Here is a 245,616-nt window from a genome sequence, read left to right as displayed (position 1 = left end):
AGGAGCCGCTACTTGCTTGTCCCAAGGGGCGTCCCAGGCGCCGGCCTGCTGCCACCTGCCCGGCTCCGCGGGCAGGAGAGCACACAACCTCCGCCACGGCCCCAGCCTCATTCGGTGTCGATATGGGTCTCAGGGGGCAGGGCCGTGTGTCCAAGGCCCCCCACCTCCACTCTGTTGGAAGTATTGGGCCCGTCTCCAGGCACTTCTGTCTGGCTTTTGCCAGGACCCACGTCTGAACCCCGCATGGCCTGACCCTGTCCCCATGCTGGGAAAGTGACCCCTGTGGGCATGGGACCATCACCTCCACCTTGTCCTAAACCCACCCTTGCTGGCGACCCCTGCCCCTACTTCACTCCACCTTTGCCCCGGGTGGGCGGGATGTCATGGAGTGGCCAGATTCCAGAGCCTGCCTTTAGAAGGGTGTGGCCCGTGGGACGGGGCTGGGCAGGGTCCCCCAGGGGCCTCGTCCCCCTGAATCCAGTAGGAAGCCCCCCAGTGGGTGCAGAGCAGCCTGCTCCAGGCTTCCCCCACTCCATACTCCTTCCCCTCCGTTAGCTAAAGCACACGCACAGCAGGGGCCCCGCCCTCCCGCCAGCCATCAGCTTCCTGGGATGCCTGGGGACACCACAGGCCTCTCCACCCATCAGTTGCATTTCCCCTTCCCTTCCCTGCACTGGAGGCTTCAGGGTCATATCATCCCCCCTCACTCTAAGCCAGCTTCCAGACCACGAAGGGCGCTGCCACACCAGTGAGGGGGGAAACCCCGGGGCGCCCCATCCGTCCCTCAGACACCGCCACCCCGGTCCCCGGCATCCTCGGATCCCCAGCCTGCCCAGCCTCTGTCTGCCAGGCTCTGGCCTCTCTCTATGGTCCTGCCAGACCCAGCAAAACTGCTTCCAGGTCCCCCAGGGATGGTGGGACCCCAAGAAGTTTGGGGGGAGCTGTGTGTCGTAGGAGAGGACACAGGCTGCCCCGCCAGCACCCCCAATGCCACCCCTCCCGTCTGCTGTGGTTGGAGGGGCCAGGGTCAGCCCTGGGGTCTGCCTCCTGGGGCCACAGGGATGATGGTGTCACTTGGTCATTTCCGGTCAGCTTTCCCTGCTTTGGCCAAGGATCAAAGTTGAAAGCTGAGGTAAGAAGAAAAATGGTCGTCCCATCTGACGGGGGCCCCGGAGAGGCCGACCTCACTCCTGAGGTCCCCCGGCTCATGGTGGCCGTGTCCAGCCTAGACCAGGGTCTTCTCGTCTAGGCCAGCTCAGTGGCTCCATCTCCCCCACACCCGCTCTGACACGACAGGTGCCGTGTGGTGACAGCTCTGGCTGAAGAAGCCTGTGGGTTGGTCACCCACCACCTGGGGCCCTGGACCAGCCCTGACATGGAACTGGACGTTGGCCACGAAAGCCTTCGTCTCTGTGCAACTTTGCGCCATCTAGGATGCGTCGCTTTGAGATCTGTGTGCGTGTCTCACGGAGGAGAGGGGGCACACGCCTGCTAATGACCTGTGTATTGCTTGGTGTCAACCAGGCACAGCCACCTTCACTTGGACACGAGCGTTCCCAAGCAGCACAAACGCCTTTCTGTTTAAAGAAACAAAACTCCCAGCACAAAACGCCACCTTTATCTGGATGTGCCTGGCTGGGTCAAGGCCACCCCTAGCCGCTTGGCTGTGACCAGACAGGCTCCTGGCAGCACGATTATGGGCGCCCAATGCGGGGGCTCAGCAAGCAGGAGGGTTGAGCCAGGACTCGGCTCTGGTCCTTGGTACAGCGTCACCCTCACCGGCCCCGCCGCCCCCGGGCCGAGTGGAGTCGGGGCTCCCAGTGCCAGCCACAGCTGGATGCAGTCAGCCGGGTCCCCCTCCTTGATCTGGAGACAAAAGAGTAGAAAGTTAGGAGGCGGCACCCAGGACTCGCGGATTGAATCAAGCGTAATAACAGTGTCGTGGCTTCTGTTGTCTGCTGTTTGCGTTTCTGGTGGAGAAGTTATTAGTGTGGAGCCGGGGAGGGGGTCGCCAGTTCCCAGCCAGTCTACATCTTCTGGGCCCTGAAAGACAGGCATCGGACGGGATGCTGTGTCCCTGCACGCGGCGCCTCCAGGCCTGCCCTGACCACCAGCTCTGGACCCTCAGCCTTGCCAGGAAGAGAGGGTCATGCAGCCCACATGTCCCAGCCCGTGTCCACCCTGAGCTGTCTGTCAGCTTTGGTACAGAGCCGGTGACCGACCCACCTGACATTTTGAGAGCCTCCTAGAGGCTGAGACTGGGCTGGGACTCCTGAGGGCAGAAGGGGGCTGCTGCAGGGCTTGGGGTGGTTCTGGGAAGACCCTAGAATTCTTCTCCTGGCTGTCAGTTGGCTGAGGCCAGATTGGGCTGCAGAAGGGAGACCCCGTCCCTCCCCGACCCTGACACCCTCCAGGCCTCTGCAGCTCCTGGGGCAAGGAAAGCTGACCTGGCAGACCGCAGTGTTCTCGCCGAGGGCCCAAGTGATTGCTGTGTGCCCAGCCTGGCAGGAGAGAGCCGGGATTTAGAGCCCCCCCTCTCAGTGCCTGGGAGGCACAGCTGAGGTGGTGCGTTTAAAGCAAAGGAAAAGGCCGCCACGGTTCACATGCCCTCTCCTTTGAGGGACCGGCTGGGCCTCCTGCCGAGCTAGTCTTGGCTGGGGCAGGGCCAGAGATTTTTCATTTCTTTCTCTTTTCTTTTTCTTTCGGCTGCGCCGCATGGCTTGTGGGATCTTAGTTCCTCCGCCAGGGATCGAACCTGGGTCCATAGCAGTGAAAGCCGGCGTCCTAACCACTGGACCGCCAGGGAATTCCCAGATTTTGCATTTCTACCAAGCTCCCAGGGGATGCTGGTCTGGGGACACATTTGAGGTCCATTGCCCTACCCCAGGGTCCCCCCAGCACTGCTGACGTGGGGCTGGGTCATCCTCTGGGGGACCGTCCTGGATGCCCTGGGGTGTGGAGCAGCCTCCCTGGCCCCACCCACTCAATGCCAAGAGCCCACCCTGGTCATGGCAACCACAAATGTCCCCAGACATCGCCCAGGGTCCCCTGGGGGCAGAATCACCCCCAGGGGAGACCCACTGTCCTGGAACCTAAGGCAGCTCACATTCTAGCAAGGGAGACAGATGATAGATGGACACAAAATGTGATAAGTGCCCTGAAGATAAGCAAGGTGGAGGGAGAGCCACGAAGGGAGACAAAGACTAATTTAGCAGTGTGGTCAGCGGGGAGTCTCTGAGGGCCTCACTGGAGTCAGAAGATGGGTGAAGAGCTTTTCTGGCAGAGGAAGTGGCCTGTGCAAAGGCCCTGAGGTCTCCCTGCATGTCATGGTCCTTTTCTCTGACTGATCAAAGCTGTCCGGCTCTCTGTTAAAGGATGCAAGTGTGGCAGGGGTTCATCCTGCTGATGGCTTAGGCCCCAGTGACCCCACTCCTTGGAGGTGTTGATGACAACACAGCCCCGTATGTGCAAGAGCCCCTCAGGCCACTCCCAGGGGCTAGGCAGGTGGCTTCAGTGAAGGACCAGCATCTTCCACCAGGGGCTGGGGTCCAGCTCCCACAGGAGCTGGTGGGCAGAATTTGGGCTCGAGACACCAGCCCATTCATTTTTTAAGGCAAACTGTGTTTTGACAAATGACCTTCTTGTTTTTAAATGTTGACACCAAAGTTAAAAACAAATAAAAACCTCTGTGGGCCAAACAGCATCGGTGAGAGGCCGTGGCGCCCAGCCTCAGCTTCGCCCACATAATTGCATTAATCCCGGGAGCACAGAAAGAACAGAGCATGAGACCCAGCCACCTTCCTCCCTGAACGGTGGGTCTGGAGAGCGGCCCCCACCCGGAGCAGCTGGCAGGAGGCCCATAGGCTGCAAGGCCAGGCGAGGAGCAGGGACCTCTCAGGTGAGTTGCTGTCCGTTTACATTTGAGAGGACTTCTGCAGATCAAGGACAGCCAAAGTCCAGGTGTGCGTCCCTGGGCCAGGCCCCCAGACAGCCTGGGACAGCAGGAAGGCTGGCTGTGGCTTCAGAACCTGATGGACCCGAGCTCCAGCCCCAGCCCGGTCTCTTCCCAGCTGGGCCACCCCAGGGGAGCCGATCCCGTTCTCTGAGCTGATAAAACCCAACCCTCTCTTGCACTGGTGCATGAAGGCCAGGGCTCTTCCGGCCGCCCACGGGAAAGGGGGCACTGCCGTCCTAGTTTGGGGTGCTCGGGTGGGCGTTGAGCCCCGTGCCTGGGAGAGCGAGGGGGAGACTCTGGGGCCTGTCCTCTCCTGGCTCATCCGGCCCGGAGCCTGGGCTGGGAGCTATAAGTAGCAGCTGCAGAGTGCAGCGTGCCCACACTCCTAGGCATGAGTCAGCCTGCCCCCACCTGGGCTGGTGCCCGGAGGAGCAGAGGGCCGGCCCAAGGCTGGAGGCCCGGCCCAGTGCCCCTGGTCACTCAGAGACGGAAGCAGGCAGGCAGTCGGAGCGGGAGGGAGCAGGGCTGTCATCTCTGACCTCCTGTGTGCCCAGCAGCCCCAGGAGGGTGGACGTCATGCCCGATAGATCGCTCCCAGCAACGCTGGGAGGCAAGACAATGGTGATCCTCATTCACAGATGGGGAGACTGAGGCTCAGACGAGTGCTTGGCCGGGATGTGGAGATCCACAGGGCTGTCTCCATCGCTGGCTGAGAGCACTTGGAGATGTGGGGCTGGGGCCGGGCCACCCTCTGTGGTGCCCCACATGGCCTAGGACAGGGCAGGAGTGGGGTGTGTCCGGGGAACAGCTCCAGGCAGCCAGGGTTGGATGGGGAACCGGAGGGGAGCTTGGGTCAGGTCGGGAGCAGCTCGAACGCCAGGCTGAGAAGCTGGACCTTGACCCGGAAGTGAAGGAAGCCAGGGGTGGCATGAGAGCAGGGGAGTCTGTGTGGTGAAGGCCAGGGTAGAAGGAGGGCTGGAGGGGGCTGTCCTGGGAGGCCAGGAAGGAGGCGGGTGGGATGGTCCAGGTGCTAGAGGCCGGGAGGTGCAGTGGAGGGGCTGAATCAGGGAGAAATGGGGCCCTTCAAGCCCCCAAAGCAGGACGAACCTCAGAGGCCCGGCCTCTGGGGGAGCCAGATGGTCTTGGGGGCAGTGCCCCCTCTCCAAGGGAGCAGGAAGGGTCTGGCTCAGCCAGAGCCACAGACATGTTGGGTCAGCAAAAATCAAGGAGCCAAGAGCCAGAGGAGCCCTTGGGCTCCAGCCGACCATCTGCTCACACACCTCATGATGGGGAGCTCATCACCCTACAAAGAGCCTCTTTCACCCTCCGACTGCTCTGACCCCAGAAGGTCCCTCCTTGTGGGACCCTTAGTGTCAGCCTATCCATGGAGGGGTGCCTGCTTCTAACAGGCTTGGGCCCTGGGGCGTTCTCACACCCACCCCTGCCTGGTTCAGTTGCTGTTTCCCAAAGCCCAGTCTTCTCTGAGATGAGTCTCCACCCTCCCAGTCTTCAGGAGGGAGGGGTGATGGTACCCTGTTGGCTTAAACGTGGACACACAGAAGTCAACCGCACAGACACTTCCCAAAGGCAAACGTTTATTCTCAGAGACAACTCCTATTTGATGAAGATAACATTTTCCTACCAGAAAACTGCAAATCCATTTCCCTTGTCTCCCTTTGTTCACCCCCAGCTTCAAAAGCAACTGTCCTTCCACCCCACCCCCGCCCCCAGCTCAAGGGCCCAAATGCCATCTCTGCCTTGGTGGCCTGCCCTTAGGGGCACCCACCCAAACCAAGTCCCACCCTGCCAGGACAAATCCCCCCCCCCCCGCCCCCCGGGATGGAGACTAGTCTCCAGGTACGTCCCCACTGCCCCGAGCCCCCTTGGGCCACCTCTGCCTTCTCATACATCTATTGATTGATTGATTGATTATTCATTCCATCAATGACCTCCCCGCTGGGGGGCCCTGCCCTGGACCCTCACCCCCACCAGCCCAAGGGTGTCCCGTTCTGTTCCCCCAGGCCCCTTGTCTGCAGTTCTGTCAACTGGCCCCTTCTCTTTGCTCCTGGGTGACCTCGGCTCTGCCCCCATCTTGCCCAGCGGCCGGCTGCTGGGTGGCCCTGGGGTGCGCCAGCTTCCTCCCGGGGAAGAAGACCCCACCCCTATGGCGTCCCTGGCAGGAGCCGGTGTTCACCGGGCGGGGGTCCAGATGGGGCGGCGGTGACCTTGCCCGGGGGCGCGGGGCCGGGGGGAGGGGCGGAGCGCGGCGCCCGGCGGCGGGCGGGGACGGGCGGGGACGGGCGCGGGCGCGGCGGCGGCAGCAGCTCCGGCGTGCGGGGGGCGGCGGCGCCCGAGCGGACACGGAGAAGGCCAGCAGCAGCCGCGGCGGCGCCGCAGGGACGAGCGCCCAGGTAGGAGGCCGGGGCGGGGGACCGGGGCGCCGGGGCCCGCTGCGTCCCCCCGCGAGGCCCGCAGGTCCTCTCCCCGCGCGCCCTCCTTTGTCCGAGCCCCACCCTCCCCGGCCGCGGGGCCGGGCCCTCCACCGGACCCCCCTCCCCGGTCCGGCTGGGCCCCGGCCGGGCCGCCCTCCTCGTGCCCACCTTGGACAGCTCCCTCCCGGCATCACCCCTCCCCCGCGGTACTGACGGGCAGCCTTTCGGCCGAGCCAGCCCCTCCTCCGGCCCACAGGAGCCCCCCTGGGTCCCGCTGTCAGGGCGCCACCAGGAGGAATCGAGTGGGCCCCGAGCCCGTCTCCCCGCACCGCCGCCCCGTTCAGCTCTCCTGCTCCCTCTCCCAGCCGAGGCCCTCATCCAGGAGCCCCTCCTCTGGTGGACGGCCCTCCCCCACCACTTAGATCCTCCTCGGGCCCAGGGGAGCCCCCTCTCCTCAAAGCCCTCACTGGTCACGTAGTCCCTATGTCAGACCCCCTTGGGGCAGGCAGCCCGAGCCCCCAGGCCCTCCCCTGGGTGGGGCCTGCTTTCTGCACCTGAGGTCGCTCCAACCTCCCAGAGCAGTGGGCTCCGGGGACCCAGGACCTGGCAGCTTCCCCTGGCCCGGGAGCCTCAGGGTGGGCTGCCTTGCACAGGGGAAGGACCCCAGGCTGTGTAGCCAGCCGGGGCCGGGTTCAAATCCTGCTCTGCTCTGCCACCTCTCTGCTGTGACCTTGAGCCCATGCCACCCCCTTTTGCGCCTTGGTGCCCACAGGCCCCTTCCCCCAACCCCAGCCCATGGGAGGTGCAGGTGGCTTTCAGATGGCACCAGGTGGATTCCTGGCATGGGTTTGCGGGTTATTGAATGGGGCTCCGAGTCAGGGATCCCAGGCCCCGGTGGGCCCCTCCTGGAGGATACCCCTGCTGACAGGCCTGGAGCACTGCCAGGGGGTCTGCACCCAGAGCGAGGCAAGGGCTGGGTCTGGGGTGGAAGAACGGACGGTCACCAGCCACCCCAAGTCCCTCGGCCAGTTGTGGTGGTGACCCCTGGCTGCATGCTGATGAGCTCTCTTCTTGGGGTGCCCACCCAGGAGAGGGTAGCGACTGCAGAGCAGGCTGGCAGCCCTGCCAGCCCCCCACCCCCAAGTGCTACGCATGTCACCAAGATGCCTAAAAACAGTCCCCCACGAGTTAGAACCGCTAAACCTCCTACAAGTTTGCCTGGCACGTAATTTGTGAGGTACGTGTCGGCTGTTACCTTCTCCGTATGTCTTTTTCTGACAAACTTGGTCCTTTTGATCACTGAGAATGTGCCTTCCCAACCCACGGCCAGCCGAGTGCTTTACACCCTGGGCCTTTGTGATTGATAACCACGTCCGTCCATCTTTACTGAGGGCTCTGTGTGCCAGGCACCTGGCCAAGGGCTTTATCCAGCTTATGGCACTGCTTGTGCCAGCGGCTCTGTGGAGTGGGCACTGAGACCGCTCCCATTTCACAGATGAGAACATAGAGGCTCGGGAACATCAATTTACTTGCCCGGGTTTTCACCGCCAGGGTCTTTCACACCATTGGGTCTTGCTCCCCGCCCCCGCCACCCCGCTCCCGCCCACCACACACACACCTGAGGGAAGTAGCATGGGCTGGGTGCAATCTTGCCGTATCTTCTCTATCCCATTGTAGACCCCGCCCCGTGTTATGGGACCCTCAGAGATGGCTGAGAAGGAGGCAGGGAAGGGGTCTCTGCTGTTTCTATAAGTAAGGACGCAGATGCTTGGAGACAGGCTTCCTGCCTTCCCACCCCCAGGTCACAGTTCTTCTCCCACCTCCATCATTTCAGGAATTGCTGTGCTGTGTGACCTCCCGAGGTCACTGGACCTCTCTGAGCACAGGGTAGCGGAGAGGGGTGAAGAGGACCCCCTCGCAGGGAGTTCTGTTCCTACGGACACATCAGACCTGAGCGGGAGGCCAGGGCAGGCCAGACCATAGTCTGGGTTTGGAGTTCAGGGAGCGAGGCTTTCTCTCTTTAGGCTAAGTTTTACTTTTCTCACCTACAGCCTGGGCTGCTGTGGGAAACCCGCTTCATGATTTGCAAATTCTTGGACCTCCAGCACCAGGATCACAGTTATGGGATGAGGGGAGGAGAAGAGCTTTAAAATGCAAGTTCCCAGGGCTGTGGCCCTGAACCAAAGAATTCACCATTTCCAGGGCTGAGGCCCTGCAATCTGCATTTTAAAGATGCCCTACCACACAGCTCCCACGAGGTTGACGAGCCTCTGGGCTGGGGTGAGAGCAGGGAGCCTGTGATGGCTGGAGAGAGGCACCCCTTTACTTATTTTGCGGAGGAGAAACCCGAGGCTCAGGGTGGCAAAGCAGCTTGCCCAGGTCACAAAGCCAGGGAAAAGCCAGTGCCACCTGGGGGCTGGGGGAGCATGCAGGTGGAGAAAGCAGTTGGTGTGCACCCCACGCTGGCATCTCCATGCCTCTTCCAGCCCAGAGACCACTCCCCACCCCCGGGGAAGGAGTTTAGGCCCCAGATTTCGTTGAGGGGAAGCAGACAGGCAGAGGGTCTGGCTCTGAGCCTGTGTGCAGGGCAGAATGGCAGAGTCGACCAAATCAACCGGGATGCAGGAGAAATGCCGCTCCTCTGAGAGGCCGACCTTCCCACCCCCTCCTAGTGGGTGGTCGCTCTTGTCTGACACTCCTCTCTGTGCAGGGTTGGTCTGGGGTTCTAGCAGCCGAAGCGAGCCCTCCCGGCCCCACCCCGCACCGCCGCGTGGAAGATGCCTGAACAGAGCAATGACTACCGGGTGGTGGTGTTCGGGGCGGGCGGCGTGGGCAAGAGCTCCCTAGTGCTGCGCTTCGTCAAGGGCACGTTCCGGGACACCTACATCCCCACCATCGAGGACACCTACCGGCAGGTCATCAGCTGCGACAAGAGCGTGTGCACGCTGCAGATCACCGACACCACGGGCAGCCACCAGTTCCCGGCCATGCAGCGGCTGTCCATCTCCAAGGGCCACGCCTTCATCCTGGTCTTCTCGGTCACCAGCAAGCAGTCGCTGGAGGAGCTGGGCCCCATCTACAAGCTCATCGTGCAGATCAAGGGCAGCGTGGAGGACATCCCCGTCATGCTGGTGGGCAACAAGTGCGACGAGACCCAGCGGGAGGTGGACACCCGCGAGGCCCAGGCCGTGGCCCAGGAGTGGAAGTGCGCCTTCATGGAGACATCGGCCAAGATGAACTACAACGTCAAGGAGCTCTTCCAGGAGCTGCTCACGCTGGAGACACGCCGGAACATGAGCCTGAACATCGACGGCAAGCGCTCCAGCAAACAGAAGAGGACAGACCGCATCAAGGGCAAATGCGTCCTCATGTGAGCCCAGAGCGCCCGCCGCTGGCGCCCTGCTGTCCTGGCCCCAGGCCTCTCCCCACGTCCTGTGCCCCCGCTGCCCCCCTCCGCCTCCTCTTCCCTCTCCTCTTCCTTCTTTCCCCTCCCCCCACCATCTCTTCCACTTCTTTCCCTCCAATGTCTCTGGCGACGAGGCCCTGCCGAGCCTGTGGCAGACCTGGGGCTCCAGCCCGGCTCTGTCACGCCACTCTGCCTTCCCCTCCCTCTTTGCCCCGCCCCCCATCCTGTCTGTACGCCCCGCCAAAGCCAAGCGCTGGAGGTGGCCCCCTTGATCTGCACATGGGAAAACGGGGGAAGCTGCCTGTCCCCACAGGGACTCAGGAAGCCGGTTTTTCCTCCATCTCCGTGTCTCCCAGGACTCCCACCTCTGACTCTGCCCCCTGGGTGCCCCCAGCCAGACCTGCACCCTGCCCCTACATTAGATCACTGTGACCTTGCCGGGGAGGAGGGAGTTGAAATGCACATGGACCTCAGATTTTCTTTTCTCCAACTTGGTGTTTGACATACACTCCCCTCCCCCTTCCATCCCTCATGACCTCTGGCCTGTGCCCCCCTCCCCAGGTCCCAGACCACCCCTCTTGCCCCCGTCCCCACGGATTGGTGGGGGGCCTTGTGGGCTGGGTCTCAGGCCGCCAGGCAATAACCACAGGGCTCACAGCAGTGCCCCGCCAGCCCGGAATCTCACTCCTCGCCCCGCCTGGGCTTGGGGTGCAGGCAGGGGAGGCCCGGGACCGGCTGATGGCCACGGCACAACTCCAGGGGACTGTCTGGAATGAATATGGAGGGACTTCCCGGACACAGCCCGCAGACAGAGATCGAGACAGTTTGTCGCCGCCAAGCCCAGGGCAGGGAACCCGGGGTGCTGGTGAGGGGTTGCCGGGCCCTGTCCAGAGGCAGGCATCCGGACCCAGCACTGGCAGAGGGGCTGGACGCAGAGCTCTGCCCAGCCCGATTCCTCCCATCTACGGGGCCCTCCGGGGGGGCGCACCCAGGAAGGCGTGGGTCCCCGCCACCACTGTGAGATTCTGTTTCTGTGAGTGTCTAGATGACACCACACTCACGGGACCCAGTGAGGCCGTGTCGGACAGTATGAAGGTGACCTGTAGGCCTGGGGTGGGGTGGGGGGCACCCCTGGGATGATGCATTGGGCCCCTTGGTGCGCTGGGCGGATGGCTTGTGTCTAAGCGTGTGTGTGGGGCTCCTGTGTGTGTGATGGTCTGTCGTGTGATCCCAGTGTAGGGTGTAGGCAGGGGTGGGTCGTGTGGTTGCCAGGAGGACCAGACACCTGTGACGTGTGAGCCTTGGCACCTGCAAGAGTGTGACTGTGTGCAGCTGCGTTTTCGGGAGTGGGTTACGGGATTTAGCAGAGAGCATCTGTGGACCTGTGTGTCCTGACTGTCTGAGGAGCACCACGCCTGCTGCACTCTGTCGTAAGGGGGCTCTCAGCCCAACATCTGTATCCATCAGCTGTTGCTGGGGAACACAGGAGCGCAAACTCAGCAACTTGCAATAGCACACATTTGTGGTCTCAGCGTGAGGCCAGCTGGGCTGTGGTCTCATCCAAAGGCATGACCAGGGACAGAGCCACATCCAGCTCATGTGCTCCTGGGCAGCGTTCAGTTGCCTGTGGTCTCAGGACTGAGGGTCTCAGCTGCCTGCTGGCCATGGCTGGAGCTGCCCTTAGCTCCCTGCCTCCTGGGCCTCTCCCTGGGGCCACTCACAGCGCTGGTGTCATTAGGTGCAAGGAAGCGGCACGTGTGTGTGTACGTGCGCGTGTGCACCCGCAAAAGAGAGGTCATGTGACCACGTGGACTGTACGTGGGTAAGAGGGACTGTTTGTGTCCATCTTGGTAGCAGTGTGTTTTTTTCCTTCTGCATCTGTATGGCTGTTCACTCCGCAAATATTTACTGGGCCCACTGTGAGAAGGAGGGAGTGTGTGTGTGTGCACGTGTGTGTCACCGCCCGGCGTGTGGACAGGCCCACGGAAGAACAGGTAGCATCCTGTCTGAGCACTGCGGAACACCCCTGTCCTGTGGCGGGTCCAGGGCCCACCAGCAGCTGGTGTTGACCCCTCCCACTTGAAGGTGCCGGAGAAAGTGGGGCTGCGCAGGGGTCTGCAGCCCTTTCTCAGGGACACACCCTGATAGCACAATCTCCCTGGGGCTCTGCCTGCCTCCAGGCCTCTCCTGCCCCAGGCCCTGCCCGGACCCTGGGGTTCTCCAGCAGGAGGGGGCCCAGAGCCTGCCCCAGCTGCTGGCCCGTCCTGCCTCGGCACCGCTGGGTCTGGGGACCGTGCCAGGCCACGCTTGCTGTCTCCGCCCCTGCCCCCTCGCCTCCTGCATGTGGGTGCCCCCCGACCCCACTGTGGGGTCTGTGTAGCATTCGCTCTACAAATAGTCTTCCTGCAATAAAGAAGTGGATTCCGCATTCCCCAAAAGTGCGCCTTTTTTGGGTTGGGGAGGTCAGCTCGCCACCTGTAAAGGATGAGAGAGACCAGAAAGATGGGGGTGAGGGATGGGTCTGTGGGAAGAGTTCCGACTTTTGTGACGAGGACTCTGGGGCATCATGGGAACATTTCAGTGCTTCACCCCTGTGACCCCCACAAGAGATCACACCAGCCCCGCTGGACCCTGTACTTCCTGCAGCCATTGAGGTGATCGGGCAGGCACTATGATCCTCATATTACCTGGAGAACAACCTGCAGGATGTAAAGCAACTATACTCCAATAAAAATTAATTAAAAGAACAACAACAACAAACAAACCTGCAGGGCCTCAGTTTTCCCATCCACTAAATGGCTCAGGGCAGATTTCGTGAATTTATAAACACGGCCGGGACTAGGGTGAGAGAGCGAGGCACTCACCACGTGTGACAAAAAACTCAGCCATCTAGATACATATTTTACTGCAATATTTAATGTAAAGGAAGCCATGATGCACAGAACATCACTATTTTTGAAATAAAGACAGGATCTGACAGGGCTGGGGCTAGAGAGTAGCAAAGGAGGTGGTTTGCACCAGCGCAGAATCAAATCTTGTCTTTCTTTAAAATTTTAGTTATTTTGTTCATCATGGATTATTTCTGCATTTATTTTGACTTTTTAAAATATGGCATTTATACAGTATTTATCTGGATGGTGAGTGTTTTGGGGTGCCCCCTTAGGTTCAGGATTTGAGAAAAGTGCCTCACTTGCCTCACCCCAGCCCTGCCCTAATCTGTCTTTGGGGCTGCAAGAATCGCCAGACCTGACTTTTCAAGAATGCCTGGAAATCTGGATTTCTCTTTGTGAAACAACCTGATTTTTAAATGTTGGCAACGAATTTAGAATTTTACAGCATTTGCGGGCCACCAGTTTGCAACCCTTGTGCAGACAGTAATTCCTCCTGTGGGATGGAGCTGGGGAGTGAGATGCTGTCCCCAGGCACCTGGTTCTGCCTGTGCACTGCAGGGGGTGAGCAGGGAGGTTCCTGCAGGGATGACAGCAGCCGTGGGGGGGCCCAGCTGGGAGGCCAGCAGCTCAGATCACAGAGTAACAGTGTTGCACAAAGTTCTGGAAGTCCCAGAATACGGTGGCTCCATCCTCCTGTATAGGAAAGTCTCCCCTCCATGACCGCTGGGTACTTTTGGAGACAAACCAAATGTTTCCCAACATCAACGAGGGAGCATGTTAAAAATGCACATTCCAGGCGTTCAGTTCCTTTCAGGATTCTGGTTCATTCGATTTGGGTGGGGGCCCAGGAATCTGCATTTTACAATCAAGGCCCAGGAGTTAGGATATTAAGAAACCCTGGACAGGGTTGGGCGAATGACCTTGAGTTTAACCTCTCTGAGACTCAGTTTCCGCCCCTGTGAAACTGGGGGTAATATCGTCTCGCCTCCTAGCCTTATGCAGAGCGTTCAACGAGAGGAAGCAGTTATTATTATTGTCTTGCAGGTCAAGCGACTGATTAGGAGGGGATATTCTCCCCCCGCACGTGAGGTAGGATTCAGATTTGAAGCCGCGGCCCCACCCGGGATTCGAACTCACGAAACGCCTCGCGCCTCCTCGACGTCACTAAGTCACCTCTGAAACTCGGCTCGCCGCCCCGCTGCGGGGTGCCCCACACTGTACCCATTTGCGTATTAGCATAGCTCCTCCCCCCTGCGCGTTCTCCCCTTGCGGGTGGCCAGCAGCGGTGCCACTCAACGCTCCGCCTCCCGGCCCCGCCCACGCCCCACGCCCCACCCCCTCTCCCTGGCGCAGCCTACCCCGCTGCCTGCCCTGCGCCCCGCCCCGAGCCCCGGCTCCCGCCGCCGGCGCCCGCGATTGGGCGCGTTGGGCGCCAATGCCCGCCCCGTGCGAGCCGCCCCCGCCCCCGCGGAGGGGAGCGAGCGCTCGCGGGCCCGTGGTGGGTTCGGCTGCGCTGCGTGAGGGGCTGAGGCGGTCGTGGTGGCGCGAGCGCAGGTAAGGGCGCGTGCGGCCGCGATTTGGGCCAGGGTCTGCCGCCACCGCCTCGAGTGCCGGGGGCAGGGCGCGGCCGGGGCGGATGGGAGGCCCGGGCGGCCGCGGGTGGCGAGTTCTGGAACGGCTGCGGACGGAATCGGGGGTCGGGGTCTGTGAGGAGGGGCCGGGGATCCGGCTTAGGGGTTGGGGTCGGGGTTCCTGAAGGGGATGCTGGGCTGGGGGTTTGGGGTGGAGTTGGAGGCTGGAGCTGGGGGTCGAGGTTAGCTGGGGAGGGGACTGCGATGGAGTTGGGGGTCCCGGTGGCCGAGGAGGGTGATAGAGGAACTCGGGCTCAGGGTGAGCTGGCACAGGGCCAGAGAGCTGAGTTGGGGGGAGCCGAGGGAAGAGGGGGCGTCAGGCTCCTTTCAGAAAGCTTCCGAGGGCTATCAGGAGAAATGGAGAGTTAGGAGTCTGTGAGTGATGAGAAAGGAGGGGTGGGGGAGGGAGGTGGGATAGAAGCTGAGAGACAACCCCCCCCCCCCGGTTTTGCAGGAGGTTGATTATTCCGGAGGAAATGGGGGGATCTCGGTTAGAAGTCAGTTATGAGGATTGTGGAGGGGAATCCCCCCCACTTTGGCTAATCACCTGGCGTAGAAGGGGGCATGGGGCAGAAACCCCTTGGCAAGGCAGTGAGCTGCAGGAGATGGGCTTTGGACACACTTTGCAAGTTCGGTTTCTGGGAGGCAGGGTGCAAAGGGGAAGCAGAAAGGCTCGTGTTGGTGACCGAATTTTCCAGGAATTTGGGGGCTCAGGAGCCCGGAATCAAAGTGGGAGTTTTGTGGACAATGATATTGAGGGAAGTGGGTGGCGCTTTTATTTTTCCTGGGGAGCGGGGGTTGCTCAGGGCTGGAAGGTGGGCGGTAGAAGACAGGCGTGATGAGCAGCAAAGAGCCTTCCCCATTGCTAGGTGTCAGCGAGGCAAACGCCAAGTTCACAGACTTGTTCAGTCGCGTGCTGTGGTTTTGCACGGGTTGAGAGTGTAGCGGGCTCTGGAAGGTGGGCCTGTGTCCCCATGTCCACTCGGGCTGCTTGCTCGGCTGTGTCGCCTCTGGGGATTTAGTTTACTTCTCTGTAAAGTTGGGATAATAAAATAGGAGCAGGTACCTCACAGGATGGCCGCGAGGGTCAAATGAGGGGATGTGTGTACCTCGCACGCTCCTGGCACATGGCAAGGGTACATGTGCGTTGATAATAATGTTCTAAATTAAGGTTTTTTGGGGGGGAGGAAGGTGGGTGGGTAGAATTACTGGGTTGTCAGGGAGGGGAGAGAAGGAATCACTTGAAGCTTGACACCAGTCCCTCAATCTTGGGGTACACATAAGAATCCCCTCTGGAGCTTTAAAAAAGATCTGCAAAAACAATTGTTTCTTCATGTTATTAAAAATGAGGGGAAAACAACAACAACAAAAGCCAGGTCTGCGTGCACCTGCCTGGATTCTGAAACTTTATCGAGGAACAAGCACATCTACTTAAGAGAAAGCTTCTCGGGTGGTTTTGATTAAGTGTACCCCACAGGAGCCATTCGGATGTGTGCCCTGAAGGGGACCACTGGGCCACGACTATATGAGCTTTACAGCTTGGGTTCTCGTGATGGACCAGGGTCCTTCCCCTTGGCAGTGCTGACAAACATCGCACTGCTGGCATTGGGGCTGGGTCTGTGGGGGGCCGTCCTGGGCACTGGGGGGCGTGGAGTAGCATCCCTGGCCCCATCCACTCAATGCCAGGACTCCTCCCCCGCCAGTGTGACAATGACAGATGTCCCCAGACGTCACCCCCTGCCCCCAGGGAGCAGAATCACCCCTGGTGGAGACACCTTTCGGAAACAAAACTAAGTTATTTTCTCCTTTAAAGGTCACACCTCACCTTTGATCCTTAGGAAGTATGGCCATTCAGATTTGGGTTAGTTTTTATATCATCTCGTGTTCTGGTTTTGAGAGGAAAAAAAAATCACACCGCTTTTAGAGAATTTTAGAAATGCTGACTTCTTTCTAGGTGGGTCTTTTGTGTGGCTTTTGAACACTATACTGATTTTGAATATAGGATTAATTGATTGGCCGCAGTCACTGGAAGACGCCTACATTTGCGATTTGTTTCCTTGGCTGTAACCTAGTGCAGGAGGCTTCTACAGGAGCTTGAGTTCTTCCAGTGGTTCTTGGTCGCCACCTGCAAATAATTGTGACGGAGGCCATTGTTTTCTGCTCCATGTTTCATAAAGCCTGGGGCCCTATAGTTTGAAGGGAAAGACAACTGAATATGAATTCCCTGACACACAGACAGTTCAGCTTCCTGAACTGAATGGAAGCATTTTTCTGGGTACACCCTGTTGTGGTGTAAAAAGTGCCTTCTTCTCACTTCTCAAAGTGTTATTACAGGTTTTCTCATTTGCATCTGGAAACAAATAGTCGTCTTTAAAATTGGATTTCCTATGGCATTTATGTTGTTTTCCTTTGGCTGTGCCGAGGGGCATGCAGGATCTTAGGTCCCCAGCCAGGGATTGAACCCGTGTCCCCTGCAGTGGAAGCGCAGTCTTAACCACTGGACCGCCAGGGAAGTCCCAGGCATTTGTGTTCTTGAAGCTCCTGGGTAATTTCTTAGGGAAGCGTGGTTGGGCCAGGCTTCCATGACTTTGGAACTTTCTGGAGCTTTCTAGAGAGGACGGTACCCAGGACAGTTGCGTGAATGCTGGGTGTTGACCCAAACTTCAACCCCTTCCATTGCTCCCTGCAGGCTGCTGTGTCTTCACAGCCCAAGGGAGATGGGCCGAGCCACGTCTTTGTTCTGGGAAGGTTTGTCTCCTGCAGGCCCCGTCCTTGACAATGTCAAGGTTTGCCATGTTCAATGCTCATTTCAACACCTCTGGACCTCGCTTTTCACTGCTTCTCTCTTGTGCTGCCCTTGGGCATGGCGTCTCCCTCCCTCTCTTCAGGGTCTAGAGAAAAGTGTTCATTCCGTATGTCACCCAGGAGACCTCAGAGACCTGACTGGGTCACTGAAAAGGTGGGTGACTTGTCCCAGGCACTCACATCCCGCCCCCTCCTCGTCCACGCTGTGACGTTGCATCTTGTCCTGCAAGCTGGTGGATAGGGGGGCTTGTGGGCAGCTCTGAGATTCTAACAGAAAGAGTACCAGTTCTCCCTGAGAACCTTGCAAAGGGCAAAAGTCTTACTTTTTTATTTTTTAAATTGAGGTACAATTGCCCTTTCATAAAACTCAGCCACTTTAGCACACAGTTCAGTTTTTCATACGTTTATCGAGTTGTGCAACAATCTCTAGAAACCCGTCTTAGAACCTTCCATCACCTCAGTAAGATCTCCATCCCCATGAGCAATCACCCTGATCCCCCCTCCCCAGTTGACAACCACGAATCCACTCTCTGTGTCTGTGGATCTGCCTGTGCTGGATGTTTCCCATCAGTGGAATCACACACTGTGTGTCCTTCTGTGTCTGGCTTCTCTCTCTGAGCATCGTGTTCTCAGGGTCCATCCACGTGGTAGCAAGTGTCAGGGCTTCTCTCCTTTCGTGGCTGAGTGACGTTCCCGTGTGTGGAGGGACACGTGTTTATCCGTTCACCTGTCGGTGGACATCTCGGCTGCTCCCACATTTTGGCGGTAAAGAATCGTGCTGCTATGTAAATGGTTTTTTTCCTGGGCATTTGACAGCCCACTAAACTGAAGCTCAGAGGTTGGGGGTGGTCATGCGGGCATCAGCACCCCCGGATCTGCCTTTCTCTCTCCCGTCTGTGTTTCTTCCCCCCTTGAGTTAAGTGTTTCCCCGTCTCTCGATCAGAACATCCCAGCTGGCAGATCAGCCTCTGGTCTCTCCTGCTCCGATGGGTTGACCCCCCCCACCCATGACCAGAATCTTCTCTCTAAAGCTGAGATTGGTTCGTCATTTTCCCGCCACCTTCACCAGCTCATCACCCACTCGACAAAATCGAGATTGCTTCCTTGGGCCTTGGTGGCACCGGGGAGTTGGGCCCACCCCACCTTCGGAGTGACCTTCACTTGGCCTCCAGTTACCACCGCTCCCGGTCCTCCTGGCCTCCCGCCCAGCTCAGGCCCCCCGGCTTTCCTGGATGGTGCAGTGTGCTGTCTCCTTTGTCTGAAATCTTCCTTCCTTCCTTCCTTCCTCTCCCCAACAAAGGCTGGTTGTGTGCCTATTTTAAGCTTCAGACCGGGTGCCAGGCTCCGGGAGCACCACGTGAATGGGACGCTTGTGTGCGTGTGGGGCGCAGCGTAGAGACGGGGCCCCGGGGCCTTTCTGTCCCTGGCCCGGCTCTCTGAGTTGGGGTCCCTGGGGGTGGCGGAGATGGGGGCCCAGGCCTGTGTGTTCCATGAGCTCCCCAGGTACGCGGCGACAGGAAGAAGTCTGTTGGGGGGCGGAGAGGTGGGGATGACACCTGTGCATAGGACGTCAGGGGCAGAGGCCAGAGAGAAGGTTTGCACCGAGAAGTTTGCCAGGGCCAGGGTCTCCCCTGTCCCTGGGCACGCTAGACCCTGGGGCTGGTCATCCTCTATCCGGGGCCCTCCTGGGCACCGTGGCTGTGGAGCAGCTCCCTGGCCTCCACCCTGTCGATGCCGGGATGCAGTGCCGAGGGGGAGAAACTGATTTGTAGAAGTTGCTCCCCTTTTTGGAGTTTCTGGAAATTAACTGTTTGGAGATGATAAAAGACAAAAAGATGACCCATCTTTGCAGTATGTCAATTAGTTTGCTTTCCATGACTGTGGGTGTGCATGGGAGTGTGCATGTGAGTTTCCGCAGCTCTTTGCTAACATGATGAGGTGCCGGGCAAGGGGCCAGGTGAATTTGGGGTGCGAATTAATTTGAAACCTGCCTGCCAGCTCTGCTTTGTGACAGTTACTAATGATCATATCTTTTGTCCTTGGTTGTCAAGACCGTGACCCCTGCCCCTGCCTTCTTAAGAAGCTCCTTAATTTGTTGGACAAAAAAGTCAAGAGAAATCAAAAACAGGAGATGAATCCAGCCAAGTCCGTGCAGCTCCCGTGCTGGAGCAGACAGGCTGTGGCTGGGAGGGTCAGAATAAGGCCCCGGCCCCACCAGCCCTGTCTTTGCCTACTTGTGTGACTTTCCTGGGGCCCCCGTAACAAAGCGCCACAGACCAGGTGGCCTGAAGCAACAGAAATCTGTCTTTTCCCAGTCCTGGAGGCCAGAAGTCTGAAATCAGTGTGGGTCGAGCCGCGCTTCCCCTGGGGGCTCCAGGGCAGGGTCCTTCCTGCCTCTTCTGGCTTCTGGAAGGTGGTAGTTTCCAGCAACTCTTGGTGCTCCGTGGCTTGTAGATGCATCTCTCTGGTCTCAGCCTCGGTCATCACGTGGCCATCACCCTGTGTGTCTGTCAAAGAAAACCCAGGGCTGGACGGTAGTTAGAACAGTAAAAACAGACTTTACCCTGAAACGATTGCAACGCGGAAAAGAAACCTCAGTGTGGAACTAGGCTCCACTCTGAATACAGCACGGACAAGCGGGGACGCATAGCCGAGGAGCCGGTGGGGGTCCGTGGATGGAAAATGGCCAAGAGGAAGCATAAGGGAAGATTCTGGTTAAAGGGACCTCTGAAGATTCCGGCTGCAGGTGGCCGGATCAGACATCACCTGGGGGAGGGGCTGAGGAGCCGTAGCAGGTATTGGGAGTTATCAGATGTCGAGGCTGGGGGGGGTCTCAATCAACGAACTTAGCAGGATCCTTGTTAAAACTGGACGATGCAGAGATGAACACGGGAACCCAAACGTCGAGGTCCCATTGAGAAGTTCAAGGTAGCCTGAGTAGAATCGGGTCAAGGAGAGCATCTTTATCAAGGCTCACGCGTGTCCACGTTTCCCTCTTCTGAGGACACCAGTCGTTGGCTTAGGGCCACCCTACTCTGTGTGACCTCACTTTAGCTCGATGACACCCACAAAGATGCCATTTCCAAATCAGGTCCCATTCCCAGCTACCGGGCCTAGGAAGCGCACGTATCTTTGGGGGGGACACTGCACCCCACGCCACCTAGAAAGGGGTCACCCTCATGGGGCGGGAGTCAGCTTTTGTGGGGCACTGTGGTCCTAGTTTCTAAATGCGCTTTTCCCCTCTCCCCCCGTTCCCTCTCTCTGAACACCAGAAAAGTCAACGTTGGCACCATCTGACAGAAAATGGAGAACTCGGGGCCTGACTGGGCCCCTGGGAGGAAGCGGGAGTTTTCAAGTTCTCGGGGACAGGAGCGTGGAGGAGGTCACAGGTTACCTCGCAGCCCCGGGGAAGCTCTTGGTTATTTGTCATCTGGAGGACGGGGCAGGAACACCCTCCTTGGCCACTTCCAGGTTGTGCAGATCCAGTGAGGCGCCTCTTGAGGAGCTGGTGGGAATTTTCTGCAAATATGAGGCGTTCTTGTTATTAACGTGATGGGTTTTTTAAGGCAGGGTTTCTCCTCCTCAGCAGTGTGGACACTGGGCATCCGTACGGTCATCCTCTCTGGGGGGCTGTCCTGGGCACTGTGGGGTGTGGAGCAGCCTCCCTGGACCACACCCACTCGATGCCAGGAGCCCCCACTCCTGATAGCCATAGATGCCCGAGACATGGCCCAGTGTCCCCTGAGGGGGCAGAGTCACCGCAGATGGGAACCATTGGGTTGAACTATGTCTAATAAGATTTTACAATTCTATGATTGCACTAAAGTAAAAAGATACTTTTTAAAAATTTTTAATTTTAATTTTATTTATTTATCTTTGGTCGCATTGGGTCTTCGCTGCTGAGCACGGGCTTCAGTAGTTAGCTGCTCCACGGCATGTGGGATCTTCCCAAAGCAGGGCTTGAACCCGTGTCCCCTGCATTGGCAGGTGGATTCTTAATCAATGCGCCACCAGGGAAGTCCCCAAAGATACTTTTTTTAATAGACTTTTTTTTGCTTATTTCTTTTTGTTTTCTGTTTTTATTTTTTGGCTGTGCCGCACAGCATGTGGGATCTTCGTTTCCAGATCAGGGATCGAACCGGCACCCCCTGCACTGGAAGTGCGGAGTCGTAACCACTGGACCGCCAGGGAAGTCCTTTAATAGACTTTATTTTTTTTTAGAGCAGTTTTAGGTTCACAGCAAAACTGAGCAGAAAGTACAGAGGTTTCCCGTACGCCCCTGCCCCCCATGTGGACACAGCCTCCCCCATCATCACCGTCCCCCACCAGTGAGACTTTCGTTATAATCAAGAAACCTACGTGGACATGTCACTATCACCCAGTGTCTGTAGTTGACCTGAGGGTTCCCGCTTAGTCTTGTATGTTCTACGGGTTGAGACAGATATATACGGACATGTATCCACCTTGACAGTACCATGCGGAATAGTTTCACTGCCCTAAAAATCCTCTGTGCTCTGCCAGTTCATCCTCCCTCCCCATTATTTTGTTTTTATGGGCAAGGAGCTAAGAACAGCTTAGTAACCTTGAGTGCCCGTAGGGACAGGTTTAACTCTGTAGTGTACGGAGTTTTATATGAATTATTTCTCCACGGTCTCCACTCCAAAAAGCCATGCTGTCCAAACAGAAACAGGATTTGAGCCTCAGATGTAATTGTATTTTTAAATTTTTTTTTGGCTGCGTTGGGTCTTTGTTGCTCCACGTGGGCTTTCTCTAGTTGGTGGTGAGCGGGGGCTGCTCTTCATTGTGGTGTGTGAGCTTCTCATTGCTGTGGCTTCTCTTGTTGCAGAGCATGGGCTGTAAGCGTGCGGGCTTCAGTAGTTGTAGCACGTGGGCTCAGTAGTTGTGGCTCGCAGGCCCTAGAGCGCATGGGCTTCAGTAGTTGTGGCACACGGGCTTAGTTGCTCCTCGGCATGTGGGATCTTCCCGGACCAGGGCTCGAACCCGTGTCCCCTCCATTGGCGGGTAGATTCTTAACCACTGCGCCACCAGGGAAGTCCCTATTTTTTAATATTTTAAAATTTTATTTTACTGAAGTATAGTTGATTTACAATGTGTTAATTTCTGCTGTACAGCAAAGTGAAAGTTATACACATATATACATTCTTTTTTTTTTTAATTTTGTTTTCTGTTACGATTTATCCCAGGAGTTTGGATATAGTTCCCTGTGCTCTACAGTAGGACCTTGTTGTTTATCCATTCTAAATGTAACAGTTTGCATCTACTAACCCCAAACTTCCATTCCATCCCTTTCTCTCCCCCACTCCCCCTTGGCAACCACAAGTCTGTCCTCTATGTCTGTGAATCTGTTTCTGTTTCATGGATAGGTTCATTTGTGCCGTATTTTAGATTCCACGTATAAGTGCTATCATACGGTATTTGTGTTTCTTTTTCTAACTTACTTCACTTAGTATGATAATCTCTAGTATCAATGTTGCTGCAAATGGCATTATTTTGTCCTTTTTTATGGCTGAGTCATATTCCATTGTATCTATGTACCACATCTTTATCCGTTCATCTGTTGATGGACATTTAGGTTGTTTCCATGTCTTGGCTATTGTGAATAGTGCTGCTATGAACATAGGGGTGCATGTATCTTTTTGAATTAGAGTTTTCTCCAGATATATGCCCATTTGGTGGGTCGTTTTTAGAGCTACTGAAATATCTGCAGGTTGAAAATGGGGATTGAGAATCAGAGCATCTTGGAAAGTCAGTTGTGGAAGGGCCCCGAGATTGACCAGTCCAGGGGGCGGTGTGGCTTATGGGCCAGATCCTCCATCGCCATCTATTTTTGTAAGGCCCCTGAGCTAAGAATGGTTTTTCTGTTTGTTTGTTGTTTTGGCCCTGCCTCACGGCTTGCGGGATCTTAGTTCCCTGACCAGGGATTGAACCCAGGCCCTTGGCAGTGAAAGCACCGAGCTCTAACCGCTGGGCCACCAGGGAATGGGCCACCAGGGAATTCCCAGAATGGTTTTTACCTTTTTCTTTTTCTTTTTAATTGGGATATAGTTGCTTTACAACTTTGTATTAGTTTCTGCTGTATAACGAAGTGAATCAGCTATATGTATACATATATCCCCTCCCTCTTGGACCTCCTCTCACCCCCCATCCCACCCATCTAGGTCAGCACAGAGCACAGAGCTGAGCTTCCTGTGCTCTACAGCAGGTTCCAACTAGCTATCCGTTTTACACAGGGCAGTGCACATACGTCAATCCCAGTCTCCCAGTTCATCTCCCTCCCCCGGCCCCCCGCTGTGTCCACACGTCAGTTCTCTATGTCTGCGCCTCTATTCCTGCCCTTCAAACAGGTTCATCTGTACCATTTTTAAATGGTTGAAAAAAATCAAACGAAGCCTGATATGTCATGACGCATGAAAATTACAGAGTTCACGTTTCAGTGTCCAGAAGCAAAGTCTTATTGGCACAGATCCACATGCATCCGTTCACGTGTTGCTCATGGCGGCTTTCCCACCACACACGAGACGCTAAGGCTCTCAAAGCAGAAAATATTGATTCTTTGGCCCCTTCCAGGAAAAGTCTGGCCACCCCTCTAGTCCAGCTTGTGTGATTTACAGATGGCGAGACTGAGGCCCAGCGGTTTCCTGGGTTCATGGCAATGCTGGGACTTGAACTTGGGGTTTCATAGCTTTTATGGTTTCATTTAAGCTCTAGTATTGGGAGAGCAAATAATACTTGACTTCTGAGACGTTGCCTCTGATGCTGCCTAGTTAGGAGCTTGGATTCCCATAGCCTTCTGGGTGAGCGGGGGTTAATGATTTGGGAACAACTGTATGGAATGGTTATATTTCCCGTAGCATTGTGCCCTACTGAGATGGATCATTGATTTTCTGTAGTGTCATGAGACGTGAGGGACACGCGTCTTAGAAATAACAGGCTCTTAGATTTAAAGAACTGTGGCCTCTGATAGCTCAAAAATAGGTCTCATTATAAGACATCAATTATGTTTATTATAACGTTACTTAAAAATGTACAAACATCAAACTTTGTATATAAATGTCTGTGCTCGTAGCTTTTACATAATGAACAGAAGAAAAGCATGTAAAGTAAATGAAAACAAAATAGTAACACAGTGAAGTAATGGGCATCCAAATGCATATTCAGACGAACGCTTGTAATGTCAGGCGATGGGTGTTTTTTAGAAAGATGTTCCAAGAGCCACAGTTTGCCACGCATAGCGTCCCAGAGCATCCCAGAGCGAGCTTGGAAAAGGCCAGGTTGCGGTGAAAACTAGGCTCCCTTCCCTGGGCTGGGGCTCCTTGCTCAGCACCTGCTGAACTTAGCACTGCCTTTCTCTTTAGGTTGAGAAACTGACAGATTAGTTCTTCCAGGCTGACTTGTAAATATTTGAGGCAGGAGCCAGAAATGGAATTTTTTTCTCCTTCAAATTGCTACTTAATGAAATGCAGAGCTGTTCTTTTTTTTTTTCAGTTGTTTTTGACTTGAATGATTGACAGCAGGAGGTGGTGGGAGGAAGCTGGGCTGGTGGGGCTTTGGGGAGGAGCTGGGCGGTTTTTATTGTTTAAAAAAATAGATTGGCTTCGTTCTGTCTCTCTGTCTCTGCCTCTCTCTCTGTCTCTCTTTGTCTCCTTCTGTCTCTGTCTTTCTGTCTCTCTTTCTCTCTGTCTCTCTTTTTCTGTCTCTCTGTCTCTGTCTCTGTCTCTGTCTCTGTCTCTCTCTCTCTGTCTTTGTCTCTGTCTCTCTCTGTCTCTTTCTATCTCTCTCTCTCTCTGACTGTCTCTTTTTCTCTGTCTCTCTCTCTCTGTCTCTCTTTCTCTCTCTCATCAGACGGTTCCAGGAGCTTCTCAGGGGCTGCGTAAAGAAAACAAAGCATGTCCAGTGATGTTCACAAACCTCACATGTGTGTGCAGTTTGGGGCCATGAAGGACAGGGGACCAGGGTTCTGGAACCTCAGGTTCCAGTTTCAGCTCCATTTCTTTCTTTTTTTTTTTTTTTTTAAAAATATTTATTTATTTATTTGTTGTGCCGGGTCTTAGTTGCTGTATGTGGGCTCCTTAGTTGTGGCATGAGAACTGTTAGTTGCGGCATGCATGTGGAATCTAGTTCCCTGGCCAGGGATCGAATCCGGACCCCCTGCATTGGGAGCGCAGAGTCTTAGCCAGTGCGCCACCAGAGAAGTCCCTCAGCTCCATTTCTTATTTCCAAATTGTCAAAGTCCCCCGTCCTCTGGGCCTCCGCTTCCCTCACTGTGAAATGGGGCATAGGATAAGCTGATACTCATGCCCGTCGCTCTGGGTGCCACAGCCAGCACCCCGCATGTCGTCTCTAAGAAGGATAGTGGGCTGCATTCTGAGATCTGCTTTTTTAAAAAAATTTTATTGAAGTATAGCTGATTTACAATGTTGTGTTAATTTCTGCTGTATAGCAAAGTGATTCAGTTATACATATATACTCCTTTTCATATTCTTTTCTATTATAGATTATTACAAGATATTGAATATAGTTCCCTGTGCTCTATAGTAGGACCTTGTTGTTTATCCATCCTATATATAATAGTTTCATCTGGTAATCCCAAACTCCCTGTTTCTTTTTAATTAACTTTTTTATTTTGGACTAATTTCAGGTGTCCAGAAAAGTCACAGAGGTAGTACAGAGAGTCCCGTGTACCCCTCACCCAACCTCTACCACCACCAGCATCCTGCTTTCCAGGGGTGCCTTTGCCACCCTAGGAAATCAGCGTGGGTGCATCACCATTGACTCAAGCCCGTACTGAGTTTGGATTCCACTAGCTTCCCCTGATGTCCTTTTCTGCCCCAGGGCCCCATCCAGGATCCCACATGACATTTAGTCGTCACGTCTTCTCAGCCCCTCTGAGCGATGACAGTTTCTCTAACTTTCCTTGTCTTTCATGCCTGGACAGCTGTGAGGAGGACGGGTCAGGAGTTTTGCAAGATGCCCCTCGGTGTGGGTTAGTTTAATGTTTTTCTCGTGATTAGATCGAGGTTACAGATTTGGGGAAGAACCCACAGCTGAGTGCCTTCTCATCCTGTCCCAGGGGTCCCTGACACCCACGTGGCATCACCCAGATGTTAACCTTGAACACCTGCCTCAGGTAGTATTTGCCCCCTCAGGTACGCAGAGGCCCGGATTAGTCTCCTCCCTGCCCCCTGCCCCCCCCCTCCCCCCGCCACCAGAACTGTTCCCGTCTCCATCCTCTGTGCTGTGAACTTTGCCTTGCATCTTTGCAGTGTGATGTCAGCTTTCTCCTGGTTGGATCATACCCAACAAAGGCTGTGCTCCTGGAAGTGACTTCGGGGAGTTGAAAACTCATTGTCTTGCATATTGTGGCCGCAGACACTGCTGGGTGTTGGGGAGAAGCGTCTTCATCCTACTGTGAGACACATGGGTCCCACCCATCCCAAATCCATGCATTGGTGGGGGGCGGACTTGGACGGTCCCGCTGCTGGTGACTGAAATCCCAGCGGAAGCCAGCCCTTCCTGAGTGTTCTGGCCCAGCTTTGCATAGGTGCCATGTTCTGATCAAAGGAGGGGGAGCTTTGAAACCCCAGGGTAGAGTTTTTTTTAAAAATATGTATTTATTTATTTATTCATTTTGGCTGCGCTGGGTCTTAGTTGTGGCATGTGTATCTTTAGTTGCTGCGTGCGGACTTCTTAGTTGCTGCATGCGGGATGTAGCTCCCCGACCAGGGATCAAACCGGGGTCCCCTGCGTTGGGAGCGTGGAGTCCCACCCCCTGGACCCCCAGGGACACCCCCGAAACCCCGGGGGAGAGTTTTGGCACAGACGACCCGAGGCTGGGAGGCCTCCCGAGGGCGCTGCTGCCCCTGCCCTCCCGCCTGGGTCCCTGCCTCCGAGCAGCGCCCTGGGTGCTGGCTCACACTTTGGAGGAGCATCTGGCCAAAGCAGAGGGTTGCTGGAAAGCAGCCTGCTTTGTGGGGAGGTGTTTGGTGTGTCCTTTAAAAGTGAAACTGGGCACCCCTGGGAGATGTCTGGGAGAAAGCGGGCAGGAGTTGCCCCCGCTCTGGGACCTGGGATGGTGAATGGGACCCTTTGTTGCTCCGAAGCCTTTTTTTCAGTGGCCTCCTTACTCAGCCATCAACGTCGGATGGTGCCAGGGGCAGGTGTAGGGACCATCCCATGCATGTTTCCCGCCGCCCCAGGGGAGGGCCCTGCCAGTCATGGTAGTTTCTGGGAATCAATAAATCAGTTTATCACATGCCAGACACCATCCCCCTTCCTTCTCCCCTAGCCCCGCCCCCGCCCATCTCTGCTCAGCACAGTGTGAGCACCCTCACTCACCTCCCTGCATCCACTTCCGCCCACTCTGATTTGTTTTGTTTTTTCATCGTGGTGAGTTACACGTCGCTTTAAATTCACCACTTTAACCGTGTCTAGTGTACAGCTCAGCAGCATTAAGTACATTCACGCTGTTGTGCGACCACTGCCCCCCTCCCGCCCCTGCATCCATCCTGCACCTTTTCATCTTGTGAATTTGCAACTGTCCCCATTAAACACTCCCCTGTCCCCCTCCCCAGCCCCTGACAACCAGGAACGCACTCTGACTCTGTGGATCTGCCTGTCCTGGACGTTTCCCATCAGTGGAGGCACACCCTGTGTGTCCTTCTGCGTCTGGCTTCTCTCACTGAGCATCGTGTTCTCAGGGTCCGTCCACGTTCATATTTTACAGCAGAATAGTATTCCTTTGTACGCATCTGTCATGTTGTTTTGAGGCATTCATCTGTCGATGGGCGTTGAGGTGTTTCCACTTCTCGATTGCTGTGACTCGGGCTGCAGTGAACGTTTGTCCGGCTGTTTTCAGTCCTCTCGGGTGGATAACCAGGAGTGGCATCGCGGGGCCCATCATCTGTTTTTTTTTTTTTTTTTTTTTTTTGCGGTACGTGGGCCTCTCACTGCTGTGGCCTCTCCCACTCCGGACGCGCAGGCTCAGCGGCCATGGTTCACGGGCGCACCCGCTCCACGGCATGTGGGATCCTCCCGGACCGGGGCACGAACCCGCGTCCCCTGCATCGGCAGGCGGACTCTCAACCACCGCGCCACCAGGGAAGCCCCCATCATCTGTTTTTAAACCTCTAGATTGTTTGTGCTTCTCTGCCTGGTGGGATTTTTATCCATTTGCTGCTTCTCTCGCAGCTCAGCCCTGGGGGACTCTGGCAGGATTTGAGTTCTTCTGGCTGATTCCATTCACCGGCTCCCCGCCTTCATTCTTGTTTCTGTACAGCCGGCCTGGGGCAGCTTTCTCTGCACTGTTGATTTGTCTCTCTCCTGCCTCTGGGGTCACACTCCTGCTTCCTTCCCCTGGCCTGGAATGCCCTCTGCTCTCTGTTCTGACAAACGCCACCTCCTTGCTGCCAGCCTGACCCTCCTACGGCCCCCTGTTCCCCGTGCCTGGCTTCAACTTACTCCTGTGTCCAGTGATGCCACCCTGAACCCACTGGACTCCCAGCCACCTCTGCTCAGCAGTCGCCGGGGGACCTCACCCAGTTTTCTTTAGCCTGAGCTTCAGTGTTTGGTTGGTTGGTTGGTTTTCTCTCTAAAGGAGGCTCCTGCCTCAAGGGCGGTCAAGCAGACCACACAGAATGTTATGTCTAGTAGCCAGCAAGGATTAAATGTGCAGAAAAAAATGGGTGTTTTATTCAGACAAAAGCATGGAAGAGTGAAAAAAGCAGAAGCATGCTGTGATAGAGTGATGGCCCCAAGGACGTCCCGGTTCTGGTCCTGGGGCCTGTGGACATGTCACCTCACGGGGCAGAGGGGACTTTGCGGGTGGGATTAAGTTAAGGCCCCTGAGACGGGGATGACCCTGGATTCCCGGTGGGCCCAGCGTCATCCCAGGGTCCTTATAAGAGGGAGGCGGGAGGGTCAGACGCAGAGAGAGACGGGAGATGCTGCGCTGCTGGCTGTGAGGATGCAGGAGGGGCCGCGAGCCAGGGATGCGGCGCCTCTGGAAGCTGGAAAAGGCGGGAACCGATGCTCCCCTGGAGGCTCCGGCAGGACCAGCCCTGCCCACACCTGGATTTAGCCCCGTGAGGCCCAAGTCACACTCCTGACCCCCAGAACCATGAGAGAATCAATGTGTGTGTGTGTGGTTATTTTTTTAACATCTTTATTGGAGTATAATTGCCTTACATTGTTGTGTTAGTTGCTGCTGTATAACAAAGTGAATCAGCTATATGTATACGTATAACCCCATATCCCCTCCCTCTTGCGTCTCCCTCCCACCCTCCTTATCCCACCCCTCTAGTTGGTCACAAAGCATGAGTGGGTCTCCCTGTGCTATGCAGCTGCTTCCCACTAGCTATCTATTTTACATTTGGTAGTGTATATAAGTCCATGCCACTCTCTCACTTCGTCCCAGCTTACCCTTCCCCCTTCCTGTGTCCTCAAGTCCATTCTCTACGTCTGCATCTTTATTGCTGACCTGCCCCTAGGTTCTCCAGAACCTTTTTTTTTTTTTAGATTCCATATACATGTGTTAGAATTACGGCATTGCTCTTTCTGACTTACTTCACTCTGTATGACAGTCTCTAGGTCCATCACCTCACTACAAATAACTCAATTTCGTTTCTTTTTATGGCTGAGTAATATTCCATTGTATATATGTGCCACATCTTCTTTATCCATTCATCTGTTGATGGACACTTAGGTTGCTTCCACGTCCTGGCTATTGTAAATAGAGCTGCAATGAACATTGTGGTACATGACTCTTTTGGAATTATGGTTTTCTCAGGGTATATGCCCAGTAGTGGGATTGCTGGGTCATATGGTGGTTCTATTTTTAGTTTCTTAAGGAACCTCCATACTGTTCTCCATAGTGGCTGTATCAATTTACATTCCCACCAACAGTGCAAGAGGGTTCCCTTTTCTCCACACCCTCTCCAGCATTTATTGTTTGTAGATTTTTTGATGATGGCCATTCTGACTGGTGTGAGGTGATACCTCATTGTAGTTTTGATTTGCATTTCTCTAATGAATAGTGATGTTGAGCATTCTTTCATGTGTTTGTTGGCAATCTGTATATCTTCTTTGGAGAAATGTCTATATAGTTCTTCTGCCCATTTTTGGATTGGGTTGTTTGTTTTTTTGATATTGAGCTGCATGAGCTGCTTGTATATTTTGGAGATTAATCCTTTGTCAGTTGCTTCATTTGCAAATATTTTCTCCCATTCTGAGGGTTGTCTTTTCGTCTTGTTTATGATTTCCTTTGCTATGCAAAAGCTTTTAAGTTTCATTAGGTCCCATTTGTTTATTTCTGTTTATATTTCCATTTCTTTAGGAGGTGGGTGAAAAAGGATCTTACTGTGATTTATGTCATAGAGTGTTCTGCCTGTGTTTTACTCTTAAGAGTTTTACAGTGTCTGGCCTTACATTTAGGTCTTTAATCCATTTTGAGTTTATTTTTGTGTATGGTATTAGGGAGTGTTCTGATTTCATTCTTTTACGTGTAACTGTCCAGTTTGCCCAGCACCACTTATTGAAGAGGCTGTCTTTTCTCCATTGTATATTCTTGCCTCCTTTATCGAAGATAAGGTGACCATATGTGCGTGGGTTTATCTCTGGGCTTTCTATCCTGTTCCATTGATCTGTACTTCTGTTTTTGTGCCAGTACCATACTGTCTTGATTACTGTAGCTTTGTAGTATAGTCTGAAGTCAGGGCGCCTGATCCTCCAGCTCCGTTTTTCTTTCTCAAGATTGCTTTGGCTATTTGGGGTCTTTCGTGTTTCCATAAAAATTGTGAAATTTTTGGTTCTAGTTCTGTGAAAAATGCCATTGGTAGTTTGATAGCGATGACATTGAATCTGTAGATTGCTTTAGGTACTATAGTCATTTTCACAATGTTGATTCTTGCAATCCAAGAACATGGTATATGTCTCTATCTGTTTGTAACATCTTTAATTTCTTTCATCAGTGTCTTATAGTTTTCTGCATACAGGTCTTTTGTCTCCTTAGTTAGGTTTATTCCTAGGTATTTTATTCTTTTTGTTGCAGTGGTAAATGGGAGTGTTTCCTTAATTTCTCTTTCAGATTTTTCATCATTAGTGTATAGGAATGCCAGAGATTTCTGTGCATTAATTTTGTATCCTGCTACTCTACCAAATTCATTGATTAGCTCTAGTAGTTTTCTGGTAGCATCTTTAGGATTCTCTAGGTATAGTGTCATGTCATCTGCAAACAGTGACAGTTTTACTTCTTCTTTACTGATTTGGATTCCTTTTATTTCTTTTTCTTCTCTGATTGCTGTGATTAAAACTTCCAAAATTACGTTGAATAATAATGGTGAGAGTGGGCAACCTTGTCTTATTCCTGATCTTAGTGGAAATGGTTTCAGTTTTTCACCATTGAGAACGATGTTGGCTGTGGGCTTGTCATATATGACCTTTATTATGTTGAGGTAAGTTCCCTCTATGCCTACTTTCTGGAAGGTTTTTATCATAAATGGGTGTTGAATTTTGTCAAAAGCTTTTTCTGCATCTATTGAGATGATCATATGGTTTTTATCCTTAAATTTGTTAATGTGGTGTCTCACAGTGATTGACTTGCGTATATTGAAGAATCCTTGCATTCCTGGCATAAACCCCACTTGCTCATGGTGTATGGTCCTTTTAATGTGCTGCTGTATTCTGTTTGCTACTGTTTTGTTGAGGATTTTTGCATCTATGTTCATCAGTGATATTGGCCCATAGTTTTCTTTTTTTGTAACATCTTTGTCTGGTTTTGGTATCAGGGTGATGGTGGCTTCGTAGAATGTGTTTGGGAGTGTTCCTCCCTCTGCTATATTTTGGAAGAGTTTGAGAAGGATAGGTGTTAGCTCTTCTCTAAATGTTTGATAGAATTCGCCTGTGAAGCCATCTGGTCCTGGGCTTTGTTTGTTGGAAGATTTTTAATCACAGTTTCAATTTCACTGCTTGTGATTGGTCTGTTTATATTTTCTATTTCTTCCTGCTTCAGTCTCAGAAGGTTGTGCTTTTCTAAGAATTTGTCCATTTCTTCCAGGTTGTCCATTTTATCGGCATAGAGTTGCTTGTGGTAATCTCTCATGATCCTTTGTATTTCTGCAGTGTCAGTTGTTACTTCTCCTTTTTCATTTCTAATTCTGTTGATTTGAGTCTTCTCCCTTTTTTTCTTGGTGAGTCTGGCTAATGGTTTATCAATTTTGTTTATCTTCTCAAAGAACCAGCTTTTAGTTTTATTGATCTTTGCTATCGTTTCCTTCATTTCTTTTTCATTTATTTCTGATCTGATCTTTATGATTTCTTTCCTTCTGCTAACTTTGGGGTTTTTTTGTTCCTCTTTCTCTAATTGCTTTAGGTGTAAGGTTAGGTTTATTTGAGATTTTTCTTTTTTCTTGAGGTAGGATTGTATTGCTATAAACCTCCCTCTTAGAACTGCTTTTTGCTGCATCCCATAGGTTTTGGGCCGTCGTGTTTTCATTGTCATTTGTTTCTAGGTATTTTTTGATTTCCTCTTTGATTTCTTCAGTGATCTCTTGGTTATTTAGTAGCGTATTGTTTAGCCTCCATGTATTTGTATTCTTTACAGTTTTTTTTCCTGTGATTGATATCTAATCTCATAGCGTTGTGGTAGGAAAAGATACTTGATACGATTTCAATTTTCTTAAATTTACCAAGGCTTGATTTGTGACCCAAGATATGTTCTATCCTGGAGAATGTTCTATGAGCACTTGAGAAGAAAGTGTATTCTGTTGTTTTTGGATGGAATGTCCTATAAATATCAATTAAGTCCATCTTGTTTAATGTATCATTTAAAGCTTGTGTTTCCTTATTTTCATTTTGGTTGACCTTTCCATTGGTGAAAGTGGGGTGTTAAAGTCCCCTACTATTATTGTGTTACTGTTGATTTCCCCTTTTATGGCTGTTAGCATTTGCCTTATGTATTGGGGTGCTCCTATGTTGGGTGCATAAATATTTACGATTGTTATATCTTCTTCTTGGATTGATCTCTTGATCATTATGTATGTCCTTTGTCTCTTGTAATAGTCTTTATTTTACAGTCTATTTTGTCTGATATGAGAATTGCTACTCCAGCTTTCTTTTGATTTCTGTTTGCATGAAATATCTTTTTCTATCCCCTCACTTTCAGTCTGTATGTGTCCCTAGGTCTGAAGTGGGTCTCTTGTAGACAGCATATATACGGGTCTTGTTTTTATATCCATTCAGCCAGTCTGTGTCTTTTGGTTGGAGCATTTCATCCATTTACATTTAAGGTAATTATTGATATGTATGTTCCTATTACCATTTTCTTAATTGTTTTAGGTTTGTTTAGGTTTTAGGTTTGTTATTGTAGGTCTTTTTTTCCTTCTTTTGTGTTTCCTGCCTAGAGAAGTTCCTTTAGCATTTGTTGTAAAGCTGGTTTGGTGGTGCTGAATCTTCTTAGCTTTTGCTTGTCTGTAAAGGTTTTAATTTCTCTGTTGAATCTGAATGAGATCCTTGCTGGGTAGAGTAATCTTGGTTGTAGGTTTTTGCCTTTCATCACTTTGATTATGTCTTGCCACTCCCTTCTGGCTTGCAGAGTTTCTGCAGTCCCCTTATGGGGATTCCCTTCTATGTTATTTGTTGCTTTTCCCTTGCTGCTTTTAGTATGTTTTCTTTGTATTTAATCTTTGACAGTTTGATTAATATGTGTCTTGGCGTGTTTCTCCTTGGATTTATCCTGTATGGGACTCTCTGTGCTTCCTGGACTTGATTGACTATTTCCTTCCCCATATTAGGGAAGTTTTCAACTATAATCCCTTCAAATATTTTCTCAGTCCCTTTCTTTTTCTCTTCTTCTTCTGGGACCCCTATAATTTGAATGTTGGTGCGTTAATGTTGTCCCAGAGGTCTCTGAGAGTGTCCTCAATTCTTTTCATTCTTTTTCTTTATTCTGCTCTGCTGTAGTTATTTCCACTATTTTATCTTCCAGGTCACGTATCCGTTCTTCTGCCTCAATTATTCTGTTATTGATTCCTTCTAGAGAATTTTAAATTTCATTTATTGTGTTGTTCATCATTGTTTGTTTGCTCTTTAGTTCTTCTAGGTCCTTGTTAAACGTTTCTTGTATCTTCTCCATTCTATTTCCAAGATTTTGGATCATCTTTACTATCATTACTCTGAATTCTTTTTCAGGTAGACTGCCTAATTCCTCTTCATTTGTTTGGTCTAGTGAGTTTTTACCTTGCTCCTTCATCTGATGCATATTTCTCTGTCTTCTCATTTTGCTTAACTTACTGTGTTTGGGGTCTCCTTTTCGCAGGCTGCAGGTTCGTAGTTCCCGTTGTTTTTGGTGTCTGCCCCCAGTGGGTAAGGTTGGTTCAGTGGGTTGTGTAGGCTTCCTGGTGGAGGGGACTGGTGCCTGTGTTCTGGTGGATGAGGCTGGATCTTGTCTTTCTGGTGGGTAGGACTGTGTCTGGTGGCGTGTTTTGGGCTGTCTGTGAACTTAGTATGATTTTAGGCACCCTCTCTGCTAATGGGTGGGGTTGTGTTCCTGTCTTGCTAGTTGTTTGGCATGGGGCATCCAGCACTAGAGCTTGCTGGTCGTTGAGTGGAGCTGGGTCTCAGCGTTGAGACGGAGATCTCTGGGAGAGCTCTCACCGATTGATATTACATGGGGACCAGGAGGTCTCTGGTGGTCCAATGTCCTGAACTTGGCTCTCCCACCTCGGAGGCTTAGGCCTGACACCCAACCAGAGCACCAAGACCCTGTCAGCCACACGGCTCAACTTGGTACGAGGGATGCTTGCCAGTGAATTAAAAGACACAAGGCATAAATACCAAAGGTGTTGCATGTGGTGCCAACACTCTGGTTCCACGGAGTCCAATGTGTGTGGTTTTAAACCCTGAATTTGTGGCAGTTTGTTACAGCAACTGCAGGAAACTAATGTGGTTTAGGGAACTACAGCACCGATGAAGCTCTGTGTCCTCACAGCTTCTGGTCCGTGAGCTTCTGGTCTGTTTCTGGTCCATGACGCGGATCACAGTTCCTCCCTGTCATGGGCTGCACTGCACCCTAAAGGGAGTGTGGAATTTCCAACCACACACTTTCCACCGTGTCTGTGGCTGAGCCCGTAATGCAGGATTCTATCCTGGCGCCTCTTGGAGACGTGTTTCCCATTATAGTTAACGTCAGCTGCATGTCTTCAGAGGGGTTTTTATTCACTCAACCCAGGTTGAATCTTTCAGAATGTGCTAGAATGTGTGTTCTGGGGCTAATGTGCTGCCTTCCTGCCCACAGAGCTGCAGTTGCGTCTCTTTCCCCCTCCCTCTGCCCCAGGTCAAGTTTCCAGTGATGTACTGGTCACTGTTGTCTTGCATTTAACTTTGTGCATGGTGGTTCTCACCCAGGGCTGCGTTGGTCCCACGAGCAACTTCCTGCGGTGCCCCTCTGAGGGTCTGTCTTCAGATATGGAAACTGAAGCTCAGAACAGGGGAGCCAACACCCCAATGTTCATAGCGGCACTATTTACAATAGCCAAGATGTGGAAGCAATGTAAATGTCCATCGACAGAGGAATGGATAAAGAAGGTGTGGCGCATATATACAATGGAATATTACTCAGCCATAAAAAATGAAATAATGCCATTTGCAGCAACATGAATGAACCTAGAGATTATCATACTAAGTGAAGTAAGTCAGACAAAGACATATTATGTGATATCACTTATATGTGGAATCTAAAAAATAGTACAAGTGAATTTATTTACAAAACAGAAACAGACTCACAGACTTAGAAAAAAAAACTTCTGGTTACCAAAGGGGAAAGGAGTGGGGTGGGATAAATTAGGAGTGTGGGGTTAACAGATACACACTATTATATATAAAACAGGTAAACAACAAGGATTTACTGTATCGCAGAGGGAACTTATATTCAATATCTTATAATAAACTATAATGGAAAAGAATAAAAATAAGAATACAGATATATTCACATCGTGTATAACTGAATCACTGCTGTATACCTGAAACTAACACAATATTGTAAATCAACTATACTTAAATTAGCAAAAAAAAAAAAAGAACTGGGAAGCCGAGTCAGGCGGGACCCCAACCCCAGGCTGTACCACCCTGTAGCTCTTTGGTGAGACAAAGCCAATCATGCTACCTACGTTTTGCACAGGATTTTTTGTCTTGTTGAGGGAACCAGCCACGCTTCCTTCTGGCTGTGGAATTGGGTGTGTGAAGCTGGCATTGGTGTACCTATCTCCTAGCATTGAAAACTGTGGTCGCATGTGAAAAGATGCTCCACGTCAGTAGCCCTCGGGGAAATGGAAATGAAAACCACAGTGAAATACCCCTTCACATCCATCAGGGTGGCTAGAATCAAAAGACAGACAATAACAAGTGTTGGTGAGGACGTGGAGAGGGTAGAACCTTGTGCCCTGCTGGCGGGAATAGAAAACGGGGTAACTGACCGGAAAACAGTCTGGCAGCTCCTCAAAAGGTCAAACCTAGAGTTTCCATATGACCCAGCAATTGTAATCCTGGGTGTCTGCTTAAGAGAGATGACAATATATGTCCACACAAAAACCTGAACGTTAATGTTCACACAGCGTGATTCACAGTGGCCAAAAAGGTGGAAGCCACCCAAATGTCATTTCATCAACAAACAAGCAGATACATGAAACTGTGGTCCATCTGCACACGGGAGCATCACTCAGCTGTGAAAAGGGGTGAAACTCTGACACTCCCTACCATGTGGATGAACCCTGAGAACACGATGCTCAGTGAGAGAAGCCAGACACAGAAGGACACACAGGGTGTGATTCCATGGATGGGAAACGTCCGGAACAGGCAGATCCACAGACACAGAGAGTGGGTTCATGGTTGTCAGGGGCCGGGGAGGGGGAGGGAGGTGACTCCTGATGGGGACGGGGCTTCTCTTTGGGGTGATGGAAAGTTCTGGAACTAGACGGTGGTGATGATTTCACAGCTCTGTGGCTATATTAAGTGCAATTGAATTGTACACTTTAAAATGGTTAAAATTGTAAATTTTATATTATGTTTATGTTACCAAAAAAGCCCCCCACCTATTGGTCTAAGTGGTGACATTTCAGGGCGTGAGCCCACTGGCAGTCCTTGACGGGCTGTGGGGGACTCCCGTTTCCGGCTGAGGTCAAGCCCGTGGAGCCATGATCTTTGACACATTCTCGTTTTAAGCCCCGTCCTTGAGGGTCTGGCACAAGGGCGTGAATTCCTCTGCGTCTGGGGCTGCTGAGCAGTCACAACTTGGACGTAGGTCCTGCCAACCCTGGGCCCTAACCGGCCATGCATGGGACTTAGAAGGACGGCAGATGCTCTGGGGTCCCTGGGAGAAAGCAGTGAGTGAGACAAGGCTGTGGGATTGTTGAAAGTCCTGCCCTCCTTTCAGGAAGGGGGACTCTGAGAGGGGGTAAGGTGTGGGGGAGGTGAGAGGTCAAGAATTATGGAACTTTCTGGAACCTTCTGGAACCTGGTGGAATGCAGGTGGCCTTGTGGCATAGTGAGACTTTGGGGTTGGAGTGATTGCTTAACCACTGGATGACTTTCTCCCTGCATGATTTTGGGCCAGAGGATGAGAGATTTTTGGATGGGGCAAGAGGGCCTTAGGGTGTCACAAGGATGGACTTGTCCTTTGAGCCAAAGGGACATTTGCACTGACATCTGTGGAAGGTTGGCAACGCACAGGCCACGCTCGGTCACTGCTAGGGCAGCGTCCAGTTACCCGGGAGTGGCTGGCGGGCCGGGGGAATATCTGTGCCGTAGACATCTGCGTTATTGTCTCGCAGGTGCAATCCCCGCCGTCTGCATTTCTCGCCCTCCACGCCGGATGTTCTCCAGGCTCGTTGCCTCTAAAGCAGGGTCCCCCCCTCGGCCCTGCTGACAGTGGGGCTGGGTCATCCTCTGGGGGGCCGTCCTGGGCACTGTGGGGTGTGGAGCAGCATCTCTGGCCCCGCCCACTCAATGCCAGGAGCACCCCCATCCAAGTCCTAATGACCACGGATGTCCCCGGACGTTGTCCAGTGTCCCTGGGGTGGGGTGGGGGAAGAACTGGTATGTAATGGGATCAAAGCCAAAGATAACGTGTTTGGAATTGTCGGCTGCTCTGTGATGCCTGTTGACATCAGAGCGAAGCTTGAAGCCCCACACTGACTCAGCACTGCCTGGAATGTTCTGTCTCCAGATGATGTTCCCAAACCGTCTTCCCTAGAAAAATTCTTGGTAGCACGTATGGAAATGTAATTAAGCGGCCGTTTTTCCTCTGCGGGGATGACACAGATTTGGGTCTGTAATAAAGATGAATGAGTCCCTCTAGCCCTGAGGGCCAGGCTGGGTAGGCTTCCTCAGCCTCCCCACAGCCGCTGCGGTGGAGCCGGGTTGTCCTCTGTGGGCCCGTCCTGGGCTCTGTGGGTGTGGAGCAGCATCCCCGGCCCCCACTTACTCGATGCCAGGAGCACCCCAGTTGTGATGACCATAGATGTCCCCAGACATGGCCCAGTGTCCGCTGGGGGCAAAATTGTTTCTCTTCTTCATTGAGAACCTCTATGCAATATATGTGAATGTAAGTTTTTCTTGGTATCCTACAGGATCTTGGGGAGCTGTTTCCCAGCTGTTCTCTGTGGGGCGAAGCCCACATATGAACCAATTTAGGTCATGGCTGTCCTTCAGAGCTGTCCTCAGGAGAGGGGCCACGCAAGCTGAGATTTGCAGTCTCTCACCAGCCTGGTTTGGTAAATAATGTTCCCTGCCTTTTTACCTCCGAGCGAGCGACCTCCTTCTCTCCTTGCTGGCCAGCATTTCCTGGTCTTTGCAGTCATGGGTTTTCAATGGATAACACTGAACTTGGCCATGGCATTCTCCCTTCCACTATTGCCTGAGCCTGGATGTCTCATAAAAGCCAGACTCCTGTTTCCTGTGATGGTCCGGGGGTTTGATGAGGCCCCCTCTGTGGCGGAGACACCCTTTAGTTCCACCGTGCACCTGTCTCCAAGAATGTGATCTGTTTCAATTCATTTATGAATATGACCAACTGTCAGGGTGGTTGGCACAGTCAGGACATATTTGAAGAATATAAAGCAGTTTGCAACCCCATAGAATGTTCCATGTGTTAAAACATTGGCAGCCCCAAGTGTGTAAAAATCTGGACTTTTATCTATTCTGGTCTCAGCCAGAGGGGGAGGCGTTCTGGCAGTTCTGTTTTAAGAAAAGTAGTACGATATATATACATATATATAACATAAAGCATTGTTTTCTGAATCAGTTTTTATTTTTGGTGACACACAGCAGCACAGCTTTCAAACCTGGTAATGCAGAAAAACTGCCTGATGTAGTATTTGCTATTGAGTGTGAAAATCTGGTTATGATCATCAGCTAAGGATAATTCAGCACCCCCAGATTTCACATCGAAGCAGGTTGTCGTCTCCATCTTCAAACAGTCACCTTGGGAGACCTTGTCCTTGCAACGTTGCATAGATGTGATTGCCTTCAAGAGCAGGCTGCACTGCTTTTGTATATTTCAAATATGCAAATTTGTATGTTTCAAATACATTTCGGAGTCTCATCTTCAGAGAGTAGATTTGAATTTGGAAACAGTCCATGTTAGCCTGCTAATGCTGCATAACAAGTCACCGCACACTTAGCGGCTTGAAACAGCACACGTTTATTGTCTCACAGTTTCCGTTTCCGTGGGTCAGGAATCCAGGTGCAGCTTAGCTGGGTCTTCTGCTCGGGGTCTCTCAGGCTGCAGTCGGATTGTCGGCCTGGGCTGCCGCCTTATCTCAACTGGAGAAGGATTGCTTCCAAGCTCACTCCTGTGGCTGTTGGCACGGCTTAGTTTCTTGTTGGCTGTTGGCTGGAGGCTGTTCTCGGTTTTTTGGCTGTTGGCCAGTGGGCCTCCCCAGCATGGAAACCTGTTCATCACAGCAGCAAAGGAGAGAGTCTGCTAGCAGGGTGGAAGTTACATTCTCACACACGATAGTCATGGAAATGACATCCCCAGCCAATGCCGTATTCTAGCAGTTAGAAGCAAGTCACAGGCCCCGCTCACACTCAGCGCGGGGCAGGGGGGGCAGTGGTACAGGCACGGGGACCAGGAGTTGGGGGTCGCTGGGGGACCATCTTAGGGTGCCCTCCACCCAGCCAAAGGTCACTCAGTGGTGAGTAAGGTGGACGGCCCAACAGGAACAGGGTTGATTTTGCTTGAATGAGAGATATTATTATTGCCAAGTCACAGGAGTGTATTTCTTCGGTATAAGGTTTTTGCTTTGTCTCTGAAAATGATTTCTGAGGATGCATCCAGAAATGTCATGAGATGGCATATTGCTTGGAAATAGTTTCTCAAAGTGGCTGTTTGAAGAGAAGGATGCCTACTTAGTTCTTTCATGGTGGTTAATCACCCAGCTACTTGCCTTGGATCACCTCATGTGTTAATGGAGAATTAGAGACCAGCCTTTGCTTGTTTCAAGGGTGACTTAGGATGGGATGAGAGGGAGGGAGGCATGCTTGGAGTACTCCTGGATTTGGAGTCCTTCAGGTATGGGTTGCATCCAGGCTGTGCCACTCAGCAGCTCTGTGACTTTGGTAAGTCACTTAACTTCTCTGAACCTCCATCTTCCCATCAGCAAAATGGAGATGTAAGGGTGACACACAGAAGAGAGCCATTAGTTGGAAAACTAGTGAAATCTGAATAAACCGTGGAGCTTGGTTAATAGTAACATAGCAACGTTGATGTATGACAAATGCACCCTGGTTATGTGAGTTAACATTAGGGGAAGCTGGGTGAAGGATAAACAGGAGATATCTGTATTATCTTTGTAACTCTTCCGCAAATCTAAAATCATTCCAAAGTAAAAAATTTACTTAAAAAAAAAAAGAAGACTACTTTTCACCTTTAAAATGGTGACTATTTTTTTTTCTTTTTTTTTTTTGGTCGCACCCGGTGGCATGCGGGATTTTAGTTCCCCAGCCAGGGATCGAACCCATGTCCCCTGCAATGGAAGCGGGGGTCCTAACCACTGGACCACCAGGGAATTCCCCTAAAATGGTGGCTATTAATAAAAGTAATACCCGTGTTGATGAGGGTGTGGACAGAAGGATAGTATAAGGTGGAAAAGTAATACCCGTGTTGATGAGGGTGTGGACAGAAGGATAGTATAAGGTGGCATAATCTTTCTCAACAATAATTTAGTAGTGTGTTTCCGGGAACCTTAAAAATATGTAACGGTCTCTGATCCCTCAATAACATCTCTAAAATATATATATTAAGAAATACATCAGTAATTAGAGATAATTACTCTAAAGTAATTAGAGTAAATAAATAATGCAGCAGCATTATTTATAAAGCAAAAAGTGGGAACAGTCTAAGTGGCCAATAGTAAGGAAATTAGTTCATCAATTATGATATATTAACTCAATGTTAATATATCATGGGCAGCCATGAAAAACTATGTCTTCAAAGAATACTTAGTGATGTGAGAAAATGCAGTGATAGAGTGTTAAGAGACGTTCTGTATGGTGCCTGTGTCTTGGGGCGCATAGGCTCCTAATGTGAATGACAGTAGATGGGGTTACCCGTGCATTGACTGCCTATGACAACACTGCCGTCTCTCGGAGTTAGATTTCCGGAGCCGAAATCCACACGGACTTCATCTCCACAGAGCAGTCTTTAAAGTACCAGTTGGGGGGCTTCCCCGACGGACCAGTGGTGAAGACTCCACGCTTCGATCCCCGGTTGGGGAACTAAGATCCTGCATACCGGGCGCGACGCAGCCCAAATTGGGAACTTTTATGATTAAAAACAACAACAACACGGGCTTCCCTGGTGGCGCAGTGGTTGAGAGTCCGCCTGCCGATGCAGGGGACACGGGTTCGTGCCCCGGTCCGGGAAGATCCCACATGCCGCGGAGCGGCTGGGCCCGTGAGCCATGGCCGCTGAGCCTGCGCGTCCGGAGCCTGTGCTCCGCAACGGGAGAGGGTACAACAGTGAGAGGCCCGCGTACCGCAAAAAAAAAAAAAAAAAAAAAAAAAAAAAACAACAACAACAGCCCTCCCAGCTTCTCAGGACACTTGGAGGAGCTGAGGTCATCGGGCCACTTCCCACGTGGTGGCAGCTGGGCCGGGAGCAGCGCCCCCTGCCAACAAGCCAGGTGTCGTGTCTCCAGGGACCCACATCGCCATCACCCGCCCGCCTGCCTCAAACTCGTGACCGTGGGTCGGGCACGGAGCTCAGCGCGCCGCCTCCTCGGGCCTCGAGGGGGAATGTTCCCGGGCGAGCTGCTTCCCAGCACACAGCCCTCCAGGAGACGTTGGGGAGTCAGGGGAGCGTGGCGGATGCCGAACCGGTTACCCGGGAGCACTTTCTGATCGGCGCGAAGGACGCGGTTCGGGGACCGGCATATGTGGGGGTCAGGAGAGCTGGGGCATGGGGTGAGGCTGGGAGAGCAGTAGGGAAGGCCAAAGAGGTGGTGCTGTGGGCTGAACTGTGTTCCCCCCAAAAGATATGTTCCAGTCCTAACCCCTGGTACCTGGACATCAGGCCTCATTTGGAATTAGGGTCTCTGCAGATGTAACTAGTTAAAATGAGTCATGCTGGGGGACTTCCCTGGTGGTCCAGTGGTTAAGACTTCGCCTTCCAATGCAGGGGGCATGGGTTTGATCCCTGGTTGGGGAACTAAGACCCCGTAGGCTGGTGCAGCCAAAAAAAGAAAAAAAAAGTGTACTAAAAAAAAAAGAGCTATACAGATTTCAGTGGGCCCTACATCCAAAGGATGGTGTCCCTACAAGAAGGCCACGTGAAGACTCAGACACACAGAGAAGAAGGCTGTGTATGACAGAGGCAGAGATTGGGCTGATGTGTCTACAGGTCAAGAACTTGAAGAATTCTTTCAGAATCACCAGCGGCCCCAAAAGCCGGGAGAGAGCAGCCTCCGAGGGAACCAGCCCTGTGGATACCTTGATCTCGGGCTTCTGGCCTCCGGCACTGGGAGAGGATACATTTCTGTGGTTTGAAGCCGCCCCGCCTGTGGTCATTTGCTGCGGCCAACCCCAGGAAATGAATACAGTTGGTGAGGGTCAGGTCATGAAGTAAACAAGGGTTGGAAAACCAAAACAGAACCCCTCAGCAAACCACATATTTGGAGCTTGTCAGGTGTGGAACATCTGGAGGTGCCCGGCGTGCTGCGGCCTGACTTTTGGTTTCACCTCATCTCTGCCTCCCCAGTTTGGTCTCTGAGTGACGGGTAGAGTCCAGCGCTTACTGCCAAGGAGTTACTTTCAACGGAGCAAGTGGTTTCCATATTTGCCACTGGGCCATGTCTGAGGACATCGGTGGTTGTCACGACCAGGGGCTCCTGGCATTGAGTGGGTGGGGCAGGAATACTGCTCCACACCCCACAGTGCCCAGGACGGCTCCACAGAGAATGATCTGGCCCCAGATGTCCACAGTGCCAAAGGGGAGAAATCCTGTGTTAGTTATTTGGAAAAACAATTGAGTTAGGTCCCTAGCTCTTACTAGACACCAGAATAAATCCCCGATGGTCAGATGGTGTAAGCCAGGGTCACCCCCACTGTCTTTGAGTCACCTCCTCTCCCTCCCACTCAGGTGTGGATTTAAATGTGTGCAGCATTCCAGACCTCAGACGGCAGATGGTCTCGGGGCGCACAGCTTCCTGGGGGTCTGTGGGATCCCTAACCCAGGGGGTCTCACTGAGGGTGATTCTGCCCCCGGGGGACACTGGATGACATCTGGGGACGTCTCTGGTGGTCACGACTGGGGGTGCTCCTGGCATCGACGGGGTGGGGTCAGAGATGCTGCCCCACCCCAGAAAGTGACCGCAGTGCTGATGAGGAGAAAGCCTGGCCAAAGGTGACCTTCAGATGAAAGCGTATTCTGTGGGTCTCAGCACCGGGACCAGAGCTGCACCGAGGCAGCTGGGGCTCCGGGAAGATGAGCTGGGGCAGCTGTGCCCGTCCTCGCTCAGCACGTTCTACCCTCCAGAGGCTGCAGGGCTGACCTTGCAGGGTCAGGGAGACGCGGTTCCCGCCAACACCAGAGCACAGAGCAGAAGCCTGGCTCTATCCCACGTGAGAGCGAGGTTGAGATGACAGCGCAGCCCACGCACCGCAGCCTCAAAGGCAGACAGGCTGGGGGGCTGCCAGCCGCTAATCACCCCGACAGTCCCGCACGCCTACTGTGACACGCGCTCCCTGGGGCCGGGCTGGGGTGGGGTTGGTAGTCGGGGAGTGGGCAGACCCCCTTCTGGCCGAGGAGCGGATAGATCGTGGGGCAGGCCTCCTTGACCAGAGCCAGGCAGAACCAGCCCGAACTCCTTTCACTTCCAGGGAGGCTGCCTCTGCTGTCTTCACGCCTCCAACAGAACCTTCAGTGAACACTTAGTCTGAGAAGAGAACCCTGCGGGGCTTTGAGGCGGTGAGAGAGGATCTTTGTGCAGAGCCAGTAAACACTATGAAGGGCCAGGGGGTAAATATTTTCAGCTTTACGGGCCAGCTGGTCCTTTGTAGGAGCGAATGTCATAGCTGATGTGTAAGTGAATGGTTGTGGCCGTGTTTCAACAAAACTGTATTTACAAACACAAGGGGCGGGCGGGATTTGGCCCACGCGCTGATAGATCAGCACTGCCCATCTCCTTCCGAGGCTTCCTCCCAACTTGGTGGCCAAAGACTGGCTTTATTGCCTCTCGGAGCCTCAGTTTCCCCATCTGGAGAGTGAGGATAATTACGCTCCTATGGACCCGTGTGTAGATTGTTAGCTCTTGTAGGTCAGTGGTTCTCATCTGGGATGTCCTGCCACAAGGGACACTGTCTGGGGACATCTGTGGTTGTCACGACTCGGGGTGATCCTGGCATCAAGGGGATGGGGGCCAGGGAGGCTGCTCCGCACCCCGCAGCACCCAGGACGCCCCTGACAGGGAATGACCCGGCCTTGAATGTCTGCAAGGCCAAGAGGAAGAAACCCTGATGTAGATAAAAGTGTCCAATAAGTCAACTTGCAAAGACCAGGATGCTGAGTCGTATTAGCTGTCTGTCTGGCTTTCTTTGGACTACAGCTTCACCCTCATGTTCCAGAACTCTCCATCCATAAAACCGCTGCCCTCCCCCAGGCCCAGGCGCTGGCTGCGTACTCAGCAGGCCTCGCTCCAGCACCGCCTGGGCGCCATGGCCTTTCGAGTGGATGCGCCACGTGGCCCGGGTCCGCCTGGGATGTTCCAGAAGATTCCTCATGTGAAGCAGCCCCTGTGCCAGGGTCCACCATGGCTGTCGCAGGAGCCACTCAGTCACCTGTCTTTTCTCCCCCTCCTCACTCCTTTCCCGGGAGCAAACTTCCCCTGCTGATTGGCATATCCTGTTCTTAGCGTCTTTTCTTTTCTGGGCTTTATATAACCCTGTCATTATTGCATGCTGTCACGGGGACTTAATATTCCTTCAATCACATTTCAAAGCCTTCTTGAACATAAGTAGCTAATTGTCATCACTCCCTTCTTTCCTTTTTCTTCTTAAATGAACTTTTCATTTCAGACTAGTTCTAGATTCACAGGAGAACTGGGAAGACAGTACAGAGAGTTCCCACATACCTGCCCCCCCCGCAACCAGTCCCCCCGCCCCGTTCTTAACATCTTACATCAAATCTGGTACATTTGTCCCAATTAAGAAACCAATACTGATATGTCATTATTAACTAAAGTCCATACTTCATTTGGATTTCTTTAATTTTCCCCTGATGCCCCTTTTCTGCCCCAGGACACATGCAGGATCCCCAGGACACTGAGTTGTCACATCCTCTAGAGGTTTTCTCAGACTCTCTGTCCCCAGGAACCATTTCTCCTTCTAGGGAAGGATTACTTGGGGCCGTTACCGGTGGCGATTTTGCAGACGGTAAACTGCCCTGTCCAGAATGATAAGAAAATATTTTGCTCACCAAGTCGAGCTATTTTGGTTGCCTTTTGCAGCCAAGGTTGATAGAGAGGAGGTATTTGCTAGCAGAAGTCGGGCCATGAATTTTTTTCAAGGTGATGGGGAAGCAACAGCCCCTTCTCTAAGTCTAAGAGAAATGACGCCTCTGTGGCGGTGAGGTTTCGTGTTGCAGATGGCCTGGGATGATCTTGCTGGGTGATGGTGAGGGGCGCCGGGGTCCTTCTGGTTAGGACCCGGGATCTAGTTTCCCTCTGCAGCGGTGCCTCCGTGTGAGCACCGGTGCCATCTCCTCATAGACCATCGTCCAGACTGGGGGTCGCAAGCTACAGCCTCTGGGCCGGATCCAAGCCACCTGGGTTTGTAAACGTTTGTCAGCACAGAGCCTCACCCACTGGTCGATGACTGGCCAAGTCCGGTAGTAGCGACAGTGGCCAAAAGTATTTGCCACTGGCCCTTCACAGAAACGCTTTGCTGAGCCCTGGCCTTGTCAACAAAGCAGTTAATAGATGTTCTAATGTTATGAAGAAGTCCTACTGATAAAGAAGTTATACGCTATTAACAATATACCAGCACTGATTTCTGCATTTTATAGATGTTCACTTATTTAATCTGAAAAAACCAACCTGCTCAGGTGTGCGGTGCTGATGTCATTGCCATGTCACAGATTTGGAAATTGAGGCACAGGCGGGCCTTAGTCAGTCATGAAGGTGGGTCTGAACGCCACCCATGCTGCCTCTCAGATGCAGGAATATCTGTCCCCACCCACCCGCTTCCGGGGGACTGAGTGAAGCTATTTTAATTTTGAGTGGAAAGCGAAATCTGTGTGTGCATGGTTTTGTTTTTTTTTCTGTCGGAAATTGGTCCTCTTCCCAAAGCAGTCGCCCGTTCCCCCATACGGTACAGCGCCAGGTGGCGGGGGGGTCTGATGATTGCTGCCTAACACAGTGGGGTGATCCTGTCCCCAGGGGAACAGTGGCAGAGGTCTGGGGACGTCTGTGGTTGTCACACTGGGGGTGCCCTGGGCCTCGAGTGGATGGGGGCAGGGATGCTGCTGTACCTCCACAGCACCCAGGACGGCCCCCCCACAGAGGAGGACCCGCCCAGTGTCAGCAGGGCTGACAGGGGAGACCCTGTATTATTTGGGAAAATACTGAGTCTGTTCCCTGCTCACATCAAGAAGCAGAATCAACCCCCAGGGGTCAGACGGTAAAAAGCAAGGAGACCCCACCTTGTGTTACATGGAGGAGGGTTGGGAGTCTCTAAGGCACCAGGACACAGAGCTGAGGGCAGCAGCCTCCTTCCCCCCTTTCTGCTGAGCCCCCAGAGACCTTTAGCCCCTGGGTCAAGCATGCCAGGACCTTTTGTCCCGTCTGATTGGGGTGTGCTGGCCCTTGATCTCTTCAGTCCTGTGGCTTTGGAGCAGCGTGTCTGCCCCGGGTGCCTCCCTGCGAGTCTCTCCCGGGGCTCAGGAGCTCAGGTGGCGAGGCTCAGGCTGCCATCCCCCACCCCCCAGGCTTCTCCTCCCACTTCATGCAATCAGAGCTCCTCAGGGTGACACATTTAGATGGTTGCTGTGGTGATGAGTGAAGGCTGGGGTGATAACTGCAGTGCGTGTCTATATTGAGCCTCCAGTGAGGCAAGGTGCGCCTGCCACACGCTGGTGGGATGTCGCTGTGGGAAGGGAAGGGGGCTCAGACCTCCCGGGCCCACCCACTCGGTTCTCAGAAGGGGCCTGGGCCGGGGGGGGATCTGCCTGTCGCCAGGTGCTGGGTCCCTGCCATTCCTGCCCGTGAGGGGCATGCCAGAGCAGAGGATCTCCACAGGGGGCAGTCTCGCCTCCCAGGGGACACTGGGTCACGCCTGGGGACATCTGTGCTCATCACAACTGGTGGAGGGGCTCCTGGCATGAGTGTGTGGGGACCAAGAATGCTGCTGCACACCCCACAGTGCCCAGGACGGCCCCCCACAGAACGACAGGCCCCCATGTCAGGAGGGCCGAGGGCAAGACCCTGCTTTAGAGAGAAGCAGATCAAGGCAGTGGATTTGTTCAGTCTCAGAACCAGCTGCTGGTATTTCTTGATGATCTGTGAGACCCCGAAGGCTTCCTTTTCTTGCCTCAGTTGTTCTACTGCTCTCCCCTCGTTGAATTTACTGTGTCCCGTTAGTCTCTTGTGTCCCCCCCAGATGATCAGGTCTATAGATGGGAAAACCAGAAAATGAAAAATCCAATGCTGTTAGTTGCTTGCCGTTAGAAAATCATACTGGTTGAAAAAAATATACATGGAGCTGTCTGGTGAATCAGCCCAGATGGCAGGTGTATCAGTCATCTCTTGCTGTGTAACAAATTACCCTAAAAACTTAGTTTAGACAACCAACATTCACTCTCTCACAGTTTGTATGGGTCCGGAACTTGGAAACAGCTTAACTTGGTGGTTCTGGCTCGGGGTCCCTCGGGAGTCTATAAAGCACACATCAGCCAGGGCTGCCTTATCTGAAGGCTCGACGGGGCCAGAGGAGCTGCTTCCAGGATGGCCCCTTACATGGCTCCTGTCCACATGGGCCCCCATGGTGCTGCTTGAGCCTCCTCACTACATGGTGGCCGGCTCCCTGAGAGCAGACAGAAGCCACACGTCTTTTTTTTTTTTTTTTTTACATCTTTATTGGAGTATAATTGGTTTACAATGGTGTGTTAGTTTCTGCTTTGTAACAAAGTGAATCAGTTATATATATATACATATGTTCCCATATCTCTTCCCTCTTGCATCTCCCTGCCTCCCACCCTCCCTATCCCACCCCTCTAGGCGGTCACAAAGCACCAAGCTGATCTCCCTGTGCTATGCGGCTGCTTCCCATTAGCTATCTGCCTTACGTTTGGTAGTGTATATATGTCCATGCCACTCTCTCGCTTTGTCACAGGTTACCCTTCCCCCTCCCCATATCCTCAAATCCATCCTCTAGTAGGTCTGTGTCTTTATTCCCGTCTTACCCCTAGCACACATCTTTTATGACTGGTCTCAGAAGTGACCTGCTATCACGGTTGTCATGTGGAATTGGTCACAAAGACCCTGACACCAAGCGGGAGGAGACTGCAGGAAGGCCGTGAATCTCAGGAGGCTGGGAGCATTGGAGACGCTGCCACAGCAGGTGAACGTAGCTCTGGAAATCAGTCAGGATGGGAACATTAGTTGCCCAATGTCCCTAAAAAACTGAAGGAAATGAAAGGGCACACCACCTGCCACCACAGAGAGATGCTCTATGGAGTGACCGAGATTGTGATTTTATCAGGAATTAGGGGCACAGTCCATTCCCAGGGCAATCTGGGTGGAGTAGCAATTCCTGGAACCCTACTTGGGATGCCTTTTGTCCACTTATTTTAGCCACTTTCACCCTCCTCCCCGCAAAGCTTTGACGACAGCAACAGGGTGGGTGAAGAACAAGTTTGTATGGTCCCATCTCTGCGTTCCACGCAGTGTGGAGCAGAGGGGCCTCGCCGAAAGCTTCACGCCAGGAGGTGGAAGGGACTGAATCTCCCAGGCGGGGAGTGGTGATGGGAATGGGTGAGAGTCAGGCTGATGTTCGGAGTCTGTCCCGCGCAACGAGAGAAGGAAAGAGGTTGCCTGCTGCCCGGCGCGATCTTGTAGAAATCAGCTCAGCACTGGCCAGAATATGCTTTCCATCGGCCAAGTGAGATTTGGGAGTAATCCCAGGGCGTGATTCTATTAGGGCCCTTGTCTGATCCGCTTGGTCCCCGGGCCTGGGGATGGCTGCGGAGTAGGTTAATCCAGGCTGGAGTGGCCAGAAAATCTTGATCCTGTTGGTATGATCTTGTTATGATACTGGCAGGGGCTTTGGGGGAAACGTAGAAAATCCATTTGGCCAGGATTGACCCAGCTTGTGTCTGGGTCCTGTTCACAACAGCCTGATGAATGGGCTGGTCAAGTGTGAGCGCAGAGCTGTCATCTGGGCTATGATGGGCTCCCTCCTCCCTCCCTTCTTTTCTTTCTTTCTCTCATCAGAGTTCCTGGTTCTCGGTATAACCCTCCTAATTCGTCCCTCTTCTAATAGGCCGCCTTTTAGAGTACTTTTATTTTTTAAAAAAATTTTTTGTTTATATATTTATTTATTTTCAAAATTTTTGGCTGCGTTGGGTCTTCGTTGCTGCACATGGGCTTTCTCTAGTTGTGGTGAGCAGGGCTGCTCTTCGTTGCAGTGCACGGGCTTCTTGCTGGAATGGCTTCTCTTGTTGTGGAACATGGGCTCTAGGTGGGCGCGCTTCAGTAGTTGTGGCTCGCGGGCTCTAGAGCGCAGGCTCAGTAGTTGTGGTGCACGGGCTTAGTTGCTCCGCGGCATGTGGGATCTTTCTGGGCCAGGGATCGAACCCTTGTCCCCTGCATTGGTAGGTGGATTCTTAACCACTGCGCCACCAGGGAAGTCCTGGGGACCTGCTTTTAAATGCAATGTTCTAGGGCTAGATGCACTCACATCGTTGGGTGTTACAGTGTGCAGTAGGCAGAATGATGGACCCCCAAAGACATCCGTGTCCCGATCTCCAGAACCTGTGAATGTGTCACCTTATGTGGTGAAAGCGACTCTGCAGATGGGGATAAGTTAAGGCTCCTGAGACGGGGATGAACGTCTGGCCTCCAAGGCATTCACACCAGTGCACCTCGCTGCGGCCGCATTGCGAAAGGTCCTGTGCTTTTCCATCCGGGTCCTGCTGAGATGCTTGAGGGTCCCCCCGCCACTCCGGGCTCAGCGAAGCGGGAATTAAGAACCGCAGGTGGTTGGTCTCCAGCTCTTATTGCATTAGGTGCGAAGTGAAAACCAACAATTAGAAAAAGGAAAGCAAAAGCATTTTCCTGGAACACCCCACACGAGAGGTGGGGTTGCCACACCCATATGACCTTGGATGGGTGGAGGTCCCTGTCAGTGTCGGCCTCCTGGGTGTTCAAGCAGGAACCCACCCTGCATCGGGTGCAAACCTCTTCAAGTCAGAGAGCTCCGTCCGCTATGAAAACGGAGAGGGTTCCTGGTTCCTACCCTCCACTCCGTCAAAATTGCCCGATGGGTCATTACCTGACCTTCCAAGACTAGGCAGGCCAGACCCATACACACAATAATAATTAGAAAAATGCAGTAGTAATAATAAAATAATAATGAATTATTCCGATAAAACAAATAGAATAAGGAAAAAAAATAATGAATAATTATGAAAGAAGATAAAAATAATTTTGGGGGGGTTCATCAGTTTTGTGTTAATTAAGCACAGCTAATGAACGAATACTTATTTATTCATGTCGAGGCAATTTTCTTTGCCAGATCAGTGAACAGTTTGTAAAGACAGAAAATCACCAGGCTATACCATGGAATCTGTGCCGTGAACAGAAATCACACTTTTGTAAATATGTTCTTCACACATACCAAATACTACTGTTGTTCTTTTTTTAAAAAATTTTACTTATTAAACTATAGTTGATTTACAATATTGTGTTAGTTTCAGGTGTACAGCTTCAGATTCTTTTCCATACAAGATACTGCATATAGTTCCCTGTGCTATACAGTCGGTCCTTGTGTATCTATTTTATATGTAGTAGTATCTTCTAATTCCATACTGCTAAGTTATCCCTCCACCACCCCCCATCCCCTTTGGTAACCATAAGTTTGTTTCTGTCTATGAGTCTGTTTCTGTTTTGTAAATATGTTCATTTGTATCATATTTTATGTAAGTGGTATCATATAATATTAATCTTTATCTGACTTACTTCACTTAGTATGATAATCTCTAGTTGCATCCATGTTGCTGCAAATGGCATTATTTCTTTCTTATTTTTTAAATATTTATGTATTTATTTTTGCCTGCACCGGGTCTTAGTTGTGGCGTACAGGCTTCTTTCTAGTTGTGCTCTGCAGGCTCCAGAGTGCGTGGGCTCTGTAGTTGTGGCACACGGGCTTAATTGCCCCATGGCCTGTGGGATCTTAGTTCCCAGACAAGGGATCAAACCTGCGTCCCCTGCATTGGAAGGCGGATGCTTAACCACTGGACCACCAGGGAAGTCCCTCATTCTTCTTTATGGCTGAATAGTATTCCATTGTATATATACACCGCATCTTCTTTATCCATTCATCTGTTGATGGACATTTAGGTTGTTTCCATGTTTTGGCTACTGTGTATAGTGCTGCTATGAACATTTTTAAATAATAAAAATAATACATAATGAAAGAAGGTAAAAATAATTTTTAAATAATAAAATAATGAGATAAGAATTAAAAATAAGTCATAAACATAAAATAATAAAATAAAGATTTTTTTTTTTTTTTTTTTTCCCTGTGGTACGCGGGCCTCTCACTGTTGTGGCCTCTCCCGTTGCGGAGCACAGGCTCCGGACGCGCAGGCTCAGCGGCCATGGCTCACGGGCCCAGCCGCTCCACAGCATGTGGGATCCTCCCGGACCGGGGCACGAACCCGCGTCCCCTGCATCGGCAGGCGGACTCAACCACTGCGCCACCAGGGAAGCCCCTGACCTTTCTTGCAGAGTGGCCCGGAGGCTCTAGATTTTCCTAAAATGAGGCTCCAGAGAGAACTCAGTTCAAGAAAAGGGAGGTGCCTAAATGCACTGTGGGATCTGGATGGGATTCTGGGACCGGAGAAGGACATTTGTGGAGAAACCAGTGACATCTGGATAAAGTGTGGAGTTGGTAGTAGTGTACCAATGTTGGCTTCTTGGTGGTGACAAACGCATACCGTGGTGATGGACATCAGAGGTTGGCAAATGAGCCTGGGGGTCAAATCCAGCCTACATTGGCCTGTTTTTAAAATTGTATTAATTAGCTATTTAAATTATAATTAATTAATTTTTATTCTGTAAAATATACATAATATAAAATTTACCATCTTCACCGTTTTTAAGTGTGCAGCTCAGTGGCACTAAGCACATTCACACTGTCATGCAGCCATCCCCACCATCCATCTCCAGAACTTTCTCATCTTCCCAAACTGAAGCTCTGTCCCCATGAAACACTGACTCCCCAGCCCCTGGTCCCCACCATCTACTTCCTTTCTCTATGGATGTGACTCTAGGGACCTCAGGTGAGTGGAATCAGACAGCATTTGTCCTTCTGTGTCTGGCTTCTCTCACTGAGCGTCATGTCCTCAAGGTTCATCCGTGTTGTAGCAGATGTCAGAATCTCCTTCCTTTACAAGGCTGAATAATACTCCACTGTATGGATGCAGTATACTGTTTATCCTTGGCCTATTTCTTTACAGCTTAGGAGCTAAGTGCCTTTTCCATTTTTAAAGGGTTGAAATGAACAAACAGGAATATGCAGCAGAGAGCCTGGAGCTGACAAATCCTAAATAGTGAACATCTGGTCCTTTGTGGAAAGGTTGGCCGACCTCTGCTCTAAGGTGTTAACATGAGGGAAGCCGAGTTGGGGTGTTTGGGAACGCTCTGTACTAGCTTCGCAACTTTTCTCTAAATCCACAGTTATTCCAAAATGAAAGATTTTTAAAAGGAAAGTTTGGGGAATGAGGGAGGTCCATTTTTTAAAAAAATATTTATTTACTTATTTATTTGGTTGCACCAGGTCTTAATTGCGGCAGGCAGGCTCCTTAGTTGCAGGGAAGTCCTTCTGGAGCAAGACGTGAAATGCCGGAGTCGTGACTCAAAACCACCTAGGACTTTGCCTTGAAGCTGCGTGTGCCTTCTCCTCGTTTCTCTTTTTATTACGAGCGTTATTATTTTGTAACTTTGAAGATGATGATGAATCAGTTAGTGTGACACTGCTTCATGTTTGGGACCTCCCCGCTGGAGGATTCCAGGACATGAGATGCACCACCGTGGTTTTTGCAGTGTTTCTCTCTGCTCAGAAACTTTAGGGTTTCTCTGTTCCTGGCCTGCAGAGCCCTCTGGAATCTAACTCTGGTTCAGGGATTGTCAGACTAATTCTGTAAAGTCCCGAGTGTGTATATTTGGCTTTGCAGGCCTCGTACTCTCTGTGGCAACTACCCAATTCTGCAGTTGTAGCGTAGAAACAGGCTCAGACGATCCAGAAATGAAGAGGAGTGGCTGTGTGCCAATAAAACTTTATTTACAGAAGCAAGCAGTGGGCTGGATTTGGCCCATGGGCCAGAGCTTGGCAATCCCTCTTGTTTATCATTTCACCTTTATCTAATATTTCTCATCTGCCTGTCCAGTATTGGGAAATGATTAGGAATTCATGCCTGGGGTCTGTCCAACCTGCCTTTAAGGCCTGGCTGTGCTCACACGTGACCTTGAGCAACTTACTTTCTTCCTCTGTGACTCCTTTTCTTCCTTCATAAGAAGTGAATTATAGGGTCTTCCCTGGTGGCGCAGTGGTTGAGAGTCCGCCTGCTGATGCAGGGGACACGGGTTCGTGCCCCGGTCCGGGAAGATCCCACATGCCGCGGAGCGGCTGGGCCCGTGAGCCATGGCTGCTGAGCCTGCGCGTCTGGAGCCTGTGCTCCGCAACGGGAGAGGCCACAACAGTGAGAGGCCCGCGTACCGCGAAAAAAAAAAAAGAAGTGAATTATAATATTTGTTAGGATAATTAAATGAGCATATACATATATATATATATAAATGAGTGGGTATATATATATATGTGTGTGTGTGTATATATATATATAAAACTCAGCACAGAGACTGGCATGTATGTGTTCAGAAACTATTATTCTACTGTATGATTTATTTAAATAGTCTCCTATTGTATTAGCTAGTGCTGTGTAACAAATCACTACAAACTTAGTGACAAAACACTTTTATTATCTCACAGTTTCTGTGGGTCAGGAATCTGGGTTTGGTTTAGCTGGGTCCTCTGTTCAGGGCCTCTCTCTCACTGGTTACAGTCAAGGTGTTGGCTGGGGCTGGGGTCTCATACAAAGGCTCAACTGGAGAAGTTGCTGCTTCCAAGTTCATATGGTTGTAGGCAGGATTCAGCTCCTGTGGGGCCTTGGTTCTGGAGGCCACCCTCAGTCCCCTGCCACGTGGGCCTCTCCGACACAGCCGATGGCTTCACCAGAGCATGCACACTGAGAAGGTGACAATCTGCTAGCAAGATGGAGGTTGATGGCCAAAAGGCACGTGAAATGATGCTCAAAGTTGCTAAATATTAGAGAAATGCAAATCAAGGCTACAATGAGGAATCACCTCACACCAGTCAGAATGGCCATCATCAGAAAATCTGCAAACAGGGCTTCCTGGTGGCGCAATGGTTGAGAGTCCGCCTGCCAATGCAGGGGACGCGGGTTCGTGGCCCGGTCCGGGAGGATCCCACATGCTGCGGAGCGGCTGGGCCTGTGCATCCGGAGCCTGTGCTGCGCAGCGGGAGAGGTCACAACAGTGAGAGGCCCGCATACCGCAAAAAAATAAATAAATAAATCTGCAAACAATAAATACTTGAGGGGGTGTGGAGAAAAGGGAACCCTCCTACACTGTTGGTGGGAATGTAAGTTGGTGCAGCCACTATGGAGAACAGTATGGAAGTTCCTTTAACAACTAAAAATAGAGTTACCATATGATCCAGCAATCCCACTTCTGGGCATATATCCAGAGAAAACCATTATTCAAAAAGACAGATACACCCCAGTGTTCACAGCGGCACTATTTACAGTAGCCAAGACATGGAAGCAACCTAAATGTCCGTGGACAGAGGAATTGAGAAAGAGGATGTGGTACATATACACAATGGAGTATTAGTCATAAAAAACAGTGAAATAATGCAACATGTAACAACATGGATGAACCTAGAGATTATCATACTAAGTGAAATAAGCCAGACAGAGACAAATATCATGTGATATCACTTATGTGTGGAATCTAAAAAAAAAGGATGCAGATGAACTTATTTCCAAAACTTAGGGTTACCAAAGAGGAAAGGTGGGTGGGGGAAAGGGTAAATTAGGAGGTTGGGATTGACATATACATACACTACTTACTATGCATAAAATAAATAACCAACAAGGACCTACTGTGTAGCACAGGGAACTCAATATTTTGTAACAACCTATAAGGGGAAAGAATCTGAAAAAGAATATATATATATGTCTGTGTGTATGTATAACTGAATCACGGTATGTATGTACTATGCTGTGTACCTGAAACTAACATGGTATTGTAAATCAAGTATACTTCAATTAAAGCAAAAAGAGTTACGAAACAATGCAGGTCACAGCCTCATGGAACTTGATGACAGGAGTGGGCCTCGCCTAACACCACCCAGCTGTGTGGGGCTGGCCCGCTCACCCCAGATCCATAGGGCTCTCCGGCCTGTGCCCTTGGCACCGACTGGATTGTGCAGAATCCCGAGAACTAGCGAGCACCTCCTGTGGGCCGGCGGTGGCAGCAGTGTGCGCTGCCGTGGTGAGCAGAGCACACGCTATTCCTGCAGTCTGGGATCTCGCCTCTCTCGGGGGAGACTCAGCTTTGAACCATGTGATGCTGGTGGGCACCAGGTGTCTTCAGGGGGGATGACAGTGTCCCGGGATTAGTGTGATGATGCCACAACCCTGTGAATCTCCTAAAAGACACTGAACCGGACACTTTATTTATTTATAAATTTATTTATTTATTTATTTTTGGCTGCATTGGGTCTTCGTTGCTGCGCACAGGCTTTCTCTAGTTGGGGCGAGCGGGGGCTACCCTTCGTTGCGGTGCGCGGGCTTCTCATTGCGGTGGCTTCTCTTGTTGCAGAGCACGGGCTCTAGGTAGTGTGACTCGCAGGCTCTAGAGCGCAGGCTCAGTAGCTGTGGCGCACAGGCTTAGTTGCTCCGCAGCGTGTGGGATCTTCCCGGACCAGGGCTCGAACCCGTGTCCCCTGCATTGGCAGGCGGATTCTTAACCACTGCGCCATCGGGGAAGCCCGAACTAGACGCTTTAAAAGGGTGAATTTTATAGTAGGTGAATTCTGTCTCAATTTTTAAAAAAGGAAAAGAAAAGGAAAGAGCGTGGATGAGGTGGGGCTCACAGGTCATAAGAAGTGCTGCCCAGGGGCTTCCCTGGCGGTCCAGGGGTTAGGACTCTGTACTTCCACTGCCGGGGGCGCAGGTTCGATCCATGGTTGGGGAACTAAGATTTTGCAAACCGAGCGGCACAGCCAAAAAAAAAAAAAAGAAAAATAGTCCTGCCCATGACAAGAGTGGGCGAATGTCCTATCCATGCAGGCCTCTGATCACCACCCTTCTAAGTTCTGTCTGCTTCCCTCCAGTGATTTATTTCTCCCTCACAGCGCTGGGCACCTTGCACCTGGCGTTTTCGTTGTCTGTGTCTGAGACTTACCGACCCTGCCTCGTCGGCAGTTCTGAGGGCAGGGTGTGTGGGGGGTCAGCAGGCCCCGGCTTCATGCAACCCTGTCTGCACCCCAGGGCTCTGCTGTCACCGTCCTGAAATTTGTGATAGTTTTTGAACAAGGGGTCCCACATTCTCATTTTGCCGCCAGCTCTGCGGATTCTATAGCAGGTCCTCCTGATGGCCTCGATCCACTGCTGGCCCCTCACGGGGGGCTCGGGGTTCACCCTGATGGGAAAGTGAAATCCTAGCATCTTTGTCAATGAAGATCACAGGGACAGCCTGGCGCCAGCTGGTGCGCCTCGCAGCCTGCTGTCTGTGAGCCCCGGGGACGTGTTCCTGTGGGCACAAGTTTCGTCCTCGCCCTTCTCTGCTCCGGTCTAAGCCAGTCTGGACTGAGCACAGCCGGGGTGGAGGCTCTGTGGTGGTCACCTCACTGCCCAAGTCCAGCTCCAAGGACTAGAGGACAGCCGGCAGTGGGCATTAGAGGGCTGGGGCGTGGGGAGATTTGCAGATGGTAGATGAGAGGGCAGAGAGAGAGACACCATCTCAACAATGATTCATAAGCTGCCCATGTTCACAGCAATGTGATTCACAGTAGCCAGAAGTGGAAACAGCCCGAACGTCCATCAATGGACGATGGATACACCCACTGTGCCCCTCCACACACGGGAGCATTACTCAGCCGTGAAAAGGAGTGAAGCCCCAACACTCGCTACCACGTGGATGGACCCCGAGAACACGATGCTCAGTGAGAGAAGCCAGACACAGAAGGACACGCAGAATGTGATGCCATTGATGGAATCTGGGAAACGTCCAGAACAGGCAGATCCACAGACACAGACAGTGGATTCATACTTGTCAGGGGCCGGGGAGGGAGAGGGGGGTGACTGCTCATGAGGACGGGGTCTCCTCGTGGGGTGATGAGAATGTTCAAAGATTGATTGCGGTGATGGTCACACAACTTTGTGAATGTACAGAAAGACCAGTGAATTGTCCACTTTATGCAAATTGTGTGGCATGAGAATTATATCTCAATAAGACAAAAAAAAAAAGGTGCCTGGTTTATCAGTCACCATCTCCAGGTTTGGCTAATGTCCCCTAGTTGCATAAGGAGCTGCCATTGGGGGAATGGGTGAAGGGTGCCCGGGACCCCTCTGTACTAGTTTCCAACTTGTCGTGAGTCTTTCATTGATTCAAAAAACAAAAAGTTGAAGGATCGGAGGCATAGACGGTCCCTGCAACGTTGAGGCGAGTCTCGGCCTCCGGGTCTGTGGGCATGTTGCTCTGGCCCTCGCATCTCTCATCCCTGCAGTCCACTGCTGCCTGGCCCTCCGCGCTCTCCAGGGCGCCCCTGTGGCCTCAGTGGCCAGAGCAGTTCCAATCCTAGGCGGCGGGCCCGGTAGAGCAGATCCTGCTGCTGGAGGAGATTCTAGCCACTCCACGAGCCCAGAGGGCGTTCCTGAGGCCACAGCGCCACCTGCAGGTGACGGTGGGGATGTCGGTTCTCCATCCTGGCCTTTGATTGGCAACAAATTAGCCTCAACTCAGAGAAAGGGAACCAGCATTTAAATTTTTATTTTTTAATCATTTTTAAAATTTTATTTATTTTTGGCTGTGTTGGGTCTTCGTTGCTGCACGCGGGCTTTCTCTAGTTGCAGCGAGCGGGGGCTACTCTTCATTGCGGTGGCATCTCTTGCTGTGGAGCATGGGCTCTAGGCACATGCAGGCTTCAGTAGTTGTGGCATGTGGGCTCAGTAATTGTGGCTCGCAGTCTCTAGAGCGCAGGCTCAGTACTTGTGGTGCATGGGCTTAGCTGCTTTGCGGCGTGTGGGATCTCCCGGACCAGGGATCGAACCTGTGTCCTTGCATTGGCAGACAGATTCTTATCCACTGTGCCACCAGGGAAGCCCTTTTTTTTTTTTTTTTTTTATCATTTTTAACTTTAAATTTTCATATTGGGGTATAGTTGATTTACAATGTTGTGTTAGTTTCAGGTGTACAGCAAAGTGGTTCAGTTATACATATACATATATCTATTCTTTTTCAGATTCTTTTCCCATGTAGGTTATTACAGACTATTAAGTAGAGTTCCCTGTGCTATACAGTAGGTCCTTGTTGGTTATCTATTTTATATATAGTAGTGTGTGTATGTTAATCCCAACCTCTTAATTTATCCCTCCTCCCCACCTTTCCCCTTTGTTAAACAAACCGAAAGTTTGTTTTCGAAATCTGAGTCTCTTTCTGTTTTGTAAATAAGTTCATTTGTGCCAGATTTTAGATTCCGCATATAAGTGACATCATATGGTATTTTTCTCTTTCTCTTACTTCACTTAGTATAATAATCTCTAGATCCATGCATGTTGCTGCAGATGGTATTATTTTGTTCTTTTTTATGGCTGAGTAGTATTCTATTGTATATATGTACCACATCTTCTTTATCCATTTATCTGTCTATGGACATGTAGGTTGTTTCCATGTCTTGGCTAATGTAAATAGTGCTGCTATGAATGCTGGGGTGCACGTATCTTTTCAAATTAGAGTTTTCTTCTGATAAATGCCCAGGAGTGGGATTCCTGGATCATATGACAACCCTATTTTTAATTGTTTGAGGAACCTCCACACTGTTCTCCATAGTGGTTGTACCAATTTACATTCCCACCAGCAGTGCAAGAGGGTTCCCTAAATTTTTATATATATTTTTAAATTTATTTATTTATTTTTTGGCCATGCCGCGAAGAATGTGGGATCTTAGTTCCCCGACCAGAGATTGAACCCGTGCCCCCTGCATTGGAAGTGTGGAGCCCTAACCACCAGACTGCCAGGGAATTCTCTCCCTAAAATTTTTTTTTTTTTTTTTTTTTTTTTTTTTTTGTGGTACGTGGGCCTCTCACTGTTGTGGCCTCTCCCGTTGCGGAGCACAGGCTCCGGACGCGCAGGCTCAGCGGCCATGGCTCACGGGCCCAGCCGCTCTGCGGCATGTGGGATCTTCCCGGACCGGGGCACGAACCCGTGTCCCCTGCATCGGCAGGTGGACTCCCAACCACTGCGCCACCAGGGAAGCCCCTCTCTCCCTAAATTTTTTAACTGAGTTTTTTTTAAAATAAACGTTTTAGAATAACTTTTAGAATTTTAGAGGTGTTTCATTGAGAGTTCCTGTCTACCCATCACCTAATTTCTCCCAGTGGTCACGTCATTCATAAGCAGTGCGTTTGTGACAACCAAGAGGTGGACGTGGGTACATTTCTGCGACCTCAATCTACTCTTTATTCAGATTTCACTAGTTTTCCCTAATGTCTTTTTTCTGTCCCAGGACCCCCTCCAGGATCCCACCTTGCATTTAGTTGGTCATATGCCTTAGGCAAACCCTGGGGCACCCTCGGTCAGGGGGTTGGCTCAGCCCCCTCCCCTTCCTCCCAGGGGACCTTGGGGGTCAAATGATACAGGTGAACATCTTTCATAAACTATCAAAGGTCATGTGAACATCCAACCCTTTCATCCAATTCAGTTTTGGAACATGTGGAAACCTCATCAGGGATAACATTGTAAATCACTAGCAAATCTTTCTGGCAAATTGCCTTTGTTACATTTACCCTCTCTGCATTTTGAAGCATCCTATCTGTGCCGTCCTCAACGTCTGGCAGAGTAACCAGAAGGCCAGGCTCCCAGAGCAATTTTTTTGTTTGTTTTTGTTTTTTTGTTTCTTGCGGTATGCGGGCCTCTCACTGTTGTGGCCTACTCCCGTTGCGGAGCACAGGCTCTGGACGCGCAGGCTCAGCGGCCATGGCTTACGGGCCCAGCCGCTCCGCGGCATGTGGAATCTTCCTGGACCGGGGCACGAACCCGTGTCCCCTGCATCGGCAGGCGGACTCTCAACCGCTGCGCCACCAGGGAGGCCCCCAGAGCAATTTTTATGTCTATTCACAAGCGCACGACTCTTCCATGTGGACACTGCTAACACCCACCCAGCATTTCAGCGCCAATCATGCTCAGCTAACGTGGTACGTTTTTCTTCCAGGGAGCGGACATTGGGTTCCTGAACCTCGGCGCTGAAGACAGCCAGGCCTCCAGCACAGGTCAGTGTCCTGAGGTTTTTCTTTTCTCCACGTTCAGTGTTTGCGCAGGCCTTTGATTGGCGGTTCGGAGCCAGGATGAGTTAAGAGGTTGGGGTTTGCTGACCAGGCGGCGTCCTCGCCGTGCACGCCTGCATCTTCCCAGCTCTGCTTGTTTCTGAGGACTCGTCTTACCCATCAAGAGGGCACGGCAGCCACAGGGAACGTCTTCTGCCCTTGGCTCTGGGAGCAGGGGCACAGAGCAGGGAGACTGGCAGGGTGGTCCGGCAGGGTGGGTCCTAGCGCACCCAGGATGGGCGCAGAACGGCGCGGGCCTGTCAGTGCCACCTGCTTCCCAGCTCTTAGCTTCCTCCTCAAGAGGCTTAATTGGGGTCTACGGTGCTTCACTCCATTTCCCGTTGGCGTGGAGGGTGACCCTTCGATGGCCATCGGCCAGAGCAGAGCTAAGTCGTGGGCTGCGACAGATATCTGAACCCCGTCACCCACCGCAGTGGGACAGCAGGTCGGGAAATGTGGCGAAGGCCTCCGGAAGGTTAAGTCAGGAGCAAAATAAAGCTCAGTCCTGGTCCTTTAACTCTTGCTCGCTTGTTTGTTTCTGGTCTTATTCCCAAGAGGACTTTGAGTAGCTTTTGTGACATTTGAAGAGGAAATAGCATGAGAATGAATGAGGTTGCCCCATGGCCTGCCTGGTTCACTGACTGTAATTGTCAGGGACCACACTCCGTGCTCCTCTGATTCTGTCACAAAGGTCTTTGCTACTTCCGTGGAGTTTCCCCTTTCAGGCCGTCTTTGGAATAAACTTCCGGTTTCTAACAAAAATACAGATGGATCTTTGATTCAGGTTGTGTTCAATCTAGCAAGAAATTTGAGGGAGATCTGACATCTTTATAACGTATATTCTCATTCAGTGTGTGTGTGTGTGTTTGTATAAAAGAAAACATGTTAGACAAGAAGGCAGACACTAAATGATTCCATTCAGATGATATTTCCAGAAAAGGCAAGTCTGTAGGGACAGAAAGGTGACTCAGGGTTGCCAGGGGCTGGGGCGGGAATGGGGAAGAACTGTGCTTGGGCACCAGGCATCTTACAGGGCGAAGGGGAGGGTGCAGAACTGCGAGGGGTAGGGGTCGGGGTGGTCTCGTGACTTGGTGGACTGACTGCAGAATCTTTGAGTTGTGTCCTTCAAACTGGCCAATTTTATGCTGTGTAAAGTGAAGCTCAGTAACGTTAAAACGTATATATTTTAGCTCAGCTTGGGAGGGAGGCTGTGCCTGCAAAGACCAGAAGCTGAGATTGGAACCCTGGGGTCCGTCTGGCCTGGTTATGCTCCGCCAAGGCCCCAAACAGATTCACAGTGTTAACTCTGTTTCACAAAGTCGCCAAGTGGGAGGGAAGTTTGGAGAGCGGCCCGGAGCCAGGCGAGGTCGCGCAGGGGGTATGTGTCTGCGCAGCGTGCGGGACGAGCTAGCCCCGCTCAACCCTTCTGTGTAGTGTTAACATCTGACCAACTTCTTGTAAAAAGAAAGTGAATTTAGACAAGGACAAAGGAGAGGTAAGTCACCCCAAACCCCCCACCCATCGAGGACCACTGCTGACACCTCAGTGAGTGTCCTTCCGAATCTCTCTGTGAATTACTTCTCCCGCACGCACGGGGTTTTGGAGAAGTAGGATTTTCTGTTTGATGTACACATTCCCTTGATGGGCATCTTCCCTCATCCATAAAACCTAGATTTCCATCTTCTTTCCTGAAGCCGGATGTTACAGATGAATTATAATTTATTTCATTAAAAAAATTTATTTATTGAAGCGTAGTTGATTTACAGTGTTGTGTTAATTTCTGCTGTACAGCAAAGTGATTCAGTTATACGTATATATATATTCTCTTTTCATATTTTTTTCCATTCTGGTTTATCACAAGATATTCCCTGTGCTATACAGTAGGACATTGTCGTTTGAATTATAATTTATTTCTTTTAAAATAATTTTATAATTGATTTAACTGGTCTTATTAGTAGGCTTTTTTGAGGGTGTTCATTTTCTTTTTCTGTTTTTCTTTTTTTCTCTCTCTTTTTAAATTTTGCTACGTTCTGGGGTGAATGTCCTTGTGCAGACTTCCTACATCCTTGGTTGCCCTTTGGGGTAAATTCCTAGAAGTAGGTTTGCCTTGTCTGTGAATTTAAATCTGAGTGTTCTCATTTACATTTTTTTTTTTTTTTTGCGGTACGCGGGCCTCTCACTGTTGTGGCCTCTCCCATTGCGGAGCACAGGCTCCGGACGTGCAGGCCCAGCGGCCATGGCTCACGGGCCCTGCCGCTCCGCGGCATGTGGGATCTTCCCGGACCGGGGCACGAACCCGTGTCCCCTGCATCGGCAGGCAGACTCTCAACCACTGCGCCACCAGGGAAACCCCCTACATTTTTTTAAAATCATATTTTATACATTTCCTATGCAACTTGAAATTCACTCTCTTTTTTAAAAAAAATTATTTATTTATTTATTTTTGGCTGCATTGGGTCCTGGTTGCTGTGCACGGGCTTTCTTTAGTTGCTGTGAAAGGGGGCTACTCTTCATTGTGGTGCGCGGGCTTCTCATTGCGGTGGCTCCTCTTGTTGTGGAGCACAGGCTCTAGGCGCGCGGGCTTCAGTAGTTGTGGCTCACGGGCTCTAGAGCGCAGGCTCAGTAGTTGTGGCGCATGGGCCTAGCTGCTCTGCGGCATGTAGGATCTTCCTGGGCCAGGGCTTGAACCCGTGTCCCCTGCATTGGCAGGCGGATTCTTAACCACTCTGCCACCAGGGAAGCCCTCATTTACATTTTGACCTTCAGCCGCAAAGACCCCCAGAAACGCACCATTTCCCATCCCAGGGTGCGTCTCCCTATCCTCCCAAGTTTAGTTTTAGGTCCTGGCCAACCTGACAAGCCCAGGTGATTTCAGCTCTTGCGTCCGGGCGTCCTTTTCGTGAGCGCAGCCGTTTCTCTAAGGCGAATGGCCCAGCTGCGTCCTTTCTGTTGGGGTTTCTCTCCCAGCGATTTTTTTTTTTTTGGCCCCGCCACACGGCATGTGGGATCTCAGTTCCCTGACCAGGGACCAAACCCTTGCCCCCCTGCATTGGAAGTGCAGAGTCTTAACCACTGGACCACCAGGGAAGTCCCAGTGATGCGTTTAAATTCTATTTCTCTGTCTGTACGCCGTCCACTGCGAATTTTTTTCTGAGCGTGTCTTTGCACTTTGCTCATCGTGGGTTTTGTCATCGGGCATCTGAAACGTCTCTCGCACACCCACGTTCTCCTTTGTGTTTTGTGTGGCCTTCCTCCACATGTCAAGATTATAAAAAGACAATTCACCTGCGTTTTGTTCATCGTGTATTTTACCCTTAAATCCTTGCACCATTTGAAATTCAGCTGTGCTAGTGGGTCTCACGCAGGCATGATTCTGACCCCCTGCTCCCCACTCAGGGGACACTGGGCCATGTCAGGGGACATCTATGGTTGTCATGACTGGGGGGCTCCTGGCATTGAGGGGGTTGGGGGCAGGGATGCTGGTCCACACCTTGCAGTGCCCAGGACGCCCCCCACAGAGGAGGGCCAGCCTCCCTTTCAACAGTGCCCAGTGACCGCTGGGGGAGACAGAATTGTACCCTGAGCTGGTGCCCACCGCTGGCCTTGCAGGAGTTTTCTGTTCCAAGGAAGCCTACTGTCCTGTACGCGCTCCTGGAAGGGGGGAATCTGGGCTTTTCCTGATTGCTTTTTAGTCTCATAGTCACGATGAGCACATCCTGTTTGCCAGGCCTTGTGCTCAGCATCTGCAGGCGTCCTCACATCCAGTTCCCCACAGCACTGGGGGCGGGCAGGGGGAGTCTCCTGTTGCTGGGCCGCCGCCTTTCCAGGGAAGCCAGGGTGTCACCAAGCACCCCACCCATCCTGATGACAGCACGCTGATCCGCTGCACTCAACTTCTGCAGACACCAGGGCTGAAAGAGGAACCGGAGTTTGGGGTCCGGGGCTGGAGACATTCCCCAGAGTGCTGCAGTTCCCACTGGCGGCCACTAGGGGGCAGTGAAAGTCCACGGGGTCTCTGGCGGGGCCGACCTTGAGCCAGGCAGGGATGTTGATGGAGGGGGTGCAGGGGGTGCAAGGGGGCGCCCAGCTGTCTTCAGTCAACCCCTCGGCCCTCCTGGAGACCCGTGACCACCCGTCCACGTTCTCCGAGACATTCTGGTTCAGCCCCCAGGGTCCCATGGTCACCCTGTTCTGGGCACACACACCACACCCCCCTGCCCCTGCTTGCAGACCTCTGTGGGTCCATTGGGTGTAAGAGGGAGGCACAAAACACGGGCTCTGTCACCTTGGCGGGCTCACGGAACCTGCACCCCCGAACCCACCCTGGCCCCAGCACCCTCCAGTGGCCGGAGCAGAGCCTGGACCAGGGAACGAAGGCCAAAGGGTGCGGGTGGGCAACCCCGCCGTGACGACTGGGTCTTGCTTCTGTGACTCTCTCCCCTGGCGCCTGGAGCCGGGTCAGCGGCTCTGGCCCCTGGGGGACTTCCCCAGGCAGCCACCCTCAAAGCCTCCTTGTTTGGAATCTGCCCAGTGTCCCCTGAGGCACCCTCGGGCGTGTGTCACCTCCCAGTACAGTCACCTGGGCAGTGGCTGCCCAGCCTGGCCAGGCACGGGGTGACCCTCCCAAAGATTTCCTCCATCCCCTCAGCAAGGATTTCCCATTGTCTGCCCAGGCCAGGCTCTGGGGGACGCCAGTGAGCAGGGCGGGCAGAATCCCCAGCTCTCACAGGACTGATGTGTCAGTGAGAATCGTGGACCCGTTTGGGGTCTCTCCCTCTCAGGAGTGCTGACGTCAGGGCCTGGACGCTGTGGGGTGTGGAGCAGCCTCCCTGAGCCCCCGGTTGTGACAACCACAGATGTCCCCAGGCATCACCCAGTGTTCCATGGGGGCAGGGTCACCCGGGTGAGACCCCTGCCTCACTGATCCCTCTCTCACTCTGTCTTTGGATGTGTTTAGGGCCCCACTGGGTGGATTTTCCTGTTGGTTTGGAAGCTCTGAGTGGCCGCGACCACAGCCGGTTGGTTCCTGCCTCATGGAAGGGCTTAGCAAGTGTCCCTACGGCGTGGCAGCTGTGCCAGGGCTCTGGTGTGGGCCATCGTGGTGCTGGCTTTCCTTATGGAGGTGCCGTCGTTCTTTGAGTAAGAGCTGGGCTTTCCAATATGGCAGCCGTGAGCCCCAGGTGGCCACTGAGCGCCTGCCTGAAAGGGGGCCAAGGTGGAAATGAGAAGATTTTGCACGGACTGGGGTGATTCTTGGTTGAGAACGATTTCTCAGGCACTTCTCCAGCCCTCCCGCCCATGGTGAGAATGCAGAACTCCATGACCTCCCAACAGCGGGGTGTTTTTCTGATAGCCCCTGTTCTCCCGGGAGTTTGCGAACATTTCTGCTGAAAGCGCCTATTGGAGCCCTTTATCTTGAGAGAGTGGCCCTGGTATGGGGAGCAAACTCCAACCCAGCGCGCAAGCCAGAGCGTGTTTCTTTCTCCTGGTTGGTTACCCACTTCTGATCTGTCCCGGGTGTGTTGAAATGCACATTATTATCAGTTCTCTCCATGGACAAGCTGTTCTCCTGAAAGAACTGCCAAGATAGACAGTTAAAAACCTTAAAACGTTCTGCTCACGGAAGGTCACGGCTTCTGCTGTCCCTGCCTTCCTGACAGCATATATGATACCTATGTAATTATGGGGTCCCGCGCAGAAACCGGCCAAGGGGGCCCCCTCTGCAGCCCACAGGGCTCGGAACCCTCTCCCTGCAGGCTGCAGCTCTGATTCTGGAGAGCAGGCCACGTGGTGCTTCCCATGGCAGCGGGGGCAGTTCAGACATGAGTTTGACCCCCTACAGCAGGGTCTCACCCTGCTGATCCTGCCCCCAGGGGACACCTGGCCGTGTCTGGGGACGTCTGTGGTCGTCATGACTGGGGAGTTCCTGGCGTGAGTGGGTGGGGGCCAGGGAGGCTGTTCCACACCCCACAGTGTCCAGGATGGCCCCCCAGAGGATACCCCAGCCCCACGTCAGCAGCACCCGGTGAGTGGGAGGAGAGACCCCTTCTCCACAAGATTCTTGCTCCCAGGATCAATCGAGATCACTCTCCTTATGCTCTACTGTGAGTTATTACCGTGGTTCCCACCCAGGCCCCACTCTTCCGACCCTGCGGGCTAATCCCCTTATGGACTGGTTAGTGCTGCCACCTGATTCTACCAGTCTGAGCATCGAGGCCCAGAGAGGCTCATGTCTGATACAGCAGAGCCAGGCTTCCTCCCGTGGGGCAGCGAGAACTGGCTCAGCCCAGGCGGCAGCCAAGGCACAGAGACCCCTGTATCCCCAGTCACGGGCGCGTTGCTAGGCAACCACTTGAACAGTCAGCCTCCCTCAGGGCAGGGATGATACACACATGCGGTCGTAGGTAGAGTCACAGATTCAAGGCCTCGTTTGACTCCAAACACGCACAGGGTGACAGTCACATATGATATGTCACATATGAGGCCCAGCCTCATGGTCTCCTCTGTGGGCCCCCTCTTTCCTCAGTCTCTCACTGCAGGAAGGGCCCTGCCCTTGACACCCACGTGATTTGTCCTTTTGATCAACTCAAAGTCAACTGACTCGGGGCTTTAAGTACACCCTCCGAATCCCTTCTGTACGAAGTCTCCTAATATGGGAAATGGTATCACGTTCACAGTCCTGCCCACACTTGGGGGTTGGTACACAGGGGGCAGGGGTTTGGGGACTTAGAATCCTTATGGCCACAAAGGGGGAGAAGGGGGCATGGTCATTCCAGACCCAGCCATGCTGAGCCTCCGCCAGGGCCATGCAGGGGGTCTCTTTATCCTCGCCTTCCTTGCTGAGGCACCGCGGGTGGGTCAGGGTTGGGGTAGAAAGGCGGTGCTTGGAGAAAGCATGCTTTGTCCTCGCCACAGCTAAACAAACCCATAGCTTCACCTGGTTTTATTTATTTGTTTATTTATTTATTTATTTATTTTTGCCACGCTGTGGGGCATGTGGAATCTTAGTTCCCCCGACCAGGGATCAAACCCGTGCCCCCTGCAGTGGAAGCTCAGAGTCTTAACCGCTGGACCGCCAGGGAAGTCCCCTCACCTGGTTTTTAAAAAAAAAAAAAACCTTTAATTTGAAATAATTCCAGATTCATAGGAAGTTGCAAAAACCGTGCAGAGCGATCCCATGCACCCTTCCCCCAGCTCCCCTCAGTGGCGGCATCTCGTGTAACTATTGCACAAAAATAGGAAGTTGGCGCAGGGACTGCGTGTGTGCAGAGTTCTGGGCCCTCTGTCACGTGCACGGATTCGGCTCTGTTTAATTTGTGGGTGTGTAGGACCGTCACATGTCTGCAGAGTGGAGAGAGCTCTTCCTGCTGTGTTTGGGGGGGCTGGGAAAAACAGATACGAACATCTAACCTTGGGCGGCACAGTGCCCCACGCTCGTCGTGCAGGGCTGTGCCTCTCTTTTCCCACAATTCTGGGCATCTCGTCTGTCGCCTTATTAGGCAGCTAGCCCTTCCAGTGGGTTTATTCTCTTGGGGGGGGGGTGGTCTGCAATTCTGTGGAGGCTCCCAGCACCAGAAGGCTCAGGTTCAAATCCAGATGCACCCCTCACTCACACGGACACCCCAGGCGACTCACTTGCCCTTTCTGAGCATAGAGGGCGGGCCCGCTGTCACCACCGCGGTCCTGGCATTCACAGGAGGGCCGCCAGAGGGAGGAGTGACGGGGAGGGCCGGGAGTTATAGTGAGGTACCCCAGTTCTCTCAGGGGTGAGAACCGTCCCTCATCCTCCCCTGGCCCTTCTGCCCAGGCTCCGAGGACTGCTGAGACATCCCGTTGTTGGAATCAAGGCTTCCTCAACTTCCCCAGAGTTCTCTGCCGTCTTCTCTGCGCCCTGAATGGCAGGCGCTCCCCAGGCGGTGGGGGCTTGTTGTGTGCTTCCTCCTCACGGGAGCCCATACAGTGGCAGCACCCCATGTCACTGCACCTCCCGTGGGAGGGGGAATTCCAAGATGGCACCAAAGACCCCCGCCCCCCTGGTGTCCACGCACTGTCCTATCCCTGCTCCTCGGTGTGGGCAGAACCTGGAATGGATGGGATGCCACTCTGTGGTTAGGCTGATGTGATATGGCCCAAGGGACTTTATAACAAAGACCCCTGATCGGTGGACTTTTGAGTCCGTTCATCACAACGATTGTCTGGGTGGGCCTGACCTAATCAGATGAGCCCTTACAAGAGACCAGAAGCCTATCTAGACGGGTCACATCCACAGAGACAGGAAGTAGATGGTGGGGGCCAGGTGCTGGGGGAGGGGTGGGGAGTCAGTGTTTCATGGGGACAGAGCTTCAGTTTGGGAAGATGAGAAAGTTCTGGAGATGATGTTGGGGATGGTTGTCCAACAGTATGAGTGTGCTTAATGCCACTGAGCTGTGTGCTTAAAAATGGTTAGGATGGTTTATGCTTTTTACCACAAGAAAGAGAGAGAGCGAGAGAAACCAGAGCAACAGCAGACACTCTCCTACTGGCTTTGGAAAAAGCAAACAGCCACACGCTGCCCGTGGAGGAGGCCATGGGAGCTGAGAGCAGCCGCCTCCCAACAGCCAGCAGGAAAATGGGGCCTCAGTCCTACACCTGCAGGGAAGTAGACTCTGCCAACCAGTCAGATGAGCTTGGAAGGGGACTCTCAAGTTCCTAGATGAGAGCTCAGCCCGGCCAATCCCTTGATTTCAGCCTTTTGAGAACCCGAGTTGAGGGCCCAGTTAAGCCACAGCCCCGTTTCCTGACACAGAAGCCAGGAGATGACAAAGGTATTGTCTTAGACCCTAAGTTGGTGGTGATTTGCCATGCAGCAGTAGCTGATCGATACACCTACCCTGTTGACTTCCCACGCTCGCTCTGAAACTCACCTCAGCTCTGCCAATTAGAGGTAATCATCTCCACGTCACAGAAGAGAAACTAGGAGCAGAGAGAAGCTGAGTGTTAACACGATAACTGTTCTGTGACATTCAAATTAGCTGCATCTGTCACCCAGGCCGGATCGTAAGCTCCTTCGGGTCAGGGATCTCTCCCAACTGCGGGCCCGATGTTTAGCGAGTGAAAGAAAGAATGAGGCTCAGGGAGGAATCCTCACCTGACCTCCTGAGCAGAGAGGTGAGCCTGTGACCAGGACCGGTGGCATGGTGGGGCCCGCGGAGAATGTACTCATCGTGCACCGGAAGGAGTGATGACCGCACTCTGACTCCCTGGCTGAGTCAGCGGCCGGGGCCAAGGTCTGAGCTGGTGAGCCTCCTGGAATGGGACGCGCCGTCCCTGGGTCCCTGACTAACATCCCGGCCGATTCACAGCTCTGCGCGGATGAGAGGCGAGCTCGGAGCCAGGGCCCTCTGACTGCAGGACTCACAAAGCCAGGCAGCCCAGAGCCACAGAGAGCCAGGCTGCCAGCTGTGGGCGTCCTTGGCTCGAGCTGGGGCTGCGGAGTGAGGACAGGCATGCAGAGTAGGCGGGAGGAGAGGCAGCCGCACACGCACGTGCCCCCGGCAGACCAGCAACCAGGTCTCCCGCGTCCCAGGGCCGAGCAGCAGGGCCCGCTGGCCCCCTCGACACTGTGAACACTGAGGCCAGGTTGTTCTCTGTGCGGGGTCGTCCTGGGCTCTGTGGGGTGTGCTGGCCCCCACCCACTCGATACCAGGAGCCCCCTAGTCGTGACAATCACAGATGTCCCCAGACATTGCCCAACGTCCCCTGGGGGGTAGAATCACCCCAGTTGAAACCCTGGTTGAGTGAGTTGATGGTGACAGCACTGCTTGAGGTGCTGCCTCTGGGGCTTCAGGGAGGCCTTCTTGGAGGAAGTGACATCTTGAGTTGAGCATGCCAGTGCCCTGGAGCCGATTGGGGTGGGAGGGACCCTCCAGGTGGCGAGAGCAGTGTGTGCCTAGGAGTAGAGGCTGGTTCCAGGATGGCGGGCAGGGGTGCAAGGTGAGGCAGAGGGAGCGAGGGGGCCTCGGGCAGAGACCAGCTTATCCTCAGGGCAGTGAGGAGCCATAGAGGGTTCCAGCCCCACCCATGGCAACAACCAATTGACCTTGTTTTCCAGATTAGGAAACTGAGGCACAGAGAAGGTGAGGGTGCCCCAGTCGCCCCCAGCAGTGATGGGCAGAGGCCCAGGGGGTTGCAGGGCCGTTTCTACAATGCTTGGGGGTGGGGCTGGGCACTGGAGCCAGGCCCAAGAAGCAGCATCTGCCTCAGCACCTCCCAGCTCCGAGACCCCTGGTCAGGCGGGCATCTGCTCCCACCCTCGGTTTCCCTTTGGTAAAACTGGGGTGATAGCTGCCCTGGCCACCCTGGGCTGCTGCCTGAGGAGATGAGGTCATCAGCTCTGCAGTCCGTGTCCCTGGGCGGCACAGTGAGGGCTCTGGACGGATGGGAAGCGTGTCCTGTCACCCCACCGTCACTGGAGTTCTCTCACCCGAGCCCCACGCCCTTCCCCTTACTGGGCTCTACCTTCCTTCTTCCTGAAGGTTTCAGGGGTCTTCCAGCTTCTCTGGTATCCATGGAAACCTGGGCCTGAGTGAGGGACCCCCAGGCCCTTCAGCAGGTTGCTGGAGAGCCCTGGACCCCTGCTCTCCGTCCCAGGGCCCCTCCCCTTGACTGAGGGGGAGAAAGAAGTCGGGGAACCATGGGGACAGAACATGCCCCTGGCCCAGAGCCCACGCCCCTGGGAGGTGACCAGCAGGGGTCCACCCTCTGCGGGTCCCGGCCCCGCAGCCACCAGGAAGGACAACAGCCAGGGCAGTGCTTCCATGTCCTGAGCTGACCTTGTTTTCCTGATCTCGGGGCAGGAACAGTTTGGCCAGCAGAGTGGACACGTCTAAGCTCAGTAAACAGCCAGGGAGCCGGGGGTGGGAGCTGAGGTGCCGGGTCCCCATGCCTGTCCACCTGCCCTCCCCTCCGTCCTTGGGAATTATCAGGAAAGCTCAGTGGAGCAGGTCCCTGAAGCCTTCCCTTAGCACTCTAATGTGCTCAGCCACCTCCTGGAGGGTGGGGTGGGGTGGTGGATATGCCGCCTGGTGACGGTCACCTGTGTTGTGAGGCCACCACGGTTGCCCTGTTTACGCATGGGCTGCGTTGCTGCACACACGCACACCCAGGACAGAGCCAGGCTCTTGTGAACATGTGGAGCATCTTCGTGTGTGTGTGTGTGTGTGTTGAAATACAAATGGCAATTAAATTCACCATTTTTAAGTGCACAGTTAAGTGGCATCAAATACATTCACATTGTCGTGGAACCATCGCCACTATCCGTCTCTAGAACTTTCTCACCTTCCCAAATAGAAGCCGTCCCCAGGAAACACTGACTCCCCACCCCTCCCCCAGCCCCTGGCCCCCACCGTCTACTTCCTGTCTCTGTGGATGAGACTTCTCTAGGGACCTCCTGTGAGTGGAGTCAGACAGTACTTGTGCTTCTGTGTCTGGCTCTCTCACTGAGCATCCTGTCCTTGGGGTCCATCCACGCTGTAGCGAGCGTCAGAATCTCCTTCCTTTTCGAGGCCGAATCACTTTCCAGCGTGTGGATGGACCACGTTTGTTTATCCATCATCCGTCCATGGATACTTGGGTTCTTTCTACCTTTGAGTCCTGCTGCTGTGAACACAGGTGTACAGCTATCTGTTTGAGACCCCGCTTTCAATTCTTTGGAGTATGAGACATTTTTTGGTTCTGGTTTGACACCTTGGCCCCAGCGTGCGGGTCCCCTATCCGCTCCCCCAGGACAGGGGGAGCCCAGTCCGAGCTGCAGAATCAGGGAGCTGGGCCAATACCTGGCTTTTCCCTCACCTACCCTCACGCGGGCCCAGACACCCCTAGGAAGAAAAACTAAGTTTTTGCGTAAATAAATATGCCACGGTACAAGAATTCAAAAGGTGCAGATTGTGTCCTGTGAAAATGGTGTCTCCCCTCCCACCAGTGCTCCCAGCTCTCTGCCTCCCTTCCTGTAAACAAGTGACTTACTGGTTTCCGGGTCTTTCCCCAGACATGCTCTGCATCCCAGGCACCCTTTGTGGCCATTAACTTTTGCAGGGCAAAGCTGTGTGTTCCTCAAAAGCTTCCACTGACAGGAGTGGTTCAGAGGGAGGCCGGGGCTGGGGGCCAGAGGGAGCTGTTAGGTCGGCAGGCCTGTGGGGCGTGTCAGCTCTGGATGAGCTCCCCTGCCAGGCGCTATGGAGCCACGGGGGCCCCACCCATCCCTCGCCTGGCCCCCCGCCTGTACACAGTGGATTTTTTTTTTTGGCCATGCCGTACGGCATGTGGGATCTTAGTTCCCCAACCGGGGATCAAACCCGCACCCCCTGCAGTGGAAGCAGTTGTAACCACTGGACCGTCAGGGAAGTCCCACAGTGGATATTTAATAATCATAACCTACCCCCATGTTATGGACTGAATGTTTATGTCCCCCACATTCACATGCTGAAGCCCTAACCCTCAGTGGGATAGTGTTTGGAGGTGAGGCCCTTGGGAGTTGATTGGGGTCAGTGAGGTCATGGGGGTGGAGCCTCTAGGATGAGATTAGTGTCTTTATAAGGGGATGGAGAGAGCTCTGGTCTCTTATAAGGGGATGGAGAGAGCTCTGGCCACGTGAAGTCACAGCAGGAAGGCGGCTGTCTGCAGGCCAGGAAGTAGGCCCTCACCAGGAACCCGCCATGCCAGCAGCCTGATCATGGGCCTCCAGCCTCTGGGACAATAAGGAATCATGTCTGTGGTTTAAGCCCCCCAGTCTGCAGGGTTCTGTGATAACAGCCTGAATGGACTAGTATATCCAGTCAAAAATAAAATTTTAAGTAGAAGCAGTCCCCTCAAGGCACTGTGAACGCTTTTGAGGACAAGAGTGGGTGAAGGAGACCCTCTGCTAACCAGAGGGGTGTTTGGAGGACGGACTCTTCCACAGGCTGTCAGAATGTGGGGAAGGGAAACCGCAGAGGGGTGACAGCGTCCTGAGACCACCGTAGCAGATGACCCCAGACTGGGCAGCTTAGAACAACAGAGACTTATTCTCCCACAGTCCTGGAGGCCAGAAGTCCGAGGTCAAGATGTCACAGAGGCTCAGGGGAGGGTCCTTCCTGCCTCTTCCAGCCTCTGGGGCTCCAGGCAGTTCTGGGCTTATGGACACATCAGCCCAGTCTCTGCCCCCATTGTCATGTGACCTTCCCTCTATCTCTGTGTGTCTCTCCTCTTCTTATAAGGACACCAGCATTGGGTTAGGGCCCATCCTATTCCAGCATGACCTCATCTTACTTCAACTAATTACATCTGCGAAGACCCTATTTCCAAATAAGGTCATCAAACTAGTCCGCTCAAGCTGCCACAACCAAATACCACAGGCCGGGGCCTTAAACAACAGACACTTATTCTCTTGCAGTGCTGGAGGCTGGACGTCCCAGATCGCGGTGTCGGCAGGGCTGGTCCCCTCTGAGGCCTCTTTGCTTGGTGTGAGGACGGCCGCCTTCTCCCCATGTCCTCACATGGTCTCCCCTCTGGGCATGTCTGTGTTCTAATCTGTCTTCTTATAAGGACCCCAGTCCCATTGGCTCAGGGCCCACCGTCAGGGCCTTATTTTACCTTAATCTCCTCTTTAAAGACCCCATCTCCAAATACAGTCACAGTCTGAGGTCCTGGGGGTCAGGGCTTCCACACAGGAATTTGGGGGACCAGAATTCAGTTCATATCAGTCACCATCTGAGATTTTGGGTAGACATGAATTTTGGGGGCACACTGCTCAACCCACCGTGTGGGAGCTGGGTGGAACTCAGTAAGGGACTGTGGCGCGGGGGCGGGGAGGGAGGGTAGGAGGGCGGGTCACAGGGGGAGGGGAGCCTGCAGCAGATAAAAGCCCAGTGGACCGGGCTCACTCTTGGCCAGAGCAAGTCATTTAGCCAAAATGTAACCTCTACCCAGAGCGTGATGCCAGGAGGGGAGCCTTTGTGCCTTTGTAAACGAGAGTGGAAACCAGGGCTGGAGGAGGTCACCCAAGGTCACAGCACAGCCTTGACTGGACAGCATCTCCACCCCGCAAGTCCGTTCCGTGCACACTACCAGCTGTCCAGCTGGGGGTAATGATGCTGTGGAGACACCCAAGGGTCCCCCAGTGAGGCTGGCACCGTGACCCTAGAATCCCACCAATCGCTGGGACATTTCCTTGAAATCTCTTTTGCCTGTAATTGCTTAAACATGTTGAATTCTTGCCCGAGATCTTTCCCGTTTGCTTTGAGGGAAAACCACTTTGACTTTTTTCCTCTTTATAACATGCTGATCTTGCGGCACGAGCGCCCCCTGGGGGTGCCATGGGCCCTGCCCTGGGGTGCAGTCGGGGGACGGGGTGAGGGCTGTTACTATGTCTGAGGGGTGATTGCAAGGTGGGGCAGTGATTGGGACACCTCGCGTGTAGGACATGGAACAGGACAGTGTCCTGTAGCCAAAGCACAGGGCTGTGGGCTCTTTTTCTTTTATTGAGATATAGTTCACACAGCACACAGTTCATCCTTTAAAGTGTTCAATTCAGTGCATTGTAGTACCTAGTTGTGCAACAGCCACCACTAGCTAATTCTAGAACATTCCATCACCCCAAAAGACGCCCCGTCCCCACCAGCAGTCGCTCCCCCTATCCCCCTCCCCAGCCCCTGACAACCAGGAACCCACTCTCTGTGTCTGTGGATCTGCCTGTTCTGGACGTTTCCCATCAGTGGAATCACACCCTGTGTGTCCTTCTGTGTCTGGCCTCTCTCACTGAGCTTCGTGTTCTCAGGGTCCAGCCACGTGGTAGCGAGTGTCAGGGCTTCCCCCCCTCTTCATGGCTGTGTAATGGTCCACGGTGGTGTTTGCTTTTGAAAGATGTAATGCGATGGACATTTCAATGGTACTGGTATTCTGATGTCTGCTGGGATCCCACACCCTGTAGGTTTTGGCCTGATTTTATTTATTTATTTTATTTTTTATTAAAAAAATTTTTTTGGCTGCTCACGGCATACAGAATCTTAGTTCCCCGACCAGGGATCAAACCCTCGCTCCCTGCGGTGGAAGTGCAGAGTCTTAACTACTGGACCACCAAGAAAGTCCCTGGCCTGATTTTAAACAAGCACTTGCTACAAACTTGCTATAATGGAGATCAACAGTAGCAGACTTTTTGGTAAAGGACCAGACCTTAAATATTTTCATTTGCAGGTCAGGCTGTCTCTGCTGAAACACTCAACTCTTGTATCTTGAAAGCCACCAGAGACAATACCTGAGGGAAGGGGCGTGGCTATGTGCCGGTAAAACTTTACAAAAAATGTGCAGAGGGCCGGATGTGGCCCTCGGGCCAGAGCTCACCAACCACTCTTTAGGACAGAGGTTCTCCAGCGTTTTGGTCTTGAAGGCGCCAAAGAGCTTTTCTTTAATTCGGGTTATATTTATGAAAAGTCACTAGATTCAAAATTAAAACTGAGAAAAATCTTAAGTATTTATTAATTCATTTACAAATAACAAGAATAAACCCTAAATAGCATTTTTAAATGGAAAGTAACTTTTTTTTTTTCCAAAACAAACAAAGAATTAGTGAGAAGATGGCCAGGAAAAGCCAGAGGCTTTCACTGCCCAGAGGTGACTGAGGACACGTGAGTGGCGACAGAACAGAGTGTCAGCATCCTGGGGCAGGACATTGGGGGGAAAAGTAGGGAAATCTGAATAAAGTGTCCCCATGTCACTTTCCCAGCTGTGACAAACGCGCCCCGGGGAAGGGTGGTTGGGTGAGGGCAGACGGCACTCTCTCTACTGTCTTTGTAACTTTTCTGTAAACCCCAGATTATTTCAAAGTACACGTTTGTTGAAAAAAAACAGGACAGGAGAAAACAACTGTGTGGTCAAGTGAGCACTCCACCGCAGTCAGTGGAGGATGAGGATAGCGTCGGGGAAAGTGGCTGGAGAAGCCGGGGAGGGGGTGATGGTGGCTGGAGAGTGAGTGGCAGGTCAGACCGTCAGTCAGAATACCGACCCGGCGCCCAGCACAGGCCGAGGGTGGTCGTAGGTGCTGGCCATGGTGGTGAATGAAGCCCTGCCCTCCAAGGACAGCGCTGGCACAGACACCCAAGCAAACAAGAAGGACAAAACAGGACTTCCCTGGCGGTCCAGTCCAATGGTTAAGACTCCACACTTCCAGTGCAGGAGACGCGGGTTCGATCCCTGATCGGGGAGCTAAGATCCTGCATGCCGCGCGGTGCGGCCATAGAAAAAAAAAGGGCAAGAGGAAGAAATCAGGAAATGTGCCTGGGGGAGCCGAGCAGAGAGATGAGAGCCCCGGGGTCCAGGGAGGTCTCGGAGGAGGTCTCGTCTACGTCCACGCCGGCTAGGGGGCTAGGGAGGGCATCCGATGCAGAAGGCAGGCGCCGAGGGTGAGGGAGCTCCAAGGGCTCCCTGGAGGCGGGGGCTTGCAGGGTGGGAGGTGGGAGGTGGTGGGCAGGGCATGGACAGTCGTGAGGCGTGACGGCCAGGCGTCCTGGAGAATGGCCCTCTGTCCAGGCTGGTCTCGTGCTTTTGATCAAACCGATGGGGGCCCAAGGCTCGCAGCCCCCGAGGCAGGGTCAGAGCTGCAGTGGCAAGTCGGGCTCAGCCCCGACGTGGCTTAGCCCAGCCTCCCCAGAAGAGACCAGTCCCTCGTCTAGGCCAGTGGGTCTCAACCAGGGGCGATTCTGCCCCCAGGGACACTTCACCATGTCCGGGGGATCTGTGGTTGTCACGATGGGGGACGGGGTCTGGCATCAAGTGGGTGGGAGGCCAGGACGGCTGCCCCACAGAGGACAACCCCACCCTGATGTCAGCAGCACCGGGGGGGGGGGGGGGGGGGCGGGGACCCGGTGTTAACTATTTGGAAAAAGCATTGAGTTCGATCCCTGCTCACGCTGGGCACTTGGGTTTAGAGCCAGGCTTGCACGCAGGTGGACTCCAAATCACTCTCTGCTTGGAAACTCAAATGCCTGTGACCCTGGGCTTCCCTACCCTCCCGCACCCCCATCCTGAGCGTCCCCCCAGGCGCTGGTGGCCCACATGGCGCTCAGAGGGACGAGGCCCTCAGAAACTCCTTCGTCTTGCAGCTGTGGGATCAGCGAGAGGCTCTTCAGGGCCAGGTATGAGATGAAAACCTGAGCCCCTTGCTCAGAAGTTTCCAGGAGATTCCAGACGGTGAGAGCAGAGCATTAAAGCAAGGGTGGGCCCTGGGCCGGCACTGGCTCAGCTCTGAGGTCCAGGCCAGGAGAGGGGAGGCTCTGGGCCCCAGGTCCCTCCCCCTTCCCCTGCCTCATCCCCTGTGGGTGCCCCGCCTACTGGCGAGGCCGAGCGTCTGTCCTTGGCGCCGGGCTGTGTTTACTTCACCCGCCCCAGTGTGTTGGGCCGGGCTAACCAGGAAGGGGCTGGGAAAGACGGTCCTGCTCACGGGGCGGACTCTAGGGCCCTGGCTGCTGACCCCCCTCCGACCCCAGCCGCGGGGGCTGTGGCTTCTCTCCCCCCGCGTGTTGCTGACGTGCAGACGGGACACGCCACCTGAGTGGTGTGGGAAGGAGAGGAGGCTATTCAGAGACACTGGGCTCACCCGGGTTGTGCTGTCTGACTGTCAGCAGTTTATGCTGGTGTCCAGTGTGAGCAGGGAGCAGGCTCAGTTTTCTCCCAAGTAATTAACCCAGGGCCTCCCCCCTCGGCGCTGTGGGTGTGGGGCCGGGTCCTCCTCTGCGGGGGGCCGTCCCGGGCACCGCGGCATGTGGAGCATCCTCCCTGGTCCCCACGCACTGGATGCCAGGGGCACCCCCCGTCGTGACGACCACAGGTGTCCCCAGACTGTTCCCAGGGTGAGAGCCACCTCCAGTCCAGGCCCTCTGAGGGGCAGGCAGGGTGCAGAAGCCGAGGAGTCCCGCCCTCCCGGGGCAGCTGGGTCCCTTTCGCAGCACCTGCCGGGAACAAGCCTGGGGTCACGCAGAGCCGCCGCGGCCGCAATGCCAGGAACACAGCCCGGCCTCTGCTGGATTTCTTGGCTGTGATGCAGAAGGGCTGGGAACTGTGCTTTCCAGGGATTGGGCAACCAGAAATCTCAGCATCTGTGTTCTCTGTTTCAACACACAGCAGCCCAGCAACCAGCAGCTCCATAGGTTCCTCACTCTGCTCCTCAAATATGTCCGGTGTCCACACGGGGCCCTGGGCAGAGGGGCTGACCAGCTGCTTCCAAAGTCATTTCTATTATTGGACCCAGACGGTGGGGGGGGTCTCATTGGGGCTGATCCTGCCCCAGGGGACACTGGGCCATGTCTGGGGACGTCTGTGGTCATCTTGACTGGGGTGCTCCTGGCATCGAGGGGGTGGGGGCCAGGGGTGCTGCTGCACACCCTGCAGCGCCCGGGACGGCCCCCCAGAGGATGACCCGCCCAGTGTTGTCTCCAGACTCCTTCTAGTCCTGGGAGCTCGTGATTCTGGTCTTGGGTCCACGGGATGATCCCAGGACGCTGGTGCAGCCCCCTCTCTGTCATGGTTGGGGGTCATGGGTCTGCAGGAAACGCGCCCTGTCTGAAGCTCCTGCACCCCCCGCACGCACGGCGCGCTGTCCTCTGTGGGACGCGGGGATCGGGGAGGTGGGACGTCGTCCTGACACCCTGTCTCCGATTCCTCAAAGCCCTTTTAGAGCAGCCCAGGGTCTTGACGGCCGCAGCCTTGCACAGTGATGTCAGCAGACAGCTCCGTGGCCGCTGGCCTGCGGCTTCCAAGAAGCTCACACCCGCTCCTGGGAAGGAGCTGTGGGGACCCGCCTGTTTCCAGCAAACTCTGTGTTGGGGAGCCGAGGGAGGTGGACGGGGAGTCAGGGCCCAGCCCAGGCAGCTCCTGCAAACCCCCTCCCAACCCAGATGGAGCTGCCAGGCTACCGTCTCCAGGCTGAGTCAGGGCTGCGTCACGTGGAGGAAAGAAACACCAGCTCAGCAGCCGCAGAGGCAGCCTTAGAAGCTTTGTCAGGTCATGTGACCTCCCTGCTCAGAGTACCCCCTCCCCAGTCTCCCAAGGGCTACAGCTCACCTCTTAGTGGCCACAGGGCCTGTCAGCTTTTGACCTCACCGCCCGCTGCCCCAAAAGGCATCGTCTCGCCCCAGGACATTTGCACGAGCTGCACCCCCACTGCCACCACCTTTCCTCCAAATACCCACACGGCCGCCCCTCATCTCTTTAGGGTCTGTGCTCCAGTGTCCCCTTCCAGCGAGGGCTCTCCTCTCCAGCCCGTCCTTGAATCTCACCGACACCCACGGTCCTTCTGAACTGCCTCGCTTTTCTCCATGACGCCTCCAAGTAAAACTGTCTCTGTTTCATGTAGTTATTTGTATGCATGTTTCTCTCCCCCATCTAGAATGTTAGGTTCACCGGGCTTGCCCAGAGGCCAGCGGTCAGCACACTTTTTCCAGAAAGGGCCAGAGAGGGAATATTTTCGGCTTTGCAGGCTGACACTCTCCGTCAAGACGACTCAGTTCTGCTCTTGTATATTACCGGTTGTGCCCCGCGTGCCAATAAAACTTTGTTTAGGAGAATTTGTGTCAGATGATCACGGAACGGAACGTGTCTTGGGGAACGTCCCACCGAGGATGACCCGGCCCGGATGTCAGCAGTGCCGCCGGGAGACCCTGCCTCTACCCCACATGCGTTGGGTTGTGACCTCTGGAAGTTTCCACGGTGCACAAACATTGGGTGGCCCACCCCTGAGCCTCACTCTTGCCGCAGCCTTCCAAGTGACCACACGTCCTTCTTACGGTCACACTCGTGACCAGTGAGGCAGGCTGGGCTTATCCTGAGGCTCATCCCGTGCTGGTCCAGCGCTCTCATCTTCCTCACGGGGCACCGGTCGCCGGGCTTAGCCCGTGAGCACTCCTGCTTCGCTGAGTCCGCTCGGGTCGGCCCGGGAGCTGGTGCCGTGGGTCTTGCAGCAGTAACGTCAGCAGCCCCCCGTGGGGCTCTCTTTCTGCCCGGCCCTTGCCCCTGCTGGTGCAGGGAGACAACGACCCACAGAGGATGCGACGTGATCGCCCTGCAGCAGCCGCCTGGAAGGCATGCGGGGTTTGCTGCTGCCCAGCCTGTAACGACATTCTGGGGTGGCTGTCAGGACATGAGGGGACAGAAGTGCCCATTGCTTCAGGGCCACCCCTCAAGGTACATTGCAGGGCGCCCCGTGTCCTTGATCCCAGCAGACCCTCGAGTCACTGCAGAAATCACTGCTGCGAATTCCAGAAACGTTCAGAACAGGCAGATCCACAGAGACAGAGAGTGGGTTCGTGGTTGTCACGGCCTGGGGGAGGAGAGGTGACTGCTGATGGGGACGGCGTTTCATATGGGGGAGATGAGAATGTCCTGGAATTAGATAGAGGTGATGGCTGTACCAATGCCAATGAGCTGAACAGTGCAACGTGATTAAAATGGTAGCTTTTATGTTACGTGCGTTTTCACCCCCGCGCCCCAGGCCCAGATGTGCAGAGGCCCTGCACAGACCTGGTAGGCAGGGAGTGGATGGTGTTCGCGAAGCTCCTCCCTGCGTGAGCCTGCTCAGGCCACCAGGTAGGAGCTGTCCTCCCGCCCTCCCTCCATCCGTCTCTCCAGCTGATTTGGGCCCCAGACATGGCCCCTCAGGCCGCTGTGGCCTTCTCGGGCTGTGGGACCCGTGGTTCTGGCAGGAACGGGTCAGGCTCCCCGACATCCCTCGGAGCCCTGGGGCAGGTCCAGGGAGCATGGCTCCGTGGGGACCTTTTGTGTTGTATGTGCCCGTCCTTTGTGCTTGTGGGGTAGGTCACCCACAGCGTGACAACCACAGAGGTCTCCAGACGTGGCAGTGCCCAGGGGGCAGGACTGCCTGGATGGAGAACGGGTCTAGGGCAGTGCCCCAGGATCCGAAGTGAACATCCAGGAGCTGGGCCTGTGCAGAGGGGGCTGACCCAGCCTGGGCGAGGGGAGGGGAGGCCCCCGTGAGAAGCAACGTTTCAACCAAGGTGGTCTGGGCAGCGTGCTCGCCCCCGTCCATCACAGGAGGCCCGTGCCCAGGGCCCACCAAAGTGCTTTCACTTACGTTAAAATCGGTCAACCAAGAGTGAATGTCTTGAGGAATATATAATAACAACCGAGCCTGGTTTGTATTCATCTTCACACCTGTGCAGTTAATAAACTATAACTTTCCGGGTTGCTGTTTGGAGGCAGGGGCCTACCAAGGCAAACCTGTCTCGGGCTCGCGCCCCACAGGTACACCCCATAGTGCCTGGGAGGGCTGCCACAGAGAATGACCCCGCCTCAATGTCATCAGTGCCGAGGGGGGGACCCCTGCATTTATTATTTGGAAAAATACTGAATATGATCCATAGCACAGCTTAGTCTCCAGAATAAATCCCCAACAGTCAGCCGGTATAAGCCAGGGTGACCCCCAGTGTCTGTGAGTCACCTCCTCTCCCTACCCCTCAGGTGTGTATTGAAGCGTGTGCAGTAGCATCCCAGGACCTCAGAGGTCACATGGTCATGGAACGAAGTCTCCTGAGGGTCCGTGGAATCCCTAACCCAGCGGGGGTCTCACCTGCCCTAAATCAATGCAGGTTTTGCAGGCCCTCCACCTTCATTCTCAGGCTCCTCGAGGGCTGGAACCCCTCCTTGTTCACCGCCGATACCCAACACCTGGGGTCCGCCTGCCACACTGCTGGGCGGACGTCGTGCTTCCCGTGCAGCCGTGGCCACCAGGTGGCAGCACAGCCCTCCCGCTGGCTGGCATTTCTGGCTCCCGGTTCCAGCATCCCAGAAACACCGCAGTCTAGACGCCCGCTGGCGGGATTCCTCTCCCCTGAAGTCAGTCTGCGGAGACCTTCGCGATCCTGATGTTCGGTCATCATCTCCCACGGTGCATTTCCAGGCTGTCTCGCCAGGGGCCAGATCACTGGGCTGAGCGGCTTCATGATGATCTGGGCAGGGGCAGCCCCGGCACAGCACCAGGGGCCCCCCCGCTTCTCGGAAAGCGGGTGGGGAAGGGAACCGGCCCCACAGCAGATTCACTGCAGACCGCCATCAGGGCCAGCGCGACCGGCTGAGCTGGGGGTGGTGGGAGTGACAGTTTCTGTGTACGACTATGGCCTTTCTCCCACCTGGCCCTCAGCCTGCCCTGGGTCTGTCTTTGAGTTTCTTCCCTTTGCTGCATTTTGGGAACTGAGTGTCTCAAACTAAGTGATCAGAAGACAGATGTGCGCACCCTAGGCCACACTGAAACCCAGCCAGCCGGAGAGAAGCATACCCGGCCCGGCTCCAAGCCCCTTCTGAAATGGGGCGGCATCTTGCAGAAGTTACAGCTGGTCTTTGTCACCCCTCCTTGGGCTGCCCAAGCTCACCCTCTGCGGCTGAGACCCTTGAAATGTCTTCATCCAACAATATGTGCCTCTGAAGGTTTGGGGGTGGAGACTGAGCAACGCTCCAGGCCAGGCAGGGCTGAGGGAAGTGCCCGCTGGTGCCACCTACAGAACAAATACTTTTCTAAGAAAGTGCTGACGTGCTTCCTTGAAGCCTGATAAGGTGGCAGTGTGGTGGAAAGTTTCCCGAGGGAAGCTCTGCTGACATGCGGAGAGGCCAGCGGCCTCCTCGCCCCCTCCCCAGCACACACACACCAGGATCGTCTTCAGGCCCTTCAGAAGGGCCTCACCAGCGTGGCACATCCGCGGCAGGTGCTTTGGGGTGGCACAGACCCGCACCTTGCCGCCTGCCCTGAGCCCTCTTCTCCTTCTTTGGGAAGTTTGTCCTAAGGGCCCTGGGGAATCAAGAGGGAGAGGGGCCTGGCATTCATGGAGAACCTGCCAAGTGCTGGCACTCTCATCCCCCAGCAACGCCAGTGATAGGGGCTTTATTCTGTCGACAAGGAAACTGGGACTTAGAAGACAACGCCAGCTGCCACTCCAGACCAACAGAAAACAAAAAATGAACCCTAGCTTGTACCCCATCTCCTGTAGGTCATTCTGCGTTGTGCTGGCCCCTTCCAGGTTCTGGCAGCCGGGCTGATGGACCCTTTAACAGGCAGGACCCTTCTGGGTACCTGGACAGGTACCAGGACATGCTGGGCAAGCGTCACTCCCACCCTCCAGCTCTTTTTGCACAACTGGGATTCTAGAAATGTCCAAAATGCGGCTCAGAGAAGGGAACCTGAGGACCACTAGCAAGTAGTCAGCTGCGCTGAGTTACTCACTCGGATCCATCAGTCCCAAATCAAAGGGCTGAGACCAGGGTGCAGAGAGCCAGGCACTGGAGAAAAATCTAAGGGGGCACCAGAAACCTCGGTGATCAAGATAAAGAATATTGAATGCAAAGTGAAAATTAACTAGTTCACCTTCATCTTAACTTATTTATTTAATCTAATTAGATTTCATTTAAAAGTAAACTGTTTTGACGTGACATTAGTATTTCTATTGAAAATCTAAAAGCAAAGCAAAAATCCATGATGAACTGAATTTCAAAATTTTAAACCAAGACAGGACCAGTCATTCTGATTTTTCCTCTTGACTGGGACTCCAAGATGGATCTCACGGCACCATTCACAATCCTGTCTTGATTTAAAAATGTCAATATCCGGGTTATGGTGGATTTTGTGCATTTGTTTTGACTTTTTTTGTGTGTGTGTGGTACGCGGGCCTCTCACTGCTGTGGCCTCTCCCGTTGCGGAGCACAGGCTCCGGACGCGCAGGCTCAGCGGCCATGGCTCACGGGCCCAGCCGCTCCGCGGCATGTGGGATCTTCCCGGACCGGGGCACGAACCCGTGTCCCCTGCATCGGCAGGCGGACTCTCAACCACTGCGCCACCAGGGAAGCCCTGTTTTGACTTTTTACAACAGCGCATTAAGATATTTATCTTGATCGTTGGGTTTTTGGAGGGTCCCCTTCTGAAGATCCTCACTCCCCATCATCCCAGGGCGTGTAGATGCCTATCGGATAGATGTGCACCCGCCGTTGTAAAGAGTTACACTTCCCAAAAGCCAGCTGCAGGCTGCAGAATGGGGAGGCCTGGTCTGGGGCATTTCAGGGATGGCAAAGGTGAAAAGGGAGTCAGGTGACCCAGTGAGTCCACTCCAAGAGAATCAAAGAGATACTCAAGCCTCATACCAAGTGTATGTGGAACCCAAGTGTCCATCAGCAAATGATAGACAAACACAAGGTGGTCCATCGCACATGGGGGCATCACTCAGCCGTGAAAAAGGGTGAAGCCCCGACACTCACTACCATGTGGATGGACCCTGAGAACACGATGCTCAGTGAGAGAAGCCAGACACAGAAGGACACACAGGGTGTGATTCCATTGATGGGAAACGTCCAGAACAGGCAGATCCGCAGACACAGAGAGTGGGTTCCTGGTTGTCAGGGGCTGGGGATGGGATGGGGTGACTGCTGATGGGGACGGGGCTTCCTTTGAGAATGTTTTGGAACCAGATAGAGGTCGAGGCTGCACAACACTGTGACTGCACATGATGCTGGTGGAATGTTCACTTTCAAATGCTTTACTTTGATTTTATGAAAACCTCATGTCAATTGTTTAAAAAGTTTGCAGAAGGAATTGTGGCTTTAGAGCAGGTCCGGGCTGTGTTCACAGGCCTGCAGGCATCTGACGGAGGCCGTGGTGCTGGCCGAGAGGGTGCCAGCAAACCACAGACCTGGGAGGCCCCCGGGGCCACGGTGTCCTGTGCTTCTGTCCACCGCACGGGGGAACTTGGGGACCCTCCCTCCGAGCTCTTTGCAGGGGGAGGCGGGGGGCCCTGAGCACCTCGGCCCGGGATGTCCGGTGGAAGTGAGGGAAGCTCTGCCAGAGTCCCCGCCTCGTGACTCTGGGCTGAGTCCCAGACGGCACACATGTGCCTGCATCGGGCCCACGTGAGCCAGCTGCCTGTGTCCCATCGCAAACCTGCGTCCCTCGGGGAGCTCGTGTGCTGTACCCTCGACTCCCACGGTGCTGGCTGCGCCGGCCACCTCTGTCAGAATATCCACGTGCCCCGCCCCCGGCCGTGTGTGTGTGTGTGTGTGTGTGTGTGTGTGTGTGTGTGCGCGCGCGCGCGCACACGCACACGCGCACAGAAAACCTCCCAGGTCCCGTGTGTCATCTCTGTTCGCAAGTCTGCCCTTGCATGGCATCGGGTTTCTATTTTTCACCGGGCGGATCCTGTGTAGGCAGAACCTTTGCTGAATCAGGTCTTACTCTCTCGTTTAGGCTTCGCTCCTCCTCTGTCCCTTCCCCGCCCCACCTCCCCTCCACCTACTCGCCACCTGCAAACCGTTCTGACTTTGAGGTGTCGAAACTAACGTGTTTTGCGCTGCACGGTGGCCCAGCAGCCAGCAGGCTCTGTCTCACCTTTCTCTCAAATGCCATCTGACCTCAGGAGCCCCTCGAGGGGCTGCCTGTGAGCTCCCGTGACCTTCCCGGCATCTCCTCCGCCGTGGCCCGCGTGCGTGCTCTCTGACAGCTGGCCAGGCAGGAACCTGTTTGCTGCCGTTGGCTGCAGCTGCAGGCCGGGCTCTCTCAGGCTGCTCCCTAGAAAGCCTCTCACTGGTTTTTAGTGGTGACCACGGGTTAATCCTGACACCCACCACGCCGTTTCCCGCAGCAGGTGGCGTCAGCCCCGCAGCTTAAGTGGGGATGGACGGGGCATGCCGCCAGGGTGGGTCCCAGTGCCAGGCTGAGCCCCGGCTGCAAAGCTGACCCCGGGGCGGATTTTATTTTCCAACTTCATTTTTCTTGTTTTTTCTTATTTATTCATTTTTGGCTGTGTTGGGTCTTCATTGCCACGTGCATGCTTTCTCTAGTTGCGACGAGCGGGGGCTACTCTTTGTTGCGATGCACGGGCTTCTCATTGTGGTGGCTTCTCTTGTGGTGGAGCACGGGCTCTAGGCAGGCAGGCTGCAGTAGTTGGGACGCACGGGCTTAGTTGCTCTGTGGCATGTGGGATCTTCCTGGACCAGGGCTCTAACCTGTGTCCCCTGCATTGGCAGGTGGATTCTTAACCACTGCGCCACCAAGGAAGTCCCTTCATTTTTCTTTTCCCTTTTTTTAAAGAAATATTTTGGGCCATACCCTGCAGCATGTGGGATCTTAGTTCCCCGACCAGGGTTGGAACCTACGCCCCCTACAGTGGAAGCGCGGAGTCTTAACCACTGGACCGCCAGAGAAGTCCCCTCCCATCTTCATTTTTCAAAAAAAATTCCACCATTTTAATCTTTTTGAAGCAGATAATTCATTGGCATTTAGCACATCCACAATGTTGTGCAACCAGCACCACTGCCTGGTTCTGGAACTCTCTTGTCGGCCCAAATGGGAGGCTTACCAGCTCCGTGTGGAGGCATCCTCCAGGAAGACACCACCGCCTCGCCCGTTGCTTCAGCTGCCTTCTCTCCTGGGCAGGCCGCCTGGTGCTGGGCATGGGGACATTCCTGTCAGCATGCACGTCGGCCCTGGAGAGAGACTTCGGGGTTGGCTGAAGAACGACTCCCCACCAAAGATATCAGGTCCTAAGTCCCAGGAACCTGTTACCTGAGCAGGCGAAGATTTTGCAGGTGTGATTTAATGAAGGCTTTTGAGATGGGGAGCTTATCCTGGTGGGCCCTTAATGCAGTCATAGGAGGAGACAGAAGGACTTCCCTGGCGGTCCAGTGGTTAGGACTCTGAGCTTCCACTGCAGGGGGCGCGAGTTTAATCCCTGGTCCAGGAACTAAGATCCTGCATGCCACGCGGTGCGGCCAAAGAATTTAAAAAGTAAAAAAAAAAAAGGAGGAGACAGGAGGAGATTCTGCACAGACACAGAGGAGAGGCCACAGAAAGACAGAGGCAGAGACTGGAAGGCCACGACCACAAGCTCAGGACACCACGGCCTCCAGAGCTGCAGGAGGTGGGAAGGACCCTCCCCTGGAGCCTCCTGGGGACGCGAGGGAGCGCATCCCTGCCGCACCTAGATTACAGCCCAGTGATGCTAATTTCAGACTTCCAGCCTCCAGAACTGCAGAGAATAAGTTTCTGCTGCCTTAAGCCACCAAATCAGTGTGGTTTGTTGCAGCAGGCCCAGGAAACTAACACAGACTGCACAAAGGTACCCAATCTACCCCCAGAATTCAATTGCTTTCCTGGGCCCTCCGGGCCGACTATTTCTTTTTTTAAAGAATAATTTTATTTATTTATTTATTTTTGGCTGCGTTGGGTCTTCGTTGCTGCGTGTGGGCTTTCTCTAGTTGCGGCAAGAGGGGGCTACTCTTTGTTGCGGTGCGCGGGCTTCTCATTGCAGTGGCTTCTCTTGTTGCGGAGCACAGGCTCTAGGCACCCGGGCTTCAGTAGTTACAACACGCGGGCTCAGTAGTTGCTGCTCGCAGTCCCTAGAGCACAGGTTCAGTAGATGCGGCGCACGGACTTAGCTGCTCCATGGCATGTGGGATCTTCCCGGACCAGGGCTCGAACCCGTGTCCCCTGCATTGGCAGGCGGATTCTTAACCAGTGCGCCACCAGGGAAGCCCCTGGGCTGACTATTTCTAAGGTGGGGGGAAGCCCCAGCTGGATTTTGCCCTTCCCACAACATCTGTCTCTGGGAAAAGCATTCCAACAGACCACACTCCATCCCTGAATGTGGGGAGGGGGAGATGCAGACTCTCGAGGTGAGAAGTGGAGAGCATGGGGAGAGGTCTTCTTGCCGTGGTTCAGAGGCATGGAGCAGAAAACGTCCAGTTCCTCAAAAAAGAAACATCCCTCCCGGGAATTCCAGTGGTCTTTTGGCGGTCCAGTGGTTAGAGCTCAGTGCTTTCACTGCCGAGGGTGCAGGTTCAGTCCCTGGTCGGGAACTAAGATCCTACAAGCCGAGCAGTGCGGCCAAAAAGAAAGAAGAAAAAAAAAAAGGAACGCCCCTCCCTCTTGAGTTCAGGTCCCCTGTCTGTGAAATGAATCTCCGTGAGGCAAACTCTGAAATTCCTCCCAGCTCTAATGCCCTACAAAAAAACAAAAACAAAAACAATCTGTGAACAATGAATAAAAACAAGCTTAACGTTATCCTCCCAAATGCAGAAGCTGCATTCTCCAGATAGTTGGGTTTCCTATATTTAGCCGCCACCCAGTCAGCACGAGCCCTGCATAGTTTTGGGCAGTTTTGGGTCCAGGCTCCGCAAACATGGGCCTGAGTTTGCATTTCCCAGCCTGGGATGATTAGATTCCTTGGGCTTCTCCAGAGAGCTTCCACCGTCCCATCTGCAGCCTGGAGGGGTGGAAAGAACACAGCAGGTCGGCTCTTGGTAGCAGGATGCCCGCCCTGCCCCACCCTTTCACCCTCGCCAGCCCCCGACCTATGACCTCTGGACGCTTCTGTGCCCAGCGCCTGCCCCAGAGCCCAGGGTCTGGGTTCCAGCCTTGATCTGGCCTGTCCTCCCCGGCCTTACACTTCAGTGGTTGCTACTCTCACCCTCTGACCTCTTCTGGTTGTTAAATATCAACCTGGCTATAAAAGGCAATTCTGATGGAAGAAAAAGTGGAAAAGAGGAGAGGCGTGGCCTGCTGCCCGGGCTGAGACCGGCTTCTGCTTCGAGCCTGGCGTCTGGGACTCATTTGATTCCCAGAATACTGTCGGTGGTGGCTCATGCTGTTAGTGGCTCGTGCTCAGATGCTCCAGGGCCCTGGCCCCAGGTGTCCCCACAGTCCGCCCGCCAACCGCAATCTCCCTTCATCTGCTCGCCGAGTTGGGGGCTGGTGTGACCTGGGGCCCTCACACAGTCTGTTCTTTTCTGCTGATTGCTTCTACCCGAGGCCCAGAGGGAGTAGAGCGAAGCCAGAGCCTGTGGGTGGTTCAGCCTCGGTGAGAATCATGTCTGGGGCCCAGCAGGCTTCCTTCCGGGGGACGCCTCCAACACGCTACTCACAGCTTCTGGAAGGAGCGGGAAGGACCCTCTGGGATTCCCACCGCCTTTTCTTTTCCTGGCTGGCATCTCATGGGGGCAGGTGACATCCGCTCCCTTTCTGCAGGTGCCTCTCTTTTCCTGCTGCCCAGCAGTGGGGACACTGGCGGGAGGGCAGGGGTGACAGAGGCGTATACCACATGGAGGGCCGTGAACCTGCAAAACGGCATGGGCCTCAGCGGGACCCCTCCATCTCATCACCTTGGAAACACTGGGCAGTCAGCGGTTGGTCGGATTGAACTGAGGCACGGTGGGTCTGGGGCTACCTACCCACGGCCAGAGTCTTTGGAGACGCAGCGTCCCAGGTGTATCCCGGGACTTGAGCTGCATGTGGTGAACTTGGGCAGGTCTGGTGCCGACTTTGAGCTCGTTTTCCCAGCTGTGAAATGGAGAGGAGACCCTGCAGCAGGTTCTCCCTGGTAGCGTCCCAAGACTAAGCACTCCTGGCCTCTGTCACTTGCATTTTCTCACACGTGTGTGCAGTTTTCTAGCAGTTACGTGGGTCTCACGTCACAGCAGATTGAACGCAGAAGCTGGCATGAGAATCCAGCCGTCTTCTGTTCAGACACACACGGAACAGATTTGCAAAATGCAGCAAACAGCACTGTTCTCCCTAAAAAAAAACTTTTTTGAAAAGCTGCTACTTGTCATTTGAAAATGTAGTCCTGCTAAAATTTTAGAAATAGGTTTTTTGGGGTTTTTTAACACAAGCTGTCTGGGGTCCTCAATATTTTTTTAATAGACTATTTTTTAGAGTATTTTTAGGTTCACAGCAAAATTGAGAGGAAGTACAGCGTTCCCAAATACCCCCTGCACCACCACTCATGCACACTCTCCCCAAAACCTTTTTATCATCATAATGATGTACATATATGTGGTTTTTTGGACGAGTTCCTCATCCAGAGAGAGGATTTGCAAATATTTTCTCCCATTCTGTGGGTTGTCTGTTCACTTTCTTGCTGGTGTCCTTTGAAGCACAAATGCTTTTAACTTTGATGACGTTTCCCCATTTATCTATTTTTTTCTTGTGTCACTTGTGTTTTTGGTGTCATAGCTAAGAAGGTTTTACCTGTACGTACTTCTTTTTTTGTACTTTTTATTTGTGTTTAAACTAAGCATACTCTTTTTTTAAGTAATTTTATTTTATTTATTTATTAAAAAATGTTTTTGGCTACGTTGGGTCTTCGTTGCTGTGCACGGGCTTTCCCTAGTGGCGGCGAGAGGGGGCTACTCTTTGTTGTGGTGCACAGGCTTCTCACTGCAGTGGCTTCTCTTGTTGCGGAGCACAGGCTCTAGGCGCACAGGCTTCAACAGTTGTGGCACACGGGCTCAGTAGTTGTGGCACACGGGCTCAGTAGTTGTGGTGTGCAGGCTCAGTAGTTGTGGCTTGCGGGTTCAGTAATTGTGGTGCATGGGCTGAGTAGTTGTGTCTCACGGGTTCAGTAGTTGTGGCATGCAAGCTCAGTAGTTGTGGCACGCAGGCTCAGTAGCTGTGGCTCACGGGCTCAGCAGTTGTGTTGCACGGGTTCAGTAGTTGTGGCTTGCAGGCTCAGTAGTTGTGGCACGAGGGATCAGTAGTTGTGGCTCGCGGGCCCTAGAGTGCAGGCTCAGTAGTTGTGGCACACAGGCTTAGTTGCTCTGCAGCATGTGGGATCTTCCCAGACCAGGGCTCGAACCAGTGTCCCCTACATTGGCAGGCAGATTCCCAACCACTGCACCACCAGGGAAGCCCACCTCATTTGCCTTTAAGGCAGATGCTATGGCGCATCTCATCCAGTTCAGTTTCCGTGTCTCCCGTAGCCTCTGGACAGGAGAACTTGGATATGGGAACCAACCCTTCTGCCTCCAGAGTTGGTGCTGTGAGCTGCCATGAGTGTTCCTCTAATTATTATCTTTTAAAAGATTAAAGTTGAGATAAGTCAGAACATCCCCGGGGGCTATCGCTCAGTGAGTCCAACACGGCCGTTTTCCCTCCAGTGTCAGAAAAATCTGGGGTACCTTCACCTATATACAGAAGCAGATGGCTGGCAGTTAGGGGTCGTGATATTAAAAATAATAGGAAGAGAAGCGGTAATCACACACCGCAAGTCTTTTCACCATGAGAGCATCTGGAACAGGGACTGAACGGGAGAGCTTAATTTGGCATCACCCATCTCACTCCGGGTGTGTCCTCTGTGGGTGCCTTTGCAGAATGGTGGGTGGACTTCCTTTCTGCTTGGTTTACAAAACTTTCCTCATGTTGTGTTTTCAGTCCAGCTCACAATCATTGAATTCATGATGCCAAATGCTCAGATAATGAGACTTACCTTAACACCCCCCGCTAAACACAACAAGCCGCTCCCAACTGCAATAATGTGAATTTTTGCAAATTGCACTCTGTTATAAGTGCATTAGGAACATTCATTAAGGGGTCAGCCCAACCTGAAGTCCATGAAAAGGCTGGATGAGACCTTGGAAGGCCTGGAATTCCAAGGAGAAAACGCTGTTTTCAACCCTGTTGTGGTTTTGGAGGCCACATTTCGGTTCACTTGTCACTCGTTTTTCTAAACTTCTTGCTTAAGTTTTTGCAAGTCATTTGGAGGCTGCATATGGAACTTTTTCAAGGGAGACAGAGATCGAGAAAAAGCGTGTAGTTTATGACTTCCGTGGGTGTCAGCTGGACTTCCCTGCATTGCCATGCCTTTTTTCCTGCTCTGTTCCTCTGTGCCTTCACCCACCCACGGCTCCAAGTAGCAAGCACCCCGTGGGGGCACTGACCGCACATCCCCAGGAGATGTGGGAGGGGTTGACTGACCTGCCCAGAGCCATGCAGCCTGGGAGTAGGAATCCCCAGACCAACCTTCAGCAGATGCGCCACGGACGTTCCTTGAGCTGAATCAACAAAGGCCAGTTGCTTGTTCATGTGTTATGAGTTCTTCTAGATCAGGGCTCTCATCTGGGTGAACTGGCCCCCAGGGGACCCTGGGCGATGTCTGGGGTATCTGTGGTTTTCATGACCGGGGGGGGGGCTCCTGGCACTGAGTGGGCGGGGCCAGGGGTGCTGCTCCGCACCCCACAGTGCCCAGGACGCCCCTCAGAGGATGACCTGGCCCTGAATGTCCACGGTGCTGAGGGGGAGAACCCTGTTCCTACCCCATGGGCTCTGTGAACAAATGAAGTTCATTTGGCAAGGGATGGGCCCTTTTCTGTGAATTGACTGCCTGTGGAAATGTGACCAATTAGTGTGAAATGCATGTTGATCAAATGTTAGGTACTGTATTTGAACCAATAAATGTGAATCCTTCTGCAAAAAAATAAATAAATAAATAAAATGCAAGAGGCAAGGATCCCCGGGGAGTGGGAGCAGGGAGAGGGGAGACCACCACGTCCCTTCATTCAAGTGCTTCTGTGTTGCCTCTGAACTTTGACGTTCCAGACCAAACCTGGGTTGACAACCTACTTCACAACCTTAGAGAAATGCCCAGACTTCCCCGAATTTGGGGATTTTGGTACCCCCTGGCCTGCAGGGCTGCCAAGGGATGAGGGATCGTCCTCAAGCTCTGCATCCTGCATTCCGGAGGCCGGCAGGGCAGGGCTGTCTCTGCCAGCACCCCTTGAAACGCTCTCAGAAACCAGACTGGTTTGTTTGGATGAGCTGAGGAAGGGCTGGGCCAGTGCAGGATTTATTTTGGTGAAACTGAAACCTCAGATCCCAGCGTAGATTTTCAAAAAGGCAGATAATCCCCGAGTCAGCGAGGAAAAGTGCAGTGCTCCCGGGGTGAGCCCAGGACAGCAGGCCAGCCAGCAAAGCACCACGTGGTATTTATGCTTGCGGAGCGAAGAGCAGGGCGCCCTTCCTGCGAGCAGGACCCAGTGGCATTTGGCTTTTCCAGCCACACCTGGGGCACCCCGCTTCCTGCCTTGTCCTGCTCCCCAGCTCTCAGCCCCAATTCCTCACCAAAACTCAGTGGAACTGTTCCTTAGAAACTCAACTTCCCATTTTTGGAGATGTTTCTTAGAAACTAGACTTCTTTCCAGCTTGTAGTGAAGTGACCTTTTAGTTCAGCTTCAATCTTTTTTTCCTTCATGTAAAAATAAATTAATACAGAAGTGATACTGGCTCAGTAGAAATCAGCATTCTCTCAATCTTCTTTTTTCTTTTTTTCATGATCCTTTTTGGACTTTCTTGTCCTAATTGCCTATCAAAAAGAATAATGCTGGCAGTGGATGAAGACATACCATGTATCTAAACGCCATGAGTTCATAATGATACTTTTAAAAACCTCTTAATTGTTGAACCCTCCTACACTGTGTGGGAATGTACGTTGTGCAGCCATTATGGAGAACAGTATGGAGGTTCCTTAAAAAACTAAAAATACAGCTATCGTATGATCCAGCAATCCCACTCCTGGGCATATATCTGGTGAAAACTCTAATTTGAAAAGATACATGCACCCCAGTGTTCATTGCAGCACTGTTTACAGTAGCCAAGACATGGAAGCAACCTAAATGTCCATTGACAGATGAATGGACAAAGAAGATGTGGTACCTGTATACAATGAATATTACTCAGCCATAAAAAGAAATGAAATAACGCCATTTGCAGCAACACGGATGGACCTAGAGGTTATCATACTGAGTGAAGTAAGTCGGACAAAGACAAATGTCATATGCTCTCACTTATATGTGGAATCTAAAAAATAGTACAAGTGAACTTATTTACAAAACAGAAACAGACTCGTAGACATGGAAAACAAACTTACGGTTACCAAAGGGGAAGTGGTGGGAGGGATAAATTAGGAATATGGGATTAATAGATACACACCAATAAATATAAAATAAATAAACAACAAGGATTTACTATACAGCACAGGGAACTATATTCAATATCTGGTAATAACCTATAATGGAAGAGAATCTGAAAAAGAATATATATACATATATATAGCTGAATCACTTTGCTGTACGCCTGAGACTAACACAATATTGTAAATCAATTATAGTTCAATTAAAAAAACCCTTAATTGTCCACCTTTGGAGGTTGCTCATTTTTGGGAAAAATTCAAGTTCTGGTAATCAAAGAGTTGATGAGAAAAAATTCTCCTATGGAAGACCCATAAAATACTAACAGCACGGGGGCTTCCCTGGTGGCACAGTGGTTAAGAATCCACCTGCCAACGCAGGGGACACGGGTTCGAGCCCTGGTCTGGGAAGATCCCGTATGCCGTGGAGCAACTAAGCCCGTGCACCACAACTACTGAGCCTGCGCTCTAGAGCCCGCGGGCCATAACTACTGAGCCCATGAGCCACAACTACTGAAGCCCACCTGCCTAGAGCCCGTGATCCACAACAAGAGAAGCCACTGCAATGAGAAGCACCACAATGAAGAGTAGCCCCTGCTCCCCGAAACTAGGGAAAGCCCGCACGCAGCAATGAAGACCCAACACAGCCATAAATAAATAAATAAATAAAAATTTAAAAAAAGGGGGTGTAATAAAGATCACCACAGTTAAAAAAAAATACTAACAACGCAGGTACACTCTGTATCTGTTTATGTGTTGTCTGTACAGCTGTGCTTCATGCATAGAAAGAGTTAGATTTTTCTCGCCTCCCGGGGAATCTAGTTTCACCCCCTGTGGAGAATGTATTTATAAATAACACAGGCATGAGAAAGTGGAAATCTCCAATCGCAAGCCCTGCTCCCTGGTATTAACCCCCCGTCGAGAGTGTGGGATAGATGGGAATGGATGGTCATTGACACAGGGACAGGAGGCCGAGTGTCCAGTCTAGATTTGCCCACAAATTTTAATTGTGAGTCGTGGGCAAGTTTCTCTGTTTTCCTACCTTTCAGCTTCCTCATTTGTTTGGTGGAATAAAAACCATCACAGGAACGTTGTGAGCATGAAATTGGATAATTTATAGAAAAAGCCAAGTGCAAGCCCAGATGAGAGTAATGTGCTAACTAAATGCTCCCATTTCACCTCTGACCTTTCTTTCTAGACTTCTCCTGTGCACGCACCCATGGAAATGGGGATGTGTGACGATGCTGAGTGCATTGCACTTTTGCCAACCCAAGCCTTAGCTGGGAGGATCCCAGGTGGCCTGGGCTGAGAGCACGTCCCTTTGTAGTGACTGGGTTCTGGTAGGTTCCTCACATGTTTGGGACCACATTTTAGGTTGATTTCTTAACTCCAGGTTCTAAGCCACGTGGGGTGAGAACAGGACTATGGCTGCCAATCCCCAGGGAAGCCCATAGGCTCAGACGGAGGTGGGCATCTTACTGCACTTCTGCACTGCCGGGTGGACTTTCTGTCTAGTCTCTCTTCCCCTAAGGATGCAGCCCTATGGGGGTCCTGGCCTTTTAAATATATATATATATAAATATAAATAAATTTTTTATTGTGGTAAAATACACATAACATCATCTTAACCATTTTAAGTATAAAGTTCAGTGGCATTAAGTTCATTCACACTGGGCTTCCCTGGTGGCACAGTGGTTAAGAATCCACCTGCAATGCAGGGGACACGGGTTCAAGCCCTGGTCCAGGAAGATCCCACATGCCGCAGAGCAACTAAGCCCGCGAGCCACAGCTACTGAGCCTGTGCTCTAGAGCCCACGAGCCACAACTACTGAGCCTGCGCACTACAACTACTGAAGCCCACGCACAATAACGAAGACCCAGTGCAGCCAAAAATAAATAAAATAAATAAAATTTAAAAACAAATTCATTTACACTGTTGGGCAACCATCCACACCATCCATCTCCAGAACTTTCTCATGTTCCCAAACCGATACTCTGTCCCTTTTACATTCCCTTTCTGATATTTCATTTTTAGAGTAAAGAAATTTTGATACAACCAGTTGCTGTATGTTAATCTTGCATCCTGCCTGCTACCTTGCTGAATTCGTTTATCAGCTCTAGTAGTTTTTGTATGGAGTCTTTAGGGTTTTCTATACATAGTATCATGTCATCCTCATATAATGACAATTTTACCTCTTCCCTTCCAGCGTGGATACCTTCTGTTTCTTTTTCGTGTCTGATTGCTAGGGAGGGCTTCCAATACTATATTGAATAGAGGTGGTGAGAGAGGGCATCCTTTGCTTGTTCCAGATTTTAGTGGGAAGGCTTTCAGCTTTTCACCGTTGAGTTTTATATTGGCTGTGGGTTTTCTGTCCCCTTTAAACACTGATTCTCCATCCCTTCCCCCAGCCCCTGGCCCCCACCATCTACTTCCTGTCTCTATGGATTTGACTTCTCTAGGGACCTCTTGTGAGTAGAATCAGACAGTATTTGTCCTTCTGTGTCTGGCTTATTTCACTCAGCATCATGTCCTCAAGTTTCATCCACATTGTAGTGTGTGTCAGAATTTCCTCCCCCCTTTTTTTTTTTAATTTATTTATTTATTTTTGGCTGCATTGGGTCTTCGTTACTGCACACGGGCTTTTCTCTAGTTGCAGTGAGCAGGGGCTACTCTTCGTTGCGGAGTGCAGGCTTCTCATTCCGGTGGCTTCTCTTGTTGTGGAGCATGGGCTCTAGGCACATGGGCTTCAGTAGTTGTGGCACGTGGGCTCAGTAGTTGTGGCACCCAGGCTTAGTTGCTCCAGGGCATGTGGGATCTTCCCGGACCAGGGCTCGAACCTGTGTCTCCTGCACTGGCAAGCAGATTCCTAACCACTGCCCCACCAGGGAAGCCCTTCCTCCCTTTTTAAGGCTGAATAATATTCCAGTGTTTGGATGGACCACGTTTTGTTTTTCTGTTCGTCTGTTGATGGACACTTGGGTTGTTTCCACCTTTTGGCTATTGTGAATAATGCTGCTATGAATATGGGTGTGCAAATCTATGTTTGGGTCCCTGCTGTCAGTACTTTCAGGCCTACACCCAGAAGTGGAATTGCTAGATCATAGGTAATTCTATGTTTAATTTTTCGAGGAAGCTTCATACTGTTTTCCATAGTGGCTGCACCATTCTACATCTCCCCACCAGCCATGCACAAGGGTTCCAGTATCTCCACGTCCTCACCAATCTTGTTCTTTTCTATTATTGCTTTTTAATGTTTATAATAGCCATCCTAATGGGTGCAAAGGGGTATTTCTTGTGGTTTTGACTGGCAGTTCTCTCATGGTTAATGCTGTTGAGCATCTTGTCACGTGCTTATTGGCCGTTTGCGTGTCTTCTTGGGAGAGATGGCCATTCAGGTGCCCTTTTTTTTTTTTTGCGGTACACGGGCCTCTCACTGCTGTGGCCTCTCCCGTTGCGGAGCACAGGCTCCGGACGCGCAGGCTCAGCGGCCATGGCTCACGGGCCCAGCCGCTCCGCGGCATGTGGGATCTTCCCGGACCGGGGCACGAACCCGCGTCCCCTGCATCGGCAGGCGGACTCTCAACCACTGCACCACCAGGGAAGCCCTGGGTGCCCATTTTTTAACCAGGTTGTTGTTGGTTTAGTAGGAGGAGTTCTTTATGTATTCTGGATATTAACCCCTTATTGGATATATGATTTGCAGATATTTCCCTCCACTCTGTGGTTTGCCTTTTACTCTATCGGTAATCTCCTCTGATGCACAAAGGGTTTTAATTTTGATGAGGTCCATTTTTTGTTGTTGTTACCTGTGCTTTTGGTGTCATATGTAACAAGTATGTACCCTTCATATACTGGGGTGGAAAGCACACTTTATCCCTGCAGCCTCTCTCCCCAGAATCCATCACCCCAGTCTAACTAGGAGGAAAACATCAGACAGTCCCTTGCAGCGGGACTATTTCACCAAGTATCTGGGCACCTGTGGCCTGCTCAGGCTGACACATAAAATTAACCATACAACGCCTAAATGTAGCATCTGGTCCTGGGTGGGATCCTATGACAGAGAAAGAACACTGGGGAAATGCTAAGGAAATCTGAATAAATGTGGATTTGAGTCAGTAATAATGTATCGATATTGGTTCATTAATTAAGGCAAATTGCCATATAATGCCAGAAATTAACAATAGGGGAAACTCAGTGTGGGGTGCGTGGAAACTCTGTACTATCTTCACAGTTCTTCTGTAAACCGAAAACTATAAATTAGAAAGAGAAAGACATTATAAACACAATAGCAACACCAAGGTGGCTGAGCCCAGCAGCCAGTCTCTCAGCCTGGCAGCCGATGCGCCCCTCCCACCGTGCGGGTGTGCAGCCCTCTGGCGTCTTGATTCTCTGCTAGTTTTCTTCCTTTTTGTGAGCCCAGAGTGTTAGTTTTCTTTAATCTGGTATTGCTTGGGCTTTACAGGAAGGGAGACATAGGCAATGCAGTCTGCCTTGTTGGTAGAAACAAGTCCTGTGACAGAAGATCTTTTTCAAAACAAAACAAAAACATAACAACTATACTTTTCTGCCTTTAACAAAAACTGAACAGTGTATTTTGGCTATCACTTTTTGTCAGTACAATAAGTATGCTGTATTTAATTTCCCTAAATTTTAGTTTTACAACACCTGTAGGTTCATAGCAAAATTGAGGGGAAGGTGCAGAGATTCCGCATATGCCACCCCTCGACACATTTAAAATTTAGTCATTGACAAATGACCTTCCACAAAACTTATACCAATTTAAACTCCCTTCAGCGGCACCATTGGCCCCACAGCCTTACCATAATGGTTAGTAATTAAATGTAAAAGTTTTGCCAGTCAGTTGTGTGAAAAATGATGTTTCTTTGATGTATTAATCTTCACTTATTTGATCATTAGAGAGATTGATCACCTTTTCCCTCTTTCTTTCTTTCTCTTTTTTCTTTCTTCCTTCCCTCCTTCCTTCCTTTCTTTCTTTCTTTCTTTCGTTCTTTCTTTCTTTCTTTCTTTCAGCTGTTTGTATCTCTTAAAGTACCTTTATTTTTCCTGAGATTTTCTTCTTATTGATTTGTAGGTGCTCTTTACATGTGATGGGCACTAACACTTTGTCTATTGCATATGCTGTGAGTTATTTTTGCAGTTTGTTATCTGTCTTTTTATTGGCTTTATGGCTCTCACCCATCCTGAAGCTCCCAAGTGTAGAAGAGAGTTTCCTTTAGTCATTAGCCCTGGGAAAAACTTTTCCTCCACATTGGTTCTTTAGGTGAATAGCCTTGTCAAGGAGTTGGGAGTGAGAGGAACTCCGGGTCTCATGCTCAGTATGAGAGCATGAGAAAAAAAAAATTAACTTTTTTTTTTTCAAATGACAACACACTGAAAAATCTAGGAAATAAAAAAAGGCATAAAGAAGAAGCACAAATCATATTATATTTTTCCTCTTAAATGCCACCACTGCTTTTCAGTGTGGCTTCAGAAAAGCGAGGTTTGCCCTGAAGCTCTGCAGGCCTGGTCAGTACTTGGAGACACAGGTGGTGGGCAGCAGCCCCTTATTCCAGGGCGGTCTGTGGGGTCTGTGGAACGCCAAGATTGGATCCCACGTGCATCTCTGGCATCTTACAAGAGAGAGAGCGGGGCAGAGTGGAGACGGTGTAGAGTTTTGGCAAATAGCATGGGCACATAGGAGTATTCCTTACAAATCTTGTAAGAGGTGGCAAGGAGGGCTGATTATTTTTACCCTCCACATCATCGGTTCACAGAGCCTTCTGAGCGAGGAGCACTTGCTTGTGAGTAGAACATGCTGCGGGAGAATTTTCTGCCTTGTCCTCTGAGAGATGTTGCGTTGCTAGGTTATCAAGAGCATCAGGAATCCAGGGAACAGTGTACTAATAAGAATCATGTTTAGGGGTTTCCCTGGTGGCGCAGTGGTTGAGAGTCCGCCTGCCGATGCAGGGGACACGGGTTCGTGCCCCGGTCCGGGAAGATCCCACATGCCGCGGAGCGGCTGGGCCCGTGAGCCATGGCCGCTGAGCCTGCGCGTCCGGAGCCTGTGCTCTGCAGCGGGAGGGGCCACAACAGTGAGAGGCCCGCGTACCGCAAAAAAAAAAAAAAAAAAAAAAAGAATCATGTTTAACTTTGAAAAATAAAATAGGTATTGACATTTTTAAAGGATAAGAATAGTATTGGATCATGGTTTGCAGCTCCTGAATTCTAGTTGCAGTTCTACCGTTTCAAGTGTGTGTGTGTGTGTGTGTATGGAGGGATGGACGGATGGATGGATAGATGGATGGATGGATGAATAGATGGATGGATGATGGATAGATGGATGGATAGATGGATGGATGCATGAATAAATGGATGGATGAACAGATGGATGGATGGACGGATAGATGGATAGAGAGAGAGGGAGTGACAGTTTTATTGACTAGTTCACATAATTCTACCATTTCTAAGCCTCAGTTTTCTCATCTATAAAATATGTGAAAATGATTATGCACTCAATAGAGTAAAATTGAAAACCACCCTCCTGTTCTCCCTCACCTGTTCTGTTTCTCCCATAGCACCTCTAATTTGTTTGTTTTTTTTTTTTTTTGCAGTATGTGGGCCTCTCACTGCTGTGGCCTCTCCCATTGCGGAGCACAGGCTCCAGACGCGCAGGCCCAGCAGCCATGGCTCACGGGCCCAGCCGCCCCACGGCATGTGGGATCTTCCCGGACCGGGGCACGAACCCGTGTTCCCTGCATCGGCAGGCGGACTCCCAACCACTGCGCCACCAGGGAAGCCCTAATCTTTTTTTTTAAATGATACTCTTAAAAACCAATGTGTCCGAAGAATTCATTTGGATAAAGGGCCCGACCTCTTGATAATGTTGTTACTTATCATTTATTTTCTAACAGCTTTATGGAATTAAAATTTATATACTATAGGGAATTCCCTGGTGGTCCAGTGGTTAGGTCTCCTCGCCTCTACTGCAGGGGGCATGGGTTCAATCCCTGGTCGGAGAACTAAGATCCCACAAGCCGCATGGCCAAAAAAAAGAAAGAAAGAAATTGAAAAAAAAAAAAAGGACATTAAAAAATTTTTATATACTATAAACTTTACCATTTTAAGTGTACAATTCAACAGTTTTTAGTATATTTACAGAATTTACAACCATCACCACCATCTACTTCCAGAACATTCTCATCACCCCCAAAGGCGACCACGTCCCCATTATCACAAGATGTTGAATCTAGTTCCCTGTGCTAAATGGTCATAAGCATCATACAGCCGTCCATGCTCAGGACCCGGGGCACCAGATCAATGTTTTATTACCCTTCCTGCTCCCATGGCCTGGATACGGGAGGAGGGGACCAGATTAAGGCAGTAGAGGTGGGAAAGATGCAGGAAGGCCGAGAGGCAGGCGGGAGATTTGAGGAGCCGTGTGAGAAGAGGCCTGCCTGGGGGACAGCACGGGGGCCGCAGTGTCACACCTAAGTCACCAGGGAGAACGATGGTGCCACGCAGCCCAGCGGGGGAGCCTGGAGGAAAAGGGGACCAGCTGGAGGAGTTCGTGGGATGACCAGCCATCTGGGCCACCCTGGTTTGCCGGGGCTGAGGGGTTCCCAGGGTGCAGGACTTAGAACACTCAACCAGACAAGTTGGTCCCCCTGAGTTTGGGGTTCCCACGAAGCAGCCAAGGACAGATGCGTCAGCAGACAGTTGGGAGCGAAGGTGGGAGGAGGATGGAGAAGAAATACGGCCCCGACGGGACAACGTTCCCACAGGGCTGGCGTCCGGCTCCAGCTGCCCTCTGTCCCCACCCTGTTCCCGGCCAAGGAATCGGCCCTTTGACCTGCCCTGCCGGGCTCTGGGCCGCTGTTGACTTTCAAAACAAAAACCGAAAACCTCATGACGTGTTTTAAGAGGTCTGTTTACTACCTGTCCCTCTGCAGAGAGCCCGTCATGGGCTTATCTCAGTGGGACTTTCTAATCTGATGCCCTTCTAGTTGTCCCGAGGGAGTCAGTGAGACCGTAAAGGCCAGTCGTAGTTCGGCAGGACCCCCGTGCCCCCCGCCCTGAGCCCTTGCCCCGTCCCCAGCAAGCTCAGGAGAGACTCGTGGCTCCAAGACTAGCTTGGTCTCTCAGCGACCTGCTGTGCGCTGCACTGCTGCCGTGCAGTTTATACCCAGATCTGTCATCTGCACGCAGAGACACGGTCTTCCTTCTTCCTCTCCAATCTGGATGCCTTTTATTTCATTTTCTTGCCCAACTGCCCTGACTGGAACTTCCAGTACACATTGAGTAGAAGCAGCGAGAGTGCACATCCTTGTGTACCCCCTGGTGACGGTGGAAAGGCGTGCAGTCTTTTACTGGGAGCATCCTGGTGACTGTGGGGTTTCTGGGATACCCTGGATCAGGTTGAGGAAATTCCCTTCTTTATTTCTTTATTTATTTGGTTGTGCCGGGTCTTAGTTGCAGCCGGCGGGCTCCTTCGTTGTGGCTTGCATGGAAGTTCCCTTCTATTCCTGGTTTGGTGAGTGTTTCTATGACAGAGGAGTGTAGAAAGACGTCACGTCTTCATCTGCATCATATTGAGATGGTCTTGTGGGTTCTGTCCTTTATTCTGTCGATGGGCTGTATTATGTGGACTGTCAGATGTTAAACCGACGTGTATTCCGCCACGTGGCCGTGGGGTAGAATCCTCTTCATATGTCGCTGGGTTCGGTTTGCTAGTATTTTGTGGAGGACCATGGACGTTTGATCGATGCACTGAAGAAGGGATTACGGAGGAGGAAAAGGAGGTGTGGCTGAAAGATGTAGCATGGGGGGGGGGTTGCTCTTGGAACTGTCCTGTGTCTTGACTGTGGTGGGGGGCATGAATCTACACGTGCACTGAAGTTACATAGAATGACGCACACACATGCATGCACAGGACACCGCGGACATCTGGCTAAGCTCTGTGGGTTGTGTCAGTATCAATTTCCTGGTTGTAATGGACTGAATGTCTGTGTCCCCAAAATCCATATGCTGAAGCCCTAACCCCCATGGGATGGTACTTGGAGGCAGGGCCTTTGGGAGAGGATTAGGGTTAGGTGAGGTCATGAGGGTGGGGCCCCCATGGTAGGGTTCGTGTCCTTGTAAGGAAAGGAAGAGACACCAGAACTCTCTCTGCCATGTGAGGTCACAGCAGGAAGGCAGCCGACTGCAGGTCAGGACGTGTACCCTCACCAGGAACCTGCCACGCCGGAACCCTGATCTCAGACTCCAGCCTCCAGAACCAGAGAAATGAATGTCTGTGCTTTAAGCCCCCCAGCCGGTGCTATTATTCCTACAGTCCAAGAGGACGAAGACACTGGTTATGATACTAACTATAGTTATGCAAGATGTTACAACTGGGGGAGGCCGGGGGAAGGGTCCACAGTATTTCCTGCACATGGTTTTTGCAACTTCCTGTGAATCTGTAATGACTACAAAAGTTTTAAAATTTACTTTTTAAAGCAGAAATTAAAAACAAAAAAGACACTGAGTGGAAGAGGGTGGCTAAACCCACACAGGCCAAGCAGCCCCCGAGGGTGGCCCTGGGCCCAGAAAGGGACCGTGTGTGTGGAAGCTTCCACCCAGGACAGTGCAGGGCAGGGCCTCCAGCACGTCCTCTCTCTGAGCTCAGAGAGGCAGCACAAGCTTGGCAGTCCCCTTGTGAAAATGGAGCAGTAGAAGTGCCGGAAGCCTTCGAGCAGAAGAGGACTGGTGATGCTTTTAACGCCACCAAGAATTGCCAGGCACCCTGAGGTCAACAGACTTTTCCCATAAAAGGCCAGGTAGCAACTGATTTTGGCTTTGGAGATGAGGAGGTCTCTGTTGCAGCTATCCAACTCTGCCACGCAGCTCCAGAAGCTACTCGTAAAGGAATGTGGGCGGCTGTGTTCCAATAAAACTTTATTGACAAAAGCAAGCAGTGGACCAGATGGGGCCTGGGCCATGCTTTGCCCACCCCCCGGCTGAATCTGGGCGTGAGCACCTTGATGAGAGTCACCGTAGTCTCCCCTTTTGCCAGAAGTTGGTGAATAAGCAGCAAGAGCTTCTGCTTCCTTAAGTTCAATATCGTGGGCACGTGTCCAGGGACCGTTAAGTGGATGCAGAGAATGGCAGAGGCCTGCTGCTCCACGGCCGCAGAGATTGCCTTAGGGCCTGTGCTGTGAAGTGAAATACATCTCACAGGGACCATCAACCCGTTTGGGGACGGGCCCAGCTTCCTCGTGTGCCTTTGGTGTGTCATGGCTTCTACGTTGCTGGTTGTATCTACCTACCTGTCTACTTTCCTATCTATCTACCCATCTGTCATCTAAGAATCTATGATTGTATGTATGTTTCTGTCATCTCTATCTATCTATCTATCTATCTATCATCTGTCTATTCATCCAAGTGTCATCTATCTAAGAATCTATGTATGTATATTTTTTCTATCATCTATCTAGCTAGCTAGCTACCTACCTACTAGAGAAGCCATGGGTTCACACTGAGATCCCAATTCCAAGCCCATCCCTCCACGCTCCTTGTCGCCTGCCCCTTTGCATGTTTGCAGATGCTTTCTCAAAGCACAAGAAACAAGTCTCTGAGCATCCCCAGTGTGTTTCCTTTTTTGCTCAAGGACACCACCTTCAGGATCTCACCAGTCTCTGCCCCCCAGTCTCTGCCCCCCTGCCCCCCACTGCCCAGCACCCCTGCCCTGCCCCGTGGTCCCAGGAAGCACCCTGCCAGCTCGGTGCCCTGGGTGCCAGCGTGGCTCCCCACCCCCTTCTCTGCTAGATGGGGGACCCCGCCGCCTGTCCCGCCAAGCCAGGAAGCAAAGATGCAGGGCATGGCCTAGACTGTTTGTGCTTCCTAAACGTACGCTCAGGAAACAGAGTGAAGTTGCAGAGGAGAGTGGGGGAGTGTGGGCGTTGATAAGTGTCTGCCGAGCGGGGTGCCGCCACAGGGCTTGATGCTGAGAGCAGTGTGGGGCGGGCACCGAGAAGGAGTAGATGCAGATCTAACCAAGCTTCCCTTCCACGAAATCCTGCAGTGAGGGACCCCGTCCTTAGCTGGGGGTGGATCTGCACCTCAGTTTTCTGGGAAGGAAAACTCAGCAGCTAGCTTCCTGCAGAGAGAAGCCAGCCGGAGCCTGTGGGCAGAGTGTACCGCCCCCGCCAGCCACTCTCTCTGACTCATTGTGTCTTCATGACCTTGTTTCCTTCTGAGCCCAGAGCCCAGCATCAGGCCTCCTCCTTCCTCCCTCTGACCCTGGTGGGGTGGGGAAGAGTAGGGGGAGGCTGGCCATCACCTAGCAGGGGTCTTGCCCCAGGTGACTCTGCACCCCGCAGGGGACACTGGGCCATGTCTGGGGACATCTGTGGTCATCACAACCGGGGGGCTCCCGGCATTGAAGGGGTGGGGGCCAGGGATGCTGCTCCACACCCCGCAGCACCCAGGACGGGCCCCCACAGAGAAGGAGCCCGCTGGTCAGCAGGGCTGGGGGTGGGGGGGACCCTGGCTAAGATGAATCCCCTTCCGCCGGGAGACCAGTCATGGGGCTTTCCTAGTATCTCTGAATTCTGTTTCATGAGTGTTGGCAGATGCTCCTCCTGAGAGCTCCTGGAGGCTGAGACAGCATCGTATTCCTTTCATGCTACAGTGGTTGGCATGATGCTCCTCAAGTTAATAACCTTCTTTTGAAATGTACAAGCCCCCAGATGACTCAGCAGCCCAGCTGTGCTCCCCTCCAGCCCCTGGCTGGTCAGTGATCATAGCCTGCGCAACCCGTTCCCCACAGGCCTGGCGCCCTGTTGTCATAACGACCAAAACCCCTGGCGTTCCCAGGCCCAAGTGCTAGATCCAGCAGCTCCCCCGGGTCCCCGGGACTCTCCCAGACCTCAGCCTCGGCTCCGCTGCAGCTGGGATTCTCATCACAGAAATCACCGACCAAGGAGCGTCCATCCATCTGTCTGCCGAGGACCTGGGCAGCATGTCGGCCGTCAGAAGCCTCCCCAGGTAGACAGTGTAGCACAGGGGGGTGCAGATGAGATCTAGGGGGCAAGAGAGACCCTGGATCCCATCAAGAAGGGGTTTGGTCCACATCCAGAAGCCCAGGGAGGGTCTGACTGCAGCACCTCCCCGATTTCTTCCTAGGTCTGTGAGTCAGCCGTGGTGAAGCCCCCAGCCCCATGCGGGCCTCACCTGGTGATCCCGAGGTGGCTGAGACAGCTTTGCTCATCACGACTGGGGGGCTCCTGGCATCCAGTAGGTGGGGGCCAGGCATGCTGCTCCACAGCCCACAGCGCCCCACAGAGAAGGACCCGCCCCGAATGTCCTCAGGGCCAAGGGGGAGACAGACAGGAACACAACAGAGATTTATGGGGTCAGGCTTTGGTCTCAGAAGGATGGCAGCATGTGGGGAGGACGCAGAGCGGCCAGACCAGAGGTGGGGAACGGCCCTGGAGAGCCTACGGGTGTTGCAGGACAGCAGCCGGCGGGGGCTGGCAGGATACGGCAACTGGTCTGCTGTGGACAGAGACCAGCGGCCAGGGGTGAGGGGCACGCAGAAAGGAGGGAAAGCTCTTGGAAACAAATACACGGAGGAGACATGTGCATTTGTGTGGAATATATGTGTGTACGTGCATAAAGGTGTGGCGGGAAATCTGTAAATATCTATCACAATCCGTCTTATCTGTTTATCTATCTTATCTATCCTTTACCTATCATCTCTGTATCTTTTTTTTAATCTATTTTTGTTAACATCTTTATTGGAGTATAATTGCTTTACAATGGTGTGTTAGTTTCTGCTTTATAACAAAGTGAATCAGCTATACATACACATATATCCCCATATCCCCTCCCTCTTGCGTCTCCCTCCCTCCCACCCTCCCTATCCCACCCCTCTAGGTGGTCACAAAGCACCGAGCTGATCTCCCTGTGCTATGCGGCTGCTTCCCACTAGCTAGCTATTTTACATCTGGTAGTGTATATATGTCCGTGCCACTCTCTCACTTCGTCCCAGCTTACCCTTCCCCCTCCCCGTGTCCCCATCTATGTATCTTATCTATCATGTATTTATCATGTATTTATTTGTCATCTATCTGTAGATCATCCACGTATTGATTGATGTCACCTGTCTATCGTCTCTTTCTCGTCTGTATAAAATCTGTCTATTGATCTGTCATCTGTTGATGCGTAAACTACCTGTCATCTCTCTGCACAACACGTTTCTCAGGGGACCACTGGACAGTGATTCGCAGGCACCATGTCCGTGACCCTGCATGTCTCAGCGAGCACCTGCTGTGACACCCTCACACATCAGCACAAAACCAGAACCTTATAGCACCTGCTATCCAGCCCAACAGAATTTCCCACATCGCCCCTCGAGCGTGTTTTCGGGGCTGGTGGCTGCTGTTCTCTGGGCTCCAGAGCCCTGCCCCGATCCCACGCTGCCTCTGGTGACCACCCTGGCCTCTGTCCATCAGGGAATGGAGTTTTTCTTTCCCATGAAAGTGACCCCTTTTCTAGAGCCCGAGAATCTTATGGAACGTCCCACCTTCTGGATTTCCTATTCCTCCTGTAAAAGGAGAAGGCAGGACTTCCCTGGTGGCGCAGTGGTTGAGAGTCCGCCTGCCGAGGCAGGGGACGCGGGTTCGTGCCCCGGTCCGGGAAGATCCCACATGCCGCAGAGCGGCTGGGCCCGTGAGCCATGGCCGCTGAGCCTGTGCTCCGCAACGGGAGAGGCTACAACAGCGAGAGGCCCGCATACCGCAAAAAAAAAAAAAAAAAAAAAGGAGAGGGCGGAAGCTGCCCCTTTGTAACAAAGGCAGAAGGAAGGAAGGGCTCAGAAAACACCTTTCCCAGCCCCGACAGAGAACTGTGACGGCAAAGCTCGGCATCATCACACGCTGTGTGAGCTCCTGGACCGCGTGACAGTCACCACACTCGGGCAGCTTACACCAGAGATTTATGTTGTCTCGGTTCTGGAGGCCAGAAGTCAGAAATCAAGGTGTGGCACAGTTGCACTCCCTGCGGAGGCTCCAGGGCAGGGTTCTTCCTGCCTCTCCCAGCTCTGGGGTCCCTGACCATCCTCACATCCCTGGGCTTGTGGCCGTATCACTCCAGACTCTGCCCCCACCATCACATGGCCATCTCCCCGTGTGTCTCCGTGTCCCAAGTTCCCACATCTTCTCAGGACACCAGGGCCACCCCACTCCATTATGACCTCTTGTTAACTTGATCACATCCTCAATCTTATTTCCGAATAAGGTCTCGCTCACAGATCTGGGGGGTCCAGGCATGAACATGCCTTTTTGGGGGGACACAGTTCAACCCGCACAGATGGTGACACCACTGGGGGAATGTGTAGGGGCACAGGAGGGTTACCCAAAGACCATCTATCAACTGCAGCGGGGAAGGACCCTCGGCAAAGACCCAGCCTCCCCCCGCGTCCCGCCTCACGTGGCTCAAGCTGCCACACAGCCGCCCAGGACCGTGTTACCGAACAAACGCGCTCTGGCTATCAGACCTTGTTGCAGGAAACTGGGGCGGGGTTATGGACCCACCAGGAAGCACTTGGCCGGCTCTGATCACCTTTTAAATAAACCTTCTCCTTCTTGGATGGTTTTAGATTCACAGACGAGCCACAGACAGGACAGAGTGTGCCCGTCACCCACCCACCCCCGTGTTGGCACCTGACACCTCCCGGCCATCCGTGTGCATCAGCCTTAATGGAACCCCGGCGTTTATTCGGTTGTCACCTTCCATTAGTGTCCCCTATCTGTCCCAGGACCCATGTGGTGACAGGCTCCTTGGGGCTGTGACCTTCTCGGACTTCCCTTGTTTTTGATGATTGGGACAGTTTTGAGGACTGGCTGGGAGTTTTGTAGAAAGTCCCTCTCTTAGGGTCTGTCTGGTGTCTTTCTCATGCTCAGGCTGGGGCAATGGCTTTGGGCAGAGAGACTGCGGAGGTGAAGGGCCCTCTCGCCAGCACATCCAGGCTTGCGCTGCCGTGTGACTTAGCGCTGTTTGTGACCCCGGCCAGGCCGTGTCTGCCTTCTCTGCCGTGGTGAGGACTTGAGGTCATGTTTGTTTGGACCCACTTGTAATATTTATTCTGCTTTCCCACTGGGGGGATGGTTGTGCATCCGTTCTCTCTTTTTTCACTTGAGGGAATCTTGGCTCAGCAAAAACCCGGCTCCAGGGTCTGTGTGTCCTTCCCGCCTGCCCCGTCCTCTGTCTTGGCTCACGGACCTGGCACCCCAGCTCACAGCTTCCCGGCCACACACGTCACCCCAGCCACCTCCCCGTGAGGCCCTTGCTCTGAATTTAGGGGCGGGCTGAGCAGATGGGAGGCTCGGCAGGGAGCTGGCAAGGTGCTCTGGACTGTGGGAAGCGTGAAGCCATGGCTTCTGCACCAACGGGGGTGGCACAGGGTGCAGGCTGCGCCCCCCAGGTCCTTCTCATGCCGTCACCGTGTCCCAGGACACCAGGCCCAACCAACACGTGGTCCACAGTTTGTAAAGTGGTGAAAGGTCGGGTATTTTTAAGTAGCTTTTCCCCCACTATCTACGAAAATGATACTTGTTCATTGTTTAAAATTTTTTTCAGAAAACACACAAAGGTTTACAGAAAAAGAGAGATACTGAGAGTCACTGAACTGTACACTTTAAGAGGGTGAATTTGACGTGCGTGAACATACCCCAATTGAAATTTAAATTTGTCAATTTAAAATTAGCAGAAGTTCACCACTGTTAAAATACCCTCCAGGCTGTCTTTTTCTAACCATTTGTTTTCAATATAGTTTCAAATTTACCAAGAAGTTGTAAGAACAGGACAAGGAACTCCTTGTACCCTTGATATCCACGTTCGCCGACTGCGTACGTCTGCCTTATTATTCTGTTTATAATTCTCCTTCTCTCCCTGTGTGTGTACGTGTACGGAGACGTGTGTATGTATACATCACACGTAGATAGGTGTGTGTGTGCATATGTGTACATACACAGTTATAGGATGTAAACTGTGGTACGTATAGTTATATGGTTATCCACACACATACAGTGGTATATATATGTAGTTACACATGTATGCAAATCAATTTTTCTGAGCCGTTTGGGGCTAAGTTGGAGACATCATGCCCCTTAACCCTTAAATCCCTCAGGGTATCTGTACTAAAAACAAGGGCATTCTCTTATGGGACTACAGGACTGTTATCAAAATCTGGAAATTTCACATTGACACGGGCTAAGCCACGGTCAAATTCTGTCACTGTCCCCACATCATCTTTCACAGCCATCCCATCCCAGGCCCCTCATTGCATCCAGGTGCCCCGGCTTGTCCGCCTCCTTGGATCAAAGGCCAAAAATAACAGTTCCTTAGATTACCTATAATTTTTTGATGATGACGGTTTTAAATGTTTCATGATGGTCATTGTAATTGTAATGCTTTTTGCGGATTGTCTGTGTGCATTGTTAACAGTTCATTTGGAAGGTTTTAAGGTCATTTGCAACTTAGAGAAGAGGTGCAGAAACAGTGCAGAATTCCCTAATACCCTTCACCCAGCTTCCCTTGGTCCATGTCTCTTCCATAATCACAGAACATTGATCAAAGCTGAGAAATCAGTCTTGCTGCAGTCCTACTGACTAAAGCATGGAACTGATTCGAATTTCAGCGGTTTTTCCATGAATGAACTTTTCCCATTGTCCGTCCTATCCACTATCGCACATTCATTAAGTTGCTTTGTTCATCTCTCATTGATTTGTTGGAAATCTTTATATATTAAGGACATCATACCTGTGACAAAATATATCCCATTTTGCCTTTTCATTTTGTTGTGGGGAATTAGGAATCCCATAGACCAAAGTCCTAATCCCAGCCAGAGACGGGGGGCAGGTCTCATAGGAACATGCCACGTCCTGCGTTAAGGAGAGTTATGGGAACGAACATCAGACACCCAGCAGGGCACAGGCCACACGCCAGGCCCTCCACAAACTGTTCCCACACCTTCCCATCCCCCCTAAACATTCGCCGTTCCCCTAGCATGTGTTGAACAAACAGCCACACATGATCGTGTGAAAAACCTCAGGATTTTACCCCACAGAGTTGTGCTGGCCATGAGCCAACGTCATCCATCTGAGCCAACATCTGTGGAGTGAGGAGGAATGAGTGGGACCTCACCAGGCACTTGGGGGTGGGGGTGGGGTGTCTTCTGGCCTCCCCCCCGAAGGAGAGAGGACGGTGCCCGGAAAATGCGGAGCAGGAAGCTCCATCCCTGCAGGGCAGGGCACAAAGGCCTGGGTGCAGCCGGCATCCAGGCCGCAGTCAAACTGCTCAGCGATTTGACTGCAGGTGTGACATTGCTGCCTATTCAGGACGCCAGGGATGAACACGCCAGAGAGAGATGAGCGCGGGGCCAGTTCTCACCCTCCTGCTGTTTGGGAACTCCGCTGATCCCTCCTGGGAGCCCTCCTGGGCAATTTGCAAGTGAGGAAATTGACACCTGGCATCCAGGCCGCCCCGTCCCCATCATTCTGTCACCTAGACCATCCTTTTTTTTGTTGTTTTTTTCCTCTAGTCTCATTATTGGGGACTTTCTGTCCTTAGGACAAACTCCTCTGGGGGCAGGGAGGGGCCAAACCACAGATTAATGACTCGTCAGGCTGGGATTGCTCAAGAAAGTACTTCTGACGCGGGGACCGCAGAGAGTGTTCTGCAAGTTTCATGTCAAATCTTCCTCACGGCCTGATACGGGGCTAAAGAGGGGAGAAGAAAGATGGGCCCTCAAGAACTGGGGAGGGGACTTCCCTGGTGGTCCAGTGGTTAGGACTCCGTGCTTCCACTGCAGGGGGCACGGGTTCGATTCCTGGTGGGGGAACTAGGATCCAATGTGCTGCGCGCGGTGCAGCCAATAAAAAAAAAAGGACTGGGGAGGGACGTGTGGGCCAGCGAGGGCTCTGCTGTGCAGACGGGACAGAGGTCATGAGGACCTGGGCTGGGGGCGAGGCAGGGCGGGACGGGGTGGATAACATCAGCTTCGGTGCTTGGGCCCTGATCACCCTGACATGTCCCTCCCACGGCTCCCTACATAGCTTGTCAGACATTTATTGGGTGTCTGCTCGGGACCAGGTGCTGGGGATGCAAAGATCGCTTAAAGTCCTGATGTAGCCTAGCAGCATGGCTGAAGAGGAAATGGCCCTCAGGCAGAGTGCCCAGGGGAGAGCAAGGCCAGGAAGGCTTCCCGGAGGAGGCAGCTGAACTGAGTTTGAAAGAAGGGCAGCCTAGAGGCCATCAGCAGCCCTGTGGGTGGGCCTGGGATGGGGAAGGGGAGTTCAAGAGAAGGCGGAGTCACCTAAGCCAGGAGCATGCCCCCCACCCTCCAAGTGCCGTGGGGATGAGCAACTTGGAAAGTTCTCTCTGTTTGATATTCCTCGTTCATAGAATAAAAATCGTGTTCTCTCTCCTGCTTCATGGTCCTCACCAGCTCTGAGGACGATACTTGCTGAGCCTCCTGGGGCCGCCTAGTGCTGCACCAGAAACCTGGGGGCTTAAACTGCAGGGATTTGTCCCCCGCAGTGCTGGAGGCTGAGTATCCAAGGTCAGGGTGGCTCCTTCTGAGGGAGGGACTGTTTTGTGCTCTCCTGGCTTCCGGGGGTGCCGGCAGTCCATGGCATCTGTTGGTTTATAGAAGCGTCACCTCATCTCTGCCACCGTTGTCACATGGCCTCTCCCTGTGTGCGAGTCTGTGCCCAGGTGTCCCCTTTTATAGGACACCATTCGTATTGGATTAGGCCCACCCTACTCCAGTGTGACTTCACCCTGAATAATTACACCTGCAGTGACCCTACTTCACAGTGTCTTAGTCCAATCAGGCTGCTGTAACCGAGCGCCAGAGACTGGGGGCTTGTGCACAGCAGCGTTTATTCCTCACGGTACTGGAGGCTAGAAAGTCCAAGATCAAAGCGCGGGCAGATTCCACATCTCTTGAGAGCTGGTTCCTGGTTCACAGTCAGCCGACTTCTCGCTGTGTCCTCATGTAGCAGAAGGGGCAGGGCACTCTCTGGAGTCCCTTTATAAGGGCACTAATCTCATTCATGAGGGCCCCACCCTCATGACCTAGGCACCTCCCAAAGGCCCCACCTCCTGACCATCACATTGGGGGTTAGGATTCAACATGGGAATTGGGGGAAGGGGACCCAATTCAACCCGTAACCCTGTCCTCACCCATGAGAGCATATAAGGAGCAGGAGCATTGCAGCTCAGCCAGCCAGGACAGGTAGTGATGGACTCCAGGGCCTGGGCCCACAGGGCCAGTCGGCGTTAGCACATCCTGGGACCCCAGGCTGCCCGGAGGTCTGAGGAGCACACCACCACCACCCAGCCTCCCTGCAAACCACACCATTTATTAAAATGGCTTGATTTAAACATGGGCGATCGTTTTTTAAGAATTCTTTTAGAACAGTGTGTGTGGCCAGCAGAATAATGGTCCCCAAAGACATCCACGTCCTTATCACCAGAACCTGTGAACGTGTCACCTCACAGGGCAGAGGGAACTTTGCAGGTGGGGTTAAGGCCCCTGAGACGGGGATGACCCTGGATTCACGGGGGTCCTAGTGTCATCACAGGGTCCTTATAAGAGGGAGGCGGGAGGGTCAGAGGCAGAGAAAGATGGGAGATGCCGCGCTGCTGGCTGTGAGGATGCAGGAGGGGCCGCGAGCCAGGGATTCGGCGCCTCTAGAAGCTGGAAAAGGCAGAACCGATGCTGCCCTGGAGCCTCCGGAAGGACCGGCCCTGCCCACGCCTGGATTTTAGGACTTCTGACCTCCAGAACCATGAGAAAATCAGCATGTGCGGCTTTAAGCCACTAACAGGTGGTATTTGTTATGGCTGCCCCAGGAAACTCACACACACGGTTACTGAGGAGTTGGGACTTACGACTGTCCTTTGCTTGTTTGGTGGCTAGAAAAGCATCCTTTGCCCTCTCTCCTTGGTTCTGCGAGGCCCCTCAGATGGGTGGCCTGTCCTTGCCTGTCCCTGAGGAGGTGACCAGATGCCCGTCTCCCCTCTTGTCACCACAGACACTTCCAGACCTGCGGGCAAACGCTTCCAACACCCCCAGCGGAACCGCTCGTGTGCTCAGGTCCCAGCCCTGAGCCCCACTGTCCGATTCCTGCCCCATGTCCACCCTGTGACTTTCCCACTTTCCCTTCTCCCTGGGCACCCGGCTCCCAGAACCAGCCCCCGCGGGGTCCCGGGTGAGTCACCAGCCAGAGCTCTGGGTGCCCACCTGGCCGCCCCTCTGCAGGATCGTGACCCAAGGCCCGGGAGGGCGGGAGGCCTGGGAGCCGCCTCCTTTGCTCTGGTTAACGTGACACGTGTCAGGTGCATCCGGGCGGCCACCTCCCAGGCCTCTGCCTCTGGACCTGTCCAGGAAGGGGCAGGACCCCAGGAGTAGGGGTCCCTCCAGAGTAGGCAGGCCGTGCGGGCCAGGGTTGGGGAAGAGGAGCGGTTTGCGGCCTCGGGATGTTTGTCCGTTTCACCGTCCCTCCCAGCCATTTCCTGGCCCTTCGCAGACAAGCAGTGCTGGCGGCTGGCCAGGGCTGGTGGTTTTCCACGCAGAGGGGTCAGGTCAGTCTGGGTCCACACCCCTGACCCGGGAGGCAGCAGACAGGGGTTCCAGGCCTTGCTGTACCCCTTTCTACACCTAACACCGTGGACACGGGGGCCGGATGATTCCTGGGGGGTGGGGTGGGGACAGGGATGCTGACCCTTACCCGTGGCACCCTAACCCAGGACGGGTCCCCAACAGAGAAGGACCCGGCCCGGCTCAGCAGCACCAAGGGGTCCGAAGGCACAGCAAGCAGGTGCTTCTGCGTCCAGGTCCCCTGGATCCTGGAGCACGGTAGCCAAGGCTGCCCTTCACCAAGTGAGCAGTCCTCAGCCTGCAGGCTGGGAGTCTGTTACCCGCGCCCCGAGCACAGTTTCTTGAGTTATTCGTATTCTGCCTCGTTCCACAAAGAATTGAGGTGACCATCCAATCCAATAGAAAAACACAAACCTCTTTATGAAATCGAGCAGGGGGCGAGTCCCCACGGGGCCGCCCTCGGCGCTCCAGTTCTGGCACCGGCTTCTCCGAGGGTCCCGGGCTACGGAGGGGCTCGGGCCCAGCTGAATCTCAGTGAGTCTCAGAGCCTCATCTCTAAAAATCTTCTCTGTGCTGTGGTAGTGCTGCTTATGAACACCATACACTTTGTGTGAGAACGCTCTACTTCTCCTTTTTGATTTGTTGATAAATATAAGTATATAGAGCTTCCCTGGTGGTGCAGTGATTGAGAGTCCGCCTGCCGATGCTGGGGACACGGGTTCGTGCCCCGGTCCGGGAAGATCCCACGTGCCGCGGAGCGGCTGGGCCCGTGAGCCATGGCCGCTGAGCCTGCGTGTCCGGAGCGTGTGCTCTGCAACAGGAGAGGCCACAGCAGTGAGAGGCCCGCATACCGCAAAAAAAAAATATATATATATATATATATATAAAATATGCGTGCATAAGTATATAATATATACATATAAATATATAACACATGCAGACAGTATATTACATACGTGTATATGTGTATGTGTGTGTGTGTATACGTGTGTTACATGTAATACGTGCAACAGCCAGATCCGCTGCTGGAAGGCCCCTCCCCGCTTTAGGGCGCACCCGGCAGGCATCTCCGCCTCGGAGCCCCAGCACAGCCGCCTCAGGCAACCTTGAACCTTCTCTCTGTCTTTTCTCAGCTCCCGGGCCCAGGGGGATGGTCTCAGGCAGGCGCTGACTTTATTCAGTGATCTCCACCCTCCCCTTCTGGCACCAGGCCTTGCATAATCCCCTCTGCCTGAGTGTGCGTGAGACCTGTGACTGCCTCTAGCCAGGAGAAGGTGGCAGAGGTGACAGACGTCACGGCCATGAGTGGGTTATGTCCCGTAAGACTCCCATTCAGCAGGCTCCCCTCGATGCCCTCCCTGGCCAGCCTCGAAGAGGTCAGTTGCCGCATATGAGAGGGTGTGTGGAGGGGGCCCACGTGGCCAGGACCCAAGGGCAGCCTGTGGGAGCTGAGCGCCGAAAGCAGGGACCCCAGTCCTGCAGCTGTGGGGAGGCCGGTGTAGCAACAGCCTGAGGGAGCTCGGAGGTGGGCCCTTCCCCAGTTGAGGTTCTGATGAGATGGCAGCCCCAGCCCTACCTGGATTACAGCCTCAGGGGCCCAGTCCCAGCTTAGCTGTGCCCTGAATCCTGACCCCCCAAACCCTGAGATACTAGATGGTGGTGATTTGCTGCTCAGCATAGAAAACAAATCTGCTGCCCTGGTGCCCCAGCCTGCGAGCCTGCAGAGGAAACACAGAACCTACAGAGCTTCGCACACGTGACGGGGGGCCCGGATGACTGTGCCCAGGCCGCCTGATTTCCAGATGTCCGAGGCTGGCTGGCCGCTGCTTTTAGCCCCTGCCCCTCCCATGCTGCTGACCCTGTCCCCCCCGCCCGGGCTCTGCACGTGTCTGGGAGCCACGGTGGCCTAGCAGGAAGGGGCCAACCCCACCCCGTGCAGACTCCCAGCACCCCACGTGCAGGCCGGGAGGGAGCTCGCTGCTGGACGCGGCCCCGGCGTGTTTGTTTTTATTGCCGGGCTCCCAGGCCCTCCCGGGCCGCACATCTGCACGTCATCTGAGGCGGCCCCACCGTGGGTTGGGAAACTCAGTCTTGGTGGCCGTCAGCCCCGCGACCCCTGCTCTGGGAACATGCGTGCATGCGATGTGGATCTGAGTGTCTGCGTGTGCGTGCGTGCATGAGGGCGGCGTCCCATCTCCTGGGCTGTTCATCTCCCAGCAGCTCTCCAGACGAATTCCCAGGGGTGGCAAACACGCGCGTGTGCGCGCACACACGCACAACAACCCAACCAGTGTTTCTTCACTGGTTCCCCGACAGCCCAGGGACAAACGTTGTCCCCCCCAAAGCAAAACAAAGCATGACATCCAAACACTGTCTTTCTTTCTTTTAAATATTTATTTATTTGGCCGTGCTGGGTCTTGGTTGCAGCACGCAGGCTCTTAGTTGCAGCACGCAGGCTCTTAGTTGCAGCATGCGAGATTTTACTTGCAGCATGCAGGATCTAGTTCCCTGACCAGGGATCGAACCGCGGCCCCCTGCATTGGAAACACAGAGTCCTAACCACTGGACCACCAGGGAAGTCCCCTAAATAGCGTCTTTCATGGGGTCACCCAGCAGGCCTGTGGGAGGAGCCATGAGCCCATTTAATAGATGGGGATAGTGAGGTTCAGATAAGAATGGGGCTTAGAACAGGTATTGATGTGGAGAAAGTGAAACGTTCACTGTTGATGGGAATGAGAATAGGGCAGCCGCTATGGAGAACAGTCTGGTGGTTCCTTAAAGAATTAAGCATACAGGGACTTCCCGGTGGTCCAGTGGTTAAGACTCCGCGCCGCCACTGCAGGGGGCACGGATTCCATCCCTGGTCAAGGAACTAAGATCCTGCATGCTTCACAGTGTGGCCAAAATTAATAATAATAATAAATTAAATAAAGTAAATAAAAATTTTTTAAAGGAATTAAGCATAGGGCTTCCCTGCTGGCGCAGTGGTTAAGAATCTGCCTGCCACTTCAGGGGACATGGGTTCAAGCCCTGGTCTGGGAAGATCCCACATACCACGGAGCAACTAAGCCCGTGAGCCACAACTACTGAGCCCATGAGCCACAACTACTGAGGCCTGCGTGCCTAGAGCCCGTGCCCCACAGCAAGAGAAGCCACCGCAATGAGAAGCCTGCGCACCGCACGAAAAGTAGCCCCCGCTCGCTGCAACTAGAGAAAGCCCGCATGCAGCAACGAAGACCCAACACAGCCATTAGTTAATTAATTAATTAATTGATTAATTCATTAATTTTAAAAAAAGGAAGGAGATTCTGACACCTGCTACGACCTGGATGAACCTCAAGGACATGATGCTCAGTGAAAAAGCCAGACACAGAAGGGCAAATACTGTCTGATTCCACTCACAGGAGGTCCTGGAGGAGTCATATCCACAGAGACAGGAAGTAGATGCTGGGGCCAGAGGCTGGGGGAGGGGCTGGGGAGTCAGTGTTTCATGGGGACAGAGTTTCCTTTTGGGAAGATGAGAAAGTTCTGGAGATGATGGTGGTGATGGCTTCACGACATTGTGAATGTACTTACTGCCACTGAGCTGCACACTTAAAAACAATGCAGATGGTGAATTTTATGTTAAGTGTATTTTACCACCGTTAAAAAAAGCAGAAGGTCTCACAGTGCACCTGCCCTCTGAGGCGCCCCTCTGCAGGAGGGCTGCTTTCCTCCCCAGCACCCGCGTCTCTCTGCACACTCCTAACTCTGAGCCTTTGCTTGAGCCCCTGGCCTCGCAGAATTAATTTTTAAAATTTAAACAGAAAGCAGGCTTTCCTGGAGAGAACGCTCAGGCTCCGGCTTGGCAGACACCGACATACGTCCATCGTGGGCCATGCTGTTGAGCTTAGGGTGGGATGACCAGGTGCAGGTACATTGAGCATCCAAGACAGGTGGTGGGCGGACCACAGTGGGGGCAGGGTAGGGAGAAGCCAGGTGGGTTTACCTGGACTCTGCCCAACAGAGGTGTGACGGCTCCCGGAAGACCCAGGCGTGGAGGTGAGATGAGGCATCTTCAATCTCGGGCTGTCCCGGCTCCTCGGGGCTGAACTCGGGGCCTCAGCCTCTTTCAACAGCCGGTCTCTGGTCTCTGCCCCTCGAGGTCTGTCACATTCATGCAGTGTTTTTCCAGCTTCTTCGAGACACAACACCATGGGAGGTGAGGATCAATTCCGTGTTTAGATGTTTCTCTGCAGAGAGCAGAGAAGCAGCGTGACCAAGGACACGGGGCCCAGACAAGGTGTGTGTGTCTTCGGGTCATGTCCCTCTGACCCACCTGGCCTCCGTCAGCACATAACTGGTGGCAGAGGGGCACCCAGAGCTGTGGCCCACACAGTGTCCATTCAATCGAGGAAGTCCACTCCTTTTGACCCAACGTAATCCTCTACTGGAACTCTCCACATCAGTACCTGGAGACCTGCCTCATTCTTTTTCACAGACACGTAGTATTCCGCTGCTTGGCAAAGGCAGGGAGAACATGTTTTAGGCTTTGCAGAATGATGTTGGCTCAAGAACAGGCTTTCTGTATTTAACTGCCAAATTGGGTCATTGGCAGGAGCTGTACCGGTTTAAAGCTCTAGCAGAAATGACCACAACTGGCAAATCCACACAGACGGAAAACGGATTCGTGGTTGTCACGCTTGGGGTGCCCCTGGCATCAAAGGGGTGGGGCCGGGGAGGCTGCTCCACACCCCACGGAGCCCAGGACAGCCCCCCAGAGAAGAGGACCCGGCCCAGTGTCAACAGGGCCAAGGGGGTGACCCTGATCTAGTATCATATCAACAAACTATGGGACTTCCCTGGTCGTGCAGTGGTTAAGAATCCGCCTGCCAATGCAAGGGACATGGGTTCCAGCTCTGGTCCGGGAAGATCCCACGTGCTGCGGAGCAACAAAGCCTGTGAGCCACAACTACTGAGCCCACGCACCACAGCTACTGAAGCCCGTGCGCCTAGAGCCTGCGCTCTGCAACAAGAGAAGCCACCGCCATGAGAAACCCGTGCACTGCAACGAAGAGTAGCCCCCGCTCGCCGCAACTAGAGAAAGCCCACGCGCAGCAACGAAGACCCAATGCAGCCAAAAATAAATAAATAAATATTTTTTAAAAAACACACACACAAAAAAACTATGCATCATCGTACGTGCTTGTTCTTCAAGAATTTGGGCAATTACGATCTGTTTTGTAGCCATTATTATCCCCCAGTTAGTCAGACAGTTAGACTTCATTCTGTGTTTACTGGATTCTACCAGGCTTTTCAGTTTCTCCCACTGATGAGTTGTGTTTGTGTGTGTGTATTTGTATATACATATGAGTGTTTTGTGTATGTGTTATCTCTGTGTATTTGTATGTGTGTATATGTATTTTATTGTGTGTTTTTATGTGTATTTGTATGTGTATATGTATATTTGTATGTGTGTTTATGTGTATTTGTGTGTGTGTGTGCGTATGTGTTTCTGTGTTTGAGGGTTGTGTATGTGCGTGGGTGTGTATTTGTATGTGCGTGCATGTGTATGTGCATGTGTGTATTTGTATGTGCATGTGTGTATGTGGGGTTTGTGTGTGTGCATGTGTGTATGTGGGAGTTGTGTGTGTGTTGTGTGTGTGTGTGTGTGCATGCGGGGTTTGTGTGTATGTGTGTGTGTGTGTATGTGGGTGGGTGGGTGGGTGTCTGCGTGGGTAAACCCACCATCCGCGCCTGCCCTGCGTCATGAGGGTGGTTCCCAGGCCAGCTCTGTGGATGCTGGTCCCCAGGTCCTTCCCTTCACTCTGCGCATCTGAGCGGCGTCCCGGAAAGGATGCGGGACTCTCCTGTCACCCGGGGCCAATGCTGGGCTCCACTCGTGCGGCGCTGCCTGGTGGTCTCCCCTCTGGGCCCCTTGCTCCTCTGCCTGGAGCTTGGAAGGTCTCCCCCTGGACCGGCGGCCACTGTAGCTCAGAAGCCACTGAAGACATGTAAACAAGACGAAACAGAAGACCCCAGAGGAGACACGGATCAGCTGATGGAAAAGGCGAATTGTGTCTCAGGGAAAATCTCCACAGACGGGATCACCATCAACATGTAACTTGAACAGATGGAGCTTCCAGACCAGGGGTCGCAAACCACAGCCCAGCGTGACGGCGTGTTTTGTAAATAAAATTGTGTTGGCACGCGGGCAGGTCCATCCATCTACACGTTGTCCGGCCGCTTTCCTGCTGCGGGGCGCAGTGAGCAGCTGGGACAGGACTGACTCCAGGGGCTTTACAGGAAAGGGTTGCCAGCTCTGCTTTACAACCTCCATTTAGACCTTTAGCAGTGGGCGGGCGAGGGTTTGGGGGAGGTCGCCGCAGGGGCAGGGGTTGCCGAGCCCCAAATTCTGGTCTCTTGTCGCCAGCCCTTCCCCACCGAGTCAGACCAAGCCAACAGCCGGGGGTGTGTGTGAGTTCCCAGGGCGGCTGTAACAAAGTTCCACACAACAGAAGTGTATCCTCTCCCAGCCCTGGAGGCCGAAGTCCAGGATCAAGGTGTCGGGAGGGCTGGTTACGTCTGAGGACGCGAGGGAGGGTCTGTCCCAGGCTCTCTCCTAGGCTCTCTCCCAGCTTCTGGTGTGGCCAGCCGCCCTCGGCCTGTACACGCCTCAGCCAGTCTCTGCCTCCGTCTTCACGTGGCCTTCTCCTTCTGTGCGTATTTGTGTCTAAGCGTCCCCTCTCGTAAGGACACCAGTCATGTTGGATTAGGCGCCCCCGCTCTGGCGTGACCCCATCTTCACTAATTACCCCTGCAACAACCCTCTCTCCAAATCAGGTCGCATTCTGAGGCCTGGGGTTAGGGCTGCCACGTCTGAATTGGGGGAGACACGATGTGCCCCACGCCAGGGTGTGTGCGTCCTCCAAGTGTCTGCTCCGAATCCGGAGAGAAGTGCCCGGGCTCAGCAAGTGTCGGGCGATGGCGGTGGGGCCTGGGCAGGGGGACAGTGAAAGGCCGCAGAGGGTCACGGGAAAGCACCCACTCTCAAACCAAACACCTTCTGCAGGGGCTGGCGCCGATCTCCTCCTCACCAGGAGCCCCTGTCTCCGCGGCTCCCCCGTGCTCTCAGAAGCTGGACGTTGGGCCTCGGAGGCCGGCTGGGCCGAGTGCCAGGTCACAGAGAACGCGTCCTGCTCGAAGGCCAGGCTCTGCTCCTCTGGCTTCAGTGACTTCTCGGAAAGATGGATGTGTCTGGTGCTGGCCTTGCTGCTGCTTGGAGAGCAGACACCCCCATCTCCCCAGTCTCAGGCCTGCCTCTTCCCTCCCCCACAGCCCGCTCTTTAGTTTGGGTGCAGAGGGCCCCCCTGAACCTCAGATCGTCCTCGATTCCTCCCCCACGTTCCCAACCACTTAAATTCCTCTTCATCCCCATCACATCCTCCGTCCACGCCCCTCAGGGTTCTCATCCGGGCTGTTTCCACCTGGTCTCCAGGTCTGTTTATCCATGAAGCCCACGAGAATGCTTTAGTTTAACATCAGAAGAAAACCATGAATATACTGATCCAGGCTGGATGGTGTCCATCTTTACACCAATGTGGTCGTAGAGTATGTTCAATATTTTTTTATGGAGAGGGACCTTGAAAGTCATAGTGAGGCCCTGCTTTTGTTCCTTCCACCCTGGACCCATCACTGCCTGTGTGGAAACTTCCTTTGGCCCCAGGAAAAGGCCCAAACTCTCCACACAGCACGCACGTCCATTTTGGACCACACCTGCCTGGCTCTGGCTGCTGGCCCCCCATCCACTCTGCTCTGACCTCCCACATCCTGGCCTGAACTCGGGGTATCATCCAGCCGGGGCCTCCCACCGGGGTTTACCCAACCTTAAGCTCTGGGCCTGGACACTGTCTCCTGTAGGAAGCTTGTTGTACTTAACTCCTTTTTTTTAAAAAAAAAAAAAAGATTGAGCTATAATTCACATGCCATAAAATTCACCTATTTAAAATATGCAATTCAGTGTTTCTGGTACATTCATAAGGTTGTACAATTACGGCCACTACCTAATTCCAGAATATTTTCATCACCCCCCGCAAATAACCCTATACCCCATTCAGTCTTCCCCAGCCCCAGGCAACTATGAATTCACCTTCTATGTCTGCGAATCTGCCTGTTCCGGACGTTTCCCGTCAATGGAATCACACACTGTGTGTCCTTCTGTGTCTGGCTTCTCTCACTGAGCATCGTGTTCTCAGGGTCCGTCCATGTTGTAGCGAGGGTCAGGGCTTCACCCCTTTGCGTGGCTGAGTTTATCCATCACCCAGTGATGGACATTTGGGTCATGTCCAGTTTTTGCCTATTATAGATGATGCTGCTTTGGACGTTAGTGCACACTTTTCTGTGTGGACGTGTGTTTTCATGTCCCTTGGGTACATACGTAGGAGTGGAACTGCAGGGTCAGAGGGTAATTCTTTTAACCTTTGGAGGAGCTGCCATTCCTTAACCTCAGAGGCTGTTCATCCCTCCAGCTCAGGGTTCTGCAAACTACAGCCAAGGGGGTGGGATCTGGCCCTCTGCCTGTTGTTGCAAATAAAGTTTAACTGGCATACAGCACGCCCATGACATGTCTACGGCGGCTACTGAGTTGAATCTTTGCCACAGAGACTGAAATACTTACTATCTGGCCTTTTATAGAAAAAAGTGTGTTGATGTGTGGCACTTAAATGACACACTGTGATCGTCTATTTATGCATCTTGAGAACCCCTCCCTCTACTTTCCTCCTGCGGAACAGAAAGTTCCCCACTGGCGGGAATGTGATCTTCTATTTCTGTTTCCTACCATCATTAAACATGTGGACTCATTACCCCACCCTCACCTTCCGGGAGCATTGAACCCGTGGAAAGCCTGGGCCTCCCTTTCCTGTGGGTGCGGGCCGGCCTCACCCGGGGGTCCCGCCCTGGCTGCCCGGTGGAGTCACCAGGGCCCTCTGCAACTGGCCACACCCAGGCCAGCTGCCACAGTTCCCCGCCCCCCGCCCCAGGCAGACCGCAGTGGCCCCTCCAGAGGGTTCCAAAGCTTGGGAACCCCGGGTAACTGGTTCCTAACCCCAGATGTCTGCGGTTCCCATGGATATAGTCCCAGAGGCAGGGAATCCACAGACCATTTCTCCCATGCAAACAGCCTGGATGTATCAACCCTGCAAGGTGCAGGCATCTCAAGGGGGTTTGGGGTGCCTTCTCTGTCCTCCCCCAAATGCCCAGAGCCAGTCAGTCCAGCGGTGGGAGGGGAGCCCTTGTCACTCAAGGTCCCAGCTCTCACAGCTGCAGGGACGTGCATCTAGAGACTTTTTTTTTTTTTAATTTCCTGAGACTGCTGTTAACAAAGGGCCTCAAACTGCATGGCTCAAACCAGACATTTATTCTCACACATTCTGCAGGCCTGAAGTCCAAGCTCAGGGTGTCACAGGGCTGTGCTCCCTCCAGAGGCTCCAGAGGGGGACCCTTCCTGCCTCTTCCAGCTTCTGGGGCTGCATCGTCCTCAGCTCGTGGCCGCATCACCCCAGTCTCTGCGTCCATCTTCACGAGGCCTCTCCCTGTGTGTCTGAGTATCAAATCCCACCCCCACTCCACTTTCTCCGATAAAGACACCAGCTATTGGGTGTAAGGCCCACCCTGAATCCAGGAAGCTCTGGCGGGGGGTGGGGGGACGGGACGCGGGGGGCACGACATGGATATTTGAGGGGCAGTATCGGACCCACTATAACCAGTGGACATTATTTTTGTTTAGGCAAAAAGTACCCAAACTAAAAACGAACACCAGACGATCTTTCCAGAGAACGATCACCCCACTTTGCAACCTTTCCTTTTATTTCTTCCTGCCATTTCCCCTCCCACGCCAGCTACCACCATCATTGCCTCGATGACTTGTCGTTTGCCCTTGTGGAAGCGCCTCAAATCCTTCTTGGTCCAGGGAAGGATGGGAGGGTAGGTAGAAACGTTTAACTCAGTGGACAGTTAAGGTGGTAATCGTGTTGCAATAAATAAATGTATCAGACTGACACAGGAACACCTGAAGCTCACACAGGGTTGTGTGTCAATTATGTCTCAATACAAATACATTTTTTTAACATCTTTATTGGAGTATAATTGCTTTACAATGTTGCGTTAGTTTCTGCTGTATAACAAAGTGAATCAGCTATATGTACACCTACGTTCAATACAAATACATTTTTAAAAAGTAAGTTGAGGGCTTCCCTGGTGGCACAGTGGTTGAGAGTCCGCCTGCCGATGCAGGGGACACGGGTTCGTGCCCCGGTCAGGGAAGATCCCACATGCCACGGAGCGGCTGAGCCCGTGAGCCATGGCCGCTGAGCCTGCGCGTCCGGAGCCTGTGCTCCGCAACGGGAGAGGCCACAACAGTAAGAGGCCCGCGTACCACAAAAAAAAAAAAAAAGTAAGTTGAGAGTAAACAGTTGTATTAAAAATTCCTACTTGAGGGAATTCCCTGGCGGTCCAGTGGTTAGGACTCCAAGCTTCCACTGCAGGGGGCACGGGTTCTATCCCTGGTCGGGGAGCTAAGATCCCAAAAGCTGTGCGGCACAGCAAATGAAATGAAATGAAATAAAAATTCTTACTTGAAATGCATCCACTGAAGGGATTTAAAGACGTTAACTCAATAATCCTAGAGCAGGAACTTTGCTCAGTGGAGCTCTGCCCCCCAGGGGACACTGGGCCATGTCTCGGGACATCTGTGGTTTTCATGACTGGGGGGCTCCTGGCATCGAGGGGGTGGGAGCAGGGATGCTGCTGAGCCCCCCACAGTGCCCGGGACAGCCCCCCACAGAGTGACCCGGGGCCCCAACGTCAGCAGGGCCGATGGAGAGAATCCCTGTCGTAAATACTGAAGGTGAGGATAGCTTTCAACTGAAAAAATATATATAATGTTTATTGGTCATTTAAAAAAAAATCAGCTGTAGGTGTGTCTCCCTGCAGCTGTGACAAGCTGGGCCCCCCCTTTTGGGCCAAGGACTGGCTGAGGGCACAAGGGGGCCATGGCAGCTGCTCAGGGGCATCGCGGGCCCCCAGGGTACCTGGTCTGATGTGAACCTTCCAAATCCGTCGGATTTTTGCTTCAAAGCCCCGAGTGGGTGGAGGGCATGAGTGCTTGCCCGGGAGCCCAGTTTCCTTCTGAGAAGCAGAATGCAGAGTAACTTCTAAGAGAAGTGCCTGAGGAAGGGGATTACCCTACAGTCTCCCCAGAAGAGCTGGTGAAAATCAACAAGAAGCACTTCTGGTTTCTTTCACTGCCTAGGCGGCTTCCTCTGCCGGGCGCTGTGCTCTCAGGCATCTCTGAGATTTAAAAAAAAAAAAAAAAAAGTAGATGATCTATTTTTGAATCCTTCTCGGAGAAGCCCTTGGCAGTTGAACAGCTGAGCTGAGACCAGCAAGGACAAGAGCTTGGGCAAAGGCACCCAGAGGTGGAGCCGGGAGTCCTGGGCAAGGACAGGGTTGTGCAGAGAACAGGATTCGGTCCCCCACCGACCCCCCCCGCATCCAGCCCTGCTGACATCAGCCGGGCATCCTCTGGGGGGGCCGTCCTGGGCACTGCGGGGTGTGGAGCAGCGTCCCTGCCCCCATCCACTCGATGCCAGGAGCCCCCCAGAGTACCAACCACAGATGTCCCCAGGCACCGCCCAGTGTCCCCTGGGGGCAGAACTACCCTAGGAGAGACCCCTGCCCTAGTGACCCACTCCCCCAACTACACACACACACACACACACACACACACACACACGCACGCACGCACGTGAAGACCTCCCCCATGTCCTGCATGTAAAGCAGGGCCTTGCTAATGAAAAAGCACAGAGTCAGAGGTTCTGGAATTTTCCTCCCTCTGTCTCATGGGTGAGCCACGGAGCTGCATGCATCTCCAGAAGCACCAGGGACCCTGCCAGGCGGGTCTGCAAAGCAGCCGTTAACACCTTTCTCAGGAGAAAGAAGGGAAATTCAACTTCTGACCCATAATAAACACTCAGCGAGTGTGATGACCCCAGCCCAGCCCCATCCCCCCACCCAGGCTCCGCCCTCCAGGAAATGAGGATAAAATCAGAAGGGACCTAGGGATCCAGGCCTCCTCAGCTGTACCCGTGTCAGCCCAGGACCCAAGGCCTTTCCACTCGACCCAGGCCACTCAGCCCTTGATCCTGGAGCCACAGCTGCTACATCTAATAATTCGGGTTTCGTTCAGTTAAAAAATACTTTGGGGACTTCCCTGGCGGTCCAGTGGTTAAGACTCCGTGCTTTCAGTGCAGGGGGCCCAGGTTCCATCCCTGGTCGGGGAACTAAGATCCACCTGACGTGTGATGCGGCCAAAAAATTTAAAAATAAAAAAATATCATTAAAGAAATATTTTATTGCTAAAAAAAAAAACCCCGCTAACCATCATCTGAGCCTTCAGCGAGTCATAACCTTTTTGCTGGTGGCAGGTCCTGCCCCCATGCTGTGGACAGGGCGGCCGTGGCCATTTCTTAAAATGAGGTAAGAATGAAGTCTGCCGAATCGGTGGCCTCTTCCTTTCATGAACGGTTTCCCCGTAGCGTCCGATACGGTTTGAAGGCATTTTACCCGCAGGAGAACGTCCTTCACAGTTGGAGTCGATGCCCTCAAACCCTTTGTCAGCTAAGTCTATGTCCTATCCTCAGTCCTTTGTTGTCATTTCAACAGTCTCCCCAGCATCCTCACCAGGAGGAGATTCTTCCATCTCCAAACCCGTTTCTTTGGACTCAGCACACTCTTTATTCCTTGCGGGAACGTGTTGCCCCAAACCTGCAATTTGTAAAGAACGCGATATCCGTGAAGCGCGATAAAACGAGGTGTGCCCGTGTATCACGTGTCATATCTGTCGGGTTATTTTTATCATCGTTGCCTTAGTTCGCACCTCCTGCAGTGCTGGGCACCGTCTTTGTCTCATTTCGTCATCACCATGACCCCGAGAGCGGTGCCGTGGGTCCTTATGTTACAGACAGGGCATCAGGGTTCAGAGAGCCAGTGGGCCGACGTCCAGACCAACGCCCCGAGCCAGGGCCGGAGCTCGCTCAAAATCCCCTCCCTGCACCTCAGCTGGGCCAGAAAGACCGACTCCTCACCCCCTCTGAGCAGATGCTGGCTGGCTGTCTTCTAGAACATTCTAAAATCTTCTAGGAAGTTCTTCTCACCTAAACAGCTCATCCTGCAATCGGAATCTGTACCCTCTTTCCCATCCTCACGAGTGAAAGTCAGGATGACCATGATCATGAAAATGATGATAATAAAAATAAATCATTCCATCGGAATAGTGATTCACTGCAGGAGGAGGCCCTGGGATGCCTTCGGGGGTCTTGGAAATGTTCTACGTCTTGATGCAGGTCATGGTGACTCAGGTGCACACACTTTTTAAATGCATGGTCTGTACGTGAGCAAACTGTACACTCTTCTGTAGGCATGTCCTACATGTCCTACTGTCAACCACTGTGCCACCAGGGAAGCCCTGCAGTCTTTTTGAAGGTCAAGTTGGAAGGTGGATCAAGTCCTCTCTACCTTTAAACTCAGGGTTTACACATAAGAATTCATCCTCAGGGGCTTCCCTGGTGACGCAGTGGTTGGGAGTCCACCTGCCGATGCAGGGGACACGGGTTCGTGCCCCGGTCCGGGAAGATCCCACATGCCGCGGAGCGGCTGGGCCCGTGAGCCATGGCCGCTGAGCCTGCGCGTCCGGAGTCTGTGCTCCACAACGGGAGAGGCCACGACAGTGAGAGGCCCGCGTACCGCAAAAAAAAAAAAAAAAAAAAAAAGAGAGAGGCACACACAGAATTCCCTGTGCTTTGATATTTGCCTCATGTGCACTGATTCTCATGGTACAATGATTTAAGAAGAGGAAAGAATCAGAAACAACCCAAACATCCAATAATGGGCAAGAATAGATATACATAGTACTACTACTAATCATAGATTTTGGTACATCCACAAAGGTCCTGTTGGTAAATGCAGCATTAGTATCCTGGACGGGACCCCGGAACAGAACAGACATTGTTTGATGGGGTGGAGTAATGGTGAAACCCAGATAAAGCCTGGAGTTGAATTCAGAGTAAGGCGCCTGGGTCCATTTCTTCATTTTGATGAGATGCCGACCTTAAGAGGAGCTGGCTGAGGGCACGTGCAAACTCTCTGTGCTGTTTTTGTCACTTTTCTGTCCATCTAAAATCATTCCAAAATCAGAAGAATTTGTGATGGCATGGGAAAAGAGTGGTTCCCCTCACAATGTGATAGACAGTAAGCAAATTAAGAAAAATTGTAAAGGCAGGTGATCAAATGGCATGTAGGACCTGAATTTGTAAAAACGGACGGGTATGTGTATATGCCGTGAAAAATCCAGGCGGTGGGATTATGGATGATTTTTTGTTATTTCATGTGATTTCTAGATTTGGGAAAATGCAGTTGTGTTCCTTTCATGGTCATAAAGAAGAGAAAATATGTATACAGTTGATTCTTGTCATTGGCAGCGGTTCTGGGCCATAAAGTCGCCGCAAACGCTGAATTAGTGAACACCGCACCACCGCTCCTGGGGACACACAGGGCCAGGATCCCGTGAGCCTCCGTCACCCCATTGTCACGCCCGATTCCCACGCACACTCGTGTGATGTGCGTTTCTGTTTAAAGGCGCCTAGTCTGATAGCAGTTGTTGATTCATTCACGGCGGGGCTGTAACCCTGGCCTGAACAAAGCTCATCTAACACACGCACACTGTCCCCGTGAGCACGTCACCGTCCTCCTGCACGTGGGACACCGGCCAGCAAGCACTTCGGCTCTACACCGGGGGGCCATTTTAGAGGCAGAGTCACCCGCCAAAATCCCCAAAATGCCCAAAACGTAGCCCTAAATGGTGAAAAGGACCCTGGTTACCACCCGGTTCCACTTCAGCTGGGAAGATGGTTGTCGGTGACTCGAATGTTTCACTGCTCTGCCCGTGTCCTCTAATGACTGCACACACCCACCCCCAAGTATCAATCTGGGGGTTACAATCTAGCGAGTAGGTGAATTCCCAAGTACAGAATCTGAAGGTATCGAGGCTTGACCCTATAGAACACCTCCCGTGGCCCGTTCCCACGCAGGCCTGCTGGCATCCACACAGCAGGCGGGCCCAGCCCTCGCCGGGAGCATGGGCTGGTCCTGAGGCGCCCCGACACCCCGGTGCCCCAGCACACTCAGCCCAGCAGAGGTGTGTCTCCCCCTCTAAGCCCCGGGAGCCCAGTGTTGACCTTTAGCAGGAGCTGGGGTTCCCCCGCCTCAAGGGACCGGGGCAGGAGCGCCCCCTGCCAGATGCCTTACTCTGTGTCTGTGTGTCTCACCCAGCACTTCCTTAAGACAGGGGTCTCACCTGGGGGTGACTCTGCCTCCAGAGGACACTGGGCCCTGTCTGGGGACATCTGTGGCTATCAGGACTGGGGGGCTGCTGGCATCGAGGGGGTGGGGGTCAGGGACACTGCTTCACACCCCACGGTGCCCAGGACGCGCCGATGTCAACAGTGCCGGGGGGCAGAAGCCCTGCTTTAGAGAAAGCTGCCCCAGGGACTTCCCTGGAGGCCCAGTGGTTAGGACTCCGAGCTTCCACGGCAGGGGGTGAAGGTTCGATCCCTCGTCAGGGAACTAAGATCCCGCGTGCCACGCGGTGTGGCCAAAAGAAATAGTGAAACTGCCCCAGCCAGCTCCTTCCTGTGGCTGAGACTCGGCTGGGTCTCCCCCCTGCCCCGTGGTCTCTGATGCCAGCCCCCTGGGGCCCAGGGCCACTGAGAAAGGCTCGGTGGCCCTCGGCGCTGGCCCTGGAGTGGCAGCAGCAGCAGCATGTCCCTTTGTGTAGGTGGAAAAAACCCCTGTAGGTTTGTGGAAAGAGCTAATGTTTGTGAAGGAAGAGGGGCCGGCTCTCCGAGACCGAAGGGGACCTGGAGGGAAACAGCCTCGCCCGAGGCAGGCCCCGCAGCTCAGGAAGCCTGGCCTGCGCTGGGCAGGGGCTTCTGTTGACCTCCCCACAGCAAGCCCACAGTGGAATGGGCCCCAAGCAAGGGCCTGCCTAGAGCTCGAGGGTGGTCAAGCTGCTGGCTTGTGAACTGTGGTCAGTGGCCCGGCAGCTGCCGGGGGTCCCTGCCCCCGGAGCAGAGGCTGAGGCATCCTTCTGGCCGAGCAGGACGCGTAGCCCCGCAGCAGAGGACAGGCCTCCGTAGCCACAAACGGGAGGCTGGTGCTGGCCGCCTGGAGGGGACGGAGTTACCGCTCACCTCTCCCTCCTGGCCTTGGTGGGTGCCTCCCCAGGCGCTGCAGTGTGGAGAGTGGGGTGGAGGCTGGCGTCCAGCCTCAGGGTCACCCTGACAGCTGGACGTGGCGGCCCCAGGGCCCCTCATTGCTGTGTGCATCAATCATCAGAAAGAGACTGGACTCCGTCCAGGGTTCCGCTTGGAGCAGTGGGTCCCATCCCCCGGAAGGCCAGCGGCTCCAAAGTACCAGAGCCCACCCCGCCCCCGGGGTCCGATCACGGGGACTTCCATACTTTCCCGGTGACCTCCTGGCCCCAGGCGGCCAGCCTCAGATCCCTCGCCTTCCTGGCCCCGTATACCTGTCACCTCTTCCACCCGGGGTTAATTGCTTTGCCCCGAGATCGCTTTTTCCACCTCTCCCTTTTTGGCCCCGGCAAGTGGCTTCCATCAAAACCGAAAACCAGACGTGGAAAAACCCCAAGCGTGACACATCAAGGCTCGGTTCCATTTCAAGGCTTGGGGTCCCCGTGTCCTGAGATGGAATAATACAAGTTCCAGACAAAAACTCAACTCCCCCCTCCCCAGAGAAACACAGTTGTCTCTCCTGAATGGATCGGTGTAAAGAATAGAGGGAAATCTCCAGAGGCACCCCCGTTCCTTCTCTGGAGGACACGGCCGGTTCCAAACCAAATGCCACATTTTCAGTGACAGCCAAGTATCTCTCTGAGAAAAGCTGGAGCTAATTACGTTAAAAATATTTAACCGTGATTTTTTTTTTTTCCTCTCTCTCTCTCTAAACAGGGTCAAACAGTGCTGCTTCTTGGAAAAACTGAAAAAGGTATGTAGCGTTTTCTCTTACTTCACGAGCTTGGAATCCCTTGTTTTTGAGCAAAGGAACAAACAAGCCAGAGTGTTTCGTGCGCACATGACACACTGGGAATTGTGTCACCGTGAAACGAGCTCTGGGCTCCCAGCCAGGAAACCCGAGTTCAAATCCCAGGTCCACCTCTGAGAGGCTCTGCCGTGTCTGGGCGGGTTCCTTTCATCTCCCTGCAGAGGAAATAACACGCTGTGACTTCCCAAGCGTGGTGCCGGCAGTTTGCGAAGGGGGCCGTCCAGCAGGTTGGAAATGTGCGCCTTTCCAGGAAGTGGTCCATTTCGTGTAGATGACCTAATCCGCTGGCAACCTTGGTCCCCAGCACCCTCCTACAGCCCTTCCCACTTCCAGGAGCTCAGTGGTCACGCCTGGCTCTGGTCCCCCGGCGTCTTCCCCCTTTTTCTCCCCATCAGTCTGGCTAAAGGCCAGGATCGCCCCTCTTCTCAAAGGACCAGTTTCAGTTTCTCAGGCCGCCCTCTGGTTTCTCTGGTCTGTTTCATTTATCTCCGGCTCTGTCATTTCCTTCCTCCTGTGGGCTTTGGGTTTCGCTTGCCCTTCCTGTCCTCGTTCCTTCAGGTGTCAAGTCGGGTCGTGGATCTGGGACCTTCCCCGATGCGCCCTCTGCAGCTGTCACTCCCTGCCCCCAGCGCCCGCATCCCTCAGGTTTCAGCAGGTCGCGTTCTCAGGCCAGGCGCTTTCCACCTTCTCCTCAGCCCCACTGCTCGTCTGAGCGCGTGTGGTTTAATTTCCACGGGTTCCGTGACCGCTCTGGGAAGGAAAGGGCATCGGGACGCCTTTCTCGGTGACTGGACGTTGTTGGGAGTATGGCTGAAATGGGATTCTCTTGGGACCCTTCGTGGGGCTAGCTGAGAACATGGAGGGAGGGCTGGTTTGAGGCGGGGGGCTCTTCGCTCTGGACCCCCGGCTTCACTGCTTCGTCCCTGAGCCTCTCTGAACGCCTGCTTCATACAGCTGGAGGGGGGTGGGGTGTGAGGCCCGAGGACACGGGGCTTGATCGGCTGTGAGGTTTGGGGGTCCGGGGTGGAGGTGGCTAGAGCAGAGGCTGAGACAGAATCCCCTGAAGTCGCTCGCTGGGGCCGCCATCACAAAGTACCACCGACTGGGGGGCTTGCAACTGCAGAAACGCGTCCTCACGCGGTTCCGGAGGCCGGAAGTCCGAGATCCAGGTGCGGCAGACCCCCCCCACACACACAGGCTCCGGGGAGGGTCCTCCCTGCCTCTTCTGGCCTCTGGTGGTTTCCAGCATCCCTGGAGGCCTTGGCTTGTGGCTGCATCCCCCCAGCCGCTGCCTCCTCTTCACATGGCCTCCCCCGTGTGTGCGCATGTCCCGTTCTCGTGCAGACACCAGTCACTGCGTTTAGGGCCCCACCCCACCCCAGTACAATCTCATCTTAACTAGTTACATCTGCAGTGACCCTATTTCCAAATGAGGCCCCAGGTATCAGGACTTAGGACTTGAATGTGTCTTTGGGGACGCACTTTAGCCCACAGCCCTCCTGGCTCTGTGTGCCCTTTGCAGCCAGGAGGTCCCAGAGGGTACCCAGTGCCCATGGCACTGGGATGGCAGCGCCCTGGGCCACAGAGAAGCCAGAGGGCGCTGGGGCTCCCTCCCCGTCTCTGAGGGACTGTGTGCTCTCCCTCCCTCTAGGATCTTCCTTCGGGGCTTCCCCTCAAGGCCTCTGGTTTGGCCAGTGCCGCCCTGGGCCCCCCCACCCCCAGCAGCGGCCCCGGTAGGGGAGACAGGCTTTCATCTGCAGCCCCCACGCGGCTCCATGAGCAGAGCTAATGCCCCCCCTTCGGCCCCGAGCCCCCGTGTCAGCCACGCCTGAGCAGGGTCAGAGTCTCCAGCAACCACCCCCGCCAGCACCCTCAGCCCAGGCTTTCATGCTTCCAGGCACGGGGTGCTCGCTCCCTGAGTCCCAAAGGGCTTTGAGCGGTGGCCGCTGATCGGGGTGGCGGCCCGGCTGAGTCCCTGGGACCCGGGTCCCTGCCGCAGCCCAGGGTGTGGCTTGGAGCGCTCATTTCACGTCCCATACCTGCGAGATGGGGATGAGAACTCCCAGGGGGCCTAAGGAGGACTGCAGACGCTGACGCAGGCCTGGCCGACGCAGGGCTCCTCGTTAACTGTAGTGCTCACACGTGGAGGCTCACCTCCCTCCTGCCTGCACTCCTCGGGCCCTTTTGCCCCTGAGGATGCCACACCTCTCTGCTTTGTGTGGCCTGCAAGCGGCCCAGGCAGAGCCGGCCCAGGGTGAGGAAAGCCGGGCACCCGCCCCGAGCGCAGAACTTAAGGGGGCATTGAAAAATGCAGTCATCGCTATGCTGTATCTTAACATAGCAATATGTCCTAAAAGTCAAAATGAATGCCCCCCAAAAAATCCATGGTCAAGATTTAAAAAAATTTATTTTTTTGGCCGTGCCACACGGCTTGTGGGATCTTGGCTCCCCAACCAGGGATCGAACCCTCGCCCCCTGCAGTGGAAGCTCAGAGTCCTAACCACTGAACTGCCAGGGAACTCCGAAGATTAGAATTTCAATTAAAGAGGGGATTGCTGGGCTTCCCTGGTGGCGCAGTGGTTGAGAGTCCGCCTGCCGATGCAGGGGACATGGGTTCGTGCCCCGGTCTGGGAAGATCCCACATGCCGCGGAGCGGCTGGGCCCGTGAGCCATGGCCGCTGAGCCTGCGCGTCCGGAGCCTGTGCTCCGCAACGGGAAAGGCCACAACAGTGAGAGGCCCGCGTACCATCAAAAAAATAATAATAATAAAGAGGGGATTGCTCTGCCCTAATCCCAGCCCCATCAGATCCTGTCCCTAATGAAAACCTTGACATGTGATTCATCATGGATATTTTGCATTCATTTTGACTTCTTAAAAAAAATATTGCATGAAAGTATGTGATCACGGTGACCGACTTTTCGGTGCCCCTTAGATTCTGTGCCTGGGGCGGTTGCCTTGCCATCCTCACCCCAGCCCGGCTGGCGAGAACGGCGGTGACAAAGATGATGACTTGAAACGCAGGTACTCCCCAGTGGTCACCAGATACCCTCATCTTGGTCTTTTCACACTCTCCATCAGTGGACCCCAGGTCCGCAGCCCCTTTTCCTGATAGGGAGGCCAGTGCTCAGTTGCTTCTGGTCCCCGGGGACACACATGTGTACAGGGATCACAGCAGAGCCACCCTCCGCCAGGCTCAGGTGTCAGGAGAGCGGCTGGGACCGCGGCCGCGTGGCCTCGTGCCGCAGGGTTAGGCCCACACACTACAGCACCTGCCAGCGGGGAGGACACCAAGCTCCAGCCCATGACTTCGGCCGGCTCCACCCGGGCCCCAGCCCACTCCCAGGCACCTGGCCGGCCCACTGCTGACGGCCCCCCCACCACTTCCTCATCCCCCACTGCAGACCCCACTCGGCAGCCCGGCTGGTGTCTGTCAGGTGCCTCCTGTGAGCCAGACCCGGCTGCTTGGTCTCATTTTGTCCTGGTAGAAGCCTTGGGGAGCGGGTTTTCTCATCCCCATTTTATAGGTGAGGAAACTGAGGCTTAGCAGCAGGGAGACTCAACAAGGCCCCAGGCTGGTGGACCATGGGGCCAGGGTTCCAGCTCCTTTCTCTCCACCCACAAGGCACCTGGCAGTCCGTATTAGTCAGGGTTCTCCAGAGAAACAGAACCAACAGGATGTGTGTACACAGAGAGAGTTATTTTAAGGAATTGATTGTGGAGGCTGCAGGGTGGAGACCCAAGAGCCGACGCCAAAGGCAGTCACTGGAGAATTCCCTTCCGCTCAGGAGAGGCCCTCCACCTCCGCATGCCCCGCAGTCTCATCCAGAGACACCCTCACAGAAGTATCCAAAAGAACAACTGGCCACAGGCATATCTGGGCATCTCGTGGCCCAGCCAAATTGACACGTAAAATTAACCATCCCATAGTCTTTTTACTTTTTTTTTTTTTTTTTTTTGAGGTATGCGGGCCTCTCACTGCTGTGGCCTCTCCGGTTGCGGAGCACAGGCTCCGGATGCGCAGGCCCAGCGGCCATGGTTCATGGGCCCAGCCGCTCTGCGGCATGTGGGATCTTCCCGGACCGGGGCACGAACCCGTGTCCCCTGCATTGGCAGGTGGACTCTCAACCACTGTGCCACCAGGGAAGCCCCTTTTTACTTTTCTTTTAAAGACCAGGTTCTATTTTTTATTTTATTTTATTTACTTAAATATTTATTTATTTATTTATTGGCTGCATCGGGTCTTAGTTGCGGCACTCAGGATCTTTCGTTGTGCCTCACGGGCTTCAATCTAATTGTGGCGAGTGGGCTCTGTAGTTGTGGCATGCAGGCTTAGTTGCCCCGCGGCATGTGGGATCTTAGTTCCCTGACCAGGGATTGAACCAGTGTCCCCTGCATTGGAAGACGCTTTTTTTTTTTTATTTCATTTATTTTATTTATTTATTTATTTTTGGCTGCATTGGGTCTTCATTGCTGCGTGAGGGTTTTTCTCTAGTTGCGGCCAGCGGGCTTCTCTTGTTGCAGAGCATGGGCTCTAGGCACGCAGGCTTCAGTAGCTGTGGCTCACAGGCTCAGTAGTTGTGGCTCACGGGCTCTAGAGCGCAGACTCAGTAGTTGTGGCGCATGGACTTAGTTGCTCCGCGGCATGTGGGATCTTCCCGGACCAGGGCTCGAACCCGTGTCCCTTGCATCGGCAGGCGGATTCTTAACCACTGCGCCACCAGGGAAGCCCTGAAGACGGATTCTTAACCACTGGACCACCAAGGAAGTCCCAGTCTTTTTTCTTTTTTAAATTTGTTAATGACAAAGTCACAACTTGGCACCAGGTCTATTGACCGCAAGCCCAAGTTCCCTCCCATCCACCCACCCACCAGGTTTGTATTGGTGATGTGTTCTGAGGAAATGGAATTCTGCTTGGTTGAATTCTTTAATTCAAAGATAAACTCAGCACAGTTCATCTCTTTTCCAATTATTGGGTTTGGGAGAATTTGAGCAGTGGTGATTTTGCCAACTTTTCTCTTAGAGACAAAAAGATGGGACTTCCCTGGTGGTGCAGTGGTTAAGAATCCGCCTGCCAATGCAGGGGACGCGGGTTCGAGCCCTGGTCCCAGAAGATCCCACATGCCGTGGAGCAACTAAGCCCGTGCGCCACAACTACTTAGCCCACGTGCCGTAACTACTGAAGCCTGCGTGCCTAGATCCCGTGCTCCACAACAAGAGAAGCCACTGCAATGAGAAGCCCACACACCTCAACGAAGAGTAGCCCCCGCTTGCTGCAAGTAGAGAAAGCCCGTGTGTAGCCAAAAAATAAATAATTAAATAAACAAATTTAGTTTAAAAAAAATAAAAGATGTCATTTGACCAGTTTCCTGCTGAACAGAGACTAGAATTATCAGAATTTTCTTGGCCGTATAATGCAATGAAAAAATGGTAAAGAAGTCTCCACACATATCTGGGCATCCTATGGCCCAGCCAAGCTGACATGTAAAATTAACCATCGCATAGTCTCCCAGGCTACATGGCCCCTTGCCCACCTGGATAGGACCCCTCAGAGCCCTCGGGGGCCATCGCCACTTTCCCTGAGAGTCAGGATAAGGCCAGAAGTGGGAGTTCAGTGAAAAGCTACAAGCTCAGATATTTGTACAGAAATGTGCACAGCAGCACGATTCACAGCAGCCGAAGGTGGACACAACCCCACTGTCCATCAGTAGATGATGGATACACCCACCGTGTCCCTCCCCACACGGGAGCATCACTCAGTCACGAAAAGGGGAAGGTGCAGCCCTGACACTCACTACCACGTGGACGGACCCTGAGAACACGATGCTCAGTGAGAGAAGCCAGACACAGGATACACAGTGTGTGATTCCATTGATTGGAAATGTCCAGAACAGGCAGATCCACAGACACAGAGAGTTGGTGGTTAGTGGTTGTCAGGGGCTGGGGAGGGGGTGGGAGTAACTGCTGATGGGGATGGGGCTTCTTTTTGGGGTGATGGAATGTTCTGGAATCAGAAAGAGGTGATGGTTGCACAGTAACGTGAATGCACTAAATGCCACTGAATTGTACACTTAAAAATGGTTAAAATAGCAAATGTTATGTCACATATATATATTTTTACAATCCTTAAAATTTAATAATGTAATATACCAGAAAACCATTGAGTGAGTGAACACTTTCAGTGGTGAACTGTTTGTTTTCTGACTTTCTGTCTCAGCAAAGCTGTCAACAGGGAAAAGAGGAGGAAGCACAGAGCATGCTGAGGGGTCGGGGGTGGGCCGTCAGAGCTGCTGAATCACAGCGATTTGTTTTCTTTCCCGTGTCCCCAGCATCTCGTGGCTACGCCGGGGTAACGGGGACAGACGTTGGGAAATGTTCCGCAGGGCAGGCGTGAGCGGTGAAACACAGGAACAGAATTCTAGTCGTGCCGGGCTCGGTCCCAGCAGGTGCTTGGCATGACAGAGCCCCCATCCCCGCCGTGCCTGGTGCGGTACCCATCTGGGTGCAAGTGAGACCCTCCAGCACATCTGCAGGGAGTGCTGGCGGGACAGACAGCAAGGGAGGAGGCAGGGCTGTGATTTCCCAGGTGGGAAATCCTGGACTTTCGCAGCAGGGTTCCAGGTGATTTGTTTTAAAAGGCAGCAAGGAGTGACGAACGGTTTTCTTTCAACATGGCTCTTTGGCTTGGAATTGATGGATCAGCAAACTTCTCTCTTCACTGGTGTGGTTCCTTCCCCGCCACAACCTTGGGAGTCACAGTTGGCCACGGCCTGGGACTGGCTTCTCAAAGCAGGACACACAGCGGTACCTTCCTAGGGCAGTCATTTCAGTCAAAGGCTTTGGGGTCAGGAGGGAGACGTTATTATTTTTTTTATGTTAGTTTTGTATTTTCTATTTGTATTATTTTTACAGTCACATAGATTAATTTAGGAGTGGCAGGCCCAACTGACATGACATCGTAGGAAAAAATGAGGGAACGTCGACAGGCCACATCAGGCCACATCCCCTTCCATCTCCTCCGGACCTGGGTCCTCTCTGCAGGTTGTGCTTCTCTGCTGTATTAGTTAGCGATGCTGCATGACAAATACCCCCAAGCTCCACCCACTTATCATCTCACAGTGAGTCAGGGGTCCAGGCACAGCCTAACGGGGTCCTCTGCTCAGGGTCCCAGCAGGCCACCATCCAGGTGCCAACTGGGCTTCATTCTTACCCAGAGGCTTGACTGGGGGAGAATCTGCTCCAGGGTCCCTCGGGGTGTTGGCAGAATTTGTGGCCTGCAGCTGCAGGACTGTCGACAGCTCCTAGGGGTCACCCACCGCTCCTGGCCACATGCACTTTTTTTTTTAGATTTATTTTTATTTGTTTATTTGGCTGTGCCAGCTCTTAGTTGCAGCATGTGGGATCCTCGTTGCGGCATGCAGGACCCTTTAGTTGCAGCATGTGGACTCCCACTTGGGGCATTCAGGATCTAGTTCCCTGACCAGGGATTGAACCTGGGCCCCTGGCCTTGGGAGGGCAGAGTCTTACCCGCTGGACCACCAGGGAAGTCCCCATGTGCACTTTTTTTATCTTTTTAAATAGATTTATTGATTTATTTATTTATGGCTGCGTTGGGTCCTCATTGCTGCGCGCGGGCTTTCTCTAGTTGCGGCGAGTGGGGGCTACACTTCGCTGCGGTGCGTGGGCCTCTCACTGTGGTGCCTTCTCCTGTTGTGGAACACAGGCTCTGGGGGCACAGGCTTCAGTAGTTGTGGCACGCAGTCTCAGTAGTTGTGGCTTGCGGGCTCTAGAGCACAGGCTCAGTAGTTGTGGCGCTCGCGCCTAGTTGCTCCACAGCATGTGGGATCTTCCCGGACCAGGGCTTGAACCCGTGTCCCCTGCATTGGCAGGCGGATTCCCAACCACTGAGCCACCAGGGAAGCCCCCCACGTGCACTTCTTAAACACAGTCGCCTGCCTCATCAGGCCAGCAAGGAGGGTCTCTAGGGGCGAGGGCAGAAGTCCGAGCAGCTCTGCCTGGCCTTCTCTGAGAACACACCCACTGGCTGCCCTGCACCAGTCCCTGAGGATCCCATGAGGTCACGTCCGTGCCTTCTGTGCACCTTCTCCACTTCCTGTGTGCAGTGCGGCCCAAGCCACCTCTCCCAAGTCCTGCAGAGACCCTGAGAGCTGGGCACCCAGCCCCAAGGCAGCCACGGTTCCCCTTTCCAGTGAGAGCCGCAGGAGACCTCAGCGCTTCCTGGGCAGCCCTGCACTTGGCCGCATTTCTGCATTAACGAGAAAAGGCGTCATGGAATTTGGACAGGCGAGAAACGGGATGTCAATGTGAACAGAACCAGACACTTCATCTCATTGTTAGAAATTCCACGCAGGTCATCGAAACCTCGTCTTGGGGCAGAGACCGCCGGGAAGCCGAGATTAACTCCCTCTCGCCAGGCGCGTTCTACAGACCCAGTGCTGGTCCCTGCACCCCTGCTGCCTCCTGTGGGTACCTGGGCCCCGAGATCCCTCCTTCCCTCCCTCCTGCTCACTGGGGCTCCTTGGACGCTGGGCTGTCAATGGGGTAGCTGTGATTGGCCCTCTCTGGAAGGTTCCGCGGTGCTCCCCAGCCGTGTCCCCAGATGAGAACACAGCCCAGCAACACCTCCGTTGGGGCCGAAATTTGCATCCCAGACCAAGACTGCTGCTTCTCTGCCCCACCCCCCCGGGTGCTGCGTTTGAAGGTCAAGCTTCCAGCCAAGACACACAAGGGTCAGCACCCGAGTAGGGGGTTCCGTCCAGATGTCCTAATGCTTTGTTTTAGTGCCGGGCAGCCTGAGCTTTGACCCCAAGCCCCTGTGTCCGCACCTCATGGGCACCTGGGTCCCCTCGGGAGTTTGGACACTGAGGATGCATGGCGGGCCCGGAGGAGGTGCCCAGGAGCCACGTTGGTGGCCTCAGCCCACCCGGGCTTCTCAAGTGAACCCGGCGGGACCAAAATAATGTATGTATTTCACAGCAAAGAGGCTCCCAGGCAGGCACACTCCTAGCCCATTCGTCAAGGGGTCTCCCCCTGACCCCCAGTCCACCCAGCACTGCTGCCGTAGCCCAGCCATTCTCCGTGGGGGGCCGTCCTGGGCGCTGCGGGATGTGGAGCAGCGTCCCTGACCCCACCCACTCGATGCCGGGAGCCCCCCAGAGGGAAGACCAGAGATGTCTCTAGACATCCCCCGTGTCCCCTGGGGGCAGGAGCGCCCCGGTGAGACCCCTTGTTCTAGAGCCTGGCGCCTCACACAGGCACATCTCTGAAACCGTTCGAGTAATCTCACCATTGGCCCTTTTTTTTTTTTTTTAAACATGAAAAATGTCCCTAACTACAGCTAGCCCTTAGGGAGAGCCTCTGTGGGTCTGTTTGGTTCCGGCACTTTCCAACCACATCAGAGGTGGAGTAACCTGCTCAGTAACCACTGGTCATTCTGATGCTGGGGTGTTGAGGCTTCAATGCCCTGGGTGTTGGCCGTCAACCCAGAACCCAGAGCAAAGAGCCAGAGGCCATGACCCGGGCCCGAGGTCCGTCCGCAGCAGCACGTGTGCCCCGGGCAGGCCATCCCCACTCTGCAGGGTGGGCCATCCTGGGCACGTGCCCGCGAGTGGCATCCACTACGGACTTCAGGTGCGGCCAGTGCTCTGCCCCTGGCAGCCTGATCCTGGAGGCCTGTCCTGGGACAGAGATTGGCCCTGGGGACAGAGTGAGTTCCTGGAAGGAGCCTCCTTGGTAAATGCCCTGCACTGCAGCCACCAGTCCCTTCCATCCAGATGGTCCTTTGGTGCCCAGCTTCAGCCACGGACCCCAAAGATGTCCCTGTCCTAGTCCCGGGACCTGTGGATGTGTCACTTCACATGGCAGAGGGGACTTTGCAGGCAGGGTTAAGTTAAGGCAGCTGAGATGGGGATGACCCTGGATTCCCTGGGGGGCCTAGCGTCATCCCAGGGTCCTTATAAGAGGGAGGCGGGGGCTTCCCTGGTGGCGCAGTGGTTGAGAGTCCGCCTGCCGATGCAGGGGACATGGGTTCGTGCCCTGGTCCGGGAAGATGCCACATGTCGCGGAGCGGCTGGGCCCGTGAGCCATGGCCGCTGAGCCTGCGCGTCCAGAGCCTGTGCTCCGCAATGGGAGAGGCCACAACAGTGAGAGGCCCGAGTACCGCAAAAAAAAAAAAAAAAGAGGGAGGCGGGAGGGTCAGAGGCAGAGAGAGACGGGAGATGCCGCGCTGCTGGCTGTGAGGATGCAGGAGGGGCCGCGAGCCAGGGATGCGGCGCCTCTAGAAGCTGGAAAAGGCGGGAACAGATGCTGCCCTGGAGCCTCTGGAGGAACCAGCCCTGCCCACGTGTAGATTTTGACCCAGAGGACCTAGTCAGACTTCTGACCTGCAGAACCGTGAGATAATCAATGTGTATGTTTTTAAGCCACCAAATTTGTGGCAATTTGTGACAGCAGCCACAGGAAGTGCAATGCCAAGGAATGTCCAGGGAGCTGTGTATACCCCAAGAAGGGGTTCTGGTGCAGCCTTGTGCGCGGACAGCAGACCAGGGGCTTCTCAGAGAGGGTGACACTTCATGGGGTTTTGCAGAATGTGTAGGAGTTTGTCCAGGCTCAGGTGGGAAGGCCTGGACCTGCCCTCCCCTCTCTCCCAGCCTCCTGCCCTTTGGCTCCAAGCTGCACCCTCACGGGGCCAGGGTGACAGCATTTCCTCAGTGCCGGGAAGCCGAGAATGGGGGTGACACCCTCCACGGGCGCTTGGCGTGCTGGCCCAGCCCAGTGCCTGGCTTGCACACCCTCACATGACTGCAGTCATCCTCCGGGTGCACAGAGAGGGCCCTTTCTTCTGCTCCCGCATTAGCCACACCGTCACCCTCTGTCATTGTCCGCCCACCTCCCGGCTTGGGCCAAGGGTGGCCGTTTGCCCTGCAGCTCTGTTTTTCCCTCGCTTGTGGGCACCTCATTCATTCCCCTTTTTCTAGCCTTTTCTAAATATAGCTGCCAAGGGACCCGATTTAGCCTGTGCATAAAAGGACCGGCTGACAGGGAGTCACAAGACGCTGGTCTTGGAGGGGGGGGTGGGGCAAGCCTTCTGCTGGGAAGCATCTGCCTGGCAAAGACCCAGCTGGTCTTTTGCGGCCCCCATGTCCCACCAAAGGTCATGATGCCCAAGGTCACAGAAGCCATCACGTGGCCAGCCCTCCCCACGCCAGGCCAGGGTGACCTCGACCCTGGAGAATCTCGGGCCCAGCAGGGAGGCCCGGATCCCGGAGCCCAGAGCCAGCCCTGGCTTGGGGGGGGGGGCGGTGCGGGGATGCCTGCTCGGCTCCTGGTTGTTGGGGGGTTCAAAGAGGTTTTGTCTCCTCACTCGTAGTAAAGTCCAAATGCCAGTGTGGCACCCGTGGCCCTCCGCAGGTCCCCTCTGTCTGTGACCCCTCTTGGAGCCAGGGGCGAGGCCAGGAGGCCACCGCATCCCGGATGCTGGGGACACCGCGAGGCACCTGCCCCTCCCTCTGACTTTCTAATGGTGTGTGCACGTTTCTGTAGGGTCTAGGGCAGGTCTTTCCACCTCGGCACTGCTGACGTCAGAGCTGGGTCATTCTCTGGGGGGTGCGGCGTCCCTGGCACAGTGGGGTGTGGAGCAGCCTCCCTGGTCCCACCCCCTCAATACCAGGAGCCCCCCAGTCGTGACAACCACAGATGCCCTCGACATCGACCCTGATGGAGACCCCCTGTTCCAGGGGCTTCCATGCCATGGACTGTGACGCAAGGGTACCCCCTGGAGGCGTGCAGGTCCGAGGCCTCGTGCACACAGTAGGTGTGTAAGACGTGCACGGTAATCAACCTGCACGTGGGCACAGCCCTCGGTCAGCCAGCTCCCCGGGCCCTGCAGGAGGGCAGCTTGTTCAAAGAAGCCCAGAGACTGTTCTCTCAAACCTCATGCCTTTCTGTTTTGCTTTGGGATTGATTTTCCTCTTTCAGCACAGCAGCCCGCCTCCTCTTCTTCTGAACACCGTGTACCGGGGGGCGGTTATCCCCGGGGTGGGGGAGAGCCTGCTTTCTCACCCGCGTCTCATTTGTACTCCTGTCGAATCTCGCTGGAGGTTTGTGTTTTGGGGCGGGGGGTTGTTTTGTTACCTTCCTGTTTAATGGCAGGTGGGGATGGGGGTCAGGCTGCCGGGCCCTGGGAGGAAGGAATTCAGAAGCTTGGTGAGCTGTAAAGCTACCGGTTCCGGAAGTTTTAAAGCAAAATGAAGGCTGTTTCTGTTCTCTCTGAGGACAAGGAATTACTGCCCTCCGCCTGCCTCCCCTCTCTTCCCCTCCCCTCCCGAGAGCAGAGCTCCGTGGGCTGGGGACGAGGCCAGGGACGCAGGCTCCCGCTGCCAGCTGCCCCCCTCCCTCTGCAAGACCACCTTCTTGGGGCTCTGACTCACCCAGCTCGCCGGCCACACAAGCCCCATCCGCCTGGATGAGGAGGCTATAGAGGAGGGTTTCAGAACGCTTGGAAGCAGCAGGCTTTCTCTGAGCTGAGATTCACTGAGGCCAACTTCCTGTGCCGTCAGGGGATGAAATGCATGTGGCACTCATGTCCCAGGGAGCAGGAACCACGGGGAGCAGGTTGGCTGCTAATGGAGAAGCTGCCAGAAACTCCTCTGGCTTTAATGCTTTACCTGCGTCTCAGGGCTGTTAACAAAGAGAATGAGTGCCCTGTCCATGCTCAGCGGAAGGAGTGGGTGCCAGCTGGAATTGTCCCCGGCCCCATGGCCAGCGTCTAGCATGTAGAGTGCTGGGAAGAAGCCAGCCCAACAGTCAGGAGACCCCACTCAGGCCTCCCCTGGCCATTGTATCAGCTATCCGTGCTGCGTAACAAGCTATCACAGACCCAGCAGCTTCCAGCTCTCAGTTCTGGAGGTCAGCAGTCGGGCCATGGTGTGGCTGCCCTCTCTGCTCAGGGTCTCACCAGGCTGCAGTCGAAATGCCTCATCTGGAGCTCATTCAGATTGTTCCAGAATTTGGTTCCTTGCAGGTATAGCAGCGCGGTCCCCCCCACTCTTGCAGCCACCCCCATTTCTTGCCACCTGGCCATCTCCAGCTTCAAAGCCAGCAACACAGGGTCTCCCTTGCATGGAATCCCTTTCACACTCACTCCCCTGATTAGAGCAGGCCCACCAAGGGTACCCCCTCTCTGTCACCTGTGCCACACGACACGGCCCGGCCCAGAGCTAAATCCCTTCCTATCCTCGGGTCCTGCCCACACTCTAGGGGAGGGTATTGTACAAGGTCACTGGGGGTCATCGTAGATGTGGGTACAGCCCCAAGGATCCCTTGCTAGATTGCTGGTGAAGGTCGGGTGTGACAAATGCCTTGTCATTGCAAGTGGGCCCCCCAGAGGACGTAGGCCCTCCTGTGCATGGCCTAGGGGGGTGACTCCAGGCCACAGGTGAGATCAAGCGCGTTAGCCCTGACTCAGGATGGGCCCTGAAACCAACACCACACAACAAAAAGGAAACCCTCATTCCTGTTTCCCGTGATTCTCCTTATTGTCTTTAACTGTAAAATTCAGGGCAGAAGCATTGCTGTGAGGGGTTCTGACCCAGTACTTCGAAACTGAGGGGGCGGTCCTCCCCCCCCCCCGGGGACACGGGGCCATGTCTGGGGACACCTGTGGTGGTCATGACTGGGGGGCTTCTGGCATCAAGTGGGTGGGGGCAGAAATGCTGCTCAGGACGGTACCAGTGTCAGCAGTGCCTGGGGGACAGACCCTGAACTAGTCTGTCCTCCTCAGGACATTACGTGGCCTTTGAGGGACACTCTGTCTCTGAGAGCCAGGGCCTCCCAACCCACCTCATCCCAGGCCTATGGGCTCGTACTGCTTCTGGAAGTGGCGGCCGCAGCTCCCAGGGGAGCAGTTCGTCTCACCCTGAGCCCCCAGGGCTGCGGGTCCACGTTCAGTGCACAGAACTGAGAGCCGGGCCGGGACTGTGCCTGGGTATCCGCCTGCCACAGGCAGACCCCTCGGCCAGGGAGGGGTCCCCAGTGGCCCCCTGGCTGCACCGCCTCTTGGGCCACCAGAACCAGGAGCCGCTCCTCAAAGGCCCTGCTCACCTCGCCAGCCGCATTTTTCACATTCTTTTCCCTTTACGCAGCCCAACCAGCCAACTTTCTCAGAAGCCTCTGTGGCATCCCATTCTTTCTCTTCTGGTAAGAAAGCAGCCTTGGCGGCTCGGGTGTCAGTTTATCGAGTGGGCTGGGAGTGGCACTCTTCCCAGCTATGAGAGCTATGTGTGGAATTCACAGGGATCGCTGGCATTTTTGTGTCTTGCTGTCACTGCTTCCTGTGCAGCTGGAAAACACCTCTGAGGGTGGAGATGGCATCACAGGCTGAGCAGGGGGGCACGTCTGCTCTCTCCGGCCTCTAAGTCTGCCTGCCAGAGACACGCCCGGCAGGTTGGGGCTTCCCTAGATGCCCAGGGTGTGTGTCTGATCCACTTTCCCCTGAGCCCCGCTGCTCAGGGCTCGGAGCTCCAGGGTTCCGGCAGGGGCTGGGGCCCCCCAGGCCTGCTGTCTCCTTCTTGGCTTTGCCCATGAGGACACGAGGCTCAGCCCACCCACGCCCAACGATGTCTCGGGTACCTATCTGCCACACATTCCCCCCCGCCCCGCAGCCATGAGTGATCTGGACACAGTCACGCCAAGTATCTTGGCAAGACACAGAGGCTAAAAGACATCTTAGAGGTCCTGCATCCGGGCCCGTCCTGCCGCCTTAGAGAGCGCCCGTTACTCCGTCTGACTCGCCCAGGTGGAAGGAAGCAGGCTCGGCCGCCAGGAAACACCAAGCCCACGTCACCAGGAGCAAGGGGACAGAAACGTATCTTGAGAAGGCCTGGGGGGGGGGGGTCCTCTGCGGGGTGCAGAGGTGATGATGCAAAGGTCTCCCAGGCCCACACGTGCAGCCCTGTCGTAAGCTGGCAGGACAGTCTGCTCAAGTCCTTGGGGAAAAGCGTCCAGGACTTCGAGAGCCCGAGTCACTTACAAACCACCAGACGGGAGGCGCAACGCTGGGAGTCTGCTGTTTCATCTCACTCGGGGTTTTCTCTGACCCTGGTGGCCGCACAGGCCTGCCCCAGTGTTGTCGATGTCCCCAGCGTTCTGCCCCAGTCTTTCTCCAAAGCAAAAAGCCGTGTGAGGGTCCTGGCACCATCCCTCGTGTGTGGAGGCCCTCAGCCCTGGGACCACTGTATGTCTAAACCCTTCGCCAAAGGCACTGGGCCATGGAGGATGCAGAGACCGTGCCCCTCACCCTCTGAAGCTTGCCTCTGGGTGCAAGGGGGACAGAGCTATGTGCTGGGACCCACCCGACTGCCCCTAGATCTGGTCTCCCAGTGAGCCCTGGTTTGGGAATTAGATTCAAACCCTGGCCCGACCTCCACCCGCTGCGTGGTCTCGGGAAGGTTATTAACATACGAACGTCTTCAAGCCTCAGTCTCCTCATCTGTAAAAAATGGGCACAGAAGTCCCTTCACGATGCCCGACATCGTGGTCCTCCCCGGTAACAGAGACTATGAATGCACTCCGTCACCTGCAGAGTACACATGAAGCTTGGCACTCCAGTGCTCTTGTCCACAAGCCAAAGACACACAGCCTATATATTTCTTAGTCCAAGTCAAACAAACCACTGATTTTTCCCATTTTCCACTTTCCTCCTGATTAGGAAAATATATGGCTACCCTTCAACAACAGCAAGATGAGGGCTTTTCTTTATCTTCCTTTTCTTTTAAAAAATGTTTGCTTAAAAAAAAGTTTGCTTAAAAATGTTATTCCGTACACACGATGAAATATTACTCGTGAAAAGGAGCGAAGCACTGACACTCACTACAACGTGGATGGACCTTGAGAACACGATGCTCAGTGAGAGAAGCCAGACACAGAAGGACACACAGGGTGTGATTCCATTGATGGGAAATGTCTTGTTTCTCTTTAAAATTTCACCCTGGGATGGTTTTAAGCAGAGAAGTCGCACTGTGATAAAGAAGTCACACTTTTACCCAGGGGGCCAGGGTAAAAGATATTTCTGAGAAAGACATCCTGAGAGAAAGACATCAACCCAGTCCCCAAGGAACCGCCAGGCCTTGGGAGAGACAGGCAGACAGGTGTACCAATCACCTGGATGTAACGCAGGTCCCCACACAAGATGTGAACCCACACAGGGAGGCCCAGGATGGCACGTTGCATTACCTTGGGAGCACCCACACCCAGAGAATGGAGTCAGATGGTGGAAAAGGAGAAGTCTGGTCCCTTCAGCCCCTTATGAGGGCCCCAATCCCATTCACGAGGGCCCCACCCTCAAGACCTAGGCACCTCCCAAAGGCCCCACCTCTTGATACCGAACAGGGCTTCAACATGCATTTGGGGGGGTGGGGGGCAAAATATTCGATCCATAGCAGGCAGGATAGGGGGTGGGGGAAGAATTCCTGGCAGAGGGAAGTGAGTGACAAGCTTTGACTTTGTACTTGGTTTGTGAGGCCGCAGGGGCCCCAGGTGGTTTCTGAGTAGGGCAGGGACAGACTCAGGTGCATTTTCAGAAGTCACTCTGGCTGTTAGGAGGAGGGATGGAGGAGGTGGGTGGACGCCCCTGGCTGGGGATGGGGGGAGGGCACAGGAGTCTGCCTGGGGCTGCTGAGGGCTGGACCAAGGAGAAGTCTCCAGGGACAGCTGGCCTGGTCCCCCATCACTCTGGCCTTGGACCAGTTGCAGCAGATGGAGAAGTATACATGTTTTTTCAGATACCGACTTTATTTTTTTTTTCTGTGTGTAAAAATCACACAGTTCAAATGAGTGACCTCCTGAATTAGTACTGAGGACTCCAATCCCTGAAACCCAGTAACCAAAATAGCATAATTTAAACTAGCATCATACAATGTTCAAGGCAGAACCTTAGAGCATCTTCTGTTGATGGACTAGGTGGAGGTAAATATCGAACTAATGGCTCTTGTGATTCTTGTGTGTTTTCAGGGCTGTTCACTTCCTGTTTATTTTTCCATGGGGACTTTAGAATTATTTTATCAAGTTCTTTCCCTTCTTCAACATTTTGGTTTTGTTTTGTTTTTTGCATCTTCTTACATTTCCCGCCTTCTATCTGAGGTCATTTTTCTCTAATATCTTTTTATTTTACCTTTAATAAGGCAGGTCATCTGGAGACAGTCTTCCTGTTTGTCTGAAAATGTCTTTATTTTACCCTAATTCTTTTTTTTTTTAATTAATTATTTTTGGTTGTATCAGGTCTTAGTTGTGGCACACGGGCTCTTTAGTTGTGGCACTTGGGCTTAGTTACCTCGCGGCATGTGGGATCTTAGCTCCACGACCAGGGATCAAACCTGCATCCCCTGCATTGGATTCTCAACCACTGGGCCACCAGGGAAGTCTCATTTTTACTCTAATTCTTGAAGTTGATTTTCACCAGGTCTAGAATTTTCACTGGATCCATGAAATTGTTGGTCCTTATTCCTCAGGCAGATTATGTTTGTTTGTTTTGTAATTAAGTGACTTTATTAAGGTATAATTCCTTTTCAGTAAAATGAACAGAGCTTACATATGTAGTTTGATGAATTTTGACAAGTCTATACACCTGTGTACACTAGCACCTCAGTTGAGATAGAGAACACCTCTAATGTCTGTCTTCTTTCACCCTTTGAGAGTCCCACATGTGGCTTCATCTGTCAGTAGGTTCTTCTTTCCCTTGTGCAGTAGTATTCCATGGTATGAATTACCGCAGTTTGTTTATCCATCCTCCTGTTGGCAGGCATTTGGGTTACTTCCAATTTTTGCTGTTACAAATACAGGTGTATGAACATCTTGTACAAGTCCTTTTGTGGAAATATGTTTTTATGTATCTTGGGTAAATTCCTAGGAGTGGAATTGCTGGGTCATGGGTTAAGTATGTGTTTAGCCTTATAAGAGTCTGCTAACCCACTTTCCAGGGTGGTTGTACTATCCTATGCTGCCATCAGTAACGTGTGAAAATTCTGATGTTTGTACATCCTCCCCAATACATGGTATTGTCGGTCTTTTAGATTTTTGCCAACTCTAAGGGCTGTGAAGCAGTCTCCCACGATGGTTTTCATTTATACTTGCCCTGATGACTAATCATTGAGCACATTTTCAGGTGCTCATTGGTCATTTCTCTGTCAATTTCTAAAATGTTTTTCCTGCCTGAGGTTCTAGGGCTTCTTGAATCTGTGGCTTAGAGTCCTTTTTTTTTTTTTAATCAGTTTTAGGAAATTATCCATCACTATCTCTTCCAAGATTGCTTCTGCCCCTTTCTCTCTCTCCTCCTTCCAGAGCTCCAATTACACGTGTGTCAGAACTTACTGCATCCTCTGTGTCTTATACCTTGTCTCATGTGGTCCATGCTTCATTCTGGATATTTCCTATCTTCTAGTTCACTAATTTTCTCTTTAGTTATCTTTAATGATACTGCTTCTTCCATTGTGTTCGTTTCAGATATTGTCAGTTTCCAACACATCCGTTCAGTCTTTTTCTTTAGTTTCCAATTCGCTGCCAAAATTCCAACCTCACATATTTAACATAATTAATATAGTTATTTTAAAGTCTGTCAATTCCAGTGTATCGAACCCCTGGGAGCCTGTTTGTATAGTCTGTTATTTCTGCTGATTTTTGTTCATGTGGTCCTGTCTTCTTCTGTGCCTGGTCATTTCTGATTGTGTGCTAGACATTGTGACTGCTGACTTGTTTGTAGAAATAATTTGAAGCCTAAGATGATGTTGTTTTCCACCAGAAAGGGTTCGTTTTTACTTCTGTCCAGCATCTAGGGCTGCTAGCAATCTAAGTTCACCTCAATCCAGTATCGGGAACTGAGGTTATTCAGAACTCAGCTACAGTCACTGTGAGGGCCTGTCTGCTTCCTGTGGACCCTTTTCTTAGAAGGCAGGGCTCTTTTGTCCTAGCTCATACCAAGGAGGAGTTCCCCAATCTCTCTCCCCTTAGGAGGCCCTGGATCTCAACCTCTGAGCCCCTAGCCTTGTGAGGGCAATAGCCACTTGGCCTCTTAGCAAACCCTCCACCCCAGTAAAAAGCAGCCCCAAAGCCAGACTCCTGGGTTTCCATCCTCCCCAGATCCTGGATGGAAATCTTCACTATCTTAATAGTGAAGTCCTCCAGTCCTCCAGTCCCTTCAAGCTTCTCTATTCCATGAAGCTTTGCTAGTTGCCCTCGTCAGGAGAGCGTCCACACGAGCTGGCCCACCGTCATTGGAGTGAAATCTGCAGATAGAGGGTTTTTTGGTTGTTGTTTTGTTTTTTATTTATTTATTTATTTTTGGCTGCGCTGGGTCTTCGTTGATGCGTGCAGGCCCTCTCCAGCTGTGGCGAGCGGGGGCCGCTCCTCGTTGGGGTGCGTGGACTTCTCATTGAGGTGGCGCCTTCCGCTGCAGAGCACAGGCTCCAGGCACGCGGGCTCAGCAGCCGTGGTGCACGGGCTCAGCTGCTCCGCGGCACGTGGGATCCTCCCGGACCAGGGCTCAAACCCGTGTCCCCTGCACTGGCAGGTGAATTCTCAACCACTGCGCCACCAGGGAAGCCCCAGATAGAGGTTTTAGTCCAAAGTCCAGGTGGCTGAGGAGGAGGCCATGAATGTATCAGTAGATCAGCGTGATCTTAGAGCCACAGAACGACAGAAGAGGATCCATGCTCAGCTTTTTTTTTTAAATTAATTTATTTATTTATGTATTTTTGCCTGTGTAGGGTCTTTGTTGCTGTGCATGGGCTTTCTCTAGTTGTGGTGAGCGGGGGCTACTCTTCGTTGTGATGTGCGGGCTTCTCATTGCAGTGGCTTCTCTTGTTGAAGAGCACGGGCTCTAGGCATGCCGGCTTCAGTAGTTGTGACTTGCGGGCTTGGTAGTTGTGGCACGTGGGCTCAGTAGTTGTGGCTCGCGGGCTCTAGAGCACAGGCTCAGTAGTTGTGTCGCACGGGCTTAGTTGCTCCTCGGCACGTGGTATCTTCCCGGACCAGGGCTCAAACCCGTGTCCCCTGCATTGGCAGGCGGATTCTTAACCACCACTCCACTAGGGAAGTCCCTCCACTCCTAGTTTTAATACAATCCCCTTCAGATCTGCCCCGCTTTCCCCCAGGCCAGGTGGGCTTTGTGACGCCCTGCCCCACCCGGCCCCTGGGCAGATGAGTGGTGTGGCCACTGCGGGGCCAGCAAAGTCCGAGGGCAGGGAGATTTCCTAGTAGCTTCCAGCAAACTGGCCAGTGCACACTCACTGTGCAGAGGAGGTCCAGGCACCTCATCTCTCGTCCCTCCTCCCCCGCCGCTGTGTTTATGTGGCAGTTGCCACAAGTTCCTGAAGGAGGGCCCTCCCCGTGGCTGCCAGCCTCTGGGGCCCCCGTCCCCCAACATAGGAACTTGCGGACCTGGAGGTTGGCCAGGCCCTGCGCCGAGAGGGAGTGTCACTCTGAGCATTGAGCAGAGCTCACTGGAGCTCAGAGGGGGGAGGTAACTTTCCCCAAACCACACAGCTTTGGGAGCTGGGACAGAATGCAGGTCTGCCACTTTCCACAGGGGCTCTGCCTCCCCCTCTCTCCCCCCAGGGCTGTGCTCTTTTCTCCTTCAAATGTGTTCTTGGTTGAGTTTGAGGGAAACTCTGAAACTCTGGCCCCGTGTGACTTCTCCCAGCCACAGAGGTTGTTGGATGCTAAGAAATTCTTTTTTTTTTTTTTTTTTTCTGGCCAGGCCAAGCAGCTTGAGGGATCTTAGTTTCCCTGACCAGGGATTGAACCCGCCTCTTCAGTAGTGACAGCACAGAGTTCTAACCACTGGACCGCCATGGAATTCTCAGATGCTAAGAAATTTAAACCCTCTTTGAAACAAACTTCTGTTCCATTCAGTACCATTTCACTTCAAACTGGACCATTTCAATTCCAAAAAACTTTGCATTTTGCCTAAATGAACCTCTTTCAGCTGCTGGGTTTCTTCTGATAAGAGAGTTCCACAAAAGCCTTAGATTCTGCCCCCTGGGGACACTGGGCGATGTCTGGGGACATCTGTGGCTGTCACAACTGGGGGAGCTCCTGACATTGAGTGGGTGGGGGCCAGGGATGCTGCTCAAACCCCTACAGTGCTCAGGACGGCGCCCCAGAAAATGATCCAGCCACAAATGTCAATGGGGGTGCTCACGGTGGCGTGGGGGCAGGTCTGCAGGCAGGTGTCCTGGCTGGGTGAGGGATGCAGGAGAAAGGGACTTGGATCTCAGTCAGGGATAGCGGCCAGGACAGGCGACATTTAGACCAGACCTTCCTGGAGGGGTGAGTGGTGACAAACGTCCCGTCTGCACACATATGAGTCGTGGGAGGGCTGGCAGAACCTGAGGCCGGTGAGCATCGGGCCAGCAGCAGTGTCCCAGTTTGATATTGTCCCACAGTCACATAAGATGTCACCATCGGGGGAATCGGGGGAAAAGGGTGCATGGCACCTTGTACAATTTTTGCAACTGCCTGTCAGTCTGTGATTATTTCAAAATACAAAACAGCGCAGTTTTTTACTTGTGTGTGTATATTAGGATCTTTGCAAGTGTATCCCCTGCAGTGACTTTGGAAACTGTTTGAAAATGTTTAACCTGTAAAGTTAAACATACACCTGTCCTAGGAGCCAGAAATCCCATGCCCAGGCATTTCCCCAGGAGAAACAGAAACTTAGGTTCCCACAAAAACCTGGACATGAATGTTCACCACAGCTTTACTCACAATTGGTATTGGCTACGGGGCTGTATGCATTTCTAAGTTCTCATCGACTGCATGCCCCAAAGCACGGATTTTACTGGATGCAAGTTGTACCTTAATGGAAGCCACTTCATTAAAGGAAATCATAAAAACAGTTATTAACCAGACTGTCAATTTGAGGTTCCCTTTCTGCCTTTATCCACATATGTTTTAATACAGTGGTAAGTAGCCACACATCCTCACTTTATCCATCTCCCTGTTTTTTCATGAAACACCTCCTCTGGGCTCCCCATCTTTGGGTACCATTTATAACAGTTGCTCCACTAGGAAAACACCCCGCTGCATTAGCCATTCCCCCGTTGCAGGACACATGGTTTCATTCAATTTCTCACTATTATAAATAACACCGTTGTAAACACCTTTCTATATATAGCTTTTTATTTCTCTTGATTTTTGTTCCCTCGGGATAAATGCCCCAGCAAGGGATTTGAGAGGACAGCCTTGTAAGCTCCTGATGTCCAGTTTACGAGGCTGAGATGGGCCAACAGTACCAGAGAGTCGGGGACGAGCATATCCCTACCTGCGTCAGGTGTCGCTCTTCCTGCAGCCTTCCTGGTGTCCTGGGTGAATGAAGTGCTGGCAGCCCATGATCCCTCCAACCTACTTTCGTCAATTGCTAATGAGGCCACGCTTTGTTCACTTTGTGTTTTACCGGTTAAGTTACTTTCCACTTGAATTCCTCGAGTGAGTCCTCTCCCGATATAAAATACCCAGCTAAGGTATTATTAACATGACAAAGAGGTCACTTTCCAGGGTATCGTTGCCATGGTTCTTCCTAGGTCGCTGGTCTTGGGTTTTAGTTTTATAGGTTTGCCGTGAAGAAGTTCTGAATAGTTTTATACAATCCTAGCTGTTAATCTCCACTCGTTCTGTTGCTTCAGTTGCTAGGGGGTAACTTCTCTGGGACAGAAAATCAACATTCTATACATTTTCACTAATCTGTGTATATCTTCTTTTTCATCCCATGACTTGTTTTGTTTTGTTTTTTTACTTTGTGGCCACGCCGCACGGCATGTGGGATCTTAGTTCCCCAACCAGGGATTGAACCTGCGCCCCCTGCAGTGGAAGCGCAGAGTCTCAACCGCTGGACCACCAGGGAAGTACCCATTCTATGACTTTTTATATGGAATCTCTTTGGTTGGGAAAATGAGGCCTAATATAATCCAGAGGTTTCCCCCCTCCAATCCCGGGGGAGGTGGCTCTGCCCCTGGGCCACACGGGGCCATGTCTGGGGACGTCTGTGGCTGTCACGACTGGGGGCCTCCTGGCATCGAGTGGGTGGGTCCAGGGTGACTGCTCTGCACCCCGCAGCGCCCGGGACGGCCCCCCACAGAGAGTGACATGGTCCCAGTGTCAGCAGGGCCTTGGGGGAGGGACCCCGTTCTAACTCGGTGTCCCCCATCCTGCCATCCCCCAGCTCGCCATCGAGAAACACCACCCTCCCCCAGTTGTGTTTAATCCTCATGTGCATTTGAGCCTGGCATCTGGGCTCAGGTCTGTAACACTCCGGTGATGACCCTCCCTCTGTAATCAGCGCAGCCTCACAATGCGTCCTGGCGTGCTCAGGGCCTTCACGGTCCTTGCCTTGCAGCCACGCACCCGCGATGCTTCTGTGGGATCCAGCCTGACCCTGGTGACTTCCTAGCCCTTTACTGGGAGGCCAGCCAGGGCCTGCTGTCGTCTGTTAAGTTTCTATTTTTAGGCAAACCTCACCCCAGGTCATGCCCCCAGCCTTGCCACGCTAGAACCGGCCACTCCCCAGGCGGAATCTGACCGCTACCTGCAGCCCCAACCGCCTAACCCCTCCCTCCTGCTTCCCAAGGCCCTGCCCGGCTTCCAGGGCCTTCCAAGGCTCCACGGGCCAGGCAGGACTGGCCAGGTCAGGTGCCTGGAGCCGTCACGTGTCTCTGGCAGGGAGGCAGCTGGTGAGGAATGTTCCCGGGCTGACTCACGGCCACTGCCTGTCCTGCGAGAGGTGACCTAACCCCGGGGGGCACGCGATGAGGCAGTGACTGACCGTGACACCGCCAGGACCAGGACGTCGGTCTGCTGTCTGGGCTGCTGTGATGCAACTACGTCTGGTCTCAGCTGCTCATGCACACACACACGTGCACACACATAGATACAAACTGACACACGTGCATGCACACGCATGCAGGCTCACACACGCACATACATGTAAACAAATGCACACACACACGTGCATGCACACACACAAGCACACACACCCCCCAATGCAGCCCACTCCGGCCGTCCCGGGGGGTCCAGGTTATAACCCAGCCTGGAGGGAGCCTCTCAGGGCATCGTGCCCGGAACAGCAAGCCAGCAGCACCGAGGGGCTTAGAGCTGACGAGGGAGGCCATGGTTTGGGGTGCCCCACGGGGTAGCCGGGCCTCCTAGGGTCCTGGTGGACACTCTGAGTGTGGGTGCTGAGCAGGACTCCCCGGCCTTCCAAGGAAAACATGCTGTGAAGCCACCCCATTTGTTCTCTGTCAGCATCTATATTTAGCGCTGAGTAATTTAGGTATTTTTAAGTCGAACCAAGGGCGGTTTTCCCTGAATTGGATGTTTTGTGGCCGCTTTGAAGCTCTCTGCTGAATCAGAGCCCTCTGGAAGCCCACATGTGGGCCCTGTATGCCCAGAGCAGACACATTCGGGCCTTTTCTGACCCAGAAAGGGGCCTGGGTGTCTGGCGGGAAGGCAGGCAGCCAGTAGTGTGGAAGGGATTTTTTTTTTTTAATGGAACTTGGATGGAGATCACTGTAGGTTCACACGCAGTCGTACCAGATCGCAGAGAGAAAGTCCCTGCATCACCTACCGAACACAGATTCCTGCAGTTTTACTTGTGTGTGTGTATTAGGATCTTTGCAAGTTTATCCCCTGTGCAGACACGTGAACCCCACACACACAGTCTAGATCTCCAGCACTTCACACAGCATGAGGACCCGGTGTCCGCCTGTCCACCCAGACCCCTCCCCAGGCCGCCGCCCCCCTGCAGCCACAAGCCTCTGGTCCATCTCCACGACCCTGTGGTCTCAGGGGTGTTCTGTACATGGAACCGCACAGCATGTGGCTCTGGGGACTGGCCTCCTCACTCCGCGCGATCCCCTGGAGGGCCATCCGAGACGTGCACGTCCGCGGTCCGTTCCTGTTTATTTCCGAAAGGGAAATTTCTTGAGAACCTGAACTCTGCCTTTACTTTTCTGCAGCCGCCCCTCTGGGAAACAGACAGAGGTACAATGTATGATGACAGAAGCACATGGTGCTACTGAAAGGCCTGGGTAAAAGCCAGCCCAGTCGGGCGGCTCCCCAGGACTCCTGAACTTGGGCTCTGCACCCCACCATCCTGAACGAACACTGCGTGGACACACTGGGAGCGTCTTCAACCCGGGCCATGCGCACACTGGGGCCAGGTCATTCTCTGATCCCATCTCAATGCCAGGAGCCCCTCTCCCTGTCGTGATGACCACAGACGTCCACAGGTGTCGCCCAGTGTCCCCTGAGGACAGGATCTCCCCAGGTGAAACCCCTGGGTTACGGATTCCATGGACGCCCCCGGGGCAATGTGACCTCTGAGGTCCTGGATGCCGCACACATTTAAGTCCACACCTGAGTGGGAAGGAGAGGAGGAGGTGACTCTCAGATGCTGGGGCCCCCCCTGGTTTACACCAGCTGACCATCGGGGATTTATCCCGGTGTCCAGTGTGACCAGGGATCAGACTTGATTTCTCAGCCTTGGCGTTATCATCATTTGGGGCTGGGCCGTCCTCTGTGGGGGGCCGCCCTGGGCACTGGGGTTGGGGGGTGTTGAGCAACAACTGTGGTTGAAAACCACAAATGTCCCCAGGCATCACCAAGTGTCCCCTGGGGGCAGGATGGCCCCAGTTGAGAACCAGTGTCCCAGGGCTCACTAAAATGTAGATTGGATGGAAAAAGTAGAATTTTCACCACCTTAAGGGACAGAAAAATTGTGCATAACTGAATTATAAAAAATAAATTTACATCACTCGTACATGGCTGGTGGGAATGTAGAATTGTGTAGCCACTCTGGAAAGCAGGCCGGTGTTCTCTTAAAAAATTAAACAAGCAGTCGCACTCCTCAGCATTTATCTCTGAGAAATAAAGGCTTATATTCACGCAGAAGCCTGCACACGGACGCCTGGGGCAGCTCTGTTGCTGACACAGCCAGAACCGGGAGCCAGCCCAGGTGTTCTCGGACAGGCAAAGGGTTACGGGGCACCTCCACACCGTGGTCCTTTACTGCAAAGGAATGAACTGTGGATAAGCACAGCCGCAGGGGTGGATCTCCAGACAATTAGGTCGAGTGGGAAAAAACAGCCAATCCCGAAAGGCTCCTTACCGAGTGGTTCCATTTAAACAGTATTCTCCGGACTTCCCTGGTGGTCCAGTGGCTAAGACTCTGCGTTCCCAACGCAGAGGGCCCGGGTTCGATCCCTGGTCGGGGAACTAGATCCCACATGCCTCAACTAAGACCCGGCGCAGCCAAATAAATAAATATTGAATAAATAAATAAATAAATCGCATTCTCATCATTAATTGAATATGGATGTAAGTCGGGTTAAGATGGTTTTATCATTTTTTTTTCTACATTGCGTGCTTTGACTTTTTATTTGAACAACAGTGAAACTTTGACTTTTTAATCGAAGTTGAATGGCATTTGTCTTAATCCTGCCCAGTTATAGACCAAATCATACCTAGAAGATGTTTGTGTTAATTTTACTTACACGAGCCATTTCCTGTTTAAGTGGCCTCACTCTGTCTATTGCATTGTTCTTGCCAAGTCTAAGCTCTGTCGTGTTGGGATTCTTCTAACAGTGAATTTGTGGGGTAGAAACGTATCATGCGCTATACATTTTATTCATAATAAACTAAGTTATAGCCTATTGCAACCTAAAATAAAGAAATAAATAAACAGCATTCTCAAGGCCATGGTACTAAAGTTTAAAAGGTGAACAATAGCCATGGCCTGGCCACCTGCTGTGGCCCCTGAAGGGAGGCATGAGGACCCTAGGGGTGGAAGTGCCCCCCATCTCCCCTGTGTCAAGGTCAGCATCCTGGTTATGACGTCACTACAGCTTTGCAAGATGCCGCCGCTGGGGGAAACCAGGCAGCGGGCGCACGGGCTGTCTCTGCTGTTTTCTACAAATGCATGTGAATCTATGGGCATCGCAACATTTTAAATGTAATTAAATTTTAATTTGCTGGACAATTGACCAAATGAAGGAAGGAAACAGGCCCAGGCCCTGCAGAGAAGGGGTGGGGTACCCAGGACCCACGGGTGCAGGCTTCCCACGTGATCTGCCTTGGTCCAGAGCCAGGGGTCTCGCCCCTGGGCGACTCTGCCCCCAGAGGACACTGGGTCATGTCTGGGGACATCTGTGGTTGTCACACTGGGGGTGCTCCTGGTATCAGGTGGGTGGGGGCCGGGGAGGCTGCTCGACACCCCACAGGGCCCAGGACGGCCCCCAAGAGAGAATGATCAGCCCCAGTGCCAACAGTATGGGGGGAGGGGACCCAATGCAGGAGCAGGAATCAGAGAAAACTCCCCTCATTCTGAGCCAACCAGGAGCCGATGCAATGGTTTTGTGAGCTCTCCTGGGACCCTCAGTGGTCATGTCCAGTGAGCACTTACCCCCGACCAGCCGCAGGAGGGGACTGTAGGAGAAGATGTGCTTGGCCGGGCCTCTCACTGTGACCCAGGGGCACAGGCGTCATGGCTGCAGGCTGGCGGGGATTCAGGGCCCCCTGAGGTTTCCGGAAGTGGGGCATCCCTCCTCGACGTCCTCCACCTGCAGTCCTGGGGCGTCACGAGCCAGCTCACATCTGTCTACTTCTCCCCACAGCTCTCTGGACGACAGAGGCCCAGAGCTGATGGCAGACAATGTCAGCCACTAACAACATAGCCCAGGCTCGGAAGCTCGTGGAACAGCTCCGCATCGAAGCCGGGATCGAGCGCATCAAGGTGAGCAGGGGAGAGAGACCCCCGGGCGCGCCCTCAGCAAACGGTGGGCACGGAGGCTAGCAGGACGGTAGGGGTTTGCACTCGGCTCTGCCTCTCGCTGTGTGACCTTGGGCCACTCAACCTCTCTGAGCCTCAGTTTTCTCAGCAGAAAGACGCAGCTGATGTAAACCTACCTCATGGGTTGTTGTGACGATTGATGTGCCAGCATGCTTTGTAAACAGAGTGGGACCAGAGGCAGGCCTCAAGTGCTGCTGTGAGCCTGCCCCAGCCCTTGGGGTCCGTCCCTGGACGGCCCCAGAGAAGACCAAATCAGGCCCCTCCAAAAGGGTCAGCGTGAGACAGTCACTTTCTCTTCTATCCCCTCATCCTCAGAGCTCTGTCCAGCTCCCCTGTTGTGACAGATGCAAAGAGAAGTCAGAGGCCTGGTCCCAGGGAAGAGAGGACACAGGGCCTTTCACTGCTTACTTTCGCCACTTCTGCGTTGATTGCATTTTTTGAAATAAGCGTGTTTGATTTTTAGCTAAAAAGAGAAAAAGGACAAGCAGCTCCTCCTAGCAAACGCTTAACCCATCAGGGACCAGGAACGTGCAAAGCAAAATAAGATAGTGCGTAATCGGGCAGTCAGCTCTGCGGGCTTTTTTTCTTTTTTTAAATTTGCATAAAGTTAACTGTTTTTAAAGTGCGCGATTCAGTGGCATTTGGTGAACTCAAAATGTGCAACCATCATGACTAATTCCAGCACACTCCATCACCCCCAAAAAGAAGCCCGTCCCCATTAGCAATCACCCCACATCCCCTCCCCAGCCCCTGACAACCAGGAACCGACTGTCTGTCTGTAGATTTGCCTGTTCTGGACGTTTCCCATCAATGGAATCACACTGTGGGTCCTTCTGTGTCAGGCTTCTCTCACTGAGCATCATATCCTCAAGGTCCGTCCACGTTGTAGTGAGTGTCAGGGCTTCACTCCTTTGCATGGCTGACTGATGCTCCCGTGTGTGGAGGGACCGTATTTGTTTATATAGCTGAATCTTAAGTCCACGAGTGGACATCAGGATGACATCCAGGACTTTCAAAGGATATAGACCCACGGGCCAGTCATGGCCTCCTACACGAGAAAGCTGTCTGACACTGTTCGAAATCACCTTCTCACCAAACCCATGTCCACTTTGCAAAGGACGGTGAGCCACCTCCGAGAAGCTGATTCCTGCCCCAGACCCCAGCTTGTGGGTGGCTGGGTGAGGACCAGGGAGTGTCCATCCAGGGAAGACACGGGTCATTTATGCTTCCACATTAGCCGTGCTCTAGCTACCCACTGGATTAGTCAGAGATATATGACTATATGTTAGAGACAGAGAGGGAGCATGAGAGGTAGTTTAAGGCATTGGCTCACGCAGTCGTGGGGCTGGCAGGTCTCAGGGTGGCAGGGCTGAACCACAGGCTGGAGACCCAGGGAAGAGCTGATGCAACTTGAGTCTGAAGGCCGTCGGGAGGCAGAATTCCTTCCTCTTCGAGGGACCTCAGTCTTTTCTCTGAAGGCCTTCAACTGATTAGATGCGGCCCACCCACATTATGGAGCGTCACCAGTTTTCCTCAAAGTCCATCGATTTAAATGTTAATCTCACCTTAAAAAGACTTTCGTAGAGATATCTAGGCTGGCATTTGGCCACACAGCCAGGTACCTGGCCTAGCTAAGCGGACACAGAGAATCAGCCGTTACTCCACGCATCTGCTCAGGCCTTGCTTCCCTCAGCACGGTCATCCCCCAGTCACTGCTGGTCGCGGGTTAGGAACGGAGGGCCCGGCAGTGCGGACACGGGACCCCATGTGGCCATGGGGCCAACCCCTGTCGTCGCCTTGCACCTCCAGCCCAGCCAGGTGGGAAGGAGGCTGCAGCACCCCCCGGGTGGTGTCGTGGGGGGCGCCTCCCACGAGGCGTCTGAATGTTCCAGGACTCTGAGCATTCAAAGCATTCCTTGGGGCTGAAGGCAGAGCAGCCCCGGTTGAAGTGGTTTCCTCTCAGCGCCGAGCCGGCCCCGGCGGAGGCCGCTGACTCAGGAGGCCGCTGACTCACCCGCCCGTTTGATGTCGGGAGGGCTCCCCCCGCGGGCGGCCTTTGAACGTGGGGAGGAGCAGAGTTGGGCGTGACCGGTCTCCCTCCCGTCCCGCCTGAGGTTTTGAGGCCCCAAGACGGCGACTGGGAGCGCAGGGCCGGCCTGAGTGAGAGGCCGGCGAGGCGAGGCGGAGGGCGCGCAGCATCCAGGGGCCCCCGGGGGCTTGTCTTCCAGGCGGAGCAGTGGAATCCGAGCCTGGGGCCCTGGCGCCCGGGGCCACAGCTCTGGGGCGCAGAAGACCCTCCGCAAACTTTCCCTGCCCGCCGCTCTTCCGGGTGGGAAGGGGACTGCTGAGGGGTCAAGGCCGCAGAGATGCACCCGGGACTCGAGGAGCCCCCCAGGCCCCACAACGCAGCCGCGGTGCTGCCAGCAGGGTGGGGCACCCCCCGGACACTAGGCACCACTTTACCCACGCCAGCTTCCCCAGGGCTGCGGTGGGCCCTCCCTGCATCTCCTCCCTCCTCTTTTGGGGACCCTGACGCAGGGGGTCCTAAGTGTCAGCCCCCTCACTATGGTCACCGACACCGCGACAGCTCACACAGCACAAGAATCAAATGCCGAAGGCCTTGTCCCGCCTCTCGGGCGATGTACCTGCAGGGTTCTGCCCGTCAGGTCCTTTCTTCGACTGATTCCTCCCCTGACCCTTCCCTTCAAACTCCACACAACCCCCTCTGGAGAAGGTTCAGTTCTTCTGCTTATTCAATCTTAAATTTCCGGTAAAATACATATACGTGACATAAAATTTACCATTAGTGATACTGAGTACATTGACATTGTTGTGCAACCTGATGCACCACTGCCTAATTCCAGAATATTCCATCACCCCAGAAGGAGGCCCATCCCCATGAGCAGTCACTCCCCAGCCCCTGACAACTGCCCTCGGTGTCTGTGCATCTGCCTGTTCTGGACGTTTCCCATCAATGGAATCACACCCTGTGGGTCCTTCTGCGTCTGGCTTCTCTCACTGAGCATCGTGTTCTCGGGGTCCATCCACGTGGTAGCGAGTGTCCGTGCTTCTCTCCTTTTCGTGGCTGAGAGATGCTCCCGTGTGTGGAGGGACACGGTGTGTGTCTTCAGGTGACGGGCACTGGGGTTATCTCCACCTTTGTGCTGCCGTGGGCACGGCGCTTCTTATCTTTCCTCTCTTGTCCTTGTGCCCACACACAGGTCTCCAAAGCCTCCTCCGAACTCATGAGCTATTGTGAGCAGCACGCCCGGAACGACCCCCTGCTGGTGGGAGTCCCCGCCTCGGAGAACCCCTTTAAGGACAAGAAGCCTTGTATTATCCTATAGCTCTATCTTCCCTCAGCTCCTCCCTAACCCCCGCCCCCCCCCACCCCGGCCAAGGCATCATTCAGTACACAGTCAAACAAAACTCTTCATTCCAAAAGAAATGCAAAAAGTTGCCGTCACCCAGGTGGGGTAAAATGTATCCTCTGGGTTCAGATGGATTTTCAGACCCCATATCGCAGCCCTGTCAGGGGCCGGGCTCCACCACCACTTCTCATGGGAAATAGCTGAAATGCCCAGGCAACGCGGTAACGATTTTTGAAAACGGCCTTGCCATTTGAGTCATGGTCTAGAGCCGAGCTGGGCGGGGAGACGGGAAGGAGGTGGGTGAATTAGCCGCTGGCGCGGCTGACCCGGCCGGGTGGCGAGTCTCACACAGTTGGCCATTTGTGAGGACTTCAGCCAGGTTGATGACGTGATGCCTTTGGCCAGGGTGTGTGAAGTGGACAAAAATTGGGTGGAGTTGGGAGGAGGGACATAACGAACTTTTTTCAGAAATCTTTCTCCTTTTCATTTAAAACCTCGTAATTCCGTACCGCTAAAATCGGGTGTCATTGGCTGAACTTGTAGCTAAGCTGGGTTGTGTGACTTGGATTTCAGGGGCCGGGAGGGGGGCTTTGCCTGTGAAACGCACCCCTGTCACCCAGGGTCACCCAGCTGTGTGGCTTTTGTGTGGCATGTGTCATCCGACAGCCATGCTGAGGCCCCCTCCCTTTCCTGGGGACCCCGCCCATCCCAGAAACGGATTTTCAGCCCATGGCTCTGGTCACTGCAATGGCCAGCTGTGTTTTCTTTAGTTTTAAGCACGAGACATCAGCGTGGGCAGTTAGAGGCTATGGTCATATTTGGCTCTTCCGTGTTTTGTTCTGTTTTTTTTCCACTTTCTGCATCTCCATGGCCATTTTTCAGACAGAAATGCAGCCTGGGGAGGCCAGCCCGGGGCCCCCTGGTGCTTCGGGGTATAAAATGTTGCGAGGGAATTCCCCGGTGGTCCAGTAGTTAGGACTCCGCGCTTCCACTGCAGGGGGCACGGTTTCCATCCCGGGGAACTAAGATCCCGCAAGCCGGGTGGGCGGCTGGCCAAAAAAATAGGTGTGAAATTGTCTGGAAGTAGCTGCAGAGGCCCTGGAGATGGGATCCTTTGCCCAGAAATGGACAGGCACTGGCAGTACTCCCCTCTGCGCTCACACCCAGCCGCCCGGAGCATCTGTAAGGTGTCGCGTAGTTGATGGTGAGGGCGGGCTGGGGGGCTCTTTGACAATTGCTGTTTCCTCTGTTACAACAAAAACATTTAAAGAGGTGGAGGCAGAAGGACAGGTCAGATGCACACCTGCTTTCGGCCGCCTGATCCCCGGTGGCCCACCTGCCCGTGCGGCCCTGCGGGGGCGGGGTGGGAAGTCAGGATCCCAGGGTCCCCCGAGCAGAAGGGCCCTGGGCAGCCGGCACAAGGCACGCGGGCTGGTGGGACCCGGAGCCTTGAGCTCCTCTCCCGACGCCTCTGCTCCCCTCGCGCCCCTGGGGCTCAGACCGTGCACAGCTGCGAAGGCTGGCGGGATGCCCGGCACCCCCATGGCCGGCTCCCGCGGGGTGCAGACCCAGGGCCAAGCTTCTCCCCAGCACCCAGCTCTCTCCGGCCGGTCCGGGAGCACCTGGGGCTTCGGGGAGCCCACTCCCCCACCCATGCAGGTGGAGGGGGGAAGCCACAAAGCCCCCCACCCCACGCTGCTGCCCCCGTACACTGCGCAGGCAGCCAGCGGCCCAGGGGCGCCTGGCCTGCCCACGCCTGGCAGCACAGCAGGACAGAACAAAGCCTGTTCCGAAACCCCGGGCGCACCCCACGGCTGGGGGTTGGGGAAGCCAGGGCACAGCGGGGCTTAGCCCGAGGGTCAGAGGGGCAGCTGGCAGAGCGAGTCTGCTGGCGAGGACAGCCCACCAGCCATCTGCCGACTGGTCACCCTTTGCTCCGTCCGTGACAGAAGCCTTAATCCCTTCAGCCTGAGCTCGGTCTGCGCACACCCAGCCGTCCTCCTGCGCCCCTACTGTCCCGGCCTCCCGCTGCCAGGCCCCGAAGAGGACAAGGGGTCCCGGTGCTGAGGTCACAGGTCCCCGGGCCCAGGCCTGCCCTCTCTCTCGGGCCCCTGCCCTGCCAGCTGTGCCAAGTCTATCCCCACCGCGTGTCCCCGCCGACTGACCCCGGAGAAGCCAGTGGGAAGCCAAGCCCAGGACCCCTGGCCGATGGGGTGGAGGGACCCGAGTTTGGCAGCCCCATCGCTGGCGGCCGATGGCCGCCCCGCCCCACCCCCACAAGCCCTGAAGCAAAATCGCACCGGGCCAGAGGCCCCCGAGTCAAGACCCCAGGGACCCAGCGGTCTGGGTAAACTGAGGCCCAGAGAGGGGGAGGACCACCGTCCCCCAGCCCCGCCCCATGGCCACACCTGCCCCGCTGCCTCCCCAGGTGCCCGCAGCCTCGGAGCCCAGGGAGGTGGCAGTGGGCAAAAGCCCCACCGTGGGTTTCTTTCCAGCGGAGGAAAAAGCGCTCTTTTCCTTTTTTTTTCTTCTTCAACATCAGGGTCCCCAGCATAGGCCTGAAGCATCACACAAGCATCACACAAGCTTGTGCTCTCCTGGTGCAAGTGTCAGTGTGAAACCATGGTTTTCAGGGCGTTGGGAGACTGTAAGTGCCCCGCGAGGCCGGGAGCCGGCAGTGGCAGCGCGGGCCTCGGGGGAAACCGGCGCCTCGCAACCACATCCCGGGGGGAATTAAGGACACAGGCACCCAAAAAAGGCAGCCCTGGGCGACGCGGGGTTTCTGTCTGCAGCCTGCAGTGTTTCCTGTGGGCCTGGCCCGGCCCGGCCCCTCCCCCATCCTCCCTAAAGGTCACCCCCCAGGCCAAGAATTAAGTGACTCGGTTGTGACCTCCAGCCCCCTTGGACGGATGGGGACGCAGAAGGTGCTCTTTCTCCCTTTGATGTCCCGGCCACCCTGTCCTGTTGTCGCTGGGCCTCCAGGCAGCTCATCCATCTCGAGCCCGGGGCGGGCAGGAAGAGGCCATCGGACCCCCGCCCCAAGCATGAGTGACCGGGGGCAGTTTCCGGGCCACGGTGAGGCCACCACAGGTCGCTCGTCCTTCAAGAACCTGCCGCGGGGCGCCTTGAAAAGAAGCCATATGTCGACACCACTCCCCCGCTCCCCTCCCCGCCCCCCCCCCCCCCCCCCCCCCCGCCCCGTTTCCTTCTGTCCTCAGAGACCATTGCCAAACATTGTAAAGACCGGTTCCCGGTTCTCAGAAAGCAATCCGTGGTTCTAGTGGGTTCTACCCCATCTGCGTTTGGATGTCCAGTGCTTTTTATTTCTGATTTTTAAAAACTTCCAGGTGTGCCACACCCACTTTCCTGCAGTGTTTGAATATTGTGTGGAATTGTTAATACCAAGTGAATTAATGCACAATAAAAAGTCTCACTGTTCCTTTCCTCCCGGCTCCGACCCTTCCTTGGCTCCCTGGCCGCTGCGTGCGGGCGGGGGGGGGGGGGGGGGGGGGAACAGGGCGGGGTCTTGGCTCCGGCGGGACGGCTTCCCCTCCACCCCCCACTGACCCAGCTGCCCCGGGAAGAGGCAGAGTGGATAGAAACAGAGGCAGCGTGGATAGAACCAGAGGCAGCGTGGATAGAACCGGGCTTCAGGCAGGAGCACAGACGAGGGAGCTTCAGCTTCTGATCTACAGTGGGAGAATTTCGGGGGAAGCTATCTGAGGATCTCCACGCGTGTAAGCCGTGGGTCCCACGGTTTGGAGGGCCGTGGGAAAGCGCCACGCTCCTCCGAGAGCTTGGAACCTGTGAAGATCTTAATCTTGCCCCTTCCTGCTCTGCGTCACCCAGAGACCACCCTCGACCACCAGACTCACAGGAAAAAGTGGAGGGAATCTTGGCCCTGCCCCATAGCACACCACGAAGAGTTAAATCTTTAGTAATGGATCTGTAAGTGGGGGATTCTGGCCCCTGAGCGGAGAACCTTCTCTGTATAAGCTAAGATCCTACGTGCCGTGCTGCGCAGAAGGAAAGAGAGGGAGGGAGGGAGACATGGATGTATCACTGTTTATTTTTTTAAAAACTACTAAAACATTTATAGATTCAGCTGCATTAAAAATTGTCCCCTGTGTATCAAATGTATAAGATTAGGGAAAGGAGGGGGGAGGGATAAATTAGGAGTATGGGATTAACAGATACAAACTACATAAAATAGGTAAGCAACAAGGATTTACTGTATCGCACAGGGAACTCTATTCAATATCTTATAATAAATCAGAATGGAAAATAATCTGAAAAAATATATATATGAAGCTGAAAAAAATTTTTTTTCTCCTGGAAAAAATAAGTATAAGATTAGAAAGCCGTTCTGCTGTACCCCTGAAACTAACACAACTTTGCCAATCAACTATACTCCAATATAAAATAAAAACTTAAAAAAAAAAAGATTAGGGCTTCCCTGGTGGCGCAGTGGTTAAGAATCCACCTGCCAATGCAGGGGACACAGGTTCGAGCCCTGGTCCGGGAAGATCCCACATGCCGCGGAGCAACTAAGCCCGTGCACCACAACTACTGAGCCTGCATTCTAGAGCCCGCAAGCCACAACTGCTGAAGCCTGCGCGCCTAGAGCCCGTGGTCCACAACAAGAGAAGCGTGTCCACCCACGGATGATGGATAAACAAGACATGGTCCATCCACACAGTGGAATATATTATTCAGCCATAAAAAAGAAGTAAATTCTGACACATGCTATGACATGGGTGAACCTTGAGGACATTGTACTTAGAGGAGCCAGACGCAAAAAGGACAGATACTGTCTGATTCCACTCACATGAGGTTCCCCAGAGGAGTCACATCCACAAAGACAGGAAGCAGATGGTGGGGGCCAGGGGCTGGGGGAGGAGGTGGGGAGTCAGTGTTTCATGGGGACAGAGCTTCAGTTTGGGGAGATGGGAAAGCTCTGGCGATGATGGTGGGGACGGTTGCCCGACAATGTGAACGTGCTCAATGCCACCGAGCTGTGCACTTAAAAATGGTTAAGATGGTACATTTCATGTTCTGTTTTACCACAAAAAGAAAACCTTACCCAACGTCCACCTGAATGGCTACAATGTAACAGATGAGCGTTGCCGAGGACACAGAGCAACCAGAACCCCCAGGGCTCACTGGTGGGGTGTGAAGGGCTACAGCCAGTTTGGGAAAAGTTCCTGCGCTTCCCTATAAAACTGAACACACACGTACGCTCTGACCCGGCGATTCCACTCCTAAGTGTTTTTACCTAACAGAAACCAAAACACATGTCCGCAAAAAGTCTTGGAAGGAATGTCAGAGCAGCTCTTCTCCCCATAGTCAAAACCGAAAACATCTCATCTTGGTCCCCTATTCAGCAACAGGGGATCGAGCCACTCCTACCCCGGAAGCCCCTCAGCCATGTGAGGGACAAACCACCCACCACCAGGGACAGCCTGGGTGGCTCACAAGTCCACAGTCAACAAGTAGCCTTACACAGAAGGATGGCCTGCATGATTGCGTTTATAGGAGGCTCTGGACCAGGCAAGCCTGTGCACAGGACCCCAAGGATGTCCACATCCTAACGTCCAGAACCTGTGCTCACGTCCCCTCATGGGGCAGAAGGGACTTTGCAGGTGGGATTAAGTTAGGGCCCCTGGATTCCCCGGGGGCCTCAGTGTCATCACAAGGTCCTTATAAGAGGGAGGCGGGAGAGTCAGAGGCAGAGAGAGACAGGAGATGCTGCGCCGCCGGCTGTGAGGATGCAGGAGGGGCCTCGAGCCAGGGAGGCGGCGCCTCTAGAAGCTGGAAGAGGTGGGAAAGAAGTCAGTCTGCAAAGGCTACACGCTGTATGATCCCAATTTGATGACATTCTGGAAAAGGCAGGACCATGGAGCTGGTGAAAGGATCACTGGCTGCAGGGGTTGGAGCGGGGGAAAGCAGGATGAACAGGTGGGTCACAGGGAGGTTTTTAGGGCAGGGACACTTCTGTAGGACAAGGTCCTGCTGGACACAGGATGACATACGTTTGGCAAAACCCACAGAATGTACCCCGAGAGTGACCTTGAGGGTCACCCCTGGGCTGGGCAGGGTACAGTGCAGATGCAGACCCCGGCCCCATGGCAGGAGGGAAGCTGGCTCTGCTGGGTGGGAGGCCAGGCCCAGGGGACGCCTGTGGCCTCCAGCATCCAAAGAGGCCCATTGGGGACTTGCCTGGCGGTCCAGTGGGTAAGACTCTGCGCTCCCAATGCAGGGAGCCCGGGTTCGATCCCTCGTCGGGGCTCTAGGTCCCTCATGCATGCCTCAGCAAAGATCCGGTGCAGCCCAATAAATAAATATTCAACAACAACAACAACAGAAGCCCATTAGGCATTGTGCCGCCAAAGAGGAAGGAGGGCTGGAGACCACGGCTCACCCTTCACCCTAGACTGTCCCCAGGGCTGGAAGGCCCCCCATTCTCGTGGGACTCCTTTCCCACCCTCCTACATGCAAATATCTTCCCGACATTCTGGAGGTTCAGGGCAGGGTCCCTGCTGCCTTCTCCAGCTCTGGTGGCTCCTGGCCATCCTTGGTCCTCAACTGGTCCCGCATCTCCCCAGTCTCTGCCTCTGTCATCACAAGGCCTTCTCTGTGTCTGTGTGGTCACTCCTGTCCCTATAAGGACACCCGCCATTGGATTCAGGGCCCACCCTACTCCAGCGTGACCCCATCGGATCTATTCCATCTGCAAAACTCTGTTTCCTATTTATTTTCTTTTTTGGGGGGCCACACTATGAGGCATGTGGGATCTTAATTCTCCAACCAGGGATGGAACCCGCGCCCCCTGCAGTGGAAGCGCGGAGTCCTAACCACTGGACCGCCAGGGAAGTCCCAAGACCCTGTTTCCAAGTGAGGTCACATTGTGAGTTTCTAAGTGGGTAGGAATTTGGGGGAGACATGTATCAACCCAGTACTACAGATACTTCCAAATTCTTTCGTTTGGCTGAGGAAACATCTCACTGTGTTCTCACCAAGCACACTTCCTGCTTTTATTTACTGAGGGCCTATCCCGTGGCATACAGTCCAGGGACACAGAGTGAGATCCACAGATTCTACAGTCATCACTCCCAAAGGATCTCCTCTGAGACACGGGGAGAGGGCTTTAGAGCCGGCCTAAGGCATTGGGTTGAGTTGCATCCCTCCCCAAAAATCTATGTTTGAGTCCTAACCCCAGTACCTGTGAGTGTGACCTTGTACAAAAAGGGATGTGCAGCTGAAATCAAGTTAACAAGGTCACACTGGATACGAGTGGACCCTAAATCCAATGACTGGTGTCTGCACAAGAGAAAGGGCAGGGAGATCTGGGTACAGAGACACAGGGAGACACACAGCGGGAAGGAGACCCTGTGGCGTCAGGCACGGATCCAGTGATGCAGCCACGAGCCAAGGATCGCTGGCAGCGCCAGAAGCTGGAGGAGAGGCCTGGCGTGGTTTTGCCCTCAGAGCCTCCAGGGAAAAATCAGCCCTCCCAACACCTTGATCTCAGACTTCCGGCCTCCAGAACTGAGAGAGAATACATCTCTGTTGTCTTTTTTTTTTTTTTCCTGTTATCTTAAACTAGGAATGTCACATAGCCAGGAACGTCTGGGCGTTTACCTGGAGCTGGGAGATGGATAGAAGTGACAGCTCAGGCTCCGGATGGAAAGAGCTGCCCTGGCCAAGGCAGGGGGACCTGACACGGGAAACTGGGAGGAGCTGGGTGTGCTGGAGCGGGGGAGGGGGAGTGGCAGGACCCGAGGCTGGAGCGACAGAGGGCAGAAAACGGAGGGCCTTAGGGGCCGTGCTAAGGAGTCTGGAATGTTTCTAAGCAGCTCTGGGAACCCAATAAACAAGACAACAGCCAGCCAGAAAGGGCTGCCACAGGGACCCCTGAGTGGAGTGGGCCATCTGGTAAACAAGAAATGAGAATGACCATCAGTCACTACACAAACCCAAGACACCAGTATCGTTTTCAGAATCTGCCCCTTCCACCCAGGAGTTCACTGAAACCAAGAGGGGAGAAATGGCAAATTCTGAGTCACAAAGCTTCTCAGTGGGACCAGCTTCATAATTTGAGGGCCCCTTGTTCAAAAATTACAAATGTCAAGATGGTAACAGCAGAGCATTTAATTTTCTGAGTGCGTGGGCAGGGGGTTGGGTGCCGACGCCCACAGAGCCCGCCTGCCTCTCAGCAGAGAAGCTTGCAAGGTGGTTTGTTCAGAAGACAGGAACCTGTAACCGTTCTTGCATTTGCAGCCAACACTTCTCTTTTTTTGCCCGTGCCGTGCGGTATGTGGGATCTTAGTTCCCGGACCAGGGATTGAACCCACACCCCCTGCAGTGGAAAGCGCGGAGTCTTAACCGCTGGAAAGCCTGGGAAGTCCCTGCAACCAGTCTTTCAAGAAATTCGACGCAAAAGTGTTCACTGACCTCGAGTTCTACTTCACAAAAACTTTGTTCAGGAGATGGCGTAAATTAGGAAAAAAAAAATCTCTATGTCCCTTCCAAATCAAAATGACAGCATCTTATTTACGAAATGAAGAGGCTCATCTTTAACTGGGATGTTCAGAGACAGAGCCATCACATCACAGCAGCCTCTGTAGCCAGGTCCGTCGCACAAGGGTCGTTCAAGCACGACACGCTCATTCGCTCTTTTGATCTATCAACACAAAATGCTGAGCAGTGCAGAATGGGGACGTGAATATGGTGGCGAGAACAGGGAATTAACACGCCAGATCTGTATCCACCTCCGTAGCTGCCCGTAGAGCCTCCTTAGATTCTGATGCTGTCTCCAAAAGGAGCTGAGAGGCATAGACTGACAGTATTGAAAGACCAGATCCATCACACAATTTTAAATCTGCAGCCTGTCACCCGACCACACCTCCCACAGTGCGCAATGAATTCCCGTGTCTATAAATCCTGTCGTCGCTTTGCGAATCCTGTATTCTATTTTCTCCACCACAATCTATATATCTTTTCTTCTGCAATTTCTTTAGCCTGTTTTTACATTTCTTCATCTTTTCAATACATTTAAAGACCTCAACGAGTGGAACCTGCCCGGCCTTCCCTGGGACCTTGGGCAAGTCACTCGAACCCACGGGCGCTTAGTTTCAGAGTTGAGAGCAAGGCCAAATCACCAGATGAGACCTTCAGGGGTTCATCATGCTGGTAAGAGACACAACCCACAACCGAGATGAAATTCACACAGATACCACTAGGTCAAAACATCAAAAGTAAGAACTGTAGGGATGCTTCAATCGTTCTGGAAGACTAGTCCTACCATTCTTTCACCGTTTTTTTTTTTTTTTTTTTTTGGTCTTTTCAAGTAGGAAAGTAAGTTTTTTAAAAATTTGATTTAAGTATAGTTGATTTATAATGTGTTAATTTCTGCTGTACAGCAAAGGGATTCAGTTATGCATCTATATTTTTTTCATATTCTTTTCCATTCTTGGTTTATCATAGGATACTGAATATAGTTCCTTGTGCTATATAGTAGGACCTTGTTGTTTATCCATCCTATACATAACAGTTTGCATCTGCTAATCCCAAACTCCCGATCCTTCCCTCCCCACCTCCCTGCCCCTTGGGAACCCCAAGTCCGTTCTCAGTGTCTGTTTTCACCATTTCTGTAACTTCAGGTTCGCTGCCCCACAGAAGGAGATGCAGCACATGCACGCGCACACACACACACACACACACACACACACACACACGAGGCACAGTCGTCCCAGCGTTAGACGGGCACATTGGGTTCTTGGGGAAGCAGAATGCCTTGTGTTCAGGTTGCTTATTAGAAAGGACTTCTGGGATCACCAGATGTGGAGGAGAGAGGAAGGGGCCTCAGGCTACCCCAGGGGAGCTCTGGAGCTGGACCAGCCTTGCAGAATTGTCCCCTGTTGGGCCCAAAGACAGGACTCTCTACCTCCATGTTGATCAGCCATTGGATGGGCTGCCTCCAGGACGCTGGGACCCGGGGCTGGGCAGCTGTCTGCAGCCGAAGCATTTCCTGAAGGGGCTGACAGCTGAAGGGTGTCCACTGACAACACCCCCAGAAGCTGGAGCAACTCGTCCCTCCCTCCGTGAAGGGACGTGGCAGGTGTATCTGCACGCCCACCAGCCCCAGCCATCCTGAGCTTTCATATCCAACATGCTTCTATGCATAAACGTCTGCCACCAACAGACGCTGATGAAGAGAAACCTTTGGAAATTGGCTGACATCAACAAGAGAAGGATAACGCGTCCCACCAGCCAAACTTCACGTTGCACACATTTTATTTACGATTAGAAAGTTTGTTTTTGTACTCAGGAAAGGGTAAGCAAGACTTTTAAGAGGCTGTGGTGCAGAAGCAAAAGTGCTTATCTAAGCGATGACTTGAATCCTGTTTATCAGCACTTCTGCCTTTGACCCGCAGCCAGCCTCAAACCCTGCCCCCTGGGATGGTCCCTCCTCCGAAGCCCGCCCACTCACTGGTTCCCACCCCTGCCGAGTGGTCTGTGAGATTCCTTCGCAAGCAGCGGCTGGGCTGTGGAGCCCGGGCAGCCAATGAGGTGGGCTCAGGATTCAGTCTCCCCCAGAGATCCAGAGATGAGGGACAAGAATCCCACACGAGAGGGCTTTGGCGGCAGCGGCAAAGCCTCCTGGATGAGGGTTCCCCCTGGGTGGCCACATGCGGCTCAGCCCTATCTGCGGGCCACGTGTGGCTGACCTGGAGAAGCCAGCGCAGAGTTTACAGTGGCAAGAGGGATGCAAGGCCTCACTGGAGAGCCGGCGCTAAGAACGCGGGGCTCTTTCTCACCAGAATTTATCACTCTGGGAAGAACTCCAAGCCCAAGCTTGAGAAAGGCATCTTCCCTCTAGTCAGAGCCCAGTCTGCGTCCTGCCCCGAAGCAGAGTGGTGGGCTGGAGGCTGGACCAGCCAGCAGGTGGCCAGGGTCACATCCTTCTCATACCTTCCGTTTCCACAGCCAATCTCAGCAATGTCTGCAAACTCCCCTCCTATCAGTGAGAAAATGAATAATCAGATAGGACAGCATTAGGATTCTGGAACAAGTACTTGTGACACACCCCCTTCTGGAGTCTCAAGTCCTAGGTAGGAGGTCGGCTTTAAGCAGGAGAAAGGCGAGTTTCTACTCTACAGAACATTCAGGAAAAGCTCTGCTTGCATCGCCCCCAACCCACTCCCCACGTGTCAGGAGAATCTAGATGATTTGGGTTTGGCAAACCCTCACGTCCCCATCCTCACAGCCACGAGGAGCTGTCCAGGTGGAGAGGAGGAATTTCCAGACCAGGGTCTCAAAGTTTCATGGGACAATCTGGGCACACCTATGGGATCAGAGCTACAGTCCCCCACGTGTGAAAGGCTTAGGGGTAAAAGAAAGCAGTTCCCTTGGGTCGTGGAACTGCTCTCCCAGCTACGTCCCCGCACCGGGAGGAAGTAGTGGAAGCTGCCCTACTGCCGACATTCCTGCTGCTCTTGACTCTCTGCCAGCCTCGTCCTGGCCACCTTTGGAGCAGAGAGGAAGTGCCCTTCACGTCTGGTCTCCTTCCTGGCCAGCACACTTTGAGACATTCCCTCTGGAGGCCCTCTGACTTCAGAAAGCACCTCAGATCCGGAGGGCCCAGGATCCTGGAACCCACTGTCTTCCTGTGACTGTCCGGGAGGGTGGGAACAGGGGGACGGCTGGACAGTGGGTCTGCACGGCCTCTGAGAGCAGTCCAACAAGAGGCAGCGCTGTGAGATGAAAAAAGAACGAGCAGGGCAGGTTCCGCCACCAACTCAGCTGGGGGACTTCAGCAACTCAACTCTCTGCGTCTCAGTTTCCTCGTTTCACTAGTAGCACCAAGGCTGTTGTGAAGATATTTAATAGGCGTAAGGTACATAAGAAGTATCCAACACGTAAAACCGGCTGAGGGTTTAAGATGCTGTAATGCCCTTGACATTCCCCTGGCCTAAGGGACAAAGCAGGCAGGCTGGGACCTGGGACGCTTTGCTGCAGTGCTTGCACCTGGACAAACATCTCCTCAAGCAACAGAATAGGAAGAAACTATAAGGGACTAAAAATAAGTGCACGCATGCGCAGTTGGGACAAATTAGGAACAATAAGATACAAAAAGGGCAAAACCCAACTGCCACTTCTGAGGTGCCGGAGCAAAGGCAGGGTCCTGTGCATGACCCCTGCACACAGCACCACCAAGGGTGTGGCCAGACCATCTAAGTCACCTGTCTGGCCTGACCCCTGTATCCACCGCTATCCTCACCCCACTTAAGGGACCAGCTCACCCCTCTTCGGGGATCCAGCAATGGAAGCTGTTACTCGTTTTCCCTCCCTCAGGCTGCAGCACAAGTACCAGTAAAGCCTTGCCTCCTCTGGCCTCTTATCAATTTCTATTGATCAATGAATCCCAGGTCGGTATCACAAATAAGTGACAACTGTCTCTTTCAACTCCCCTCGGGGCACTTCCACCCAAACGTTGAGCCCGAGTTTACTCTCTGTTCCTGGGCCTTATCTCCCCCGCCAAACTGCCCTCTCTTGGACAGACTCAAGAGGCCTGCCCGCACTACGGGAAAGGTAAAAAATAAACTTAGAGAGGACATCGCCCGCTGTCATGGCTGCTGTGACCCAGGGCAATGCTCAGAAGGGCGAGCCTAGGCGGCTCCTCCTTCCATCCCGGCACTGAGGTCTGCCAGCCGGGCTGACTTCCCCCTTGGCCGGCCGCCATTTCCTCTCCGTTTCCTGCCCATTTCTCCGAAGATGGGAGGCCCCGGAGGAGGAGCCGGCCCGCTTCTCGGAAGGGGCGTCCCGCCTTCGCCCTGCTTCCTGGGCTGGCCTGGGGGACCGGGACTGGCCTGCGGGGCCGAGGCCTCCGGCCCGAGTCCTGAGAGGGGCCGCTGCGGGCTACTACAAGCTGCACCCCCAGCTCGGGCAGCACCTGCGCCGCCCCCAGCGCTTCTGCGCCGCCCCGGCCCCTGCCCCTGCCCCTGCCCCTGCCCCGCGCCCTGCCCCTGCCCCTGCCCCTGCCCCTGCCCCTGCCCTTCGTGCCGGGAAGCCAGCGCGAGGCCCCGCCCACCACCAGGCTCCGCCTCCGCGAGGCTGCGCAGAAGGCACCAGAGCGGGGGAACGCGCATCCTCAGACCCTGACCCTAAGGCTCGGCTTCTGATTGGCCGACCGTCTCAGCGAGCCAAGGAGGGATGCGCCTGTGCAGGCACGAGAGGCGGAGCCTTCAGCACAGGGCCCGCCCACTCCGAGGCGTAAAACAGGGTGAGAAGCCTTTGGAAAAGCGATAAGTGGGCTCCTAGGCGCAAAACGTGCCTGTGTACGTGAGCCCGTTCTCCACACCAAGGCCAGTGTCATCCTAACACACGTATTGGCTTATTTGTTGCCTCTGAGTAAAACCCTTCCCTGTTCCAATAAAGATGTTTAAAAAAAAAAACCTTTCCCTGGTAAGTTATAACTTGTGGTCTAGTCACGCGTGGGAGTACTATACATCTATTCCTTTTTTTTAGTGTATGACTCAAATATTATATACCTATATACTTTTTAAAAAACTGATTTTTTAGGGACTTCCCTGGTGGCGCAATTGTTAAGAATCTGCCTGCCAATGCAGGGGAGACGGGTTCGAGCCCTGGTCCTGGAGGATCCCACATGCCACGGAGCAACTAAGCCCATGTGCCACACTACTGATTCCACATGCCATAACTACTGAATCCCGTGCGCCTGGAGCCCGTGCTCTGCAACAAGAGAAGCCACCGCAATGAGAAGCCCGCGCACTGCAACGAAGAGTAACCCCCACTCCCCGCAACTAGAGAAAGCCCAGGCGCAGCAATGAAGACCCAACACAGCCAATAAAATAAATAAGTGAATAAAAAATATTTTTAAAAATTCTTTTTTAACTGTAAATATGTCCCAAGTATCGTATTAAATATAATAGTATTCTACTAAAAAAAGTATTTGTTGTTTTTCAAAAATTTCACCAGGTGTCTTGAATTTCATCTAGCAACCTTATTTATAATCATGTGTTCATCATTGTGACCACCTGGTGGACGTGGCCACGAACCCCTGTGCTCCACGAGGGCAAGCACCTGTCAGCTTCTGTGCCTCATTTGTCGGGCGCTCAGCAGGGTCTGGCCAGAGAAGGTGCCTGTGGTAGGCTGAATAAGCCCCGCCCCGCCCCGCAAAGATGTCCGTCCTAATGCCTGGAACCTGTGAATATTTTCCAGACTTTGCTGATGGGACTAAAGTAAAGATCTTGAGATGAGGATGATCCTGGATTCCCCCTGGCAAACCCAATTCGTCACAAGGTCCTTGAGAGAGAGACAGAGACAGAGAGACAGAGACTGGAGACTCATCAGAAAGAGAAGATGATATGATGCCCAAAGCAATAGAAAAGGCCACGTGATGTGGGGCCGTGAACCAAGGGCTGCGGGCGCCTCGAGAAACTGGAAAAGGCAAGGAAATGGATTCTTCCTCAGAGCCTCCAGAAGGAGCTTGGATGGCCTTGCGGAAACCTTGATTTTAGCCCAGTAATACGGACTTCCAACTCCTGACCTCCAGAACTGTAAGATAATAAATCTGTGTTCTTTGTGGTGACTTATTACAGCAGCAATAGGAAACTCATACAATGCCCCACAAATATTTGCTGAGTGAGTGAAGGAACGGATGGAAAGAATGCAAAAGGCAGCTTTGGAACACGGCACGTCAGAGCCAGCAGCGTGAGGAGTCATCTGGCCTCCCGTGTGTCACCAGTCATGAGACCCTTGGTCCGTGAAGTTATCCCAGGGCCTCGGTGGCCTGATCTATAGCACGGGGTCACTCCTGTGAGCCCCAAGGACTGTAAGGAGTACGGAGGTGGCTGGAGCATCGTCGCGAAGTGTGGAGCGGGAACCCAAAATGTTCCCCTCGGCTCCAGGCAACCATCGCAGCATCCTTTCTGGGGCCACCTGCTCCATCACCTGCCAGGACCCTGTTCTAAGATCTCTAATCCTTTCACTCACTTTTTTTTTTTTTTTTTTTTTTCCGGTACGCCGGCCTCTCACTGTTGTGGCCTCTCCCGTTGCGGAGCACAGGCCCCGGACGCGCAGGCTCGGCGGCCATGGCTCACGGGCCCAGCCCCTCTGCGGCATGTGGGATCTTCCCGGACCAGGGCACGAACCCGCGTCCCCTGCATCGGCAGGCGGACTCTCAACCACTGCGCCACCAGGGAAGCCCCTCACTCACATTTTTACAGTAACGCTATTGTGGTTATTACCCCATTTTCCTGAAGGAGGTGGCTGAGGCACAGAGAGGTGGAGTCACTACCCCAAGGTTAAGCCCAGCTGTTAAGCTGTAAAGTGTGGATGGAGATGAAACCATCAGGGAATGAGCCTCAGATGGGTCCCACTCCTGCCCTGGGTTCTGTGTGCCTCGGTTTCCCCTCACCAAGCAGATGTTCCTCTTGGGGATGAGAGCCCCAGCCAAAGAGTGTGGAACTCAAGATCCATTCTCCGCAGAGCAGACGTGTCACAACCCTGAAAGGAGGTGAAAGGTGAGTCTGGGGAGCCCCACCCTGTCCTGGAGGTGGAATGCAGATGTAGTAGGTCAAGGATTCCGAGAGGCCAGAAGGTCTGGCTCACCTGGGACGTGGGAACGCCCTTGAGAGGCCCCTCCCCCCGCAACCAGGAAACATGGGGGTCTCCCCCCTCCAGGTCTGCCCCAAGGGAAACCCCCCACTCCTGCGGGCTGTGTGTCCTTGTCTACCCTTTTTGATCCAGGCAAGCCTTGGGTCAGCCAGGAGGAGAGGCGGACGGCCAGCCTGGGTGGAGGAATCCCCAAACCGGCTAAAAATAGCGGTGGAATTTATTCCAACACCTTCCCAAAATAGAAACCAGCCTCCCCGCCCAACAAAAGGCCCGGGCAGCTAGAGAAGGGGGTGGGGTTTCAGGAAAGGTGGCCTCGGGCCACCCCTCCCCGCCCCCAGGTCCTTTCTCCCCAACCGTCCACCCCAGGGCTGGCTGTGCGCAAAAGGGCAGCGGGGTGATCCGGGCACCCAGGTGGGTCGGGACGACCAGGAGGGGGAAGGGACCTTGGAAAGTGGAGCCCCTTCCCTCTCCTCACTGCCCTGGCCCCGAGGGCTGCTGACCCGGGAACTGGGAGGGCCAGAGCCACGTGGGCTAAAAATAGCGCCTCCTCCCAGACTATTTTTAAAGTCCATTCGCCCCGGCCTCAGCACTAAGGCAGCCAGCCGGTGGGCACACCCCGCCGGGCAGCCAGGGCTCAGACGCGGGCACCGCCTCTGGCCACCGCAGGGGCCAGGGCTGGAGACAGACCAACAGGGTAGACAGATCTGGCTTGAGTGCCCGACTTGCTGGGTGGCGCCAGGGCAACCCAGGCCCTCTCTGAGCCCGCTTGCTGCGGAAGACAGAGGGAGACAATCACGTAGGGGGGTCCGGACCCCAGAAGGCGCTGGGCGAAGGGGGCTTCCGGCCCCGGCCCCTCACTCGGGACTGGGTGACGACTCTCTGAGAACCCCGAGATGAGGACTGAGCAACGGCCTATGCGCCAGGCATGCAAGCCTCACAGATGAGGGCCCAGGGGCCTCAGTTTCCGCATCTGGAAATTGGGGACACTGGCACCGCCTGGCTCAGGGCCGAGCAGGTACAAAGCGCAGCGCACGTGTCGGCAGCCTGAGTCACTTTCGCTTCTCCGGTTTCCCGCTCCCGCCCACCCACCCTGGCCCTCCCCGCCCAGGCCGGCTCCAGAAACGCTGGGGCTGATGTCATCCCAGTCGGGTCCAGCCTCCCCCCGCGGCCGACTCAGGCCGGCGCCGCCGTCACAGGCGTTCCTGCGCCAGGGAATCCCGGCCTCCGCGCGGGGGGCCCAGTGGAAACCCGTGACGCCAGCGCCCGCCGTCGCCGGTTTTCCGGCCGCGGCGGCAGGGCGGGGCGGGGCGTGCTCCCGCGGCCCCCCACGCCCAACGCCGGACCCGGGAGAGCGCGCGCACGCTCCCCGAGCGCCGAGTGCCCCGGCGCCCGCAGGGACACGCACTTGCGCGCCTGGGGGGCGCGGGCGTGCACAAGTTCATGGACGAGATCGCGCGGGGAAGGCACCGTGGGCCTGCGTGCGGGGCCCCGGCTGGCTCTAGGGAGGGCGTGTCTGTGATATGCCCAGCCTGGACACACACACACACGCATATACACACACACGCGCGCATGCATGCACACGCACGCACACTAATGGGTGCCGGTGGCCTGTGGGCGTGGGGCCGCGGCGATGACTCTGGGCCTGTTCACCGTCTCCCCGCCAGTCTGGGAGCTAATTACTGTCAGGTCGAGACGGCCTGGCTGGAATGATGAACAAATCGCAGTGTGTCTGCAGCACGTCTGGTTCTGCAGGCCCCATCGGCGTCTGTTCCGGGGGTGTGGGGCGTGACAACCGCGCTGCTTGCGTGCACCGTGGGGAGCCTTGGGCGTGTGCGTGGGTCCTGGCGGGCTTCGGGTGGGTGGTAGAGGCAAGAGCTGTGTGTGTGTGTGAGAGAGATCTGTGGAAGGGTTTACTCTCCTTATGTATAAAATGCGTTAATTATAGTACTCACCTCCTTGATTATGAGGACTAAATCAGTTAATAGATGTGAGGTGTTTATGCACCGTGGAGCCCAGTAACCCCACTCCTAGGTATTACCCAAGAGAAATGAAAACGCAGGTGCACACGCAGACCCCGCCATGAATGTCTGAAGCGGCTTTATCCCTAATCACCAGAAACTGCAAACAGCCCCGCTATCCATCCCCAGGTGAACAGGTAAACTGAGGTCGGGCCATACCATGCAATACGTAGCCAGCAATAAAGAGGAACCAACTAACTTTGAAATATTGACACTCGGTGAGAGAAGCCAGACACAGAAGGCCACACAGGGTGTGATTCCATTGATGGGAAACGTCCAGAACAGGCAGATCCACGGAGAGTGGGTTCCTGGTTGTCAGGGGCTGGGGAAGTGGGGGGGGGGGGAGTGACTGCTTACAGGGCGGGGCTTGTTTTGGGGGGTGATAAAAATATTTTGGAATTAGAGATGTTGGTTGCACAAGTCCGAATACACTAAAAACCACTGAATTATGTCTTTCAAAAGAGTGAATTTTATGGTATGTGAATTGTATCTTTTTTTTGAGGAACAAACTGCTTACACATGCAATAAAGTCTATGCGTCTCAATTGCATTGTGCTGAGATCAAGGACCAGACTCAGAAGGCCGGGTACTGTGTGATCCTACTTATGTGACTTCCTGAAAAAAGCCAAACCGTAGGGACAGAGCAGATGGATGGTGGCAGGGGCTGGTAGTGGGGGAGGGGATTGACTACACAAAGGGACACCTGGATGGTGGCCTGCTCTCAGTCTTGATTGTTAAGGGTTACACAACTGTATGCATTTGTCAGGACTCACCAAATTGTACACCTAGAAAGTACGAACTTGCTGTTTGCGAATTAGACCGAATTAGACCCCTATACATCTGGCTTCAAAAAAAAAGTAAGGTGTTTAGAAAAGTGCCCAGTACTTAGTAAAGCAACAGTAGACGCTAGCTGTTACTATTATTGTTATTGGTGGTGGTGGGGTGTGTGTGTGTGTGTGTGCGCGTGCGCACGTGCAAGTAGCCCCAAACCCGTGAAGCTAGATCCCCGAATATGAAACTTGGATTCTGGGGACACCTGGAGCCCCCCTCCAACACACACACACACACATCTGTGAGCACACACACAACACACAAACACATAAGCACATACATGCAAAAATACATTGCACAGGGACTTCCCTGGCGGTCCAGTGGTTAAGACTCTGCGCTTCAGCTGCAGGGGGCACAGGTTCGATCCCTGGTCAGGGAACAAGGATTCCACATTGGGGGGGGTGGGGGGGAAAGCATGTGCATAGAAGCACACACAAAACACATCCACACGAACACATGCACACACACTTATAAAATACACACGTGTTTACATACACACAAATACATGTGCATGCACACGCAGGCACCCACAGAAACTCACACACACCTACACAAATACCCAAGTACACACAATTACAAAAAACAAACACGCATGCACACTCATACACACAAAAACGTCCACACAAATGCATGTCACCTACACATACACACAGGCCAAACACACACGCACACACAGGCACACACACACACACACTCCAGCAGGGCAGGAGCCCCATCTGGAAGCTGGGCTGGGAGCCTCTGGGACAGGACAGGAACAGGACGTGTGTCTGTGTGTTCCAGATTGGGTCGCTGTGAGCTGTGTGTGTGTGTCTGCCGAGGTGGGCGTTTCTGGGCCACCAGCCTCACTCTCTGTCTCCAGGACACAGACAGGCCCCCTCCCCCCACAGGCCTCCTCCTCCCGGCTGGTCCCCACCTTCCTGTCCCCACCCTGGCTGCAGGCCGTGGGAACCTACTGTTTGGGCTGCAAGAGTATGAGAAAGAAGAGGGCCCGGGCCAGGGCGGCTGTTTCTCACAGTGCCTCTCCCTTCTGGGCCTCAGTTTGCTAGGCTGTAAAATGGAACGATGGTTTCTGGGGGTATCTAGGAGCCGCCTCTCCAAGCCCCCCGTCCTGCACAGCTGTGACCCCGCCAACTCTGGCTGCATGTTAGTCTGAAGCCTTCTGCAGAAATAGCCTAAGACTGAGGAGAAGCTCAAACGGAAATCCCAGGCCACAGGGCCACCTGGTAACAGAAGTTCAGAGGGTCGGGGGTGGAGTTCATTGCACCCTGAGGAGCCCCTCCAAACCCAGCTGTGGACACCCAGTGGCCTTGGGAGGGGAGGCCAGGAGCCAGGTGGCGGGTGGAGAGCCCAGGCAGAGAAGGGGGGAAATTGTGTGCACAGGAATGTGTGTTTATCCTCAAGGCCTGTGTGTGCACACCTGACTCTGGTTTCTGCAGGTAAATGAATTGAGGTGGCCTCAGGTGTTTCCTGGTCAGTGCGCATGGTACCCACAGGTGTGTGCAGGTGTGAGCTTGTTCACACCCCTGCACACATGCCTAGAATGTCTGTCCAAGGATCTTTCTGTTGTTTCCGGATGTGCAAGTGCCCACCACGTGGTGAACACTTGGCACGTATTTGCAAACTGATGCGTCCACTTATTCACTGGTTCACTCCACAAATACTTAGCAAGAACCACCCACTTGGGTGCTAGAGACACACCAGGAGCCTAAGGGCGAACATGGACCCTGGGGCCATCGCCTGTGTTGTATGGTTAGCGCGCAGCCCACAAGGGCAAGCCTCTGTGTGTGCACGGCACACACACTGGTGTGTGCGCTGCAGGGTTCGCACACGCAGACACACGGGGTGTGTGCGCGTCCCCAGTGGTTCCCATGCGGGCATGTGCAGGCTGGGCCCGGCTCCTCCTTGGCACTGCCCCCCCCCGCCCCCCCCACCCCTCTGCCGAGAGTGCCCCAGGGCCGGGTGGGGCCCGGCAGGCCCGGAAACCTCTCGCAGCTGCTGTGCTCAGTTTCAGGGAAGCCACCCCCTGCCAGCGTGCTGCCCGCAGAGCCCACCTGCCTTTGCACCTGCCCCCTGGGCTTCCAGGAAGGCTCGGGGGTGGGGGGGGGGGGAGGCCCTGCCCCCAGCCTTGCATGCCTGAGTCCACGGCCCAGACTCACCTGGTGGAGGGGGTGTGCAACCCGCTTTCTCTCGAACCTCCAGAGCCCCTCACAGCTGGGACGAGCAGAAGAGACTCAAGCAGAGGAGGGTCCCTCTCCAGGAGGGGAAACTGAGGCACACACAAAGGCTCCTTGCAGAGGGTCCCGGCTCTCAGTGGGTGCCCTCCACGCTGCTCCCACCCCAAATCTGCTGGCGTCAGGGGTCTGCACAGCAAGCATTTGAACTTCGAAAGAGTTTGCAGTCCTGGTGACCACACATGGTGCTGGCCAATGCAGGTGTGCTGCTCTGAGGGTTTTTATCTGCTCGTGGTACCTGCACAGACGCGGGTATCTGAGGGTACAGACGTCTCCACTAACGGGCATCGGTGAGCGTGCATGTACCTCTGTACAGAACGATGCGGGCACACGCTCTGGTGCCACACACGGGTGTTTAATGTCAGCGTCTGCGTGCCCTGCGCGCTGGCACGCACGAAGGGATCCACTCTCTGCAGGTGTTTGTAGGCAGGTGAGTGTCTGCACACAGTAGGCCTTGGCGCGCATACAGGGGTCGGCCCACAGTAGCCTTTGCAGGGAGGAGAGGGGTCGGCCCTGCACGCAGATCAGACCCGGGCTGACCCAGTGGGCGTCTGCAGCCGGAGAGGAGCTCCCCACCGTAGGCCTCGTGCGCGCAGACCCGCGCCGCTGCGGCCGGCTCCCCCCACCCCCCGCGCCTGGCCGGGCAGGTCAGGCGGCTCCGGCGGGGCGTGGGGCGGCCGGCGGGGCGGGGAGGCTATTCCGGGCGCTGGCGCGGCGCCCGGGCCCTGCGCGCCAGGCCGCCCGGGGAAGGCGCCTCTCACAAAAGGAGGGTCTGTGCAGACGCCCCGCCCTCGGCCCGGCCGCCCGCCGCCAGGGGCTGGGAGCGGGGAGACGCCGCCGGGGCCGCCGCCGGCCTGGACACCACCCCTCCATGCCGGGGCGGCCGCAGACAGCGCGCCTGGCGGGCACCGCAGGGAGGCTGGCACCGCGGGGCACGGGAGGGGTTCGGCGGCCGGCGATGGGGGCTCCGATCGCGCACGGGCTGCGCGCCCAGGGCGCACCCTCGGGGGCGCCGGTGGGGGTCGGGATGTGGGGAAACGAGGGGGATAGGCCCCTGCATTTCGCCCACTCGGGGATTTCTGTCTCTCACACACCCGCCTCTGTCTCCAGTTACCCAATTTAAGGAACGAGGAAGCCGGGACTCCTGCCTGCTGGGGAGGGAGGGGCGTCTGGGGCCTGCGTCGGCGCCCCCCACCCCACCCCGAGTGGCTGGTGGGAGGGTGAGGTGGAGGGAAGGGGTAATAAGGGTCGCCCAGGCCCTGCGTTTTGCGAAGTGCTTTGGTGCATTATGTTTTCGCCTCGCCACGTGGGAGGGCAGTTAGCTTTTCCCTTTTGCGAAGGGGGAAACTGAGTCAAGCTTGCACGCGCCGGTAGCCAGTTAACCGTTGAGACTAGATTCGAATCCAAAGCTCCGCGGCTGCCCCCTCCGCCACCCTGCCAGCCATCCCGGGGGCATTTCTGGCGCAGCGGCACAAACGCCGCTCCGCGCCTGCACGCCGGCGATTGCGCGCTCACGCCTGGGGCGGGCGCGCGCACGTGTGCAAAAGGGTCTTCGGCTGCCCCGCGATGCGCCTCACCCGCCCCAGCCCAGCACAGCCCCGGACCTTGGGAACCCGGCGCCCGGGAGCAGGGGGTGGGTGGGAACCAGAAGGAACAACAGGGCAGGAAAGAATGGGGAGGTGCTGCGAAGGGACCCCCCCCCCACAGATGCAGGTGTGTGTTATGTGTGTGTGTGTGTGTGTGTGTTTGCGTGCGCCCGCTACTCCCCGGGCATCCTCGGCGGGGGTGTCACTCGGGTTGTGTGTCACTCTGGGTCTCTGGAGGTGGTCGCCGTGGGCCCGTGGGTATCTGTGTGCAAGGCTGTGGGTGACTGGCGAACTTGTCCATCTGGTGCTCCCTCTCCACACTGGGGTGTGGGCTCGGGGGCGGTGGCAGGCAGGCCTCCCAGAATCTTTCGTGCACAACTCCAGGGGGCATCATTCGCAGACTTTTCCCTTCCAGCAAAGACATGCTCCTCCAGCACTCCCCACCCGCCTGTGCCCAGGGCACCACTTCGACCCTGAAGATCTAGCCGGGAGGCCACGGCCTCTGCCCGGCCCCTGAGGTCAGGGAGAGAAAAAAAAGAGCAGGCGAGGCAATGGGGGAACGGGGCGGTGGGGCACCGCCGGCGAAGGGACCACGGGCTGGTTTGCAGAGGGAAGGGGAGAGCTAAGAACAAGAGGGACAGGGCCAGAGGTCCCACCCTGACCCCGGGGAGTAAGCAGGGAAGCATTATGTAGAAGCCCGGCCCAACGCTCTTCCCAGAAAGCACGTGGTTTCCTTCTGCAGCTTCCTAGAAAGGGGGAGCCCCCGCTCCGGCAGACGTGGGTACCCCCAGGGGCGCCATCTTACCTACTGAATGGGAGGAGCCAGAGGTGTGAAGCTGAGGCGGGGGCTCCCGTGCACCCTGAGGTCTGAGAGCCACTCTTCCGAGATGCTAGCTACCCACGTCTCCTTAGCCACCCGAGGGGACAAGCCCCAACACCACACAGCTGTCCTGGGGCCTTTCCTGGACCCACTGTGGGCAGGCAGGAAGTACCAGGGAGTCGAAGCCCCCAGGAACAGCCTGGAACAGGAAAGGTGAGGTTGGTGGATAAATAAATCCCGCCCACCACTTCCTCTCTGGCCCGTGTGTGCACGCTGGGGGCTGCGTGGTTCTTTATCTGTGTGTCTAAGGGCAGTGGCCCAGGTGTGTGTTTTCGTTCGTTCAGGGTTACTTGGGCCGCCGCTGGGGCTAAGTTGGGAAACCAGAGTAGACAAGACACAGAGAGAGGTGTCAGTTGCATGTGAGCCTAGGGGTCTCACGTGTCCAGATGTGTGACTGGGAATTCGGGTTTGGGTAATATTGGGGGCTTATGGGTTGAATTGTGTCCCCTCGAAAGATGCGCAAGTCCCGACCCCCGGTACCCGGGAATGGGAACTAATCTGAAAATAGGATCGTCGCAGATGATCAGGTTAAGATGAGGTCCTCAGCGTGGCCCTGATCCATCGTGACTGGTTTCCTTATAAGAAGGGGACATTTTTGGGGAATTCCCTGGCAGTCCAGTGGGTAGGACTTTGTGCTTTCACTGCCGAGGGCGCGGGTTCGATCCCTGGTCAGGGAACTAAGATCTCGCAAGCCACGTGGCACGGCCAAAAATTAAAAAAAAATAAAATTTAAAAAGAAGGGGACATTTGGACACAGAGACACACATAGAAGGAAGAGATGTGAAGATACAGGAGAAAAACATCTAAGAGGCAAGGAACACCTGAGGCCACCAGAAGCAAGGGGAGCCTGGAGAGATCCGCCCCACAGCCCCAGAAGGAACCAGCCCGGCTGACACCTTTTCTCAGATTTCTGGCCTCAGGAACTGGGAGCCAATAAATCATGCAATAATCATGGCACCCCAGTTGGTGACCCCAACAGTCACCTCTTTCTGTGGAACAGACTGTTTTGTCCCTAAGGGACACACTGACCAGCCAAGTGCTGGGTCCTGGCCAGACACAGATCCAACCACCCAAACTCGTAGCCACACAGTTTCAGAGACCAAGCCCTACTCACAGGGACACAGGCAGAGAGGCCAATGCTGCCATGCACAGGTAGAAGGAATCAAATAGTCACATACCAACCAACCCTTCTGGAAGGCTCTCCCTTCTGCTCTAAGTGCCTTACCTATCTTCACTCAGTTAATGCTCAGGACGCCTGAGAGATGGGCACTCCGATCAGTATGCCCATTGTACAGATAAGGAAACTGAGCCCAAAGAGGTGAAGCAATCTGCCTAAGAGCGCAGGGCCGGCAGCCTCCACGTCAGGTTCCAGCTTCCCCGGAGAGGTGGTGTCACTGCGTCTGGCCAGGACCCAGCACTTGGCTGGTCAGTGTGTCCCTTAGGGACAAAACAGTCTGTTCCACGGAAAGAGGTGACTGATGGGTCAATCTCTGGTTATATGTAACTCCGGATCCGGGCTTGAATCTTCGGGCCACAGCACTGAGGAAGTGCCAAGTGGGTCCCACGAAGGGCTTGGCCACAAGGGGCCTGGAGGCTGAGAAAAACACATTTCTCCCAACCCTCTTGAATCTGCAGCCTAACACAGGAGACGGATAAGGAGCAAAGGATGACAGGATGAAGTTTTCATTCCAAACACAGCGGGGCAGGGGAAGTGGGCAGAGCCAGGAGGCAGGCTCTCAGGGGTCTCATCTGGAGGGTTCCCTGAGGAGGACATCTCAGGTGAGGACAAGAGGGTGCTGGGTGTTAGCTTGCGGAAAGGGAGGGACGAAGGGTTCTGGGCAGAGGTTAGAGGGCCAGGTGTGCAAGCAGCGTCTAGGCCCAGGGTGTGTGTGCCACGCCGCATGCCAGGGGTGGGGTGGGATGAGGGTGCGGTGCCTTCCCAGATCCTGGGCTACGGGGAAGTGCTAGTGCTGGGGCCCACAGACGCAGGGCGGGCACTACGAGTCCAAACTTTGGTAGTGACACATCCTGCAAAGTGGATGAGCCCCCAGATGTCATGCAGGTGAGAAAAGCCAGACACAGAAGGCCGCAGAGTGTGTGCTTCCACCTGCGTGAAACGTCCAGAACGTTTTATTTCCAGGGAAATCCACAGAGAGAGAGAGTGGATGCGTGGTCGTCAGAGGCTGGGAGAGGATGGGGGTGACTGCTCATGGGCTCATGGGGACGGGGCTTCTTTTTGGGGTGATGGAATGTTCTGGAACTAGATCATGGAGATGATTGCACAACTGTGTGAATATACTAAAAACCACTGAATTATACTTTAAAGGGGGTGAATTTTATGATATGTGAATTATATCCCATATATATGCACATATATATATATATATATATATATACACACACATATAAAGTTCTAACTCTGAATTACTACCTGTAAGAAGCAGAGAATAACAGTACCTATCGTGGCGTTGTTTTCAGAAGGATAAGTGATGGCAGGGCTGAGGGGCTGGCCCAGTGCAACGTCAGCTACTATCATATCACCTCTCCCAGTATCGCTGCCCTATGTGACTGTCTCACTCCTGGCCCCCCAGCCTGGTCCCCAAGTCCAGGGGGACATTATGGGCTTCATGACGTGCTCACAAGGCCAGTCCCCTTTCCCGGGCAGGGAGGGTTCAAGGAAATAGCGGGAAGTGTACGCACCATTGAGGCCTCGGGACAGGGAGCACATCTGTATTTACACATGTCGACACGCGTGTGATTCTGTGGTCGTGTCCACTGTGGCGTGTGTGTGCACAGGTGCACGTGGGGACAGACGCTTGATGGAGCCAGCGTGTTTAGGGGACAGACTTGGAAATGGAGCTCAGAGAAGCCACGTGCCTAAGGGGATGGGGTAAAGCTGGAGTCTGAGCTCTCCACCCAGAAGTGCTGGGGGGACCCACGTGGGCAACAGTGTGTATGAGGTCTGGGGGGCTGTGTGTGCGTGTCCAGGTGTGCCTGCGTGTGTGAGTGTGTGTCTCAGGCCCGAGGGTGCAGGTGTGGATGGAGGTGAGCGTGGGTGCCCACCCAGCTGGGGAATAGCGTCTTCCTGCACTGTCCTGCTCCTGGCACCCAGCCCCCAGCAGTGGCAGCCCCGGGGAGGCGGCACCTGCAACAGTGACCGAGCCTTTGTGACCTGTGGCCACTCCTCCCTGAACTCTGGTGGGGGGGGGAGTGTATTGGGGTGCAGCCTGCCCCCTCTCCCTGTCCCCCTGGGTTTTCAAGACTCCTGACCAAGCCGTGGCTCCTCCAGTCTGGACCTCAGGCTCCTCTTCTGGAAAATGGGACAACGGCATCGTCCTCAGTGGACAGTGGTCAAGTTCAGGGTGTCTGCACCCAGAGACGACCGAATCAGCCGAGCTGCTGTTAATACCTCCTCCGAACAGCCGTTGGATTCTGGGTTCGGTCAGGAAGACTCAATGCTTTTATTAACGACAGCAACAACAACAGCAAGAGTAGTAATAACATTAATGAGAATAATGGGAGAACTGGTATCAGAACGTAAGAGCCATGACCCTGCAAGTTCGCACGTTCGCGTGGTGGCAGCGGAGAGAGCTGGGGTTCACCTCTCCTGGGAAGCCACGCCCCCTCTGAGAAGCCACGCCCCCTCTGCGTCGTCAGTTAACCCCTAACCCTAACCTGCAAAGTAACTGAGCCAAATATCGAAGTTGAAATCAAGGCAGGGTCAGGAACGGTGCCCGCAGAGAGGCAAAGGGACCAATCGGCTAATCCTATCTTGATTTACAGTTTTGGTCCCCAAGGGATATTCTCTCTCTCTCTCTCTCTCTCTCTCGTTTTTTTTTTTTTTTTGTTTGCATTCGAGTTAGAAATATATTGCTTGAAAATATTCTTTATCTTGCCCACCGAGTTTTTGGTCTCCTGCTGTCTTAAATTTTGCACGGAAGGCGTGTGCCGCTCGCCTCACCCTAGTCTCGGCTCTGCTAATTCGCAGGGTGGCTGTGAGAGGATTAAAGGAGATGCTTCTGGAAATGCAGGGGACAGTAAGTGTGCTGATAATAGTCGTAGTCGTAATAATGGCTAATCCTTTTTATACATTCTGAGTCAGAGGAGCTAACCTAAGGAATATATGTTTCATTTGACCTCAACAATCTATGAGGTAGGTAGCATTATTATCCCTATTTTTTGGAAGGAGCAACTGAAGGCACAGAAAGGTTAAGGTACCAGCTCAGGGTCACACAGCTGGGGTCCCACCCATGCCCTGTATCTCCTTGGACCCCAGGGGCCTGGGGTCTTGCTCCCACTGCACCGGGGACTTAGGGAGGAGAGAGTCAGAGGTCATGCGGCCCTTTTGTCTGGCCAAGGTCAGGATGGGGACAGAGCAGCCCACACCCGCGGGCGGAGCCGGCCGGGAGCTTCTCCTGGGTGCCCCGCCTGCCTCGACAGGGGGAAGTCCAGGTCACCGTTGGAGCAATGAGCCCAGCCCTGTCCACCTCAGTCCTTCCCCATTGATGCCCCCCACTGAGGTCCCTCAGCCTCTGCTCCCCTTCCACTCTCTGGGCCCCATCTCAGGGATCCTCCCCATCTCCCCCCTAGCCCCTCGCAGTCCCTTCTCCACCCCTCGGGGCTTCAGGCCCCTCACCTCCCAACTCCAGCAGGATCCCCTCTCTCCCCTCAGACTCCTTCCTCCTCTCCTGGAGCTCAAGTCTCCTTACTCCCTTTTCCCCCACCCCTACAGGGATTCCTTCGGCCCTTCTCCCCCTCCCGCTCTGGGTTCCCCCTCGCCCCACCCCCATCCCTAAACCCCTCCTCTTCAAACTCCTACCTCCACCCCTCAGGGCTCGGGTCTCTCCACTTAGAATCTCCCCTCCCCCAAATCCCTGCAGAGATTCCTTCCAACCCCCTTTAGACCCGCTGAGTTCCCCTTTCCCCCCTCCACCCCGCGGGGCTCGGTTATCTCCTCTTAGCATCTCCCCTCCCCCACCCCCAGAGGGATTCCGCTCCCCGGGGCTGGCGGGGGCGTTGTCCCTACTCCGGGCTGCATCTCATTTTCCTCCCTCCCCACTCCCGATCTCCCCTCTGGAGGGATTCCCGCCCCTCCCCCCTCGTCTCCCTCTGGGATTTCCCCCTTTCTCCTTCCCTCCCCCATCCTCCCCCGGCGGGGCTCCCCCCAGCCCCGTGACTCCCCGGGGCCGTCGGGGTTTTCCTCACTCGCCCACGTGGGGCTCCGTGGAAAGGTCGCGGCCTACGTCTGGCCCCTGGGTTACCTCCCCACCCGGTTCCCAGGCCCCGGGGTGCGGGGCAGAGGTGAGAAGGTGTTGCACGGGCTCCGCGAGCCCACCCCGCAGACTCGGCGCGGGAAGACTGAGGCTGGAGTTCAGGCTGGGCCGCGCTCCCAGTTCCCTGCCCCGGGCCAGGGGAGTCACCGCGCCTGCGAGTTCAGGGGAAAAGGAGGTGGCCGGCCAGGCCTCACAGTTTCGGTTTAGAGGCAAAATGCAGCAGCGTGCCAAGCCCAGCTGGGCCGGGAGCACGACTTCCTGGGGTATTTTTCTGCTTGTTGATTTTAGTTTGGGGAAAGAAAAAAAAAAATCTTTTTTTCTTTAGTGCAGTGCAGAGGCCCACCCTGGGAGGGAGAAGGCCTGGGTGGGTGGGGGTTGCTCTCTGGGGGATCCCCGAAGCTCTTCCTGCAACGCCCAAGCCCAGGGGCAGCTCTGAGCTCCAAGCCCACCTCGCTGTGTGGTCGAGGTGGCCCATTGACCTCTCTGGACCTGGGCTGCGGTGGCAGCCAGGCGGGCAGGGGCTGCAGCCAGCCCCCAGGGGTGCGTCTATTATGTGCCCAGAGTTTGGGGTTGGCTCAGCGAGTAACAGCGGCGGCACGACGGCCAGGTTTCGTAATAAACCGGTCTTTTAATTGCTCGGGGGCAGGAGGAGGGGAGAAGAAAAAAAAAGAGGCAAAGATTTGTTGGACTTGGGTGGCGCCGGTTGCAGAGAGAAGAGGCACTGTTTTTGCAAGGAGCCTGGAGCAGCTAACTCGGACTTAAGTAACACTTCCTGGTGAGCCTGCAGGAGGTGGCGTGGGCGGCGCCAGTGCTGTTGCAGCGCAGGGGAGGTGGAGGTCCTGGTCCCGCACTGAGGCCGGCGGTAAATACACAAGAACCCAGAAGCTTTAACAATTTATTACAAGGCCATCATAGTAGAAGTAAAAATATATGTATCTGTAAGCTTCCCATCTTTCTTTCACCGATTCAAGTAACAAGTGCAAGTAACAAAATAGATTGTCTATTTAGTTTGCAGACTGGGAGTTCGCCGGTAGAGAGCAACATAGCCCTGTCTCCCAAGTCCCAAAGTACTGTCCTGGCCAGGGTGCGGACCCTCGGCCCACCAAGGCCCGTTTGCACATGTCAGCTCTGGTCTCAAGGAAGGGGGCAGGTACTATCAGTCCCACCCCACCCCTGAAGTGTGGAGTCTCGGCCCTCCTGTGGGGGGGGGCACAGCTCCCCCACTCCAGCTTCTGCTCTGTCGCCAGGCCTGAGCTCCAGGGTCCCCTCTCTTGCTGGCCTGGGTCCCATCTTCTCCTCACACGGTGGCCGCTGCTGGCGCTGCTCCAGCCCCGGCGCCCTGGGGTGGCCGCGCACTCCCTCTCCTGTCTTCAGCCTCCAACGATCCTGCCCCCGACGGTCTCATAGGTTGGGTTGTTTGGGGGGGTTCTGGGAGGGAGGGGGAATCAAATATTTATTTTATCGTGTTTTTTGGCAGCAACAGGTTCTGACGCCGGGCAGGGTCTCAGCGCTCCTGGAGGGGGATGTAGGGGACCCACTGGTTGTTCTCCCTGCTCTCTTCGCAGTAACTGGCAACCTCCACCAGGCCGTGGCTTTTCCAGGCGTCTGTGTGAGGGTTCTGTGGGAAGGCGAGGAGACGGGGTTCAGCGGGAGCCCCAGGAGTGGCTGGGGAGCCCCCCTCTCCCAGGGCCCCTTTGGGGAAAGCAGGCTGGCTCAAAATAGCTCGCTGGGTGACTAAGGCCCCGAGACCCGGCCGGCTGCCCACGGGGACATGCCGAGCATGGCTGAGCGCTGAGCTGGTGCAGACCGGCCAGCTCGACTTTGTTGACAAACACGGGCCCAGGTGCCGGGGTAGGGAGGGGGCGGGGCGGGGCCGAGGCCCAGCTCACCGTGACCAGGAGGCAGTGCAGGTCCCGGGCCTCGGTGGTGCCCTGGGTCTCGGCCGGCTCGCCCAGCAGCTGTGCCAGGCGCTGCATTCCTGACACCCGCACGATGTCAATGTCGTTGTCACAGCAAAAAGACTGGATGAGCGTGAAGTGGATCTGCAGGGCGATGTCGTCCTCCTCCTCCTCGTCAATAGCCAGGAGGCACAGGACCACGCTGTCAGGGTCCCTGGGGAGCCGGAGTGGGATGGTGGGTCAGCTGGGGACTGGGGAGGGGCCACCGTTACGGCGGGGAGTTTGCAAAAGCAAAGAGAAACCGCAGGTGCGCAAGGGATCGCGTCTGCATGCAGATAAATGGTGGGGGAGAAGACATTCGGTTCAAAGGATGGCGGGGTAAGGCAGGGGCACAGACGCGGTGACTGCCTGCAGATGATGCCGCACCGGGATACTGCAGCCTCCACCCCTCAAAAAAAATAAGGCAGAAAGACCCTCGACCCACAGCAGTAGGGACACTTGGGGGTGTCCCAGCCCCATGCAAGAGAGGGATGCAGCAAGGAGCGTGCGGAGCGGAGATCCCCACTCGCGCCCAGCCCGGTGCCGGGGTCTCACTCACACATTCATCAGCTTGGCCGACTCGTACACCCCCACGGTGAGGCGGTCCTGGCGCTGCGCAGCCACCAGCAGCTCCTCCACCGCGGCGCTCACCGTCTGCATCCTGGGGCCAAGGGAGACGGGGGTCACGCCGGGCCGGCCACGGGGCGCTCCGGTCCCCGCCCGGCCCGGCCGACCTCAGGCGGCGGGGGCCCCGCTACTTACTTCTGCGCCGCGTTGTCGCACGCCACGAGCTCTTCCAGTGTCATGTTGCAGTTATAATCCACAGTGGAAAACAGTCCCACGACAGTTCCAAGGGAGAAAATGCAAAGTCCGAGGCCGGAGAGCCCAAAGCCTTCCTACGGAACCCAATCGTTCGTCAAGACCTTCGGAAGGCAGCGAAATCCTCCCCAAATAAGGCGGAAAAAAATTGCAAGTGCCTCAGCAAGGATAATCCAGGGAACTGCAAAGTCTGACGTCCTCGGCTTCAGCGACCTTAGCGCGCGGCTGCCGGCGCCGCCATTTATAGACTTGTACAAACATGGGCGTGGCCCCGGTGGTTCATCCGCCCCTCCTATTGGAGAAAAAACAAAGGCGAGAGAAACCCGCGCTGCAGTTGGCCGGCGGCGGGGAGGGGGCGGAGCGCCGCGAGGGGGCGCCCCACGTGGGGGCGAGAGCCGGGAGGAGGGCGCGGGGCGGGGGGGAGGGAGCCGGGGGAGCTTGAGTGCCAGAAAAGAAAAAAAAAAAAGCAGAAGTTTTCTCCTGATTTCCCGGCAGCCGCGCCGCGTTTCGGGGCGCGCGCGGGATTTCCAGCGCGCGAGGCGGCCCGGATTTTCGGGGGGGCCTGGAAACCCCGGAGAGTCCCCGGCCCGCGCCTTTCCAGGTTCTGCTGGGGTTTTGCACGGAGATGGAGTACGGTTTGCAGCCTGATCCTTTCTAGGTGGTGGTGGCGGGAGTCTCCCCAGGCTTCAGGGACCCCAGACCCTGGGTGGCTTTACTTTCTGGGCCTCTGTGTCCCTATCTGTCCAATGGGAATGCAGCGCTGGCCTCTCTGGATTGCAGTGAGTCCTAAATAAAATGAGGGGTGCACGGTAAGCGTTTAACAAGAGGTGGTGGTCGCTGGAGGCCGCCTCGAGGTACCCAGAAACGGGGGCTGCAAAGCCTAGGGCCGGGACCGGTCGCCCCTCCCCACCCGCCGCGAGTTTCAGGGTGGGGCGCGCGTGGGAGGCGCAGGTGGCTCGGCCTCGTGGGCTCCGCGCCCCCTGCAGGCGCCTCGCGTTGCAAGGTTCTGACCGCACGACCGCCTCGCACCTGACCGTGGGGGGAAATCGAGGCCCGGGAGAAGCGAGGGGAACCGGTTCCTGCGTGCGTCGCGCGCTGCCACCTGGGCGCGCTTGCAATGGTGGTCGCCGCCTTTATTTCCTCCCTCCGGAGCGGGCGCTGAACGTACCTAGCGCCCACTGGGCACCAGGCTCCCCGTTATCACGGTTCATTTAACCCCCAAGGACGCGGGAAGCAGGGGCTACTCTCATCTGCAGGATGCAAAAGGGGAAACTGAGGCTTGGTGAGGCCTCCACTCTCTCAAGCCCCCGGTTATTTCGTGCTGGAGCCACACGTGTGCGCCAGCCACGGCCGCACGCTGGGACGGCCGCCAGCCTCGCCATCTCCCCTGGTAAGCAGTTCACGAGCCAGGCGGGCAGGCCCGCGTGGGACTGGCTACCACGGCCGAACGGGGGCTCCCGATGACTCACAGCTGCGCCCCCTCCCCCGCCAGCCTGGGGTCTGGCCTCCGCCCCGCGGCTCAGTTCCCCCAGCTCCCGGGCTCGCTGTCCCGCTGACGCATCGCGCCGCCTCCGCGCCGCCCACCGTGGGGGCGCGAAATGTCCCGGGGACTGCGGGGCGCAGCGGCGCCACCTGGTGGCCGCGCGAGGTCCCTGCGCCCGCAGCGCCGGAAGGGACAGACCGGCGAGGGCGGGGTGAGGAGGAGAAGGACAGGGACTGGGGTGGCAATTGCAATATTTTAAATACGCAATATTTTATATGTGAAACATGTATTTAATAACTTTATAGTTGCAATATTTTTTTAAAATCAACTAAACTACTTCCCAGGGGTGCCTGCTTTTGTTTTTTTAATTTGGTTGTGCTGGGTCTTAGTTGCAGCTCAAGGGCTACTTAGTTGCGGCTCCAGGGCTCCCTAGTTGCCGCACGTGGTCTCCCCAGTTGCTGCATGCGACCTCTTAGCTGCAGCATGCACGTGGGATCCAGTTCCCTGACCAGGGATTGAATCCGGGCGCCCTGCATTGAGAGCGTGGAGACCCAGCCACTGTGCCACCAGGGAAGTCCCCTGGTTTTTTTTTTAATGATAAAATATACACGATATTCATCATTTCGATCACTTGTAAGTATACCGGTCAGTGGAATTAAATACGTCCACGATGCTGGGTAACAATCATCGTGATCCTGACCCAAACCTTTTCTATCATCCCCAGAGTAAACTCTTGGGAATTAGACATGAATTGCCCCCAACTCCTGACACCCACCATTCTACTTTCTGTCTCTATAAATTTGATCCTTTAGAGACCTCCTGTAAATGAAATCATACTGTATTCATCCTTTGGCGTGTTATTTTACTGAACATAGTGTCCTCAAGCTTCATCCATGTTGTTCATCCATGTGTGTGTCTGCATTGACTTCTTTCTGAGGCTGAATAATATTAGGCTGTAGGAAGGAGCCACATTTAGTTTATCCATTCATCCGTTGATGGACACATGGGTTGTTTCCACCATTTGGCTGTTGTGGACGCCGTTTTTGTCAACAAAGTTTTATTGGAGCAAAGGGCAGGGTGTAGGGTGAGGGGAGTGAGGTATTCACCGCTGACACACATTTTAAGGGAATGCCACAAAACTCAGTCATCAAGATAAACAGTATTATAGGGACTTCCCTGGTGGTCCAGTGGTTAGGGCTCTGAGCTTCCACTGCAGGGGGCACGGGTTTGATCCCTGGTCGGGGAACTAAGATACCACAAGCTGCATGGTGTGGCCAAAAAAATAAAAAGATATTTTTTATTTTAAAAATTTATGCCAAAAGAGCCCCACCCATGATGAGCAAAAATGAAGGTTTTATATACAGACACCATCTGACAGGGTCGGGGGTGGAGGGCAGGGAGGTGAGTTGTGCACATGCAAGGTCAGATCCTGTCTTTATTTGCAGTTTTGATCTTTTATTCATCATGGATTTTTTGGTATTGATTTTGACTTTTGAAAATATTGCATTAAAATATTTATCTTGAGGATTGAGTTCTGGGCACCCCCTTAAATTTTGCTCCTAAGGTGAGTGCAGCCCTAAGAATGTCCCTGTCTGCTCCTAGGAGAGAGAGGTGACCCTGTTTACCGGGGAACCCTCACCACCCTCATGGAGAACATGTGAGTTGGCAACTTCCCCAGCCAGGAAACCGGGCATATCTGCACCCGCGTTGCAAATGAGATCCCTTGTCTTTATTTTTTTTTTATTTTTTATTTTTTTTGTGGTACGCGGGCCTCTCACTGTTGTGGCCTCTCCCGTTGCGGAGCACAGGCTCCGGACGCGCGGGCTCAGCAGCCATGGCTCACGGGCCCAGCCGCTCCGCGGTATGTGGGATCTTCCCGGACCGGGGCACGAACCCGTGTCTCCTGCATCGGCAGGCGGACTCTCAACCACTGCGCCACCAGGGAAGCCCGTTCCCTTGTCTTTAGAATTGATAAACCTAAGCGCTTTAAAATTTAATTTTGCATTGCATTCAAGATACGCATAACAGCAAACTTTTCTTGAGCATTTACTACGTGCTTAGCCTTTTGTAAGCAGTTTCTCCTTTGATGCCCATGAAGCAGCACTTGTGTGATGGTTGCAAGTTTATAGGGGGTGGAATAGAGACTCAGGAAGATGGTGCTGTTCATCCAAAGGCATGGAGCTCAGAGTTGTCCAAGGATATTCCAAGATACTCCAGCTATTCCAAAAGGCAGGGGTTAGGACGGGATGTTTGGAGTCTAGAGGGAAAGAGAGGGAAATTGGGGGTCGCAAAATTTAAAGGGGCACCAAAACCTTGCTCATCAAGATAATCTTTTTCTCTCATTTTTTATCAAGCTAGAAATCACATACCATAAAATCCACCTTTTTCCAAAAATTATATTTATTTATTTATGGCTGCATCGGGCCCTTGTCGCCGCGCGCAGATGCTCTCCAGTTGTGGCGAGCAGGGGCCACTCTTAGCCGCGGTGCGCGGGCCTCTCACTGCAGTGGCCTCCCCCGTTGCAGAGCACCAGCTGCAGGTGCTCAGGCCTCAGTAGTTGTGGCATGCGGGCTCAGTAGCTGTGGCTTGCAGGCTCTAGAGCGCAGGCTCAGTCGTTGTGGCACACAGGCCCAGTTGCCCTGCGGCACACGGGATCCTCCTGGACGAGGGCTCGAACCCATGTCCCCTGCATTGGCAGGCGGACTCCCAACCACTGTGCCAACAGGGAAGTCCCAAATCCACCCTTTTAGAGGCTCTAGTTCAGTGGGTTTCTGTAGAGTCACAAGTTTGTGCAATCATCACCACTAATCCAGAATGAGATAAATATATTTTTTCCTTTTCTTTTTCTGGCTGAGCCATGTGGCTGGTGGGCTCTTAGTTCCCCGACCAGGGATTGAACCTGGGCCCTCAGCAGTGAAAGCACAGAGCCCTAACCACTGGACCGCCAGGGAATTCCCGAGGTAAATTTTTTTTAATGTGATAGTTTAAATCATAGTGCACGCCAAAACACCCATGATGAATGGAATATTAAAATTTCCCATCAAGACAAGGTCAGTGACAGTCCCTTACCAAGCCATATTGGAGCCCCAGACGAAAGGAAAACAGTATGATTGATCCTGTCTTGATTTCAAATTTTGATAATGTAGTCAGCATGGATTTTTTTGCATTAAAAAAATTTTTTTAAAATATTGCATTGAAATATGATTTTTCATTGTGACTGAGCTTTGACCTCACCCTCGTTCTGGCCCTGCTTCTTGGGACCCGGCCTTTAACCCCCCACCACAAGCAAACCCGGGAGACAGGAGTGATGTTACCAGGGGACAGAGGGGAAACCAAGTGTCTAGGAGGTTGGGGCATTGGTTTTGCCTTGGGGGGTGGATCAGGGTTCTCTCCCAGCATGGCAGCTGGAATGCTGCAGGGTTAGGAGTCCCAGGGCTGGGGAAGGACATTTGAGAGGTGAGTGCAGAGCTGGAGGCCCCTTTGCATCATAGGAGGTGTTATGGACCAAAAGTTTATGTCCCCAAAATCCATATGCTGAGGCCCTAACCCCCATGGGATGGTGTTTGGAGGCAGGCCCTTTGGGAGGGGATGAGGGTTAGGTGAGGTCGTGAGGGTGCCCCCCCGCCCCCCCGGTAGGATTTGTGCCCTTGTAAGGAGAGCAAGAGAGACCAGAGCTCTCCCTGCCATATGAGCTCACAGTGAGACCAGGAAGCAGGCCCTCACCAGGAACTGGCCACGCCGGCACCCGGATCGTGGGCCTCCCGCTTCCAGGGCGGTGAGGAATCATGTCTGTGGTTTAAGCCCCAGACTGTGGTGTTCTGTTATGGTTACTCAAGCCAGCTAAGACAGGAGGGGTGTGAGGGGCAGGGATGAGGAAAACGGGGGCTCAGGCCAGGGGTCGGGGGTGACCAAGGAGACTTCTGACTGCCTGGCTTTGAATCCCCTCCTGACCAGCTACATGAACTCGGGCATGGCATCCCGCGCACGAGATCCCTGTGCCTCAGTTTCCCCCTCTGCAAAATGGAAATAACAGCGTTATCTAGGAATGCCCTGAGCACAAAATGCATTCAATCTGGTCCACACTTAGGAGAGGGCTCTGTGCGTGGTAACTGCCCTCTGAATGGGGGAATTAGGGACTTCCCTGGCAGTCCATTGGTTAAGACTCTGAGCTCCCAATGCAGGGGGCACAGGTTTGATTCCTAGCTGGGGGACTAAGATCCTGCATGCCGCATGGCATGGCCAAAAGATAAAATAAAACAAAACTTTAAAAATAAATAAATGGGGGATTCAGGAGTTGATTGAAGGCCTACTGGGTGCTGATTCAGCGCTGGGGGGGGTGGTAACGCAACTACTTCAGGTGGAGTAGTCAGGGTGGGCTTCTCTGAGGAGGTGACATTTGAGCTGAGACCTGAGTGATATAAAGAAGCCAGACCGGGGAGGCTGTGAAGGGAGAGGGCTCTGGGCACAGCACATGCAAAGGCCCTGAGGTGGGGCCACACCTGGCACAGGCGAGGATCCCTGAGGAGTTCCGGATGGCTGGAGCAGAGTGACTGGGGGGAGGAGAGAGGAGATCAGGATGGTGGGCTTTGGGGGCTGCAGGTGGGGTCTGTATTCGACCTGGGGTCAAAATAGCAAAGGAAGCCTTTGGCAAGCTTGAAGCAGGGGAGGGACTGGCCTCTGACATCATTTTTTTTTTTTTTTTTCAAAGATGAACAAGACATGATTCTGGTCCCCAAGGAGAGGCTTCTGGGTGGAGGTGAGTCATCATGTGAACTTCTAGACGTTGGGAAGACAGGATGTGCTGGGAGGAGGTGGAAACAACACACACCAGGTGGCAGAGATGTCAAGGGCAAAGCTGAGGAGGCGGGGAGGCCGGGGTCACTTATGGGGATACTGAGGAGGGCGGCGGTGGGGCAGGAGTGGGGGAAGCAGCCACAGCAGGAGAAGGCCGGGATGTCTGTGACTGTGACGTCCGGGGGAGGGACTTGGTAGAGGCATCTCTGCTCTGAAGTCAAGCTTGCCTGATTCAAATCCCACTCCATCCCTCATAAGCTGTGTGTCCTTGGGTTGGTGACCTAACCTCTCTGAAACTCCCTCCTTTCCTGGGAAAATCAGGTTGTCAAAAGGCTTACAAAAACCCACGTACAGCACTCACCTTGAAAGCCACTTGAAGCCACGCCCTCCCTCCCCGGACGTCAGTGCCCCCCATAGCCGGCTCTCCCTGCAGTACCCAGAGGGATCCCTCCAAAACCATCTGCTCACCCTCCGAACAAAGCCCCAGTGGAAACCCATTCCCGCTGTTCTCTGAATGTGCCCGCATGGTCTTACCCCAAGGCCTTTGCCCTTGCCAGTTCCTCTCCCTGAGCACCCTCCCCTGCCCGTGCCAGCTTGCCATGTCCCCCTCTCAGTGCCACTTCCCCTGGCCACCTGTGAAACGTTTCACGCCCCCACCCACATTTCGACTCCCCCTTTTTTCCTTAACACACAACACTGTCTAACATACTATGCCTATTCTTATTCATCCGAATCATTCCGTGCCTTCACTCAAGTGTTGGCTTCACCAAGCAGGAGTTGCCATCTGTTTTGCTCGGCATGGTGTTCGTAGTATACAGTAGGTGCTCAATAAATAGGTTCTGGTCGAATGACTGAATGAGACCCCAGCAACCGGCTGAGGGGCTCGGCATTACGTTAAAAGATGCATTTTGGGGAGTTCCCTGGTGGTCTAGTGGTTAGGATTCCGGGCTCTCACTGCCATGGCCCGGGTTCAATCCCTGGTTGGGAAACAGATCCCTCAAGCCGCGCAGAGCAGCCCAAAAAAAATGCATTTTTTAAAAAAGGAAAAAGCATGATTCTCACGTGAATATCCCATCGATGTGCGTCGGAGAGTGCATGGAACTCGTAAATAATGAAGGGACATGTAAGATGTCTTCTAGGCCATCCGGTGGCTGAAATGAATTTGTTTAGTCAATGCAAAATGGATACAGGACACCACCTAGAGGGGTGGGATAGGGAGGGTGGGAGGGAGACGCCACAGGGAGGAGATATGGGGATATATGTATATGTATAGCTGATTCACTTTGTTATACAGCAGAAACTAACACACCACTGTAAAGCAGTTATACTCCAATAAAGATGTTTAAAAAAAAATCAACAACAAAACAAAACAAAATGATACAGGGCGATCATCATTTTTCCATCAGATAATTTACAGTTCTATGGATGCATGGAGTTTAGCCCATTATTTGCTTAGAAGACATGCTTCCCATAAGACAAGCCCCACTTCAGACACCATCTGTCAGCTGGGGCCCTTGGGACCACCTTCACTTGGACCAGCTGACTACAGATTTGGGGTCCCCATAACTATCCTCGCGTTCCATAATTCACCAAAATGACTCAGAACCAGCAAAGCGCTCAATGTACGGTTAGAGTGTAATAGTCTCCTAACGAACATGTTGGCAGGGCTGTTTCCTCCTGGAGGTTCTGAGGGGGAATCTGTCTCAGGCCCCTCTGGTGGCTGCCTGTGGACCTTGGCTTGTGGACACATCCCTCCAGCCCCTGCCTCCATCTTTACCTGGCCTTCTCACATGGCCTCACCTCTCTGTATCCAAATCTCCCTCTTCTTACAAGGACACCAGGCATTGGACGAGGGCCCACTCTGATCCAGGATGACCTCACCTTTTTTTGACTGTGCCACCTAGCTTGTGGGATCTTAGTTCCTGGACCAGGGATTGAACCCGTGTCCCCTGCAGTGGAAGCACAGAGTCCTAACTACTGGACTGCCCGGGAAGTCCCCAGGATGACCTCATCTCAGTTGAACCAATTATACCTGCAAAGACCCAGTTTCCAAACAAGGTCCCATTGACAGGTTCCAGGTGGGGTGTGAATTTGGGGGGACACTATTCACCCCAATACAGACAGTGAAGATTTGGGGCTCCCAGATTGGAGGGGTACAAGACGTGCAGCCAGGTCAGCCACCTAGAGTGAAGGGCTGTGAGTTGCCCTGCATGGGGTGCAGAAGGGGTCGGAGGTGGGACTAACTTCACACCCTCTCTCTTCCCCGATAACTAATCCATCAACCTTGGCCCCCAGACAGATCTCAAATCGATCCCCCCGCTCCATCCCTTGGTGCACCACCAGCAAGCCCACCCCTAGTATTTTTGGGACCCATTACAAGAATTCAAGAGGGCTGCACAACCCATGGCTAAGGGCTCAACAATTATACACCAAGTAACACACTGCCGAACAAAATAGAACTATCCTCCCACCTGACAAAGTCTCCAGTGGATTAAAGATGGCAGCATCAGGACCACAGTGAGATACTGCTTCACACACACTGGGATGGTTACGGTCAAAAGACAGATAAAAACACACATTGGGAGGATGTGGAGATACTGGAAGCCGTGTGCACTGCTGGTCGGAACGAAAAACCGGTGCAGCCACTTCCCTCCCCTTTATCTGGGCTGGGTCTGTGATGGCCTTGACCCGTGCAGTGTGAGGGAGGTGACACTGCCAGCCACGTCACTTAGCTTCAGGAGGACAGCAGGTACTGTCCTGCTCTCAGGGAGTCCTGAGATAGCTCATAGGAAGTTTGTGCTGCATCAGTGGGCCCTGGAGAGACCCTGAGTCTACACAGAAAGGGAGAGGGGCTGGCGAGGCACCAGACCGACCACAGAAAGAGCCCAGAGCCCCTAGCACCGTTGCCAGCTGGACACCAAGCAGGGCCCCCTGTCAACCCCACATGGGACAGAAGAACCGCCCTTCTGAGCCCCACCTGCATTCCCAACCCATGAAATCATGAGACGTAGTAAAGTTTGGGGGTAGTTTGTTACACAGCAACAGATTAGAATTGAAACCTGCAAAGCCTCCTGGCAAGTCCGGTTCACATGTAGAACTCTCAGACTCCTGGCAGTTCTGCCCTGGAATGTGGCAGTGTGGGCAGAGCTGGCCCCAAGCTGGTGGCCTGCTGCCTCTGTTTTGAGGGTCTCAACATCCCAGGGTTGGTCCTGTATTGTGAAGGTCCTCACCTGCACACGGAGGGCACCTCAGCTCACAGATCCACACCCCACAAAACAGCTGCCTTCTGCCACCCCTGGGTCCTGGGAGTGTACAGACTGGGGGCACTGCCTGCCTTGGGGGGAAGCACCCGGGCTTGGAAACAGGGGATTCCTGAGTGCTGGGTACTGGAGCGAGGCCTGGAAAAGGAGGTGTGGGGAGAGGTCCAGAAAGGGGACAGGCGGGCTCTAAGTGAGGCACTGACCCCAGCCCAGGCCACTGCAGTCCCTCACCTCAGTGACTTCTCAGCATCCTCTCCACCTGTGCTGGCCAGGCAACTACAGCAGCCTGAGGCTACTGCACCCTTGAAATGTAGCCAGAGCCACTGAGTAACCGAATTTCGAATTGAATTTCATTTTAGTTAATTAAAACCCACAAACAGAAGTGATGTAAAATACTTTTTCGTTAAAGACAACTTTATTTTTTCCTTAAACCACTGAAAATTTAGCACCCAAGTTGTGATAGACTGTGAGTGTGAAAAACACACTGGATTTCAAAGACTTGGTGTGGAAAAAAGAGTGGAAAATATCTCAATAATTTGGTTAATTATTGGAAAAGAACATGAAAAAGAGGGAATTCCCAGGGCTTCCCTGCTGGCACAGTGGTTGGAAGTCTGCCTGCCGATGCAGGGGACGTGGGTTCGTGCCCCGGTCCGGGAAGATCCCACATGCCGCGGAGCGGCTGGGCCCGTGAGCCATGGCCACTGAGCCTGCGCATCCGGAGCCAGTGCTCCGCAACGGGAGAGGCCACAACAGTGAGAGGCCCGCGTACTGCAACAAAAAAAAAAAAAAAGAAGGAATTCCCTGGGGGTCCAGTGGTTAGGACTCGGTGCTTTCACTGCCGAGGGCCTGGGTTCGATACCTGGTACCTGGTCGGGGAACTAAGATCCCACAAGCCTCGCACTGCAGCCAAAAAAAAAAAAAAAAGAATATATATACTTATAACTGAGGGACTTCCCTGGTGGCGCAGTGGTTAATAATCCGCCTGCCAGTGCAGGGGACACGGGTTCGAATCCTGGTCCGGGAAGATCCCACATACCGCGGAGCAACTAAGCCCGTGTGCCACAACTACTGAGCCTGTGCTCTAGAGCCCACAAGCCACAACTACTGAGCACGTGCGCCACAGCTACTGAAGCCCGCGCGCCTAGAGCCGGTGCCCGTCAACAAGAGAAGCCACCGCAGTGAGAAGCCTGCGCACCGCAACGAAGAGTAGCCCCCCGCTCGCCGCAGCTAGAGAAAGCCCACACGCAGCAACGAAGACCCAATGCAGCCAAAATAAATAAAAATAAATTAATTATATAACTGAATAACTTTGTTGTAAAGCAGAAATTAACACAACATTGTAAACTAACTATACTTCAATAAAATAAAAAGTAATTTGTGTATGTCGATTACAATATTGGTTAGAATATTTTGGGTATGTCAGGTTAAGTAAAACATTAAAAATTAGGGACTTCCCTGGTGGTCCAGTGGTTAAGACTCCACGCTGCCAATGCAGGGGGCACGGGTTCCATCGCACATGCTGAGCGCGGCCAAAAGATTAAAAAAAAAAAAAAAATTGAGATATAATTGACATATAACCTTGTGTAAGTTTCACATGTTGATTTGATACATTTATATGTTGCAACGTGATTACCATGAGCAGTTAATACCTCTATCCGGTCACATAATTATTGCGTAATTATCGTTTCTTTTTTGTGGTGGGCTATTCTGTTTCTATTGGAACCATGTTGTTCTACACAGCAGTCTGAGGGAGGTTGTTTTTTTCACTTTTGAAACACAAAATACATCAAACACACAAAGGGCATCCATAATTTATGCGTGCAGCTAAGAATAGAGACATTCACAACCGCCCAGCTTTCAAAACACAACCACTATGCTGACTTCTGGGTTAATCACGTCCCCACTCTTCCCTTCAATTCTCTAACATTTGTAGCATACTGAAATAACGTATCAGCTGGTTTAGCTGGGTTTCGAATTTTATAAAAACGGAAGCACACTGTAGATATTCTTCTGCACTTCGGTTTTTTTGCATGATCTTATGTTTGGGAGGTCATTCTGTGTGTTAGTTTTCCACTGCTGTATAATATTCCACTGTGTGAGTCTATACAAAGGTGTCGGTGTGTCCTTTCTTTTGTGTGTGTCCTTTTTTTTTTTACATCTTTATTGGAGTATCATTGCTTTACAATGGTGTGTTAGTTTCTGCTTGTGTCCTTTTTTATTTAAAAAATTTTTTTTTGTTGAACTACAGTTAATTGACAATGTTGTGTTAGTCTCAAGTGTACAGCAGAGTGATTCAGTTATACATATATATATTCTTTTTCAGATTCTTTTGCATTATAGGTTACTACAAGATACTGAGTATAGTTCCCACTGGTCTATATGGGATATCTGGGCCATTTTAATTTTTTGTTTCCCTATTACAACAAACAGTGAGGGTTTCAAAACCAAAATCAAATCCTCTCTTACGTGATAGGGAACCAAGACAGCCCCTGGATAATGGCCAGCAAGGACATGAATCCTTCCAAGATCAGTACAAATGCCCTTGGGAGTCGACCCTGCCCCAGGGACGCCTTGTCTGCAGCATCATAAAGCCTGGAGCCAGCCCACCCAGCTAAGCCCCACCCCGCTTCCCAACCTGTGGAAACTGAGATAAGAAACATGAGTGGCTTTAAGCTACTGTGTTTTGTTACCCAGCACTAGATGACTAATACACGGGTGTTACATGTGTTTCCTTCTCTAATACTGTACTTGTCTCCACCCACTGGAAATTCTTATTCCTTGCCATGTCCACCGTCCTGGAGTGTGATTTTGTGCTGGCTGGTCCCTCTCCCTGGGAGGCTTCTCCCCACCTGTTCACCTGTTTGGTCCCCTCCTTCTCTTCGAGTCCTTGCTCAAATGCCACCTTCTCCAAGAGGCCCACCCTGTTTAAATATGCACTCCCCCTCGGGCTTCCCTGGTGGCGCAGTGGTTGAGAGTCCGCCTGCCGATGCAGGGGACATGGGTTCGTGCCACGGTCCGGGAAGATCCCACATGCCGCGGAGCGGCTGGGCCCCTGAGCCATGGCCGCTGAGCCTGCGCGTCCAGAGCCTGTGCTCTGCAACGGGAGAGGCCACAGCAGTGAGAGGCCCGCGTACCGCAAGAAAAAAAAAAATGCACCCCCTAGCTCACATGCTCCCAAGCCCCTCACCCAGCTTTTTCCATCCCCCTCCCACCTTATTATATTCTAACATGCCATAAAATTCACTTATTCATTAGGTATCTGTTTCCTCTGTCTTCCTAGTTCATCCTTGTCAGCTTCCCAAGCACAGGGATCTTTGTTTTGGACATTGATACAGCCCCAGTGCCTGACAGGCGGAGATGGCAATCCGTATTTGTTTCTTTGGTCACACCACGGGGCATCTGGAACTTCCCTGACTAGGGATCGAACCCGTGCCCCCTGCAGTGGAAGCGGGGAGTCTTAACCACTGGACGACCAGGGAAGTCCCAATATTTGTTGATTTCATTATTCCGGAACCCATTTAACAAACAGCTGTCCCTCCGGCCCCAGCTCTCTCCTTGCCCCCAGATTTCAGTTGGGATTTCAGGGTTCCAGCCCCAGATTCCTGAGTTCTGATCCTAGATTCCAGGTTTAGCCTCCAGGCTCAGGAACTGGGGTTCCAGAACCCGCCCTCCTCCGGGCTCTGGAATCAGTGCCCTCCAGATCCAGGGTCCGGAATCCCAGCTCCCCAAAACAGGCTCCCGAATCAGGGTGCCCAAAATTCAGGCTCTGGAATCTCTGCCCCCCCCAGATCTGGAATCCACAGCCCCCCAGATCCAGGCTCTGGAATGAGCCCTCCCCCACCCAGTCCAGTCTCCAGAATCCGCGGTCGCTCAGATCCAGGCGCCGGAATTCAGGATCAAGGCTCGCGATCCGGGCTGGGAGCCGTTTCGCTGAGATTTTGAAAAATCTGGCGCCAAACTCCGGCGCGGAGCTTGGGCGGCGGCGCAAAGCGGGAGGGATAGGGGAATGGGGAAGGGATGGGGGAGGGAGAGGGGACAGGGCCTGGCCGGACCTTCTCGGGTTCGGTGATTTCTCGCCCACCGCCCGCACCCTCCACCCTCAAAGCAGGCAGCAATTAGCCATTAACTTTTCTAGCGCCCTGGGATCAGAGGGTCGTGGGTTCGAACCCCGTTTCGTCCCGCCCCTGCAGGGGTTCCCGGGACAGGTCCCCGGATCGCCCCGTGCCTCAGTTTCCCGTCCTGGAAACGGGCCAAGCGCCACCCCTCGCCGCCGCGTGTCGCGCCTGGGGAGCCCGTGGAGTGCCCAGGCCTCGGGCTCCGGCGTGGGGAGGGGGTCTGGCCGCAGCTGTCGCCGCCCCGCCCGTTCAGCGCCAAAATTTGAAAATTGCCAACGCCTCCCAAACTGAACAAGGGGAGTGGACACTCCGGCCGCACCCACGGGAAGCGCAGGGCTTTCTGGGAGTTGGAGTCCGGCCCCCGGGGGGGGTCCGCGATTGGGGGGGTGCGGAGGGCTCGCGGCACAGGTTAGGGCGGAGAGTAGGGGAGCAGCCGCGGAAAGGGGGGTTGGGGAGGATGGGGCGCGGGGAACAGCATTCCTGGAGGAGGGAACAGCACAGGCAAAGACCTGGAGACGGATGGGGCACCCACGTGCCAAGAGGGGCCAGCTCGGTGGGCGGCCTGTGGGACCCTGCAGGGTCTTGAATGGCAGGCTACTGGGTGGCCCGGGGCGGTCGTCAGCGGGACCTGTGATGAGGAGGGGGTTGCAGCTAAGCCTGGGGGTGGAGAGGAGGAAAGGTGACCCCATGCCACCCCCAAACCCAAACCCCCATCATTTTTCTCCCCTCGGGCCCCCACCTCCTGTAGTACCACTTATCCCTATTTTGCTTTAAACGCCCTCACGTTGTACCAACTGTGTTTCGCATTCGGTGTTCCTACTGTTATGAGGGAAAGGCGACGACATACGGTCCCCAAGTACAAGCTAGTTTTTGAGAGGCTAGTCACAGCCTAGCCAGGGACTCGTGCCTGCCTGGGTGCTGGGGCAGGGCAGGGGGCTTTGCTTCTGGTAAGAGGGGAATGTGCGTGAGTATCAGGATTCAAGACAGAAGAAAAGAAGAAAAAGGCTTCCCTGGTGGCGCAGTGGTTAAGAATCCCCCTGCCAATGCAGGGGACACGGGTTCGAGCCCTGGTCCGGGAAGATCCCACATGCCGCTGAGCAACTAAGCCCATGCGCCACAACTACTGAGCCTGTGCTCTAGAGCCCGCCACAACTACTGAGCCGGCGCGCCACAACTACTGAAGCCCGCGCACCTAGAGCCCGTGCTCCGCAACAAGAGAAGCCACCACAGTGAGAAGCCCGCGCACCGCAACGAAGGGTAGCCCCTGCTTGCCGCAACTAGAGAAAGCCCGCGCGCAGCGGGGAGGCCGTCCCACCCCACACCCCAGAGGGCTGGTAAAGGAATCCAAGTTCTCAGTGTGTGATTTGCTGGGGTCCCCGAGGAAGGCTGTTTGCACCAAGTCCCCCGAAGTGAGATGTATGGGGGGGTGGCGGTTCTCAGGGCAGAAAGAACAGCGGTGCAAGTTCCAGGGTTAGAGGAAGGAAGTGGTTCTCCACTGAGGGTGATTTTGTCCCCTCGGTGACATGTGGCAACATCTGGGGACATTCTTGATTGTCTGGATCGGAGGGTGTGATGGTGCTGCTGGCATCAGGTGGCCGGGGTGGGGGGAGCCCAGTGATGCCACCTGACACCCTACAATGAACAGGATGGTCCTCCCACAGAGAGTGATGGGGCCCAAATGTCCACAGAGCCGAGTTGGACAGACCCTGCTGTATCATTTTGCCTCTTCTAGGCATTTTATATGAGTGGACGCATACGCTGTGTGACCTTTTGTGTCTGGCTTTTTTTTTTTTTCCGGGTGAAGTAGAAAAGAAAGCTTTATTGCTTTGCTAGGCAAAGGGGGACACAGTGGGCTCGCACCCGCCAAAAACTGTGTGTCCCAACCTGGGGGAATTTGGTGAGGAGTTTTTATAGCAATAGTTCAAGGGGGGGTGCTGCTGATAAGGATTAGGGTGTGTGAAGGGCCTGTGCTCCTTTAATCTGGGCTCAGGTGGTCCCTTGATGAGCTTCTCAAGGTTACCAAACTGTGACCTTCTCTCTGGAACATCTTCCATCTGGTGGGGGGTTTTGTGCTGGTCTCAGGACTTAATGAAGCTCAGGTTCTTGATGTCTTGTCACAGAAAGAATTCAGTGAGGGACAAAACGATAGGTAAGAAGTGGATTTATTTAGAGAGAAACACACTCCACAGACGGAGTGTGGGCCATCTCGAAGGCAAGAGAGGCCTGTGTCTGCCTCCTTTCACTGAACATTTTTTTTAAAAAATGGAGGTATAGGGCTTCCCTGGTGGCGCAGTGGTTGAGAGTCCGCCTGCCGTTGCAGGGGACGCGGGTTCGTGCCCCGGTCCGGGAAGATCCCACATGCCGCGGAGCGGTTGGGCCCGTGAGCCATGGCTGCTGAGCCTGCGCGTCCGGAGCCTGTGCTCTGCAACGGGAGAGGCCGCAACAGTGAGAGGCCTGCGTACCCCTGCCCCCCCCAAAAAAATGGAGGTATAATTGACATAACATTATATTAGTTTCAGGTGTACAAACTAATGATTCGATATTTGTATATCCTGGGAAACGATCACCACCATAAGTCTAGGTGACATCCGTCACCACAAATAGTTACAGGGTTTTTTCTCATATGATGAGAATTTTTAAGATCTACTCTTTTAGCAACTTTCAAATATGCAATATAGTATTATTAACTACAGTCACCATGCTGCCCATTACATCCCCATGATATTTATTTTATAACTGGAAATGTGTACTCTTTGAACCCCTTCACCCACTTCATACCCCACACCCACAGACACCAATCTGTTCTCTGTTCATATGAGCTTGGGCTGTACGCATGAAACTAACACAACATTGTAAATCAACTATACCTCAAAACAAAACAAAAACAAAAACAAAAACACACATACACAAAAGAAAATGGCAAAACTTTGCTTATGGACATAAAAAGAAATTCAAATAAATAAAATAATTTAAAAGATGATTCAGGGCTTCCCTCTTGGCGCAGTGGTTAAGAATCCGCCTGCCAATGCAGGGGACACGGGTTCAAGCCCTGGTCCGGGAAGATCCTACATGCCGCGGAGCAACTAAGCCCGTGCACCACAACTACTGAGCCTGTGCTCTAGAGCCCGCAAGCCACGACTACTGAAGCCTGCGCACCTAGAGCCCGTGCTCCAGAACAAGAGAAGCCACCGCAATGAGAAGCCTGCGCACCGCAACAAAGAGTAGCCCGCGCTCGCCGCAACTAGAGAAAGCCCGCGCAGCAACGAAGACCCAACACAGCGAAAAATAAATAAAATAAAATAAATAATAAATTAAAAAAATAAATAAAATAAAAGATGATTCAGGGTTGACAGCAATTCAGGAAAACAGATAATCTCATACATTGTTGCAAAAGTGTAAACTGGTAAACCTCTTCAGAGGACAACTTGACAGTATCTACATGAGCCTGGGGTATTTTTGATTTTTTTTTTTTAATTCCACATATCGGTGAGATCACCGAACATATTTCTGAGGTTCCTTCACCACCCCACCTTTAATTTTAATGAATCTCCAAAGAGGTAGGTAGGTAGGTTATACAAGAGGGGAAACTGAATCCCGGAAAGAAACCCGGTTTCACGCATTGGCCCAGCTGGGATTTGGAGCCCGGAGGTTTGGCTCCAGGACAGCGCGGGAAACTGAGCGGGAGACTACAGCTCCCGCCATGCCGCGCGCGGCGCCGGCCGGACTACAAGTTCCAGGCTGCCCCGCGGCGGCGGCGGCGGCGGGCTGCGGGCGCCATCTTGGTCGGCGGGTCGGATTGAATGAGCCCGCCGAGCCGCGGCCGCCGTTCCGAGCCGCGCGGACCCCGAGCCGCCGCCGCCGCCGCCTCCGCCGCCGCAGCCGCCATGGCCACACCGCCGCCCGGCCGCGCAGGCGGGCCCGCCACGCCGCTGTCGCCCACGCGCCTGTCGCGGCTGCAGGAGAAGGAGGAGCTGCGCGAGCTCAATGACCGCTTGGCGCACTACATCGACCGCGTCCGCGCGCTCGAGCTGGAGAACGACCGGCTCCAGCTCAAGATTTCCGAGCGGGAGGAGGTGACCACGCGCGAGGTGGGCGCTGCGCCGGGGGCTCTCGCTGGGGCGGGCCGGGCTCTCAAGGTCCCCGGGGGGCTTCGGGGACGCCCCTGCGAGAGGGGGAGACTGGGGCGGGCCCTGCCCACCGAGGCGTCCCCAGGGGGCTTCGGGGGCCCCGGCGAGGGTCGCACGCTTGGTTGGGCCCCGGCCTGTGAGTGTCCCCGGCAGGTTTCGGGGACCCCTCCAGTGCGAGAGGTGGAGACTGTTTCCTGCCCCGCCCATCGAGGGGTGTGGGGAGATCTCGGGGTCCCTCGAGTGAGGGGTGCACGCCGGGGCGGGCTTCTGTCTCTGAGAGTCCCCGGGGAGGTTCGGGGGGCCTGAGTGAGGGGTAGAGGCCAGAACGGACGCTCACGAGGGATTCCCCGGGGGTTTCTACCCCCCCTCCCCGTACGAGAGGTGGAGACTGGCGCCGGCCCCGCCCCCCCGAGTGATCCCCTGAGAAACGTGCAGACTAGGGCGAGTCCCGTCCTCTGGTGGGTCCCCAGGGTATCTGGGGGGCCCCGAGTGAGAGTGCACCCTGGAGCAGGTCCCCACCCACCGGGGGTCTCCTGGGTGTTTCACGGATCCCATGAGTCTGGGGCTGACCAGTCCCCTGAGGGGGGTTGACCTGAGTGAGGGGTGCAGACTGGGCAGGTCCCCTCCTCTGAGGGATCCCCAGGGGACCTTGGGGGTGTTGTGCCTGGGGAAGTGAAGGGGGGGGCCTGCCTGGGCAGGGGGAGATGGGGCAGGCTCTGCCCACCAAGGGATTCGGGGAGTTCTAGGGGGCCCCTGAGTGATGGGGTGTGAGCCAGGGTGGACCCCACCCCTAAGGGAGTTGTGGGGAGTCTTGAGGGATGTGTCTGGGTGTTCGGGTGTCCTAGGAGAAAACGGGGGAGGTTCTCGGGTCTCTGGGGAGACTGGGAGGCTCAGACCCTCTGAGGGGGTCCTGAGGAGGGGTGGGGGGTCTCAGGGGGGTCTCTGGGGTGAGTCAGTGGTCTCAGTTCTCCTTGGAACTTTGCAGGGGTCCTGTAATGAATCCTGGGGAGTTCGGTGATTGGGGTGGGGTTAGGCAGGAGGTTCGGTCTTTTACCGGGGCCTGGGGTGGGCGGGGGTCAGAGGGGGGGAATCTGATGTCTCCCAGGTCCCATGGGAAATTTGGGAGGCCCTTAGTTGGGCCCTGGGACCCCTTGGCTGGTTAGCAGGAGCCTAGTAGTCTGGTAGCCCCTGCCCCGTCCTGGGGGATGTGAGGGGAGGGGGAGGCATGAGTTCTTGGGGAACCAGCGGGAAGTTTTGGTGCAGACTGAGGGAGAAGGGGCTGGACAAGCCCTGTCCCCTAAGGGGATGTGAGGGCTGGTGTCTGGGGGTCCTGGGTGGGGTGTGTCCGGACTGGCTGCCAACCTAGTGCCCTCCTTTTCTCCCACTGGCGCCCCCCCCAACCCCAGGGCAGGTCCTCAGAATAAGGGGGAGGGATGCCCGCCATGTGGTTCCCCTGTGGGCCCCGTGCAAGAGTCATGGTCTGAAGTTGGCACTTAGCGCTCTGAGCCTTGGCCTCCCACTCCGGAGAATGGGCCCAGTGACTGACTTCTGGGAGGAGAGCCTCAGGGGGCTGGGGAGGTGGGGGGGTCATTTCTGGGAGCCACGTACCCTCTGTGATCTTGGGCAAATCACTTAACTTCTCTGGGCTCAGTGCCTCTTCTGTAAATTGGAAATAATAATAAATACCTACTTTGGGGGCTTGTTTGTGGGGCCACAATGAGTTCACATTTGTTTTGTAGAATAAAAGCGATGAAGTGAAGGATCCCGTGGGTTCTGTTGTCCCTGTGATGGTCTCTAGGGTAGGGATGGTCCCAGAAGGTGTGGCTTGGGCATCCAGGGGGGTAGAAGCTTGGTGGCTGGTGGGGCTGTATCAGGTTGCCTGAGATTGGATTAAGGCTCGGGATCCAAACCTGCTTTTAATTTGTGACCTTGGGCAGGTCACTCAGCCTCCCAGAGCCTTGGTTTTGTTGTCTGTGCAATGGGGCTGGAGTGGTCCGACTCAGAGCGCGGCCAGCTGCTTCAGCAGTGCGTGCACGTCGTCGGGATGCAGGCCCAGGTCCCCCCTGCCAGGCTGGTCAGCACCCGGGATCATTCCCCCCAGCCTCTTGTCCCACCTGCGGGCTGAACCACCGTGCTGACCTTTGGGGGTGGCAGCCTAGTGGGCCTGATGGACGTGGGGTGCTGGACCCCGCTGGATGGATGTTGTGCTCGAGAGTGCATGCAGGGGCAGGGCCTGGGGAACTGGATGTGTCTGGGCAGCTGCCGAGGCTGGTTGGGATGCAGGGGAGCCCAGCCCCACGGTGAGCATCCCCCAGGGCTGTGCTCAAGATACGGGGCCACCCAGGTGACAGGAGTGTTTGCAGCGGGAGTGGGGAGTTCCCACTAGCTTGCTGTCCTAGAGCTTGGGGGTGAGATGACAAATGCCCCTCTCAGCTGGACAGTGGAGAGAGCCGGTAACCTGCTGGAGCAAGAGGTGGTGTGGTCATGTGGGTGGCGCGAGTGACCTGCAAGTGGCCTGGGTTACGGAGGGGCGGGGCTTGATGGGCGGGCCAGGCAGGTTCAGGGAGCCGCCAGGGTTCACGCTGGAGCGGGCGGGATGAGGCACGGAGGGCGTGGGGGGCGTGGTGTGTCAGGCCTCCCAGAGGGCACTTTACCTGTTCCGCAGCTCCTCACCTGGAAGGAATCTGCCCCCAGGGGACACTGGGTGATGGCTTGGGACATCTGTGGTTGTCACACTGGGGGGGGGGGGGCCGGGATGCTGCTCCACACCCCGCAGAGCCCAGGAGGGTCCCCCACAGAGGATGATCTGGCCCCAAATGCCATTAGTGTCAAGGCTGAGAAGCCACTTAAGGAATCCTGTGATGATGCAGTTTAAAATGTTGTGAGCACACTGTGTGCTTGTAATCAATGCGAAGGGTCCAGGGGCACAAGGTAAAAAGTCAGATTCCCATCCACGAGCCTGGGCTGGCCGCTTGTAGACTCTGGCCTTTCCCATCGGAGGTCAGATGATGCATCTTCTGGCCGGGTGAGCGGTAATGGGGCGAATGCCACGTGCAGATGTCACTGGAGGGTTTCTGGGAGGCTTGGGGGCTGGCCAGATTTCTGTTTGAGAAGGATCATGGGTGATGAGGGGGCAGGAGTGGGCCAGGGAGGGAGGGGGGTTCTCCGGGGAGCCTCCGCATCGGATGTTGAGTTCCTCTGGGCTTCGCTTTCTTCCCCCTTGCTGCCCAGGTGTCCCATTGCTGCGGGGGTCGGAGGGTGCTCCCCAGGTGGACCCCGGGAGCAAGAGCTGAGCTGGGCTCTGGGAGTTTGGGGAGGGCCGGTGTTTGGCTGTGGTTCTCAATCCCTGGGACGCAGGCGGGTCCTCACAGGGTAAGTCTGGGGCCCCAGGAAAAGGCCATGTCGGGTGATGCGAGCCCTGCTGCTCCACGGCAGCACACTTGCTGGGATTCCTCAAGCTCGGCGATCGTTCCGCACCGGCCGGAAAAGACAGAACTAAAGGCCCAAGCTGTGCCCGGGGCTCCCACAGGACTGTCCCAAGTGTCACAGTGCAGGGAGGCACAGGCCTGCCCGGAGAACCCCTGTTCACTGGTTGAAAGAGCCTTTGTGACATTGGCCATCTGCGCGTCCTCCTCTAGATAGAATTTTCTCCATCGTCCCAGTGCTGTCGATTGGGTTCGGCAGATGTTTTCTGGAAAGGGCTGGAGTTGTTCTCAGCTTTGTGGGCTGATGGTTTCAGGCTTGAGCACTCAGCTCGGCCTTTGTGGTGGGGAAGCTGCCCCGGGCAGTACATGGAGGAATGCTCAGATTGCCTGACAATAAAGCTTTATGTATACACACTGAAATGTGCACTTCATATGGGTGCCTGTGTCATGAGATACCTTTTTCTTTTTTTTCACCCAGCCAATTTGAAAACATAAAAACCATTTTAGTCCCACAGGCTGGACAAAAACAGCTGGTGGGCTGGAATTTTGGCGCCTGGGCCTGAGTTTGCAGTCCTGGCTGTAGAGGATTGCCTTACTAAGACACACAGATGGGTGTGCACATGCGCACGCACGCCCAAAACGCTGTGAGAACCAAGCACAGACACATCTCGGGTCATTGCGCTGCACAGACACTGCCTTTTTACAAATTGAAGGTCTGTGGCAACACTGCCTTGGGCAAGTCTGTTCCCTTCAGGTCTCTGTGTCACGTTTTGATCTTTCTCCAGATATTTCCAGTTTCTTCATTTGTGTTATTTGTTATGGTGATCTGTGATCAGTGACCTTTGATGTTACTACTGCAAAAAGATTACAACTTGCTGAGGCTCAGGTGACAGCATTTTTTAGCAATAAAGTATTTTTATTTTTTTTAATTTAAAAAATTAAAAAAAATTTTTTATTTATATATTTTTTTGGCTGTGTTGGGTCTTCGTTGCTGCGCACAGGCTTTCTCTAGTTGCAGCGAGCAGGGGCTACTCTTCGCTGCAGTGTGTGGGCTTCTCGCTGCGGTGGCTTCTCTTGTTGCGGAGCACGGGCTCTAGGCGCGCGGGCTTCAGTAGTTGTGGCTCACAGGCTTAGTTGCTCCACGGCATGTGGGATCTTCCCGGCCCAGGGATCAAACCCATGTCCCTGCATTGGCAGGTGGATTCTTATCCACTGCGCCACTAGGGAAGTCCTAATAAGGTATTTTTAAATAAGGGCTGTGCATTGTTTTTTTTGCCACAAGGCTATTGCACAGTCAATAGACTGCAGGATAGTGTGAGCATAAATTTTTTTTTTAGCTGAGCCATGCGGCTTGTGGGATAAAGATCCATTCCCAGGGATCAAACCCACGTCCTTGGCAGTGAAAGTGCAGAGTCCTAACCACTGAACCGCCAGGGAATTCCCTGGGCATAACTTTTTTTAAAAAAAATATTTATTTATTTATTTGGTTGTGCCGGGTCTTAGTTGCAGCAGGCAGGCTCCTTAGTTGCAGCTTGCCTGCTCCTTAGTTGTGGCATGTCGGTTCCTTAGTTGCGGCAGGCGGGCTCCTTAGTTGTGGCATATGAACTCTAGTTGCAACATACATGTGGGATCTGGTTCCCTGACCAGGGATCAAACCTGGGCCCCCTGCATTGGGAGCACAGTCTTAACCACTGTGCCACCAGGGAAGTCCTTTTGTGTATAACTTTTATACGTACTGGGAAACCAAACAATTCGTATGACTCGCTTTATTGTGATACTCGCTTTATTGCAGGGGTCTGGAACGGGACCCTCTGTGTCCCTGAGGTCTGCCTGCTCTTTAACAAGACCCCCGGGAGTCACCCAAGATGGCCTAGGACAAGTGAGGCCCTCGCCTTGGGCACGGAATCTAGTGGGACGCCCACGTTCTCGCTCACAGAGATGAACGCACGATGTATTTTGAATTGCTCGAGCTTACTTCTTTTTTTAAAAAAATTAATTAATTAATTATTTTTGGCTGTGTTGGGTCTTCGTTTCTGTGCGAGGACTTTCTCTATTTGCGGCGAGTGGGGGCCACTCCTCATCGCAGTACGCGGGCCTCTCACTGTCGCGGCCTCTCCCGTTGCGGAGCACAGCCTCCAGACGTGCAGGCTCAGTAGTTGTGACGCACGGGCTTCGTCGCTCCGCGGCATGTGGGATCTTCCCGGACCAGGGCTTGAACCCCTGTCCCCTGCATTGGCAGGCAGATTCCTAACCACTGCGCCACCAGGGAAGCCCCTCGAGCTTACTTCTTGGGTCAGTGTTAGGTGTATAGACAAAGGTTGAGGGCGGTACTGGGTCCCCATCAGCATCTCACGTCAGTGTGTCTCACAGCTTGCTCTCCGACAGTGCTGCATCACTTTAGCTTTGCTCAGATCTCCTGAGCTGACCCACCATCCTCTCTGCCCCAGGACCCCTCAGGACCCCTGTGACATCCAGGTCTCCCATCTCCTGGGCCCCTGTGGGATGTGCTGGTTCCCCACCTTTCCTGGTTCCTGGGGCCCTGGCAGCTGTGAGGTGGGGACAGGAGTGTCCCCATTGGGGTTCATCTGGTGTTTTCTCATGGGCAGGCCGGGTTAGGGGTGTGAGTGGTACCTTTTTTTTTTTTTTTTTGGCCTCCCCGCGTGGTACATGGAACTTCCCCAACCAGGGATCGAACCCACACCCACTGCAGTAGAAGCACAGAGTCCTAACCGCTGGACCACCAGGGAGGTCCGCATGAGTGGTATCTTAATGGGATATTTCAAAAGTCGAAATTAATGCTGACGTGCACTGTGGATAAGCATCAGGCGCACATGCAGGATCTCGTACTGGGTTTCCTGCCCCCTGAGCCCCAACAGTTTCTGTTCTGATCTCACCTTGATGTTCTGTCGTGTTGGTCCATCTGCGCCCCTCGTGCCATGAGGGGAGGCTGGAGAGACAGGTCCCCAGTAGGAACCCAGCCTGTGGGGCCGGAGAGCTTGTCTGAGATCCCTGTCTAGGTGCCAGGCCCTCCACTGGGGTTAGGAAAGTTCTGGAAGGTGACTGGATGGGCGGGGAGAGAGGGCAGAGACACATGCCCTGCGTGTCCTCCTCTCGGAATTGCCCCCAGCGGACTGCTCTGCCCCGTACCTTGACAGGTCAGGAGAGGGCAGTGTGCTGTCCTGTGCCTCAGCTTCCCCATTTGTGAAATCGGGCTAAGAGCCCATACCCCCCCTACCTGTGGGATGAAATGACCAGGAGTGCTGGATTGAGGTGGGAGAGCCAGGCCCCAGCCAGAGAGGGTGGGAGTCTGAGATCAGACTGGCTATTAAATCCCACCTCTTCTGGATTTGTTCTGACCTGCCTGGGACATTCCGGTTTGAACCCTCAAAAATCCCACATCCTGGAATCCCCTCGGTCCCAGGCAAACGGGGATGGTGGTCACCCAACAAAGTGGCAGGTCCTTGGCAGCTCCCCTGAGCCTCGTCAGCTCAGGGGCCTTTCCTGTGCAAGGGAGGGGAGTGACCCTCCCAGGCCTTAAGTTGACCTCTGACCCCTGGCACAGACACTCACTGCTCTGTTGTAGTTTTGTGGGAAATGGTGCCACTTTCAAAGCCAGCTGCCTTGTCACCCTCTGCCTTCTGTGTCAGCCCCCAAAAGTGTTTTAACCACTTTATTGAGGTATAATTCCCGTCTCATGCAGTTCACCCAGTTAAACTCTGCTCTAAGTTCAGGAGTGGTTAATATATTTAGAGCTGTGCAGCCATCTCCCCAAAGGAAACCCCTTCTTGGGGAGGGGCAAGATAGGGTAGGGGATTAAGAGGAACAGACCGTTATGTATGAAGTAAATAAGCTACAAGGATATATTGTACAACACAGGGAGTATAGTCAATATTTTTTAGTAACTATGAATAGAGTATAACCCTTAAAAATTGCGAATCACTGTCATATACCTGAAACTTATATAATATCGTACATCAACTATATCTCAAAAAAAAACATAACAAAACAGAATTGCACTAAAAAAAAAAAAAAAGAAGCCCCGGCCCCATTAGTGGTCACCCCCTCACCCTCATCCAGTCGCTTGACATGAACCCACTGTCTGTCCCTGGGGATTTGCCTGTTCTGGACGTTTCCCATCGATGGAATCACACACCGTGTGTCCTCCTGTGTCTGGCTTCTCTCACTGAGCATCGTGTTCTCAGGGTCTGTCCACGTTGGAGTGAGTGTCAGGGCGTCACCCTTTCTCACAACTGAGTGGTGCTCCCATGTGTGGAGGGACCACATTCTGTTCATCTGTCATCTGCTGATGGGCATTTGGGTTGTTCCCACGTTGGGGCCATGAGGAGTGATGGGGCTGTGAACGCATGCGCCTGGGTCTTGTGTAAGATGTGTGTTATTTCTCCCGGGTAGATTCCTGGGGGTGGAATTGCTGGGTTGGTGGTTGCTCTGTTTGTCCATCTGAGGAAATGCCAGATTGTCTGCCGTGGTGGCTGTACTGTTTTAATCCCCTGGCCGTGCGTGGAGGTGCCGATTCCTCCCTAACCTCACCAGCACTTGTTATCGACTGTCATTTCCACGGTAGCCATCCTCGTGGGGGGGAGGTGGTGTCTCACTGTCCTGTTGGTTCCAGATATTTGTAAACACGCTCACGGCCCTGTGCCCCTTGGCGCGGGGCAGGGAGGCTGATGGGAGACCTGAGGTGTGTGCCCAGCTGGCAGGTGCGACCTAGCGGCGGGCAGTGATGGGGACCAGTGACCTGGACAGGCTGGTGTGGCCCGGGGCAGGTGGGGCAGTGTCGGGGTGAGCGGGAGCCGTGTTGGTGGGGAAGGGTGGGCTTCACCTCGGCCTGGCTGTCCCCCCAGGTGAGCGGCATCAAGACACTGTATGAGGCGGAGCTGGCTGATGCCCGCCGGGTGCTGGACGAGACGGCCCGGGACCGAGCCCGGCTGCAGATCGAAACTGGGAAGCTGAGGGCCGACCTGGAGGAAGCCAACAAGAGGTGGGGCTGCAGCCGGCACGATGTCACCTGATTCTGGGGCGCACAGGGGCCCGGGGCAGGGGTTGTCGCCCTGTGCGAGGTGGCGGCTCCCGTCTGAGTGGGGCCGCCGGCTCGGGCAGCCCTCCTGGGAGCGGGCCGTGTGGGTTCTGGGGGCCGCTGGGTGGGTGGGTGCGGCCTCTGTGGCCTGGCCCTCTGGCCGCCCCGTCTAGAGCCTTTATCCCCCAATATAATTTGGCCCCAGGAAGAGTTAAAACCCAGCAGCTCTCCTGGGACTGAATCCCTGGTAGCTGGTAGCCCTGTGCCTTTCCCCTTCCCCAGAGGAGGGGTGCCCCAGGTCACAGAGCCCAGCCGGGGAAGCCGGGGGCGGCGGGTGACCTTCTCTTCCCGTTCTTGAGCACCGTCTCCCACCTGCTCCCGAGTAGAAGGCTCAGGAAATTTGGAGGACAAGGCGGTGCTGGTGGTGATGGTAGCAGAAGGAATAAAGTGATGTAAACTCGTGGAGTGTTTAGATAAAGGACTCCGTGAGGGACACCAGATCTCCTCCCTGCTGACGGCGACCCCAGCAGGTCCTGGCTGGCATCAACTCCGGTTAGAGGGGAAGCCGAGGATGAGGTGTGGGGAGGAGTCATCCATGGTCCCTTGGCGTGGCAGGGACCAGGACTGAGGCCTGGACCCGGGCTCCAGTCCCCATTCATAGTCCCAGCAGCAGCTGACTGCCACCTTCACGTTTGCAGGGTTCTTTTTCATCTTTTTCTAATTAGTGGACTTCTAAATTATTATTAATAGAGATTTTTTTTGTTTTTGTTTTTGAACAGTTTTAGGTTTACAGGAAAATGAGTGGAAAGTACAGGTTTCCCCAAATCCCTCTCCAGGGTCCCCGATGATGACCACCTTGCAGTAATGGGTGTGCCGCCTTGTCACGATTGAAGAGCCAATTTTTTTTTTTTTGCTGTACGCGGGCCTCTCACTGTTGTGGTCTCTCCCGTTGCGGAGCACAGGCTCTGGACGTGCAGGCTCAGCGGCCATGGTTCACAGGCCCAGCCACTCCACGACATGTGGGATCTTCCCGGACCGGGGCACGAACCCGTGTCCCCTGCATTGGCAGGTGGACTCTCAACCACTGCGCCACCAGGGAAGCCCGAAGAGCCAATATTAATACATTCTTCTTAGCTGAAGTCTGTAGTTGACATAGGGGTTCTCCGTTGGTGTCCTGCAGTCTCTGGGTTTGGGCAAATGTACACTGACACGCGTCCACCATCACAGTATCACACAGAGTAGTTTCACTGCCCTGAAAATCCCCTGTGCTCCTCTGACTCATGCTTTCTCCCAACCCCTGGAAACCAAGGATCCTTTTTTTTTTCCCCAAGGATCCTTTTACTGTCCCCACATAGCTCTGCCTTTTCCAGAATGTCCTGGAGTTAGAATCACTGTGTGTTGCCTTCTCAGACTGTCTTCTGTCACTTGGTGATGTGTTTCTGGTTCCTCCGTGGAAGAGAACAGAGAGCCCAGAGACAGACCCGCACAGTATAGTCACCTGGTCTTTGATGAGCAGCAAAGGCAATCTGTATACTTTTAAAACAGCCAGGTAAACTGGGTATCCCATCAATTTATTACTTTTTTTTTTTTCCCCTTTTGGCTACACCTCCCGGCTTGCGGGATCTTGGTTCCCCGACCGAGGATTGAACCCACGCCCTCGGCAGTGAAAGCGCGGAGTCCTAACCACTGGACCACTAGGGAATTCCTAATTTATTACATTTTTTAATTAAAAAGGGACTTGAGCTTCTTGGAGAAGATTAGGAGAATTCTGGAATTCCCCCGGCCCCTCTCAGGCCCTGAACCTCCCAGACACCTTTAACCTGCGTGTTGCTCCTTGTCTGGGCCGAGAGGTCACGTTTCTTTCTGCTTATCAGAGTCATAGATACTCCCTGGCGAGAAAGCAGATAATGCATTTAATTTCAAGAGAAAAATGAAAGTCTCCATGAGCCTCTGCCCAGACAGAATCTCCGAGGCCAACCTGGTGCATTTCTTTTCCACCTTTTTAAATTTAAACTCAAGGTGGACGCCGTCAGACAACACAAGGCTTTCCTGACCTCGAGCCTGGTCATCGATGGCACCTGTGTCGTGATGCCGTCCCAGCCCCTCGGCCGTGTTCCAGGCTCCTGCGACAGCTTAGGGTAGCAGCTGTGTCCGCCGTTGGGCACCCGGGCTGGTGGCTTTTGCTTTGGCCCCTGCTCTGGGAGGAAAGCTTCCCGGGCTGTGGGCACTCACATCCACAGGTGCTTTGCCCAACAGCCTCGCTTCCTGCTCTTCGGCTCGCAGCCCTCACAGACAGGTGTGGGTGGCACGTGACAGCGAGCAAGGTGAACCTCCTGACAGGTTACAGCACTGCTTTTCTTTTCCTACCAAATATATCGCGAAAACTGTGATGATGGAAACGCAGGTGGTCAAGTGGAGGACTGACAGGCCGGGTGCTCCCGCCTAATCCTCCCGGAATTAGGGCTCCAGGGGAGGAATCTGCTTTCGCGCCTGGAAGCTGTTAAGAAGCAGGCACATAAGCCAGTGAGGGCTGCTGGCACCCCTGCTTTCTGGACCATTCTGTGTTGTTCTGCAGAGCCCTAGCATGGGGTGAAGACGTCTAGAAATCTGTCACGTTTCCTGATCCCTCTGCTGCTGTCGCCCTCGCCTTGTGGCTGACCTTGACCTGCCTGCGCGCCTCACCTCACTCCTCTGCACTCTGCTCTGCCCGACGCCCCGATCCTGCCAAAGACGAGGCCCAGCCCCTGGCTTCACGGCTCCGGCTCAAGGGCCACGCCCAGCAGCTCTTGCCCCGCACACACCCGTCCCCTCCTGCTTCATCCAGCCTCGGACCGCGCCGGTCTCGGCTGAGGGCAGCACGTTGCACTGCTGTCTGCACCTATGAGAAAGTTCTCCACGGAGACAGGGGTGTTGGCAGATGTATCTCTAGTGTGAGGACGGTCTTTTCATGAAGCTGGTCTTCAGGAATGATGTGTCAGATGGTTCTAGTTTCCCCAAACCCTCCAGGGATGTGGGGTTTGCAGCCCCACGCCGTGAGTGGAAGAACCGGGACTGTGTGGCTTAAGCTCAGGAATGTGGGCTGCAAGCCTCCAGACCCTCATAGAGGCCATCGTGCAACACCCGCACAGAGCTCCTGTGAGGACGGGGTCGGCCTGGAGGCCGAAGTCACCGGACTTTATGCCCCGTCCCCTCGAACTGGTGTGGTGTTGCCAGTGGTTGTCACCCAGGGTGGTCCGGCCCCCAGGGGACACCGGGCATGGTCCTGGGGACGTCTGTGGTTGTCAGGACCAGGGAAGGGGGTGGGCTGCCAGGGCTGCTGCTCCACCTCTTGCAGTGCCCACTGGGAGAGACCCTGGCTGTCCCCCCTGCTGCCAGGCAGTTTCAGTTCCTTGGTGGGGAAGTGGGCAAGCTGTCAACCCCAAGGAGATTTAGAGCAGCGTTCAGAAATGTTCCCCCTTTTTTAAGAGTTGTGTGTTAGAAAAGTCTGTTTGGCATCTTAAATATTTCATGTTGGAGATAATTGTCTGTTAGAAGCTGGGCAAGCCCGCCTAAAATAGCTTAAGTTTACAAATGAGATCGACTTTTCAAAGACCGAGGTTTTTTGTTTTTTTTTTTTGCGGTACACGGGCCTCTCACTGTTGTGGCCTCTCCCGTTGTGGAGCACAGGCTCCGGACGCGCAGGCTCAGCGGCCGTGGCTCACAGGCCCAGCCACTCTGCGGCATGTGGGATCTTCCCGGACCGGGGCACGAACCTGTGTCCCCTGCATCGGCAGGCGGACTCTCAACCACTGCGCCACCAGGGAAGCCCCAGGCCGAGGTTTTAATTTGTTACTTTAATAAATTATACACAGGGAATTCCCTGGTCGTCCAGTGGTTAGGACTTGACACTTTCACCGTCAAGGGTGCGGGTTCGATCCCTGGTCAGGGAACTAAGATCCTGCAAGTCGCACGGCGTGGCCAAAAAAAAAAAAAAAGTAAATAAATAATACATTAAAAAAAAAATCAGAGTTCTCCTCTAAATGACCCTTCCTGTGCCCAAAAGTCTTGGAAAAGGACATGAAAACCGACGTCTTGAGGGTTATTTTGAGCGGCTGGCGGGGTCCCCCTGATACAGAGTGTGTTTGAAGATGGGGCACCTTTGGTGCCAAGAGGTGAGGCTGTGCTACTGAGAGGGATGCTAGGTCGGGACCCGGGGCCCAGAGGCAGACGTGAAGTTGGTCTTGGGCATCGGGGCTGCCTGCTAACTTCTGCCCCTGACTTTCAGCGCAAAGAAGAGGGAGGGCGAGCTGACGGTGGCCCAGGGCCGCGTCAAGGACCTGGAGTCCGTGTTCCACCAGAGTGAGGCAGAGCTGGCCGCTGCTCTCAGCGACAAGCGCGCCCTGGAGAACGACGTGGTGGAGCTGAGGGCCCAGCTGGCCAAGGTAGCTGTGGGTGGGCTGCAGGCCCCCAAGGACCGCCTGCTGAGGCAGACAGCGTCACCAGCTGCTTGTCCCACGTCTTCAGGCAGAGGATGGGCACGCAGTGGCCAAAAAGCAGCTGGAGAAGGAGACGCTGATGCGCGTGGACCTGGAGAACCGCTGCCAGAGCCTGCAGGAGGAGCTGGCCTTCCGCAAGGACGTCTTTGAGGAGGTGGGGCCCCACCCGGCGGAACCGGGGTGCTCCCTCCTTCCCACGTCACCCTGATGCCCACCTCTGTCGTCACGTGGCCGTCACTCTCTGTCTCTCCCCTGCTCATCTGTGTCTTCCGAGGACACTCGTCCTCAGACTTAGGGCCACCCGGATAATCCAGGATGGTCTTGAGACCCTTAATCACATCTGCAAAGACCCTTTGTCCAGGAAGGTCACACTCACAGGTTCTGGGGACCAGGACATGGGCACACCTTTTGGGAGGGCCGCAATTCAGCCCCCTGCAGACCCTCCCCCGCCTCCTCATCGCTGGGCCTCGGGGCTCCCTGGGCCCTCCCACCTCATCACAGCCCATTGTGCTGTCCTGGTGCAGAACAGAACCCTGGGGGCTGGGCCACTTCCCACGCTCACTGCTCTGGAAGAGTGCTGGCGGGAAGGGTGCCCATGCAGCCACAGAGCGGCTTCCAGCTCCAGCCAGGCCCCGCTCTAGCCAGAGCGGCCAGGGGCGCCAAGAAGAAGCTCACATCTGTCAGGGATCCCGTGAGGAGGCCACGTGGGGGGGGGGGGGGCGGGGGGGAGGGTCCCTGAGGCGGGCCTGGGGGCGGGGTGGGCATTCTGCTGAGGGTCCACCACACTCCTTTGTAAATGCTTGGCTTTCTTTAGAAACAATTCCTACTGTTCCACAAACCGGTACCAGAGATGAGTGACTGAGGTCTGTGGAGTGAGCTTCGTCTGAGGCCCTGAGCTCTGGGGCTGCCCCCTCTGCCCTTGACTCCACCGCTGTCTGGTCAACTCCTGGCACATGTGGCTGGGGCATCTGTCAGCTGGTCACTGTCTCGACCCACTGCTGTCCTGTCTCGGACCTCAGACACCCGGGATGGGCTCCATCAGGAATTCTTTTTTTTAATAACAGCTTTATTGAAACATTCCCATACCAGAAATCTTTCAACGTTTACAATTTAGACTGGATTTTTAGTCCATTCACAGAACTGTGCAGCCATCACTGCTTAATTCCAGAACATTCTGTCACCCCCCAAAAGAAACTGTACCTGTTACCATTAGCGTTCCAGTTTTTTTTAATATAACAAAACTTTTAAAGTATACAATTAATTTAATGAAATTTAGCACATTCACAGTATTGTGTAACCATCACCTCTAATTCCAGAACATTCCATCACCCCAATAGAAGCCCCGTCCCCATCAGCAGTCACTGCATCCCCCTCCCCAGTCCTTGACAACCACGAACCCACTCTCTGTGTCTGTGGATCTGCCTGTTCTGGACGTTTCCGTCAGTGGAATCACACGCTGCGTGTCCTGTGTCTGGCTTCTCTCACTTCTCTCGTGTTCTCAGGGTCCATCCACGTTGTAGCGAGTGTCAGGGCTTCACCCCTTTTCATTACTGAGTGTTGCTCCCATGTGTGGAGGGGCACGTGTGTTGATTGGCCGTCAGCTGGGAGACCGCTGGGCAGCCGCTCTTCAGTGGTGAACCGTGTCCTCGGTCCAGCCCCTGGTGGGTCCAGGACGCTGGTGAGCAGGCCTGGGCGGTGAGCGCGCGGCTGTGTCCCCAGGAGGTGCGGGAGACGCGACGGCGACACGAGCGGCGCCTGGTGGAGGTGGACAGCAGCCGGCAGCAGGAGTATGACTTCAAGATGGCCCAGGCACTGGAGGAGCTGCGGGCGCAGCACGATGAGCAAGTGCGGCTGTACCGCCTGGAGCTGGAGCAGACCTACCAGGCCAAGGTGCGCGTGTGCCCCGCCCTGCCCCGCCCAGCGCCGCGTCCAGCCCCGCCCAGCCCCACCCAGCCCCGTGCGGGGCTTTCCCGGGCTCTCACGCACTCTCGTGTCCCCGCAGCTGGACAACGCCAAGCTGAGCTCCGACCAGAACGACAAGGCCGCCAGCGCCGCTCGGGAGGAGCTTAAGGAGGCCCGCATGCGGGTTGAGTCCCTCAGCTACCAGCTCTCCGGCCTCCAGAAGCAGGTGACTGGCCAGAGCCCCCTGACCCCTCCTCAGGCCCCGTCCCGTCGTCCCTACCGCTGTCGTCGGTGCGGGGAAGAGGCCCGGAGGTGGCCGGGCTTCCCCCTGTGACGCGCGTGGACCCTGCCCCAGGCGAATGCGGCCGAGGACCGGATCCGGGAGCTGGAGGAGACCGTGGCCGGGGAGCGGGACAAGTTCCGTAAGATGCTGGACGCCAAGGAGCGGGAGATGACGGAGATGCGGGACGTGATGCAGCAGCAGCTGAACGAGTACCAGGAGCTGCTGGACGTCAAGCTGGCCCTGGACATGGAGATCAGCGCCTACCGCAAGCTCCTGGAGGGCGAGGAGGAGAGGTGGGCGCGGCGCGGCGGGGGTGGGGGTGAGGCGAGCGTGTTGTCCCGGGCCGGGCGGGTTGAGTCACCAGGCACCCCGCGACCCCGCCCCCCAGGCTGAAGCTGTCCCCCAGCCCGTCATCGCGCATCACCATCTCGCGGGCCACATCGAGCAGCAGCGGCAGCAGCGTGTCCGTGTCCGGGCGCCTGGGCCGCAGCAAGCGGAAGCGGCTGGAGGTGGAGGAGCCGCTGGGCACGGGCTCCAGCAGCACCGGCTCCAGCAGCAGCAGCTTCCGCCTGGCCCAGCAGGCCTCGGCCTCGGGCAGCATCAGCATCGAGGAGATCGACCTGGAGGGCAAGTTCGTGCAGCTGAAGAACAGCTCGGACAAGGTGAGGCCCCCACCCAGCCCGTGGGGAGCCCGCTGGGTCTTCTCGGAGACGTGGGCCAACGCCCGTCCCCTTTGCCAGGATCAGTCTCTGGGCAACTGGAGGATCAAGAGGCAGATCCTAGAAGGGGAGGAGATCGCCTACAAGTTCACGCCGAAGTATGTGCTGCGGGCCGGCCAGACGGTCACGGTAGGTGGCTGCGGAGAGGGAGCGGGCAGGATGTGAGGTGCGACTGGGATGGGGTGGGGGGACCGGGGTGCGGGGGGAGAGCATTACAGGGATGGAGCCCCGGCGCTGAGAACAGCAGCCTGCTGTCACAGATCACCTGTGTGCCAGTGTTTCTTCATCCGGGCTTCCCTGGAGCCCTTGGGAGGGCCTAAGTGATGTGCTGGGCGTCCATGGTGGAGGTGGGGCTGAGTCCAGGCTGTCTGGGCTGTCTGTCCAGGCACTGGTGAGACACATGACAGCCAATAGGCATGGACTCTAGGGCTTCCGATTCCAGCCTGGCCCGTTTGCCCTGGTCACTGTGAACCTCAGTCTCTTCTACCATACCCTGGTGACTGTCATCTCTAGCCAGGACCCAGTAGGGCCAGGAGGATTAAACACCCAGGGCATCGAGGGAGCCTGTGATAGAGGGCCGGCTGGTGGTACACGCCACTGGGACCGGAGCTGACATTAACCGGGAGGCCCTCCTGTGTCCCCAGGTATGGGCAGCCGGTGCAGGGGTGGCTCACAGCCCCCCGTCAACGCTCGTGTGGAAGAGCCAGAACAGCTGGGGCACGGGCGAGAGCTTCCGGACCATCCTGGTCAATGCTGACGGGGAGGTGAGCACCTCCCTCTGCCTCGGTCCTGGCGTCCCTCCTGGGGCGGGGACTTGGCCAGCAGGGCACGTGAGCGCAGCTTGGGCCGGGTCCTGGGCATCCGAGCATCCTGACCACCTCGCCTGTGGGCTGGGCCTCCAGCACCTGGGGTGGCCGTCTGCAGCTGCTGTGTCGTCTTGCACAGGAAGTGGCCATGAGAACCGTGAAGCAGTCCTCGGTGGCGCGGGAGGCCGAGGACGGGGAGGAGGGCGAGGACGAGGCAGCCGAGTTTGGAGAGGAGGATCTTTTCCATCAGCAGGTAGAGGCTCCCAGGCGGCACGCGCACACTCGCACGTGCACACGCTTGTGGGCCCTGTTTACGTGGCTGCTCTGGGCACCTCCCAGGTCTCGCCCTGGCTCGGCCAGGCCGCAGAGCTCACAGCCAGAGGCAGGCCATGGAGCCAGCTGCCCTCGCCTCCCGGGCTTGCTTGTTGTGTGGACCTTAGGGTACTGGCCCGGGCACCCTGGGAGTGGGGTGTTCAAAGCCTGTTGCATCTCAAAGTGACTCTGGTGGAGCCCCGAGGGTTCTCAGCGAACCCCCTGTTACCACGTTTCCTCCAGAGTGGGGTGCTGGTGGCTTAATAATGGCTTTGGGGGGAAGGTGGGGAGCCAAGGAACCACACTGAATGAGATATAAGTGCAAGACCCTCCGGGGTCTGAAACAATTGTACCGTGTTCTGTAGCTCAGAACAGAGGTGAGGGAGACATGGAAGGTTCTGGAACAGGGACCATTGAGGCTGGGGTCATCTTGCTGGGAGCTGAGCTTCTCATGGTGGCTCAGGCCCTGCCCCGCTCCAGCCCCTCCTGAAGGGGGCTGGGGCCACCAGCCACCTTCCTGGCCTCCTCACTGGTGCCGTCCTTCCTTGCAGGGGGATCCGAGGACCACCTCTCGAGGCTGCCGCGTCATGTGAACCGAACATGCCTCGTCACACGTCTTTCTTTATCCAGGGCCACTGAAAACTATTTTTATATCGTTGGCTTCCTTAGTCCTTGGTACATTTCTAGAGAGTTTTTAAGTGAACTGCCAGAGCGTGGGGGTGGGTCTCTGCTGAACTTTCCTGTCGCTGGGTTTCCCTGGGCCCTTCATCACCACTGTCCAGAGTGTTAAGTGCCCCGTTCTCACCTTTCAGTTGAGTTTGGGGCCCAGGAGCCGAGTGGCTAGCGGGCTTTGGGCTGGGAGTCCAGGGGGCCCGTCCACCGCTTCGGTCTCAGCTGCAGCCTGGGGTCAGAGCGGGAGAGGAGGCCTGAGGTGGACAGAGCAGAACTGCACGTAGGAATCCAATAGTTGTTTGTTTTATTAAGCTTTTAAAAAAACCAGATTCAGAATCCAGGTTCTGACCTGGTGGGGGGAAGGGGCACCCTGTGGAAGTTTGGTGGCTCAGCCAGCCGAGCGCCCGAACAAGGGAATCGCAGGCTTTTGCCGTCAGGCCTGGGCTTGGGGTTTGTCACAGTTTCTGCTCTGCTCTCAGGAATGGGGTGCGTGGGGTCGGCCTCCTGGCTCCCTCTCTGGCCGCTGGAGCCTCACGCTTCTGGGGCTCTCTGCAGCTGAGTTCCTCACCTTACGGGGATCCGTTATAAGACTTGTCCTCAGGTAAGCCTTGAGGGGACAGGTGTGACGAATTCGGAAACAAATGCCTTGGGCTCCAGCACGATGTCCACCTGTAACCACCGCTTCCCACCCTCCCGTCGGAGGAGGGTGACTTCAGGGCGAGACGCTGGACTCCCCGTGCTCCGACTCCGTGCCTTGTGCACAGGGCACGCTGACTCACGTGTATTCTTGGGCATGTACTCATATCGCGGCTTCCTCTGTAACTTCTTGCTGAAATGGTGTTCCTGAGACAGACCTGCCCGGGCCAGTTGACCCCTACGGGATGGCTCCATGTCACGGTCCAGCTTCTGGCCGCCTGGCCGCCCCCTCCCTGCATCAGCTTACCTTCGACGCCTCTGCCACGTAGATACACAGAAGTTATTTTTTTAATGGATATTTATTTTTTTACATCGGTCAGTACACACATTGCCTGGATCCCACCTCAGGGGCTCATGTATGCCAGGGTCACCAGGACAGTCCCCCGAGGGGTGGCATTGGGGCGCCTGTCTCTGTGGGCTCTGAGGCCCCAGACGGCAAACTTCTTTCAGTAAGCGCAGCTCAAGTCTTAAAAGACGCAATACTGAGCCATGGAGGTGGCCTGCCCCCACCCCAGGCCGAGAGCAGCCCGCCTGCCTCCTTTCCCTGGGAATCGATCATGGCGACGAGGGCCCGAGGCCTGAGCCCCAGGCCGGGAAGGTGCCAGTGGCCGACAAAACTAAGCTGCTTCTGAGTCTAGAATCCCCTGCAGACTCTGGCTTTAAGTCCGAGCACCTTTCCGTGGCCACCTGAGTCCCTGGACCGCGGGCTGTCTTCCTTCTCCCAGAAGTAGCAGGAGCTGAGGGAGCGTGAGGGTCTGGGGAGCCTGATGAGATGCTGGGAGGGTGGGGCTGGGTGGCACTCAAGCAAGTGGGAACTGCACTGGCTACATCCTTCAAGGTATTTTGAGAGTCTCTGGGGATCAGAGGTCTGTCCTGGAATTTGGGGTCTGAATTGCTGAAGCAGTTTTGCAGGCTGGGCTCGAGGACAGGAAGGAAGGGAGAGGGCCCCACCCTCGCTGCAGGCCCAGAGGTCCTGAAAAACAGCCCAAGGGCTGCCCTAGTGCCTGCAGAGCCCCCAGGCTCACTGGTAGGGGTTCCCAGCAGATGAATTTTCTTGCCTGCTTGAGATCTTGGGTGGAGCCTGGAAGTGGCCCAGACAGGCGCTGGGATGCCCTTGGCTGGTGGGGGGAGGGTGCACTGGACTGGTGGCCACTTGTGGCTGGAGGCTGGTGACCGTCATTGGTAATCAAGTATTTGAAAACACGGAGCAGAGTCCAATGTTACAATGTCAGCCAGGGCCTGGGAAATCGAATTTGCATTTGTCCTTAAACATACTTAACATTAAGCCACTTAAAATGATGCAGAAGCGATTCGTTTTTCTAAGCCCCCGTCATGTGATGAGGAGCACCCTTCCGGAGAAAACCCACTCTTCCCAGCCCTGGGGAGGGACGGCCTCCGGGGATGTGGCCGGCAGGAATCAACCCCTGGGAGACACCAGTGCCTCCCCCCGCTCCCCGCCCGCGGTCTGGGCGCTCAGCTGTTGCCACAGCAGCCAAGCTCAGACTTGGGCTCGTTTTTTACCCACACCGTCTACCCAGCAGTTCTATTTATATCAGCATATCCGAGCTGGGACTGACATTCCTCAAGGACATTAAAGCTACTGGAAAGGTCTTAATTCTGAGCCCGAAAGGGATCATCAGCACTACACGCTAGTGGGCTCGGTTTCAAGAACTCGGCTGTTTGGACACGTTTCAGAGATCTGTTGGTGGTTTTTACGATGCATGCCAAACGTGTGGTCTTTTGTTTTTTCCGATTTGTAATACACGTTTTATGACTGGAAACTTTTTTATACAACACTCCAATAAACATTTTGGTTTTAAATTCTCCCTCTGAGTCTACTTCCACGCCAGGCTGCTGAAGCAGGAGCCCCAGCCCCTAGTGAAGCGGGTGTCTTAGGATCCTACCCTCTGACCCCGCGGCCCCCTAGTTTTCTGCATTCTTTTCCCACCTGATGCACTGCCACTCCGCAGTGCTTTTGGTCACGTGACGCCCTGGTTTAACACCCCGCCCCAGAGCCCAAGGCACAGTGTAGACGCTCCCACCGCCCCGTGCGCAAGTGCGGAGGGACCCTTGGCGGGGCGGAGCCTGAGCGCGGAGGGGCGGGCCTCAGGCCCCGTGTCCCTCCCTTCTCCCCGGAGTCCTACACGGGAAACCGACTCTGGTCCGCCCTTGTCTGCGCATGCGCGGGAGGCCCCGCGCGGCCTTATTGGAGCTGTAGTCCCGCCCCCCAGCGCATTCGGACGCCATTTCCCGTGGGGCCCTGCGGTGTTCGACTTCCGGCGTGGGTGCAGGTGGGCACACGCTGCCGCTGTCCGGTTGACTTTGCGGAGCCATGGAGGGTGGCTTCGGCTCGGATTTCGGGAGCTCCGGCGGCGGGAAGCTGGACCCTGGGCTTATCATGGAGCAGGTGAAAGTGCAGATCGCCGTGGCCAACGCGCAAGAGCTGCTGCAGGTCCGGGGCGGGGGCGGGGGGCCGAGGGTGGCGGGGGCCGCCGGGGACCGGCGTCGCAACTGAGGGCTCGCGTGTCCCCACAGAGGATGACGGACAAGTGCTTCCGGAAGTGCATCGGGAAGCCGGGGGGCTCCCTGGACAATTCGGAGCAGGTAAACGCGGGGGGCCGGCGGGGTCGCGGGCCCGGACCCGGCGGGGAGGTCTCTGCGCATGCACGCGGACTAACTGGGCGACGCGATGGGGCCGCGGCGCGTGCGCAATCCGCTGCCGGGGTGGGGGCGCTGGCCGCGGTCCAGACCTGAGCCGTGCGCCCTCCCCGTCCCCAGAAGTGCATCGCCATGTGCATGGACCGCTACATGGACGCCTGGAACACCGTGTCCCGTGCCTATAACTCGCGGCTGCAGCGGGAACGAGCCAACATGTGACCGCGACGCGCCAGCAGGCCACCCCCCAGCCTTGCCCTAGTCCCGGACCCATTTCCGTAAATGCTGTTTGTGAGGCGGGGGCCAGCCTGTGCGTACTGCCTGCCAGAAGTTTATGAGAACAGGATTGGTGCTGGGACAATTGGGACTCTTCCCGGCTCCTCCGCCTACATGCACACGTGTTAGTGGGTGTAGCTTGGGTCTTGGGAAAGTCCTGGCCCCGCTGCCACGTCCCCTTGTGCGCCTGTTACCGAATTAAGTCCTGTGGACCCTGCTGGGGCCGCAGCAGAGTTGACATAGCACAAGTATTATTCAGTGGCCGAATAAATGGAACAACGGGAGCTAAGTTCACAGCTGAACTTCTCACCCACCTGGCGAGGGGGATTTAATTTTAAAGGGAGGAGTGAGGTTAATGATTGGGAGGTACACGCATTAGCCTACTGGGGAAGGGGCAAGGCTTTTTTGAAGGAGTTGGGGGGGAGGACACCGTTTTTATCCTGTTTCGGTCTTTAATGTACTGGCCTCTGGTAGGTGTGTCATTTAATATGTTAATATAGTAAAATTAACACATAATGAGGTTCAGGGTCTGTTGGAGGTTGGATTTGCCGCCATCTTGGTCCCAGCTGGTTCCACTTGTTTTTTCCTTTGTGCGTGTGGCTTCGTGTCTTTGGACCCTTTAACTTACAGATTTATGTTCACTCCTGCTGAAGGTGTGGCGGGGAGGGTGGCAGGTTTTGAGCAAAGACCTGGCTTAGATCTGGCAACAAAATGCCCCCTTCCCTTGTTGCTGCTGCTCGTTCTTGAGGGGGCACTGAAGGGCGGAGGTTTGATTGCTGAAGCTGCTTTTTGCCGAACGTGGGTGTAGTTTTTTTCTGGATTTCTGACTAACCTAAAATAAGTTTGATTGTCACCAAGATGCAGTCCCAGTTGCTTGTATTCTTGTGTTAGTATCATCTGAAGTTTGATGGTTTCAAGCCATTTACTAACGAAGTTGACAAGGCAGTCAAGAAGACAAGGCCCGAAGGTGAGCCGGAGTATGATAGCAGTTAGTGGGCCAAGCAGCGGAAGAAACCAGTTCAGCTGTGGGGGCTCTGCGTGACTATATCCCAGATGGAGCCTGGTTCTTGACCTTGTGGGTTTTTTTTTTTTTTTTTCTTTGCGGTCCACGGGCCTCTCACTGCTGTGGCCTCTCCCATTGCGGAGCACAGGCTCCGGACGCGCAGGCTCAGCGGCCATGGCTTACGGGGCCAGCCGCTCCGCGGCATGAGGGATCTTCCCGGACCGGGCCACGAACCCGTGTCCCCTGCATCGGCAGGCGGACTCTAAACCACTGCGCCACCAGGGAAGCCCTAATTTTCCTTTTTTATTTTTTTTAAATTTTTTTCGCAGTACGTGGGCCTCTCCCTGTCGTGGCCTCTCCCTTTGCAGAGCACAGGCTCCGGACGCGCAGGCCCAGCGGCCATGGTTCACGGGCCCAGCCGCTCCACGGCATGTGGGATCTTCCCAGACCGGGGCACCAACCCGTGTCCCCCGCGTGACCTTGTGTGTTACATCTATGTAACCACTGAGCTTGTTCATAGATCTCTTTTATGTTGACTTTAGTCTGACCAGAGTTATCGACGTACATGCCGCAGGTTTCATTCAAAACTGCGCAGACTCCCCTTTGCTCAGCCAGGAGATAGTCAAGGGCTAGCCTATTGTCGAGAACAACGTTTGCTAGTGAGTCTAGAGGAGTACAGGGTCCTTATAAGGCAACCTCCGTGATTTTAGACGAATTCTCAAGGGCCGGTGTAAGATCTTTTTTTTTTTTTTTAATTTATTTATTTTTGGCTGAGTTGGGTCTTCATTGCAGTGCGTGGGCTTCTCATCTTGGTGGTTTCTCTTGTTGTGGAGCACGGGCTCAGTAGTTGTGGCGCACGGGCTTAGTTGCTCCACGGCATGTGGGATCTTCCCGGACCAGGGATCGAACCCGGGTACCCTGCATTGGTAGGCGGAATATTAACCACTGCGCCACCAGGGTAGTCCCCCGGTGTGAGATCTTGTAGAGTGATTTCATGGTATGTGAGACCTCCCCCGGGGGCCACGAGTCGGAGAGCTATCCCTGCTCCTGCCAGAATGAGTCCCATTGTCCTTTGATCTCAGGGCTAGGTGATACCGATGTTATGAATGGTTATACCTAGGTTCCTAGAACTTGGCCGGCCTAGTGTGCATTGTTTCATAAATTGGGCATTATTTAAGCAAGGAGAGGCTAGAGCCCACCCCAGAGAAGGGAAGGAGTTGGGGTTGTTCTGATGAGGCAATTGGTTTATTCTCGGGCCACAAAGGAACCAGGTACCCAGGGGGAGCGCATGCCTAGCACACTTCTGAGGAATTGAACCACCTCCCTAAGTGGCTAGCCCAAGAGGGGGTTCCCTTGCAGTGTGAGGGGAGAGGCCCACCTGCATAGCAGGGGTCATCGGGGGGTTCTTGACTAGTGGCTTTTCCCCAGGCCTCAGCAGGGCCCCACACTAAACCCGAGACAACTAGCGTCTTCCCTCCCCCATAAGTGCATCTCCCGTCTGGTCCCTGTGTGTATTCGTTGAGTGGGTGCAGAGGGCACCAGTGGGTGAGATTTCCATAGGAGTCAATCCCGGGGCACTGAAATTGTGGGGTAATGGAAGAAGCAGTGCTCAGAGTCCGGAGCAGCCCCAGGGCATTACTGCAAGCTCCTCCCTTTGGTGGGGGCTGCTGACATGGGCAGTGGCCGCAGGACCGCACTTTAGAGTGAGTGCTTTGTATTTGCTGGAGATGTTAATTTCAGGGATGAGCGCCAAGCAGGAAAGCCGCGTTCAAGAGGGGTAGGTTTAGCAGGTCCGTGAGCCAAGGTGAGAGTGGTGCTGTCATTCTTAGGGGCAAAATGCAACACCTTTGATCCACAGGCATCACCCTGTGGGTGGGGGTGACAAACCAGCACTGGGATAGAGTCTGTCCACAGGCTGTAATCCCCGAGAAATGGACTACTGCGTTAAGCTCTCGTTTCATGTGGACAGTTATAAGGGACAGGCTTAGCCAGCTGCTAAGCCTGTCCACCACATTACTTATCTACCCGTAAGTTCTTCCTTTTGAAAAGTAACTTAAGGGCTATAACAGGTTCACAGGTGTATGGAGTGGGTGGCTCAGTAACTTCTTCCTCAGGTGTGGGTGCTGCCTTCACTCTGGTATGGTGGGTCCACGGGGCTGTGCCGTGTAATTGTCAGGCAGTCTGAGTGGTCAAGATCACTAGCTAACCTGTCCACTTGGGGTCTAACTGGTCTTGTGGTTTTCCAGCCTTCTGGGTTCTCAAATAAACCCAATCCCCAGGGGAGAAACGGTGGAAAGTGATGTCAGAAAGGGAAGGCAGTTCCGGATCCCTGTAGGCGTGTAAAGCTTTGCTTATTTCCCCTTTCTGCAAGGCGTATTTCAGTCGCTCCATATCCCTCAGGTTGGTCTTGGAGCCAGGTCCTTCAGGAATGGGCCTCCAGTACATGAGCTCATACGGACTCAACCTGAGCTTTCCTTTGGGGGCTATTTGCATTCTTTTTTTTTTTTTTTTAATTTATAAATTCATTTATTTTGGGCTGCGTTGGGTCCTCGTTGCTGCGTGCGGGCTTTCTCTAGTTCTGGAGAGCGGGGGCTGCTCTTCGTCGCTGTGTGCGAGCTTCTCATTGCGGTGGCTTCTCTTGTTGCAGAGCACAGGCTCTAGGCGCACGGGCTTCAGTAGTTGTGGCACGTGGGCTCAGTAGTTGTGGCTCTTGGGCTCTAGAGCGCGGGCTCAGTAGTTGTGGCGCACGGGCTTAGTTGCTTCGCGGCATGTGGGATCTTCCCGGACCAGGGCTCAAACCCGTGTCCCCTGCATTGGCAGGCGGGTTCTTAACCACTGCGCCACCAGGGAAGTCTGCTATTTGCGTTCTGAAAGGTGCTGTGGGGAGAAGGGACATCCAGGGTTGATAAGTGTCTGAGCCTAGTTTCTCGTTTCTCTTAAGTTTCTTTCTTCTTTTTTTTTTTTTTTGCGGTACGCGGGCCTCTCACTGTTGTGGCCTCTCCCGTTGCGGAGCACAGGCTCTGGACGCACAGGCTCAGCGGCCATGGCTCACGGGCCCAGCCGCTCAGCGGCACGTGGGATCTTCCCGGACCAGGCACGAACCCGTGTCCCCTGCATCGGCAGGCAGACTCTCAACCACTGCGCCACCAGGGAAGCCCTCTAAGTTTCTTTTGAGGGTTTGATTTGTTCTACTTTTCTTGAGGACTCTGGTGTCCAAGTGGAGTATAAACCCCATGTAATTCCTAGAGCTCTAGAGAGTCCCTTAGTAATTTGGGAAACAAAGGCAGGCACACTGTCACTCTGGATGGACTTGGGGAGCCCAAACCGAGGGATTATTTCCTTGAGCAGGGCCTAGGAGACCTCCAGGGCAGTCTTGGTTCAGGTGGGAAACGCCTCCCCCGGGGAAGGTGGTAGTCACAGCCGGTAGGAGTCTGGAATTTCCTCGTGCCTGGGGCGTTACTGTAAAACCAGCTGGCCAGTCCTGACCTGGACACGTGCCTTCATATTGGGTGGCGGTCGCTGCCTAAGTGTTGGGCTTATTCCGGAGGCAGATAGGGCACGCTTCATCCCCCTGTTTAAGGAGATGGTGGAGATTGGGGGTAGTCATGGACTTGATGAGCCATTGATACAGGCCTCCTGCCCATAACGTGTGCTGGGGCCAGCTTCCCTGGTGGCCTGCAGCGCAGAGGCCGGCGGGAGGAGCCGTCACCCCGGGTATCCTGGGCTTTTAAAGTAGCCGCATCCCAAAGCCTTTTCCCTCTCCTTCGGGGGGCGGATGGGAGTTAGCGCCTGGGGGCCCTGGCAGGAGTGGCATCAGAGCTGTCCCCAGCCTCTGCTGCTCGTTTAGCTGCCCTGTCTGCCCCGTTGTCTCCTCTTATATTCCTGCTTCTGTCTTTTGATGGCTTCTGCAGTGAATGCCTGCTGCTTCCACAGGCAGGAGTGTAGTCTCCAGCGGCTACATCATGTCTCCCTCATTCTTCATCTGTTTGTGCCCTGAGGTCAGCGTTCCCCTCCCCCTCCACATGGCCCCATGAGCGTGTAGGCGTTGACGGCTTTCCTTTCCCCGGCTCTAGTGCCCCGATTAGGACAGTTGATCCGGGCAGTTGACGGGGCCTCTGGGCAGAGCGGCCAGAGGGCAGAGCTTTAGCCTGCACCCCTTGAGCGATGGAAACCACCACGTCCTGCCTTTCGTGTCCCATCTTTCATGAAGCTCCTCCCGTGGGTGAGCCACTCTGAGTCTGCATTCTCTCTAGGGGAGCTCTTCAGGTCAGGCCGACGGGGGTAACCCTGTTCCATAGCTTTCTCACGACCACGGGTTAATCTGGGGCCTGGCTGAGGTAGCAGGGGGGCAGGGTGAGGACACCACGGGGCCTCAGTCACAGACGTGTTGTCTAGAAGTGCGGCTTGGACTTGCAGGGTTATGAGGGGCTGGAGGGAGTACCAGATGGTCAGGGCCTGTCCAAAGGTTAATTTGTCAGCCTCTCTGAAGAGCTGAGAAGTACCAGCTCCAGCCCGTGAGCATGGGGGACACCCTTTAGCTACGACCTGGAGTCAGAGGTCCCAGTTTTGTGAAAGCTCCCCTGGGGCAGTTCTCTTCTCTCATGTACATACAGATGGAGGGGACGGCTCGGCTCAGGTCGCGGGGGAAGGCGGGTGTGGCTCTCACGAGACAGCTTTTCAGTTCCAGGAGTGCCCGGTCACGATTGGGGGTCCACCCCAAAAGTCAGGGTTCTTCCCTTTTAATTGTTCATGCAAGGGCTTAGCAGTTAAGCCAAAGCTGGGAATCCCTATAGAAGCATCCCCAGGAAACCCCGGAGCTGCTTTCCCTTACCAGGGGTGCCTGCCGTCTGGCACATCAGCCCCTTCCTCTCCTTAGATGGCGCCCTGTGCCCCTTTTCTACTATAAATCTTAAGTGTTCTACCCGCTGGAGGGGGAGCTGGGCTCTTTCCTTTGAAACTTCCTGTCCTCTCTCCGCCAGATGATTGAAGGCGTTAGCTGTGTTACAGGCTGTTTGGTGGGGCTGGTGATAGGAGTGTCGTCCGCATGCTGAAGTACAGTTCCCTGTTCTAACTCGAGCTCACCACGATCTTCAGGGCGGAGCCACCCAGCACAGTTGTTTCCTCGTGCTGTCAGGGTTCCTGCCTTTTGATTGCAAAATCTTAATGAGATTTTGGGGTTAGGGGCACACAGAGAAGGCATCTGTTAAGTCTAACAGAGTACCAGGTCCTCTCAGGGTTTAGGGTAGAGTAATGGGTACGGCTTTCGCACCACAGGGTGAATCTCCTCCGTAGCTTCATTTATGGCCCAGGGGTCCTGAACTGGCTGGTATCTCCCATTCGGCTCCTTTACCGGCAGAATAGAAGGGTTGCTAGGGCACTGGCAGGGTCTGAGAAGCCCTTGCTTGAGTGGGCTTTGTGCCCACCAGCGCTTCTTTGCTTAAGTGGTGTTGCTCTGGGTGATTGTGGCCGGGTCGCACCTTGATTAGGACCAAGCGGTGCCCTCCTGGCTCTGCCCACAGTGTTGCAGGACCCTACAGAGGGATTAACCCCCTTAAGGATAATGGGGCCATTTAAAAAAAATAATTAATTTATTTATTTGGCTGCACCGGGTCTTAGTTGTGGCACGCAGGATCCTCCTTGCGGCACGCGGGATCTTTCATGGTGGTGCATGGGCTCAGTAGTTGCGGCGCACGGGCTTAGTTGCCCCATGGCACGTGGGATCTTAGTTCCCCGACCAGGGATGGAACCCAGGCCCCCTGCATTGGAGCGTGGAGCCTTACCCCCTGGGCCATTATTTTTGGCCGAGATTAGTAACACTAGGGCTGCAGAACAGAAGCGGGTCTTAGGTGTTTCAGTGGTAAGGTTTTTGTCTCAGATAAAGTGTAGCTGCCAATCTGTATAGTAGGTCTCTTCCTGTTAGAGGAATTGGGCGTTCCGGGACATAGAAAAATGAGATAACGTTCTCTCTTCCAAACCACACTCAAAAGAGCTCTATAAAATTACGTTCCTGTGACTCCCCTTCCACTCCCATCCTTGTACATTTTTCTTTGGTCATCCTGCCTTGTTGGATGTTCAGGACTGAGTAGGTAGCCCGTGTGTGACTAGAATGTTAACTGTTCTACCCGCGACGGTCAGGGTCAGCCGAGGCTCCTTCAGGGAGCCCCTGGGCCCCTTCAGCCCTCTTCTTCTTCCCCTTGTGGAACCAGTGAGGGTGGGCCAGGACACCGTGGTCCCCTTGGCTTCCTTCCGAGACCTTTGGGGCACCCCCTTCCAGTGGCTCTGCTCCAGGCACTGTGCACCCTGATTGGCCCTGAGCCCCGCTCTCCACTGCGGGTGTGGTCTTCAAAACCCTGGCGACTCCTGGATGTCACGGGGTCCCTTCGGTGGTGGGGAGGAGGGAGCACCATCACAGGGCAGCTGGTGACCCTGAGTCACGGAAGCCAGAATACTGCCAGTTGGTTCTGCTCGTCTGCCTGCCTCAGCATCCGCCCGCAGATCCCAGTTCTTGAAGCCCCGAAATGCTGGCTCCAGCCCTGGGAAGGGGGCCTGGGGGCCTTGTCTCCAACTTCTGTCGTTTTCTCCTCGTGTCTGGGTGCTCTGGGAAGTGGAATGGGCCTTGAGAACGGCCTGCCCTGCCCCTGACCCCAGGCTCACGTCTGTGTACACGCCGGCACTCCTGAGGCATTCCAGGAAAGCCGGGGGGTGGGGGGTGGGGGTGGGGTCTCCCTTCTGCCCCGGATGATCCCTGAACCCTAGTCCCGTTTATGGGTTTCTTCTTTGCCAGATGAACGCCCTTCACAGTCACACCTCTGAAACGCGTGAGGTGCTGCCGGCCGTTTTCCTCTCAGCAGCCCCACCCAGGGTCCGTGCTGGGAATGGCCTGGATTCCAGGCTGGTGTAGAGCGTGTCCTGCATTGTTTTGATGGGCCTCATCAGCTTCCTCCCTTGCACTAGTTATAATCAGTGCCCTTTCTTCCCCGGAGAATAAGATGTTCAGGAGGGTTTGGACAGCCGCCAAGTGGGGAAGTGGGTGTGAATATTCCCTGGACTAAATTAAGGACTCCCTCGGGGTATCCTTCAAACCCTTGGATCTATCCTTCCAGTTATGTAGATCTGGGAAGACAAGGGTACGTACATATGGTCATACTGCCCCCTCCTCTGGGGACCTCCTGACGGGGGAATAGCCCACTGATTCCAAAGGGCTGGTACTGAACGCGGCTACAGGTGTGCAGTGGACTGATCCGCGAGGGAGCTGTGGAGAGATGGAGGTGGGAGAGTCAGGGAGGGGGCAGCAGGTAGGGGGTGGTGGATTGGGGGGAGTAGAAGGCATCAGGGAACCAGGAGAGGTAGGGGTAGATGACTCAGGAGTCTCAGGTGAACTGTCAGACGGGGAGTAGCTGCCCTTGGTGGAGGGAGGAGGTCACGAGGACCCTCAGGCTGAGACTCCAATACCAGGAGAGAGATTAGAAGTAACCTCGCGTTTTGGGGTGTTTTTTAATTAATTTATTTATTTTTGGTCGTGTTGGGTCTTCGTTGCTGTGCCTGGGCTTTCTCTAGTTGCGACGAGTGGGCTTCTCATTGCAGTGGCTTCTCGTTGCGGAGCACGGGCTCTACGCGCACAGCTTCAGTAGTTGTGGCACATGGGCTCAGTAGTTGTGGCTCGCGGGCTCTAGAGCGCAGGCTCGGTAGTTGTGGCGCACGGGTTTAGTTGCTCCGCGGCATGTGGCATCCCCCTGGACCAGGGCTCGAACCCATGTCCCCTGCCTTGGCAGGCGGATTCTTAACCACTGCGCCACCAGGGAAGTCTGCTATTTGCATTTTGAAAAGTGCTGTGGGGAGAAGGGAGTTCCAGGGTTGGTAAGTGTATGGATCCCACACCAAGAGGTCTCGGTGCTCTAACTGAAACCTGAACCAGTATGCTTAGGGGCTGGAAGGGGAGGCGCCCTCTGAGAGGGCCTTGGTTACAAGGCCTCCTTTTAATTCAGCGACTTGACATTCCCAGACCCATTGTGGGGCTGTGGGAGATACTCAGTGTAGGTGGGTGCTTTCAGCCACCAGTCCCTGGAGATGGGGTGAAGGCGGAGTAGGAAATAAGGGTTCTCTCTCCAATCAGGCGAATTGCCCGCAGGGCCTCCCTGGCAGGCAAGGAGGTCTGTTCAAAGAGGGCGTGTCCCTGCTCGGTGACAGGTAACCAGGCAGGGAGGCCGAGTGCCCATCTGGCATGTATCCAGTTTTCTCTACTCTCAGCTACAAGGACCCAAGGCCTTTGAACAATGTGGAGGTCCTCTTCCTTCCCCAGCCAGGCAAAGTGATTTTCCTGAAATATGGCAAAAACAAGATTTTTAAAGGGTTTGTGTCTCAGAGGAGGGATCCCTAGGGACCTGCGATGGAGGGTAGCGGGGAGAGACCTGCCTGAGAGAGATGTGGACCCTGCCTGGGATGGCCAGTTAGGGCAAGAGGAAGCAACACAAGGTGTGCTCTTGGGTTTCCGAGTAGAGCCTAGAGGTGGGAACTCTGCAGCGGTGGGGCTGAGTGTTCTACTGCGTGCTTCCAGTTGGCAGCGGGCCTGGCGCTCACCTACCCTGGTCCACGACCGACGCACCCTTTCACGAGAGTGTGTTTGGTGGCGAGCGCCCTAGTGGCCTGTAGGCACTCAGCCTGTACCTGTGGTTGTGGCACGTACTACTTCCAAGAGCACTAGGACAGGCAAGGCCACACAGATCAGAGCCTGACGCTTCCCTGCGCCGAGAACAGAGACTAGGGCGCACATCACACACATACGAAACAAGGAGGTGTTCTTGCCACGCCATGGCGTCTGGAGGGCTTCCTGTCCAGTCCAGTCCCCTTGCCAGGAACCAGTCAAACTGGGAACCAGTTGTGCGATCTCGCCTCTCCCCTTGCCAGGGGGTCGGCTCTATTTAGATGACCAACTGACCAGTCCAGTCCTCTAGACTGAGGTCTGTCTCCAACGAGACGACCAGGATCCTTTCCCTTAACTTGCCAACCCTCACAGCCAAACCTCGGCTGGAGCGGGGTCAGCGCCCAGCCCGTGTCAGGTGTCCCCTGGGCACTGCCCCGATCTGTAGCAAGCATCCTTGCTGTAGATACGCAGCGTGGGGGACACTCCACTTGATCCTTGGCTGCTTTTAGATCTCAGACTAAATTCAGTAGTTCTCACTGGCCCAGAGGTTCAGAACTGGGGCAAACTGCCCAGTTATTTAGCTGACCTTGTCAGCCCCGGGTCAGGGAGTTCAGCCCTGAGTTACAGGACGGAATGGGCCCCACGTTGGGTGCCAAAATTTGTTCCCGAATTGAATCGTATGGACCCGCTCGCCTGGCCAAAGCTGGCTGCCTCGGGATGGGGGGTGGCGTCCTTTTTCCATTCGAGTTCGGGAGTGGGTGAATAAGGAAGCAGAAGCTGACATGCGCAAGCTTTATTCAGTGGCCAGAGACTGGAGAAGCGGGAGCTAAGTTCACAGACGAACTTCTTGCCCCCCTGGTGAGGGGGATTTAATTTTAAAGGGAGGAGGAGTGAGGCTAATGCTGGAGACCCATATGCAGTAGTCTGCGGGGGAGGGGCAGGGCTTTTCCGAGGGAGTGGGGGGGGGTCACCCCCTTTTTATCCTGTTTTGATCCTTAATACCTGGTCGTGGCTGCCGGTAGGTGTGTCATTTAATATGCTCATGTAGTCAAATCAGCGTATAACGAGACTTGGTCTGTTGGAGGTCAGATTTGTCGCCATCTTGGTCCCAGCGGTTCCGTTTGGGGGTGTGTGTGTGTGTGTGTGTGTGTGTGTGTGTGTGTGTGTGTGTGTGTGTGTGTGTGTGTGTGTGTGTGTGTGTGTGTGTGTGTGTGTGTGTGTGTGTGTGTGTGTGTGTGTGTGTGTGTGTGTGTGTGTGTGTGTGTGTGTAGCTCTGGACCCTTTAACTTAAAAAGATTGTGTTCACTCCCGCTAAAGGTGGGGGGTCAGAGGGTCGTGAGCAAGGACGCTTCTAAGGGTCGGGGCCGGAGAGTTGAGCAAAGACCTGGAGCAGCTCTGGCAACACGCTCGGGGCGATCAACCTCATGCCCTGG

The 245,616-nt window shown here is 54.3% G+C and overlaps 5 protein-coding genes and 1 long non-coding RNA gene across 11 annotated transcripts; 5 read left to right on the top strand and 1 right to left on the bottom strand.

Moving 5' to 3' along the window:
• The first annotated feature begins 9,164 nt into the window (after positions 1-9,164).
• DIRAS1 (DIRAS family GTPase 1) lies at positions 9,165-9,903 on the top strand. The gene has a single exon (XM_033855187.2). It carries the CDS (start codon positions 9,165-9,167, stop codon positions 9,759-9,761), a length of 597 nt encoding a protein of 198 aa, XP_033711078.1. The 3' UTR covers positions 9,762-9,903.
• Positions 9,904-14,087: 4,184 nt separating this feature from the next.
• On the top strand, positions 14,088-167,732 carry GNG7 (G protein subunit gamma 7). 2 transcript variants are annotated; one of them, XM_033854874.2, is made up of 5 exons: positions 14,088-14,238; positions 61,419-61,476; positions 132,973-133,009; positions 160,742-160,860; positions 164,139-167,732. In XM_033854874.2, exons 4-5 carry the CDS (start codon positions 160,780-160,782, stop codon positions 164,262-164,264), a joined length of 207 nt encoding a protein of 68 aa, XP_033710765.1. In that variant the 5' UTR covers positions 14,088-14,238; positions 61,419-61,476; positions 132,973-133,009; positions 160,742-160,779; the 3' UTR covers positions 164,265-167,732. The 2 variants fall into 2 exon arrangements, with proteins under 2 accessions (XP_033710765.1, XP_073659619.1); XM_073803518.1 differs by lacking the exons at positions 14,088-14,238; positions 61,419-61,476 and adding an exon at positions 136,000-136,088.
• Positions 167,733-193,629: 25,897 nt separating this feature from the next.
• GADD45B (growth arrest and DNA damage inducible beta) lies at positions 193,630-195,726 on the bottom strand. 2 transcript variants are annotated; one of them, XM_033854872.2, is made up of 4 exons: positions 195,448-195,726; positions 195,245-195,346; positions 194,638-194,860; positions 193,630-194,176 (listed from the first exon to the last, which is right to left on the bottom strand). In XM_033854872.2, the coding sequence occupies exons 1-4, from the start codon at positions 195,489-195,491 to the stop codon at positions 194,150-194,152; spliced, it is 396 nt and encodes a 131-aa protein (XP_033710763.1). In that variant the 5' UTR covers positions 195,492-195,726; the 3' UTR covers positions 193,630-194,149. The 2 variants fall into 2 exon arrangements, with proteins under 2 accessions (XP_033710763.1, XP_033710762.1); XM_033854871.2 differs by having other exon boundaries at positions 193,630-194,366; positions 195,448-195,725.
• A 229-nt stretch (positions 195,727-195,955) lies between these two features.
• LOC117311836 (uncharacterized) lies at positions 195,956-207,768 on the top strand. The gene is made up of 3 exons (XR_004526100.2): positions 195,956-196,134; positions 201,696-201,743; positions 207,515-207,768. It is a non-coding gene; the product is annotated as an uncharacterized lncRNA (long non-coding RNA).
• Positions 207,769-212,938: 5,170 nt separating this feature from the next.
• LMNB2 (lamin B2) lies at positions 212,939-233,434 on the top strand. 3 transcript variants are annotated; one of them, XM_073803515.1, is made up of 12 exons: positions 212,939-213,244; positions 221,571-221,707; positions 226,008-226,164; positions 226,247-226,372; positions 227,938-228,108; positions 228,221-228,346; positions 228,476-228,696; positions 228,792-229,065; positions 229,144-229,251; positions 229,767-229,886; positions 230,025-230,181; positions 230,792-233,434. In XM_073803515.1, the coding sequence occupies exons 1-12, from the start codon at positions 212,957-212,959 to the stop codon at positions 231,028-231,030; spliced, it is 2,124 nt and encodes a 707-aa protein (XP_073659616.1). In that variant the 5' UTR covers positions 212,939-212,956; the 3' UTR covers positions 231,031-233,434. The 3 variants fall into 3 exon arrangements, with proteins under 3 accessions (XP_073659616.1, XP_033710760.1, XP_073659617.1); XM_033854869.2 differs by having other exon boundaries at positions 212,941-213,244; positions 230,068-230,181; positions 230,792-230,901; XM_073803516.1 differs by lacking the exons at positions 212,939-213,244; positions 221,571-221,707 and adding exons at positions 222,178-222,295; positions 223,154-223,292.
• Positions 233,435-233,863: 429 nt separating this feature from the next.
• TIMM13 (translocase of inner mitochondrial membrane 13) lies at positions 233,864-235,060 on the top strand. 2 transcript variants are annotated; one of them, XM_019921052.3, is made up of 3 exons: positions 233,864-234,015; positions 234,144-234,212; positions 234,387-235,060. In XM_019921052.3, the coding sequence occupies exons 1-3, from the start codon at positions 233,941-233,943 to the stop codon at positions 234,483-234,485; spliced, it is 243 nt and encodes an 80-aa protein (XP_019776611.1). In that variant the 5' UTR covers positions 233,864-233,940; the 3' UTR covers positions 234,486-235,060. The 2 variants fall into 2 exon arrangements, with proteins under 2 accessions (XP_019776611.1, XP_019776610.1); XM_019921051.3 differs by having other exon boundaries at positions 233,872-234,060.
• The last annotated feature ends 10,556 nt before the right edge of the window (positions 235,061-245,616 follow it).

This window comes from Tursiops truncatus, chromosome 3, assembly GCF_011762595.2.
Source record: "Tursiops truncatus isolate mTurTru1 chromosome 3, mTurTru1.mat.Y, whole genome shotgun sequence".
NCBI lineage: Eukaryota > Metazoa > Chordata > Mammalia > Artiodactyla > Delphinidae > Tursiops > Tursiops truncatus.
Note: the sequence above shows the minus strand (reverse complement) of the source record. Positions and strands in the feature narration are given on the sequence as shown.

What these genes read in the sequence shown, in the direction of transcription:
- LMNB2 (XM_073803515.1), top strand. Translation starts at nt 212,957, where the DNA reads ATGAGCCCGCCGAGCCGCGGCCGCCGTTCCGAGCCGCGCGGACCCCGA. An exon ending in GCAAGGACGTCTTTGAGGAG is followed by an intron (nt 226,373 to 227,937) that starts GTGGGGCCCCAC and finishes CTGTGTCCCCAG; the next exon opens with GAGGTGCGGGAGACGCGACG. An exon ending in TGGTCAATGCTGACGGGGAG is followed by an intron (nt 229,887 to 230,024) that starts GTGAGCACCTCC and finishes CTGGGCCTCCAG; the next exon opens with CACCTGGGGTGGCCGTCTGC.
- TIMM13 (XM_019921051.3), top strand. Translation starts at nt 233,941, where the DNA reads ATGGAGGGTGGCTTCGGCTCGGATTTCGGGAGCTCCGGCGGCGGGAAG. An exon ending in ACGCGCAAGAGCTGCTGCAG is followed by an intron (nt 234,061 to 234,143) that starts GTCCGGGGCGGG and finishes GTGTCCCCACAG; the next exon opens with AGGATGACGGACAAGTGCTT. An exon ending in CCCTGGACAATTCGGAGCAG is followed by an intron (nt 234,213 to 234,386) that starts GTAAACGCGGGG and finishes CCCCGTCCCCAG; the next exon opens with AAGTGCATCGCCATGTGCAT.
- DIRAS1 (XM_033855187.2), top strand. Translation starts at nt 9,165, where the DNA reads ATGCCTGAACAGAGCAATGACTACCGGGTGGTGGTGTTCGGGGCGGGC.
- GADD45B (XM_033854871.2), bottom strand. Translation starts at nt 195,491, where the DNA reads ATGACACTGGAAGAGCTCGTGGCGTGCGACAACGCGGCGCAGAA. An exon ending in TGCGACAACGCGGCGCAGAA is followed by an intron (nt 195,347 to 195,447) that starts GTAAGTAGCGGG and finishes CCTTGGCCCCAG; the next exon opens with GATGCAGACGGTGAGCGCCG. An exon ending in TCGGCCAAGCTGATGAATGT is followed by an intron (nt 194,861 to 195,244) that starts GTGAGTGAGACC and finishes CCGGCTCCCCAG; the next exon opens with GGACCCTGACAGCGTGGTCC.
- GNG7 (XM_033854874.2), top strand. Translation starts at nt 160,780, where the DNA reads ATGTCAGCCACTAACAACATAGCCCAGGCTCGGAAGCTCGTGGAACAG. An exon ending in CCGGGATCGAGCGCATCAAG is followed by an intron (nt 160,861 to 164,138) that starts GTGAGCAGGGGA and finishes GCCCACACACAG; the next exon opens with GTCTCCAAAGCCTCCTCCGA.